The 235,547-nt window shown below is 37.2% G+C and overlaps 2 protein-coding genes, 2 non-coding genes and 1 pseudogene across 53 annotated transcripts; 2 read left to right on the top strand and 3 right to left on the bottom strand.

Annotated features, from left to right (window-relative positions):
* Positions 1–5,400: 5,400 nt before the first annotated feature.
* ABI2 (abl interactor 2) lies at positions 5,401–121,210 on the top strand. 43 transcript variants are annotated; one of them, XM_058708457.1, is made up of 13 exons: positions 5,401–5,670; positions 56,212–56,379; positions 68,147–68,323; positions 69,781–69,798; positions 76,500–76,597; positions 80,999–81,145; positions 81,910–82,031; positions 83,519–83,701; positions 89,726–89,884; positions 103,929–104,015; positions 108,077–108,250; positions 116,675–116,767; positions 116,988–121,210. In XM_058708457.1, exons 1-13 carry the CDS (start codon positions 5,554–5,556, stop codon positions 117,059–117,061), a joined length of 1,617 nt encoding a protein of 538 aa, XP_058564440.1. In that variant the 5' UTR covers positions 5,401–5,553; the 3' UTR covers positions 117,062–121,210. The 43 variants fall into 43 exon arrangements, with proteins under 43 accessions (XP_058564440.1, XP_058564153.1, XP_058564136.1 ...); XM_058708170.1 differs by having other exon boundaries at positions 81,907–82,031; positions 120,026–121,210; XM_058708153.1 differs by having other exon boundaries at positions 81,907–82,031; positions 117,164–121,210.
* Positions 11,612–12,239, bottom strand: LOC131493713 (large ribosomal subunit protein eL30-like; annotated as a pseudogene).
* Positions 54,167–54,273, top strand: LOC131505766 (U6 spliceosomal RNA). The gene has a single exon (XR_009258542.1). It is a non-coding gene; the product is annotated as a U6 spliceosomal RNA (small nuclear RNA).
* Positions 119,487–227,302, bottom strand: RAPH1 (Ras association (RalGDS/AF-6) and pleckstrin homology domains 1). 8 transcript variants are annotated; one of them, XM_058708103.1, is made up of 17 exons: positions 226,771–227,127; positions 189,488–189,607; positions 183,442–183,547; positions 182,127–182,632; positions 169,836–169,916; positions 163,408–163,482; positions 154,438–154,515; positions 153,876–154,035; positions 151,388–151,509; positions 150,139–150,204; positions 147,966–148,109; positions 146,989–147,099; positions 137,555–137,653; positions 136,411–136,531; positions 131,895–132,037; positions 130,470–130,545; positions 129,151–129,263 (listed from the first exon to the last, which is right to left on the bottom strand). In XM_058708103.1, exons 2-16 carry the CDS (start codon positions 189,605–189,607, stop codon positions 130,471–130,473), a joined length of 2,007 nt encoding a protein of 668 aa, XP_058564086.1. In that variant the 5' UTR covers positions 226,771–227,127; the 3' UTR covers positions 129,151–129,263; position 130,470. The 8 variants fall into 8 exon arrangements, with proteins under 8 accessions (XP_058564079.1, XP_058564042.1, XP_058564036.1 ...); XM_058708096.1 differs by lacking the exons at positions 129,151–129,263; positions 130,470–130,545 and adding an exon at positions 119,487–121,455 and having other exon boundaries at positions 226,771–227,129; XM_058708059.1 differs by lacking the exons at positions 130,470–130,545; positions 226,771–227,127 and adding an exon at positions 227,210–227,302 and having other exon boundaries at positions 122,936–129,263.
* LOC131505939 (U2 spliceosomal RNA) lies at positions 213,743–213,931 on the bottom strand. The gene has a single exon (XR_009258688.1). It is a non-coding gene; the product is annotated as a U2 spliceosomal RNA (small nuclear RNA).
* Positions 227,303–235,547: the final 8,245 nt, after the last annotated feature.

Raw genomic sequence — 235,547 nt, 5'->3', positions numbered from 1 at the left:
TTCTATTGTTACTTGTTATTAATCTCTTACTGTGACTAATTTATAAATTAAACTTTATCCTAGGTATGTCTGTATAGGAGAAAATAGTATATGTAGGGCTCAGTACTATTCAAGGTTTTAGGCATCCACCGGGGGTCTTGGAAAGAATTCCCTATGGTAACAGGGGACTACTGTATACTAACAGTAGTCTGAACAACTAAGTGAGGTTTATAAGGGTAAACCATCAGGCTCCTCTTTTTTGCCTTGATTTGTTCAACATGAGGCTATGATGAACCCGAAAGTCTTGCTTATCAGATCTGTAGATGATGTAAAACAAGATTATTTATTTCCAGAGACGGTAATGAGGATTAAAGTTTTGGCCAAAGCCAAGTTATAATTTATTGGTTACAGAGAACTGCAATTTGGGGCACCTGGGGGGCTCAATCTGTTAAGTGTCCAACTCTTATACCAGCTCTGGTCCTGATCTCAGAGTCCTGTGTTTAAGTCCTGTGTTGAGTTCCTGTGCTGGTGTGAAGCTTATGAAAGAGAGAGAGAGAGAGAGAGAGAGAGAGAGAGAGAGAGAGAGAGAAAGAAAGAAGAAAGAAAGAAGGAAGAAAGAAAGAAAGAAAGAAAGAAAAGAAGAAAGAAAGGGAAAGAGAGAGAAAGGAAGAAGGAAGGAAGGATTGCAATTCGATTTTTAAAAGAATCAACTGTACTTGGTATGAGTGGATTAATACGTAAAAAATCCAGGAATATTTAATGCTTACTTTGAATCAGTGGGGTGCCTGGATGGCTCAGTAGATTAAGCATCTGACTCCTGATTTCAGCTCAGGTCATGACTCAGGGTTCGTGAGTTTGAGCCCTGCATCAGGCTCTGTGCTGACAGTGCAGAGACTGCTTGAGATCCTTTCTCTCTGCCCCTTCCCTACACTCTCTCTCTCTCACTCCTAAAATAAATAAACATTTTTTAAAAAACGTTGGGGCACCTGGGTGTCTCAGTGAGTTCAGAGTCCGAGTTCGACTTGGGTCATGATCTTGTAGTTCATGAGTTCGAGCCCCACATTGGGCTAGCTGCTGTCAGCACAGAGCCTGCTTCAGATCCTCTGCCCCCCTCTCTCTCTGCCCCTCCCCTGCTTTCTCTCTCTCTCCTCTCTTAAAAATAATAAACGTTAAAAAAAATCTATACTGCTTACTTTTAATCAAGCTGATGATAAAATTGCTTTAAAAATGTTACCTTGGGGGGTGCCTAGGCAGCTCAGTCGATTAAACATCCAACTTCAGCTCAGGTCATGATCTCAGTTTGTGGGTTCAAGCCCCAAGTCAGGATCTATGCTGACAGCGTGGAGCCTGGAGCCTGCTTCAGATTCTGTGTCTCCCTCTCTCTCTGCCCCTCCCCTGCTCACTCTCTGTCACTCTCTCTCTCAAAAATAAAAAAATGGGGGTGCCTGGGTGGCTCAGTTGGTTAAGCATCTGACTTCGGCTCAGGTCACGATCTCACGGTTTGTGAGTTCGAGCCCCAAGTCGGGCTCTGTGCTGACAGTGCAGAGCCTGGAGCCTGCTTCTAGTCCTGTAATCTCCCTCTGCCCCTCCCCCACTCACATTCTATCTCTCTTTCAAAAATAAACATTAAAAAATAAGAATAAAATATAAAAATATTAAAAAAAAATTAAAAAAATTTAAAAATGTAAGCTTGGGCAGTATTAATAAAAATATTTGCTCTAATTTTGGGAGATAATAGTTTCACTGGACTCTTAGAAAAGTAATCCATGTTTATTTTAGGAAAAGGATGAACAAAATCAAAAATTCTTATAATCCCACCACTCAGATAATATATATACACACGATACATATATTTTTATAGAACTTCTAGTTGTCTTCCTTTTTGCTTAAATTATCATGGTGGCAGCTGATATCTATCTAAATACTTGGATCCTTAGATTCTGCTGAGTGGTTTTTAAGTTTTTATTTTAATCCCAGTTAGTTAACACAGTGTTATCTTAGTTTTAGGTGTATAATACAGTGATTCAACAGTTCCATATATCAACTGGTGCTTATCAGGACAAGTGCACTCCTTATTCCCCATCATCTATTTAATCTGTCCCCTCACCCACCACCCTTCTGGTAACGATGAGTTTGTTCCCTATAATTTGAAGACTCTGTTTCTTGGTTTGTATTTTTTTTTCCCTTGGCTTATTTATTTCTTAAATTCCACACATGAATAAAATCATGTAAAATCATGTGCTATTTGTCTTTCTCTTATTTCACTTAGCATTATACTCTCTAGGTCTATGTCATTGCAAATGGCAAGATTTCATTCTTTTTTTTTATGGTTTAATAATATCCCATTGCGTGTATGTTTGTATTACATCTTTATCCATTCATCAATTGATAGACACTGGGGTTGCTTCCCTATCTTGCCTATTGTAAATAATACTGCTATAAACATCAGGGTATACTATCCCTTTAAATTAGTGTTTTTGTACTTTTTGGGTACCAATAGTAAATTACTGGATCATAAGGTAGTTCTATTTTTAACTTTTTGAGGAAACTCCATACTGCTTTCCCCAGTGGCTGCACCATTTGGCATGCCTACCAACAGTACAAAAAGGTTCCTTTTTTCCCACATCTTTGCCAACACCTGTTGTTTCTTGTGTTGTTGATTTTAGCCATTCTGAAAAGTGTGAGGTGATTCCTAATTGTCTGCTCAGTGTTAAAAGCTCCTTGCTTCGTGGTGATTCCCAGCTGCCAGAAATTACAATCATACACCTTCAGAGCCAGAAGGGCCATTTCATCAGCATTACCTGGGCCAGAACTATAAACTGGGTCAGACCAACTGAATCAGAATCTCTGCGGGTGGGTGCTAGCAATCCTATTTTTAAAAAATTCTTTTCAATGTTTATTTATTTTTGATATAGAGAGAGAACACGCGAGTGAGCACAAGCACAGGGGAGGAGCGAAGAGAGAAGACAGAGGATCTCAAGTGGGCTATGTGCTTACAGCCCAAGGCAGGGCTTGAACTCACGAACCATGAGATCATGGCCTGAACCGAAGTTGGATGCTTAACTGAGCCACCCAGATGCCTCAACAATCCTGTATTTTTAAAAAAATTTTTTAATGTTTATTTATTTTTGAGACAGGGAGAGACAGCATGAACGGGGGAGGGTCAGAGAGAGAGGGAGACACAGAATCTGAAACAGGCTCCAGGCTCTGAGCTGTCGGCACAGAGCCTGACGTGGGGCTCGAACTCACAGACCGTGAGGTCATGACCTGAGCTGAAGTCGGGTGCCTAACCGACTGAGCCACCCAGGCGCCCTCAACAATCCTGTATTTTAACAAGCCCCCAAAGTGATTCCAATCCATGCTGAAGTCTGAGAACAACATACCTGAGTTAAAACCTTTGCTTTTTTTTCAGATAAAGAAGATCCAAAGAGGTTGTCACCAGTCAATTTAAGAAAGTACCAGTATTTTCAGGCAGTGATTCCTAGGATAACCATTATTCCTCAGGGAGATCTGTTTATTGGACTAATTGCTAAGCAGTATTTGAAAGAATGCTAGGTAGAAATAAGTATAATGGGGAAAGAGTCTGTTTACCACTTAACTCACCTGGTGGGCTTGTTACAGTTCAACACTTGCCTTTTGATTTACTCAGGTTTGAAACAAAAGTTTCATCCAATTTGTTTTATTCACTTGATTATTCATACTATTTTATTCCTTGAAGCAAGTTTATGTGTCATTTAAGTAACTATCCCATTCCATCACTACTGCTCTCTAATGAATCCCTAGAGTGTGACGCTACAGCTTTCATTTTTAACAAGCTCCTTATACTTAAGTTTGAGAACCACTAATGCAAAAGATGTTTGGGGCACCTGGGTGGCTCAGTCAGTTAAGCATCGGACTCCACTTCAGCTCAGGTCACGATCTCTCAGTTTGTGGGTTCCAGTCCCAAGTCTGGCTCTGTGCTGACAGTCTGGAGCCTGCTTGAGATTCTCTCTTTCTCTCCTCTCTTTCTCTACCCCTCCTGCTCATGCTTTGTCTCTCTCTCAAAGTAAATAAAAAAACATGAAAAAAAAATGTTTGAAGTGGTTATGTAAGAATAAAACTAGATAGACTGGACATTTTCAGTATTCTTTAATTTGGGTTCCACATTGAAAATTCAAAATAACTTGCTAATGTCTATATCATACACCCAATATAATAACACCAGAGATTGCTCCAAAAATTTGGAATGGCATAACATTCAAATGATTTTTCAAGGAAGTATAATATAGTTTGCCCCAGCATCTGGGAAAAAAAGGTGGCGGGGAATCACTGTAGAAGGACAAAGATATCACAAAAAGCAAGAACGAGACCTGAAATAATGGATCCTGTTCTAAACTGCAAATGTAGTCAACCTTGATTTACCACAGTATAAATTAAGGTCATGGGCAACTCAGCAGTTGTCTAATATTTTAGGTTTTTAAAATTTTAGGTTTTTTAAAAGATTACATTGTGTAGAGTAGTCAAGATTTAGGAAAACATACAGTATGTGGGGAACAAGAACAGAGTAACTCTGAAAATCAAAATGATCTACCTTGAATTTTTGTAGCATTTAACGTTTTTCAAAGTGCTTTCACATATACTATTATTTTATCCATGTAGCAGTCATGTGAGTAAGAAAATTATCAGCAAAACCATTTTCAGAACTTTAAATACTGGATCCACGAAGAAAAAAGGCGTGGAACTGAACCAGAGAAATGACAGAAAAGGATGTCAGTGAGGAAGAGAATCATGGAGAGGGCAAGCACAAAAAGCTGAGGTCCAGGCGACAGGGAATTGAGAGCCGAACGGAGACTAACCTGGCCGGGTGGGGGTGGGGGCGATAGCTTTAGTGGGCAAATAAGCGCAAAAAAGCCTGGGTGCAGGAAATACGGGATTATGAAACTGGAATTTACTTATCTGTACCAAAGAGGATGGATAAGGTCAAAGAAGAAGAGAAAAATGGAAAGCAAGGCGCATTTAAAGCTGCACGGAACTTTTGTGGGCTGCTATCCTTCAGTCCAATGACCACGGAGTTCGGCCTCAGGTTGAGAATAACGCGAAGGGGAGTCGAAGAGGGCGCGGGCGGGAAGACAGCAGAGCCGGGTAGCGCGTTCACTCGGACCAACAAAAGCCGCCGGAGACACTTAGCGAGCCACGCAACTTGCGGGGGCCGAAGGGTTAACCGCGCGCCCGACTCCCGCGCGCTTCCCGGCCCCCACTCCCGCGGTCGCTAGGAAACGCCGAAAGTGGGGGAGGGGCGGGCGGCGCGGCGGAGGGTGGGAATCTTTTTCGGGCGCCCGGGGGCGGAGGGAGGGGAGCGCGCGTGCGCGCGCCCGTCCGTCCGTCGCCGCGGTGACCGTCCTCGGAGTCCGTCGGCTCGCGCCCCGCCCCCGTTCTGTTGCCCCCTCCCCTGTCGCGCGCGGGGGGTGTTTCTCGCTCCTCGCGAGTTGCCGCCGCCGCGGTCGCCGCTGCTCCTCCTCTCCCAGTCTTGGGTTTCCCAGGCACTGCTGCCGCCGCTACCTCTGCGGTCTGTATGAGGAGGAGGAGGATGTGAAGATGGCGGAGCTGCAGATGCTGCTGGAGGAGGAAATCCCGGGGGGCCGCCGGGCCCTCTTCGACAGTTACACGAATCTGGAACGGGTGGCAGACTACTGCGAGAACAACTACATCCAGGTGTGAAGCATGTCCCGGCCTGGGCGCGTCGGGCCTCTGGTGGGCAGCGCGTGGGGGATCCCCGGGCCGGGGGCCGCGCTTGGGGGCGCAGGGCGCGCGGGGCTGGGGCCGCGGCGGGGACCCAGCCCAGCTAAGCCCTCGAGGGCGGAGGAGGGGGAGAATAGGGTGGGAGCTGGGTCTGGTGAATTGGTGAGAAACCTCCGGCTGGAGGAAATTGTAGCTTTAAAACATTTTAAAAAGCCATGAATCAGTCCTCGTTGCGGTGTATGTGTCGTGTCCCCGCCTCTTCGCTTCTTCTGCCCTCGGCCGCCCCCGCACTCGGTACCCGTCAGTGTTCGGGATGGCGGTGGAGGCGGAGAGTGTTTTTTTCTATTTGACAGAATCCTGCTCCCCCATATGGCAGGGGTGTGGGGGGGATTGATGGATCACCCCCTCCCCCAAGCTCTGGAGGATTTTTAAGGGGCTATGTTGTTGCAAAGTAAAGTGCCTCAGTTTTATATTCATGTAAATGCCTCAAGAGACTGGTATTTTTGTTTATTTTTTAGTTTCTAACCGGGGTTACTGTAGAAGAGCAGTTGTCTGTTGGAAGTTATTGCCATTTTCCTCCTTATGGAGAATGAGAAGCTGCATGATAATGAGCACCACCCCCCCTTCCCTCGACAATCCCGTTAGAATAGTTAATTTTCCTGTGGGAAAAAGAATTATAAGTATTTTTCAGCAAGGATTAGGAAATGATCCTCATGATTTAATTTTTCCCGAGATGGTTGGTTTGGTACAGAGACTCAGTGGTAACGCTGTGTGTATGTGTATGGAGGTGGGGTGTGTTGGGTGAGAGGAGATCCAGCTGCGCCTGGATACAGCAAAAGATTCTGTGGATTTAAAAAAAAAATCCTTCTTGAAAAATTATTTGAAAGGGTAGGTTAAAACAAACAGTTTGCAAATTAAGCGTCTTTTGTTTCTTTGTGGCTTATTCTGGAGTCACAGATTCTACCTCCATTTTTTCCCTTAACGTTTAAATTCTCTTGGGATAAAGGTGGAAATGGAAGAAGTGTGTTAAATTGTTCTTTCACTATGGTCTACTCCCCCCCACCCCCCGCCCCGCTCCCACCTCCATCTCTCCAGGCATCCTTCTTAATATCAGTTATATTGGGAAGCATTCTTTAGTCTTAGTGTAAACTAAAAAAGGTGTTGGAATTTATAGGTTTATAAATTTTGTAAGGATCACGTGGTTAATCAAGGATGTTATTGTGAGATTTTACTAAATTAGGTATATACTTAACTCTATTATCTTGTAGCAACGATTTGTATTGAAGAAGGAACCAGGCATAATCCAAGGCTTTTCCCTCCAAAGAGACTATTGAAACTAGTAGGAACAGAAGAAAATGTGTCTTGGGTCAGAGATTCATGCAAAAAAACACAGTGGTCCATATTTGGAGGGTGCTTCTTAAATACTGAGTGGGATAGAAAAGAGTCAAACATTAAGTTGTTCAGTGTTCAACTGCATGTATTCAAAAGTCTTGTATAGCCTGCCACTGTGTAAAGGGTTGATGAAACACACCTAGTGTCTACAGAATTTCATAGTGTAGTTAGTAGGAGAGGCTGATCTGTGAGCAAATGAATTATGTAGTGTGTCAGTTTATACTCTAAGGGACTGAAGGTGGGGAGAAGGCCAGGAGGAAGACATGCTATTCTTAAGGAATTCGCTGTCTCTAGGAGAGGCAAATCTAAAGGACTGAAGTGGTAATTCCATTGACTGCAGCATATTATGGGAGTTATAGGTCAGAAGAGAAACTGAGAATAGAAAAGTGATTGGGTAACGGTTATTACCAGTAATAAAAAAATAGACAGATTTGTCTCTCTTTGGAACATAATTTTTATTATAATTTGAAGGTATAGTTTTTCTTAGATTACAATTGATACATAAAGGTAAAGTACATGGATTAATAAACTGAGAGGTTAAAGGGATTAAGGGTTGTCATCTTTTTAAATATTTTATACTATTCTTTTAGTTGAGAGAAGAACATTACTGTCACCATTATCTGTTTTAGCGATAGGACTAATAATTTAGTGTGGTTTTTTTTAAATGCATAGTATAGCTATTGATTAATGGAATTAGATTTAAAAATATTTTTTCAGTTTAACATCTAAAATAGATTTTACATGTTAGATTAGATTTTACCTCTTAGGTTATCATCTCTTTTATGTGGGTATAATATTGGTGTTTTTCTCTTACGAGATGACAGCTCTTACATGATTTGTTTGTAGTAAAGTTGATAAATGGAACATGCTGATAGTGGATTTGTGCTGACCTAGCTGTACATTTGACCCAACTGGCTCTCCTTGTGACCAAAGAACTGACCAGCAGGGGTTTTGATGCTGCCTCTGACCCTGTAGAAAATGAAAATTAATTGGTTGTATATGATCACATAGTCAGTTTAGCCTTGTTTTAGCATCATATCCTAACTACTAGCTCAAGTTAACTAACCCAACACTTTATTTTGTGGAAATGTAATTTTTGCCAGTAAAGTAGAAAAAGATAAATCTATTGAATCATGTGTAACAAAGGGTAAGGGTCTTTGTTCAGTGTTCTTAAGTAGCTGGTTTTAAGCATAGGAATAGCCACATAACTAAGAGAAATAAGAATGCTCTAAATGTGGATTATATTTAGTGTGGAAACTGAACAAAGGAAGGAAAATGATTTTGCTATCCTTCTGGAAACAACTGTATCGTGTTTAAATTGTTCCTAATAAAAATATCTTTCAGATATATTATCAGCATTAGGAGTGACCAGATACTGCCTGTGTTAACACCCACAATCTATAGGTAGAACAGCATTGTAGACAGTGGTTTTCCAGGATACTAATGCAGTTAATGTTAGAAAGTTAAAAATCATCTTCAGTAAAAATTTAGATGGTTTTTGTTTTATTATTTCAACCTCTAGAGAAAAAGTGACAGTAAAAATATTTTTTCTAAAATGTGATGCTAAGAGGCACCTGGGTGGCTCAGTTGCCTAAGCGTCTCTTGATTTCTGCTCAGGTCATAATCTCAGTTTTGGGAGTTCAAGCCCTGTGTCGGGCTCTTTGCTGACAGTAAAGGAGCCTGATTGTGATTCTCTCTCTCTCTTTCTCTCTCTCTCTCTCTCTCTCCCCCCCCCCCCCCGTCTCTCTCTCAATCTCTCTCTCTCCCTCTCTCTCTACTCATCCCCCACTCATGCTCTCCCTGTCTCAAAATAAATAAACTTAAAATTTTTTAAAAATTTGATGAAAAAAATTACAACTAAAATTGCTGATATTTCCTGATTGATTTTAATTCTTGTCTGTGAAAAAGGACTTAGTAATTGTTAAGGACTTTTGTAAAGATACATGTAGGACCTGTGTTCTTTTTTTCATTTATTAATATAAACATTGATACCTAATCTAAAAAGTTTCCAGAAATTTTAAACAATGTTTTGATTGACTTGGAATCTACATTTTTACAAATAGAAGAATTTTATTTTATTACTATTTTTTATTTATTTTGGAAAGAGAGCGTGAGTGGGGGAGGGGCAGAGAGAGAGGGAGACAGAATTTGAAGCAGGCTCCAAGCTCTGAGCTGTCAGCAAAGACCTGACTTGGGGCTCGAACTCCTGAACCGTGAGATCACGACCTGAGCTGAAGTTGGACACTTAATTGACTGAGCCACCAGGTGCCCCAAAAGAGTTTTATAATAGTAGGAGTTGCTTTAATATTTGGTAGATGAAATAAATTTATAGTTGTTACTTTCCTAGAGTAACTCTGAAAAACCAACTTATTATTAACATTTTTCCTTTCGTTAGATAAAATAGTTAATTGGTTTTTTTGTTTTGTTTTGTTTTTTTTTTTAGTTTTTTTTGTTTGTTTGTTTGTTTTTTAGATACATAGTAAAATCCCGTTGTCCATTATTTGGAGTAAGAGCAAAATCATCCAGTAACATGGTTTTGCTCAGAAGAACAGAAATTAAAAATGTACCTAAAGGTACCTAAAGGTGCCTGGCTGGCTTAGTCCATAAAGCATGCAACTCTTGATCTCAGGGTCATGAGTTTAGGCCTCATGTTGGATGTAGAGCTTGCTTGAAAAGATAATAAAATAAAAAATACTTTATAAAAAATTTTTACAAAATGTGCCTTAAATTTTATGTGAAATATATATATTTTTTGTTTTTGAGTAATAGAGATGTCATTAATGACTTCTGTTTTTTGTCTTTTTTAAACATTTTTTTTTTAAAGTTTATTTATTTACCTTGCGAGAGTGAGAGAGTGTGTTCTGGGAGGAGTGGAGTGGAAAGGAGAGAGAGAATCTCAAGCATGCTCCATGCTGTCAGGGCAGAGCTCAACTCTGGGCTCCACCCCCCATGAACCATAAGATCATGACCTGAACTGAAATTGAGACTCTGATGCTTAACCGACTGAGCCACCCAGGTGCCCTCGTTTTTTGTCTTTATCAAAAAGGATACTCCCAGAATTCATTAAAAATTGCATGAAAAGTTTATAAGGAGTTACAGTTTATTTATAATGCTAAGACATTTGTTTAACTTGACACAATACCTTCTGAGTGTACAGTCTTCTAGTCCTATGGCATTGTTTTCAAGTTTTGAAGGAGATTTTGTTATAATACAAAAAAATCTGATACATATAGTTCTTAATTTCTAAATATTCAAACTATTGTATTTACATTAATTTTCTATTGCTGTTGTGACAAATTGCTACAAATTTAGCAGTTTAAAACAACACAAACTTACCATTTTATAATTCTGGAGATCGTAAGTCTATAGTAGGCCACAGAATTGGGTTCTTTCTGGAGGCTCTGGGGGAGAATCGGTTTCCTTGCCTTTTCCAGCTTTCAGGGACTACCTGCATTCCTTAGCTCATGACCTTCTTTAAAATTCCAAGCCAGCAGTGGCATCACTGCAACCTCAGCTGCTGTTTTCACATCTCTGTCTCTCTGCTTCCATCTTCACTTCCCCCTTCTCCCTCTGCTTCTGTTGTCACATTTTCTTTTCTGACTCTGACCATCTGCCTCTCTTTATAAAGACTCATGTGATTATATGTTGGGCCCATTCTGATAATCTTCCAATCTCAGGATCATTATCACACCTCCAGAATCCCTTTTTGCCGTGTAAGGTAACATATTCACAGGTTCCAGGGATTAGGATGTGGTCATCTTTGCCGGGGGGTGAAGGTTGTGGGGGGGTGGGTGGTGGGGGGAGGAGGGAGGCACTATTCAGTTATAATATTTGAACATAGCTTTTCCTTCCTATATCAGTAATTGGCTGTAACCCTTTTGGCACCTAAGCCCAAAACCTTGGTACTGTCCTTGACTCTTATCTTTTGCATTGGATAACAAATGGCTCTGTCTTCACGTGTCTGGATCTGACTACTACCACCTCTTCTGCTACCAACCTGGACCAAGATATGATTATCACTCAGTTAGATTATAGCAAAAGCCAGAGTGATCTTTTTTAAAAATCTAAATCAGATCATATTCTGTTCAAAATACTGAGATTTTCTGTCTCATTCAGTTTAAGAACTAGAAATTAACATTGCCTACAAGATACAAATGATCTAGCTTTCTAGTCTTGAATCCTCTCCTAATGTAATTCCTCTTCTCTTTTGCTAACTGTGTTTCAGCCACATTGGCCTCTTTTTCTTTTCTTTCTTTTTTAATGTTTTATTTATTTTTGAGAAAGAGAGCACAAGTGGAGGAGGGACAGAGAGAGGGGGGTGGGCAGAGGATCCGAAGTGGGTTCTGTGCCGACAGCAGCAAGCCCAGTGTGGCGCTCAAACTTGCCAACCATGAGGTTGAGCCACCCAGCTTCTCTGGCTCCTTTTCCTTGAACATAACAGGCATAGTTCTGCTTCCACATTTTTTTTTTTAAACAAGCTCTAGCTGTTTTTATTGAAAAATTTTGCATGATTTACTTTTCATTAGTCTGTGCTGTCCATGCTTCTAATGATATCAGAATCACCTGGATCACTGATAGCCAGTATGCATACTCTGTAGTATTTCCCACATACTGTGTCCAGTTCAATATTATTGCCACTGTAGTGGACACCAGTTTTGGCCACTATGATGTAGTGTCTGTTTCACATTTCCTCAGGGGTGGGCAGTTGTTGGCGAAGATGACCAATTTCACTTTGCCATGTCTGATCATTTTCAGAGTATGCTTCTATCCCAGCACATACTTTCCACTTTTCATTATGAGCTGGAGCCTAGAGTTCATCAACTCTAGCGACTTTTTCATCTTCTTTGTGGCCACCATCTTCCTGTCTTAGGTGCAGGATGGCCCCAACTAAGAGCAGACTCCAAGGTTGCTGGGTGCAAGAAAGGTACCTCAAGACTTTTTTTATTTTGCATTTACTGTGCCCTCTACCAGGAGTATTCATCCCCCAGATAGTTGTATCACTGGATCTTTTTACCTTTTTCATGCCTTTGATCAAATGTCAACTTTTAAATTTTTTTAACTTAAAAAATATTACAAAATTGTTTTTTAATTTCAGTGTAATTAACATAGTGTTATATTAGTTTTAGATGTACATTATAGTGATTCCACAATTCTATATATTACTCACTGTTTTCATGGTGAGTGTACTCTTAATCCCCTTCACCTATTTCACCTGAACATCCTCCTGGTAACCATCTGGTAACCATCAGTTCATCCTTTATATTTTAGAGTGGTTTTTTGTTTGCCTTTTTTCCTTTCTTTATTTGCTTTACTTCTTAAATTCACATTTAAGTTAGTGAATTTCACCTGTGAGTGAAATCATATCATATTTATCTTTCTTTGACTGACTTCACTTACCATTATACCATCTAGTGCCACCCATGTTGTTGCAAATAGCAAGAATTTCATTCTTTTTTGTGGCTGAGTAATATTTTATTGGACACAAATACCACATCGTCTCCTTTTTTTAAAACTTGTTCTAATGTTTTTATTTATTTTTGAGAGTCAGAGCACGAGTTGGGGAGGTGCAGAGAGAGAGGGAGACACAGAATGTGAAGCAGGCTCCAGGCTCTGAGCTGTCAGCCCAGAGCCTGATGTGGCGCTTGAACTCACGAATCATGAGATCATGACCTGAGCCACCCAGGTACCCCTTCTTTTTTTTTTCAGTTGAGCTCTATGCCCAGCGAGGGGCTCAAACTCAAAACCCCAACATCAAGGGTTGAATGCTTTAGTGACTGAGCTGGCAAGGTGCTCCATATCATGTTTTCTTTATCCATTCATCCATCAGTGGACACTTGGGTTGCTTTCATGATTTGGCTGTTGTAAGTAATTCTGCAATAAAGATACAGGTACATGTATTTTTTCAAATTAGTGTTTTGTATTCTTTGGGTAAATACCTAGTAGTGGGATTACTGGGTCATGTGGTAATTCTGTTTTTAATTTTTTGAAGAATTTCCATACTGTTTTCCACAGTGGCTGCACCAGTTTATGGTTCCACCAACAGTGCACAAGGGTTCCCTTTTCTCCACACATGTTGTTTCTTGTATTACTGATTGTTGTTATTCTGACAGGTATGAGGTGATTGTGGTTTTGATTTGCATTTCCCTGATGATTAGATCTGGAGCATCTCTTCATGTGTCTATTGGCCATCTGTATATGTCTTATTTGGCAAAATGTCTGTTCACATCAAATGCTTAGTTTTTAATTGGATTATTTTTTTTTTGGATGTTGATTTGTATAAGTTCTTTATATATTTTGGATATTAACCACTTACCAGATATATCAACAGAATACAACATCAGTATACAGAAATCTGTTGCATTTCAATATACCAGTAATGAAGAAGCAGAAAGAAAAATTAAGGAAACAATCCCATATACAATTACACCAAAAATAAAAAATATCTAAGAATAAACTTAACCAAGGAGGTGAAAGACCTGTACACCAAAAACTATAAAACACTGATGAAAGAAACTGAAGATAACACAAACAAATGGAAAGGTATTCCATACTCATGGATTGGAAGAACAAATATTGGTAAATGTCTATACTATTCAAAGCAATCTACAGATTTAATGCAATCCCTATCAAAATACCAACAGCATTTTTCACAGAAGTAGAGCAAACAATCCTAAAATTTATATGGAACCACAAAAGATCCTGAATAGCCAAAGCAATCTTGAAAAAGAAAAACAAAACGAGGTTATCACAATCTCAGATTTCAAGATATACTACAGAGCTGTAGTAACCGAAGTAGTATGGTACTGGCACAAAAATAGACACATAAGTCAATAGAAAACCCAGAAATCAACCCACAATTATATGGTCAATCTTTGACAAAGGAAGCAAAAATATGTAATGGGAAAAAGACAGTCTTGGGACACCTGGGTGGCTCAGTAGGTTAAGCATCTGACACTTGATTTTGGCTCAGGTCATGATCTCACAGTTCACGAGATTGAACCCTGCATCAGATACTGTGCTGACAGCGTGGAGCCTGCTTGGGATTCTCCCTCTCCCTCCCTCCCCCCCTCCACTTTCTCTTTCTCTTTATTTCTCTGCCCTGCCCCCACTCCACTCACACACACTCTCTCTCAAATTAAATAAATACACATCAAAAAAAAAAGGAAAAAGTCTTTTCAACAAATGGTATTGGGAAAACTGGATAGCCACATGCCAAAGAATGAAACTGGGCCATTTTATTTTTTTAATTATTATTTATTTTTGAGACAGAGACAGAGCATGAGCAGGGAAGGGGCAGAGAGAGAGGGAGACACAGAATGTAAAGCAGGCTCCAGGTTCTGAGCAGTCAGCACAGAGCCCAACACGGGGCTTGAACTCACGAACTGTGAGATCATGACCTGAGCCGAAGTCGGACGCTCAACTGATGGAGCCACCCAGGCGCCCCAGGACCATTTTCTTATACCATACACAAAAATAACTCAAAATGGATTAAAGACCTAAATGTGGGAGCTAAAACCATAAAAATCCTAGAAAAGAGCACAGACAGTAATTTTCTGACATTGGCCGCAGCAACATTTTTCTAGATATGTCTCCTAAGACAAGGGAAACAAAAGCAACAACAGCAAAAAGGAGAAAAAAAAAACACAAAAAACTATTGGGAATACATCAAAATAAACAGCTTTTGCACAGCAAAGGAAACAAAACTGAAAAACAGCTTAGTGGATGGGAGAAGATATTTGCAAATGATATATCCAGTAAGTGGTTAGTATCCAAAATATATAACTTATGCAAATCAACATCCAAAAAAGAAATAATCCAATTAAAAACTAAGCAGTTGATGTGAACAGACATTTCTCCAAATAAGACATATACAGATGGCCAGTAGATACATGAAGAGATGCTCCAGATCTAATCATCAGGGAAATGCAAATCAAAACCACAATCACCTCATACCTGTCAGAATAACTAAAATCAGTAACACAAGAATTCATTTATCAGTTCTAGTAGTTTTTGGTGGAGTCTGTAGGGTTTTCTATATATAGTATCCTGTCATCTGCAAATAGACTTTGACTTCTTCTTTACTAATTTGGATGCCTTTTATTTCTTTTTTTTTGCTGATTGCTGTGGCTAGGACTTCCCAGTACCATGTTGAATAAAAGTGGTGAGAGTGGATATCCTTGTCTTGTTACTGAATTTAGGGCAAAAACTCCCAGTTTTTCACAATTGATAATGATGTTAGCTGTGGGTTTTCACATAAGGACTTATTATTTTGAGGTATGTTCCCTTTCAACCTACTTTGTTGGGGGTTTTATGATGAATGGATGTTGCACTTTCCCAAATGCTTTTTCTGCATCTGTTGAAATAATCATAGGTTTTTATCCTTTCTTGTTCATAGGATGTATCTCGTTGATTGATTTGCAAATATTGGACCACCCTGCATCCCAGGAATTAATCTCACTTGATTGTGGTGAATGATTTTTTTAAATGTATTGTTGGATTTGCTTTGCTAATATTTTGTTGAAGATTTTTGCATTTGTGTTCATCAGAGATATTGGCCTGTAATTGTCTTTTGTGTGTGTGTGTCTTTATGTGGTTTTGGTAAATTTGGAAGCTATCATTGCTTTTCTAGCTTTTTTTTTTTTTTTTTGCATAGTTTGAGAAGAATAAGTCTTTCTTTTTTTCTTTCTTTCTTTCTTTCTTTCTTTCTTTCTTTCTTTCTTTCTTTCTTTCTTTCTTTCTTTCTTTCTTTCTTCATTTATATCCAAATTAGTTAACATGTAGTGCAACAGTGATTTCAGGAGTAGATTGCTTAATGCCTTTACCCATTTAGCCCATCCCCCCTCCCACAACTCCAGCAACCCTCTGTTCTCCACATTTAAGAGTCTCTTATGTTTTGTCCCCCTCCCTGTTTTTATATTATTTTTGCTTGTCTTCCCTTGTATTCATCTGTTTTGTCTCTTAAATTCTACATATGAGTGAAGTCATATGATATTTGTCTTTATCTGAGTGATTTTGCTTAGCATAATACCCTCCAGTTCCATCCACGTAGTTGCAAATGGCAAGATTTCATTATTTTTGATTGCTGGGTAATATTCCATTGCATATATAGACCACATCTTCTTAATCCATTCATCTGTCGAGGGACATTTGGGCTCTTTCCATACTTTGGCCATTGTTGATAGTGCTGCTATAAACATGGGGGTGCATGTGTCCCTTTGAAACAGCACACCTGTATCCCTTGGATAAATGCCTAGTAGTGCAATTGCTGGGTCCTAGGGGAGTTCTATTTTTCGTTTTTTGAGGAACCTCCATACTGTTTTCCAGAGTGGCTGCACCAGCTTGCACTGCCACCAACAGTGCAAAAGAGATCCTCTTTGTCCGCATCCTTGCCAACATCTGTTGTTGCCTGAGTTGTTAATGTTAGCCATTCTGACAGGTGTAAGGTGGTTCTCATTGTGGTTTTGATTTGTATTTCCCTGATGATGAGTGATGTTGAGCATTTTTTCATGTGTCGGTTGGCCATCTGGATGTCTTCTTTGGAGAAGTGTCTATTCAGGTCTTTTGCCCATTTCTTCACTGGATTATTTGTTTTTTGGGTGTTGAGTTTGATAAGTTCTTTGTAGATTTTGGATACTAACCCTTTATCTGATAGGTCATTTGCAAATATCTTCTCCCATTCTGTCAGTTGCCTTTGAGTTTTGCTGATTGTTTCCTTCGCTGTGCAGAAAGAAGCTTTTTATTTTGATGAGATGCCAGTAGTTCATTTTTGCTTTTGTTTCCCTTGCTTCCGGAGACGTGTTGAGTAAGAAGTTGCTGCGGGCAAGATCAAAGAGGTTTTTGCCTGCTTTCTCCTCGAGGATTTTGATGGCTTCCTGTCTTCCATTGAGGTCTTTCATCCATTTTGAGTTTATTTTTGTGTATGGTATAAGAAAGTGGTCCAGGTTTATTCTTCTGCATGTCGCTGTCCAGTTTTCCCAGCACCTCTTGCTGAAGAGGCTGTCTTTATTCCATTGGATATTCTTTCCTGCTTTGTCAAAGATTAGTTGGTCATACGTTTGTGGGTCCATTTCTGGATTCTCTATTCTGTTCCATTGATCTGAGTGTTCTTGTGCCAGTACCATACTGTCATGATGATTAGGCTTTGTAGTGTAGCTTGAAGTCTGGGATCGTGATGCCTCCTGCTTTGGTTTCCTTTTTCAAGATTGCTTTGGCTATTCGGGGTCTTTTCTGGTTCCATACAAATTATAGGATCATTTGTTCTAGCTCTGTGAAGAATGCTGGTGTTACTTTGATAGGGATTGCATTGAATATGTAGATTCCTTTGGGTAGTATCGACCGACATTTTAACAATATTTGTTCTTCCTATCCAGGAGCATGGAATCTTTTTCCATTTTTTTGTGTCTTCTTCAATTTCTTTCATAAGCTTTCTATAATTTTCAGTGTATAGATTTTTCACCTCTTTGGTTAGATTTATTCCTAGGTATTTTATTGTCTTTTGTGCCACTGTAAATGGGATAGATTCCTTGATTTCTCTTTCTGTCTCTTCATTGTTGGTACATAGGAATGCAACTGATTTTCTGTGCATTGATTTTATATCCTGCAACTTTGCTATATTCACGAAGCAGTTCTAGTAATTTTTGGTGATATCTTTTGGGTTTTCCATGTACAGTGTCATGTCATCTGCGAGGAGTGAAAGTTTGACCTCCTCCTGGCCAGTTTGGATGCCTTTTATTTCTTTGTGTTGACTGACTGCAGAGGCTAAGACTTCCAATAATATGTTGGATAACAGTGGTGAGAGTGGACATCCCTGTCTTGTTCCTGACCTTAGCGGGAAAGTTCTCCCTTTTTCCCCATTGAGGATGATATTAGCGTTTGGGTCTTCCATATATGGCTTTTATGATCTTGAGGTATGCCCCTTCTATCCCTACTTTCTTGAGGGTTTTTATCAAGAAAGGATGCTGTATTTTGTCAAATGCTTCCTTGCATCTATTGAGAGGATCATGTGGTTCTTGTCCTTTCTCTTATTGATGTGATGAATCATGTTAATTGTTTTGCGGATATTGAACCAGCCCTGCATCCCAGGTATAAATCCCACTTGGTCGTGGTGAATAATTTTTTTAATGTAGTGTTGGATCTGGTTGGCTAATACCTTGTTGAGGATTTCTGCATCCATGTTCATCAGGGAAATTGGTCTGTAGTTCTCCTTTTTAGTGGGGTCTCTGTCTGCTTTTGGAATCAAGGTAATGCTGGCTTCATAGAAAGAGCTTGGAAGTTTTCCTTCCATTTCTATTTTTTGGAACGCCTTCAAGAGAGTAGGTGTTAACTCTTCCTTAAATGTTTGGTAGAATTCCCCTGGAAAGCCATCTGGCCCTGGACTCTTGTTTTTTGGCAGATTTTTGATTACTGATTCGATTTCCTTACTGGTTATGGGTCTGTTCAAATTTGCGATTTCTTCCTGTTTCAGTTTTGGTAGTGTATATGTTTCTAGGAATTTATCCATTTCTTCCAGATTGCCCATTTTATTGGCATATAATTGCTCATAATATTCTCTTATTATGGTTTTTATTCTGGTTGTGTTGGTTGTAATCTCTCCTCTCTCATTCTTGATTTTATTTATTTGGGTCCTTTCCTTTTTCTTCTTGATTAAACTGCCTGGTGGTTTATCAATTTTGTTAATTCTTTCCAAGAACCAGCTTCTGGTTTCATTGATCTTTTCTACTGTTTTTTTTTTTTTTTTTTTTTTTTGGTTTCGATGACATTAACTTCTGCTCTAATGTTTATTATTTCCTGTCTTCTGCTGGTTTTGGGTTTTGTTTGCTGTTCTTTTTCCAGCTCCTTAAGGCTTAAGGTTAGGTTGTGTATCTGAGATCTTTCTTCCTTCTTTAGGAAGGCCTGGATTTCTATATACTTTCCTCTTATGGCCATCTTTGCTGCATCCCAGAGGTTTTGGGTTGTGGTGTTACAATTTTCATTGGCTTCCATGACCTTTTTAATTTCCTCTTTAACTTCTTGGTTGGCCCATTCATTCTTCAGTAGGATGTTCTTTAGTCTCCAAGTATTTTTTACCTTTCCAAATTTTTTCTTGTGGTTGATTTCGAATTCCATAGTGTTGTGGTCTGAAAATATGCATGGTATGATCTTGATCTTTTTGTACTTACTTAGGGCTTATTTGTGTTCCAGTATATGTTCTATTTTGGAGAACGTTTCCTGTGAACAGGAGAAGAATGTATATTCTGCTGCTTTAGGATGAAATGTTCTGAATATATCTGTTAAGTCCATCTGGTCCAGTGTGTCATTCAAAGCCATTGTTTCCTTGTTTTTGATTAGATGATCTGTCCATTGCTGTGAGTGGGGTGTTGAAGTCTCCTACTATTATGGTATTACTACTGATGAGTTTCTTTACGTTTGTGATTAACTGATTTATATATTTGGGTACTCCCACATTAGGCACATAAATGTTTACATTGTTAGGTCTTCTTGGTGGATAGACCCCTTGATTATGATATGATGCCCTTCTACATCTCTTGATACAGTCTTTATTTTAATATCTAGATTGTCTGATATAAGTATGGCTACTCCAGCTTTCTTTTGTTGACCACCACTTGTTTCTTTAAAAAATTTTTTTAATATTTGTTTATTTTTGAGAGAGAGAGACACACACACAGTGTGAGCAGGGGAGAGACAGAAAGAGGAAGGCACAGAATCCAAGACAGGCTTCAGGCTCTGAGTTGTCAGCACAGAGCCTGATGCAGGTCTTGAACTCACCAACCGCGAGATCATGACCTGAGCCAAAGGTGGACACTTAACCGACTGAACCACCTAGGCGCCGCAACACTTGTTGTTTTTTGAGTTTTTGATTTTAGCCATCCTGACAGGTGTGAGGTGATATCTCATTTTGGTTTTGATTTCCATTTCCCTGATATGAGTGATGTTGAGCATCTTCCTGTTTTTTTTTTTTAATATTTTATCTGTTTATTTATTTTTAAATTTATTTATTTATTTTGAGAGAGAGAGAGCACCTGTGTGCATATGTGCACATAAATGGGAGGAACAGAGAGAAAGAGGGTGAAAGAGAATCCATACAGGCTCCAACTGAGCATGGAGGGACTCGATCTCACGACTGTGATATTGTGACCTGAGCTGAAATCAAGAGTTTGATGCTCAACTGACTGAGCCACCCAGTCACCCCTATAATAACTATTTTAGTGACTTTGTTGCTAATTTTAGCATTTGTGCCAATTCTAGTTGGGTTTCAATTGATTTTTGTTCTTATTATCAATCATTTTCCTTTTTTTTTTGTCTGGTAACTTTTGATTGATTACCACTCATTGTGAGTGTTAATTTACGGGATGCTTGATTTTTTTTTTATTTTCCTATAAATGTTCTTGAGGTTTATTCTTTTTAAAAAAATTTTTTAATGTTTATTTTTGAGAGAGAGAGAGAGAGAGAGAGAGACAGAGCGTGAGTGGGAGAGGGGCAGAGAGAGAGAGAGAGAGAGGGAGACACAGAATTGAAACAGGCTCCGGGCTCTGAGCTGTCAGCAGAGTCTGACGCAGGGCTCAAACCCTGAACCAGGAGATCATGGCCCAAGCTAAAGTTGGACACTGAGCCACCCAGGCACCCCTTAAGGTTTATTTTTGAATGCAGTTAGCTTACTTGGAAACCATTTGATCCTTTTGTGTTTTTTATGAAGTTGAAACCATTATGAAAACGATTTCGTGCTTTGTGTGTCTTTTTTTGGTGTGAAGAGTTCTCACTATAGTAATTATTCTAGGGCTAATTATTCCCCACTACTCAGAAAGGAAGACCCTCTAGTGTAACCAGTTCCCCATGAATTGGGAAGCTTTCCATTTTGGCTGAAGGAGCATGCATTATTTCCTATCTTGTGTGAGGACCAGGCATTCTTCTTTATAATCCTCTTGGCTGATTCTCTCCCCACTGTTGGGTAGTTTTCTCCTATGCATGTACTGATCAGTATTTTGCTGAATACTAAAGGGAGACCCTCTGGAACATCTCTGGATTTCTCTGTGTAACACTCTGTTACTTTTAACTTATGAACTGTATTTACCTTGGTCTTCCCAGCTTCTTGCCTCTGTCTACTGAACTCCAACTTTTGCCAATAAATAAGTAAGTAAATAAGTAAGTTAATACCAATAATACCTATTTAAACAGAATTCTTTTCTCCTTCCAATCCAGGATCCAGTTTGGGATTTCTTATTGCAGTTATTTGTCGTGTCATTTTAATCTTTAATCTAGAACAATTCCTTAACTTTTCTATATTTTCATTACGTGGACATTTTTGAAAGGTATATGCCAGTGTTTTGTTGTGTTTTGTTTTGTTTTTGATTGTCCCTCAATTGGTATTTCTCTGAATGTTTCCTTGTGATAACAGTCAGTTTATGCGTTTTTGTATATTTGGCAGGAAATAGTGATAATAAGTTCTCAGCACAGAGCATTATAATTAGGAGAGTATCATTATTGGGGATGTTAAATAAATTTGACTACTTGTTTCAACTGGTGTTTGTCATATTTCTGTTATGTAAAGTTACTTTTTTCCTTTTTTTAATGAGTAATTTTCTCATGTTGATTTTCATATCCATTTATGATTTTTGCTTGAATCATTTATTGTTTTGGTAGTTGTAAAATAATGATTCTATAACTGTCATTCTTGATGTATTCATTTGATATTTGGATGTAGAAATGAATAGGGATTGCATTCCTGCTCTCACTGTGGTTTGTGCTAGCGAGAATAGTGTGGAAACATTAGTTTTTGTGGCAGTGTCGCATTGTCCAGTAACTGGATTCATGAGTATTGAGTGCTAAGATGTGGTACATTTATTTCTTGGATGATGCAATTTACTCGGCATTATGGATTCTAGGTACAGCAGTAATCATATGCCAATTTACTGATCATAGCATAATAAGGTGGTGTGTTTCTCAGATTGAGTTTCAGTGGTTACCTTCTGTTTATTCTCACATCTTTGTGTTAGTGATATATCTGTTCTGGGTGGGGCAATTCTGTAATTTTGTTATGGACATGGTATCTGGTGGTGCATACTAGAACTTATTCCTCTCGTGTTTCCTATTGTTTGGGAAACAATGCCTTGTAGAAATTTCTCAAAGTGAGTGTGGCACTGTTCTCCACTCCACTCCTATATATATTGAAATATAACTGACATGTAACATTGTGTAAGTTTAATGTATACACTTGAATATTTGGTGCATGTATATGTTGTGAAATGATTATCACAATAGGGTCACATCTCTATCATGTCACATACTTGTTTTTGGGGGGGAGCGGCAGTGAGAACATTTAAGATTTACTCTTTTTTAAAGTTATTATTTATTTATTTTGAGAGAGAGAGAGGAGAGAGGGAGGGGCAAAGAGAGAGAGGGGAGAGCGAGTCCCAAGCAGGCTTCACTCTATCAGCGCAGTGCCTGATGTGGGGCTTGATCTCACAAACTGTGAGATTGTGACCTGAGCTGAAATCAGGAGTCAGGTTTAACTGAGCTATCCAGATACCCCAAGATTTACTCTTCTAGCAACCTTCAAGTGTATGATATGGTATTTTAACTGTAGTCACCATGGTGTACATTAGATTGCCAGAACTTATTTCATTTTATAATTAGAAGTTTTTATCATTTGACCCAATATCTTACTATTTCCCCTACCCTGCAGCTTTTTGCAGCCACCATTCTATTCTGTATTTCTACAAGTGTGGCTATTTTAGATTTCACATTTAAGTGAGATCATATAGTATTTATCTTTCTCTAACTTACTTCACTTAGCATAATGCCCTCCAGGCCCACCCATGTTGTTGCAAATGGCAGGAATTCCTTGTTTCTCATGGCTAAATGGTATTCGTGTGTGTGTGTGTGTGTGTGTGTGTGTGTGACATTTTCTTTATCCATTCATCTGTAGATGAACACTTAGATTATTTCCTTATCTTGGCTATTGTGGATAATGCTGCAGTGAACACATGAATACAGATACCTCTTGGAGATAGTAATTTCATTTTCTTTGGGTATATAAAATCCCATTCCTGGGTCATTTGGTAGTTCTATTTTTAACTTTTGAGGAACCTCCATCCTATTTCCATAGTGGATGTACATTCCCATCAACACTTTCTCCACATCTTTTCCAACACTGTTATTTTTTTTCTTTTTGATGATAGCCATTGTAGTAGGTGTGAGGTGCTATGTCGTTGTTGTTTTGATTTGCATTTTCCTGATGATTATGATGTTGAGCATCTCATTGTGTACCTTTTGGCCATTTGTATGTTTTCTTCAGAAAAATGTATATTCAATTTCTCTGCTCATTTTTTTTGCCCAGTTGTTTATATTTTTTTTTAAAGATTCATAATTTATTTTTTTAACTTTTAAAAAAATATTTAATCTTAGAGCACGCGCGCAAGCAGGGGAGGGATAGAGAGAGGGAGACACAGAATCTGAAGCAGGCTCCAGGCTCTGAGCTGTCAGCACAGAGCCCCATGTGGGGCTTGAACTCAAAAACTGCGAGATCATGATCTGAGCTGAAGTTGGTCACTTAACCTACTGAGCCACCTAGGCACCACAATTGTTTGTATTTTTGCTCCTGATTTTTTGCTTTTGATTTGATTACTTACATATTTTGAGTATTAACTCCTTACTGGATATATGATTTACAGATATTTTCTTTAATTCTGTACATTGCCGTTTCATTTTGTTGATGGTTTCTTTTCCTGTGAAGCTTTTATGTTGATGTAGTCTCACTTCTTCATTTTTACTTTTGTTGCTTGTGGTTTTTAGTGTCATATCCAAAAAGATAGTTGTGAAGATCCATGTCAAGGAGCTTTTTCCTTGTGTTTTCTTCTAGGAGTTTTATAATTTCAAGTCTTATATTTAAGTCTTTAATCCATATTGAGTTAATTTTTGTGAGTGGTGTAAGATGGGATCCAATTTCGTTTTTCTATATGTGATTATCCAGTTCTCCCAGCACCATTTATTGAAGTGAGTGTCCTTTACACGTTGAGTATTCTTGGCTCATTTGTCAAATACTGGTTGACTGTAGATGTGAAAATTTATTTTTAGCTCTTGATTCTGTTCCGTTGGAGTGTCTATTTTTATGTCAGTGTCATAATGTTTTGATTATTACAGCTTTGTAATTTAAAGTCAAGAAGTGTGATGCTTTCAGCTTTGATTCTTTTTTCTTAGGTTTGCTTTGGTTCTTTGGGGTCTTATATGATTTTACATGAATTTTAGGATTGTTTTTTCTATTTCTGTGAAAAATATGGCACTATTTCTTATAACTGAATCCTAAGTCATACACCCTTGGTCCCTAAGAGGTTAATATTAAGACATTTGTCAATAGTCTCTGGGTGTGGAGAGAAACTGATGCATAGCAGGTTGTTCTGTGCTACTGTTTATTATTTTTATATTGAGGTATAATTGGCATATAATATTATGTTAGTTTTAGGTATACAACAAAATGCCTTGATATTTTTATATATTGGAAAATTGTTACCACAATAAATCTAGCTAATAACATCCATCACTGTACATAGTTATGGAATTTATTTTTTCTTGTGATAAGAACTTTTAAGATCTATCTAGGCAACTTTCAAGTATATCATACAGTATTATTAACTATGGTCACCATGCCGTACATTCCACTCTTGTAACGTATTTATGTGCTGTTTATTGACTCTAATATCTCTCTTGCCTTTGAATTAGAGTGTAGTAGCATCATTTTTTTTTTTTTTTTCTATATATAAGGCAGAGGTGGAGGAGCATGGTTGAAGGGCCTCTGATGATTTACCTGGCCTGTTGGGACTTCTATCTTGAATATTTATTTACATTTATGATCATGTATGCTTTAATATTTTTCCTTATTATGGACACCTTTTTTTGTAGGTAGAAAAGCATAAATATGAAAAGGGAAATCAGTCTGTAAATAATCGTTTCAGTATTTGTAATTATAAATTATTTCAGAATTGTAGAGAAAATACATAGGTTCTCAAAAGGACTTATTTTGTTAGATTTGAGTTTAATGTTTTCAGGTTTATGTTATCCAGGCATAAATAAGCCAATTAAGAATTTAGATGTATTTCAGGGGTGCCTGGGTGGCTCAGTCGGTTAATCCCCAGACTTCAGCTCAGGTCATGATCTCACAGTTTGTGGGTTTCAGCCCCATGTCAGGCTCTGTGCTGACAGCTCAGAGCCTGGAGCCTGCTTCGGATTCTGCGTCTCCTTCTTTCTCTCTGCCCCTTCTCGGCTCATATTCTCTCTCTCTCTCTCTCTCTCTCTCTCTCTCTCTCTCTCTCTCTCTCTCTCTCTGTCTCTCTCTCTCTCAAAAATAAATGAAAGTTAAAACATTAAAAAAAATTTAGATGTATTTATTTCTATCAAAAAGAATGAAATTTTGCCATTTGCAATGACGTGGATGGCACCATAGTATATTATACTAAGTGGAATAAGTCAGAGGAAGATAAATACCATATGATTTCACTCAGATGTGGAATTTAAGAAGCAAAACAGATGAACATAGGGGAACGGAAGGAAAAAGAAAACAGGTAAAAACAGAGGGGGAGACAAACCATAAGGGTCTCTTAACTGTAGAGATTAAACTGAGGATTGCTGGAGGGGAAATGGGTGGGTGGGATGGGCTAAATGGGTGATGGGCATTAAGGAGGGCACTTGCTGGGATGAGCACTGGGTGTTATATGTAAGTGATGAGTCACTAAATTCTACTCCTGAAACCAGTACTGTACTATATGTTAACTGACTTGAATCTAAACAAAATCTTGGAAGAAAAAAAATAATTTAGGTGTGTTTCTAATTTCCTGTGACTTGAAATGCCAAGTGTTACTGTTAATTTGTTATTTTCCAGATGTTCTTTACATTAATGATAAAGCTTTGTGTTTAATCTTTGTTTAGAAAGAATCTTACCTAGAAGTGTAAAGTTACCATCTCACAATTGCAAATAAAGACTGACATGAATATTATTGTTCATAGAAAGGGAAGTTAGTCTTTAATGATTGTTCAAAAAAATTACACAGGGCCAGCAATTGCTTTTAAACAGTAAAAATATGTTGTAATGAGAAACTAAAGAATCATATAATTTTTTGTAAATATTTTCTTTTTTTAAGCATTGTTTTATTCTTAAAAGTTTTGTTTTATTTTAGTTTTTTAAAAAATTTTTCTTTCAACATTTATTCATTTTTGAAAGACAGAGAGAGAGAGTGCAAATGGGGAAGGGGCAGAGAGAGAGGGAGACAAAGAATTTGAAGCAGACTCCAGGCTCTAAGCTGTCAGCACGGAGCCCGATGCAGGGCTCAAACTCACAGACCACAAGATCATGACCTGAGCTGAAGTCGGCCGCCCAACCGACTGAGCCACCCAGGTGCCCCCTGTTTTATTTTAGTTTTTAATTTCGTCACCCAACATAGGGTTCAACTCATGACCCTAAGATCAAGAATCACATGCTCTACCAACTGAGCCAGCCAGGTCCCCCTACATTTTCTTTTTTCAATAAGATTAGTTGTGATAAAAATTTGCTTCTATTGTAACCCTGTGTGGACTTTTCCAAACAAGATTTCAGAATATGTTCTTTCCCAACTACTTAAATATTTGAGAAATTTAGTGTTGCAGACATGCACAAACCAGAAAAGTCTGTAAAATGCTATTTTTGTGTTTGGCATCTTTTTCAAGTTTGTGCTAACAAAAAAGATACTGTATCTTTGTTGATTTTGTTGTGTCTTTGAAGGAGATAATTCTACTTGGGGACATAACGAACTACTAGTAAGCATGTTTGTATCACCATTGTGTGGGATATACCATGTTGTTGGCTGAATGAATACATCAACTGTAAGAAGGCAAATGAGGAGATGAGAAATACATCTGCTATATTTTGGGTTTATCCATTACTGGAGCTGTATAATCATAAATACAGCACATATCTTCTTTTTGTAATTCCTATGGTCTTTGTCTCCTTTTTATTGTCATTGGCTAAGCTATACACACACACACACACACACACACACACATATATAAAATTTTTTTTTTTTTTTACCTTCTAGATTAAGGGGATATAAACTTGTATTCTTTTTTCTTATCCTATCTTTTTGATTTAACATTTTGTTTTTGAGGGAAGTGACATTGACCTGTAAAGTAGGAAACAATGAGCTACCTTACTCTGGGGAGGGCAGGTTATAAATTAGTAAACTGCTGACAAGAAGGAAGACGTGTATCATGAAATGTCATTTTTTCCTGTTTCTATTTTCTAGTCTTACAGTATTAGCTTTTATTTATTTAAAAAAAAAATTTTTTTTAACGTTTATTCATTTTTGAGACAGAGAGAGACAGAGCATGAACGGGGGAGGGTCAGAGAGAGGGAGACACAGAATCTGAAACAGGCTCCAGGCTCTGAGCTGTCAGCACAGGGCCTGACGCGGGGCTTGAACTCACTGACCGCGAGACCATGACCTGAGCCGAAGTCGGCCGCCCAACCGACTGAGCCACCCAGGCGCCCCTATAAATTTTTTTTAACGTTTATTTATTTTTGAGACAGAGAGAGACAGAGCATGAACGGGGGAGGGTCAGAGAGAGAGGGAGACATAGAACCCGAAACAGGCTCCAGGCTCCAGGCTCCGAGCTGTCAGCACAGAGCCTGATGCAGGGCTCGAACTTAAGGACCATGAGATCATGACCTGAGCCAAAGTCGGACGCTTAACCAACTGAGCCACCCAGACACCCCAGTGTTAGCTTTTAAAATTGACCCCATAACCCCATACATGGAGCCCTTGGTTTTGCTACCTCACTTCATATGCTGTAGTGGATTTTTAAATTTATTCAGTGATTCATTATTTGCTAAACTTTAGTTCTAATTTTTTTTTTAATGTTTTTATTTATTTTTGAGAGAGCGAGCAAGAGCATGAGTGAGGGAGGGGCAGAGAGAGAGACAGAGAGAGACAGAATTCGAAGGAGACTCATGGCTCTGAGCTGTCAGCACAGGGCCTTGACACGGGGCTTGAACTCCAAGCTGTGAGATTATGACCTGATCCGAAGTCAGACGCCTAACCGACCAAGCCACCCAGGTGCCCCTGTTTTAATTTTGTTAAGCATTGCTTTACTTAGTAGTTGTTTTCCTCTTGAGTTTCAAATGGTCTTTTGGTCTTTAAATCATAATTAAGACATAGTGATTGCCCTGAGGTGTGCATTAGGTACTTTTATTGTTAGTTTGTTTAGAGCCATTGCATGTCCCTCAGAGAGTCATCATAAAAAGGTGAAAAAATGATGGGTTTGGTTTGTGGCTAAACCATGGAGGTGAGTTGAGTGGAAAGCTTTTTTTTAGTATGAATATAATGAGATCTAAGCTTCAGTTCTACAGTCCTACATCTAGTAATTCTTCTTTTTTTCTTTTTTCATCTGTAAATGGAAAGGATGATATCCTGACTCTTATTTTATTCAAGTTTTGTTCATAGATCAAAGGTTTTTAACTAATATTTATTGTTTTGTGTGAGATTCTGGTGGCATAGGGAATTAAAAAGAAACTAATAAACTCTGATTCTTGTTCTCATAATACATCTAGTCCTATAATCTCATAATGGAAATAGGATCCAATACACAACCATAGTATTCCTAAGTGGCATGATGAAATTACTTCCCAAGGAAAGATGCAGTGGGAAGTTGGAAAATAGTTGTATTGAGCAGACATTTATAGACCTTCACCATGTGCTAGCCTTTCTGGTCAGTGAGAGAACAGACATAAGTAAGATAGTGGTCCCCGTTGTTAGAGTTGGGAATAGAAGTTACATAAGGATTGGATTCTGCTTTTGAAATACTTTAGATTTATTCTGAACAAACTGTATTATATAATATCTGTTACCACTCTTTGGTTTCAAACTGCATATTGTAGTTGCTTTTTTAGTCATTGGATGTTGGTAATGAATTTTTGGTTTGGCAGTTTGTTTAAAGCCTGACAGTTATGAGAAGAACATTGACATATAGGAGTTATCATTTTGTAATATTTTCAGAATTCTGCAACTTGGATACTTTCTAGATACTTAGAATTTGGTATTAACCAGGTGATCATATATTAACATGAAAGGAAAATGATTTGAAAGAGAAGAAGCTTAGTAACTCCATCCTAAGTAAAAATAATGTCATTAAGGTTCAGTCTAGTACTTTTAAGTTTATTCATTCCTGGTGAGTAATAGTCTCCACATTAAGCATGAAAAGTTCTTTAAAACTCAGTCATTATTTTAATTGGTATGAAGCATGCAGGAGGTAATTAACTTAAGAAGTAGTGGTAAAAATACACATAATTTATATATATGCCTTTTATAGGATAAAGGGACTATGGAAGATTTTTTTTACATGCTTAATTATGAGTTATGTGTTGACAGGATAATTAAAAGTTGTATGTTAGTAGATTTATGAGACAGAATTTAATGATGGTGAAACTAAGTTACTGGAAACCTTTCCTCAATTTTTTTTTAACTCAACAATAATTTAATATTATTCCATCCAGGTGAAGTAAGGAATTTCTTACAGTGTTAATTAAAAAAGTTAAAGAACTTTTTGTTTTCTGAACCATTTGGAAATAAGTTGCTGACTTGATGTCCTATTATTGCTAAACACTTGAGTGTGTTTTTCCTACAAACAAGAACATTTTTCTATTTAATCACAAAATAATCATCAAAATCAGGAAATAATATTGATATATTTTCATTATCAAGTCCTCATATCCATTGACGTTTTGCTGACTGTGCTAATAATGTTCGTTATTAAAAAAGAATACAGTTTAGAAATATGTTGTATTTAGTTGTGAATTTTAGCCTCCTTCAGTCTGAAAGTTACTTGTTTCTTCATTTTTCTTTGCTTTTCATGGCCATAATACCTTTGAAAACTTTAGGCAGGGTTGTTTGTTTATTTGTTTGTTTAGTGTTCTTCAGCATTTAATGTTTCCTCATGATTAGATTCAAGTTAAGCATTTTTGGTAAGAATGTCACAGAGGGCACCTGGGCGGCTCAGTCAGTTAAGTGTCCGACTCTTGATTTTGGCTCAGGTCATGATCTCATGGCTTGTGAGTTCGAGACCTGTGTCAGCCTCTGTGCTGACAGCACAGAGCTTGCTTGGGATTCTCTCTCTCTCTCTCTCTCTCTCTCTCTCTCTCTCTCTCTCTCTCTCTCTCTCTTTTTCTCTCTCTCAAAATAAATAAATAGACATTTAGAAAAATGTCACAGAAATGATGCTGTTATTTCCTTGCTTCCTGTCAAGTTTGTCTTGATTGCAGTTTGTCCTATTACTGATGATTCACTTTGTCTTGTTATTGAAGATGTTTATTTGTTCACTTGACTGAACTTTGTTTCTGACAGGTTTCTCCACTGGTGAAGTTACTCTTGAAATGTTTCTCTGCAATTAAGAAGTACCTTGTGGGACGATGCTTTGATACAATGCATATGTCCCATTTTTCATTTAGCTTTTAGCCTGTTTTATTCATAGGGTTAAAATCCATTTTTATCACTACTTATTTTAATGATCAAATTGTCCTCCATGTAGCCTTTTATATTACTTTTTATTTGGGGTAAAAACATCTTTTTTTATACCATATCTCTTTTGTTCATAATGTTTCAAATAGAGACACAGAATCTTAAATTACTGCTTGTTTCAGAAATGTGTAAACCCTTAAACTGGTGTAGTGCCAACCAACAACATTACTGTAAAAGGTGTTTAGTTATAAAAATGATTTTCTGTAGTTACTGGAATTTTGTATTCTCTAAAAGTTCTTACAACTGAGAAGTGTCTCCACTCAAGCTATAGTAAGTTGGTGTGTCATGGGTCTGCATGACCATCCTCAGGTTTGACAGTTTGCTGGAAGGACTCACAGAACTCAGGAACATTGTTCACAGTTTTCGTTTATTATAGATTAAAATTAGCAAAGGAAAAAGGCATGTAACATGGAGTCCAGGAGGAAACAGATATGGACTTCCAATTTTCTTCTCCCAGTGGAGTTGTGACAGTGTATACTCTTCCAGCAATGACATGTGACAGCACATATGAAGTATTGCCACTAGAGAAGCTCACCCAAGTCCTGGTGTGTGCTGTTTTTATTGGAGCTTAGCCATATAGATATGGAGCTCCCTTGTGGCTGACTCTAACTCTGGCTCCCTGGCTCCCACCCTGAGAGAGCTGACTGGTACAGCATGACCTAGGGCCCCTGGTGAACAAAATGGATTTCACCATAAGTCACATTGTTAGCATAACTAACAATGGCCCTGGGCCCCAGGTATACAGAGATACTCTTATCAGGCAAGGTATTACAAGGACTTACACCTTTTCTCCCAGAATCTGACGAAGGGCCAGTCCTTTCTTTGGAATGTGCAGGATTTGAACATTCTATGCCTGCTGCACAGTTGATCACCTCCAATAAAAATGAAGTAAGTGTGTTTAAGGAAGGAAAAAAAATCTCTCTACTGAATTCTTTGTAGTGCTAATGTAATTTACAAAGAAGTGACTTATTTTAGGCACTTGTGAGATACCAAATGGACTATATTTTAGGGAAAACTTGCCCATCAGTGCAATAATAACTGTGTACACTGTATGTTAGCTAACTTGACAATAAATTATATTAAAAAAAAGAATCAGTGCAATAAAATAGAAAGGGTAGGCTTTAGGGAAGACACTATTCCAACCACTTTGATATCTGAGTGGAAGGGATCAGTAGTTGTTAACATCAGCGTCACAGAAGTTACGATGATATAATATTGGTACGTACTTAGGCTCTAGTTAACTGTATGTAGTTGTATTCCATAATGTGGATTACCGCATGATCTTTTTTGAATATTATAGTTGACACGATGGTTTATTTCTCTGTAACCTTAGGACTAAAATGTTAAGAACTTAGAGAAATAATATCACTCTTTATATAGAAGTAACTATTTTTTCTTACGAATTACTAATTTACCTTCATGAAAAATCAAATTAAATTAAAAAAATGAAGCCAAAAGTCTTTAAGAATCCTACAACTTTGAAGTTGACAGAATCATTGTAACCATGTAGTCCTGTATTTCCCAAACTAGCATTGCATAATGTGTACAAATACTTGTGTTGTAAAGTGGATACTGCAAAATGTGCCCCCTTTTAAACCTATAAGGCACAATATAATTTTAAATGTTCTGGGATGTCTTGCATTGAAGAAACCTTTTAACTTACCTAAATGTAGTGTTTCATGAAATATAATAGTCCTCAAAACTATTTTATGCATGCCCAACAGTGCTTAATAAATACTATAGCATAGTCTTAGAATTGCTGTTGTAGTTCATTTTTTTCTTTTTAGTATATGTGCTGCCGAAGTGAGCAAGCACCATTTTCTTCTTTTTATAAACCTAGAAGCTTATATCCATAGAATTTGAACATTCTTTTGAAGTTCTCTATCCCTGGACCATAGCTTTTAGACTTTCATCTGAATTTGTATTTAAATATTTTAAATGGTTGCAGTCCAAATGTTTTACACTTTTTTGGTACTCAGAAGTTTGTCTGCTTCCCCTCCCCTCCCAACCCATACTTCCCACATGGCTTAAAACAAAAGTCTGTTTCTTGCTCTTAGAAGATCTGCTCTGAATTTAAGCATCTTCTATGGCTCTCCTGTCCAATAATAGTAGTCACTGGTCATTTATGGCTATTTAACTTTTTAGAGTCATTATCTATTTTACATACCATAAAATGCATCCACTTTAAAGTGTACAGTTTCGTAGGTTTTGGTGTATTCATAAGATTGTGCAGCCATCACCACTATCTGATTCTGGAACATTTTCATCACTCCAAAAAGAAACCCCATACCCATTGTCAGGTACTTTCCCATCCCCCTCTCCCTCTGTCTTAGGGCAACCTTTGATCTTTCTCTCTATGGGTTTACCTGTTCTAGGCATTTCATATAAATGGAGTCCTACAATATATGATCTTCTGTGTCTAGCTTCTTCCACTTAATATGTTTTTTTTTTTTTATTTAAAAAAAATTTTTTTTTCAACGTTTTTTATTTATTTTTGGGACAGAGAGAGACAGAGCATGAACGGGGGAGGGGCAGAGAGAGAGGGAGACACAGAATCGGAAACAGGCTCCAGGCTCCGAGCCATCAGCCCAGAGCCTGACGCAGGGCTCGAACTCACGGACCGCGAGATCGTGACCTGGCTGAAGTCGGACGCTTAACCGACTGCGCCACCCAGGCACCCCCCACTTAATATGTTTTTAAGGTTCACCGTGTTGTATTATGTTAGTATATCATCCTTTTTTTTTTAAATAACAGCTTTATAGAGATATAATTCACATACCATGCAATTACTCATTTAGCATATAAAATTTAGGGGCTCTTAGCATCTTTACAGATTTCTGCAGCCATAACTAGTTAATTTTACAACATTTTCTTTACCTCAAAAGGCACCCTTTAGGTATCACCTTTTTCTTTAAGTTTATTTTTATTTATTCTGAGAGAGAGATAGAGAGCAAGAGGGGTAGGGGCAGAGAGAGAGGGAGACAGAATCCTAAGCAGGTTCTGTGTTGTCGGCACAGAGCCCAGTGTGGGGTTCGAACTCACAAACTGTGAGATCACAACCTGAGCCAAAGTCAAGAAGTCAGATGCTTAACTGACAGCCACCCAGGAGCCCATTTTTAATACAAAAATCTTAATGATATAATTGTGCTAATTTTGTTTAATCCTTTCTCTGTTGGATGTTTAGATGGTTTCCAACTGTTTGTGTAACAGGATATTAAATGAGACTTTTCCTGTTGTCTTAGAGTTATAGTTCAGGTTCCAGAGGTGAGGACAATATTCAACAGTTATCTCTATATTTTAATCAAGGGTGTTAGATTACTCATATAGGATTTGTTGAAAGATGAAACTGCTTTTTAACCCCCCCTTATTCTCTGTATATCCATGAATATACATATTTATGGATATATAGCCATTCTTTACACACATACATTACACACATATATGTAAATGAATGAAGATTTCTTTTAAGAGGGGCATAGAAATGCTGTGCTTCTCCTCATCTCCAAATAAGTCAAGAGAGTTTTATGAAAATCAGTCATGGCAGTTGGGGTTATCTGCTAAAATAACTGAGATTTCACCCCCAGCTTGAAGCTTACTAACTTGTAGAAATGCTTGAGCTGTGAAGTACAGGGAGAGAATTCTGGGTAGATCCTGACCCTAATTGAACTGAGCATGGCATGGGAGTGGGCATGAAATTATTGCCTGACTTTCCTGAGAAAAGTCTGAAGGTTAGATCCATCCTGGAGTAGAGCAAGAGAAGAGGTTGTAATGGGAGGACCTAGTACTTCTAGAGTTTTAGAGGGGCAAAAATGCTGATTTCTCTCCCCATGGACAAAATAAGTAGAGCAGAAGTTAGTTGGGATAGAGCTATCTTTTAAGGATCTTGCCCAAGAAAACTGCCTGCTGTGGGGAGTTACCCCTCTCAGAAAGAGGCTATGTGATTTGTGCCTTTAAAAAAATTATTATTATTATTATTAAGAGAGAGTGCATGTATGAGTCAGGAAGAGGCAGAGGGAGAGAGAAAGAGAACCTTAAGCAGGCTCCGCACTCAGCACAGAGCCCGACATGGGGCTTGAAACCAAGAGTCAGATGCTCAACCAACTGAGCCACACAGGTGCCCCCTGCCTTCTAAGCTAAGATCCAAGTATGGGAATTTGCCATAGAATGAATCACCTTCAGAGGATCTCTGAGGAACCCATAAAGTACTTCACACGAAAGAGGGTCAGAATTTGGTGTTACTCACGTAAGTCCTTGCACTTTTCCTTTCATTCCTCTTGTTTTCTTCTACCATGCTGCTTCTGATTCTGAAGAAATGAACTAGAAGTAGCATCATGAAGTGGGCAGGAAGAGTGGAAGAGCGAGGTAGAAAAATAATGAAAGAACATACATTGCTTTCTAATTCTGGTTTGTGCAATTTTCAGTTTAGGCTTGAGCTGAGGAATTAGAATGAAAATTGAATTTCTGACTTAGGTTGAAATGATCCTTTTGAAGTTTGATAATGAAACTATTTTAATACCTGAAAATTACTACAAAAGCTATGAAATCTGGTGACATAATTTAGGAGCAGGAAAAGGAGATCCAAACATAGCATGGTTTGGAGAAAAGATTTAGTTAATTGATTATTCTACCCTGGAGTTCATTTTATTAAACTTGCTATTATAAATAACTGCAGAGAACATCTGTGAACAGAGTTTTTGTCCATATTTCTCTTTAATTCTTTATTATAGTTTCCCAGAAGTGGGTCAAAGAGTATGAACATTTTAAAGACATTCAGTACAGTCTTGCCAAATTGCTTTCCAGAGAGATTGTACCTCAAATACATCGTTAGCTAGTTGTGGATGGTTATCTGTCTTAATTTACCTTCACCAGGATTGATTGTTGTTTTTGAAATTTTTTGCTAGGTTAAAGCTGTAAAAAAGATGTATCTTTTGATTTACTTTGCTTCAATTACTGCTATAGTTAATAGGGAACATTTTATCAAGTTTTTGGTGGCTACTAAGTATGTGTTTCATCTTAATTTTAATAGTCTTCTGAGATAAATGGTAATCTCTTCATTTTAGAAGTGAGAAAATTGAGACTTAGAGTAGACATCTCAAAGTTTACTGTGCATACGAATCGCCTAGGCATCTTGTTAAAACAGATTCTAAATCAGTAATTCTAGGATTTGGTCCAGGGTTCTGCATTTCAAACAAGTGGGTTCCATATGATGCTGTTGATCCTAGTCAGTACACTACGCTTGAGAGACAGATGCTTGGAAAAGTTTAAAACCTTGCTTATGGTGGCATAGCTAGTAAATGGTGGAGACAAAAATTTGTTGGATTACAGGCTTTAAGCATGAAACTGCTCTGCTAGTGAGGTTACACGTCTTTTTGTTTATTATGTTACTTTTTCTTTAATGAATTTCCTGTTCTATCCATTGCTCTACCTTTGTGTTGTTCTTAATGATTTTCTGTCGTAAGTCTATTGGTTGTAGGTTTTTAAAAAAGTAGACATTGTTTTTAGACTAGTTTTAGGTTTACTGCAAAATGAAAGTATAGGGAGTTCCCATATACCCCTAATCCTCCTCCTCCCCCCCCCCCCCCCGCCCTTTCCCTTATTATTGACGTCTTGTGTTAGTGTGGTAATTTCTTACAACTGATGAGCCAATGTCCATAATTATTATTCACTGAAGTTGACTAGGATTCATGCTTGGTATTATGTATTCTGTGGATTTTGACAAATTACAGTATCATAAAGAATAGTTTCACTGCCCTAAAATTCCCCTGTGCTCCCCCTATTCATCCCTCCTTACCTCCCCAAACTGCCAGCAGTCTTTTTACTGTGTCCATAGTTTTGCCTTTTTTGGAATGTCTTATAGCTAGAATCATACAATATGTAGCCTTTTCAGACTGATTACTTTTTTACTGAGCAATGTACATTTAAGGCTCCTCCAAGTCTTTTTATGGTTTAATAGCTCATTTCTTTTTATTGCTGAATAATATTCCATTGTATGATTTGTTTGTACAATTTGTTTATCCATTCACCTATTGAAGGACACTTTTGCTGCGTCCAAGTTTTGGTATTTATGAACACAGCTGCTATAAACATCCTTGTGTAGGTTTTTGTGTAAACCTAAGTTTTCACCTCATTTAGGTAAATACCAAGGAGCATGGTTATTGCATCACATAGTAAAAGTAGACTTAGTTTTGTAAGAAACTGCCATACTGTCTTCCATTCACCAGCAGTGAAAGAAAGTTCTTGTTCCACATTCTTTTCAGCATTTGGTATTGTTGGTGTTTGGTATTTTAGCCATTCTAATAGGTGTGTAGTGGTATGTTATTGTTTAATTTATAGTTCCTGGTGACATGTTGAATCTTTTCATATGCTTATTAGCCATCTGTATATCCTCATTGGTGAAGTATCTGTTCAGAGCTTTGCTTTTTAAAAAAAATTGATTGCTTACTATTCTTGAGTTTTGTTTTTGAGTAGGCTGTCTACCCAACTGGGGTTTGAACTCATGACCCTGAGATCCAGAGTCACATGCTCTACCAACTGAGCCAGCTAGGTGCCCCTACTTATTCTTGAGTTTTAAGAGTTCTTTGTATATTCTGGATGCCAGACTTTTATCAAATGTGTGTTTTGTAAATATTTTTTTCTCAATTTGTGGCTTATTTTTTTAACGTAACTGTCTTCTACAGAGTTGAAGTTTTAAATTTTCTGTCCCAAATTTGTCTTCAAATTTTTTTATTACTTTAATTTTTCTTTCTATACCATTGGGTATAGATTTTTGTTTATTTCCATTTTGAAACTTCATTTTATTTAAAACATTTTGTGGTATAACGCTTTTGAAGATCATGGTTGTCTTTTTGACCATTGCTTTATATTTAGCAAACTTTTTCCATCTAGAGATCAGATAACATAAAAGGGGCTGTCATTTTTTTGAGCTCTTTCATTGTGCCAAGTTCTGTGCTAAATTCTTGGCATGCATGATCTCATTTAATCATCCGTGTTTTTTACTGTCTAAAATAATTCTGTCATATCCTCATCTGTCTCTTCTTATATCCAGAATCTGTCTTTTTTATTCTTATATGATTAGCCTGCTTCGTACTTCAGAGATTAAAACCATTAGACTAAATCTCCTTCATCTTTCCGCCTTAAACAAACCTTATAGCTGCAGCAACTTTCTCCCTTTTCTCTTTTCCATTAATAGAACTGTTCTCCTTCTATCAAAGACCAGTTGCTCCAATTGAGCTCTTTCTCAAATATTTTGTTCCTTTGCTTACACTCTCTTGCCTCTTCAACTGTTCCTGTCCCTTTGGATCATTTACCTCAGCATGCAAACATGCTTTGTTATCTCCCATCTTAAACTTTTTTTTTAAACCCTATATTTTCTTCTAGCTGTGGTCCCTTTTCTATAATTCCCTGTATGAACAAATATTTTTCACAGACTTACCTACCTCTGCTTCCTTCACTTCTTAACATTCATTCTAATCTGGTTTCTACAGTACTGTTAAACAAAAATGACTTTTTTCAAACTCATCAAATGATTCCATATTGCCACAGCCATTCACTGGATATGACCTCATCTTTTCTGACTTCTCAGTAGCACTGACCATGTCTTCCTTCTTGAAACAGTCTCTTATCTTGGTTTCTGTGACATTGCAGTCTCAGGTGTTCTACCTCATTCGTCCTTTACAGATTGTTTACTTTCTCATTATCCTAGTCTCTGAAGGTTGGGTTCTGAAGCATAGTTCCTAGTCATCATTTCTTCTCTTTATACTCTACATCTCATTCATATTTTCATTTTAACTATTTTTTGGGCACTTACTTTGTATTGCCTGCTGTTTCTAAGCAATATTGGGGATTCAGGAGTGCTCTGCATTTCCATGCTTTTATTTTTTAAAAAAAAAAATTTTTTTTAACGTTTATTTATTTTTGAGACAGAGAGAGACAGAGCATGAATGGGGGAGGGTCAGAGAGAGGGAGACACAGAATCTGAAACAGGCTCCAGGCTCTGAGCTGTCAGCACGGAGCCCGACGCGGGGCTCGAACTCACGGACTGGACCGCGAGATCATGACCTGAGCCGAAGTCGGCCGCTTAACCGACTGAGCCACCCAGGTGCCCCGTGCTTTTAAATACAGTATACTTTCCATTGTCTTTTAAATTTCTTGACTTCTGTCCCAAATAGGTTCCCACTTCCATTTGACTTTCTTAGAGACAACTCAGATTCAGCATGACTCTAGTAATGCAGAAGTGGGAACAGACTTAAGGATTTAGTCTTATATCCTTATAAAAGAGACTAGTGATAAATAGTAATCATGGAGGTGAGATCTTACATGCAGTTATGAAATTCTTTTGATATTTGAATTTTGAAATTTTGAATTTGAAACTTTTGAGATAGCGAAGGCTTCTTTGTCAATTTTAATTTGAGTTCTGTCTTGTAAGTGACATGTGCTCATGTGTAGTAAACTATTTGTGTCTCCTTCAGTATTTTCTTGATATATTGTGGCTAAGTATGGTGTCAGCACTATAATGGTAAAGTTTCACTGGGAAGTAAAAGTAGTTTTTGTTGATTTTATAATCACAAATAGAAGAAATCAGTCACTGCTTGTTGATGTGGGAAGCATGTTCATGCTGGTGTTACTAAACACCCTTTCCCTGTAGCTAATGAAAGACCTTAGTAATGGCTAGATTTGGGGGATAGGAGTATATTTTAATTCTAACTGAAAAAAATTTGGAAGAAGTAATCTGTACTCATTAAACAGTAGTCCCTCATTCCCCTCTCAGCACTGGTATCTCTACTATAATTTATCTGTATGAATATACCTATTCTAGTTACTTTATTTTGTAAAACTTTATTTATTTTGAGAGAGAGAAAGAATGTGAGCAGAAGAGGGGCAGAGAGAGAGAATCCCAAGCAGGCTCTGTGCTGCCAGAGCAGAGCCTGATGTGGGGCTTCAACCCACAAACTGTGAGATCATGACCTGAATTGAAGTCAGGAGTTGGATGCTTAACCAACTGAGTCACCCAGGCACCCCCTAAGTACTTTATATAAGTAGAATCATAACATTGGTCTTTCATGTCTTGCTTATTTCACTTAATGTTATGTTTTCAAGGTTTATCTATGTTGTAGCATGTACCAGAATTTCACTTGTTTTTAAGGTTCTGTTATATCCCATTGTTTAGTTCCACCAGATTTTATTTATCATTCATTTGTGGAGAGGTATTTAGGTTGTTTCTACCTTTTCACTGTTGTGAGTAATGCTGCCATGGACTTTAGTGTATAAGTATCTTTTTCAGTATTTGCTTCAAATTTTTTGGGTGTATACCTAGAAGTGGGATTGCTGAATCATATTAGTAATTCTGTGTTTAACTCTTTGAGAAACTACCAGACTGTTTTCCATAGTCTCCATACCATTGTACATTCCTACCAACAATGCAAAGGGGTTCTAATTTCTTTGCTGCCAGCATTTGTTATTTTTTGTTATTTTTTTTTAAGTAATAGCCATTCTAATATATATGAAGTAGTACCATATGGTTTTCACTTGTGTTTTTCTAAAGATGTAATGTTGAACATGTTTTCATGTGTTTTTTGGCCATTTGTGTATCTTTGGAGAAATCTCTATCAGGTATTTTACTCATTTAAAAAAATTAAAAAAGATTTTTTTAAATGTTGTTTATTTTTGAGAGAAAGACAGAGCCAAAGTCGGGGAGGGGTAGAGGAAGAGGGAGACACAGAATCTGAAGCAGGCTCCAGGCTTCAAGCTGTCAGCACAGAGCCCGACGTGGGGCTCGAACCTATGAACTGTGAGATCATGACCCAAGCCAAAGTCAGACACTAAACTGACTGAGCAACCCAGGCGCCCCTAAAAAAAAAATTGTTTAATGTTTATTTATTTTTGAAGGAGAGAGAGACAGAGTGTAGTGGGGGAGGGGCAGAGAGGGAGAGAGAGACAGAGACACAGAATCTGACGCAGGCTCCAGGCTCTGAGCTGTTAGCACAGAACCTGACATGGGGGCTTGAACTCATAAGCCATGAAATCATGACCCTGAGCCAAAGTCGGGCGCTTAACCAACTGAGCCACCCAGGCACCCCAAAGTGTTTTACTTATTTTTTAATTGGGTTGCTTGTTTTTGTTGTTGTTCAGTTGTAGGAGTTCTTTATATATTCTGGCTATTGATCCCTTATCAAATATATGATTTACAAATATTTTCTCCTATTCTGTGGATTACCTTTTCACTGTCTTGATAGGGTCATTTGCACAGAAGTTTAAAACTTTGATGAAGTCCGTTTTATCTGCTTTTTCTTTTGTTGCCTGTGCTTTTAATTTCATCTGTCACCTTTTTTTTTTTTTTTTAAATTTTTTTTTTCAACGTTTTTAATTTATTTTTGGGACAGAGAGAGACAGAGCATGAACGGGGGAGGGGCAGAGAGAGAGGGAGACACAGAATCGGAAACAGGCTCCAGGCTCCGAGCCATCAGCCCAGAGCCTGACGCGGGGCTCGAACTCACGGACCGCGAGATCGTGACCTGGCTGAAGTCGGACGCTTAACCGACTGCGCCACCCAGGCGCCCCTCATCTGTCACCTTTTAAAGTTTATTTATTTTGAGAGAGTGTGCACCCATGCACACAAGCAAATGAGGGTGGGGCAGAGAGAGAGGGAAAGAGAGAGAATCTCAAGTAGGCTTAGAACTGTCATCATGGAACCTGACGGAGGGCTTGAACTCATAAGCCTTGAGATCATGACCTGAGCTGAAATCAGTAGTTGGTAGCTTAACTGACTGAGCCACCCAGGCACCCCTGTCCCTTTTTAAAATTTATGTTTGCTTAGTGTACATATGACATTATAACCACATTTAAAAATATTTCAAAAGGAAAAAGTTACCCTAATATTTTAAGTGATGTAAAAACTTCCCTTTTCCCCATTCTTGCTCTGTGAATGTTTTTACATAATTAAATGCATACTGTATATTTTCTTTGTACTCATTTACAGATTTTTTCCATGATTAATGAAAATATAATGTGTAACGAGATAGCAAATACAAATATTACATAATATAGCAAAATATTAACATTTTAAATGAGTGATAATAGGTTTGCTTAATTTATTTTTATTTTTATTTATTTATGTTTAAATATTTAGTTTTGGGAGAGTGCAAGCGGGGAGGCTCAGAGAGAGGGGGCACAGAGGATCTAAAGTGGGCTGTGCGCTGACAGGCTGACAGCAGTGAGCCTAGTGTGGTGCTCGAATTCATGAACTTTGAGATCATGACCTGAGCTAAAGTTGGACACTCAAATCGACTGAGCCACCCAGGTGCCCCAGGTTTGCTTAATATATTTTTGCACATTTAGTTCCCTTTTTTATTGTTGTTTCTAACTACGAGCTTATTTTTTAGTTAACCCTATTCCTAATATAGGAAAATATAACAGCCTTAGGGTCTAGCACAATTTTTTGGGCACCTGGGTGGCTCAGTCATTTGAGCATCCTATTTCAGCTCAGGTCATGATCTCATGGGTTCGTGAGTTTGAGCTGGTGCAGAGGCTGCTTCAGATTCTGTTTCCCTCTCTGTCTGTCCCTCCCCTGCTCAATCTCTCTCAAAAATAAAATAAACATTGAAAAAAAGAATCTAGCACTTTTTACCATAAGTTCATACCATAATACTTACAGGTTCAGTATTACTTTAGCTTTCTTAAGAATATTTGGCATCCCAAGGTGCCTGGGTGTCTCAGTTGGCTAAGCGTCCAACTCTTGATTTTGGCTTAGGTTATAATCTCACAGTTTGTGGGATCAGGCCCCGTGTCGGGCACTCTGCTGACAGCGTGGAGCCAGATTGGGATTCTCTCCCTCCTCTCTGCCCTTCCCCTCACTCATGCGCGCACGCTCTCTCTTAAAATAAACATTAAAAAAAAGCATTTGTCATCCTTGTCATGAGCTTCTCTTCATCTGCCAAAGGAAGATAATTACAAAGCAGATTTAAAACAGTGTGGGTATGTTTTTAAAAACTTTTTTCCCCTTGTTAATTACTTGGTAAAAATAGTGCTTTGTTTTGTCATCCTTCCTCCATCCCCATCATTTATATGGAATATTTTCCCGTGTTCATGTCTGTTTTGTGTTTTTTTTTTTTTTGTAAATTGTCCATGTTTATTGAATTATGTTGTGTCTCACTGTGTTATGTATGACTTATTCTAGTTTGAATGCCATACTGTCTTTTTTTTAGACTATATTCTCCATCCAAGAATCTGGAAGCAAAGCATGAATATATTCTTCCATAGGCATCATAGAAATTAATAGTTGAACAATTCTGAAGGCATAGTAGGTGTATATCTCCAATGTTTTGCACGTTCTTTTGGCAAAAACTTTCCAGTTGCTTGTAATGATTGTCATATATTTTAGAAGCTATTAATTGAATTTCAGTGGAATTTAGTGGTGGGTCTTGCTTTCAAATTTGGTTTAGTTATGAGATTTGTTGGAATGCAGAATTGGAAGCTCAGTAAATAGGTATTATAAGAATACTCCCGTCTGCCATGACCTAATTAGGTTAATTACACGTATGATATTTTACCTTCTTAACAGTTTGGTAAGAAGGAAAATGGCTGCTATACCAATCTTAAATTCCAGCACATCCCAGTCTTTTTTTTTTTTTTTTCAACGTTTATTTTATTTTTTGGGACAGAGAGAGACAGAGCATGAACGGGGGAGGGACAGAGAGAGAGGGAGACACAGAATCGGAAACAGGCTCCAGGCTCTGAGCCATCAGCCCAGAGCCTGACACGGGGCTCGAACTCACAGACCGTGAGATCGTGACCTGGCTGAAGTCGGACGCTTAACCGACTGCGCCACCCAGGCGCCCCCACATCCCAGTCTTAATGCAGGGGTGATAGTGAACTCATGATACGTTAATAATACCAAACTATATGTTTTCTGAACCAGGGACTCTTTTTCATGCCTCTTCGTCCTTGTTGAGGCTGTTTTCCCTAGTTGGAATAACTTCTCTCACCCTTGCTTGGTAGTAATAACTCCATTTTTGAGACTATTTGGATGGTCGTCTAGGATAGTGTTCCTACTTGGATATCATTTGTATCCTTGAAAATTTTGTGTTGATATTTTGTTTGTTTGCTTTTCTCTGTATTGGACTGAAACTTCTTGAGTGCAGAGAACATGTATTCATTTTGATGTCCTGCTGCATAGTACAGTATATGTCATGTAATATGTGTTCAGTGAATAAGAGTTTATTAAAACGGGCACCTGGGTGTCCCAGTTGGTTAAGCATCTGACTCTTGATTTTGGCTCAGGTCATGATCATCATGGTGGTGAGATTGAACCCCATGTTGGACTCTGCGCTGTGCATTGAGCCTGCCTAAGGTTTTCTCTCTCCCTCTCCCTCTGCTCCTCCCCTGCTTGAGCTCTCTCTCTCTCTCTCTCCAAAAAAACAAAAAACAAAAAAACAAAATTATTAAAATAAACTGATGGAATTAAATTATATCATGGAGGGTCTAGAAGGAATTGTTTAATACTTTAGATGGGCTAACACTGAATGAGAACTAAGTACCTATATTTTATCTAATCTGGTTGTAGTTTATACTCAGAGCAAAAATAATTGTATTATTTTTCAGGTAGTGTAATGTACTGGACTAGACTAGGCAAGAGATTTAATGCTTGGGAATAGAAAGAAACTGACAGATCTCCAGGGTGTTATCTGTAGAGGAAAACTGTCTCCTGCATTTTCCCACTCATGCTCCCTAAATATTGTCATTCTCTTCCTGCCCCCCTCCCCATTATCTATGCAATATCTGCCAAATCTGTGGTTCTATTTAGTAGAAGTAGAAAGGAAAAATAAATAATGGTAGGAATCTGGTGGTAGTGATATTATAGTTTTGAGGTGCTCTAGAGGGGGTAAAGTTCTTACTCTTTTTATTTCCCAGTACCAATCCCAGAACATCAAATTGAGAAGTAAGTGTAAATCTTCTTCTTAGGGGTACACAATAAGGCATGAATAGCTTGGATGGTGCCAAACCATCTGGAGATCCAGGAAATCTCCCTTATAGCACTTTTCCTCCTTCCCCACTCCCCACCCGCACTGGGTGATAGAGGTAACCGTGATTATCTGAAACCTTAAGGTAGATACAGCTCAACAAATAATATGTAACTTCCATGTGTAATGTGATATGAAGATATGTAAGGCATAGTACTTACTCTCAAAGGGCTTACCACTAGGGGGCGTGGGAGTTTGGGTCAATGAAACATGCGCATATTATAAAACATGTGCTCTAAGTCTGATGACCGAATGCTGTGTGGGAATGAGTTCTCAATAAGAAATGATGAGTATCACAATCAGGGATGGTTTCCTTGAAGAGGCAAGGGATGGGTTGTTGAAGTTGATGGGTTACAGGTAAAGTAAATAGGCTAAGGTAAGAAGCAATGATCTATGTTTTGAGAACCATAAATTTCATTAAGCTGTAATCTAAGGTCCAAGTAGGGTTGAATGGGAGATAAATTCTAGACAATATTAAGGGAGGCTGTAAATGATAAATAGGGGAGTTTACATAGAAGTAGGTATAAAGAAGCTATGGGGGTTTCAGAACTGATTTAGGAAGATGAATTTTTAGGACAGTCGTCAGATTGTAAGATACTACAGCTGACCTGGAAACCAGTATAAGTAGCACTAGAAAGGTAATGAGGACCTGAAGTAGATTGTAGGCAGTGGAATTGAAAGAAAGAATGTAAGACACAGATTGAATATAAGTATCTTGGCAACTAATTAGGTGTAGGATACAGAAAGTTGGAAAGTATGTTAGATCATGGAGTAATGGTGATAAGGAAGAGAATTAAGTCGTTTTGGGTAAGGTGATGAGTTACGGATATATTGAGCTGGCATAATATGCAAGATGAGATGCTATGTCAACTAAAATATGGATTTTGCAGAGATGTAAGGTAAGCTGTAAATAGATTTTAAAATTCTGTGCTTGAAATTGATAGCTGAGGAAGGAATAAAGTTTCTTTCTGGGGAGTGAAAGTACGACAAGAAGAGAAGTAGTTTGAAGACAGGTTTTGGGAAAATCTCCACGTATAAAGTAATTGGTATCATGAGGGAAACTAAAGACATATCAAAGTTGGGAGGATTAATCATTGCATAATATGGACCTGCTAGGGAGGTTACTTTATTCTGTTTAAGAATCTGTCTTTGTAGGATTATTATACAGAGCATACATTGTAATGTTTTTCTGTAAACCTATGATAATTTCCTCTTTTCTAAAAGTTTTTTTCTTTTTTCTTAATTTCATTTAAGTAGGAACATTAAATAGCTGGGTTGAAGTGTTATTTATGCCTTTAGTACGTAAATTATATAACCGTAATCTAGTCAGTACTTAAACATACTTATAGCAAAGGTCAGTCACAGGCATTTACTTATCAGACATTGCTGCTTAGGAACTGCAAAACAACCTCTGTTAAAGTACTATTCACTGTTTCTTTTATAGGGAATAAGATATTGTAGCTTCTTTGTAATTAATAGGTTTCTCTGTTAAAGGTAAAGTAGAAATTCTGATATCAATTTTTATTGAACATTTTATGGGGAAAAAATCTCAACTTTAGTAAATATGCTGGTGAAGTGATCACAAAAATCTCAAACTTAGAATATCAGTTCTTGTTATACTAGATTCTTATAAAACCTTAATGAAGTCATTGGGTTGACTTATTCATAGTAGATGTGCAGCAACCTCGACCCTTTACAACTTCATTTTGGATTTAGAAATAATAATAAAAAATCTTGGAGCCCCAAATAACTGTTTTAGTAAGCATGCAAATGTATAATACATTTCAGAAAGTTTAATTAAAAAAATTGTTTTGGAACGTTTATGCCTTACAAATATTCCTTAGGGTTGACTAGGGCGGAACACTTAAGTTTCTCTTCCTTTTTATTAATGCATGTGTTACAGTTAAAAAAAAAAAAGTAATACCTCTGAGGTGCATGGGTGGCTCAGTCAGTTAAGTGTCCAACTCTTGATTTCAGCTCAGGTCATGATCTCACAGTTCACGGGTTCGAGCCCCAAATCAGCATCCATGCTGACCACGTGGGGCCTGCTTGGGATTCTCTCTCTCCCTCTCCATCTGCCCTTCCCTTGCTTGTTCTCTCTCTTAGAATAAATAAATAAACTTTAAAAAGTAATAGCTTTATTTTTTTCTGACACATAAAATTAATACTTGCCTGAAGTAATCTTTATAAAAAGACCCAAATAAATTATATTCCCAACATTCAGAGAAAACTTATGTTGATATTTTGGGGCTTATTTTTTTCTGACTCTTTTCTTATGCTCATTTTTACATACAGGCACCTATAGAATCAGGATGATTGTGTTAAAATTGCTTCATAACTGGCTCTTTTGCACTTATTTTGTAGATATATTTCCGTCTCAGTAATACATAGCAATACTGTTCTCATTACTGTATGAATGTACTATATAATGTACTGTTTAATCAGTCTTATGTTTCTTTTCCTTCCCCACTGTGTCATCAGTGAACACCCTATCTGTGCCTTTTTCATAATTGATTATTTTTCTGAGATTGATTTAGAGCTATAAAGGTAGTGGAATTTATATAAGCTTAGATCAGAATAGTGAAACCCTTGGAATAGAGGTATGTTTTTAGGGTAAATTATGACCTGATAAGCCAGAGAATAGTGTTTTATAGTGTCAGACTCAGGTGTATCAGAATAGTGTTAGTTGATCATGCTAAAGTGTTTCCAGAATTGCTGTGTTGAAGGATTGGAGGGGTAGCTATATGTTTGAAAATGTGTGTTCTTTAACATTCAAATTGAGTGGTGGAGGATCTGATAGAGAAGATGATGAGGATGGCCTCTCTCCCAAATATGGGGAGAATTAGGTAATAGGTTGGGGATAGAATTAATGGCTAAGCCAAAATTAGAGGTGTCTGAATAAGTTCTGATTCCAGTATTATAATCCCATGATTTAGAGGCCAAGACAGAATAAGCTTTTTACAAATTAAGAATGAAAAATATATACAGTTATTTGTATAGGGAGTTGTTTATATATAGGGTGTTTATCCTATGAAAACATTACTCATGTCTTCATTGTTAACCTGTTTTGGTTATCAGTGCAAAGTAATAATGATGTAAAAGTTTCCTGATATTTTTATTTGAAGATTAATAAGGGAGTAGAGTTTTTTTTACACATTTACTTAAGACTTGTCATAAAATGGTTTACCTGATTAAAAAGATACGTATAATACAAGTAATCTGTGGGAATTACTCTTTTTTTCTGAATCAGCTGTGTATAGTATGTTAATTCATTATTTTCTTGGTTAAAAATTGACCTAGGTAGGGGCACCTGGGTGGCTCAGTCGGTTAAGCATCCGACTTCAGCTCAGGTCACGATCTCACGGTCCGTGAGTTCGAGCCCCGCATCGGGCTCTGGGCTGATGGCCCAGAGCCTGGAGCCTGCTTCCGATTCTGTGTCTCCCTCTCTCTCTGCTCCTCCCCCGTTCATGCTCTGTCTCTCTCTGTCTCAAAAATAAATAAACATTAAAAAAAAATTTTTTTTTTTTAAAAATCGACCTAGGTGTTTGACATAATTGATAATTGTTTTCAACATGCCTTTTCCTCATACTATCATATTATGTTTATTTCACTGTACTTCTTAGTTTTTATTAACCTTGTTTAATTCACATTAGTAATTTATTTATATGTCTTCTCCCATAATAGATCCCTCAGAGCAGATACAATGTTTTAAAATTCCTTAGCTCTGAGAGCAGTGTCTTATATATATGATAGTTATGTTACATTGAATGATAGGTCAACATTTTTTTTTTTTTTTGTAACAGTGGCCATACAGTTCTCCTTCATTGTAGTGTTCATTTTCAGCATTTACTTCTATGTGTCATTTTTTGTTATTTTTGTTTCATAGAGTTTATGTAAACCAGATTTTTGTCTCTTCTAATAAAAATAGTTACTAAGCTGTCTGTGAATTTTGTACAAGAATGAGTATTATAGGTTAATGAGTTATTTCTAGTTAATTGAATGCAATCTTATTCTGTGGGACCAAGATCAGAAAAAAGTATTTATCTCCCTAGTCTACATGTGTTCTGGGGCTGTTATTTTAATGCTTACAGGACTGTATTTGCATTCTTTTTTCATAATTACATATGAACTGACATAGTAATTCTTAGGCTTAAGTAAAGATCAAACCCTTTTAAATGGAAAGAAAGAAATCTGACTGCCTGTATTGACTTGATTTATTTTGAAAAATAAATGTAATTTTTATGCTAATGTTATTTAATGTTCAAACGTAAACTTAGATATAAGCCACTTAAAATTACAGCTGTCTTGGGGCGCCTGGGTGGCTCAGTCGGTTAAGCGGCCGACTTCGGCTCAAGTCACGATCTCACGGTCCTTGAGTTCAAGCCCCGCGTCGGGCTCTGTGCTGATGGCTCAGAGCCTGGAGCCTGTTTCAGATTCTGTGTCTCCCTCTGTCTCTGCCCCTCCCCTGTTCATGCTCTGTCTCTCTCTGTCTCAAAAATAAATAAACGTTAAAAAATTTTTTTAAATAAAATAAAAATTAAATAAAATTACAGCTGTCTTGTAACAAGACATATTTATTAGTAACATATTTATTACTATAAATATGTAATAAATTTATAAACAAAACAAAATACTAAATTCAGGAGCACTAATGGTCATGGGTAATATTTTGCCAAAACTTAGTAGTCCTTGAAATTTGAATATGTGGTGGGTTTATAGATTCTTTTTTCTAACTTTTTTTTTAACGTTTATTTATTTTGGGAGAGTGAGGGAGAGAAAGAATCCCAAGCAGGCTCTACACTGTCAGTGCAGAGCCCAATGGGGGCTCAATCCTATGAACCACAAAACTATGACGAGCCAAAATTAAGAGTCAGACCCTCAATAGACTGAGCCACCCAGGTGTCTCGGTTTACAGATTATTTTGAGCAGTATTACAGAGTGTACGATGGACTTCTTGGGGGTTCCTTGGAATGACTCAAGTCTCCTGGTTATTTAAGCCATTGCAAACCCTTTAAAAAACTTTAATTGCTTGTACAGCACAATGTAGTGTACACTTGGTCATCATTTGATGCGAATGCTGTATTTATATATTGTTTGCCTCTTTTATCTCATTAATTTGCTTTACAATTAAAGTAGCATGACTTTGGCCTGACACAGTTGAGCCCCAAAGCAGAGCTGAATTTGCTTTGCGTCTTAGTTTTTCAGTAATTCCAGAGGATTTATATTATGTAATGTTAATATGTGAATTTTAAAATTTTGTAAATACATTATTGTGGAAATTTAAGGTACAAAAAATTATTAAAGACATTTGCTGATTTCTGGGGAATATCTGTGAACTTTCATTTGGGATACCGTGATTTAGTCTCTCTCATAGTTATTCTTAAATAGATGCTACCTGATACCTTAAAAATCCTATAATCTGTGGCTCTTTATTGAATAATCTGCTTAGGTGTAGTATGAAAAATTTTGGCAAATGTCAGAATAGAAGAATTGGAATTTTGTTACCTTCAACTGTAGGGTATCTGTTAAATTTTTTAAAAATAAATTTAGTTTATGGTATAATTTATAAGCATAATTCTAATTTTATATAAGTTTGATGACAGTATAATTTTTGTATCTTTTAAAACTTTGTTGTTTTTAATTTTAATTTCAATATAGTTAACTAACATACAGTGTTAGTTTTAGGTGTATGGTACAGTGATTCAGCAATTCTATACATTGTCAGTGCTCATCATAAGAATACTCTTTAATCCCCATCACATATTTCACCCATCCCCCTACCCACCTCCCTTTGGCAACAGGAGAGTTCTCTATAGTTAAGAGTCTGTTTCAATTTTTACATCTTTTGTTGGCATTGACATTTGTGAAATTTGAAACAGATACGCCTGTGTTGAAAGTAGCTGACAACAGAGAATGATTTTGTGTTTGTTTTTAAGACTATTTTTTAGAGCAGTTTTAGGTCCACAGCAAAATTGAGAGGAAGGTATAGAGATTTCAACATCCCCCACGATATTGGTATATTTGTTACAATTGATGAACCTATCTTGACACATAATCACCCGAAGACCACAGTTTCACTTTAGAGTTCACTCTTGGTGTTTTGCATTCTGTGGGTTTTGACAAATGTGTAATGACATGTATCCCTTATGGTATCATACAGAGTATTTTCACTGCCCTAAAAATCCCCTGTGTTCCACCTATTCATCCCTTCTCTGACCAACCCTTGGCAAACCACTGTTGTTTTTACTGCCTTCATGGTCAGAGTCTTACCTTTTTCAGAATGTCTTATTGTTGGAATCATACAACATGTAGCCTTTTCAGATTCATCTTTTTTCATTTAGTAATAAGCATTTAAGGTTACTCCATGTCTTTTCAGTGCTTGCTAACTCATTTCTTTTTAGTGTGGTATGATGTACCACATCTTGATTGCTTCTAAGTTTGGCAATTATGAATAAAACTACTATAAACATTTCTGTATGCGTTTTTGTGTACACATAAGTTTCCATCTCCTTTGGGTAAATACCAAGAAGCTGGATTACTAGATCATCTGGTTAGAGTATGTTTAGTTTTGTAGGAAACCAACAACCTGTCTTCCAAAGTGGCTGTACCATTTTGCATTCCCACCAGCAGTGAATGAGAATTCCTGTTGTTCCACAGCCTCGTCAGTATTTGGTGTTATCAGTGTCCTGTACTTCAGACATTCTGATAAGGTGTAATGGTATCTTGTTGTTGTTTTAATTTACATTTCCCTGATGGCGTATGATGTGGAGCATCTTATCATGGGCTTATTGCCATCTGTGTGTCTTCTGTGATGAGGTGTGTGTGAAGGTCTTTGGTCCCTATTTTAATTGATTTTTTTTCCCTATTGTTGACTTTGAAGAGTTGTTTTTATTTTGAGTAACAGTCCTTTATCGGTTGTGTCTTCTGTAGATATTTTCTTCCAGTCTGCGGTTTGTCTTCTCATTTCTCTTGACATTGTCTTGTGTAGAGCAGAAGTTTTTAATTTCAATGAAATCTAATTTATCCGTTATTTATTTCATGGATCTTGCCTTTGATTTTGTATTTAAGAGTCATTGACATACCCAAGGTCACCCGGATTTTCTCCTGTGTTATCTTCCAGGAGTTGCATAGTTTTGCAGTTTACTTTTAGGTCTATCATCCATTTTGAGTTAATTTTTGTGAGGAGTGTAAGCTCTGTGTGTGTGTGTGTGTGTGTGTGTGTGTATTTTATTTAAATGTCCAGTTGTTTCAGACCATTTGTTGAAAAGACCGTCTTTCCTCCATTGTATTGCCTTTGTTCCTTTGTTAAAGATAGTTAACCGTTTTTATGTGGTTCTATTTCTAGGCTGTTTTGTTCCATGGAACTTTTTTGTCCATTTTTAACCAGTACCACACTTGATTAGTATATCTGTCTTGATTACTATAGCGGTAGAGTGAATCTTGAAGTTGAGTAGTGTTAGTCTTCCCACTTTGTTGTTCTCCTTCAATACTGTATTGGCTATTCTGTGTCTTTTGCCTTTACATTTTAGAATCAGTTTGTTGATGTACACAAAATAATATGCTGGTATTTTGGTTGGGGTTGCATTGACTCTATATTTCAGATTGGGGAGAATGGGCATCTTGACAGTATTGAGTCTTCCTATCCATTTATTCAGTTCTTTGATTTTGTTTGTTGGAATTTTGCCATGTTCCTTATATAGATCTCAGACATATTCTGTTAGATCTGTACTTAAGTATTTTATATTTTTGGTTATTAATGTAAGTGATATTGTTTTTAATATCAAATTCCACTTGTTCATTGCTACTGTATTCATTGCTGGAAAGCTGTTGACTTTTTTATGTTAACCTTGTATCCTGCAACCTTGATGTAATCTTTTTATTAAGTTCCAAGAATTTTTTTGGTCAATTCTTTGGGATTTCTATATAGGTGATCATGTCATCTATGCCCTTTCCTTCTAAAGGGTTTCAGGAATAACTTTTTTCTTTTAATACATTAGAAACCATTTAGTTTTATTAAATATATAAAGTTCATACTTGGTCTAAATAAAGCACTTAAATAAAGCACACCACTGTGTGCTCCTTGGTGAAAAAATAGATTACAAACAATCAAGAAACATTTTTGGGGATGCCTGGGTGGCCCAGTCAGTTAAGTGTCTGACTTCCGTGCAGGTCATGATCTCACAGTTAGTGGGTTTGAGCCCCACTTTGGGCTCTGACAGCTCAGAGCCTGGAGCCTGCTTCGGATTTTCTCTCTCTCTGTCTCTCTCTCCCCCTCTCCCCCCCTCCCCCTCCCCCACTCACACTCAGTCTCTCTCAAAAATAAATAAATGTTAAAAAAAATTAAAGCATTTTTGTTCTTCTGATACAATCATCTGAGAGTTGTGCGTTCTTTGGTTTTCAAGACTGAGGCCAATTATTTAGTAAACATGAATGTACAATAAATGTATGCCCTTGTAGAAAAGTAAGCTATACTTTTCTCTGATGTATGTGAATATTCTTTCATTTCAATCACATCAGCTGATATTCCTGACTTCTGTATATTCATGACTTCACTATTATGAGGATACATCAGGATTTTAAAGGACTCCCAACTTTTTTTCCTTAAAGAGCAATTGGTATAGCAATTTATTTATAAAATTCACAGTGTTCCTTTGCCTTACTTTAATGTAGAAGAATGATGCCCTAAATACATACTTCATGTTGGTTTACATCAATGTTATATCAGCCACAAAAAGCATCTCTCATATATTTTACATTACAAGGTCTTCGGTCTTCTGTGGAAAAGTAGATATACACAAAGCCTACCTAATATAAAAGGGTCTCATATCTTTGATGATCAATCAGCTACATGATTTCATATATTCACTAGGAACAAAGGCAGAGCATGAAATGATAATATTTGCTCTTCAAAAAATCTCAAATAGGGGCGCCTGGGTGGCTCGGTCGGTTAAGCGTCCGACTTCGGCTCAGGTCATGATCTCACGGTCTGTGAGTTCAAGCCCCGCGTCGGGCTCTGTGCTGACCGCTCAGAGCCTGGAGCCTGTTTCAGATTCTGTGTCTCCCTCTCTCTCTGCCCCTCCCCTGTTCATGCTCTGTCTCTCTCTGTCTCAAAAATAAATAAACGTTTAAAAAAAAAAATCTCAAATACTATCCAATATAAAAAAGGGTACATTGAAAATATTTGTTTGTCCAGATATCCATCCCCTTGATCCTTTGAGGCATACTATCAAATAAATTTTCTAAGTGTTTTAATTTTGAATTATTCTCTAGAGTTAATACTCTGATTTAGAGTAATTTCTGAAAAGTGTTAATGACTTGCTGCTTTTACTGTGAATTCAAGAAAAGTTGTTGATTGTTGTCATTGTGTTGAGCTTTTTATTTGTTAGGATGGAATAGTGTCTTTCAGGCTCCTTACATGTATAATCAGAATCTAGAAGTCTGTATGGTGGTTTTTTTTTTAAGTATTTATCTTCTACCAGATTTGGTTTCAACTCTGTTGTTAATTCAAGTATTGATAAGAGTGAGATTACTGTGCTGTCTTCAGCAGCACATATACTAAATTTGGAACGATACAGAGAAGATTAGCGTGGCTCCTGCGCAAGGATGACATGCAAATTCATGAAGCGTTCCATGTTTTTTTTCACTCATATGAGGACTTTAAGAGACAAAACAGATGAACATAAAGGAAGGGAAACAAAAATAATATAAAAACAGGGAGGGGGACAAAACAGAAGAGACTCATAAATATGGAGAACAAACTGAGGGTTGCTAGAGGGGTTGTGGGAGGGGGGGATGGGCTAAATGGGTAAGGGGCACTAAGGAATCTACTCCTGAAATCATTGTTGCACTATATCCTAACTAATTTGGATGTAAATTTTAAAAAATAAAATTAAAAAAAGATTACTAAGGATTAAGATAGAAAAGAGAAAAAAAAAGCTAATATAGTTATCTTTAACTCTTTGCAAGATAAACTGAGTATAATTTGATTATTTTGTTGACTGCTCCTTCTTCAAAAGAATTTTGCTCTCCCTGGAAAAACATATCTAGGGTTGTTAATTTTGACTCCTGTACTGTGTAGGAAAGAGGAGAGTGGAATGTAGTGAACTTTGAATAGCTAATGAACACTCAAAGAGATAATGACAGCATATCATGATTTGTAGTTTTAGAAAGTGGTTTTACATTCATTATCTTATTTGGTATTCACACTACTTAGAATGGTTGATATAGAGGTTTATCTCTTTTGCTTTCTAATTGAGGAAATTGAGAAACTGTTAATCTTGTCCAAGTTGATACCTTGTAAAGTAAATAGTAGAGATGACATGAAAATAAAAGGTTTCTTGTTCAGAGGCTCATGTACTTTCTACTGAACTACAGTCTCTTTTCTTTTTTTATGTTAAAATTTTTTTTAATGTTTATTTATTTTTTGAGAGATAGACAGAGAGAGAGAGAGAGAGAGAGAGAGACAGAGTGTGAGTGGGTGAGGGGCAGAGAGAGGGAGTCACAGATTCTGAAGCAGGCTCCATGCTCCAAGTTGTCAGCATAGAGCCTAGGGTGGCGCTGGAACTCATGAACCGTGAGATCTTGAGCTGAGCTGAAGTCGGACACTTTAACCAACTGAGCCACCCAGGCACCCTAAACCAAAGTTTTCTATAGAAGATGGTATCTAGCATTTAGCAACATAGCATATGTATCTTTACCATTGTTTTGCCTTGTGACCTTGGAAATAATGATTTAACCACTTTTTACTGTGTACTCTGTTCTTCAACCAGAGTTTGATACTTGGCAATTTATGTCCCATAGAGTTATAGCACTTAAAGTGATTGAGAAGAAAGATTTAATTAATTTTAATTTTTCATTATTTGCCGCAATTATTACCTATTTGTATTTACAGTGTCATTTTTACTTATCATTATAATTGTTTTATCATTATTATTACTTTAATGAGACATTACATTATACCCACATTTCACATTTAGAATGGAAGGAAAGAACAAATTCAGAAAACTAGAGAAATGGATGCTAGAATTTATACATTCACATTAGTGCTACTTTTCCAGACAGTGATCTTGAGAAGCTATGTACTTGATGCCATTGCTCAAAATATCCAGTGGATCGGGGGCGCCTGGGGGCTCAGTCAGTTGAGCATCTAACTTCGGCTCAGGTCATGATTTCATGGTTCATGAGTTCGAGTCCTGAGTCAGGCTCTGTGCTGACAGCTGGAAGCCTGGAGTCTGCTTCAGATTCTGTGTCTCCCTCTCTCTCTGCCCCTTCCTTGCTCATGCTCTGTCTCTCTCAAAAATAAATAAACATTAAAAAAATTTTTTTAAAAATCCAGTGGATCTCATTTTTAAAATAATGGCTATAGGATTTTATGCATCTATACAAAGATGTATCTATTCAACATGAAAATATTAACTTAGCCAACAGTTGTTGGGTTTACATGATACTGATAACGTTCAGAACATTTTTAACTAGTGTATGTAGATTCAGAAACAATGGATTTCATGAGCATTTTTGTAGAGTAGATTGATAGAATGAGTTATCTTTAAATTGATGATTGTTTTTTCCCCCTTTAGTCAGCAGATAAGCAGCGAGCTCTAGAAGAAACCAAAGCCTACACCACCCAGTCCTTAGCAAGTGTTGCGTATCTGATAAATACCTTGGCCAACAATGTCCTGCAGATGCTGGATATCCAAGCATCCCAGCTACGAAGGATGGAATCTTCAATCAATCATATTTCACAAGTGAGACCACACTGCTTTTCTATTTTGCCTATGAGGAACACTATAAACACAAGCAATCTGTATAATGCTGGCAGGCTTTATCATGTGAGTTAACTCACATGTATGATTTGCAAAATACAAATTCAGTATCAGGTTGTTTTTGATTCTTTTTGTGGAGCGATTCTCTATGAATTTGACAGGGAAGCAGATTTTAATACTTTTATGAAAATTCAGTAGTCATGTTAAAATAATCATCTTTGAGTGAAAATTTCTCTGGTTTCTTCCAACTTGTACTGAATTCCACATTTCTTTATCTTAAAAAAAAAATGTGATAGCCTAATCACTTCTTTACATTTTTTTTTCTGTTGGTAGGACTTTTGTTTAATCAGGATGGTACCATATCTCAATAAAGAAAATATTAATTTAAGTGAACTTATAAAATTATCTTTATATAAAACTTAAAAAAGTTTAATGTTATACTTTTTTCCATTGTAAAAGCCATTCTCTTAATATATAGAAAAATAAAAAAATGGAAAAACAAACCCTTTCACCACTGTTTAAACTTTTTACTTTTACTACTTTATTCCATTTTTCCTATAAATAGTTTTAAAAACGTAGCTGTGATTATATTATGTATAGAATTTTGGATTTTGTTCTTTTAACTTACTATGACAACAGATATCTTCCCATGATGTTACAAGTTCTTCATAAACATTTTCAATGGCTGTATAATATTGCATGTGTATGTCACAGCTTTCGTAACCATTTCTGTATTTGGGGCCATTTAAATAATACTGCAGTGAAAAGCCAATTTGTAATTGCAAAATGAATTTTAAAAAACATTAAAAAGATAAAGGTTTTGATCTGCCTGCTTCTCTTTGATGAGATCTTTGGAGCTTTTCTAGTTCAGCTGTCTTGTTACTGAGTAGCAGAGTTCAGGATGCTTCTGAAATTGACTAATCCAACAAATTTTCAAAGTCTGAAGCTTAATTTGTGTAATTAAATAAAATAGAGTCCAGATAATCAAACCAGATATGAGAAGACTCACTTATATTTGCTATTTGAAAGTTCACCAAACTGATTTAGAGGGACTTCTTGTTATTTAATACTATTTAATCTTAAAAATGTATTTGCCACTCTAAGGTTTTCTTTACATCCCATATGAAATTCTGTAGACATTGTATAATTTACTGCTTGCTATATTGCTGTATCTCTTAAAGTAAAAAACAAACCCTCCCCCAAACCCCCCAAGAATTGGTGAGTTTTAACGAGAAGTAAATTTTATTTGGAAGTGACCCCTTAGAAGAAATAATAATAATGAAATAGATGAACTTGGTTTTCTGTAAAAGGAGGGATATTGACAAATTACTAATCTGATAGAGAATTTTGGGGTTTACAATTAAGAGTTTTAGAATTTCTGCATATTTGAAGTCTTAGCAAAGGACCAAAAAAGACTATGAGAAGAAAAGTTCAAATGCAGAAGAGACATTAATAGAGTTTCTAAAAAGGATGAACAATTTGTTATTAGTTTGTGAAAGTAGAAGAGATTGTGAAGATAGATGATGACAATAAGCAAATAATAATGAAAGATAATCATCTGTTTTTTAAAAGTAATCTCTATACCCAACGTGGGGCTCAAACTTATGCCTCTGAGATCAAGAGTCAGATGCTTTACTGACTGAACCAACCAGGTGCCCTGATAATCATCTGTTTTTTGATTAGAATTCTGTACTACTTTGGTAGAGAAGGGTAGCAGTTTTTTTTTAATTTTAAAAAATTTTTTATTTTTAGAGAGAGAGAGAAAATGAGATGGAGAGGGGCTGAGCGAGAGGGAGACACAGAATCTGAAGCAGGCTCCAGGCTCTGAGCTGTCAGCACAGAGCCCAATGTGGGGCTCGAACCCATGAACGGTGAGATCATGACCTGAGCCGAAGTCAGCCACCCAACTGACTGAGCCACCCAGGCACCTGAGAAGGGTAGCAGTCTTAAGGAGGAAGGTGAATAAGTCTACTCTAAGTTGTAATTATATGTATGAATTCAGTTAATGAGAACATTTTATTTTTGAGTGTCACATAAATCTACATATAATTAATAGTTTAATTAGTGCTGTCTTTTAAAGCCATTTTAATGGAGTAAGTGAAAAATGGGAGAGATGAATGGATAGAGATTAGTAGGTCAGAAATAACAGGGGCCAGGGGCACCTTGGTGGCTCAGTCGGTTAAGCATCAGACTTCGGCTCAGGTCATGATCTCATGGTTCATGAGTTCGAGCCCCACATCGGGCTCTCTGGTATTAGCACAGAGCCTAGAGCCTGCTTTGGATCCTGTCTGCGCCCGCCTCCCCCACTGGTTCTGTCTGTCTGTCTGTCTCACTTTCTCTCAAATATATGTAAACTTAAAAAAAAAAAAAGGAAATAACAGGGGCCTGAGTCAGAGCTGTCAAGAATATGTTGACTCTTCTTCATTTGAAGTTGAACAATCCCTGGAAGGGTGAGGGATCTGCAGTTGTATAATACCTGTTAAGTCTATACAAAAGAGTATGCTGGGTGAGAGGTTGAATAGGAGAAATGGGCTGATGGAGGTTATAGCTAAGAAATAAGTAAATTTTAAAAATTATATATTTTTTAGTATTTGCCTTAAGGGTTGAAATAATTTTCAGTTATACTTAATGCACAGGTAGAGTCCTTTGTTTTAAAAGTCAATTGAGGGCACCTCTGTGGCTCGGTTAGTTGAGTGTCCAACTTTTGATTTCACCTCAGGTCATGATCTTGTAGTTTGTGAGTTTGAGCCCCGAAGCAGGCTCTGTACTGTCAGTGCAGAGCCTGCTTTGGATTCTCTGTCTCCTGGTTTCTCTTCCTCTCTCTCTCTCACCCTCTCTCTCTCAAAAATAAATTAAATAAATAAACATTAAAAAAGAAAAGTCAGTTGAACATCAGAGTTATTTGATACTCTTTAGACTGAAAGATTATAGTATGAGAAAACATTTTCTGTTTACAAAGCAAATACTTAGTAAATACTCTAAATACAAGGATTGGCAAACCTTTTCTGTAAAGGACCAGCTAGTCAATATTTTAGGCTTTGTGGGCCACATATGTAGTATCAGTTTCGTGTTATTCTCTGTGTGCGTGTGTATTTAAACAACTATTTAAAAATGTAAAAAGCTATTCTAACTTGTAGGTCATATAAAAGCAGTCTGCAGGCCAGATTTAGCATGTAGGCTGTAGTTTTTGCAACCCCTTGTTCTTAAATACTGTTATTTTCTAATGTTTGGTAATTATATTTATATTTATTATTATTATTATTATTATTATTATTATTATGCTTTATTAAGAATATTACTATGTTTTTAGAGGGAGCCAGAACGTTCTTATGATATCTTGAGATTAGATTTTCCTTTCCTTTCCTTTCCTTTCCTTTCCTTTCCTTTCCTTTCCTTTCCTTTCCTTTCCTTTCCTTTCTGTTTCTTTCCGTTTTTCTTTTCTTTTCTTTTCTTTTCTTTTCTTTTCTTTTCTTTTCTTTTCTTTTCTCTTTTCTTTTCTCTTTCTATCTTTCTTTCTTTCTTTCTTTTTTTTTTTTTTTTTGGCAATTTGAGCAAAAGTATTAGGTTTAGAGAATTTGGAGAGAAGATTGGATTGAAGAAGGAAAGAAATGGAGGTTCAGTCAGGTCAAAGACCAGATCACTTATTTATTGGAATGCTAGTAGGTATTAAGAGTTGTTTTGTAGGAGTTGTCTGGTAGAGTGGTTCAGGACTAGGAGATACTAGATCTCTGATGTATTTGATTTCTTTCCTCATCAGTATCTTTTTTCTGTGTCATGGGTAGGAACCTTATCACTTTTCAGCCGCCTAGTGCTCTACCTCTTTTCTCCATATGTTTGGGAGTGGGGAGGGTCAGGGATCTAAGTTTTACTTTGATTCTTCTGCTGACTTGTGTGACATTTGACTTGAACTTCAGTTTTCTCATCTGTAAAATGATAAGACTGATTAGATGATATCTCAGCTATTTTCCATTTGGAATTCTTTATTCTTTTGAGGTTCCTACAAATGAACTTGATTTATATTTGCTTTTTTTCTTTCTATTCTGCTGGCTCTGCTATTCACCTCAGTCTGTGCCCCGCTGCCTCAACCCTCCATCACTCTGATATAACTGAACTATTTCCTAAATTATTCTGAATTAGAATCTGAAGATGGGAATTCCATTGACTTAGCCAACTGAATGGCAGAGGTTTTAAAAAACAAAATAGAATTGATTACGAATATTTAGTATCAGACTTTTTTGTACTAAACATAGTATGAAGTAGTGCACTAATTTACACCACACTCACCATATCCATAAGAAGTATTAGGATAGCTTGATGTAGATTACCTTAGGTAGTTTAAGGGTGGCAATTTATTTTTTATTTTTTATTTATTTTTTAAAGATTTTATTTTTAGGGCATCTGGTTGGCTCAGTCAGTTGAGCGTCTGACTTCAGCTCAGGTCATTATCTCACATTTTATGAGTTTGAGCCCCACATTGGCTTGCTATCGTCAGCCTGTCAACACAGAGCCCACTTTAGATCCTCTGCCCCCTCTCTCTGCCCCTCCCCAACTTGTGCTCTCTCAGAAATAAATATTTTTAAAAAATTTATTTTTAAGTAATCTCTACACCCATTGTGGGGCTCAAACTCACAACCCTGAGGTCAAGAGTCACATGTTCCACTGACTCAGCCAGCCAGGTGCCCCAAGGATGGCAATTAAAAAAATTTTTTTTAAACATTTATTTTTGAGGGACAGATAGAGACAGAGTATGAGTGGGGGAGGAGCAGAGAGAGAGGGAGACACAGAATCTGAAGCAGACTCCAGGCTCTGAACTGTCAGCACAGAGCCCAATGTTGGGCTCGAACCCACAAACTATGAGATCATGATCTGAGCCGAAGTCGGATGCTTAGCCGACTAAGCCACTCAGGCGCCTCCCAAGGGTGGCAATTTTAAAGAAATCCTATCTCTAGCTTTGTTGCTGTTATCTTATTTCTTTGGAAGCATATTATTTAAAAAGCTAACAAATTTTTAATTTTAAAACTGAGAGTAGGAGTTAAATTAACATTAAATATTTTTCAAAAATATATAGTTATCAGAACAAACATTTAATTTTACTGAATTACTTGTATAAACATACATAGCTACTTTTAAGTCAGTATAGCATTATGTGTAAGGATGAATGCTATTTACTATGTCCTTGACTTTGTGTCCATTTCTGGTTAGTTAAAAAAAAAAGGTTTATGAGAACATTATTCAAACTAAAATTCTTTTTTTTTTAATATATTTTTTAAGTTTACTTATTTCTTTTTGAGAGAGACAGAGACAGTGTGAGCAGGGGAGGAGCAGAGAGAGAGGGGGAGAGAGAGAATCTCAAGCAGGCTTCTCACTGCCAGCACAGAGCCTGACATGGGGCCAAACTCACAAACCGTGAGATGACCTGAGTGGAAACCAAGAGTTGGATGCTTAATGGACTGAGCCACCCAGGTCCCCCAAACTAAAATTCTTATAAGCTTATAAACTAAAAATTTTCCAAGCCAGGACTGTTGCTTTTCTCAACTTAACCTAAAGAGTCAATACTGTCTACATTCAGTTCATCATGGCTTAAAGTGTATTTATTTTGAGACAGAGTGTGTGGTGTGAGTGTGAGGTGGGGGAGGGGCAGAGTGAGAGAGGCTACGAATCCCAAGCAGACCACACGCTGTCAATGCAGAGCCGGACTTGGAATTCTATCCCACGAACCATGAGGTCGTGACCTGAGCTGAAATCAAGAGGTGGACACTGAACTGACTCAGCCACCCAAGTGCCCCCTCATTATGGCTTAGAAGAAGATCAGGGGGTTCAAAGGCAACATAAAGAACTTAAAGAGGGGGCGCCTGGGTGGCTCAGTCAGTTGAGCGGCCGACTTCAGCTCAGGTCATGATCTCGCGGTCCGTGAGTTCGAGCCCCGCGTCGGGCTCTGTGCTGACGGCTCAGAGCCTGGAGCCTGTTTCAGATTCTGTGTCTCCCTCTCTCTCTGACCCTCCCCCATTCATGCTCTGTCTGTCTCTGTCTCAAAAATAAATAAACGTTAAAAAAAAAAAAATTAAAAAAAAAAAAAAAGAACTTTAAGAGTAGTGTTCTTCCCACTCTAAGAGCTGACTAGAATTTATTTGGCCAGGTGTTGAAGTAGTTAGCAGAGAGTAAAGGAAATAGGAAGGAATGATTATTAAATGCTATAAGAAGGGAAGTAATTCTTCTCAAGGGCTAGATACTAAAAGGCGGTGGAAGTTCTAACCCCTGAGGAACTTACCATGTAAGGTAATTTTTAAAAATTTATTTATTTATTTTGAGAGAAAGAGAGAGAGTGTGCATGTGTGAGCAGGGGAGGGGCAGAGAGAGAGAGGGAGAGAGAGAATCCCACGCAGGCTCTGTCCTGTCAGCACACAGCCCAACTGGGAGTTTGAACTCATGAACTGTGAGATCATGACCTGAGTTGAAATCAAGAGCTGGACATTTAACCAACTGAGCCACCCAGGAGTCCCAGGTAATTTTTTGTTTAAAAAACTTTGTAGCCTTGGGGTGTCTGTGTGCTCTTTCAGTTAAGCATCCGACTCGATCTCAGCTCAGGCCTTGATCTCAAGGTTGTGAGTTCAGGTCCCACACTGGGCTCCGTGCTGGGCATGAAGCCTACTTAAGAACAAACTTTATAGCCTTGTTTAAAAATTCAATTTTAAATTAAGGAGATCCTTTGAAAGGTTATCAATATGTAATTATTCATAGAAGATAGGGTTTATACAGTTTTTAAATTCTTACATATAGTTTATATCGTTTTATAAAAAATGAGTAAGTGAAAATTGCCATTTAGTAATAACTAATTTGTTTTATGAAAGATGAATAATTTAAAGCCTATTTGTCATTTAAATAATTAAATGCTTATTTGAAACATTAACTTATAATTAAAAAATTGAGACATACTTGAAAACACCCAACTTAGTTGAGTTATTCCACCATAGCTATTTGCAGATGTTTTCTCACGCTGATGATCAGCTGAAGTAGTACTGTCCAGTACAGTCACCTTTTGATTATCTGTGTTAATGGGCCACAACGATGCATGGGTAATCCTAAAACAAAGTACTTTATACAGTACCTGCCTGATATCTGTTGTGGCCTGAGCATGTGTTTGGATCCATGAAGGAGATGTAGGAGTGGGTCTCAGGCTTGCAAGGGAGTTGGGAGCCATTATGGTTACCTGAGGGTGATAAGAGGTATCCTAGAGAGCTTGGGTTTGGCACTACTTGGCTAAAGTGTCATGGGGGAAGCCCACAGCATGTGAGACCAGACTTGGCAATAGCCAAGAGGGAGAAACAAATAGAGAAACAATAGAGAAACAAATTAATAAAGATCTGTTAATAGGAATAGACCACACAGTTGCAGTGACATTATTTGGTGTATTTTTTGGTTAACAGGTAACAAACAATAGTAGTATTTATTAGAAGTTACTTGCATTAGTTTTGGTCATCTTTGCTAAACACATTTTTTACTTGCCACAGGTAAGTGCTATTATTGAGACCTCTACTAAATAAGACTAAATTTATTATCATGTAACCAACAACTCTAGAAGTGACAGGATAAATTTGAAATACTTTTTTTTCTATTAAAATTCTTCCTAAATATCAATATTGAACTTGTACTTCCAAAATTTAACTTTAACGCATTTTAGTTTTGTAATTTCAAAGAATATGAAAAGGCAAGGCAATGATGATTACTGAAGGCTATGAATTTGACTTAGGAAAAACAGAGTAGCCATATTTTTAATAAAAAAATATAAGAGCTTTAAAAAAATTATTTTAAAACTAATAATTGGCTGTGAGTTGATGAATGTTGAAGCTGGATTTTAGGTATATAGAGGAGTGTTCATTCTGTTACTCCATCTAATTTGAATGTGATTTTCCCCAAGAGAAACCTTTGAAAAATTTGAAGTAGGTGATTGCTGAAAATTTCAGAATGTTATAGACCAAACTTTCTTCTCCTTCCTTATGGAGTAGATTTATTGTTCTCTGTTATTATTCAGATTCCAAATAAAATCATAGCTATCTATTTTCTGAAGATATATTTGATTCACAAGAACTCCTACAGTTCAACCTAGTGTGGTAGTAGGATGGGAAGAATACAACTTATGCTCTTTGATTTTCTTAACCATATATTACTTTTATTACTGTATATGTTTTTAAAAAGTTAACGACACCAAATATCTATACTTATCCAGTCGCTAGAGACATTAATCTTAAGTCAACTCTTGTAACAAGTCTGGAAACAATTGATATTTGAGAGTGCATAATGTAAGGATAAGTGAATTAGTCTCTCCTCTAGATCATTGGTTCTCAATCCAGGTAGTTTTACCCCTGCAGAGACATTTGGCACTGCAGACATTTTTGGTTGTCACAACTTGGGGTGCTCTTGGTATCTTCTGGGATGCTTCTTCACATTGTACAATACTCAGGACAGCTTCCCACAACAAAGAATGATCTGGCCCCAAGTCTCAGTAGTGTCTCTGTTGAGAAGCCCTGCTCTAGTTTTTCCCAGATGTAGGTATTCTTTTAAAATAGACAACTAGAATATTATATAGTGAAACTAAATTCTTTTGATTTTCCATGTATATATCCTGTTAAGAATTATGTTTTAGAGAATGCATTCAGTTTTTACTGGTAATTAATACAAGAAGCAACATTTTTCTCTTCAGAATTCCTTCAACCAAATCCTTTTAGAGTTTAGTCCTGGGAAAATTGTCCCTTCCTCATGAAGGGATATATTTCCTTGTAATTCATTGTACTTTGCCTTCTCTGCTAGGAAGATGTAAGAGCCCAATTTTATGTCCTTTTATAGCAACTAGCCCTTATTTAGGCTCATAGGTCTGAGATCTTTTTCTTTGCTATACTGGTTTTTGTTTTATCCTTAGCATAAAGGTTTGTGGGTTTGGGCTGTGTGTTTGTGTGTATATAAAGAGAACATAGAAGTAATATGTAAATGCCCCAGTCACCAGGTATGATCAAATGTTTTGAGTGCTTTTTTTAAAAAAAAAGCCTCAATTTTTTCAAACAATTAAAAAAAGTGCTTACTATAAAATGTAACTATATATTAGTGCAGATATGGAAAGTTGCTTCCCCATTTTTATTTTGTAGAGATTTATTCATATTTCCAGCATGAAAATTTGAAATTGAAGTTTCAGTTTGCAGTAAGCTTAGAATTCTACTATGATTGCTTGGGTTTGCATTCTTATGGCTTCATTTTTGAATAGGATAATTATGTTTCTAAAAACTCCATGGAGGGGCTCAGTTGGTTAAGCATCTGACTCTTGATTTCGGCTCAGGTCATGATCTCACAGTTTGTGAGTTTCAGTCTGGCATTGGGCTCTGTGTTGGTGGCCCCCCCCCCCAAAACAAATAAACTTAAAAAAATAAAAAGTGGGGTGGAAACAATGTCTCAAGAAAATAACATTCTCTGATAAATTTTCCTTTATTGATGTGTTTCAGACCAGTTATATAAAAAATAGGTACAAAAATGTGCCTATTTTCTTTGGTTTTGTTTATTTTGAAGTGTACTTAATATATATGAAATCTTCTTAGCCCATATTTTTAATGATTTAGGATGTGACTCATTAAAAATTATTCAAAATGAGATTTTTATTTCTCTGAAGTTAAAAATAAGTAAATACCAACATTGTCACTAATACACAAATTTCTTTTTTTCTGTTACAACTCTACCAAGTAGTTGAAAAGGAAAGCAGATTTTGTCATTTTTACTTAACATGCTCAGAAAAAGCTCAGAGATTATTTTTGTTTTAAAAAGAAATACTTAAATGATAAAGTTACTACCTTGGCCAGTCTTTGATTTGATACTTTATTTAGATACTAGTTGTGAAGCTTACAGATCCTGTTGGCTTTTAGTCTTTTGGCTGAGGGGCACCTGGGTGGCTCGGTTGAGTGTCCAACTTCAGTTCAGGTTATGATTTCATAGTTTGTGCGTTTGAGCCCCACGTCAGGCTCTGTGCTGACAGCTCAGAGCCTGGAGCCTGCTTCAGATCTATGTCTTTCTTTCTGTCTGCCCTTCCCCTGCTTGCGCTCTGTCTCTCTGTCTCTCTCAAAAATAAACAAACATTTAAAAAAATTGTTTTTAAGTCTTTTCATTGAAATAAGAGGCTTTGAATTTGTTTCAAGTTTCCTTCATACCGTAGGTAGTTTAAGAGGATAGATAATCAGCTTTCATATTTCATAAAGTGATATTTAATACTGTCATATGGTTATCTTTTCTGTATTATTACAGATATTTTATTTTTTATTTTTGAAAAACGTTTTGAAAGTGTTTTTTATTTTTGAAGTTTGTGTATTTATTTTGAGAGAGACAGAGACAGTGGGAGTGAGTGAGGGGCAGAGAGAGAGGGAGAAAGAATCCCAAGCAGGCTCTGCACTGACAGCACAAACTCTTGATTTCCACTCAGGTCATGATCTTGTGGTTTGTGGGTTTGAGCCCTGCATCAGGCTCTGTGCTGGGAGTGTGGAGCCTGCTTGGGATTCTCTCTCTCTCCCTCCCTCTCTGCTCCTCCCCAGCTCTCTCTCTCTCTCTTTTAACATAAATAAAAACACTTTAAAAAATTAAAAAATATAAAATAATTGCTCTTCATATGCCACTAAATTACAGCCTGCTGTTTGAAAATGCTGTTAAATAGTATTAATTAAATTAATAGGAAACATAGTATTATCTGTGTACCGAAATTCACCCTCTATTAGCAAATGGAAAAGTAAAAAAACACATCCTATGTGAACATTTAATAAACCCAATAAATTAATGAAATATTTTATGAGTATTGTGTCATAAAAAACAAATTTTTTTGTAAAAAAATGTTAACATTGTATTTATATTTTAGGCCCCCCCCTTTTTTTTAAACGTTTATTTATTTATTGAAAGAAGACACAGCATGAGCAGGGGAGGGGTAGAGAGAGAGGGAGTCACAGATTCTGAAGCAGACTCCATGTTCTGAGCTGTCATCACAGAGCCTGATGTGGGGCTCGAACTCACGAACTGCAAGATCATGACCTGAGCCGAAGTTGGACGCTCAACCTACTGAGCCACCCAGGCTCCTTTTTTTTTTTTTTTTAATAGAAAAGGCATTTAAACACCAATGGAAATTACACTAATAGGTTATTTTAAAATGTAACCAACTTAACCACTGGGGCTTTCTTGATCATTGTATTAGTATAAATATAAATGGGGTTTGGGAAAAAATTAGCATGCTTTAACCTAAGGATTGGCAAACTTTTTCTGTAAAGGCCCAGCTAATAAATATTTTAGGCTTTGCAGGCCATACAGTCTTTGTTACAACATTCATCTCTGCCTTTGTAATATGAAAATATGTAAGTGAGTAGAATGGCAGTGGTCCAATAAAATTTTATGTATAGAAACTGAAATTTGAATTCTGTATAATTTTCACATGTCATGGCACTAATTTTCTTTAGACTTTTTAAAACCATCAAAACATGTAAATACCACTCCTGGGTTGTAAAAACAAAAAACTTCAGGTGGTAAAAAACTTAGTGGGCCAGATTTGGTCTGCCAGCCATGATTTGCCAGCCCTTGCTTTAGCCTAGAAATGGAGAAAGCCAGTAGGTCCAAAAAGGAGAAAATTTAGCAATTGGGGTTAAGAATATAAATAATGATGTTAAGTCACTGAGCACCTATATTTTGACTTTCCGGTTATTAGAACTATACATTCTCGTGTTGCACTTATATTTTTCAGACCGTTGATATTCATAAAGAGAAAGTTGCAAGAAGAGAGATTGGTATTTTGACTACCAATAAAAACACTTCAAGGACACATAAGATTATTGCTCCAGCCAATCTTGAACGACCAGTTCGTTATATTAGAAAACCTATTGACTATACAATTCTAGATGATATTGGACATGGAGTAAAGGTAAGTATAATTTTTGTCAGCCTTTTAAAAATAGCAGTCCATAATGAAACACTTTAGAAAATGAAGCTTTTATCTTTTCTGGAGGCCCAAGTTTTGGCCCAGTTGTGGTTCTGAAGATTCCTTACTACTATAACTATTTTATCCTTCTTGCTTCTTCTTAGTGCTATGTTGTCAAGTTTTAAGCAGTCATCTGTAAATGAAATGCATTTATTTAAACAGTTATGATAATACCTCATGTAGATTGGGCAAATAAGTGTGGTATAATTTCTGTAGTCTTTTAATGACTTAATATGACTGATTAAAAGATTACTTAGCATGTTATTAAAGTATTTACCTTACCTCAAGAATTTATCAGCAAGCTTCTGGCATTAGTTTTCAGAAAGAACATATGTAAACAAACATGTACTTTGAATTTTTCTAAAATAATTCTGTCTTAACATTTGGCTGAGAATAGTGTAGACAAAAGTAATATGTGAATTAATATTTCTACCCATTTTGAATATGTAGCCATTATGTGTTTGGGCTATCTTTTAAAATGTATTAGAGTGCCTGCTGTATATATAAAATACCGTGATCAAAACTGAAGTGCATATAAATTTCAATGAAATTGGTATTTATACTTAAACTATTTGGAGCATCAGCTAAGTATTAAGTAACTTAAAGTTTACATCTTAATCATTGATTTGAAAGGCAGTGACTTATTAAATGTGACTTTGGATAAATATATACAATATACTTATAAGTGAAACTGTATAGTTTATGCAGTTATGTCTTTATATATAAGCAAATGTAAATTAAAAAAATACACTATACTAGTATGGCTAGAAATCAGTTAAGTCTAAATTTAATGTATGTCTTGGTAAAAGAAAACATACAGTATAATTAAAAAAAGTATTTTTCTTAGAATTTTAATATAAGCATTATTATCTGGAATTTGATATTTAATTTTATAAAATACTTAAAATTTTATAATTTTGAGATTTTTTTTCAAGGCTAATAACTGCAAATAGAAAATTTTAGGATACTGCTGGAATCTACTTCCAAAAGGCACTTAGAATAAAGCATAATATTTGTGCTTGCCCATTTACATAATAAAAACATGATTTCCTTCCCACTCCAATTCTTACTTAATTCAAGTAAAATATTACTCTTTTGGGACTCTGTAGTCCTTCTTGTTTGGACTTTTAGTGTTTAGGCGACACTAATGTGAAGAAATCTTTAATAATGTTTTTTGAATAAAGCAATGTCATATAATTTCATCAAAAAACCTTCCTGTTCATGACACATTCTGCTTTGACCACTCTTTCTATGATCTACTGAAACATTATTTTTTAATGCTGAATGCTTAACTTGTTTTTTCTTTGTTTTTTTCCTTTCTCTTCACATCCTGAAGTTCCAACTAACCTTTCAATGCTTTTTTTCCTTACCTCTTTTATTTGCTCCATTTATGCATTAAGTGGTTGCTTAGATTTAAGGTAAGAGATTCCAGGGCTGGATTTCCATTCTTTGTTCTTATGTAGAATATTACATATGGGGAGTGAAGAGATACTCGGCACTTGGCCTTCTAAAATCAACAAATAATTCCTCTTTTTAATATTTAAAACTTCTTGTCATGCAACTTTGTGGTGTGTCTTCATGTTCTGTGAGGGCAGATTTTTTTGTGTTGTTCACCACCTTGTCCTGTGCTCCTAGAACAGTGCCTGACACACACACTAGTGGCTTAGTAAATATTTTTGAATAAATGCTTATTTTGCAATGTTAATATGTTTTGTGAAAATAAAATGTAAGTTACCGTATCATAAAATGTCATTATGGAGTAAAATTAGCTGGATTTTTGTAAATGTAGAATTTATGTTATGGATTGGAGGGCCAACTAATGTGCTTCATTTAACCCTCCCCCTGTGTAATAGCCTTTTTATTCTATAAATGGTGTGCTTTATTATACACTTGTGGCCAGTATGTCATTATCTCTTGACTCTTAGTGAATGTAAAGAAAGTGAGAAGTGGAAAATAATTCAGTGTTATGGGTTTTTTTTTAAGTTGCAGTATCATGTATTTTGCAAAAATCAAGATTAGTTTCTTTTTTTCCAATATTTCAATATAAACTCATTTTAAGAGTTTTTCTAGCTGAATATTAATTATATCAAAACATCAAAAGTTCATGATAATATTTAACAACAGGTTAAAAATTAGAGAAATATTTTGTTATGTGTTTCAGTAACAGTTTAGGTGTTTTTTTCTTTTCTTTTTTTTTTTTTACAGTTTTAGTATTTTGGAGAATTAATGGTAAAAGACATTCAAGTATATTCAAGAAGTCTCTTTTAAATACAGTTACTAAAATCATATTCACCAAACTAAGCATGCATTTCCTTTTTGTTCTTATTTTCTTAACTGACCCTGACCCTTGTAATTTATTTTCAACTACATTTTCTTTCTAAACCCTGTTATTTGCCATGTCTTCAGTATAGAAACTGATAACAGGAAAATAACTGAGATCTGAATCATTAACTATTAACCACGGCCACTGACATTTCAACAGATCTGATAGAGAGATGTGACTAGAGGAGTTGAGGCAAATGTACTTCTTGTGTTATTGAATAGATGATGTTGGCTCCAAGCCCTCAGTCTTGCTGAGTGAAGGCATGTGGAATTGTGAGGAGATTGCTTTTGCATAACACACAAAGAACTACACCCAAAGCAGTGTGTAGTTGCTTGGCTCTTTTCCTGTAAATACTATATGCAGATTTTGGCTGTTGATGTTTTAAAGTGATTGAAGAGAACAGAAAGATTACCTGAATGAAACACAGAAATGGACTAATTCTTTTCCTCTTAAGTTTAGACCAGCTTGCCTAAGCTGCTATCCCATGCTCATTTCCTCCAGATTCCTTCTTGACCTTCCTGGGTTCAGGATCTGTTCATGTGAGAGATAGACCAAAATGAGTGGGAAATGAGAGAAGCTCCTAGAAAGCAAGGAAATATCACACTTGGAGAAGATTCCTTAACATCTTTGCTCTTTGTACCAAAAACCTTCACTCTTTGGGTACTGTGGCTCTATATAGGTGTTGCTGTTATATCTGGGTGCAGTTTACTGAGCGAGAAGAGTACCCTGCATTCATCCTAGAAGCTACAATGCACCAACGTTCTGTCTTTTCTTCCTTCCTGTCCCCCTCCCCTCTTTTTTTAAAGCACATTGTTAATAATTTTTGGTGAACCAAAACAAAGTAGAGTGAAAAAAGTATTCAGCATATAACAAATTATTTCTCTTTTAGTGCCAGTATAAAAATGATTGGTTTTCAAAGGGTGATGAATGGAATAATATAATACATTAAGGTAGAAAATAGAATTTAAAAATGTTAAAGTTGGAAAGGACTGTGGATAATAAACCAGTTAAGTGGTTTTCCAGCTGAGCTTGGAGACCTGTGGGTTATATCAAGTGCCCTAGAAGTCTCCTGATGTTTGTTGGTAGGATTATCTGCTACTTTGATTTCCTCAGCTGTTCATGAGTTCTGTCTTTGCTCTTGTTGCTGTTAGACTTTTGATGCCTTTCAGACTCTAAACAAAGATAACACTTTGGGACCAAACACATGGGATTGGACTCAGAAGAATCCTCTGTACTAAAAGTTGAATTTTTAACATTTTGTACAGCGTGTTGTGATGGTGGTTAATTTAGGTTTTTTTCTTAAGTGGGGAGAACAAGTTGTAGAGTTTAATTCATAAGACCTTTGAAAACAATGTCGTGATATTTGTACAACAAAAGGCATAAAAAACTAAATGGTGGAATGCCATATTGGAAGTGTTTTAGTATGTACCTGAGGCCATATAAAAGTGTAATTTACCTGAACTATAATACTACTCCTCCTTGTATATTTAAATCCTGCTTTTTAAAAATGTTTATTAGGGGCGCCTGGGTGGCGCAGTCGGTTAAGCGTCCGACTTCAGCCAGGTCACGATCTCGCGGTCCGTGAGTTCGAGCCCTGCGTCGGGCTCTGGGCTGATGGCTCGGAGCCTGGAGCCTGTTTCCGATTCTGTGTCTCCCTCTCTCTGCCCCTCCCCCGTTCATGCTCTGTCTCTCTCTGTCCCAAAAATAAATAAAAAACGTTGAAAAAAAAAATTTTAAAAAAATGTTTATTAATACTGATATTTCTTTTTTGGAGATTTCTATATAATTTGTAGACATTCCTTTTTGTTTAAAACATAGTCTTATTCTAAAATATTCTAAGTTCTTTAAAAGCAGAGAAATCATTTTATAGGCCTTTGTGTCTCATTCTGACCCCCTGCCATGTCTCCCTTAATTTTCATATTCCTTGGCGTGCCTGGGTGGCTCAGTCAGTTAAGCATCCGACTTCGGCTCAGGCCATGATCTTGTGGTTTGTGGGTTCGAGCCCTGCGTTGGGCTCTGTGCTGACAGCTCGGAGCCTGGAGCCTGCTTCGGATTCTGTGTCTCCCCCTCTCTCTGCCCCTCCCATGCTCATGCTCTTTCTCTATCTCTTAATAACAAATAAATGTTAAAAATTAGAAAAAAAATTTTTCATATTCCTTTACCCTTGTGCCTACTAGTCTGGTAGATGAAAAGTGGTTGATAAATGAGGAATATACCACAGATACCATTTTAGAATGTGTCTGGCACTATTCTGTCACAGCAGGTCATCTGTCAGTGGGAGACTTCTTCATAGCAGAAGTGTCCTTTGTGAACTAGAGATATCTGGCCAGCCAGCTTTATAAAAAATACTGAAGTTCACAGGGTTCTGAAAAAGCACTGAGATTTGTAATAAACATTGTATTTTGATATATCAAGGTTCAAGGAGTTATTGAATGTACCAAAAAAGCATAGAGCAGGAGAGTAGGAGCACTGTAGAAGAAATATTAAGGCCATAAGAATGAGCTTGATGCTTGGTGCCAGTTGTAGAGATCTCCAAAGCCTGGGAGATAGGACCACTCTTTGAACATAAAAGAACTTTTCTACCTCCAGTATTACCTACATTCCTTAGTCACAGGCCAATGGCAAAGTATTTGAGCATTGTCACTTAAATGAAATAATTCTTCTGTTTTGAGGATTTCTTTTTGGTGGGGAAAAAAGGGGGGGAATGTTTCCTACTGTTTCCTCCTTATACCTAATACCTGCTTTACTTAGCTCTCAATGATGACTTTCCCCTTTATAGAATTAAAAAATGCCCACATAATTCGATGGTTAAAAGCTTCATTCTGATTTCCAAAAAAGACTTTGAAGTATAATGAGCACGCACACTCATGATTCAGGACCATTAACTGCATGTTTATGAACCAGATGATAGTTCTGCTTATGTTTATAGTTTGTTTTAAAGTTTCATGTGGAATTGCTGTAATGAAGTAAGTGTAGCTCTGCTTTTGTTTTCTTTGTCCTGAGTTTATGGTGCATTCTCGTTCTCCTGTCTTTCTCTCCCTCCCACCCCCCCGGCTGTCCACTTCTCCACACACAAACTTTAGTCCTGTGTTCTGCTGCTTGTGAGGAAGTGATGTCTCCTCCATAAACTTCCCTCAAAATAGTGTTTAGAACCATGATGGCTATCAAGTGAATTTTTTTAATCAAATTATTTTATATTTGAAATAAACTTTCTTTAATTATAATACAGATCCTGCCTGTGATAAACATGTTAAGTTTTTATTTGTTTTTTTTTTTTAACATTTCTTTATTATTGAGAGACAGAGCATGAGGATGGGAGGGGCAGAGAGAGGGAGACACAGAATCTGAAACAGGCTCCAGGCTCTGAGCTGTCAGCACAGAGCCCAACGCGGGGCTTGAACTCACAAACCGTGAGATCATGACCTGAGCCGAAGTCAGATGCTTAAGTGACTGAGCCACACAGGCGCCCCGACACATTAAGTTTTGTTTGGCAGTTATTCCTGTTCTTGCTCTTTTCCTCAAATTAGATGGCAGTATTTATACTCTGCATAGCATATTCGTTTTACTTAGCCTTTTTCACAAAGGAAAACCACCTTGAAGAAGTATTGAAAAACTCTTTTAGCTTCATATAAAGGTACAGTATCAATAAAGTATAAAATTACAGATTTTTTGGACATTCTACAGGGACTCTGGTTTCTTACATGATTTAAGTTACTTATCCAAACCCCATTAACCAAGCAGATACAATCATTTGATGATTCTACAGATCATAAAATGTATCAAGTTTTGTTTATGGAACTGTCCACTGGATTTTAATATATAGGTTGTTTATTTTATATATTTTTATAGATTAAAAGACTTCTAGAAGATACTGCAATTTAAATAAAAACACTTTACATGCCAAAACCTTGAATCAAAGTTGAAAAGCTGTTTTCAAGTATTTTAACTATTCCATATATAGAATAAAATTCTCTTTTACTTTTTCTACTGCTGCTCCTTTTCCTTCCTGTTTCTAGCAAATTGATGTAGTTTAGTGTTGGCTCACCTACTTCTCCCTCATCACTTAAAGTAACTTTGGGTTTTATGTTGTTTAAGGTTGAGCTTAAAGGACTTTGGTTATTACTATAAAAAATCTGATATCATAAATTAAGATTTACAGTTTGAAAAGCTACTGGTTATTTGTCCTATTACTCTTGAAATTTTACCTAAATGTGGATTGATGTTTTAAAAACTTCTGGCATTTTCATTTTAAGATATGATTAGTATACCCTCTGCTTATTAATGAGGGGGGAACAAGGATAAGTTAATCTGTCTTACTTGATAACTGGTTTGTTTTGTATTTATTAAAAGTAACACCAAAGGATTCCAGATAAACGTTTCACTTGAAAAAATATTGACATCTCAAAGGTATCATTTGTCATTAAAGATTGTTTTAACATCACACACAACTTGTTCACTGGGCTTATTCATTTGCAGAGTTTGTTTCATGATATATTATTTCTTGCCTATTCAGGTAACAAGTAGTATTTCAGAATTTTTAAAAATTTCATTTAAGCCAGAGTAATTTTGGCAGCCTCAATACTCTGTATTTGGTTATGATTTGTTTTCTTAAAATTTATATTTTGAAATTATAGTTATAAATACATTCTGATTTCAGTGGTGTAATGTCTTGCAGTTTCATTTTATAAATAAAATGGAATACTCCAGACATAATCTTATTAGAAAAGTTAATATCTTTTTTTGAAGTGTTTGGTAATCCACAATATTGGGGGCTTAAAATAGGGTCAGGTATGAACCTATATGTTGAACATATTTACTCTAACCCACTGGTAATCTCAGACAATTTGAGATTGCATTTGAACTATATTTGTGAATGACTTCTCTTACCTCTTTAAGATATCCAGATTTCTAGGGCTTTCTATATGAATGCTGATATACTTCTTTGGTGGCATCATTTGTTTCCAGATTATACTACTCTTCTTTCTCTCATATTTTCAATTAGGGAGAGATGGAATAGTGAGGAGTGATGGCCCAGCTCTGATTTAGGACGATGTTACATCTTTCCCATAATCTTTATTTTTGGCCTGAGTGGGTCTAATTCCCATTGGAACTAGTACATTGCCTTTGGCCTCTGTATTGCTCATAATTGAATGGGATATCTCAGCCCTAACTTTCTAGTTCAGATGTTTAGGAACATGACTTAACTTCTGGCAGCTTTCAGGTAGGTGATTCCTTCATAAAAGAACGTTAAAGAAATCTGAATTGTAAGGCTGATCCACTATTTTAAAAACTAAAAATTTTTTGGTATATCATACAATTTGACTTTGTATTCTCTAGTTACAATGGATCAAAACTATACTGCATATTTTATTGGGAAACATGTATTTTTTATGATATACTTGCTATCTAAAAAACAAGGAATTGTTTTAAAGGCATTATTGTTTTTGACCAAGTTTTTCTTTGTTAAAACTAAAGTTCTTATGGTTATCCTATTTAATTTCAATTAAATATAGTATCAAATAGTCTAACCAGTGATCTGTTGGTGTGATGGCCTAATGGCAAATACAGTCTTTGCATACAAGTTTACAATCATTTGAAAATCTCATGTTAGGAAGAGTCCTTTGAGTACAACTGTAGAATAAGTAGAGTAGAAATTGCATATGAAATGCATGGCCTCTAATTTTTTTTTTCCTATTTAAACCTTCCCCTCCTTTGTTAAATAGCATAACATTATTTCCCAAAAGTGACATTTTGTTTCACTGCATACGAGTTGATTTTTCCTCCAAATTTTTTTAGGTGAGTACCCAGAATATGAAGATGGGTGGGCTGCCGCGTACAACACCTCCAACTCAGAAACCCCCCAGTCCCCCTATGTCAGGGAAAGGGACACTTGGGTAAGTATGTAATAATTGAAAACCACTTCATGTAGTGTTGTTGAAAACTAAACACTACATGTGTTTAAACTATTTTTTAATATTTGAAACAAGAACATTTTCTTCCCAAGTTTATCCTTTTTTCTGGGAAACATCTTTATAATTTTAAAAAGATTTTGTCTGAAAGCTATTTTTCTGTTGAATTTTAAATTTGAGGTAAAATCCTAGCCCAAGTTCATGGTTTATTATAAATTGTACTCTAATTTCAGAAATCTTTTAGAGTATTCTGATTGTGCTTATTTTAGACTATTCTTCTGGAAACACTGTAAATTATAAAATTCTGTATGTCTTGTGTGGTTATGAGAATACTGAGCTTTAATTCTATCTCACAGAAGTGAGCTCTGGATTTGACTTTTGGCAGAAATGGCCATTTAATGTAAAAGCTTAACATTTTTCTTCTGTAGCATCATAATATAAACATTTGGTTTATCATGGAGATTTGTGATCAGGTGGACAAAATGTATCCCAAAAGCCAGATGACTAAAATGGTAGTCCAGCTGTGCTCCTGCTCTGTGGTTTTGCATAGTCAGTCTCTTAGCAATTCAGTTTTTTCATCTGTAAAAGGGGGTAATATTTGTTCTCTATCAACTTTTCAGAGTCATTGTACCACAAATTGGATTTTTCAAAAAATGTGTAAGACAAAGACAAAATGTTTTGATACCCATTGGCTTGATGATACATGCTTAAAATTTTTTAAATTGACAATCTTGTTTTTGGCCCCCTCACCAAAAAAAAAAAAACAAAAAAACCAACCAAACAAAAAAAACCATAACCAAAAAAACTGAAAAGAAAGAAAAGAAAAGGGAAAAAAGAAAATGACAAAAAAACTAATTAGGACAGGACAAGATGAATTAGAATATAAAAGAAGATAATGTTGGTAGAGGAATTATAGTTAGGACAATGGGAAATAAAAGGATAAAAATTAATTCCGGCCAGGAATAGGATGATTTTATTTGGGGTCAGCAAAACAAATTCTGCTTAGATTAGAGAGGAAAGCATCTAGTAGATCAAATAAGATTTAAACTTCAGTGTAGTATGTTTTTATTTATTTATTTATTTATCTATCTATTTATTTAATTTTTATATTTTTTAAAATTTACATCCAAATTAGTTAGCATATAGTGCAACAATGATTTCAGGAGTAGATTCCTTAGTGCCCTTACCCATTTAGCCCATCCTCCCTCCCAGAACCCTTCCAGTAACCCTCAGTTCTCATGTTTATGAGTCTCTTCTGTTTTGTTCCCCTCCCTGTTTTTATATTATTTTTGTTTCCCTTTCCTTATGTTCATCTGTTTTGTCTCTTAAAGTCCTCATATGAGTGAAGTCATATGATTTTTGTCTTTCTCTGACTAATTTCACTTAGCATAATACCTTCTAGTTCCATCCACATAGTTGCAAATGTCAAGATTTCATTCTTTTTGATAGCCGAGTCATACTCCATTATATATATATATACCACATCTTCTTTATCCATTCATCCCTTCTTTCCATACTTTGGCTATTGTTGATAGTGCTGCTATAAACATGAGGGGTGCATGTGTCCCTTCAAAACAGCACACCTGTATCCCTTGGATAAATGCCTAGTGGTGCAATTTCTGGGTCGTAGGGTAGTTCTGTTTTTAGTTTTTTGAGGAACCTCCATACTGTTTTCCAGAGTGGCTACACCAGCTTGCATTCCCATTCAGTGTAGTATGTTGATGACATGGTAGGCTGTAGTGGTGCAGATGTAAGAGTAGAGAGATCAAGAGGAAGTATTTGTTTTCCTGTGGAATGTCTATATTTCTATTATATGTAGTACCTAACAGATTTTGTTAGGTTTTAAGTCAAGATTGTTAGCAAGGTAACCCACTGTCCTCTTAGTAAAAGAAAACTTTCTGTTGCTCTCAAATTTTGAAGATGTATTCATATACCAGTATTTGTTTCCCTTGTGTATTAGCAAGGGCTCTGCAGGATCTTTGGAGACCAGAGTTGCTGAGCACCACAAACCAGTTGATGGTCACAGCGTAGCGTTTTTGCATAATCTTTGTCTAGCCATCATATTTTGTTCCTTTGGCCCTTATTTTTTACTTTGTATTTATCATTGCCTTCACTGTATTGTTCTCAGTCAGCAAGGGTTTTTGTCTGCATGAAACAGAACATTTTTATTGTCTGGAAATGAGATGTTTGGAAATGAATCCGTATCTTATTTTTTTTTTTTATATTTACATTATAATTTCAGAAATGCCTAATCTTTTTAGTATTTTTTTTTTTTTAATTTTAGAGAGAGCACGAATGGGGGAGAGAGGCAGGGGGAGAGAGGGATCCTCAGCAGGCTTCACCTCAGCACAGAGCCCGACCCAGGGCTCAATCCCACAATGCTGGGATCATGATCTGAACCAAAATCAAGAGTCTGATGCTCAATTGACTGAGCCACCCAGGCACCCCTAAACTCTTTCGCATTTTATTTATTTTTTTAAATGTTTATTTTTGAGAGAGAGAAAGAGTGGGGGCAGGACAGAAAGAGAGAGAGAGACAGACAGACAGACAGACAGACACCCAGAATCCAAAGCAGGCTCTGAGCTGTCAATGCAGAGCATGATGCGGGGCTTGAACTCATAAACCATGAGATGATGACCTAAGTAGAAGTCCGACGCTTAACCTACTGAGCCACATAGGCACCCCACTTTGTAGTATTTTAAATCCACATTCCTGATATTCCTTTTCCTTCCTTGGACGTACTATATCATCTAGTGCCCTTTACTTATTTTTACTTATTTTTTTATTTTTTAGAGAGAGAAGAGAGCAGGTGGGGGAGAGGGGCAGAAAGAGAGAGAGAGAGAGAGAGGGAGAGGAATCTCCAGCCTCCACACTCAGTGCAGAGCCTGATGTGGGGCTCCATCCTACCACCCTGGGATCATGACCTGAGCTGAAATCAAGAGTCAGATGCTGACCGACTGAGCCACCCAGGCACTACTGCTTATTTTTAATTATTAATGTACATATGTGTTTATGCAAGATTTTGAGGGTAGTAGAGTGGACAGGGTCACTACAAAGTGATCTCACTGAAAATCTATCTGGGCTATTGAGTAGCCCAGGAAAACTGTATTTAAAGGAACCTTGGGACCCTGGGAGGAGTGAATTATTGAGAAATTTGTAAGGGAGTTACATCATTTCAGGAAAAGATAGCTTTTTAATTTTCACATCTTGAGATCCCAATTTTTATTCTTTAGAAACCAGAATTGTATCTGCAGAATGTCACTTTCATGTCAGTTGAGTATTTATCATTGTCATAAAGAATTTAGAAACTTAGAGATGAGAACTAATTTAATAATCATTAATATGCCATTGTGCATCCTATTTCCTATCATATTTCCTCTTTTTTTGAATTTATTTTTGATGTTTTTATTTATTTTTGAGACAGAAAGCACGAGCTGGGGAGGGGCAGAGAGAGAGGGAGACAGGACCCAAACTGAAGCAGCCTCCGTGCTGACAGCAGAGAACCCAATGCGAGGCTCTAACTCATAAGCCGTGAGATCATGACCTGAGCTGAAGTCAGATGCTTAGCCAGTTGAGCCACCCAGGGGCTGCTCCTCTTTTCTCATTCTCTTCCTTTTAAAGGAGATTTTGAGAAGAAGGAAATATATTAATAAAATCCAGTCTGTTTTGTACTTTACAGTCCAAAGCAAAATAAGTAGAAAGACTTAGGTGGTCTTTTTTTTTTTTTCCTCTCCCTTTTAAATGTTGAACACTAAGGAAGGTAAGAGGTAAAAGAGATCAAGGTAAAAGTTGAGTGAGGTGAGAAAGGAAGTGAGGGGAGAATGCAAGGAGAGGAGATTAACTTGTGTATTTCTGTGTGTGGATGTGTAGTGCAAGTCTATGTATTTACTAAATAGAAAGGGAAATGACTTGTTAGAGTTGCTCTTGATGATCACTGTGGGGGGTTGTGGAGCCAAATTATAGATTTATTTACCCTATCTTTGAATATCTTTGGTTAGGGAGAGAGGGGTGAGGAAGATAATTAGTGCATTCATGCAGTACAGTTGGGAAACTTTGGCATGGTACTAAAATAATTCGAACTCATTAAAAAAAAAGTCTGGGAAACACTGGCTTACTTGGTGGGAGAATCTTTGTGCTCTCTGAGAATGAATGAACAAAATTGCATTAGTACAGGGAAATGAGGTTGGAGACTAAACGATAGCAATACTCATTGACACCCTAATGACAAAGAAGTGATACTTAAGGAAAGACTGAAATTGGTAGCTGGGTTATGTGAAAACATTTTCCTGTCTCTGAATACAAATTGTATTTCACTACTGGCAACTCTTTGAATTTATTGTGCCGAAACTTGCTAATCACACAATACATACGCTCTTCTTTTTGTAGGCGGCACTCCCCCTATCGCACACTGGAGCCAGTGCGTCCTCCAGTGGTACCAAATGATTACGTACCTAGCCCAACCCGTAATATGGCTCCCTCGCAGCAGAGCCCTGTGAGGACAGCTTCTGTGAATCAAAGAAATCGAACTTACAGGTATTTTCTCTACCTCAGTGCAAAATGTGATGGTCATAGTACCATAATTTGTTCAGATTACTTCAGTTAAATCTCTCTCATTTTCCAAGCACTAAGTTCTTTTCCTCACTCTACTCCCCCAAACCTCATCTGATTCCACCTCTCTCTTCTCATGTTCTAATGAAGCTTTGAGGTCAGGAAGTTGAAAAACAGAAAAAACAGACATCTTAAAATACAGACTTCTCTACAAAATTAATAGTTTAGTTGACCTGGAAAAAGTTGTGGACCAGATATGGGAAAAAAAGTTATGGATCAGATGTGGGAAATTGCAAGTTGTTTTTTGGTGGAACTTTACAGATGAAAAACTATATGCAATAAAACATTAATATGGAATGGTATATCAGGATATTATTACAAATAAAATTAGTTTTTAATTATTAATCAAATAACCTGTTTAGGGAAACTTTTTATTATAAAACAAGTTTCTTCAGACAATAAAGGAAAGTAATAGTATTTTTATATGTTGAACCCTATCACTTACCACTTATATATTTATATTTTTCCTTCTTTTTCAATTTCTTTAATAGATGCTTATTAAAAGATGGTCAAAGCAAGTTTCTTGAACTTAGTATTTTTCCTGTTTTAAGAAATTAATACTTGAAGTGGAAGATTTTTGAATGATCTTTATTTAGCTATATGTTCATTTCAGCAAATTTTGGGAAATGCTGGCAGTATCTTCCTATATATAAATACTCATGCTTTGGTGGCTCTTACTTCTTCAGCAGCAGCGGGAGTAGTGGAGGGAGCCACCCGAGTAGTCGGAGCAGCAGTCGGGAGAACAGTGGCAGTGGGAGCGTGGGGGTTCCTATTGCTGTCCCGACTCCCTCTCCTCCCAGTGTCTTTCCAGGTAAAACACAAATGGTACTTCATCTTTACTTGTCTTTTTTCAGTTTGAATTCAATGTATGATTTAACTATAGTGGGCTTTTTTCATAATCAGGATTTTGTTTTCTTTAGGACTCTAATAATGTTGGGAAATCTTTATGCATTTTTTATATGTTTATTTTGAGGGAGAGAGAGAAAGCATGTGTACATGTGCACAAGCGAGCAGGGGAGGGGCAAAGAGAGATAAGGAGAGAGAGAATCCCAAGCAGGCTCTGTGCTCAGTGCAGATCTCATGAATCGTGAGATCATGACCTAAGCTGAAATCAGGAGTTGGACACTTAACCGGCTGAGCCATCCACTTGTCCCTCTGCTCTTGTTATTTTTGACCAAGTGATTTCTGGGTTCATGTTCACATACTTCTCTGTCATTTAGCTTTATGCCTTTGGTGCTGTGGCTCAGTAGGTGCTTTGAGGTTTCACGTACCACCTGGGTATGAGTTATATTCCAGCCAGTGTTGTGACATTGCATGCCTTTGGACACAGTGGGTACTTAGTGTGAGAATCACATTCAGTGGCAGATTTTAAAGTAGTTTTGGCACTTAAATTTATTGGACTTATGGAATTTAATACTGTCTGAAATACTACCTTTTTTTTCTGAAACAGAAAAATATGCTTGTTTAATGTGAAGACACCAAAGTTAAACTTTATTTTAAAAGTATGACACAGAAGACATAAGGATAGAATATTTAAAAAAAAAAATTTTTTTTTAATGTTTGTTTATTTTTGAGACAGAGAGAGATAGAGCATGAACGGGGGAGGGCCAGAGAGAGAAGGAGACGCAGAATCTGAAGCAAGCTCCAGGCTCTGAGCTGTCAGCACAGAGCCCAATGCGGGGCTCGGACTCACGGACTGTGAGATCATGACCTGAGCCGAAGTCGGGCACTTTAACCGACTGAGCCACCCATGCGCCCCGAATATTTTGTATTTAATTTACTTACAATAGCAAATAGATAATACCTTTTTAAAAATCATAAAAAAAGATTTGTGTTTTCTAAATTCTTTTTTTTTTTTTTTTTTTTTTTTTTACCAAATAGGGTGTTTGTATCTGAAATATATGTTTATTTTCTGATTTGTGTAATTCAAAATGGAATATTATTTTTCTAGTGTATTCTGTTTAGATTTGTATGCTGTTTACAAAATATTATGCTAAAAATTACAATATAAAGGGAGCACTTTTCTTCCAGAGTAGTGGCTTTTAGGTAAAATGGAATGCTTGTTTCTAATGAATTAAAAAATCTGTACATTACCCTGAACATTTTGAATTATTTGCTAATAATCCTTTAGTATAAGCTTAATTTTTTTTCTTTTTTTTTTTTTTTTTTAACACTCTCTGTATTCTTTGGTTAGTGTTAAGCACTGGATATCTAACATTAGGTTCTCTAATGCCTTTTTTAATCCTGCCTAATGGGTCTGCCTCATTAATGCTGCCTCTTACTCCTCTTTCCCCTCAGCCCCTGCTGGCTCTGCTGGTACTCCTCCCCTTCCTGCTACTTCTGCATCTGCCCCTGCCCCTCTTGTTCCTGCTACTGTCCCTTCCTCCACTGCCCCAGACGCTGCTGCTGGGGGTGCCCAGACCCTTGCTGATGGCTTCACTTCTCCAACTCCCCCTGTTGTTTCTTCCACTCCCCCTACAGGTGAGTATGGCTTGTTCCTTGGAAGGGACATCCAGTCATCTGGCTCTTTTACATGGAACTCTGGCTTTATGACTTCTGTTTGTTTGTGCTCTATTTCTCTCTCTCTCTCTCTCTCTCTCTCTCTCTCTCTCTCTCTCTCTCTGTGTGTGTGTGTGTGTGTGTGTGTGTGTGTGTGTGTGTAAAATCTGAAGAGTAATGGACTAACTAGAAGATGGCATGTAACCACAAGAGTAAAATTTACTGAGGAAATCAGGGTAAAGTTGACATACATTTTTCCAGTAGAGTAACACAAATATACATTTTTTTATTGCTTGAATTTCACTTACTAGAGATTTGTGAATTTAGTATGGAGCCCTCTTCTGTACAGTTTCGAGAAGTTATCATTAGAATTATTGTTACAGATTACGTCTTTAACAAATAGAAAAGTCTATGAAAATAATTCTAAGGTATATTTTATAGGTAATATTTAACATATTGAATGTCTCTGTACGTCTTTTAAAGTAGCACTGGAAACACATAGTAGACAATGGACTTTTTAAGAAATTCAGGCTTACTTAAGTGTTACTTAAAGTTGGCTGGTGTTTTAGTGTTTTAAAACTACAACTTAAAATCTGTTTTGATGGGGAAGGGGAAAAGGTTCACTTTCTACAAAATATATTTGCAAAGTTAATAGTGATGCTGGTTAGTAAATAAATTCTTTATTATAAAAATGTATGTGTTTGGACATGTATCACCTTAGCTTGCTAAATACTTCATAGAATATATATATTTAGCTCTACTGCTATAACTAGATGCTTGTGTTAAAGGACACTTAGCTAAAAGGGATTTTGGATGGCGTTTTATGGGATAACTTCTATAATAGCACTTTGTAAGAAAAGCTTCCCATAGTGTACGAATGTAAACATGGACTATACTTTGATCTATACACACCTCTGTTAGGCAAGACTATCTAGTTAAATCTAGGAACCTTACTATACTCCAACATCAATGCAGTAAAAAATACATCTTGAAGTTGGTTGTAGGCCCAGAAAGAACAAATCGCTCCCACCCAAGAGCGAATATTTTAGTAATAAAATCATAATTTAATAGCAGGTACTGGTTCAGAGTTTACCCTGAATGAGCATTTGTTACATGACTGAATAATATAGTTTTTCTTAACAAAAATCAAGGTAAATGCCTTAATAACATATCAATATAATCTTTTTAATACAGTTTTTGAATCACCAAGTACTTTTTTCTTTTCTTCTTATTAAGGTATAATTTACATACCGTAAAATTAACCCTTTTTAGCATGTATTTCTGTGACAGATGTACACAGTAATGTCACCACAACTTCAGTGAAGATGTGGAATAATACTGTGATCCTCGAATTTCCTTCATGCTCCCTTTGTGATCAGTCCTTCCCTTTCACTCCTAGCCCCTGGTAACCCTTTGATCTGTGTTTTTTTCGTTTTTTTTTTCCCTCTAAAGTTTTGACTTTGTTAGCTTGTCATGTAAATGGGAATATATGGTATGTAGCCTTTTGGGTCCATTTTTTTGGCACCAGTGCATTTGAGATTTATCCATGTTGCTTCAAGTTTCATTATTTTATTACTGAGTAGCGTTGTATCCTTCGGAGGTACCATAGTTTGTTTATCCCTTGGATTATTTCCATTTTGGGGTTATTATGAATAAATTGCTGTAGGTACACACACACAGACTTGTGTGTGTGTCAGTTTTCAGTTCATTTGGGTAAACACCTAGGGATTAGGATTGTCGGGTTGTATAGTAAGTGAATGTTTAACTTTATAAGAAACTGTCAGATTGTTTTCCAAAGTGGCTAAATCATTTTATACCTCGACCAGCAGTGTGTTAGACTTCCAGTTGCTCTGCATACTTGTTAGCATTTGCTATTGTCAGTTTGTCTTTTAAAAAAATTTTTTTTTAATGTTTGTTTATTTTTGGGAGAGAGAGAGTGCAAGTGGGGAGCGGCAGAGAGAGAGGGAGACACAGAATCTGAAGCAGGTTCCAGGCTCTGCTGTTAGCACAGAGCTGGATGTGCGGCTCGAACCCACAAATCGTGAGACCATGACCTGAGCCGAAGTCAGATGCTGAACTGACTGAGCCACCCAGGCGCCACCCCCCACCCCCAAACTGTTTTTAAACTATAGCCATTGTAATAGGTGTACAATAGTTTCTTGTGTGGTTTTGGTTTGCATTTCCCTAATGTCTAATGATGTAGACTATCTTTTCATTTGCTTCTTTGCCATCTGTTTATCTTCTTTGATGAAATGTCTGTTCAAATGTTTTGCTCCCCTCACACACCTTTTGAATAGGGTTGTTTGTTTTCTTACTGAATTCTTTCATTTGTTTTGTTTTGTTTTGTTTTGAGAGAGAGTGAGTGTGTAGAAGTGGGAGAGGGGCAAAGGGAAAGAGAGAATCTTAAGCAGGCTCCACGCTCAGCACAGAGCCTAACACAGGGCTCAATCTCATGACCCTGGGTTCATGACTAGTGCCCAAAATCAAGAGTTGGATGCTCAACCAACTGAGCTACACAGGCACCCCTTGAATTCTTTTTTTTCTGAATAAAAGTCCTTTATCAATTTTATGATTTGGAAATACGTTCTTCCATTTATGACTAACTTTTCATTCTTTAATGGTATCTTTTAAATGGGGAGTTCTTCATTTTGATTGAGTCTAGTTCATTGATTTTTTTCTTCTATGAATTGTGCCATACTTTCAAACTTGTTAGCTTATGCAAGGTCATAAAGATTTTGTTCTGTTTTTCCTAAAAGTTTTTAGTTTTAGGTTTTATAGTTAGGTCTGTAAAATTAAACTGTAGCTTTGTTTGCTTTTTTAACCCAAGGCAAAATAAATGCTTTATTAATGGTATCAATAGATTGTCTTTTAGTAGTGTTTTTGAATTATCGATGACTTATGTGAGATTTTAGACTGGATGTAATCTATAAAATTCATAATGGTGTCAATTATCAGGATGTTTTTAACTTGAAGATCATAGGTCTGTATTAGTTTGTTACAGATTAATTACTAAAATGCCAATAATGTATTTGTATCTGATGATTCAAATGACAAAACATATCTTTGAAGTAATAATTTATTAGTATATATGTTTTTACATTTTTTATTGTGGTTATATAGACTTGACAGTAGATTATGTTTTAAAAAAATTTTTTTTTTTAATTTTTGAGAGAGAGGGACAGAGTGCAGATGGGGGGAGGGGCAGAGAGAGGGAGACCCAGAATGACAAGCAAGCTCCAGGCTCTGAGCTGTCAGCACAGAGCCTGATGCAGGGCTTGAACTCATGAACTGTGAGATCATGACCTGAGCTGAAGTCGGAGGCTTAACCAACTGAGCTACCCAGGTGCCCCCTGACAGTAGATTATGTTTAAGCTTGAATACTCCAGATTTTTATACAACAGAATTGATTTTTAGGTTTTGATGCTGTCGTATGTAAAATTAAATGATTTAGCAGATCTTGAGTACTTTTTTTTTTTTTTTTTTTTTTAATTTTTTTTTTTTTCAACGTTTTTTATTTATTTTTGGGACAGAGAGAGACAGAGCATGAACGGGGGAGGGACAGAGAGAGAGGGAGGCACAGAAGTGGAAACAGGCTCCAGGCTCCGAGCCATCAGCCCAGAGCCTGACGCGGGGCTCGAACTCACGGACCGCGAGATCGTGACCTGGCTGAAGTCGGACGCTTAACCGACTGCGCCACCCAGGCGCCCCTCTTGAGTACTTTTAAAATATTCTTTATATGAGTTCATATGAAACCAAGTTTGATAAATTTTTGGAGTTCCTGAAGACCAGTTTTAGTCACGTAAATCCTTTTTACAGTCATGGATAAGATGAAAAATTGCCAGAAGTGTTTTTCTTTCTTTTCTCCTCTCCCCTCTCTCTTCCTTCCTCCCTGCACTTTCTCCTCTTCTTCCCCTTTGTTTTTTATTTTTTAATGTTTGTTTATTATTTTTGAGAGAGAGGGTGAGCAAGGGAGGGGCAGAGAGAGACGGAGACACAGAATCTGAAGTAATCTCCAGGTTGCGAACTGACAGCACAGAGCCCAGTGCAGGGCTCAAACCCAGGAACCACGAGATCATGACCTGATCCAAAGACAGACGCTCAACTGACTGAGCCACACAAGTGCTCCTGTCTTCTTCCCTTTATCTCTCCTCTCCTTCCCCTTTCATCCCCTCTCACGTCTCCCTTCCCTTCTTCTCTCCTCCTGTTTCCTCCCCTCCTTTCTTGTCTACTGGAGTGGTCTCTCCAGGGTGTTCTAGTGCTTTGTTTGCTCTGTTATAGTAGGCCTTCAGCTGAATGATGTTAAGTGGAAGTGGAGTCAAGAGAAAATTTAGGAGCTGAATTGCATTAGGGACTTAGATAGATTACGAAAGAATGTCTTTAGTTAGCATTACCTGTTTAAGTATTCTCAGCACAGTTGAGTGAAATTGCTAATAAATGTGTATAGGTTCAGAGATTGTATTACAAATAAGATATATTTTACTTTTTTGTATCTTAGCTTTATTCATACTTGTAAATTGCTTAAGCTCTAATTATTTATTTATTTATTTATTTATTTATTTATTTATTTATTTAGAGGGAGGGGCAGAAAGAGTTGGGGAGAGAGGAATCCCATGCAGGCTTCTTGCTGTCAGCACAGAGCCCAATGTGATGCAGGGCTCCATCTCACAAACTTTGAGAACATGACCTGAGCTGAAATCAAGAGTCAGATGCTTAACCAGCTGAGCCACCCAGGCACCCCAACCTCTAATTTTAAGGCAAAATAATCTACCTTCGGAAATGGAGGGGTTTTTCTTATTAAAATTTTTTTTTCAATGTTTATTTATTTTTGAGACAGAGCATGAGCGGGGGAGGGGCAGAGAGAGAGGGAGACACAGAATCTAAAGCAGACTCTAGGCTCTGAGCTGTCAGCACAGAGCTGGACACAGGGCCCAGATGTGGGGCTTGAACTCAACTGCGAGATCATGACCTGAGCTAAAGTCAGATGCTCAACCGACTGAGCCACCCAAACACCCCTTTAATTTTTTTTTAATGTTTATTTATTTTTGAGAGAGAGAGAGAGAGAGAGACAGAGCACAAGTGGGGGAGGGGCAGAGACAGGGAGACACAGAATCTGAAACAGGCCCCAGGCTCTGTGCTGACAGCTCAGCACAGAGTTCGAACTCAGGAATGGTGAGATCATGACCTGAGCCGAAGTTGGATGCTTAAGCAACTGAGTCACCCAAGTGCCCCATGGAGGTTTTTGATTGAATAAAGACGTATTTGATTTGGAATTATGTCACTTTACCTTTTGTGAAATACTTTGTTTTCCTTTAAATGAATTGGCTTTGCGACTTTAAATTTATTGCTATTGTTATTATTACTATTATTGTTTTGGATAAGACTGTGTGTTAAACATTTTTTCTTTTTCTTTTCCAAATGTAATTTCTGTTTAGTTTTTAGTGGCCATTTTTGAGGGGTGGAGGAGGAAGTAAGCCACAGATTTTAATTGTGATGATTTTGAAACCCTGTCAAATTATTAGTTTAATACAATTATAGTATTAATTAGTAATCTGTTTAGACCATAGCTTTTCCAAACCTAGTTTTATTTACCGACTTTCTTGCTTTTGTACTTTCTTTTTTAAAGTTTATTTATTTATTTTGAGAGAGAGCACAAGCTGGGGAGGGTCAGAGAGAGAGAGGGAGACACAGAATCCAAAGCAGGCTCCAGGCTCTGAGCTGTCAGTGCAGAGCCCGATGTGGGGCTTGAACACACAAACCATAAGATCATGATGCAAGCCGAAGTTGGATGCTTAACCGACTGAGCCACCCAGGCGCCCCTCTTGCTTTTGCACTTTGATATGTTAGCTGAGCAATAGCTGTGGCCTTGTATGATGTTTGTCAGATAGCAATTAAGTTAGCTAAGCATTGTTATTTTTAATCATGTTATTAAGATTCAGACAATAAAGCATTTGGTTGTCTGAGATAATTTTCTTTTAATGGCAAATTTGTGCTCTGTCCCTTTTCCAGGTCATCCTGTTCAGTTCTACAGTATGAATAGACCTGCCTCTCGCCATACTCCCCCAACAATAGGGGGCTCGTTGCCCTATAGACGCCCTCCTTCCATAACTTCACAAACAAGCCTTCAGAATCAGATGAATGGAGGACCTTTTTATAGCCAGAATCCAGGTTAGATTTTCTTTTGCATTTTATAGAATATTTAAAATTTCAATTACAGAAGAAAAGACCTTTAATTACAAATGACTAGTGCATAATAGGTGTTTAGTACTATTTGTTCAATGAATGGAAGAATGACTACAAGGTTGCTAATACTATATCATCCATTTCTTTTTTTTTTTTTAATCAGTACACGATTTCCATATAAAGTAGAACTTAATTTTTCCAAACAATCTTTTTGATTGTGCTGGTGATTATTTGCTTTTAAAAATAATACTATGGTGAACAGTATTTCCTTCTTATTTTATCAGATATCCTTGCTCTACGAATACCAAATAATGAAAATTGACTGTATATGAACATAGTTTTATAAGTGGCATAGTAAAGGAGAGATGATATTTTTGAAGCTGTTTTGTGCTAGGCAGTTATACTGTCGTATTCACGTCTCATACCAAACCTATGATGGGAAAGCTGGGACTTGGACAGATTGATCCAGATACTACAGTCAGTCTTTCATCATGCATCATGCATACAGAAAAAAATTAATCTGGCACATATTTAAAGTCACATGCAAACATTATTTTTGCTTCTTCCCCAGAGAAGGTGAAAGCAAATACTAGACACTGTGACTATTGTGGACATGGTATATCAACTTACTGTGTTTTTCTGGATTTTTGCTAAGAGGCCAGTAAGTCTGTATATGATCACCTTTAATATTAAGGGACAACCCATTCCATTTTTGATAAGCCCTGAAACCAGTCAACCATGGCTACCTTTTGGTGAAACCTCCTTATTCCTTGGGAGTTATGCAGAAGAAATTTGATTCTCTTTCTAGATAAATGCAGTTTACTTATTTATTTTTAATGTTTATTTATTTTTGAGAGACAGAGGGAACACAAGCCAAGGAGGGGTAGAGAGAGAGGGAGACACAGAACGCGAAGCAGGCTCCAGGCTCTGAGCTGTCAGCACAGAACCCAGTGAGGGGCTTGAACTCGCGAACCGTGAGATCACGACCGGAGCTGAAGTCAGACGCTTAACCTAAGACTGAGCCACCTAGGTGCCCCTTGATAAATGCAGTTTAAAGAATGCCTTTATATATTATCTCATTTGATTCCTCTAATCATGTGTTCATTTTCATCTGTATTTTATAGGTGAAGAAACTGAGGCTGAGGTGATGTCAGGTTAGGATTTGAACTTAGATCGTCTGCCTCTGAGTTCCATGTTCTTTCATACTATCCTACCTAACTTCGGACTTTAAAAAATCTTCCTCTTACTCTCGTAGTCTCTTTTTGGGAGGTAGGGGGTTGGAGGTGAGGAGGATCCCACAATGTGATATAAAGTGCTTGAGAGCCTGAGACCTCGTCAGTCTTTTATACAGTTTTATCCTGGGAATAGTGCTCAGTAGCTGTTGGATGTAGAATGAACTCCTGTTCCTTTACTCAAATCCTTTGACTCTTTTGGGTCCCTCTTACAGATTAAATGCCATATTTACACTGTAGTGTGATGACCAACTGCCTGAGCTGAAATATACTCTTGCTGCTGTCCTTGATTACACTTAATGATTTTTTGCTGTGCCATTCTTTTAAACTCATTTTGAGCTTAATTTTGACAAATCTGCCTATCTTTTTCATACATTCTGATTTTAAATCATGTGTTCCAAACTCATTTTTATACCTAAATGCAGTTTTTATTTTTAAACTTTAGTTTGTTAGTAGATATGGCTTATTTCATAGTTGTGTTGAAGGTAAGGTCTCTCTCTGGCCCTCCTTGGAAGTCTAGACAAATACTGCTTATGGCCCATACACCCTTCCCTATGCTCAAGTAGAATTTTGAAAGAGTGGTGTCAGTCTAAAATGGCTGGTTCCCTAATGGAGCTGAGAGATAGATACTTCACTGTGACAGTTGATGACCCATGTGTATATGATATTCAGGAAATAGGTACAAGGATATTTACTTCTTTTTGTGTACATATACACGTATAAAATACTGGTCTTATGAGAACTGTTGGTGGAATTTATTTGAAGGCTATTTGAGCACATACTTAAATGTGTTTTATGTACATATTTCAGTACTTCTTTCTTTGTAAATCTGATTTTAACGAAAGTATGTGATTAAAGCAGAAAAATGCCCTACTCTCAGGAATAATTTTAATGAAAGTATTTTTCACACTCATGGATATAAAACGAATTGAGATTCTTGAGCCTTCAATATAATGTGTGAGACAATTCATTTATTTATTTTTTTTCTCCTGTATGCCTCTCTTTTAAGTTCTGCCTTTCATCTCTAGGGATTTGGTAACTGTTTAAAGAGGGTGACTGCAGCTTTGTTAGTTTATTAATCATGGTGCTTTTTTGAATTAAAATTTATTTTTACTAAATCATGTTCTTTGAAAAGCTTTTCTTTCTTTCTTTCTTTCTTTCTTTCTTTCTTTCTTTCTTTCTTTTCTTTCTTTCTTTCTTTCTTTCTTTCTTTCTTTCTTTCTTTCTTTCTTTCTTTCTTTCTTTCTTTCCTTCCTTCCTTCCTTCCTTCCTTCCTTCCTTCCTTTCTTTCTTTCTTTCTTTCTTTCTTTCTTTCTTTCTTTCTTTCTTTCTTTCTTTCTTTCGAATCAATACTTTGCAAACCAGTGTCCTAAGGCTACTCGGTGTTTCTTCTTTTTATTTGCTTTAGAAAATTATGTGTCTTGTATTATTCCCATGGGTCTTACCTTCATCCCTGTTTATTAATATTTAAAATGAAAAAACGTGTGTTGTGCTTTCTCAAGCAGCTAATTCTCTGATTTAACAAAAATGATCCCAGCTGTGTTTTTTATGAGCCTGTTTTTTTTACAATCAGAGGCTTAAAATGGATGTGGACTTCTGAAGGGGTGAGCTGACAGGCTGGGATTCATGTGTCTCTAAATTCAGTGTGATTTTCTGTGAGATGGAAATCTAGCAGCACTGTTACTGTAGTTGGTTTGAGTTGAAAAGGCAACCAAACATAGGAATTAAAATATGGAATTATGAGAACTGTTGGTGGAATTTATTTGAAGTGCCAAGTCCTAAGAGTACAATAATTGTTTTGTAATGATCCTAAGGGTACAGTAATTGTTTTCTAATAAGATTATTTCAGAAGCAATTTAATGAAAGGAACACTTTGATCGGGGCATAACTGAAATCCCTTTGGCTCTCATTGTTTCTTAAAAATGTAGTCACAGAAATAGGAATATCAATGTATCATTCATCTTGTCAGCTGCAAAGAGAGTCACTGAAACAAATAGAGCTAACAAGTTAACAGTTTTTATTTTAAATATCAATATGAAGCACTCTGGTGGTAAATAAGTATGTGTGTGTTTGTACATTTGTACATTTACATATATAAACCTCGTTTGGTAAGTGTCTTAGTTTAGGCTGCTATAACAGAGACTGGGTGGTTTATAAACAACAGAAATTTATTTCTCATAGTTTTGGAAGCTGGAAGTCAGAGATCAGGGTGCTAACATGGTCAATTTCTCGAGTTCTCTTCTGGGTTGCACACTGCTATCTTCTTGTATCCTCACATGGTGGAAAAGAGAGGGAGTTCTCTAGGTCTCCTTTGTAAGGACACTAATTCCATTCATGAGGGCTCCACTCTTATGACCTAACTGCCTCCCAAAGTCCCACCTCCTAATACCATCACATTAGGATTTCAACCTGTGAACTTAGGGGATATATAAATATTCAATCCATAACATTAAAGAATCAGTAATGTATTTAAGTACCAACACCTTTTTTAATAGATATCCTATAGTATACTGCTCATATTTTCTTATAGCAAAGGTTAAAAAAAATCTAATTCATAAAGTGGAATGTTGGTTGCAAGAAATGTGACTGTATATAGTTTGTATGAGGAATTTGTAAATGAGTATTGTGTTTTACACAGGGAAAATGCCAGGTTTTAACCACTGAATGTTATTAAAAACAACTAAAAAGAAACAATGAAAAAATTATATTGGGTTGGTGATATTGCAGAAGAGAAATCAATAACATATATTCACTAAATGATGCTTACCATAAATTTCCAGAAAAATGCAGATGTGGTAGAGCTTTAGCAAAGTATGAATAAAAGAGCAGTAGCAAGAAGCTATTTTCAAATCCTTATTTTAGGCAGTCTTTAGTGTTTGTTAGAGAATGCTTACTCTAAGAACGAAAAAGCAAGGGAACAACTGAACAGTGGTACGTATATTCTCAGATGACCAAGTAAGCCAGATAGGCCCTTTACACTGATTATTAATACAAGTTATGTTTTTAAACTGTTAATTTGCTACTTTCACTTGGCATAACCTCTTGTGACTCTTTTGGTTCAAAAGGAATAACAACAATGATCCAGTTCTTTTAACCCTTCTGAGACTACAGAATTGATAATTATTTGGTAACCATATACTCTTCCATCAAAAAAGCCTCCTTACTGAGTATCATTAAGTTCACTTTTAAATACTCCTTGCTATTCATGTTTAGAAAATATTTCACTTTTTAAAATGTTTACTTTTGAGAGAGAGAGAGAGAGCCAGAGAACGAGTGGGGGAGGGGCAGAGAGAGGGAGACACAGAATCTGAAGCAGGCTCCAGGTTCTGAGCTGTCAGTACAGAGCCCAATACAGGGCTCAAATCCACAAACTGCAAGACCATGACCTGAGCTAAAATTGGATGCTTAACTGAGTGAGCCACCCAGGTGCTCAGAAAATATTTCACTCTTAAAATGAATTGTTTAAATCATTTCCCTCACTGCAATGTAAAATATAAGCAGCTAAACCTGAATGGGCTGTCAGATAAATATAACTTCTAAAGGTGGTATTCTTTAATGGTTTTAGTAGTAGTATTGAGGATGTTTGTTTTGTCTGCTTTTCTCAGAGTATTTATAAACCTGTAGAAATAAGATGTAAAATCCTAAGTGATTTTTCAAAACTTTTTTTTTATTTTTTAAAGTCCATTTATTTATTTTGAGAGAGAGAGAGAGAGAGAGAGAGCAGGGGAGGGGTAGAGAGAGTGGGAGAGAGAGAATCCCAAGCAGGCTCCACACTGTCAGTGCAGAGCCCGACGTGGGGCTGGAACTCAGGAACCATGAGATCATGACCTGAGCAGAAACCAACAGTTGGATGCTTAACTGACTGAGCCACCCAGGTGCCCCTCAGAACTCTTTGAACTGGATGTTTTAAAACAATAAGCCTCAAAGATTGTGCTACAAAGGATTTTATAAATAACCAGGAAGGTCATGCTTGGAAAGGCTATATATTTCATCAGCACAGACTCATAATGTAAATTTGGTTTGCTTGCAGAGCCTTTTAGTGTGTGTGTGTGTGTGTGTGTGTGTGTGAGTGTTTGTGTGTGTATTTGGTCCAGTCACTTGGTGAGGACATCTCCTCACATTAACATCATTAGTGTATATTGTGAACATAAAATTACTAAGTTTAGAGACCTTTTGGTGGTTATAGGGAAAGGGTGTTGTCATATGAGGAATCATCTTAGCTAAGTGTAGTGAAAACAAATGTCTAGTTACTCGCTGCCCTTCCCTGTTCACAAGATGCCTAGGACTAGACTGAATATTGCAAATAATTCTTCTCATCAGATTCCTGCTTAAATCTCCTAGAATGGTTGATTTTCTATTCAGCTCTAAGAAAGATAAATCTAGTTTAAAGTAGGATTTTCTGGTTCACAGAGTTCTGGTCAGATAGTAGGGAGGAGGAAGATGGCGGCGTAGGAGGACACTGGGCTCACCACGTCCTGCTGATCACTTAGATTCTACCCACACCTGCCTAAATAACCCAGAAAACCGCCAGAAGACTAACAGAACGGACTCTCCAGAGCCAAGCATAGACGAGAGGCCCACGGAACAGGGTAGGAAGGGTGGAGAGGCGATGCATGCTACATGGACTGGCAAGAGGGAGCTGGGGCGGTGGAGGGGCAGCCCACCAGGCAAGGCAGAGCCCTCGAGTCTGGCTTGCAAAAGCAGAGGGGCCAGACTGCGTGAGTTCTGACAGCCAGCGGGACTTAACATCTGGAATGTTATAAGTCAATAGCTCTGCTCTGAGAGTGGGAGGGCGAGAGGACACTGCAAAGGAGAGGTGTTGAGCCCCGGAAGACAGAGCTCAGCTTGGCGGGGAACAAAGACGCTGGCCAGCGCCATCTCCCTCTCCCATCCCCCTGCTGAAATCCCAAAGGGAACCAGTTCCTGGCACTGAACTTGCTTGCACCGCACAAACACCCAACGCTGTGCTTCTGTGGATCCATCCCTCCAATGGGTCTGCCTCCCTCCTGGTGCTGCAGGGCCCCTCCTGCAGGGGACCACCGAGGGCAAAGTGAGCTGAGCCTGCCCCTCCTGCCCCTGTGCACCTTGCGGATCCACCCCAGCTAATATGCCAGATCCCATCAAAGAAGTACCACAACCCTAGCAGTGTGCAAGTAGCCCAGACAGGGGCCACACCACTCCACAGTGAGTCCTGCCCCTGGGAGAGGGGAAGAAAAGGTACACACCAGTCTGACTGTGGCCAAAGCGGTGGGCTAGGGACAGACATGGGGTCTGACTGCGGCCCTGCCTGCTAATACAAGTTACTCCAGACAGCACAGGGGAAGTGCCCTGCAGTTCCACGCCACCCCAGGAACCATCCAAAATGATGAAACGGAAGAATTCTCCTCAAAAGAAACTCCAGGAAGTAGCGGCAGCTAACGAATTGAACAAAAACGATTTAAGCAATATAGCGGACCATGAATTTAGAATAATAGTCATAAAATTAATCGCTGGGCTTGAGAAAAGTAGAGAGGACAGCAGAGAATCTATTGCTATGGAGATCAAGGGACTAAGAAATAGTCATGAGGAGCTAAAAAATGCTATAAATGAGGTGCAAAATGGAGGCAACTACAGCTTGGATTGAAGAGGCAGAGGAGAGAATAGGTGAATTAGAAGATATTATTATGGAAAAAGAGGAAGCTGAGAAAAAGCTAAAAAAATCCAGGAGTATGAGGGGAGAATTAGAAAACTAAGTGATGCAATCAAATGAAACAATATCCGTATAATAGGAATTCCAGAAGATGAAGAGAGAGAGAAAGGGGCTGAAGGTGTACTTGAACAAATCATAGCTGAGAACTTCCCTGATCTGGGGAAGGAAAAAGGTATTGAAATCCAAGAGGCACAGGGAGCTCCCTTCAGACGTAACTTGAATTGATCTTCTACACGACATATCATAGTGAAACTGGCAAATACAAGGATAAAGAGAAAATTCTGAAAGCAGCTAGGGATAAACACGCTCTAACATATAAAGGGAGACTGGTAAGACTAGTGACAGACCTATCTACTGAAACTTGGCAGGCCAGAAAGGAATGGCAGGAAATCTTCAATGTGACGAACAGAAAAAAATATGCAGCCAATAATCCTTTATCCAGCAAGTCTGTCATTCAGAATAGGAGGAGAGATAAAGGTCTTCCCAAACAAAAACTGAAGGAATTCATCACCACTAAACCAGACCTACAAGAGATCCTATGGGGGATTCTGTGAGTGAAATGTTGCAAGGACCACAAAGTACTAGAGACATCACTACAAGCATGAAACCTACAGACATCACAATGACTCTAAACCCGTATCTTTAAATAATAACACTGAATATAAATGGACCAAATGCTCTAACCAAAAGACATAGGGTATCAGAATGGATAAAAAAAAAAAAACAAAAAAAAACAAGACCCATCTATTTGCTGTCTACAAGAGACTCATTTTAGACCTGAGGACACCTTCAGATTGAAAGTGAGGGGATGGAGAACTATCTATCATGCTACTAGAAGTCAAAAGAAAGCTGGAGTAGCCATACTTATATCAGGCAAAGTAGACTTTAAAGGTTGTAACAAGAGATGAAGAAGGGCATTATTTAATAATTACAGGGTCTATCTATCAGGAAGAGCTAACAATTATAAATGTCTATGTGCCGATTACGGGAGCCCCCAAATATATAAAACAATTAATCACAAACATAAGCAACCTTATTGATAAGAATGTGGTAATTGCAGGGGACTCTAAATACTCCACTTACAGTAATGGATAGATCATTTAGACACAGGATCAATAAAGAAACAAGGGCCCTGAATGATACATTGGACCAGATGGACTTGACAGATACATTTATAACTCTGCATCCCAAAGCAACAGAATATACTTTCTTCTCGAGGGCACATGGAACATTCTCCAAGATCGATCACATACTGGGTCACAAAACAGCCCTTCATAAGTGTAAAAGAATTGAGATCATACCATGCAGACTTTCAGACCACAATACTGTGAAACTTGAAATCAACCACAGGAAAAAGTCTGGAAAACCTCCAAAAGCATGGAGGTTAAAGAACACCCTACTAAAGAATGAATGGGTCAACCAGGCAATTAGAGAAGAAATTAAAAAATACACGGAAATAAATGAAAATGAAAATACAACAATCCAAACGCTTTGGGATGCAGCAAAGGCAGTCCTGAGAGGAAAATACATTGCAATCCAGGCCTATCTCAAGAAACAAGCAAAATCCCAAATATAAAATCTAAGAGCACACCTAAAGGAAAGAGAAGCAGAACACCAAAGACACCCCAAACCCAGCAGAAGAAGAGAAATAATAAAGATCAGAGCAGAAATAAACAATATAGAATCTAAAAAAAACTGTAGAGCAGATCAATGAAACCAAGAGTTGGTTTTTGGAAAAATAAACAAAATTGATAAACCTCTAGCCAGGCTTCTCAAAAAGAAAAGGGAGAGGACCCAAATAGATAAAATCATGAATGAAAATGGAATTAGTACAACCAATCCCTCAGAAATACAAGCAATTACCAGGAAATACTATGAAAAATTATATGCCAACAAACTGGACAACCTGGAGGAAATGGACAAATTCCTAAGCGCCCACACACTTCCAAAACTCAAACAGGAAGAAATAGAAAACTTGAACAGACCCATAACCGGCGAAGAAATTGAATCGGTTATCAAAAATCTCCCAACAAATAGAGTCCAGGACCAGATGGCTTCTACCAGACATTTAAAGCAGAGATAATACCTATCCTTCTCAAGCTGTTCCAAAAAATAGAAAGGGAAGGAAAACTTCCAGACTCATTCTATGAAGCTAGTATTACTTTGATTCCTAAACCAGACAGAGACCCAGCAGAAAAGAGAACTACAGTCCAATATCCCTGATGAATATGGATGCAAAAATTCTCAATAAGATACTAGCAAATTGAATTCAACAGCATATAAAAAGAATTATTCACCATGATCAAGTGGGATTCATTCTTGGGCTGCAGGGCTGGTTCAGCATTCGCAAATCAGTCAATGTGATACATCACGTTAATAAAAGAAAAGATAAGAACCATATGATCCTGTCAGTCGATGCAGAAAAAGCATTTGACAAAATTCAGCATCCTTTCTTAATAAAAACCCTCGAGAAAGTCGGGATAGAAGGAACATACTTAAACATCATAAAAGCCATTTATAAAAAGCCCACAGCTAATATCATCCTCAATGGGGAAAAACTGAGAGCTTTCCCCCTGAGGTCAGGAACACTACAGGGATGTCCACTCTCACCACTAATGTTTAACATAGTGTTGGGAGTGCTAGCATCAGCAATCAGACAACAAAAGGAAATCAAAGGCATCAAAATTGGCAAAGATCAAGTCAAGCTTTCACTTTTTGCAGATGACATGATATTATACATGGAAAACCCAATAGACTCCACCAAAAGTCTGCTAGAACTGATACATGAATTCAGCAAAGTCGCAGGATACAAAATCAATGTACGTACAGAAATCACTTGCATTCTTACATACTAATAATGAAGCAACAGAAAGACAAATATAGAAACTGATCCCATTCACAGTTGCACCCAGAAGCATAAAATACCTAGGAATAAGCCTAACCAAAGATGTAAAAGATCTGTATGCTGAAAACTATAGAAAGCTTATGAAGGAAATTGAAGAAGATATAAAGAAATGGAAAAACATTCCGTGCTCATGGGTTGGAAGAATAAATATTGTTAAAATGTCAATACTACCCAAAGCTATCTACACATTCAGTGCAATCCCAAACAAAATTGCACCAACATTCGTCCAAAGCTAGAACAAGCAATCCTAAAATTTGTATGGAACCACAAAAGACCCCGAATAGCCAAAGTAATTTTGAAGAAGAAGACCAAAGCAGGAGGCATCACAATCCCAGACTTTAGCCTCTAGTACAAAGCTGTAATCATCAAGACAGCATGGTATTGGCACAAAAACAGACACATAGACCAATGGAATAGAATAGAAACCCCAGAACTAGACCCACAAAAGTATGGCCAACTCATCTTTGACAAAGCAGGAAAGAACATCCAATGGAAAAAAGACAGTCTCTTTAACAAATGGTGCTGGGAGAACTGGACAGCAACATGCAGAGGAATTGAAACTAGACCACTTTCTCGCACCATTCACAAAAATAAACTCAAAATGGATAAAGGACCTGAATGTGAGACAGGAAACCATCAAAACCTTAGAGGAGAAAGCAGGAAAAGACCTCTCTGACCTCAGCCGTAGCAATCTCTTACTCGGCACATCCCCAAAGGCAAGGGAATTAAAAGCAAAAATGAACTACTGGGACCTTATGAAGATAAAAAGCTTCTGCACAGCAAAGGAAACAACCAACAAAACGAAAAGGCAACCAACGGAATGGGAAAAGATATTTGCAAATGACATATCGGACAAAGGGCTAGTATCCAAAATCTATAAAGAGCTCATCAAACTCCACACCCGAAAAATAATCCAGTGAAGAAATGGGCAGAAAACATGAATAGACACTTCTCTAAAGAAGACATCCAGATGGCCAACAGGCACATGAGAAGATGCTCAACGTCGCTCCTCATCAGGGAAATACAATTCAAAACCACACTCAGATACCACCTAACTCCAGTTAGAAGGGCTAAAATGAACAAATCAGGAGACTAGAGATGCTGGCGAGGATGTGGAGAAACGGGAACCCTCTTGCACTGTTGGTGGGAATGCAAACTGGTGCAGCTGCTCCAGAAAACTGTGGAGGTTCCTCAAAAAGTTAAAAATAGATCTACCCTATGACGCAGCAGTAGCACTGCTAGGAATTTACCTAAGGGATACAGGAGTGCTGATGCATAGGGGCACTTGTACCCCAATGTTTATAGCAGCACTCTCAACAATAGCCAAATGATGGAAAGAGCCTAAATGTCCACCAACTGATGAATGGACAAAGAAATTGTGGTTTGTATGTATAATGGAATGCTACTTGGCAATGAGAAAGGGTGAAATATGGCCTTTTGTAGCAATGTGGATGGAACTGGAGAGTGTTATGCTAAGTGAAATAAGTCATACAGAGAAAGACAGATACCATATGGTTTCACTCTTATGTGGATCCTGAGAAACTTAACAGAAGACCATGGGGGAGGGGAGGGAAAAAAAAAAGGTTAGAGAATGAGGGAGCCAAAACATAAGAGACTCTTAAAAACTAAGAACAAATTGAGGGTTGATGGGGCGGTGGGAGGGTGATGGGTATTGAGTAGGGCACCTGTTGGGATGAGGACTGGGTGTTGTATGGAAACCAATTTGACAATAAATTTCATATTAAAAAAAAAGAGTTCTGGTCAGATGAATTCTTAATTTGGTCCAGAAAGAAAATGCTGTGGTATCTGAATTAATTTAGACCATCACCTAAAAAGTTTTCCCTGGGCGGGGGGTAGCATTTGGGGTGGCCTTTGTAAACTCCATTTGGAACTGAATTTTTTTTTTTAACATGGATGGGCTTTGAAAAAAATCTAACTTGTTTTGCTGTAAAGTAATTCTGTTTTAGAAAGATTTGGGATTGGTTTTTACCTGAGGTGCTGTCAGTGGACTTCTTAAAACCAATATGGTTTCAGATTTTCACTTTCAGAACTAGCAAAAAAATTAAAAAATACTCATCTTAAAAAATAATAAACTCTACTTACAAAAGCAGTGTTCTGAGTTAAACACCTAATCATTCTTGTTTAGTACCAGAAGTTCATTTTTTTTTTTTTTCAATTTGGATGAGAAACAATATCTGAAGTGGGAAATTTCCTGCTTTTCCGTTCTAGGAGAGGTTGGGACTGGTGCTAACAGAAGAGGAACATTTCATCTTATTTGATATGAACATATACCTGATTTCTATTTTTCTAGAAGTGCCAGTTGCTGCCTGCTGTTCTTTCTCTTTTATCAGCTTTGTCTCTGCTATTTCTGTGTTCATTATGTCATCTTCTCCTAAGTTTGGAAACATAGGGTATTGTGACCATATCAGATTGTTCCAAGTCTTTGCAAGTGGGAGACATACAACTTAAGGGTTTACTATCAAGAAGTATGACTTCAGGGAAAAACCTAATCAACAGGTGTCTTTTATAAAAAGAAAAGGTACCCATTTCTAGGGTTATTCTGCTCTGTCCCTTATATCTAGATATTCTTCAGGATTAATAACTTAGGTCTTGTCTGCATTATATATGTTCCTTAGTTACCCAGAAGTACCAAGTGGCACTTTTTTCACTAAGTTCTCTCCTTTTCTTTTGTTTATGCAGCCTTGATTTTTTTTTTTTTTTTTTTTTTGTGCCAGGTCCTGCATTAGGTTCTCTACGTGCATTAGTTTTTTGATTTTTTTAATCTTTGCAGTCATTCTGTAAAGTAAACCACTCTTTTTCATTACATTTATGGATTAGGCTCAGAGAAGTTTTTACTTGGTGTTCCAACAACAAGGAAATGGTAAATCAGATATTTGACGTTGAATGACTTTAAAGTCCAGTCTCTTTCCACTAAGCAATCTTTCACCTAAGGTACTTTCCTATTTCATATCCAAACACTTTACTTTTCCAGGTTTGTATGTTCTCCCTGGGCCATTTTATGCTAGTCATATAGAAACATGTCCAGTCCTGTGAACTGGTCATGCTGTTTTATACCTCTAAGCCTTTGCCCGTCACTTGGTTTTCAGCTTCTTTTGATTCTCATTCTTGTCTGTGTATTGAACTCCTTTTTCTTCTAGTGCCTGTTCAGAGGTAATTTCTATGTGGCCTTCCTTACCACTACCCCACCCTGTACCCCCACCACCATCACACTGCACCATCACTACTGCTGCCTCTTGCATAAACATTGTTGGGTTAAGGTTATTATTTTGTTTTATATTCCCACGTACAATGTGATCTCTTTGAGGGTAGTGACTCTTATTCATCTTCTTAGTTGTATTGGTCTTAACTGTAATTTGGAGTTAATAAAGGTGTTGTCTTTTTATAAAAAGATGTATACCATACTTAATACCCCTTCTGAAGGAAACTATAACTGTAGAATTAATCTTGGGCAATTGTTGGGCATGTATCTGGTTTATTTATATACGTTAAATGTTTGTTGAATGCTGACTAGTGCTAGGCGCTGTACCAGTGTTTGAGATAGAAGGAAAGACACCTTGGGTGGAGAGAATGATTTGAATGAGGCCAGTGTTTTTTTTTTTTTTGTATGAGTTGGGATTATGAAAAATTATAATGACTCAGACCTGTTAGAATGGTTTTGATACTCGTCTCCTAGCAAAGTGCTTACTGCTTAATAGAAAGTCAGTACATACTTGTTTAGTTAATGAATGAAGAACTACTTACTTTGTCTGTTAATGAAGCAATGAAAAGTATAAATTTAGGATGTTGGGATGTGATGTTTTTTTTTCTTGTATTGATGAACATTAAACTTGTAACCTTTAAAATCCTGAAAACCAAATTATTCATGATAATCTGAAGATATTCTTTCTTTGAGAAGACATGTTAGCGATATGACCAGATCAGTTTGCCATTACATGTTAGAGTAGATCTGTATATAATAAATGCTTCCTGTTGCAAGTTTTGAAACATTCTTAAAACTCCCCCTAATACTTTGTATTTTTTGTGTTAATGTATTATCCCTTAAACGAGGATCTTTAAGATAGCTTATAAAATATTTGTACGTAGTGGTTTCCCTCCTTATATGTTTGTTTTATTGTATTATCCTTTCCTTTTAATGTAACTTGCCCTTACCCCTTATCCTCCACACCTTTTTTGTTTTTGCAGTATCTCTTGCTCCTCCTCCTCCCTCCATCCTACAGGTAACTCCTCAGTTACCTTTAATGGGATTTGTGGCCCGAGTCCAAGAAAATAGTAAGTTTATGTCTTCTTTATGCTGTAGATCAGATTATAGGCATAAAATGTCATTTATATATGATTGGCTGAATAGTCATTCATATCGCTAATACTTCAAATATTTGAATATTATGAACAAGTCACTGTGTGAGCAGCTAGTGTGAATGATAAAATAAGATGAAGTTCTCTACTTTCAGGTAACTTAAATCTGGTAGTGAAGATAATACAAAAGTAAAGTAAAGCACATATAAGAACAAAAACCATTTCTAACCAAGGAGATGCTCTTTAGTCATCAGATATCCCATCTTTTTCTCTGAGTTGCTCAAGCAAGTAGTAGCCTAGTTTTCTGTCACTGGAGTTGTAGGGTGTTATGGCCAGCTTGAGAATCTTCCCCAGTCTTGGGATTCTAGGTGTAAAAATGGCCATGCCATGGTAGGTCTCAGGGAAGCAAAATTATCAGTCTGTCTCCCAGGAGACCTCATAGATTGGCAGTGAATTTATACTGGCCTATGGTCTCGTGTTGAGCAATGCAGGATCAAATAATTTTATTGACACATTCAGTCTTCTCCTAGGGAAGCATTAAGGAAGCTCAGGAGACTGATGTCTACAAAGCAGGAGGCCTAGATCAATATTCAGTGAGGAATTGCTGGTAAAGAGACGAATGAACATAGTCTGTATGATAGGTGAATTCTCTTTTTGTCAGCAGTCTACACAAGGAGCCCACATCACAATTGTAAGGTTGCATGATGGGCATGGAATCTGAATGAGAGGCATTACATTAATGAAAGTTTTAATGCCATCAGTATGAAGGAGCCCAGTGTATGCATCTCATAACAGGGATGGTCTCACCAGTGGGATAGAAATACTGGCACTCTGTTGCTTAGGACTCCTACTTCTTTGGAAATGTGCATTGCCAATACTAGAATGTAAGCTCTTACGAGAGCAGGAATTTTTGGTTGTTCTGTTGGCTGGCTGTTTCCCCAGCACTTAGAGAAGCATCTGACACAGTCCTGGTATTTTTTGTTTTTGTTTTTGTTTTTTTGTGCTTCTATAGCTAACTAAATGCCCCCTTTTTATGAACACATTTCTTTGTTGTATTTTAACTGGCTATAATCCAGTCTTACTTGCCTGAGGGCTCAGTATCTCTTTCAGGTGCCTTTGCACCTCTGTTTGCTAGCTTCTGAAAATAGTCTGTTTAACTTCTGTTTATTGGAAGGTAAACCATGAGCAGCTCCAGTGTTTATCATAGTGTGATTGCTTTTTGGAATAGTCTTTTCTTCTTTCAATAGTAATATACATTTCTCACCTAAAAATGTATAAAAATAAGAAAACTTTGTATATGAGGTGAGCTGTGGCTGATTTTACAGACATAGCAGGACTTCTACATTCAAATGAATGTTGTTTTTTTCAAAACATTCACCTTGGAAAGATACATACCTGTCTTTGGAATTATCTTCATAGTTTTCAGGTATATTAGTTTGAAAATATTCTGTGGTTAGCAGATACTTACTTAGTCTGTAATAAGATTGATGTTTGGAAACAGTCTGGAATTATTTGGAACCAGGTATCCTGGGCTAATTAGTGCAGCTATGATTCTATTATTCTTCTTAAAATCCTTCTATGGCACCCCATTACTCTTTGGATAGAATTCAAACTGTTGAAGGCCCTTCCTGCTTAATCCTCTTCAGCTTCCTCATGCCTCTTCCTGCTGAACTTTGGCTAGTTCTTTGAAGAGTTCCTACTTTATCTTTTTTTTTTTTCTCCCCTTTACATCCAACATGAAATATCCACCCTCACTCCATCCTACCCTCTGGCCATTAACTCTTACTTATCCTTCAGATTCAGGAAGCCTTTCCTGACCCACGTAAGAGTTTTGGTTTATTCCTCTGTTCTCCATAATGACTTAAAGCACTTACCACACTTGATTATATAAGTGATAATTTGGTTGCCTGTGTCTCTATGACTTAAGCCTACTGCTCTATCCTAGTGCTGAGCATAGTAACTAGCCATAGTAAGCTTTCAGTTGATCTTTGTTGAATGAGTAATAATGAACCATGACTTCAAAGTTATCAAATTGATCTCTTCCCATAGTGTTTCTTTTAAGATCATAGGCATTGAAGTTCAAATTCTTGCTTTCCACTTATTTAGTATAGTAGTACTTAATCTTGGAAAGCCAGTTTCCACATCCATAAAATGAGGCTTAAAAACACCACCTCCCAAGGTAAAGATTAAATGAAATAAAGTGCTAGCTGAGTAATTAGAACATTTTAAGTAAAAAATGGTAGCTTATGTTACTCTCATTAGCTCTGAGGCATTATAAGAAAAGGTAAAAAATGAGCAATGGCAGAATCTTTGAGTAATTTTGTAGTGTAATTTCTCAAGGTGATTGTTTTGAAAGACAGTATTCCTTTGGATCTTTGTTTTGTGTAATTGTTTAAAGTCAGTTTCTTTACCTTGTAAATGCAAATAGGTTATGTTGTTTATATTGTTGATTCTTACCCCAACCATATGCAATTTCTCATAAAATATATGCTAAATCACATTTCTATATTTTTTGTTTATTTAAAAAACCCATTAGTACTAAAAGAATTTTTTTTTTGTTTGTTTCTAGAGAGAGAGAGAGAGTGAGGGAGAGGGTCAGAGGGACACACAGAGAGAATCTTAAGCATGTTCCATGCTCAGCTTGGAGCTTGATGCAGGGCTCGATCTCACAACCCTGGGATCATGACCTGAGCTGAAATCAAGAGTTGGACGTTCAACCAACTGAGCCACCCTGGCGCCCCCCCTAAAGAATTACTTTTTTCTTTTTTTTAAACTCTAAGGATTTTTAAAGTTTATTCCTGAGAGAGAGTGTGCAAGTGCAGGAGGGGCAGAGAGAAAGGAGAGAGAATCCCAAGCAGGCTCTGCACCATCAGTGTGGAGCCCAGCATGGGGCTTAAATTCATGAACTGTGAGATGACTTGAGTCATAATCAAGAGTAGAACCCTTAACTGACTGAGCTGCTCAGGCACCCCCAAGAATTACTTTTAATGAGGAAAGTTTTGAAGTGCATAAAGCAGATAGGTTGGGAGGTAGAGTGGCAGCAGGTGGAAGAATATTGGAATAGGACAGAATATGATAATGATATTATCATTATCCTGTGGCTAATGATGTGGCTTATCCTCACCAGACATCAGCAGTCTTCTCAAATCCATTTGATTGAATCAGTAGGCTTATATGAAAGATAGAAAATAAACAAGATTGCTTAGAGGATTTCACAGAAACAGTACTAATACCTCATAATAAAAATTAATACATAAAATTGCATAGCTGATAAATGCAGCTTTACTCAGTTTTTGCTGAGCTGTGCTTATTTATGTACCAAGTATTTTGAAAGCTTTGAGTTCCCAGAGTTTGGAGATAATCTTTTAGATGTTATTATATGCCGATACCTGAGCAGTGGAAGCAGATCTCTACAAGGAGAGATTTTTAAATCACTCTTGGGTATTTAGCTTAAAGAAATTCTGGATCCTATATTAGTCTGAATTGTTAAAATTCTTTCTATATATAAAAAATAGCAAACACAAGCATCTTCATGGATGAAGTTATCCAGTCTTGTGATTTCCATCCCATTAAATTTGGTAAAATGCTATTAAAAAATTGAGAGAAATGTAGATTACAATATTTGATTATTCACTGGTGCATTATAATTTATTATAAATTAAATATGGTTATAAATGTCCAAATTAGTAATATTTCTGATAACCACCACTCATTGGATATAATGTAAAGCCAAACTATATTGTATTTCTTTCTTTCTTTGAAAAAGAGGTTGATGTATTAGTATAAATAGGTTCCAGGAGGCTCTAATAATAATTGTTTTAGCTAAACTTTAACACCCATCAGCCCTGACCCAAAGAGAGGAGAAAGTCGTGCTTGGAGATTTGAAACATTATAGTTGGAGAGCCTTCCCTTACTCATTTTTTGAAAGAGCATTATTTTCAAGTCTAGATTTATATACCATGTACGTAGAAGCTTGGATAGGAAATATTGAACTTCACATAACATGTAGTTTTGTTATCAGCCTGATACATTCTTAGTTTCAGATACACCACCTCCACCACCACCTGTGGAAGAACCAGTCTTTGATGAATCCCCCCCTCCACCTCCTCCTCCAGAAGATTATGAAGAGGAAGAAGCAGCTGTGGTCGAGTATAGTGATCCTTATGCTGAAGAAGACCCACCGTGGGCTCCAAGGTCTTACTTGGAAAAGGGTAAGTTTCAGAGGGATATCTAGAGGGATGGGAAGAAACCTCTACATAGAAATGGAATTTACTGGTACTGAAGAGAGTCTTACTTTCTACTGATAGGTAAAGTTTTGCTTGTAATAATCTGTGCAACGTTCTTCTTAATTTAGTTTACAAGGCTCATGATTTTTGAAAGTCACACTAGTAAAATTCTGTGACTATTTGATTTTATATTGTTTATTTATTGTTCTTACTGAACATGCTTTTTTATGAGTGGTTTCTTCAGTAAGACAAAAATTTAAAAAATAGGGCTTTAGTGGAATGCCTCAGGAAGAGGATAGTTTTTCTAAATTATTCGTTATTCCTACTCCCATGCTTTGAAGCACTCTTTTGTGGTATCTTCTATCAGATATTTTAGTTTAAGCATCTCCATATGAAACTTTTTTCCAAACAATAATGATTTCTTAGTTTCTTTGCAAAGTAGTATTTGGCATTTCTTTTACTAAAAAGTTCCTCTAAACATATTAGGTAATAGTGACATGACACTTCTGGGACACAGACTTCCAAATCTCACCAAGACTTATTAGCTCAGAAAAAATGTGTGCTATCTTGAAATTTTCTGTTAAGGAAATCAAAGCTACTGACTCACTGGTTTTAAAAACTGACCACATTAGAATCACCTGGGGAGCTGACATTAACAAATAATGGACTTCCAATTTGGCCAAGATAAAGCAACAGTAATCAGATTTACCTACCCTCCTAAAACAAGAATGAATCCAGAAAAAAAAAAGATAAAAAATAATGATTTTCAGACATTGGATAATAGGCATTGGTAGACTATGAGAAGGAACTCAAACAAGGCAAACCTTTGATTGTCCTAGCTTGCTTTACTTGGGGAAGTTTCTGGGTCATAGTGCAAGGAGGTGGAACCCATACAGAACCTGGAGATCTCACTGCATAGACAAGATAGAGATCAGAGTCTTAGGAGGCCACAGAGAAAAAGTAGTTACACAAAGCAGAGGACAGAGCCCCGGAGATCTGCAGAAGGGTCCCCTTAAGATTTTGGGATTGAATATTGGTCTGTGCATGTGTGTGAAGAAACTACCCGAGATTGGAGAAAGAACAACCAAAAAGAAGTATGCAAAAAAATCATTCAAAATAACAAGCTTGGGAACAGTTCATGCTCCTGAACTAGCCAGAATAGACCATGTAATACACAAGGCATAGAGAAGAGGCCTCAAAACTCTGTCCTCTTGGTGATGGGTCCAAATTAGCCCTAGACTAAAGGTTGCTGTGGATTGCCCCAATAAATGCTTGAATGCAGACCTTGAAAGCAATCCAACTGACTTCAGGTAACTTAATTGATCTACAGAACAAAATCCAACATTGTTCAAAAAAGCAAAAAAATCCAGTGCACCAAAAAGTAAGATTCACAGTGTCAGCATCCAATCAAAAATTACAAAATATGTTAAAAAAAAAAAAGGGGGGGGGGCGGGAAAATGTAAGTCGTAACTAAAAAGTCAGTCAGTAGAAACAAACCTAAAATGACTGAGCTGGAGGAATTAACAAAGGATGTTATATAGCTATTACAAAAAATATTACAAACGCCACATATGTCCAGGAAAGTAAAAGAAAACAAAAACATGAGATAGAAGTAGAATATCTTTACAAAAAGAGAGAAACCCATATAGAATTTCTTAGAGATGAAAAATCACAGTATCTGAGGTACTTCAGAAGAAAAAATCAGCAACTTTGATGATATGACAATAGAAACTATCCAAAATGAGACATGGAGAAAAACCAAAAACAGAGCAACAGATATGTGGGACAGTATGAAATAATCTTCATTTGCAGATATGATCTTATGTGTAGAAAATCCCCAAGGCAATCTACAAAAAAAGCTGGTATAACTAAAAGGCAAGCTTATTATTAGCAAGATTATAGGCTACAAAGTCAATGTGAAAAATTAATTGGATTTTTATATACTAGCAACACATACTTGGAGATTGAGATTTACAAAACTGTACCTTTTGTAGTAACATCAAAAATATGAAATACTTAAGGATAACTTTAATAAAATATATGTAAGACCTATATAATGAAAACTATAAAACATGAAAAGAAATTAATAAGGGCCTTAAATAAATTGAGAGATACATTATGTTCTTTGATCATTGTTGTTTAAAGACTGGCTTTCCCCAAATTGAGCTGGAAATTTAATGCAATTCCAATAAAAATTCCACCAGCCATTCTTAGGGAAATTGACAAGGGGATTCTGATAGTTACATAGAAATGCAAGAGATCTAGTAGAATCAAAACTGTTGTTTTTTTTTTTAAGACTAATGTTGGAAGATTTAAACTAAGGCTATAGTATTCAGGACAGTGTGGTGCTGATGTTAAGTATACAAATATAAATCAATAGAATATAGATCCACATATATTGTTTGACAAAGGTGCCAAGGTAATTCGGTGGAAAAGGATAGTGTTTTCAACAAATATGCTCTAACAGTTGAATATCCATCACCTGTGGAGCTTACAATAACAAATAGCAGACTTCCACTGCTGGCCAAGGTAGAGCAACAGTAATCAGATTTGCCCTACCTAAAAGTTAGGAATAAATCCAGGAAAAATTTTATGTATGGTAAAGTAAAGGTACAAAGCTAATGTTCATGTACTTTCTACCCTTACTTTACACAAAAATTCACTTGAAATGTATTATAGACCTAATGTAAAACCTAAACTATACAACTTCTGGAGAAAAATACAGGAGAAAATCTTTGTGTCCTGGGATTAGGAAAAAAAAATATATAGAGTGTATAAAAACATGAAGCTTAAAAGAAAAAATTGACAGACTGAATTTCATTAAACTTTTCTTCTTCAAAGACACTGTAAAGAAAATGACAAGGCAAGCGTAGATTAGGAAGAATTTTCGCTAAATTACTCAGTAAGGAGGCAGACAACTTGAGAAAAAAAAATTTGAACACACTTCACCAGTTAGGTCCATGAATTGCAAATAAGCACATGAGAAGATGCTTAACATTATTAGTCACTAGGGAAATGCAAATTAAAGCTACAGTGAACCAAACTAAATACCACTACACACCCTCTACAATGGCTGCAGTTAGAAACACTGGCAATACCAAGTGTTGGAGAAAGTGTGGTGAAACTGTAGCTCTTAAGCACTGCTAGTAAGAGTGCAGCATGTTTCAGCTACTTTGAGAAACAGTTGGCGGTTTATGAAGTTAGACATACACCTGCAAGCTGGTCTGTCAGTTCCTTCCTAGTTACTTAAGAGTGAAGATCTGTGTTCACACACAGACTTGAACTCAGATGTTCATAACTGCTTTATTCATAATAGCTAAAACCTAGAAACAACCCATATATCTTTCAACTAGTGAATGGATAAACTACTTGTGAGATATCCATCCATTCAGTGGAATACTGTTCAGCAATGAAAAGAAACAGACTTACTGATACAAGCAACAATATGGATGGATTTCACACAATTATACTAATGAGAGAATTTAGACACTAAAGACTCATACTTCATGATTCCATTTAAATGAAATCTGGATCAGTAGTTTCCATGGTGAGGAAAATTACATAGGAGCAAAAGGAAACCTTGGGGTGATGGGCATGTTCTATATGATTGTGGTGGTGGTTATATATTTGTCATATATACAAGTGCATATATTTGGCAAAACTTATTTGTTGTATTTTGTGTCTGAATTAAACCTTAATAAAGCTGTTTTTAAGAAAAACAAATGAGCCCAAGGCACTACACTAGGGTGTGGCTTTGGGCATTGACATTTTACAAACTCCCTACCTAATTTTAACACTGTCCTAGTGAAGGGATGACAGTTTTCAGCTCTGAAAAACCAGCTCAGTTATTCCTTGAGAACGGCCAATGAAAGATTTTGCTTTCTAAAAATGTACTCCTCGGTGAACGTGTAAAACTCTGGAGAAATTTTAAGAGAGGAAAATTAGTTGTTTTCAGTCCAGGTAACCCTTTAAAGTTTAAAAGAATATGCCTGAATTGTTCCCAAAGATATTTTTCAAAGTTTGATTTAGCTGATAATTTCAGATCTTTTAAAACATGAAAATCAGTTAAGCTCTTTCTTACTCTTTCTAAAGAGCTTAGCTTGTGGTTGCTTTTTTTTGTTTGAGTGTGCATCAATGTTAAGGCTACTGTCTAATGACTCATTTTGTTGTCTTAGACCTTAGGGCCTGGTTCTCAACCCTGCCAGCATTTTAGAGTCATCTAGGCAGCATTTAATATGTCTGCACCTCCAGACCTATGAAATCAGAATCCATGGGCACAGAACCCAGGCATCAGAATTTTTTAGAGTTCTTCCAGGGTCGAGAACCACTGTCATAGGAGGTGGTTTATCTTAACCCTTGATTACTGCCCTTACCTGCCAAATGGAGATAATGTGTATATGTAAGTATCTTGATTTAACTTGGGTAAAGAACAGATGTTTTCTTTATTTTTTTTAAGGTTTATTTATTTTTAGAGAGAGAGCATGTGCATGTGTGCAAGCAGGGAATGGGCAGAGAGAGGGAGACAGAATCCCAGGCAGGCTCCCCCTCTCTCAGCACAGAGCTCAAAACGGGGCTCAATCCCACGACCCTCAGGAAATCATGACCTGAGCTGAAATCAAGAGTCAAACTTTGACTGAGACACCCAGATGCCCTAAGAACAGATATTTTCATGTATTTATTATGTGCCTGACATAATGCAAGACTTATTACATTAGTAAGGCAGTTAATCTCCCCATTTTGCAAACTAGGAAATTGAGGTTCAAAAATTATTTATATAACAGAAAATGTTAGTGTTTCAGAAAAGACAGTATATCATAATAGCTATAAATGATAATAAAAGAAGCTAACATTTATATAGATAATGGTTACTTATAAACAAGGTCCTAGGCTACATATTGTATGTGCATTGTTTCATTTAATATGACACTATTACGTTGTTTTGAGGTGTTAGCACTATTGTAATTCCCATTATACATTTGAGTAAAAAGAACCTTAGGAAAGTTAAGTATGTTCTGTAAATTTGTAAGTGCTAGAGCTGGGATTTGAACTAGGTGGTATAAACCTAGAGCCCTCATTCATTCATTCATTCATTCATTGATTTTAGAGAGAGCGGGGGAGAAGGGCAGAAGGAAAATCTTAAGCAGGCTCCATGCTGAGCATGACCTCAGCCAAAATCAAAGAGTCAGAAATCAGGAGTGCCTAGGTAGCTTAGTTGGTTGAGCATCTGGCTCTTGATTTTGGCGTAGGTCATGATCTCACAGTTTTGTGAGTTCAAGCCCCACATCGGGGCTCTGCACTGACAGTGTGGAACCTGCTTTGGATTCTCCCTCTCTCTCTGCCCCTCCCCTGCTCACACTTTCTAAATAAATGAACTTAAAAAAAAAATAAAAGAGTTTGACACCCAACCGACTGAGCCACCAGGTGCTCCGAGAGCCTACATTCTTAACCACTGTCCTTAGCTTGATCTCAAACCTGGGATTGAGTCTTAGCTATACTATTTAATAGTGTTAAATTCTTCCTGGCAAACTTCAACCTGTTTGTCAGTGTCCTATTTTCTATTCCTTCCTTCTAACAAGCCATCTGTTCTTGTGTTCTTGTAACTTCTTGTTAGAAGTATAAACAGTGTATGGTAATTTATCAGATAATATTTCTGTCCTCACAAGACTATGACAGTCCCTTGTCTTGTTCATCTTTGTATCTCTAGAAATTAGCACGGATGCTCCATTAACAATTGTCAAAAAGTGAATAGTGCCATTAATTCTATCTGGGGATTCCAGAAGGCTGCTCAGAGAACATGGCTTTGTGGTGTGTCTCAGGCAAAGAAGAAAGATAGAAAGGGCCATCCAGGCAGAGGGAATCCTCTTGAGTGAAAGGGCAAGGTGGTTTGGGATATGGTGAGTAGTGTCACATGCAACATGGGTGGGTGGCACGGAGAGGGTGGGGTAGGAGTGTAGAAAGAGAAGTATGTTGTAATTAGCGGTGGGAAGCCTTGAAATACCACCAGCCTGAGGTGTTTGCATTTTTTTTTCTTTTAAAACAATGTAACGGTGGAGGGAAATTGTGTAAGATTTTTAAGCAGATTAATAACTTCCCATGAAAGTTATATTTTAACTTTTTTGAAAAAAAGATAATTTGAGATAAGAAAACCAGGAATTTATACCTCCCTAAGCAACAGATTAGGGCGAGGCAGTGGTGCTGAAAATCTTGTTTACATAAATAAGTAGATGCAAATGGAAGTATTTTTATGTGGCACTGTCACTCATTTTTTAAACTCTTTCAGAGTTTATGTACCAAAAATCAAATAATGTTCTGTCTTTAGAAATTATGTTTGTGATCATGTGTCAGCTGATAACTCCAGTACAGTATTTTTTAAATTTTGTTAAAAGCAAAGGAAGGGGAACAACTTGCAAGCAGGTTGGGTTAATCAGTGGAGTAATTCCTTTTTAATACCACACCAGATTCTTGAATTGTCCTTTTGGTACCCAGAGCTGTTTTGTACTTTAAGGTGGTCCACAACTGTACTTCTGTGAAGTAGGAGAAAGATAAATAGGAAATGAGAATTTTTATGACTGATGTCTGGTTGAAGGTATCATTTCTAGCAGATCAGTTTTAGGAAGCAGTTTTTTTTTAATTCTAGTATAGTTGACATACAGTATTATATTAGCTTCAGGTGTAAGGAAGCAGTATGTTTTGAGAATCTAGAAAGTGTCTCTATAAAATTATTTGTCACTCATACTGTTTATAAAATCTTCAGGTACAGCCAGTGATATGTGTGTTTGTGTGTGTGTGTGTGTGTGTGTGTTTAATGTTTATTTTTGAAGGAAAGAGGGACAGAGCACGAGCAAGGGAGGGGCAGAGAGAGAGGGGAAGACACAGAATCCAAAATGGGCTCCAGGCTCTGAACTGTCAGCGCAGAGCCTGACACGGGGCTCAAACTCACAAACCACGAGATCATGACCTGAGCTGAAGTTGGTTGCTTAACTGACTGAGCCACCCAGGCACCCCAATGATATGTGTATTTTTAAAGACTGCTGCCCTAAGTAGGGCAGTGACTGTCATGATGGAGAGAAGTATTTGGATTTGAGAGACATAGGAGGTAGAATTAACAGGACTTGGGGGATATTCTCCTGCTAGTTACTTGCAGTGGGTTTGCACTTCCAGAAGCATCAAGAATGTTATCAACTCAAAAAAACCACAAAAAACAAAAACAAAAAACTAACAAAACCTAGGTTGATGAAGTACTAAGTATTCTACATATCTTACATTCAGTTAAACTTCTGTTGCATTTGTGTTTAGGTGTTTGGTTATATTTTGAGAAATCCACACTATAAACTCTTCCTAGACTGGGGCGCCTGGGTGACTCAGGCATGAGTCCGAGCAGTCCCTCTCTTTCTGCCCCTCCCTCTCTTTCTGCCACTCCCCGCTCGCCATTCTCTCTCTCTCTCAAAAAAATAAACTTTAAAAAAAAAATTAGGTTCCTCTTAGAGTCCTCCAAAGTATTTTCTGGCATCTGTAATAGATTACTATAATGGCAAATATTCAGAGATTAAGAAAGCCATTTAAATTTTACTAAAGCAGCCCAGAAACAAAAATTAACTAGGGTAAGTTGCATTACATCCTAAGTCCCTGTTGTAGTTTTGTTTTTGTATGTGAAGATTAAGGTTGTATGAAAAACTAATAGTCAGTATATACTTATCAGAATGATGGCCAGATGGAGACTGGAGTTCTGAGTGGTATAATGAAGATGCAGAGGATCTTTTTATAAAAAAGATAAATTTTTACATGGAGTTGAGCAAGTTACAGGGTATCCCAATTTAACTCTAACTTACTGAATTTCCTACAAATTATATGTGTGAACAATGGGAATCTACTATATATATTCTTTCAAAACACATGCTGCCTTATGCCAATATAAGTTCTAGGGAGTTTGAGAAAGGAGAAGTAAATCTGCTATTCCCTTATTCTCTCTCAATTTCTCACTTGGCTTTTATGGTGCATCTCACTGCACTAGTATAATTCTCATGTTTAAAGATTTACACAATATGGTGCTTCAATACAAGCTCAACTGAAGTAGCAGCCATCTTTCCCGATTCTGGGATTGTGCATCTTTCTTCAATGAGGTATTTGTCCATAGGCTCTTGAAGGTAAGTTTGACTAAATGTGATTTTTTTTTCTTTTCTTTTCTTTTTTTTTTTTTTTTTTTTGCCATTTATACTGTTTTGAACCTAACCTCTCCAAGATGGGATTCCACTGTATATAAACTGGGTATTAGGAAACAAATTTTTAGTCTGTGTTTAGAAAGTTACTATTTGAAGTGCTGCAGAAGTTGGGAAAGGATGGATATTATTCATTTATTTGTCTTTCTAGGAATATTATTCTTTTCACATCCTATTTTTTTTTTCCCTCTAGTTGTGGCAATTTATGATTATACAAAAGACAAGGAAGATGAGCTGTCCTTTCAGGAAGGAGCCATTATTTATGTCATCAAGAAGAATGATGATGGTTGGTATGAGGGAGTTATGAATGGAGTGACTGGGCTCTTTCCCGGGAATTATGTTGAGTCTATCATGCATTATTCTGAGTAAAGCTCAGCAGGGCTATGCTTCCCTGAATAGTCAGGTCTTCCCAGATTATCAAAAGGCCCTGGGGCTTCCCCTCCAGTGAAATGAAGGAAAGATACAAATGACACAAACTACTTATGTTTTTTTGGTTTATTCCCCAGTATTAAAAAAGCAAGCTGAATCTGAACAAATGGGTCTTTCTGCCATTATTACTATGCTGACCTGTTTGGATTAAAATAAAGTGACCATTTCTAAATATATCAGAGGTATAATAGCATAACTCTGTAAAACAAATCAGGTTAAGACTGATTCAGAAAAAATCTGGGATTTTTCTCAGGAATACTGTACACCCTTGGGATTTCTCCTCCTGCAGAATCTGTGGCATTGGATGCTCTTCAGTGCCTGTGCTAAAGGGTCAGCCTTGTGGTCTCGCGCCGTACCCGCACCCCACACTTTCTTCCACTTGTATGAGGAGAAGTGAACTAGTATTTAAATACCATACTTAACCATTTTTATAATTGTTTCGATGGCTTATTTCCTCTTAACACTGTAAATTCTGCATTCTCTCAGCACTTTGAGTGCACCAGATGAGTTAATGCTGCTGACTTGCATCCCTTCATGTTTTTCAGTTTGTAGATTGAGGATGATGAAATGAGTCCCCAAACATTCTGAGGGTGGTTAACAATCGCTGGCTTGATTTTAATGTGCTGCTGCTGCATGAGACTGCATTGCCACTAAGGGCTTGTGTACCCAGATGTGTGAAGTGTGGTAGCCTGGATCGTATACTGAAGTAGGCTCGTGAAGCTAGATGTGAGGTCCTGAGGTTCTGAAGAGATTGAACTGTAGAAACGTTCTGCTCAATAGGCATTCTAAACCCTTGCCTTAGGCATTCTTTCCAGGAGTAGAATCTTGGAGGTCAGACCAGTTATTTCTTTACTTCTTTCACTATTTAGAAAAAATTCTTTTTTGGAAAATAGCAGCTACTTTCAAGTCTCTTAACAGTCACTGGGAACAAAAGTCTTGCTACCGTCCTCTCTGTTGTTAATGGCCAGTGTTAGCTGCTGCTGAGTAGTTTACTCAATTCTAGGAAAGGGAAATACTCTCCCAGTTTTGTGTGACTGGCTTTAGTAGCTTCTGTTGGTGAGAATTTGAACCTTGTACCTCAGACTAAGAATCGTGGGATAAGAGGTGTAAGGCCAAATACTTACCTAATTACATTGCTAAAAATTAATGTAATGTTGAGAGAAACAATAACAAGTATTTCTTTCTGTCTGTACAAATTATAGCTTCAAATGCAGTGGAGTTTGTAAGGCAGGTGGATTTACTCATCTTCTTTAATCAGTATAAAAAATAGTGGAAACGTCCAGGAGGGCTTGCTGCTCAGCAGGTGGAAGCTGTGGCGATGACCCAGCTCACAGACCTAACAGTGCTGTGGGTTTGTCCCAGTCCCAGGGACTTGGCCAGAAGAGCCTTTTGCCAGGTCATTTTCCGGTGCTGGGTGAGAGGGGAGAGGCAATAGCTGCATTTACTTCAAGTGAAGGCCTTTAACAGGATAGTAGAGGTCAATAAATTTGAAAAATGAACAAGTGCGCGCTAGTGTGTGAGGGAATTCGGTGTAAGCAAAAGTTAATATTCTTACAAATCTGAGCACAGAACTTCATCCCCATTTAACTGAGACCCAGATATAGAGTTCCCTTATCAAGACTTTTCGTTTTAAAGTTGTAGGGGTTTTCCTCCCACACACTGCAGGTTAGCTGTTTGCTTTTAGATTTCTTCAACACTTTGAATTTAGTGTTCATTAACTTGCCTTTGCTCCATGCTTTTGTTAGGTCATCTTGACATTCTTTACTCCCTGTTTTCCTTCAAAGTAATGGCCCTGAAGTGTCGTCTGAGCCTTCGGGTTCATTATGGACCTGGATAGATTAAACTTTTCTTAGTGTTGGTGTATAACTAGGAAACCTGTTTTGAAATTAGATGTTCCAGTTTTTACTTAAATAGCTTTGTGCTGAGAAAGCTTAGTGGATTTTTAAGGCAAGGAGGTATTTTGAGATCCAGTATAGTTCTCACAGCTCACACCTACAGAAGCAGAGAAGATAATTGTGCAAAACAGTTGGTGGTAGTCCGCTTGCCTGTTGGACCCCTTCTGGATTGTGGGGTGCAGAAGACACTGATGAAGTCCTTCATACTGAAGACCTGCAGCAGAGGGGGATCCATGGGTCAGCTTTTTCTTTATTATTTAGTACTAATCTGTGTGATTGTTTTAAAAAAAACCTGTTGGATTTTTGGCATATTTTAAATTTTTGTACAGTTTTGAATTCTCTATATTGTCTTGGAAGGATGCTATGTAATGATGATAGGCCAGGCCTACACTAATTGGAGACTTTTAATGTATGTAATATTTCATAGATTGCATGCTATTAATAGTCTGTGAAGGTAGTATTTCTTGATTTATCGTAAGTTTCCCCCATTTATCTTTTTATAAACTACAAGATGGTAGTAGGAATTCCAAATGAATACAGAAATCTTACAGGATACATAATATTGTGGCAAAGATGATCCAAGTCTAAAATCTGACTAGTAAGCAACCATTCTAACAGGATAGAGGGAATCTAATGGGAGAGGGGAATTTTTTCCTCCTCAAGTGCTTTTTTTTTCCGTTTAAAAAAAAAAAAGTGACTTAAGCACCTCACCCCCCGCCCGTTGCTTTTGGTACTACTATTTAAAAGGCCATGGGGAAATTAATGAAAATACACTTTCTTGTTGACCTTATGACCAGGGCAATAAATTTAAAAACCAAAATCTAGCCCCGAGAGATTCAGCCTGTATTGGGAGTAAATAGGAGTCTTTTGAAATGTCTTGATCAGTATTTTCAATTCTTTTGGCTAGTTGCCTTCTATCTCCCTCAGGGGCACCTGCTGTTCCCATCTTAGGGTTGGCAAGGGCCTGCTACTTTTGCTGTATTCCTAAAAGTCACTAGGTGGGACATTCTTATCCCTCCCTTTCTTTCCCCCTCCTGCTGCTGTTTATTACCCAGCTAGAGAGAAGGTTTTGTGCATCTTTACAGTGATGTCTGCGATGCAGGTGTGCTCCTTAGCTGTCTTATGTTGATTACTGATGATTACTTAAAAGATTTTTCTGCTGGAGAGGCATCAAAATGATGGTAGTTTGCTTTTATCCTTTTGTGTTCATTTTCTTTTAGCAGGTACCTTTCTACATTAAGAACTGTTCCTTTATTTTTATTACCTTTTCTCCTTGGTGGAGAGAGCATGACATGTTCTGAAGGCCACCTTACCCTCTGAAAAGGGTTTGATGGAGGAATTGGCAGGTGACTGCCAAGTCTTCAAAAAGAAGGGATCTGAATCACTTCCCATCTGTTCACTTCTGAACGTCTTTGGCCAGGAACTCCTGACTGGTGTGAAGGTGATGATTTCCCTCACATGATTTACTTAGGATCATAGAATTTTAGAGCTAGAGGATAAAAAATTTTAGTTCATTTTCCATTTTAACTGAGGAGGTTAGACGTTTCGTTTCAGATAACAGCTAGTTAACAGTGGTAGAGTTCCTGACTCAACGCCTGGTACTCTTTCTACAACTGTCTTAATTGAATGTGCTATGTTTCTTTAAAAACTGAGTTCTACTTGATGTCTTCAGGAAGATACTTGAAAAGATATGCTGTTTCGATAAATACCATCAGTATTCAAATTGTTTAAAGGAGTGTACTAAGTGCAACCTTAATTAGTGAAAATAATCATTTTAACCCTCTACTACACTCAGTACTATGTAGCAAAAATAGGTTCTATTATTTCAACACTGGCAGGAGCACAGCAAAAAGCCTTATTGAGAGAGCCTTATAAGACAGTTCTTAAATGGAGGCATTGTGCTCATAATCTGAAGTTTACTTTATGCTGATCTTTGTTCCTATTTCTTAAGAATTTCATAATTCTTAAAATTGACAATAGGGCCTAGCTATGTATAAATGATCCTTGCTAAATATCTTGAGGTTTTTTGTAAAAAACAAAAAGCTTATTTTCACATTAAAATGGTAATGTCTTTTGCAACTTCAGAATTCTATGGAAAAGCAGTTTTTCATACTTTGTGTCCATGCATCTTTCTTCTTAAAATGGTTTACAAAAAAGAATGTAAACACTTGTGATCTGGCCAGTTGTATTTTTAAGCTCCTGCAGAGAGGGTTGGTGTTCTGAGTTGAGTAGAAATCATGCAGGAAAACTTGAGGGAGCAGTCTGTTGCCAGTAATGTTTTTTGTGTGTGCCATTAAGCCACCTCCAGATGAGTGGGGGAACATTGACTTCTTAATTTCAAAAATTGTATTTGAAATTGTTGCTGTGTACTAAGAACTTGACCTAAATAAAATTCTACAAAGTAAGTCCAAATGTCTTGTGAATGTATTTATGCAAGTAACCAAAGAGGTTAAGTACTAAGGTGAGTAAGCTGAAGTGTATCCTTCTGTGTTGCTCTAAATTGTTTTCTGATCACTTGCCCCCAAATACAATTCTCTTAATATAAAAAGAGGAGCTTTTTTTTTTTTTTTTGCCTTGGTTTGGCAAACTCACGGTGTACATGCCTTGACATGGCGACATGGCAGGCCAACACATAATGGTGATAGCAAAGCTTTAAAATAAAAAAGGTTGTACTTTGTTTAAGAAGAAAAATCTTAAAATTTATTATCACTACTTAATTGCTAATGTATTCAGTAGCCAAAGCTTTCTCATCTGTCAGTAAAAACTAAAGGTTAATGAGTTGAATGTATTTAATTTGTTCTTACCGCACAGCTTATTTATGGGTACCACCAACATGAACAGCGAAACCAAGTTCTTAATGATGTCAATCCACAAACAGTCAAGTCCCCATGTTTAAATGAAATCTATGTATTCTTTTTATTAAGAATTGGGTAAGCTGACATAATGAAAACACATAACTGAAAACAAATTTACACTGACTGTATGACTACTGTCCTAAGCCATTACAATATTTCACCGACAGTAACTGGTAGGAGTAATTTGGAAAATAACTTAATCCAGCAGAACAAAAAAACATCGTCAGTAGTACTGAATATATCTCTCTCATATATATATATATATATATATATCTCTATATATATCTATATATAGGTTTGCACAATCAGGGAGCAAGGCACATAATGAAATGAGAGCGTACATTTAAGAAGAAAATAGCAACAAAGCTGAAAGAAAAATTGTAACTTCACCTTTACCGAGCTGTGCATAATCATAATGGTTTGAATAATGTCCTCTTATCAGGTACTTTATAATGCAGTTATTTTTGCCGCCTTTTTCATGCTTTAAAAAACTATATTCCTACACTGTATCTATTTATTTATAACAAAGCTCCCACAGCCTGGATGTCAGTGTAAGCCTTGACTCCATTTTTTAAAGAAATGGGAAAACGAGCAATCCCAGTTAAATATAATGTGCAATTTTCCTTTGAAACAGTAAACAATGATTTTTACAATATTTAGCACAAGCTAATGATACCGTAATTGTACATTTCTATAAAAGGAGTTCACTAGTGGCTAATGATAAAATTAAGCAAAATCATTTGAAACATTCCAGTTAATGCTTATTTTCGAGGAGGGATTATTTACAAGTAGAGAAAAAATATATAGGAAGTAGGAATCATGAAAAGTGGCAGTTTTTGGTATTAGGTTACAATAAATCAAACAATGGACAGTTCCCAAAATGCAAAGACTTTAAGTGCTGCAAGCATGTTCTGCCTAAGAAGAGGTTGAGGCTTCAACAATGATGAGCTTGGTATTAATAGCCATCCGTGATCAATGTGGTCACTTCTGAAAGTACTTGCCATCACCCTGACTTGACTTCTCTAAATGTCTTTGGTAGAAAGTGGCCACTCTTCAGCTAGATGAAGCCATCTCTTGTGAGACAGACATTTTTTTCTATTTCTGCACAAACTACAAATACTCATCTTCCTTCTCTTTCATTAGCACCTCAAAGTTTGCTTGTTGGATTTTTTTTTAAATGCTATTCCTCCAAGAGAGTTCAAGGCACTGGGGATTATAGCAGATAGTGTCTTCTCTTCAACAAAGAGCAAATGAATTGGAGATGTTTTCCCTTACGTGTTTCTCAAGTATATTCTTTTTATTTAGCAAATTTACTCTACAGCTATATTTCAGGTTTCTTTTACATACAGACCTTCTGAGGGCACAATAAGAACAGAGCACTTGTTTAGTTGGAGAGACAGCCTGGTAAAGGTATAGAGATGTTCTTCTACTGAATGTTTAAAGGAAAATAAATCTTAAAAAATTGTGGGATATTGTATTGCATTTCTCTGTACATCAAATCTCAACTTGTGAGTGATCACATATTCCTACAGGGTTCGGGATAACCCACTTTATATAAATAAGTGATGTCAATAAAACAAGACTCGAAGTGCCAAAAGATACTTGCAACCTGAAAGGGAGTTTTAGGACTAGACATCCTCTCATCAAGTGTGTAAGTCCAAATTATTATACCTACTTTACTTAAAGCAAGTAATTACCCCTGTAATCATACAGGGCCATAGAGGTTTAATTGGTCTAAACTTGAATAAAATGTGAGACATTCTATCAGTTATAATTTATTAGCTCTGAAGGTATATGAAAAAGCTTGTTAACATAAAACTAGGGAAAAAAGGTGACAAAGGGTTCTGTTGGTGGCTTGATAGTCAAATAAAACCAACCCATACCATTACCTGACACTTTTTTTCCAGGCTATTTTATAACCTTACATCCCTGACACAAGGTGATAAGCAGCTCTATTCCCCCAGAACAGCAGCTTCTCAAACTCTAACTGGATGCACAGCTCCTATTAACTCTTGATCTCAGAGTCGTCACTCCACTGGAATTACTTATTCATGACCTCCCAATTTTGTTTAAACTTTGTTGATAAACTCGGCATTGTTTTTAGTGGCAAGTAAACTTACACAGAGGGAGGACTTCCAGGAAAGTTCACAGCCCTTAGCAGAGTATGCCATTGGTGGGCGGGAGCACCTTGATTTTAGAGGACTGTAAAACACCATCACATCTACATTACTTTGAAATTTTCTCATGAAAATCATTTTCCTGTAATTTTGAAACGTCATCTTTCTCATCTTAAAAAGTCCCCAAAATTAAAAACAAATTTACAGTTAAATGAGTACCTATGAAAACCTTAAGAATACTTAAGAAAAAATTACAGCAGCTAAAGAAATAATGTATTTGAGTAGTAAAAGCCCAGCTGAATAAAACTGCAATACAGAATAGTCTAGCATTTGTATTATTACCTAGAACCTAGTGTAAGTTGTTTTATCAACAGAATAGGCTCTGCTGCCTTTCCAAGTTGGTGCCAAAACTTTAAGCCCAGGGTGGTCTAATTCTGAAATTATCTGTGGTAGAAGTTAAGGGGGTCACTAATTAACTGAGTCACTGGCTGAAACAGGCACCTGTTTGCACTGCCCTCAGCAGCACGATGAGCTCATCCATGCTGTTCATTTTTCAGCACAGCCAAGTCTCAGCTGTCCAGATTTTCTTCTCTGACCAGATGCGGCTATGTGGGGTTGGAAGAGCTGCTGAGCAGAATTCTGGCAGTGGAAGAAGGCACAGTATTAGTGTCCTTTGGCAGCAGGTGTTCTCCATGAACACACCAGAGAAAAGTTACAAGAACAGAGTAGTGTCAAAAAACCAAACCAAAACAAAAAAGCCCACAGAACTACATCCCAACAAAAATCCAAATTTAAAAACACTCCACTAGGGAGTAAAACACTAGAAGTATAATCTAACTTTTTTTTTTTTTTTTAAATTCAGCGTTTCACAAAAAACAAATGGGAAAGTTGATTAATAGCCTTCTCTGTCTTTGGAGATAGGTAAAAGAAAACAGCCTATTGTAGACTAGCCATTGGATTGGGGTAAGAATGACAGAGTTCTTCCTCTGGCCCTGCTCTCTTCTCCTTGCCATGAGCATTCTAAAGGATGGCTGCTCTTTCAGGAAAGTGATATGCTGGAAGCTTCAGTTCAAGATGACTATCAGGCAAGAAGGCCTAAGGAGTCCTACAATGACTAAACAGAGGCTGTACCTTAGGGCTCAAATCATGGGTGAAGGAAGACTGAGGGCACATTATTGTCCCCCTCCCCCCCAAGCAAAGCTGAAGTCCACCTATATACACATATACGTATACGTATACATATATATAAAGGCCACCATCACAACAAAAACCCTAGTGATGAATATGCCACTGTATTAGTAACTTTACCCCACAAATAAGGGTGATCCTTAAAATACAAAGCTGCAGGCAGAACACAATGGGAAATTCCTTCTCTCGTGAGTTACAGTGGAGCGTGGCAATCTGTATTCAACCATTACCCAAACTGCTGTGCATGTTAATTAACAACGCAGATGTGTTAAAGGTCGCTTTAAAAGCCTAAGGATATCAAGCACACAGAACTTTGAGAACAAATGAAAAAGTCCCAAGTACCTTTTAAAGAAGCAGGGCTTTAAAAAATGCACAAAGGTACACATTGCTCTGTAAGCACATGAATCTGCAGACCAATACCCTGGGGCCGTGGCAATGGTGAGGTGCCACTTCACATCCTCTCTGGTGCCATACTTTTCTGGAGGTGGCTTTATAGGAATATCTTGTGTATACAGTACAACTTTTGCTTATTTTTGAATTATTTACTATCTCTGCCCCACTGCTATGGCATCACTTTTTCCTTATGGGACAATCCTTATTTTGCACTGGTAATCCGTATTCACAACAGGTAGAGACGTTCATTTACAAGATGTGCTCATTTATCACTGCTGGGATGGCTAGTTTTTATTGTGTAAGAGCAGCTCTGAGGTTGCATTTTATTTGTAATGGTCACTTTATCATCATAAACTGATGAGACAGTACATAGTTCACATACCAAGGAAAATTCACAGGACAAAAAAAAAAAAAAAAGCCTAAGTATAATGTGAAGCATACAGGATTGTAGGGTGTGATGAGAGTGATAATTCTGTGTTATACCAAATTGCACATGCATATCATGTATTGTCACTTTGGACTACACTACTCCATCAGAACACCTGGTTAACCTGGACAAATCTCCACAACCAAGCTATGGCAAGCAAGAATCCTAGTGCACTCCAGTAGCTGAGGATGAAATTGTCAAAAAGCTCATTTATATTTTTCCCTCCCTGTAGGACAGTCCCATGCTTAAACGAAGTACAACCTGATTAATGATACCTGCACAGGGGCCAGTTTTGTTCTTTCCTAATCACCCATCCTAGAGCAACACACAAAAAATACGCATTTCAGAAGGTAACTTTGTTTTTTGTAATGATGCACTATTTCGGACATGGGATGTGTATACTTGATACAGCAATTGTCTACAGATATCTACTATCAACGTCTACCTAAAGCACACACTACAACTGGTGGGACGGAGCATTCCAGGGGTACCGTGTCAGACATTCTCTCACAACAAATCAAAGCAAGGATCATGAAGCCAAGCTTGATGAGGCTTCGCAAAGCTTATGAAAAAGATTCCAACGGTACAAAAAGAACTACCCGGGATTATAGTACTAAATTATCCATGTATTGTAGGTGAAGAGCTTACCTGTGACAGAACACATCCTAGATACGGGTGGGATCATGGCAGCGATACTGCAACTAGAATGGTTTGGTTACATCATATATTTACTGCCTATGCACAAGCACGAACAGATACGGTGTCTGTGAAAACTTCCCCATACTGCACTATTTCTCCATCCGTGATGCTGACAGAGTTTCCTGATTTAAAGTGCCCCTTCATGTACAGTCATGAAGTGTTAGTCAAGCAGTTCGAACTTCAGCCAAATGGGGAAAAAACAAACACAAAAGCCCCATTGGTACACCAAACATTCTGTTGTCTTCTCAAATTGAGACACCAGCACATAATCCATCTATTCCTTAAGATAGAATACACAACGTGCACAGACAGGCTGTGCATGGACACTTATAAAATGCCTTCTAAATAAGTCATTATAAGTTTTTGGTCCAATCCACATGATAGATAATAGAAATCATAAGGGACAGGACACAATCCCCTTCCAGGCCTCTTCCACCCAAGATACACAAACCCATTTTCAGATTAGGAGAGAAAAGGAATAAATAGATTCACTCTCAGCTATATATATATACATATACACATACATATATGTATACATATATATACATATACATACACACACTATATGTGTATAGCTATGTGTGTCCACGCAAATGTACACACACATAGAGCTGGATACTACCTGAATAACAACATCATACTAGGAGGCTCTGAACACCAGAATTCATAGGTGATCAGGTGAGCTGATTGTAGAACTGATTACAGACACCATGAAAATAAAGTCCTATGGTAGCTACTACCAGTCTCTTGAGAGCTTGGTATTCTGGTCTCTCTTGGGGGGAGCGGGAGGGGGTCCTCTCCGCAACGTTGCATAGCCCGATATATGACTCCCTCCGTAGCCAGCTTTCTGTTGATCAGAAAGCAGTTCAGGGGGGGGCGGGGGCAATGCCATATCATCCATGGTGGCTGTGGGTTCTGCTCTGGACATGCGGGAGGAGGAGAGTGAGCCATGCCGGGTGATGGACTTCCGTTGCAGTGTCCTGTTGAGGTCAGCTAGGAATCCAGGCTGGACACTAAGGCTGGATTTGGGAGAGGTGGGCACTTGTGGCACAACTGTGGCCATTGTTGGCTGCTCAGAGATCTCTGCTTGAGTGAGGCGGGTGCTGTCATTCCGTTTGGGTCGTGTGGGGGGAGGGGCCTTCTTCACGGATGTTTTGGACCATGGCTGGGGTTGAGGATTGACAACTGCCACTTTTGGAGAGGTGTTTCCCGAGAATACTGCCGGAATCTCTATGGGGGGCAGAGGAAGCTCTATTTCAGGTGGAGGAGGTGGAAAGTCAGAATCAGATGGAGGAGAAGGAAATTCTACCACGGAGTCTTTTCCACGTCCACTCAGAACGGATGCTTTTGCTGATACACATCCTTGTTGGAGAACTCCGGGAAGGTTAACTCCAGAAAGATTCAGTTTTCCAGGTTTGGGGGGTGCTGCCGGAGGGGGGCTCTCTTTGCTGGGAGACCCTGACGGTTCTGCTGGCGATGCGAACTTGCTCACTAGACTGTCTACCGAGGGTCTTTTGGGCTCAGGGTGCTCTGCGCAACCGCTGGACTTAATGCTGGAGTTTCGCTGTGGGGTTGGGGGAGGTTTCTTTGCCCCGGGGCTGGACGTCTTACTGGTCTTTTTGCCAGGAGATCCACTTTTGTCGGAGGCGGAGGCTGGAGAAGCTGTGGGTGTGGCTGGCAGTGGTGGCGGGGCTGAGGCCAGCGGTGGTGGTGGTGGTGGTGGTGGTGGTGGTGGTGGTGGAGGAAACACCAGGCTGCTCTCAGGTGGAGGAGGAGGGAAATCCGGAGAAGGGACAGGGATGGAGCTGGGCTGCCACTTAGGTTTTGCTTTTACAGCAGGAGGGGACTGAGGGGCCACATTTGCTGTGGGGGGCTTTAAGGGCTGTGACTCCACGTGAGGAGGGGTTGGGGGGGGCGGAAACTGGCTGGCTATCTGCTTCACTACCGAGGGCACCGAGGGCACTGGAGATAGTGGGGAGGGAGGCGGTTTTACACAGAAGCTCTGCTGCTTGGGTAACGTGGGTGGCGGAATAGGGCCAGGAGGAGCAGGGGGAGAGGGTGGAATGTGGGAAACAGGAAAAGCTGGCTGCTTTTTTGCGGGGGGAGCCGGAGGAGCAGGTGTAGGTGGCACAGCTTGTGTCATGACAGGTGGCACGGTCTTGGTGCCGGTCGGTGGGGGCACAGTCACAAGGGGTTTGGGGGGTGCCTGGGGAGGGAGGGGTGCAGGGGCAGGAGGGGCAGGTGGTGGTGTGGGAGGAGCCACTTGAGTGGCATGCTGAACGTGATGAATCTTCAGCGGGGGAGGGGGAGGGGGAGGGCTGAACTGTGGGAGGCATGGGGTACAGGGCACCGGTTTTAGCTGGGCCATAGCTGAGCCCGGGGTGGGGGGTGGGGGTGGAGGAGGGGGTGGGGGAACCACTCCATTGGGGGGCACCAGGATCTGAGGTTTTCCTGACTGTGGGGTGGAAGCCAGAGACTGTATCACTGAGGGTGGTGGAGGCTTGAATAGGGCTCCCGAGTGCTGAGAAGCATTCTGCAGCCTGGTTATTGTGCTGTACTTGACAAACATCGTGGCTGCTGAGCCTGCAGAAGGTGCAGACTGGCTGGGCAGGGGAGGGGGAGGTGGGGGGGGAGGGGGCGGGGGTGGGGGTGGGGGTGGGGGCGGGGGCGGCAGAGGTGGGGAAGGCTGTGAGGCGGTGTAGGGGGTGACCAGCTTGGGCTGTGGGGATAAAGGGGGCATAAGTGAAGTGTAGGGTCGATTCAGAGACTCCATTCTGGCCTAAAAGGAGTATAAAAGGGGTAGTGGGATGGGAGAGAGAAAACACAACAAACACAACAGTTACAGAGGTAAGCTTTGCGTAAAACTAAACAGCAAGGAATCTGGGACATGCAAGAAAGGACTCAGCAGTGGGACATCACAAAGGCGAAAATCGGACTCCCTGGGCAGCAAGGCACAGCATTTGATCACCCAGCACTACTCTCAAACGGCAAGACTGCCTAACAATCTAGGAAAAAGGTCCTGCTGCAAAAGCTGTTGACGGGTGACGGGCGGCCTGATTTCTGAGCCCTGACTTTCTCACACCTGCCCTGAATGGGCACCCCCGTGGGTGGACCTCCGAGCACAGACCCCACCCGGACTGTGGCAAGTGGAGACGTGATGGGTCGAGTTCACCTTTCAGTCTGTGGCTGCATCCACATCAAGCAGATGCCATAACTGGGTTTAGGAGTGCTGGTGGAGGGCCTCCTGAGGAATGAGGATGGCTTTTTGATGCTAGCAAGCGGACACGTGAGAATATGAGAATGTTCAGCAGGCGTGCACAGTCACACAGGAATGAATGCGCTTGACACACACACTCGTGTTCGTGTGAGACATTTGCATCCAACATGCACAGAAGTCCAGCAATGCAGGTAAAGGGGGGGGCATTCTTTACATTTGTGTTACTGGAAAATACATAAAGAAATGCTTCATAAACATTACAGCAAAAGATCATTAAAATACCATCACAGAAAAAGCCAGGAGAAAATGAGAGGAAACCTTCGAAAACTAGAGTAAAGAAGATATATCAAGAAATGGGAATGAGAGTTTGCCAACAACCTGCTGACCAGCCCATCTGGGCATCTCTGGCATTGCCTGAATTACCACATTTGGTCATCCATTTCACGGAGCCAACTCACACAAGAATGTGGTTCAAGTACTTTTGAAAAGAGCAAAAGAAGGACCCTTGGTTTATTAAGTTTGGGTACATCTTTTAGGTTCTTTGAACAAACTGTGAATATCCAATATAAATCATTTGTTTCCAAATTATGAATGACATCTAATTAGCGTCAAAAATGCTTAGGTTAGTAAACTAGAAGGCTGAATTCTAATGCCCATTAGGACACTCACATGTTTCTTTAAAAACTGCACAAAATAAAAGCATTAGTTTGGGAGATTTGGTTACAGGAGTCACCCAGGTTAATGTGTTTCCAAGGAACAGTCCCTGACCTTAACTTGACCCTGTCTTGGCTGCTGCAGGGGTGCAGACCTTAGCTGTGCTGGCCTTCTCATTTGGCACCTGAGGCTGAGGTAACAGAAGAAACACAGGGGTGGGGGGTCAAGACAAACAGGTTAGAACCCCTACACAGCAGGGTGCACGCTCCTGAAACTACTAAGGCGAACTATGCTGCTTCATCACACAGCATTTGGACCTTTGTTTTCCTTGGCCTTTCATTTCAAATGCACATGGAGAACACCATTAAAAATTTAGTAAGGGAGAAGACTTTTCTTTAGATACCTGAATTGTATAAATCTGCTTTTCTACATATATAAAATTATTAGTACCAGATAGGGCTGTTCCACCCAAATTGATTAAGTGGGGAAAGGCAGACCATAATTTCTTAAAAGTATGAACCCCTGACATGGGAGTTAAACAAACTGGCAGTGTTTTGAGAATTTAGGTCATTAGAACCAATTCTCAAATATTTATTTCTAAGACAAAGTGTTCCATCCCCACACTACCACTAATGCCTCTAAGAGCCTACTACTAACAGCCTACTAATGCCTCTTCCTGAGGGCCAGTTTATCAACCACATAAATAAATAACTGGATAAATTAAGGGAAAATATCTGTTTAATTCACATTGGTGAACACACTTGTGTAAAGTGATTCAGACCAAAACAACAACAACAACAACAACAACAACAAGAAAAACCACAATGATTATTGGGTAAAAACACAACAGTCAGGCCAGGTGTGCCACTGGTCCTTCGGTGATGGTGTGGACTCCTGCCTGCTCAGAGGGCAAGGACAGCTGGGACACAACACTGCCCACAGAACTTCACAGGTAGTGTGATATGATGTCTTCTACTTGGGCTAAAGAACCTCTGTATTTCTGAATAGTCTTGCAATAATCATACTCGTCCTTCAGTGTCATTGAAAAAACTACCATACAAAGCTCAGGGATCCAAAATTTTAAGGGGATTCATCTGAATTTAGTCTTCCACATATACTAAAATTTGAGAGAATTCATCAATGTGCAGAGAAATGCCAAAAAAGCATAAAGGAAAAGACGACAAAGGAGTGAGTCTAAATTAAATTAATAACAAATAATGCACCATAAGCAGCTTCTCTGGAACAAAATTAGGGCACTGGCACTAAATGGCGTTACTCCATCCAAACTGATTAAGGGTGAAAAAGAAGAAATTGTTATTTCTTAAAAATGTGAGCCACTGATAAAGTCGTTAAACTGCTAGTTTGAGATCTTAGGGCATTAGAGTCAAGTGACAGATACTCATTTTTGAGGAGAAGTCAAAGTAAGAATACTGAAATAGGGCCCAGAGAGTCCTAACCAAGGAATAAAAGAGCAACAAACAAACCCATGAAACGTCAAACAGATTTCTTCCTATCAATGAACACAAGTGTGTTACCTACCTTGCTGGACTCTTCTAACTGAGTGCCCCGTTTCCAGGCTTCAGAGAAGATGGAGCTCACAATGCTCTGGGAGCGGACATGTCCTGCTGGCTGAGTGTCAGACACTCCACTGTCAGACTGGTTCGAATGGTTTGACTGAGACTCTTTAAAATAGATTTTCAAAAATAGGATTAAATAAGTCATTGTTGTGACAATGTGAATGTGCACACTTAGAGAGCTCTTTTACACAAGACAAGATGCTACGCCACAGTGCAACAAGTTACTTTTACTCAAACTCATTTCATATAAACACTGTCTGGACCTTCCACTAGAAAATTTTTATCTTAGGGCTAATAGGAAATCTTGATTCTTTTTAAATAGTTCACCATGACAGGCTGACCGTTACAATGAAAGGTTCGTGTAACATTACTGGTATCCTGAAAACTTCTTGTAAGAACTCCTAGCAATTAAGAGAATCAGTAAACTACCAATAGAGGAGTTGAATTTTTTTTTCCAATCACATCTTCATTACACCAAGACTCAATCTTTGTATACACCCCTGCTTCAGACCATCCTAGAGAGTTCTCACTCACAACTTCAGATCATACATGAAGACTACTTCCTTTTTTGCCTGCAGTGACTAGTACTTAGAACTACACCTGTGTGAGAAGTGTTTTCTAGGGATTCAGGTATTGGCACCACAAGGCAGCTAGCCACACTGCAGCCTGGCCTCCTGGTAAGGCAAGAACACCTCTTCGAGGGAGCTGGGTATGGTGAAGGGTACACTGCAATCTGACATCCAGGGAACTGGGGAGATTAAGTCACTGGACCCCAAGTCAGGCAAGATAACCATGCAGAAGGAAGCACCTAGCTCAATGATGGAGATTCAGGTGTTAAAGTAGTCCCATCCAATACTTGGTGAAGGGGGGGTTATTATCAGATTGCTTTATTAATCAAGTCCAGCCAAGGTAGCCAAAGAAGTACACAGATGACAGCCACAAACTCCTATGGATAAAGTCAGGACATATCCTCAAGGCAAAAATATAAGCTATGAGATAAAACCTACTCTGTTTTCTTCTTTCTCCACCATCTAATTGCTGAGTGTTTTTTAAGCTTTTAATTTTAATTCCAGTATATTAACATACAGTGTTATATTAGTTTTAGGTGTCCAGTATAGTGATTCAACAATTCTACCCATTACTGAGTGCTCATCATGGTAAGTGTACTCTCTAATCCCCATCACCTATTTCACCCATCCCCCGCTCCCCCACCCCTCCTCTCTGGTAACCAGCAGGTTTGTTCTCTATAGTTAAGAGTCTGTTTCTTAGTTTGAGTCTCTTTTTTCCTGTTCGTTTGTTTTGTCTCTTAAATTCCACATGAGTGAAATCATATGGTATTTGTCTTTCTCTGGCTTATTTCGCTTAGCCTAATGTTCTCATGCTGCATCCTTGTTCTTCCAAATGGCAAGATTTCATTTTTTATGACCAAATAATATTCCATTATGTGTGCGTGTGTGTGCGTGTGTATACCACATCTTCTTTATCCATTCATCTACCAATGGACTTTTGGGCTGCTTCCACCGTTTGGTTATTGTAAATAATGCTGCCATAAATATAGGGGTGCATATATCCTTTTGAACTAGTGTTTTTGCATTCTTTGGGTAAATATCCAGTAGTGTGATTCCTGGTTCTATTTTTAATTTTTTGAGGAACTTCCATACTATTTTCCACAGTGGATGCACCGATTTGCATTCCCACCAACAATGCACAAGTGTTCCTTTTTCTCCATAACTTCAACAACACTTGTTTCTTGTGTAATTGCTGAATATTTTTTAAAAAGTTGCAACTTCACTAGTGTATGTCCCTATTTAACTGCTATTCAGGACAACAGCCTGTAAGATAAGAGGCTGGAATATGTGAATCCTTGAGCTCTCTTCAGCATGAATGCACATGATTTTGCAATTTATATTTACAAGGCTGCATAATACTTAACACACTGTATAAGAAGGGATGATGCTGGACTAGGAAAAGGCACCACACCATGTCATAAAATGTGTGGAAGAACCCGCATTAATGCTATATAAATTTAAAAAAATACATTATGGCGTCTGTTTTCTCAATCTTTCCCTGAATTTCTTTTTCTAAAATCTTACTTGTGACATATTCTTACCTTGTCTTTCTCAATCCATTGTCTCAAAAGTGTCTTCCCTTTTTAATAAACATTTTTACAAGAGTTTTAGATTTATAGAAGAGTTGCAAAGCTAGCAGAGTTCCTGCACACCTAGCACCCAATTTACCTCATTATTAAGTTGCTACATTACCCTGGTACATTTGCCACAATAAAGGAACCAACACGGATACATCACTGTTAACTCCACAAGCTTTTTTTGGACTTCACTTCTAGTTAGTTGTCATGTCTCCTATGACAGTTTCTCAGACTTCCTTCGTTTTTGATGACTTTGACAGTTTTGAGGAGTAACAGGTCACGTATTTTAGAGAATGTCTCTCAATTATTATTTTGTCTGATGTTTTTCTCTTGATTAGATTGAGTTATGAAATTTGGGGAAGAAGACCAAGAGAGGCAAAGTGCCAATTTCATCACATTATGTAAAGGGTACATGCTATCAACAGGACATATTACTGAAGACACTGACGTTGACAACTTGGCTGAGCTAATTTTTGTCAGGTTGCTGCACTGTACAGTTACTCCCCTTCCCCCACACCTAACCATCCTCTTGGCAAGCAAGTCACTCTGCCAACCCACACTTAAGGGGGGAATTAAGCTCCATCTCCTTGAGGGAAGAGTGTCTGCACAAACCACTTAGAACTCTTCCATCCAGAAGATCTGTCTCTTCCCCATTTATTTATTCAAGAATTTATATCCATGTGGACTGATGGCTGTTTATTTTATAATTTGGGTTATGATCTTATGTTATTTTGTTGTTCCAACTGTTACAGCTTTGGTCCCTGGACACTCTCTCAGGTGGCTCCTGTGTCCCTTCGCACAGACTAATCACTGTGTTTTTTGAGCACTTCCTTCATTACAAGCTGCTCCAGGCTCCTCTTATTCTCTGCCACAGCCCTAGAATCAGCCATCTGCCAAAGAGCCCTAGTTCTTTTGTTCTGGAAAATGGAATTAGAAAACCAAGATCTAGGCTCTCTGTATTTTCACTGCCACTGGGGTGTCACCACTCCTAGCCCTCTCTGTGGACAGTACTAGGAAATATATGTATGTATACACATTCTCATTTTGTTTCTTAGAGATGAAATAAAGTCATACAACTTTTTAGTCAAATACTTCTTTTTTAAAAAGCCTGTATTTTGGGGCAAGTAGGTGGGTTAAGCGTCTGACACTAGGTTTTGGCTCAGGTCACTATCTCCCAGTTTCGTGAGTTTACTCCCACAAAAGGCTCTGCACTTGGCAGCATGGAGCCTGCTTGGGATTCTTTGTCTCCCTCTCCCTCCCTCCTACTTGCACTGTGTCTGTTTCTCTCAAAATAAATAAATAAACTTAAAATTTTATTTTAAGTACATAAAATAAAAGTCCATGTTTTTATTTTATCCTAAAGTAAAACAGATTCTGAAAAGTAGAATTTTCTTAAAGCATATACACATAGCCTGGTAAAAACACAGTAAAAGATTAATTCATATGTTGTACTAATAAATAATGAGAGGTTTTTTTTTTTCAAATACCTCTTAAAGTCATTATTTCTTTCATAATATGTAAGTACAAACAAAAACATTCTGCTTTTAGAGGACATAGTTACTCATATTCATGAAATATTTTGAAGGGAAAGAAGCATTTTTAGGTGTGATCACTGCATACTTTAAGGATGTGGGAATCTGAAAATAAGTACCTTTTGAGTATCACTGATTTTCTGTGAAAACTTTAGTTAAGTTTGATGACTTAAACAGCCTCCTTAACTGTGATATTGAACTAATTCTAGTTATTTCCACTCTGTTGAAATGTCAGGAATCCTCTGGGGAAGGAGGGCAATTTCATCATGGATTCTCAGTATGGAGACTTTCTCCAAGGAACTTTTCTACCCCTGAGTATGAATCAACAGTTGTTTTTTGGCAGTATGATTTTTTTTTCTCCCATTTATTTACTTGAGCATAGGGGGTGGGGCAGAAAGAGGAAGAGAGAGAATCCCAAACAGGCTCCACACTGTCAGCATGGAGCCCGATGTGGGGCTTTAACTACGAAACCATGAAGTCATGGCTTGAGCTGAGATCTAAGAGTCACTTAACTGATGGAGCCACCCAGGTGCCCTACTATGACTGAGTTTTAAATAAACTTTACAAATATATAACAACACTCCTGAATTTACAACTCTATACTGCTGTTCCATTTCAAATACATTTGTGATCTAGCCCATGATATTGTCCCCTCTAATCACCAAAAAATTTATTTTATAATTTAGACATTAGATATAGCTCTGCTTTTAACAACCATGCTGAAATAACCAGGTCTGCCATCAGTTCATGCAGATATCTTCATATTGGCAGTAAATAGTGCTTTCAGTGTTTCAAACTACCTGGGATGCTCGAAGAACTGGATCCTGATTTAATGCTGGAGCTGGATAAGGAAGTCCAATCATAAGCCGACTCTGTCCTCTTCAAGGCTTCTTGATAGTTCATGTAGAGCTGTTTCCCATACTAAACAGAAGGCAGTAAATGGTGACGTGAACTTTACTGGGTATGATACAGATGGGTGAGGTAAGACGGGATGCATTTCTGTTTACTGATTCATAGTTTGCATTAAAATTAATAGCTATAAATACTTCAAAAGTTATTTTATTACCAGTAAATTATAATCTACTCTTATTTTTCATTTTAATAAAGATATCAATAAATTAACACTTCATTCATATTCCTTATCAAATAAAGATTTTTTTTGTTATTCCTAAGGCAACTCTGATTTTATAGCTATAATAAATTTTATTTTACTTAATGGGCAAAATTATTCCTTCATGTATTATGTATAATCTTCTTCAAGATGTCCTTAAAATTTTTTTCAAGAACTTCCTTTTTTTAAAGAGTTTTAGATTCACAACAAAATTGAGAGGAAGGTACAGAAATTTCACATATGTCCCTGCTACTACCCATGCACAATCTCTCTTTTATCAACATTCTCCACCAGAGGGTGCATTTGTTTCCATCAATGAATCTATATTAATACCTTATAACCAAAGTCCATAGTTTACCTTAGGTTCACTCTTGGTGTTGTACATGCTATGGGGTTTGAAGAAATGTATAAAGACATGTATTCACCATTACAGTATTACACAGAGTATGAGTATTTTCACTGACCTAAAAATCTGGTGTCCTGCTTATTCATCCCCCTACTACCACCTTGAAGCAATTTAATTCTCAAAAACTTTCTTTGACTTAGGCTAAACTCTGCTACAGGACAATCATGTAATGTGTTCTCCAGAGCCAAAATAAATCACTCTGATGCTACACTTTTACCAGCAGTATGATTTCATGGATACCAACTGTTAAATGTCTATCTCCTCACCAAGGAAAGAAGACATTTCAAACATAAAACTCAGAAAACACTGACAAAATCATAAACATGAAACGATTAGAATTGTCATGACAATCAAAACCACATGAAACATCTCATCATATTCTATCATCAAAACAAAAACAAAACAAAACAAAAACAAAACACCCTACCTTTGCAATGCGAATACCATTAACCCACTGATGCAGGGTCCTCACATCATCACAACAAAGGTACTTGATATACTGAGATTTCTTCTGGATCTGTGGGTGCTGCAATATTAAAGGCAAAGTCTAATTCAGTCCCCTGGAGAACTAAAGAAAAACTCTATCAAAGCTGAAACATACCCTGACAAGTTATAGGCCATTAGAGTAATGGCCAAAAATAATTTAAACCTCTTATGTGGGCATAAGGCCAAATAAAATGGCCCATAAGAATTTTTACAAAATAAACTACAAAGAAACTTATGTTAAATTTTAGGTCAAGATATATGCAAGGTAAAAAATACCTTCATGTCATGGCTAATTCCCAAATACCTTCTGTATTTCAGAGAAACAGAGGCCATCAAGGTTAACAAATCAATATAACTCTTCATCTGTAAGACTATGAAAGGGAAAATTCTGATTTCACTTTGAACCCATTGGAATCATGAGTTCAGAAGACTCCAAATGAGAGCATCTTTGGTAAAGCTTCTAGAGCTTCTGTGGAGGTGAACCAATGGGTGGAGTGGGTGAAGTGCAGGACACAGCACCTAAGACAGAAGTGGGTGCTGACACCTGGTGCAGTGGTGCCCCCTTTGTGGACTGAGCACTGCTCTGCACCCCTTCTACCCACAGCACGTACCCTCCAAGGAATGAGCAGCCTTTCAACTGCATCATCAGAATGAGTTTTCACAATCCAATGTACTTTTCAGCGGCAGCTAGGATGGGAGATGACTGACCAGACCAACTACACAATGCAAGTGCTAGAATGGGCTGAAGGTATTTTAACTCTACTGGGCCACAACCTGGAAAGAAAAGCCCCAAATCACACTTGGTTCTGGATGTAATGGTTGTTAATTTATTACTTCTTTTTTCAGTTATTCTGAAAAAAACTTTGAAATGGCTATATTTTACCTGGGGAAATATTTACGATTATGTTCAATTATGAGAGGCTTTAAAGATTCTCTAACCACATTTGTTGTGGGAATCCATGAGATCAATAAAATAAGTTGGTTGAGCATCTGACTGTAAATTTTGGCTCAGGTCATGATTTCACGGTTGTGGGATCAAGCCCCCACAAAGGACTCTCCGCTAGGGATTCTCTTTCTCCCTTTGCCCGTCCCCCCATGCACATCAGTCTCTCTCTTCCTCTCTCTCTCTCAAAAGAAAAAAAAGATCCATCTCTCTGGTCTACAGTGTAAGAAATTTAAATCCATTTATTTTATTCTATGCATTGCTTTAGAAAGCTCAGCTCCTATAATAAAACATTTAATACCAAAACCAATTTAGTTACTAAAGGCTATAGTCAAAGTTTTAAACAATAAGTCCTCAGCAAAAAGAGGTTAGCAAAACAATACTTAACAGTTTTCTCTCCTAATTCTATAGGTTCCACGGCCTTCTCTTGGCATATATTTCCTCATCCTTATTAAATTACATTATAATAAACCACCATAGCAATCTTGAAAAAGTAAAGGAGGACAGGTAGAGGAGATGTATTTTCCATATAAGAAAGAAGAATTCTATGTCATTCATTCATGTAACAGAAATATTAAGAACTGTTAGCCAAATCTTTAAGTAGGTGTTGGGATATACTGTGAGCAAAACAGAAGAAGTCACAGTTCATGCAGAAGATAAAATGGGATGGGGCGCTTAGGTGGCTCAGTCGGTTAGACGTCCAACTTCAGCTCAGGTCATGATCTCACAGTTCATGAATTTGAGCCCCACATGGGGCTCGGTGCTTACAGCTCAAGAGCCTGGAACCTGCTTTGGATTCTGTGTCTCCCTCTCTCTCTGCCCTTCCTCCCTCACTCTGTCTCTGTTTCTCAAAAATGAACATTAACAAAAAAAAAAAAGATAAAATGGGATGACTGAAAAAGAGCTTTTTTCAGTATTGCCAGCTAGCTCTTGAAGAGTAGCTGTTCTCCATCTCCTGCTTCACTCAGGCACTGCCTACAGGACACAGTGTGGACATCTGAACAAAGGTCTACAAGGTGGCACTCAGCTTTTGCCACCACCCCCTCTATGGTGATTCACAAACCATTCTTGACTGATTCCTTCCATTTCCCGAGAGCAGGGCTACCTACCACGCATGGGCATTCAACTGCAGCAGTGGCCCTGCCTGAGCGTTTGTGTTCTACTCATTCTCTACATTAAGGGAGTATTTTTATCAATAAAATATCAGAGAAAATCAAAGAGAAACAATCCTCCATCCTCTCATTTCTCTAACCTGGGAATCCATATAACACCCTGAAGAATACTATGGATATGATTATTTGAGTATCTGCAGATTACCTGCTAGTTTAAAGTTCATTTTTGGACCTCATAACTTCTCTTTTTTACCTTCCACGTAATAGAGACAATCCTTCTATAGCCTTCATTACGGTCACCCAGGCTCCGCAATAATACCTCAGGCAGTTGCCTGTTCCACCAAAATATTATTTTCTTAAAACTGGCATTTATTGGGGTGCCCGGGTGGGTCAGCTGATAGAGCATGGGACTCTTGATCAGGAGTCATGGGGCTCTTGAGCCCTATGTTGGGTGTAGAGATATAAAGTGGCATTTATTGAGCACTTAGTACATACTGGGCAATATGCTAAATATGTCACATATATTAATTAGTGCATTCCCTCCTCAGGAAAACCTGATGAGTTACATATTACTATCTTCACCAAATGAAGAGAAACTGAGGCTCAGTATTCCAAATTGCTCACATATTCATGCTTATTAGTGAAAGAACTAGGATTTGAAACCATGCCATCCATTCCAGGGCCTGTACCTTTAATTATAATGTCATACTTCTGTCTTATTTGTGGTGATATCTTCTTCCAAAAAATGATGCCTCTCTCCTCTTTTTCCCCCATTATCATTCCACCACTGTAAACATCACACAAGAGCTAGGAGCAAGTGTGGAGGAAACATTCTTTGTCAAAAACCAAAAGCTTATTAACATTTAGATTCTTAAAGATTGCAAAGAAAAAAAAAATATATATATAATCAAATTGTTCCCCTAAACAAATTAACAGCTATTTTATAATTTCATCTTTAAAACGATGTGGATTTGGAAAGTTTGCATTCTCTCATAAAGGAAAAAAATCTGAGGGGTGCCTGGGTGGCTCAGTCCATTAAGCTTCCAGCTTTTGATTTCAGCTCACGTCATGATCTCACAGTTCGTGGGTTTGAGACCTGCACTGAGCTCTGTGCTAAGAGCATGGAATTTGCTTGGGATTCTCTCTCTCCCTCTCGCTCTGCCCCTCCCCTGCTGTCTCTCTCTCTCAAAATAAAAATGAATACACTTAAAAAAACAAAGGAAAAATGTGAGAATTAAATAAAAATATTTAAGAATACAGTAGGAAATTCCGGATTACTATTGTACTATCAGATTAATTTTCTCTGTTTATGCCAAAAATTCGATTGAGATAGGTAATTCTTTTTTTTTTTTTTTTTATGATTATTTATTTTTAAGAGAGACAGAAATGAATGGGGGAGGGTCAGAGAGAGGGAGACACAGAATCTGAAGCAGGCTCCAAGCTGTCAGCAGAGCCCGACACAAGGCTGGAACTCACAAACTGCGAGATCATGACCTGAGCCAGTTGGATGCTTAACCGACTGAGCCACCCAGGTGCCCCGAGACAGGTAATTCTTAAAACTAAGTAAAAGTAATGCTCTAAAATCACAGTCCAAGTGCCAAAGGAAAACCACTGAATATATACTACCCATTTATTACTTTGGAAACACAAATAGGCTTGAAAATTCTCTCACTAACATGTAAGAAGTTAAAAAACAAAATACATAACACTCAATCCTACTACTTCCACCATTATCATATAACATCTTTCTTTTAATAATGGTGTTTGAAGTTCATTTTCATATTCCACCTCTAAATATTAACCATTTTTTCCTTCTTACCTAACATACTAAAATAAATTACTTTGCCTCATTTCTTTAGGAATAAACATTTAGACCTGGGTAAGATGAGCTATATTCCAACAATTACCATGGTATATGTATTTTAGAAATGTAAGTTTCCTTTAACGTATATACACGCATACACATGTATCCAACATGTACGGAGCTCTTTCAGATAATAGATAACGTATGTCCTATTTATTCCCTCATTGTCATATTTCATGAGTAAACTCTTCCCATAATTTTTATTAATACCTTTAAAAAAACTAATTGCTGGGGCGCCTGGGTAGCTCAGTTGGTTGAGCGTCCGACTTCAGCTCACGTCATGATCTCACAGCTTGTGAGTTCGAGCCCCGCATCAGGCTCTGTGCTGACAGCTCGGAGCCTGGAGCCTCCTTCAGATTCTGTGCCTCCCCATCTCTCTGCCCCAACCCACTTGCATTCTGTCTCTGTCTCTCTCAAAAATAAATAAACATTAAAAGAAAAAAATTAAAAAAAAAAACAAAACCTAATTACTAAGGGGCGCCTGGGTGGCTCATTCAGTTAAGTGTTGGACTTCTGCTCAGGTCATAATCTCATGTTTCGTGGGTTTGAGCCCCATATCTGGCTCTGTGCTGACAGCTTGGAGGCTGGAGCCTGCCTTGGATTCTGTGTCTCCCTCTCTGCCCCTCCCTGCTCATACTCTGTGTCTTTCTCTCTTAAAAATAAATGAACATTAAAAAAATAAAAAAATAAACTAGTTACTAAACAATGTGCTTTATTACTTTCTACAAGTGTGTATTATATTTCCTGTATCCTGCATTTTACTGGAAGAACTGACTCAGTCATTATAGCCCAAAGGTGATAAGTAGAATCAGACCCTATAAATATTTACATTTGTGTAGATCCTGTGTGGCAGCATTTTTGGGTTTGTTAGAACTCATATGCCCAAGAATAAAAATACTTACATAGGCAAAATCTAGTACAGACTTTGCAGGAAAAAAAGGCAGGTCTTAAATACTAACAGTTGTGTCGTCTCAAGAACATTGATCCCTCTAAACCTCAGTTTCCATATCTGAAAAATGGGGACTCTAGAACAGATCTGTGTGACACTGTCATGCAGTGCTTCTAGCGCAGTGTCTGCTACCCTAGAGTTCTTCGATAAATGACAGCCATTATTTTTACTACTATTTGTGCCTAGTGGTATGGTTTCAGTACACTGAACATTTTTAGATATAAATAGGTAGGCAATATAAATATATGAATTCAGCTTAACCTACTTCACTAAAAGCAAATATGAAGTACATAAATTACTATATAAGCTAACGAACAACTCCTCTGAGCAAAAATATTCCTGACCTAAGAATTCTGTGAGCTGCAAAAGGGATTAAAATAATAGTGGTCATAATTAATTTTGGCTGTAAGAGACACTGTTTGTTGCCTTCCTCACAGCTATCTCTTCTCCCCTACTTCTTTTCTGAAAGAGCCTCAATTTTGTTTGGAAGTGTGTCAATCCCTCATCTTAGGGTGTGCATTCTGATTAGGCTAAGCCAAAAAATAATGGAATTAACATAACCAAGGAAAGACCTGTACTACGAGAACTATAAAACACTGATAAAGAAATGGAAGATGACACAAAGAAATGGGAAGACAGTCCAATCTCATGGATTGGGAGAACAAATCTTACAACGCCCGTATTACCCAAAGCAACCTATAGCTTTAATGCAATTGCTATCAAAATACTAACAGCATTTTTCATGTAACTAGAACAAATAATACTAAAATTTGTATGAAACCACAGAAGACCAAAAATAGCCAAAGCAATCTTGAAAAAGAACAATGAAGCTGGAAGTATCATAATCTCAGATTTGAAGATATACTACAAACCTGTAGTAATGTATTACTGGCACAAATAAAGGACACATAGATCAATGGAACAGAATATAAAATTCAGAAAGAAACCCATGCTTATATGGTTAATTAATCTATGCCAAAAGAGGCAAGAATATACAATGGGGAAAAGACAGTCTTTTCAACAAATGGTGATGGGAAAACTGAACAGCTACATGTAAAAGAATGAAACTGGGCCACTTTCTTACACCATACACAATAATAAACTCAAAATGGATTAAAGACCTAAATGTGAGACCTGAAAACCATAAAACTCCTAAAAGAAAACACAGGCAGTAATCTCTTGGACATCAGCTCTAGCAACATATTTATGAGTATGTCTCTTCAGGCAAGGAAAATAAAAGAAAAAAAATAAACCCTTGTGGCTAGTCGGTTAAGCATCCATCTTCAGCTCAGGTCATGATCTCACAGCTTGTGAGCTCGAGCCCCATGTCAGGCTCTGTGCTGACAGCTCAGAGCCTGGAGCCTGCTTCTAATTCTGTCTCCCTCTCTCTCTGCCCCTACCCCACAAAATGAATAAATGTTAAAAAAAATTATAAAAAAACACAAACTATTGGGACCACACCAATATAAAAAGCTTCTGCACAGCAAAGGAAATCATCAACAAAAGGACAACCTACAAAGGGGAGACGATATTTGCCAATGATGTGTCAAATAAGGGGTTAATATCCAAAGTATATAAAGAATTTACACAACTCAATACCCAAAAAGACAAATAATCTGATCAAAAAATGAGCAGAGGATCTGAACAGAATTTTCCCAAATAAGACATACATATGGCCAACAGACACAGAAGATGCTCAACATCACTCATCATCAGGGAAACGCAAATCAAAACCATAATGAGATATCACTTTACAACTGTGAGAATGGCTAAAATCGAAAACATATGATATAGCCAGTGTTAGGATACAGAGAAAAAGGAACGTTTGTGCACTGTTGGTGGGAATGCAAACTGGTGCAGCCACTATGGAAAACAGTATGGAATTTCCCCTCAAAATTAAAAATAGAATTACCATATGATATAGTAATTTTGCTACTGGGTATTTACCCAAAGAAAACAAAAACACTAATTCAAAAAAATACATGCACCCTTATGTTTACTGTAACAATATATACAATAGCCAAATTATGGAAGCAACCCAAATGTCCACTGATAGATGAATGGATAAATAAGACATGGTGTGTGTACACACACACACACACACACACACACACACACAGAGGAGTATTCCTCAGCCATAAAATAATGAGATCTTGCCATTTGCAACATGGATGAACATAGAGAGTATAGTGCTAAGTGAAATAAGTCAGAGAAAGACAAACAGCACAGGATTTCACTCATATGTGAAATTTAAGAAACAAATGAACAAAGAAAAAAAGACAAAAACAGACTCTTAAATACACAGAACTGGTGGTTAAGGGGGCATGGGTGGGGGGACAGGAGAAATAAAGGGGATTAAGAGTACATTCTTCTTAATGAGCAAGAAGAAATGTATAAATTATTGAATTATATTGTACACCTGAAAGTATTAAAACACCATCTGATAATTGTGCTTCAATTTAAAAAATAATTTTAAAAAAAAGGTACGCATGTCCTCAGGCCAATGATTCTCAAGAGAAGGACTGTTGGTAGCTCCTGGGAAATATTTCCTCACTCTTAGACAAATACAGGGAGTAATAGTCCCTCTTCTGCTGCTGGATTTTTCTAGATCCACTGCATCATGGATCCATCATCCAGGTGATGCCTAGAACTACAGTGGTCATCTGTACCTGTGAAGTAAGCCAGCCTGAGGATAAGCTGATAAGGCAGAAGATGGAATAGGGAAAGAAGGAAGAAATTTCGGTTCTTAAAACCCTGACTCCTTGAAATATTTCAAGGAGTAAGGCAACTCTTACTATCTTCATGTTATGAGACCCCTAAATAACTTTCACTTATATGGGTTATGTCTATTGATACTTACCTTATAAGAAATTAAAACTGAGAAAAATTAAAATACAAAAGTATACAAATATATGTTCCATTACCTAAGACAGCAAAATTATCATCACATGTCATGTAATCTCTTAGAAAACTCCACAATACATTTGTGAGAGAATGAGAGTGTAAAAGACAAATAACATCTCAGCATTACCGGAATAGTAATTTTGACACCACAGGCCCCTTGACAGAGTTTCAGGGACTCCCAGGGAACTTGGACTTTATTTTGAAAACTACTGGATTGAGCTACTTTGTAATGACTTTTAAAAAATTCTTTGTTGCTATAACCTAAATGATACAGTGGTATTCTCCAGGAAAGGATTATTTAATAAAGGGGTACCATTACAATACAGTTAATTTTACCAAAGCCATGAAAACTCTACCCCCAAACTCAACTGACAATTCTCAGAGAAAAGAAAAATCAATGATATAAACATGTAGACATAAGTAGTTACCCAAGAGGTAACTAAGATGGAACCAATGAGGAAAACTTAAGTCCTCTCCATAATTATCTTGAACTTTTATTTTTACTTTTTTAAATGTTTATTTATATTTGAGAGAGAGACACACACACACAGAGTGCGAGCAGGGGAGGGGCAGAGAGAGAGGGAGACACAAAATCTGAAGTAGGCTCCAGGCTCTGAGCTGTCAGCACAGAGCCCGACCTGGGGCTTGAACCCACGAGCTATGAGATCATGACCTGAGCTGAAGTTGGATGTTTAACCAACTGAGCTACCCAGGTGCCCCTATCTTGAATTTTTAAATGTTTTCTTTATCAGTGTTCCAAAGGTTACTAAAAATGCACTAAAAATATCAGTTCTCAAAAGCACAGTTATGGTCAGTGTGAGAAGCTCAAAAGTTTGGATAAAAGAGGGAAGAAACTCACTAAAAACAGCTCAGATGGGTCATAATATATGCATTGGCTAGCAGGGTTATGGTTTGCTGGAAAAAGTGACAAAAATCATTTCTGGACCAGATATGAGCCAGTCCACTTTGAAATTGGGCACACTGCCCCCTGATGGTTCTGCTGGGTAAATACAGGAAAAGAACTAAAACACAAAATACCTATTTCCCACTTTTGGCTTTGATCTAAGTTTCCTAAAATTAGCCTGCTTTTAGATAAAAATCTCAAATTTAAAAGTTAAATATTTTGTATATTCTGACCCAAAGCTTATACAGTATCCATTTCTTAGCAACATCAATCTAATTAGGGCTATTGAGTTAGTAGTCAGCTGTGGTTTAAGCATATACTTCTTTTCCTTACCATCCTTCACTATTCTCTTCAAAACTTCAAGAGAAGGCAAAAATAGTATACTTAATAGAGATATAAACTATTCTAAAATGTCCAATAACTAGTTCTATGTCTAACATCAATTAAAATTCCTAAAAAGAGGGGTGCCTGGGTGCATCAGTTGGTTAAACATTCAACCTCAGCTCAGGTCATGATCTCGCGGTTCATGAATTTGAGCCCTATGTCGGGCTCTGTGCTGACAGCTCAGAGTCTGGAGCCTGCTTCGGATCCTGTGTCCTCCTCTTTCTCTGCCCCTCCCCCCGCTCACTTGCTCTCTCTCTCTCTCAAGAATAAACATTACATTTTTTTTTTAATTCCTAAAAAGAGAAACATGCTTACCTTTAGCACCAGACAATAATCTGTGGGTGCTTTGTATTTGTTCCGATAGTCCTGTCCATAATAAACATTGACATGATCCAGTTGGAGAAAGCACACCAGTTCTCGAGAGACCTAAGATAAAAACACCCAAAAGACTGAATGAACAATAATATATAAAGAAGCAAATATCATACTTGGTTAACAGTTTCTAGTGGAGAATAAAAACTTTGCTTCGTGGAAATAGTGATATTTTGTAGATAACAAGACAGTGAGATTCTCTCTATAAATGTTCCTTCTTTTATCCATAATGCAACAAAAAGGCAGTCCATTTCACTTACTGCCTGCCATTCACAATGAACACACTTACTTGGAAAGGGTGGCATTTTAAAGAGACTTTAAATATAATATAGTATATTAAATACAACATAGTATAACAGAGCTCTGGAAAAAAAGAATCGTGTAGTTCAGTGCTTGTAATGCATATCTCAAGTACAATGATTCTTAAGTCAGCGTTTCCTCACCTTAAATAGAGGCAACAAAATATACCTCTTAGGATGGTGGTTAAGACTGGATAAGATGATGCTGTGAAGAGTTTAAAACAGTGCTGGTCCCTAGTAAGCAGAGAAGTGACAGCTACCAAACGGGCCCTCAGCAGGAGCATATTATCCCAGTGAGGCTGAAATGCCTATAATCCCAAAATTCTATTCTCCCCAAACAGTAACAAGCAAAACCTACTCTGACAGAAGTTCCAAAAATACTAAATAACAGTATGATTTCAAATGTGACAAGATGATTGAGATGGTCCCAATGAATGACCAAAGTGTGACCACTTTCAGGGGTCTTTTTGTTTATAACAGATCAATAAACAAAGCAGTATCCTGTGTGTCCTACAAGAGTTGAAACCATCAGAGCCTGGATTCACCCTGTCAGCATACTCACTGCAGGTTAAAATCAATTGCCATAATGAGGAAGCTCAAAAGCCAACAGAAGGGACACACCTTTGCTTTTCCTTTAGGGACATAGTAGATACCAGATGCTCGCAAGAGAAAATAACGCTTTTTCCAGGACTTTTTACCATCATCTTTCAGCCACAGGACTCCTTCAATTTCTGGTACAGTTACAGAACTTCCACAAAAACATTCCTGAAATAAGAAGATGATTTGGAAAGACATGTGATCTTTTGATTCTCAAAACAAAACTGTGTTTAGCCTGTAAAATCCATGATACTATAAACCAAAATGGCTTTGTAGTAAAACCACATTGCTAATTTTACCTCAGTTAGAACATCCTATTCTAAACATCATGTAGATTTATTGTGAAACAACTATGGCTATCCCTATGAACTTCCACCTGACACTTAAAAAAAAAATTTTTTTAAATGTTTATTTTTGAGATAAAGACAGAGTGGGAGTGGGGGAGGGGCAGAGAGAGAGGGAAACACAGGATCTGAAGCAGGCTCCAGGCTTTAAGCTGTCAGCACAGAGCCTGACATGGGGCTTAAACTCACGGTCCATGAGATCATGACCTGAGCCAAAGTTGAATGCTTAATTAACCAAGTGAGCCACCCAGGCACCCCCCCCCCCTTTTTTTTTTAACTTAGAGAGAGAGAGCGCGCACACGAGCGAGCATGGGTATGCAGGTGCAGGTGAGAGGGGCAGAGGGAGAGAAAGAATCTTAAGCAGGATCCATGCTCAGGGTGGAGCCTGACTCAGGGCTCCATCCTATGACTCTGAGATCATGACCTGAGTCAAAAATCAAGAGTCAGATGCTCAACCAACTGAGCCACCCAGGTGTCCCTACCTAACACTGTTTTGAAGAAAGTAAGCTGAACTGTCAACTGAGTTGCATGTAACAGGATTTAAATGCATCGGTAAACAGCATTTTACACTGTAACACTAAATTTAATAAGTCTCAGAGCTAACATAAGCATTAGATTTTTTCTCAAAATTAACAACACATTTTGATTAGCTGTCAAACTAAATTTTAAAAGAAAGCAACATGCTAAGTGATAAATTAAAATTCACAATTTAAAAATTATCAATTTATATGATTCTAAAACAAAGAGGTCATTTATTTTCTAAAGATTTAAAACTAGGTTGAAAGCAATTTAAACTCAAAATTATGAATTCTAATGTCTATATTAGATAAAAATGTAATTAAAAAATCAGTTATGTATTTGGTAAGAGAAAAATAGAAATCCTCACTAAATATTAACATAGAATATTTTGAACCTAAATTAATTGCTCTATTCTCCAAGTACAGAGAAATCAGGAATTATAAAGAGGATTTTTTTTTTAACGTTTATTTATTTTTGAGACAGAGAGAGACAGAGCATGAACGGGGGAGGGGCAGAGAGAGAGGGAGACACAGAATCGGAAGCAGGCTCCAGGCTCTGAGCCATCAGCCCAGAGCCCGACGCAGGGCTCGAACTCACGGACCGCGAGATTGTGACCTGAGCTGAAGTCGGACGCTTAACCGACTGAGCCACCCAGGTGCCCTAAAGAGGATTTCTAATTGTAACTAGTATTACTATGAAAAGGTAAGTGTTGATCTTCATTTTCCTAATTGCCTTTTTGCTAACTAAGTTTATTCTGGTTTTTAAATATACTAACTTCTTTGATTTTAGTTCTCTAAAATCAGCAAAGGCCAAAAAACAAAAAACTGAATTATGTTTGAATTTATTTTATTAACATTGGGGCGTATGTATGTGTGTGTGTGTGCGTGTGTGTGTATGTATGTACATATGTGTACATCTTAAAAGATCATGGTTTATAAAATTATTTGAATTATATAAAGGTAAGGCTTGAAGTATTCTGTAAATAACTAAGTATATTCAAATTTCTCTTTGGGTAAATAGATAAAACACCACAGTCATGTCCTTCATTGACTAGCCTTTTTTCCCCACCTGTCTGCTTCTAACAGCTCATGACTCCTTTTTAGTCCACTGATATATTACTTGGCAAAATAACAGATTTTAAAAGGTTCTTCAGTGGCCTAACAGTCACATAGTTGAATTCTCCCCCTCAGGATATGGAGGAATATAGGCTTCTCTAGTTGCAAGTGCAATTATGAATATATAGCATTGATATACTCAACTTCAAAAAAGGTACTTAGCATTTTAATATTTTAATGTGCAGGAAAAAAGAGGGTGAGGGGAGTGAAGAGTCATACCTCCAACAGCACTTCTTTATTTCTATCTGCCATCTCAGCGGTTTCCTTTTTCCCCAGAAGATAATTCTGGAAAAATAAATAAATGAAAGTTAAGGAATAAACCCACCCTATTATTCCCTTGGAACAGGTGCATATATGATTTCTTCTAGAGATTTCGCAATTGTGTCTTCTTGTATAGAATGAGAGGAATACTGCTCTGAAAAGTAACTGGTGCATGAGCATCAGGGCTAAAATGCTTCCTCCTCCTCATTTTACCCAATATCTTGAACTATTCCATAAACAGCCCTGCCCCAAATCCGGAGGTGGTATCACAGGTAACAGATGGCAAATGTTTTCAACAACTGATGAAAGGACCTTAAAGGTTTACAAATTTAGTAGAGTAAGGCAAATTTCCTTAAAATATGCTAAGCTTAAGTGATCCAGATACAAAAATTTTAATTTGTGTTCTGGCTTTAAGAGAAGAAATTCTCAATTCTCTCAGACTATCATTATATCATTTGCTTGACTCAACTAAAATCTGAATTCTAATTCTAAACTTTTTCATAATCACGTATAAAAAGATCTATTAATATTCACAAATGTGTACTGTTCACCAAAATATCTGGTAAAAATGTATCATGATTAAGCTGTCTGAAGGATAATTATTTAATACTTTTAACACTGCAACCATTTTTCATTACTTCCTTTTATAGTGGAGTTGTTTTCTCTTACCTACTGATTTTTATAAAATATTTGTGTTAGGAAGTATTAAACATTCTGAAATAAGCAAAGATGCCAAATAAATCAAGGTAACTTAAACTAGAAGGTAGAATCATTTATAATCAAGGTTACTGAGATTTTTTAAAAAAATCAAAATAAAGTGTCAACTGGATAAATGGAGGAAGTAGAGAACTTAAATATGAAAGTACTTTTCTTTGATAGATGAGAAGCTCACCAAATAAATAGCTGAGTTCAACAGCTCTGGATTACAAAGAGGAGAAACCTGGTATCTCCCTGGAGTTCCTTCTGATGCCCCAAAGGCTCACCCCATCTGGCTCTGTGAGACTGGTAACCTCTTTGAGGCCTGACACCAGGGCCCCAGCAGACCTTCCACTTCAGCAGTAGTGAATGCTCCCATGAGGTTTTGCAACCACAATGCTCCAACCAGGTGGTTGTCAGTTTTTTGTTTTAAACTCTATTAACTTAAAAGTAATAGAATAATAAGGTGAACATTTAGAAATCATGGCTTCTGTAAGTTATTCAGTCTCACCTGTGGGTTTTTGAAAAGTGCATATTTTTCTATACGTTCCATAAATATAAGCTTGTTTTGGCTATCTCTTGTCCAATTAAGAAGATTTTCAACCAAGTTTTCATGGTCTTCAAAGATTCTCTCTGTCCCAAGATAAAATATCAATATTTTGTTAGTATTCATCAGACCTGCATCAAAGGTATGCAACCTTGTGAAGTAATTCAGAGCAGAACCACACAATTTTAACTGACATTATAGTCCCTGGCCCTTAGGGATTATCTGGTCTTCCCTCTATTTTCATATAAGGAAATGTGCCCAGTGGTGTTAACTGATTTCAGCAAAGTCACACAGATGCTACATGGAAGAATTAGGACTAAAATCTAGGTCTTCTGACTTCTGTGTCTTCCTCAGCCTTTGCCATCCCACCCTTGAAAAAACAAACACCAAAATCCCCCAGCATGTTAGTTGCATTTCATAAATTCTTATATTAAGTATTCCCAATAGTATTTAGTTCTTATCATTTAAAAAATTTCCAAGATGTTTTCTTCTTTGGTCTATTGGTTTTAATTTTAAACAGATGTATTTTCTAATCTCCAAATTAATTAGGAATCAAAGAACATGTCTTATATATTAACCCATGTTCAAGGAACACATCCTAGATATGGATTTTTTGAAATTTCCTTTCAGGTGCTTATGGACTGACATTTGAATCAGTTTTTGAAAATATTCCATCTCTGCTTGAAAAGAATGCACACTGTCCTGTTATTAGTGTTCTTAATATGTCTATTAGATCAAACTTATTTTTCAAATCTCCTATATCCTTTTTTGTCTGCTTGATTATACTGATCACTGAAGAGATTCTTAGGTGAAAAAGTTCTACTACAAAGGCTGACTTGTGAATTTCTCCTGGTAGTTCTGTCAACTTTTGCTTTATACATTGTAATGCCATTATTAGATAACATTTAGAATGATTACATCTTCCTGGTGAAGATGTGTGGTTTCCTTTCCTAGTGATGCATTTTGCTTAGTCTATTTTGTCTGATCTTAACATAATTATCTTTTTTTTAGTGAGTATCTTTCACACTCCTTTTACTTTCAATCTTTCTGTGTCTGTAGGTAATAGGTCTTTGGGAAACAGCTGCATTTTACATTTTGTTTATTCATCCTTAATAATCTTTACTGTTTAACTGAATAATTGACACTTCTTATAACTTGTTTTCACCATCTTATTTTGGGTACTTAGTAGTCCCTCGTTTTATTCATTCAACAAATACTGAGTGATCACATACTGTCTGAAGTATGTATGTTTGAAGCACTGTGCCATATATGATTAAATTAACAGTTTGTTAAGATACTGTAGCTAATTGTAATAGAGAAATATTACATATATGGGTCTTTAACCTATAGCTCTGGACATATTCCAAAAACTAGCATCCAAACATTTTCTGTGTACCATGATGCCATACTCATAAACTCAAACCTTTCTAATTCTCTCAGAATAGTTATCAGCATTATTAGAATACATTTTATACATGTTAATAAACTAATAACTTATGGCTTAGTTTTGGGGGTGATGTATGTGTGTTCTGTGACCAAAGAATAATTAAACTTTTATTTCGCTGGAAACTGCTGTGAAATATTTAAAGATACAAGAGGTAGGAAGAGCAATGCAAATACTTTTTAAAATAAAATATAAAGTTGAAATTGATTACTGATTCAATAATACCTAATAAAATAATAATTGCCAGGTTGCTATAATCACACAACTAATAATATAAAAAGAAAACTTCTTAAAGAGTCCATGATGGCATTAAAAATGAGGAATTTTTAAAATTAGAAAATACCACACTACATTACAAATCATAGAAAACTAAGATTTAGTACATCTAGCTAAAAATAAAAAAGATGTTTTATGTTTTCCCTTTTAAAAGTCAAATGCTGGTCTAAGGAATTCAAAACAGGGATGCCTCAGTGGCTTAGTCAGTTAAGCATAGGACTTTGGCTCAGGTCGTGATCTCATGGTTTGTGGGTTCGAGCCCCGCGTCAGGCTGTGCTGACAGCTCAGAGCCTGGAGCCTGCTTCAGATTCTGTGTCTCCCTCCCTCTCTTGCTCTCTGCCCCTCCCCCACTTGCACTCTGTCTCTCTCTCAAATATAAACATTAAAAAAAAAAAGGTAAGACTTGTTTTTAAAAAAATAAGGAACTCAGAACAAATGTGAATAGATATAATGATTTTTAGCAAGTGTGTCTATTTATGCAGTTACTTAAGGGAAAAAGTATTTTCTTACTTAAAAAAAAAAAGTTTTAGCCGTAAGATCTGAAGTGAACTGGGAATGATCTTGCATTCAAAGAAATCTCAAAATACTTGATGAAAAAAAAGATAGTGTATGAAATCCAAAGTTATATATAGAAAAAAATATATATAGATGTCTCAAAGTGTTTTTGTTAACACGCAAGCTGTTAGAATTACACAGAAACGAAAAAGCAAGTAAAGCAATTATACTACTAACCCATTTGTAATTCAGAGATGGTTTCTACGAGTGACCAGTCTAAACTATAACTGCAGTGGGATTTGTCCATTAGGTTGTCCAGCACTTGTCTCACCGTCTGCCTCTCATCCACCATCATTGTTTTAGAACTATCGTCAGACATGTGAACTCTGATCACCAACTATAACAGGTAAAAGGAAATTAAAAACAAACCGAAAAATAGGCATTCTAGAAATTTCTTCCAATATCAAGCAATGTTCTGAGTAATGTTCTTAGTTATATATAAATTAAAACACAAATAATGACTTTATTATGCAAGAAACTCTAAAATCAGGTATCAAATAACCTACCTAAACAAATTTAAAGCATTTTTAAGGTTATCACAAGACAACTGTGTTTTAGAATTTAAAACAAAGTTATTTCTTTATAATACATTTTATCTCCAAAAATACATGCGGAAAATGTTATTAGGAAGAAATACCCCTCTATCTCTCTGTACCTTAGAAGTATGGTATATAAGCAAGGCAATTTTTTATAAATCTGATTTTAAAAATCCCAAACCAGGAAAACACCCAAATATCACCTTTTTCACTTGAGCCTCTTTAATTTTCTCCAGGGCAACTCTGATCTTCTCAGCTTTCAATTTTGCTGCCTGTTCTTCCTGTGAACACAAAGCACTTCAGGTAAACTGATGCTAAAATAATGAGAATTTTTGAAAAGTCTTTTTATCTTAAGGATGTTTGCCAGCATTGAATTTTAGTAAGAATATAACTTCAGCCACTTACATAGAGCACATTTAAAAAAGAACCCTACTCACTAAGTAAGATAGACATACAAAGAACATTTTTAAGATGAAGACTTGAAGATCTCTTATAAGACCAGATTGCACCTTCTAAAGGAAAAGCAATCTGTAATGTAGTAAATCTATCAATCTGAAGCAGATAAATTTCAGGTTCTAAAGGAAAAGCAATCTGTAATGTAGTAAATCTATCAATCTGAAGCAGATAAATTTCAGGTTCTGAGGTAGGAGAAACAGGAATGCATAATGTGCTGTGTATGGTCCTGCCAGTTTGTCACACCTGCACAATCCCTCAACTCTGAATTTACACTCGCCTCTGAAGTCTGGGCAATCTTCTGCATACTAATGTTTTGTTCTATTATACTAAAAATGTATCTTCATCATAAACAGCAAAAAAAAAAAAAAAAAAAAAAAGTATCAGTTTATTTCTTTGCACTGACATAAAAGTCCCTAATAAAAAATACAGGTATGTTCTCATTAATATACCAATTCAGATAGAGAAGAATGCATTATACACTAGGTTTCATTCTACCTTAAAAAATATACAATATAACCAATGTCTTATGTCAGTTAAACTCATTGTTTCTACTAACTCACTGATGAAATTTTTAAAATTCCAAATATAATTTCAAATATACTTTTCCAAATATCTAATTTCTAGTAACTTCTTTATAAAATTTAGATAAGTAGTAATAAAATTATCAACAACTACAACTACAGTTACACAGTTTAGTTTTTCCTAAAATAACATATAGTACTGTAATACTGGTACTTACCTGTACTTTCCAGCAATAGGCCATTGTATACTGTAGCCTTAATCTCCAGTTGAGAAAAACTCATATAAGTAAATCTTCACTTATGAAGGATTACTTTCTATTTCTAAGCTTTTGATTACTCTGGAAAATATCTAAGAAAAACATATACTACCATCTTATACATTCCTATATTTAATATAAGACTTAAAACAAAAGAAAACCCTGGTTATATCAGCCAACTTTACCTGCTCTGAATTATGATTAAAAAATACAATCCATGTGTTACTCTTCACGAAAAAGCTAAAGCTTCCATAGTCAAAAACAAAAACGAACTTCATTTATAAGATTTACTCCCTGTTCTCCTAAATTGTTGTCTTTCTTGTTTCTGAACTGTTCTCTTTCCATTTCATAATCTAGGCTATCTTCCCTCATTTCAAGCTTAATAGTTACTACTCTGTAGAACAGAGAAGAAAATAGTGGTTAGAGAAGATACTGGGCTCCTTTGCCAGAAATCAGATCTTTTTCAATGAAAGGAGCCAGTTAATTAACATAATAACCGAGGCGTGGAAATACTATCTGTAAACCCAATTATGGAACAAAGAACTTTATTTTAACAATGGAGGGGGTAAGATAAGACTTGATTCTTAGACTATTCTAGGTATATTCATTTGATTAAAGGATTAAATCCTGTATCCCCCCCCCTTTATGCAAATAAACAACATAAAATATGTTGCCTGTGTATTTCACAGTAAGTTTCTTTTTTCTTTTTAATGCAGGCTATACAGTGAGAAAACTATGCTACTGTCATTAAAACTTAAGTTTCTAGAATTCTGTGTCTTAGAGAAACAAACCATTATTAAATTACCAAACCCTGGGTTTCTAAGTACAGCACTACTCTAGAAAGGAATTTTGAATACTAGCATTTCCAGTGGTTTTTATGAAATCAGTTGACAGGTTTTTTTTGGTTTGTTTTTGGGTTGGGGGAGAGGAAAGAAGGAAGTCTTACAAATGTTTTCTCAATGGGATAATGATCTTATGTTCCTCATGGCTCATTTCCCACATCTTTGTATTAGTATGAATGGCTGTTACAGAGAAGAAAAATTTATCAAGGCATATTTTCAAGTTTTACTTCATGTCTCTGAAAAGCAAATTTAAATCTCAAAGTCTGGTGAGGAAAGACTGATATGCAAAATCAATGCTTTGTGTATTTGGAATATAAACATGAACTTCAAAAGGCCAAATACTTTTATAACATTATAATTATTCTGCAGAAGTTAAAAAAATTGTCTCCAAAGCCAAAAAACATTTTTAAAAGAAAAAGAATATTCAGGAGGATAAGACAAGCTACAGACTAGGAAAAAATATTTGCAAAATATTTATCAGACTTATCCGATAAAGGACTATTTATCTAAAATATACTAAGAACTCTTAAACTCAAGAAAATGAACCCGATAAATGGGTAAAAGACACAAATGAACAACTCACCAAAGAAGATACACACGTGGCTAATAGCCTATGGCTAATAAGCTCAATATCATATGTCTTTAGGGAACTGCAAATTAAGACGGGATACCACTACACAACCTATTAAAATGGCCCAAATCTAAAACACTGAAAACATCAAATGTTGGTAAAGTTGTGGATCAAAAGGAACTCACATACATTGCTGGTGGGAATGCAAAATGGCACAGCCACTTTGGAAGATAGTTTGGTTGTTTCTTATAAAACTAAACATGCTCTCACAATATGATCTAGTAATCATGCTCCTTAGTATCTACCCAAATAAGGTGAAATTTACCTCCACCCAAAAATCTGCACACAGATGTTTATAGCAGCATTATTTATAACTTTGCTAAAACTTGGAAGCAACCCAGATATCCTTCAGTAGGTAAATGGATAAACTGTGCTACATCCAGACAATGGAATATTAGTCAGTGCTAAAAACAAATGATCAAGCCATGAAAAGACATCAGGGAAACTTGAAAGCATATTACTAAGCAAAAGAAGCCAATCTGAAAAGGCTGCACACTATATGATTCCACTTTCTTTTTTAAAATTTATTTATCTGAGAAAGAGAAAGAGAGTGGGCACGCGTGGGTCCAAGTTGGGGAGGGACAGAGAGAGAGTCCCAAGCACACTCCGCACAGGCAGTGCAGAGCCTGATACAGGGCTCAAACTCACAAACCGTGAGATCATGACCTGAGCCGAAGTCAGATGCTTAACCAACTGAGCCACCCAGGCACCCTGCACACTATGATTCCAACAACAGGACATTCTAAAAAAAGGCAAAACTATGGAGACAGTAAAAAGACGAGTGGTTGCCCAGGGTTGGGGAAGAGGGAGGGATTAAGTGGAGTGAAGCTATTCTTCATGATACAATGTTAGATACATGTCACTATACATTTGTTCAAATCCAAGACTGTCCTTGTTAATAAACTGGAGGGTTCCCAAGAGGGAACCCTACTGTAAACTATGGATTCTGGGTGATAATGATATGCCAACAAAGGTTCATCAGTTGTATCAAATGTACCATTCTGGTGGGGGATGTTGATCACTCTGTACCTTCCCCTCAATTTTACTGTGAATCTAAAAGTTCTCTACAAACATAAAGTTTATTTTAAAAAGGAATATACAAATTTAAATACTGCATTCTGATACTGGTTATAAATATAAAAATAATATTTTCATATTCCCCTTTTAGTATAATATTATTTGCCAAATACAAAAGAACACAACCAGTGCTACCTTTTGAAGCACTGATTTAAAAAAAGTCATTCAAATGTAAGATTAGTTTCAATGAAGTTTTTGTTCCACAGGCTAACGGGAAAAATGCTGACACACCAGAAGAATTAATGAAACAAGAGATACAGTGCAACCATTTGACATATATTAAACCAATTAGATTTCCTAGTCATCAGTAAGAAACCATTTTTATGTAAAGCACCCCAGGTGGGACTATGTAGAAATTTTTGTTGTTTCTTTATTTTTGAGAGAGAGAGAGAGAGAGAGAGAGAGAGAGAGAGAGACAGACAGACAGACAGACAGAGACAGAGAGTGAGTGGAGGAAAGGCCAGAGAGAGAAGAAGACGCAGAATGCGAAGCAGGCTCCAGGCTCTGAACTGTCAGCACAGAGCCCAATGCGGGGCTCCAACTCGTGGGGTCTTGAACTCATGAACCATGAGATCATCCAAGTCGGATGCTTAACCGACTGAGCCACCCGGTGCCCCTAGGTGGGGCTATTTTAACATCCAAATTCAGCCCTTCCATGTACTTAAAATAGTACTCTTGATCTGTTTTAAAACTATATCAAGTTCAAATTTAAGAACTATGTGCTTAATGTCAACCTAGGCAAATTTTAGTTTATTCTTCTCCAGTTTATTAACAAGGATGATCCTTGCTAGAAGCTTTTTGAAGAAACAAGTGATCAAGATACCTCTTACTTTTAGATTTTAGAGTCTGAATATCATCACTGGAGCAAAATTGAAAATAAAAATATTTATATCAAATTGCAGGATCATAGGATTTTATGCTTCTTATGGATAACCTCTTCCTCGGAAAGGTTGATTTCACCTACATTATCATGTTGACCCTAACAACCTAGAAGAGGAAGAAATTGTTTTAAGTTCATAAAGTAGACAATAAAGATCACTCTTTGTTGATATGTTTAGATTATATAGTAAGAAGACATATGGCAGTTTATTTATAAACTGACTTCAATACAAAGAACAAAGCTTTATTCATCTCATGTTCTCTTCTTTTTGTTAATGCAGAAACCCTCAGGTCTTAAGCCTTCTCTGCCCCTTATCTTTTGACTATCCCTTTCTCCACATTGTTTGTCCCACAGCATAAGTAAAAGGTATCTCACACATATAACAACTTTCTCTCCTACCCTGTCTCTTAAAAGAGCAAAAGACAACCCATTTTCAACCTGAAAAACTCCTGTGGGGCTATCAATAACCATCAAATGCCAAGCCTCTTCAAATTTACATAAAGAACAAAACTCAGTGAAGATCTTCTGATTAAATGAAAGCCAATGCTGTGGTTACACAGTGTTGAAGCATTCTCTTTAGTGTAAAAATTAAAATCTCACAGAAAGAGTGACAGTTGCTAAGAGATGGCCAATGAATTCCTTCAACTAAGAAATTATTAAGGCTTTGATGGTTCAGAACAAATCCAACTGAAATTAAGGGATTAAAAAGTGGTTAGCAGTTTCTTTGGGATCTAGTTTCACATTTTACAAAAAGTTATGTAAATTTAAAAAGATTCCAAGGAAACTTTGAGTGGTAAATAGCTCACTGCCTATGAAATGTTCTACTCTTTAATACTTAGAGCCCAAATAATAATAGTAACAACTAGTTTATTTCCTTGGAGAAATCAGGACATTTAACATTAACTGAACACCTAAAACTTGCCACACACTACGAGGCATTCTTGCACATAGTATCTCACTTAATTCTGAATTATACAAGGCCAATATCATTATTATATCCATTATACTGATTAACCAAGGCCCAGAAAGACTAATCTTTCTAAGATCATACCGGCAGTTACCAAATGACTACTTGCTCTCTCCACTATAATGTTGTCACAGTTCCTTTTGTTCTTAAACATTATAGCACAAACTTATGGGAAAGCAGTAAATAAAAACTGCTTGTGAAAAATGAGAAGACTTACAGTAATATAATAGCACTTTTGTAACTTCCCTGAAGCAAAGAAAATGGTGGTTAACATTATTAACAGTCCTTAGAAGTCACTAAAGGACCACTGTGTTATGTGACAGATGTTTGTTGAGACTATGCAGGCTTGGATCTGAGTGCAGGGGAGAGAGTTCCTGCTCTCAAGGAGCTTACATTTAAGGAGATAAAACAATAAAGAAATAGATGTATGATAAGTCAGTCAGGGATAAGTCCTAAGGAAAAAAATAAAGCAGGGTAAGGGAGTAAAGAGTGACAAAAACACATTGTTAGATGAGGAGGTCAAGGAAGGCATTTAGAATGGTACCCAGAGTTTTAAGGGCATCAGATCAACAATGTGTCCTTTGTCCACTGCTCCATTTATGGCAAAATAGTTCTGTGCTGGCACTAATGCCATTCTTAGAAGAAACTGGTTGGTATGGTTTTTGCAGAGGTTCCCGGCTCAGAACTGTATGTAGGATAGTTCGGTAATAGAGGTATAGGGACAACTGGATTTATGACGGAAAAACAAAACAAAACAAAACAAAACATTCCCTTTGCTGCCTTGGCTTAAGCACAGTGCCACTATGTTCATTCTACTGTTCATTCTACTGGGTGTCACAATGTCTTAGTTTGGAAAAGTGCATATGAGAGGTGGGTCGTAACCGGGGTATGATGCTTTTTGGGTAAAGGGAACCAGACTGCCACAAAGGTGGCATGCAAGAGGTATAAATTCATTTTAGCTTCACAACAGCCAAATTCTGTGGTATTGAGGACACTGACATTGAGAAGCTCCTGCAGCATGGGTTATCTGGGGATTTCTACCACCTCCTTGACTCCATGCCCCATCCCAGCCTATGTGTTTAGGTTCTATGCTAATAAATCACATTCTTGCTCAAATTTCTTGTTGTATGTAAGCAGGGACATAGCTGGAGCCAGGTGTTGGCTATATAGACCAGCAGTTCCAACACCTAGGTAATGGGAGAAGGAGATAATCCGAGCAGAGATGGCTCTGATGCTGCAGTTGGGATCACTGTCTCTTGGGCAGAGGGAAATGAGAGTTACTGACTGGATAACTCTCCCCGAGATAGGAATTTTGTACTGTTCACTGCCAAAGCCCCAGGGTTGTGAACATAGCATGTATCTGTTGAATGAAGTTATTCTCTTCAACAGTTTGCCACTACATTTGGAAAAAAAATACAAACTCTTTAAGCATGCTGTGAACAATCTGGTTCCTGCCTACTTCTCCAAACCCAAATCAAGACCACTCCTATCTACATTCAACTTCTGTGGCTCCAGCAACATAACCTTTTTTTCAACTTCTCAAACCTACCTAAGTCTTCTCCCTGAGCCTATCTATATGTAACACTAACCTTCACCCTCAAGCTGGCTTCTTTTCTTCCTTCAATGTTTAGGTTAAATACTGCCCATTTAGAAGGGTCTTTTCTGATTTTACCATCTAAAGAAAATGTATCCCTAATATTCTCCCCAGTACTCTCTATTGTTTTACCTTGCTTCCTCCATAGTATTTAACATAATTTAGAATTTGCTTATATTTGCTTGTTAATATTTTTTTTATCTGTCTTCCTAAGTAGACTGTGAGCTCCTGAGGGTAGAGGGATATGTCCATTTTATACAAAGCTGTATCTCAGTCCCTAGCATAATACCTGACTCAACAAATATTTGTTCAATAAATAAACAACAGAAATGGTATAATGTTACATCTGAGTGCAGTATACAAAATGGACTGGAGGAAAGAGAGGCAAGAATGAAGAGGCCAGTGCGGTAGCCTGATAAGAGGTAAGCGCCTATTTTAGGGTGGTAGCAATGGTAATAAAATGGATGGGTGAGCCTAATCCTGCAATTTCTTCATTGTAGCTTTAAGATAGTAACTGAGAAGAAAGACACTATCGATGGTAACGAGGGCTCACACCTGGGTAACCAGGACAGTGGCAGCATTCTGAACAGAAACAGAAATGTCACAAGAAGAAGGACATAAACTGTGAGGCCCCAGGGTAAGTGTGAGTAACAAAGCTAGAGATCTGTAGGAGTGGAGATGCTGGGAAAATGCTGGTAATCTTTAAGAAATGCCTGATAGCGATCTGGAAATATGTTGCTCTCAGGTAAAGAGATCTCATCTAGAACAGAGATCCTAGTTGAAGCTATGAGTGTGGATTCTGGGGAGACAGAGAGTAAACAGAGTAGGAGCTGAGGAAAGGAAAAAACTTTGCTATGGTTATAAAGTATAACGTGGCTATTATCTGCTTAGAATTCTACATTTCCCTACCATAAGCTGCTTCTACCCCATTCCTAGATCACTTTAAAGAGAAATTCAAGTGAGAGAAAGGATTTCACTGCGGACTCATGGGTCTTTGAGCTGCCCCTCTCAGAGAGATTTTAATTTTAGCCTTATTACCCTCTTTCACAAGTTTATAAGGTTAAGTAATACATTTTTTTAAAAAACCCTCAGACATAATAACTTAAGACACATTACCCATAATCACCACACATATTCCAAAGAAACTATAACCAAGTCTGAATTCTTGAATTCATTCTTGAACCATTCTTGAATTTAACAGTACTTAAATTAAGATAATGAAATAAAAACATGACTTGAAAAGAGGTAAAAATCTATTCAGCTTCCCTATTCTGTTATTCCTTAGTTAATAAAGACAGTGGCTAAAGGATTTTTTTTAAACCCCCCACCGCCTTGCCTCTCCCCACCCTTTTTTTTTAAGGATTTTAAATTGATGTAAAATATCAGCCCAGTGAAAATCCAGTTGGACCAATTCAAACCATTCTGAAGGCAGAGAACTGAGAAATTAAAATTACAGCTTTCTCTTCCAATTTGATTAAACTAATGTAAATTAAAGATTCTGTTTATATAAATAAATGTTTTAATTAAACAAAGTGTTTATAATGCAAACAAGAATTAGAAAACAAAATTTGCTAAAGAAACTCAGAGCATGGATAACCACTAGTAATGAAAGTTAAAATTAAAGCAATGTTTTTTGGCTTTAAAATGAAATAAAATGTTAAACTAGATTGGTCAGGTCATTTACAAAAGTTAAAAGCTAGTGAAAAATTATGGAAAATATTTTCCACTCTCAATATTTTCTGATATTGAGAGCAGAATATTAAGTCATTATATCTTAAGTCATTAAGATCAATAAACAATTACCTTCAGTAAGAGAAAAAATAACTCTACTAACAACAAAAGTGCTTAAATAAGAAAGTACAATCTGAGAGCACAATCAAAACTGGAAATTATATTCTACCTAAAAGGCAACAAATATTTACATGCAGGTGGAAAGAAGAAGTATCACCTTGGTCAGCAAATGAGAAGGTTTTCCTGCAATGTTTCTCAGAAGAAGGGAGGTTTCCCTGTCCAGATAGGAGTGCTTGTGCAGAAAAAGAGAGAAAAACAAAAAAGGCAATAGAAGTCAGCAGAGATTTTATGTGTTTAAAATATAAAGTAGACAAAGAATGATTCTCTATCATTAATCTCACGTCTCTTTCCTACAGTGAAATGTGTTCATAAGAAAACTTAAAAAAAAAAAAAAAAGAAGAAGAAGAAAAGGATGGAGAGGCAGACACTATCTATGCCAGCAGGCATGCCCTACCTGACTCCTGGTGGTCCCTCACTCTGAGAAAATGGACCATGCACTGCACAGATCACAGAGCCAGTTGGTCTTCTTGGGCAATGTTTGTGAGTGCTGTGCACACGGCACAGATAAATAGGTGTTGAAGACCAATGACTAAATGTATTCCTTCCTCTTATTAAAGCTTATCTCTATAAGCTATATAGCCTATATAGCTTTAGGTAGTATATTCTTATGAAAATAGAACAAGTCTGTATCATTTCAAAAACTCTGCAAGTATTTCTGATCAATTCAATGATAGCTACACCAAGAGAAAAAAATGTCCATAAATATTTTGCCTAGTGGATATCACCTGTTTTCAATAAAATCTTATCAATTCACTCATTATATCAACACTAATAGGACTATATTGCACAATAAAGGACTTACATAGCAAACAAATGACATAAACAAAATATTAACAGTATAGTTTCTTTACACTGATTAAATCAAGCATTTAATATATTTTCATAAGAATGGTTTGTGAATAATGAAGTCCCTAACTATCCTTTTCTCCCTTAATAACTTTTTAGTAACATATTCAATGTAAGTTCATGCAACTGTATTTGAACTCACAGAGTATAAATTATAGTTGCTTCCACATATATGTAATTCAAACTTGCCTGTCCCTAAATAATTCTGAATTAGAATTTATTTTTTAAAGCTATAGTTACTAACCACCATTTAAAACAATACATTGACACTGCTGAGTGGAATTACAGAAAATACTCTATGATATTACATTTTATAAATATAACTGTATATAAAGTTATATTTTGTAATATATAAATATATATTTTATAAATATAACTGTATATCAAGTTATTCTTGAGAAAAAATTCTTTGGAAAGAAATTTAAGTGAACTAGAGTAGCACCCACTCTCAGAAAATTGTCAGAGATAATAAAACACACTACTTCTAAGATTAATATTCTATTAAGATTAATCTTATATTAATTCTAATCTTAATTCTATTCTAAGATTAGAAACACTGTTACAGAAAAGAGTATTAACTTAATCTTTGCTCATATCTACACTACACTGAGTTGAGTTTGCTACTTAATATTTGATTGTCTATATAATTTATGTTTTACTACAAGATGAACCTTATAAGCATACCTGCCCCTTTCACCCATTCCTGCAAAAACAAAAACAAACAAACAAAAAAAAAAAAACAAAGGAAAAAAAACTAAGGTTAAAAAAAATTGGGCATATTCATTAAGATTAGCACTAACAGGATCAAACAATAACAAGAACAGAGACAATTATCTCTAGGTCCTCATTTACCTAAATAGTATAATCCTCCTGAAGGAAAAGATTAGTTGCCTTATCCATAAAGATGCAGGGCAAGAGAAATTTCTAAAATTGCAATTTAATTATTTAATTGTTGAGGTTAACAATCCACTAAGACCAAGGAGAAAACTGGGAAGGACAATTAAAAAGAGCAACTATAACTTCCACTGCTCTTCCATTCACTCATTTTTTGCTCACATGCAATGGCAACAAATGTATTTTATTTAATTTTTTTTTTTAAGATTTTATTTATTTATTTTTTAATTTTTTAACGTTCATTCATTTTTGAGAGACGGAGCATTAGTGGGGAAGGGGCAGAGAGAGAGGGAAACACAGAATCTGAAGCAGGCTCTAGGCTCTGAGCCGTCGGCACAGAGTCCGATGTGGGGCTCGAACTCACGTACTGCGAGATCATGACCTGAGCCGAAGTCGGACGCTCAGCCGACTGAGCCACCCAGGTGCCCCTAATTTTTAAAAATTTATTTATTTACTTCTTATTCATTCATTCATTTGAGAGAGAGAGAGAGAGAGAGAGAGAGAGAGAGAGAGACCGACCACACATGCAAGGGAGGGAGAAGGGCAGAGGGAGAGAGAAAGAATCCCAAGCAGGCTCCAGGTTCAGCATGGAGCCCGGTGCAGGGCTCAGCCCCACAACCCTGGGATCATGACCTGAGATGAAATCAAAAGTCAGACACGCAACCAGCTAAGCCACCCCAGGTGTCCCTGGAAACAAATGTATTCTTACACAATTATACAGAATAATACAGAAAACTATTTCTTAAAAACCTACTCTTATTTCCTTTATCTTATTCAAAGATTACTTTTTCAGAAAAAGATCCCTCAAATAAGTAGAATATCTATATTCAGAAAATTATATTTCAAATTAAATTTAAAAAATCTGCTTCATGCCATCAAAATGAACTATTATTTGGTGAATATAATTCCAGACATTAAATTTGAGTTTAAACTTAAAAATCATACAGGATTTACTCAATTAGTCCTCAAACTCAAATCACCTCAAGACTTCAAATCACTAAAAAAGAAGCCTGTAATCTAATCAGTGAGAAATGATGATACCTAACTGTATTTGTTTAAAGACTCATAAATAGAAGTTATACATTTAAAAATATTAAAAGGTTTGGGGCACCTGGGTGGCACAGTGGGTTAAGTTCCTGACTCTTGATTTCCACTCAGGTCATGATCTCACAGTTCATGAGATCCAGCCCCATGTCAGGCTCTACACGGTCAGCCTGGGATTCTCATTCATTCTCTCTCTCTCTCTCTCTCTCTCTCTCTCTCTCTCTCTCTCTCTCCCCCTCTCCCCCTCTCCCCCTCTCTGTCCCTATCCCACTTGCATGCATGTTCTCTCTCTCAAAGTAAATAAACATTAAAAAAAAGAAGAAAGTATTAAAAGGTTTAAACAGCCTAAAATGAAAGGGAGATAATCATTATATTATCATAGCTGGTGTACCAAAAATAATCCACATCCAAAAAATTAGACCACAAACAATATCTGAACATGATCATAAATTATTCTGTGCTTGGGACAGTCACATAGGTATTCACTGCTTACTCACTAGCTGGGAGGGAAGCCAGGCCGGCATGTTTCCTCTAAGTTTTAAGTATTTGTAGCACAAAAATGAAAACCTAGAAACCACAAGCAGCCAACTCCTTCCTTCAACAAATGCCTTACTTTATCTTCCCCTAATGGTGCCAGTCATGTGTTGCTCTACAATTCCTCAGAAAGTGGGCTAGGATGTCAGGAGAACTGGTTACTGGAGAAAAATGCAAGAGGGATGAGAAAAGTGGTATGCAGTTGGAGGACTGAGAAAAGCAAAGGCCACAGTGGTTTGTGCATGTCCTTAAATTAGTCTTCTGTCATGGCACACAGTGCTGGTAACAAAAATGCACATCACTTCATTTAAATAGGGCCTTCTTAGATTTTCTTTCATTCACCACTAACAATACAAAGTCAGTGGCTTATTTTCAATCCATTTCACTGGTTTATTAGCTTATTTTCTCTTTTCCATTTTCCCCTTTATTTTTTCAATTATTTATTAGATTTCAACTTTGAGCCTGGAGCCATGTAAGGCACTGGAAATGCAAAGGTGATCAGGATAGGCATTCTGTTGCTCTCACAAAGCTCAGAGTCTAACAGGGAGATAAACTGGCAACCATAATACAATGTGTTAAGTGGTATGGAAGCAGGTAGGAGGTGGAGTATCTAATACAAAATTAGGGGCTCAGAAAGTATTTCTCAAAATGCTTAGAGTCCTGGAAGATGAGTAACCAGCAGCTAGGGGTATTGTGGGAGGTAGAAACAGAACAAATAGAGATATCAGAGGCTCTAGAAGGGGGCAGTACTACCTTCAAGGAGACATTTCAGAAAATGGGGATATTTTGGACTGTCACAATGAAGAGGAGGAGGGTGTTATTGGTATTTATTCTGACGGAAACAGAAATGCTGGATGCCCTGAAGCATGGAACAATGTCACATAATAACGGTAAAAGTCCCACATCATACATGAACTTTTACTGTCTTTATATAGAAAATCATATAGATGGGAAATACTGTTCCTAATATTCTGAGCTTAGACCCCAACTCCGTTTTACATATAAATACAATATATTTCTGTGTAATTTTAATATTCAGTGACTCTTCCAAGAATACTATTTACCTTGTGAAATAAATTGGGGGAAGCCTGCACTTTCTTTTGTCCAAAGTTTGCCAAGAGTTATTCATCACGTTGGAAAATCATTTCACCAATGGAAACCTAGCTTAAAGAGTTGCCAAACCAGAAAGGACAGTATCATTGTGCACTCTGTCACATGCAAGTAAATGACAGGAGAGATTTGAAGTTCCTTTTAACAGAATTAAGAACTAAATACTGTTAATGAAAAGACATGAAATGCAAGGACTTCTCTGAGCTTCAGTAATAAAGACTTTTAAAATATTCCATATTACTATCTTATTTAAAATAGTTATAGCATAATGAGAAATCTATGCTGTAAAAATATCAAATATCAAAATTTTATTATTGCCTCATCCAATTTGTAAGATAGTGAATGGTTTTATCACAATTAGAAGTAAGACTCATTTGTAAAAATTTTATACTTCCCCATTTTCTTTTCTTTGAGCCTATAAGTAGCCTCAGCACATTATCCCTACTTCAGTTAAGGTTATTTTCCTTTTTCTATTACCAAATATAGGTATGTTTTGTCTGCAATTATTTGTCATAAAATGTTTTAGTTCTAGGCCCACCCATATTTCTCCTTTCTTTTTTCCTGTAAAAAATGACTTCTGCTCACCTTTCTTAAATCCAAATTATAAGTGGATTTTTATTGATTTATATGATTGATTTATATGATTATGTTATTATGCCTTTTACTACAGTGGTGGTCAAACATTTAAAAACTGAAATAGATACATTATTATATTATAAGTTACTTTTTGGTTATTCTCCACCATGGGTATTAATTAGGGCATTAAATTTATTTTAAAAAGTAGGTATGTAGGTAGGGTATACTATCTATGAATTTCACTTGGGATAAACATAGTGATCTATATTATTTGTTATAAAATGGGGGTACCGGGACTGGAAGGATTAAGAACTGAAACAAGTAGATGGCAATGCAAATATTACAGCAAGTGCCGATGATGCTTAAGAGTATAAGGGAGGGGCTGAAGGTGAGGTAAGAAAAGTGTTTTTCACTATGCAGGATATAACCCACTAGTGAATTATGAAATCAATTCACTGGGTTACTAGGTTATTACCAGGGAAGGGAAGGGTTATGGAAAGAAATGGAAGGAGGGTCAGAGGGAATCTGATTCGGTTGGACAGGGGTCAGGAACTTGGCATTTTCTTGTTATTCATAGATGATTCTGAAGCAGCAGTGTCCAACTGAATATAATACAAGCCACAAATAAAATTTAAAATTTTCTAGGGGTGCCTGGGTGGCTCAGTCGGTTGAGCGTCCGGCTCAGGTCATGATCTCACGGTCCGTGAGTTCGAGCCCCATGTCGGGCTCTGTGCTGACAGCCTGGAGCCTGCTTCCGATTCTGTGTCTCCCTCTCTTTCTGACCCTCCCCCGTTCATGCTCTGTCTCTCTCTGTCTCAAAAATAAATAAACATTAAAAAAAAAATTTTTTTTAATTTTCTAGTAACCACATTAAAAAAAAAGGAATGGTAAAATGAACATTAGTATCTTTTAACTGAAAATATCCAAAATAATATAATTTCAAGAATCAATAAAAATATTAACATTTATATTTTTAATATTAAGTCTTTGAAATCCATGGTGTAATTTATTTTTATAGCACATCTCAATTTGGATTAACCACATTTCAAGTGCTTAATGGCTACCATAAGTAACAGCACAGCTCTTAAGCATCCAGCTTTGTCAACCACTGATCAGAGGGTACATTTTTGAAGAAAGAAATTGGGTTTTCAGTGAAGCATCAGTGTGGAAGAGTCACTCTACTTGACAACCCCATTCGGAAGAACAGCTAAATTTGTCCATACCTTAAGAAATATACAAAAGCCCTTAGTTTCAGAGTAAGAAAGAAAGTATGTAGCTTTAGGTTCTGATACAAAATTTCTTTATATCAGATATCCTACCACCTATATAATCTTACCGTATTAACATTCAGTTGTACTGTTTCATGCAGTTGCTCATTTGTTTTCTGCTAGTTTAAGACTGGTTTAATTTTAATTCAAAAAATTTAGGTATATGACCAGTTTTCATCATCAGGAGTTCTAAAGAATGCATTCCTCTTCATTGCTATTTTAGCAGTCCCACGGACAGGTTTACAGAACTTACAGGTGTCAGCTCAGCCTGTTCTTCTGTGAAGTCAGTATGATGCTTGGCCTGCTTGCTGGGGCATCTCAGAGAAATAGCATGCTGTGAAAATGCAGGAAGGAAGAAAATGATAGGTAAAGGAGGTGGAAAAGGGCCAGTCTCATTATCATGCAGGAAGAGAAAAAGATCACTGAAATGAATCGTTGAAACAAAATAGTAATGAAAAGTTGCATGCATCTTTAATTATATTATGCAAAAATAAAAAAGAACCAGATGATCTAACCCTTGATAACTTAAGGATAACTTAAGGATAACCTCACTACTTTTGAGACAGCAGAGCTCTATGGGAAGCTATGCACAAACACCAAGTCTAATACCAATTCCTGCTTCAACTGGGCCCTGACTGCTGTTTGGCAGTACTCTTATTAGTCTTTTCCCCCCACTTCCTAAGTCATTCCCTCTAAAGCTCGTTCTAAGCAGTTTCCAAGTTGGTCAAGCTTCTAGTTTCACCCTTCCACCTCTTCGTATGACTTCATTTCACCCCATTACTAAGAACATCACATCCCTCAGCGAGGATTTTCATCACTAAAATGTATCCTTGAACCTCACCTCTTTCTCATCTTTTTCTCCATTTCTGTATGAATAAATATATATTAAGTATGTCCTAGATCCCATTCATTTCCCCTCATTCCCAGTCTCTATATTCAACTAGTCCAGCTTATAGGGAGTGGGAAAGACAGAAAAATATTAAATACTTCTAGGTACCCACCTCTTGTTAAACTAGTGTTTTCTCCTTTTCACTGCTAAATTTCCTGAATTCAGCTATAGTATACTACCCTTCACTTATCTCTCAATTTCCTGCAATCTAGCATCTATCTTTCTTCTCCAAAGTCTGCATCCTTTGAGTTGTAATGCATTCTACAATTCATTCTCAAAGTCATCAATGATCTTTTAACCAAGGATTTCTATCTTTCCTATCATAGCACTCACTACACTGTACTGAAACTGAAATTGTTTGGTTGTCTGTACTCGCACTTTCTCCTCACACTATAAATTATAACCTCCTAAGGACACTGTGTATTATGTTCACGGTTTTACCCCTTACAGCCTAGTGCAATGCCTAGGCACTCAAATATTTATGGCATGAATAAATGACCACTGCTTCTTGGATTTCCCACCACAAGCTTGTTCAGATCAAGACTGTTTCTGCAACAGATGTTGGCAAGGATGTGGAGAAACAGGAACCCTCTTGCACCACTGGCAGGAATGCAAACTGGTGCAGCCACTCTAGGAAACAGTGTGGAGATTCCTCAAAAAATTAAAATAGAATTGCCCTACAACCAGCAATAGCACTACGAGGAATTTCTCCAAAGGACACAGGAGTGCTGATGCACAGGGACACATGTACCCCAATGTTTATAGCAACACTATCAACAATAGCCAAAGTATATACGGAAAGAGCCCAAATGTCCATCAACTGATGGATGGATAAAGAAGATGTGGTATGTATATACAATGGAATACTACTTGGCAATGAGAAAGAATGAAATCTTGCCATTTGCAACAACGTGGATAGAACTAGAGGATATTATGCTAAGTGAAATAAGTCATTCAGAGAAAGACAGGTATCATATGTTTTCATTCATATGTGGAATTTGAGAAACTTAACAGAAGACCATGGGGGAAGGAAAGGGAGAAAGATAGTTTCAAACAGAAAGGAAAGCAAAACATAAGAGACTCTTAAATACAGAGAACAAACTAAGGGTTGATTGGGGGTGCGGGGAGGAGGGAAAAATGGGTGATGGGCTTTGAGGAGAGCACTTGTTGGGAGGAGCAGTGGGTGTTGTATGTAAGTGATGAATTATGGGAATCTACTCTTGAAGCCAAGACTACACTGTATATACACTGTATGTTAGCCAACTTGACAATAAATTATATTAAAAAAAAAACCAGCCAACATGCATTTATTGAGGGGCATCTATAACTGTGCCCAGTACTGGTAAATATTCAGAAGTAAAATAAATGACTTTATTAAAAAAAACTGTTTTTTCTTTATTGAGGTATAATTGACAAATAAATGACTCTTAAGAAAAAAAAAAAGACTTTTTTCTTTGCCCTCTCTACACTGTCTCATTAAACATATTCTCTAACGTGCCAATCACTCTATCATGGGAGGCCTATCAAATGTATATTGCCAATATCCTCATTCTTAGGAAATAAATAAAGACTGCAGTATTAAAGACTAAAGGGGCATGATAAATGCAATCGACTGCCAAATGGTATGGGGAAGCAACTGTATATATAAAAAAACAATAAAGCAAATGTTGCAAAATACCAAAAATTAGTGAATCTGAGTAATGAGTTTCATGAGTTCTTTGTAGTATTCTTTCAAGTTTTCGAAAGTTTCCTATTATTTCAAAATGAAAAGTTTCTTCATTTGTTTATTTATTTTAATTTGCATCCAAGTTGGTTAGCATACAGTGCAATAATGATTTCAGGAGTAGAATCCAGTGATTCATCCCCTACATGTAACAAACACCCAGTACTCATCCTAACAAGTATCCTCCTTAATGTTCCTTGCCCATTTAGTGCATTCCCCCTACCAAAAACCCCTCCAGCAACCCTCAGTTTGTTCTCTGCCAAAATAAAAAGTTAAGAATCTATTCTCTGTAGACTCCATCTCACACAAACTCCCATCTGAAGTGTTCAACAAAAAGAGATGACTGACTATATACCATGCTAGTCTGACGGAACATTAGTTATTAAAATTCAACACACTGAGGGGTGCCTTGGTGGCTCAGTCAGTTGGGTGTCTGACTTTGACTCAGGTCATGATCTCACGGTTTGTGGGTTCAAGCCCCACGTCAGACTTTGCACTGACAGCATGGAGCCTGCTTCAGATTCTCTGTCTCCCTTTGTCTCTGCCCCTCTCCTGCTCTTGTTCTTTCTCTCTCTCTCAAAATTAAACATTAAAAATTTTTTTTAATTCAACACATCCTCACCAAAAATGAATATATGTATGCAAAGTGACAACAGAAGTAGAAATAGTACATGTGCAAAGATTAAATGTCATTACATTAATACAGATGAAAGGGACCATGGAATGATATAGTTTATTTAATATTAGGTTCCACTTCCACAAAATATTCAAATACTTTACTACAAAAAATTATCTCCCCCAGATCTAATTTTTACCTCAAAAACGAATCTGGGGGTCAATCAATTCAACACATCAATTTTGCTATAAACATGTTCAATTCCAAAAACTTTTCTTAGCAAGCTATCAAATTTTCCATCAACCAATCAAAAACTCCAAAAATCTCTGCAAAGTTAGTAAAGTTAGTTATGGATCACCACTTTTTTGAACTGAATCTATAACATATTAAAATGAAGTGTCATTTACAAGCCAGAATCTTGTGCTGGTGTTGGAGTGGGGGTGGGGGGAGATGGCAGGTGCACAGAAAAGCATTGATCTCATACAGGAGCCAAACCATAATCAAGAAATGGCCTCGCACCAAAGAACAAAACACTTCCTTTTGATAGCTAACACCTTAGATTACAACTGGAAAAAAGAAGTAGAAGTCGGTGGACACACATTAGGTTTCAATAAAACATTTACATTCATCCTTTACTGACATGTGTGCATCTTTCACAAATATTAAAAATGAGCACAGCATTGGCAGTAAATAATGCAGACCCTAGGGCTGGAATAGTCATTCCAGTCTGAGCCTCTCAGCTTAGCCATTTACTGGCATTGTGACTCTAGGCTTACTATTTAACCTGTTTCCTCATGTGTTAAATAGAGTGATAATAGCATTTCCTCCAAAGGCTGTTGTAAGAAGTGAATACCATTACTATTTATTACAAATGTGGGAAACCATCAACCTTCATCTGAATTTCATTTATGCCTCAATTCATTTAAATTAGAGCTAGTTTAGAGTTGTTAAATTTTAACAATACATTCAGGAATATACTAAAACACCACAAGATGGGGATATTACTGCGTGAATCTCTTCACCCTTTTTCTTCGTCCACCCTTGTATTTCTGTCTCTTGGTCTGGGTCTAAGAGCACTGGTCATTTTGAGTTTATTTTTGTGAATGGTGTAAGAAAGTGGTCTAGTTTCATTCTTCTGTATGTTGCTGTCCAGTTCTCCCAGCACCATTTGTTAAAGAGACTGTCTTTTTTCCATTGGATATTCTTTCCTGCTTTGTCAAAGATCAGTTGGCCATACTTTTGTGAAATAAGTCATACAGAGAAAGACAGATACCATATTTTCACTCTTATGTGGATCCTGAGAAACTTAACAGAAGACCATGGGGGAGGGGGAAAAAAGTTAGAGAGGGAGGGAGGCAAACCATAAGAGACTCTTAAAAAACTGAGAATAAACTGAGGGTTGATGGGGGGGTGGGAGGGAAGGGAAAGTGGGTGATGGGCACTGAGGAGAGCACCTGTTGGGATGAGCACTGGGTGTTGTATGGAAACCAATTTGACAATAAATTTCATATTAAAAAAAAAAAAACAGAGCACAGGCCAGTCTAGCCTTGTCTTGATTCTCCTTCAATTCTGTGATGAATTAGCAAGGTATTGCAGTATGAGCTCTACAACCAGACTGTCTGGGTTCAAACCCTGGGGTAACTTATTTGGTCATTCTCTGCTTCAGTTCCTTCAGTTGTAAAAATGGAGGTAATGCTATCTATTCCATAAGACATTGTGCAGATTCAGTGTGTTAAGACATGGTAGGCACAATGCCCAATACAGAATAAACACCCAATATAGTAAAGGGGCTATTATTTCCCTGTTTTTCACCCCTCTTCTCTCTATTCCTCTTTCACTAGCCATTATGTAACCAGTAAATGTCTGAATGCTTTAAAATTATTTCTTTTATATTTTATAGTCCTTATTCATTGTAAAAACAGATGAATCTATTTCTATTCTTGTTCAAAAAAAAGGCCCTTTACCAGCCCTCATAACACAAAACTAAAAAGAAAAACAAAACAGACCTAAAATCAAATAGAGATGAAAAATCGCACAGATTACTAAGAAATACACAAAACAAGAATGAGGGTATATATGTAAATGTTGATTGGGGTGGTGTGTTTGAAAAGTGTGAGAACTAGACTTTCATCCTGGTTTTCAACAAATCTTCAGTTCTTTCATCTGGTACCTATTCTTTCTACTATTTATTAACCTCAGTAAGCCAGTGAAATTGGAATTAAACCCAAGTTGGTACATGCGAATAAATTTCAGTCAAATGCAGTAACATAGCCATCAGAATTTTAAGAGAAAAATAGCTGCAATAATTGAGAAATCAATTAATAATCCCTATCTTTTAGATATGCAGTCCTCTTAAAGTTTGAGAAAGCCTTGTGCTCTCAAGTTAATACCTCAGACCAAAAGGTTGTTTGCTAAGAGTAACTCAGGACTTAAATTCCAGTGTGGTTCCCCACCTCCTTGTGCTACAATAAACACAATTGCTATTTTCTTTCCACTACCTCAAAATTTCTAATTAATTCTTTAAATAGTTCTAAAAAGTGAAGGAACTGGAAGAATTTATTGCACTGAACCTATGATATGCTATTGGCATATCAAGTTATAATGGTATATCAATGAAAGATTTCATCTAGGAAAGATTTCATTTACTAGATCAGATACTAAGAAATTTTTTCCTATCATAATATTTATAGTACAATCATCAAGTATTAGTAGGATTCAATAAAACCTTTTGAATCTGCCATAAACTACAACAATAATAGCTCTTAAAAGCATTTTCATTTTAAAAGTACAACTTCATGTATAAAGTTCCAAATTCAGAGGAATCATTAAGGTTTCAATCTCACCAAAAAATAAATATAAAGGAATGTTTTAGCATTAACCTTTTATCAGTGAACCCTATTCTATATAAAATTTATAACATGAAATTACCATTTAAATTTGCCAACTGCTATCTAATTTAAAACTATTGTCTTATCAGTTAACATGAATAAAAGTGCCATAACAATGCCAGGAAATCAGCTGCAACATTTATTTCACATGGGTTAAGATACAAAGAGGCTACATTTGAATTTATTTCAACCACAATGAATTCCAGTTTAAAAATTTACTAGATGAATACTACTGGTAGACTTCATAAGAATACTGACTGAAATTATTCTATGATCCATTTTTATGTTTATCCATGGAAAATATTTTATTTTAAAGCATTCTTTAACATTCAGGAAGTAATCATTTTTTAACAATCAGCTTCAGTTTATTTTTAAGATACTGATAAAAACTGGGTGGCAAATGTTATAGTTTCGTAATTCAAATATAGACTCCCCAGTTACTTGAACTACTTACTGTCTTCTTTGGAATAAATAAATAAATAAATAAATAATAAGAAGGCTTAAATGAAATAAATAAAGCACACTATTTCAACAAAAGTTAGGAAAGAGAAAGGCAGGGAAAAAAAGACTTACTCTTCCAGATGTGAAAAGGTACTGTGCCTATCCTGGTTTCAGAGAGCAAGAGGGCAAAAAGATAAGCCATGGTATTGTTTCATTTTTAGATGGGCACTTTGACTACCCATGCCCCCAAGATAGAACAATACCAACCTCAGATTGATTCTTCTAACCTGGCTCAGATGTCTGGCAAAAAAGTAGGAGGCAGCATGACTGGCAAAGCGAGAGAAGGAGGGAGAGGTAATGGGAAAGCAAATCCTGCAGGCCATTGCATGGAGCTGGGGTTTAGAGTAAGATACAAAGTCTTTGGGTTTGAAAAGAGGGGTAAAACCTAACCTACCTTTTAAGAGGATCACTCTGGCTTCTGTATGGATGGTATAACGTTAAGGGGAAGGTGAATATAGGAAGACTAGCTGGGAGGCTATTGCAAAAATCTACATCAAAATGATGTTGGCTTGGTGGCAGTGAGGGTCATGAGAAGTGATCAAATTCTGGATATATTCTGAAGGTAAAGGAAACAGAATTTGCTACGACTGGAATGGCGGGGTGGAAAGAAAAGTAGACTAAGACTCCAAGGATTTTGTTTGATGCACTAGAAGGACAGCGGAGCCACTGACTATGATGGAGAAGACTTTTCTCCCAGACTTTTAGTTTGGGAGAAAAGATCAGGATTTCAGTTTTAGATGAGTTAAATTTGAGCTACCAATTAGACGTCCAAATAGAGATACTGATTAGAGAAAGGATGTATGAGCCTGGAGGTCAGGGTGGAGGTGCTGGCAAAAGACACTTGTATTTCTTTGAGTCTAAGATGACTTAATGCTGGTACTTTCTTGATCTTCATCAGGAACTGTCAAAAGAAAACTTCACACAGAATATATTTGGCACCTCACTGACAGTGAGTGACAAATGCCACCTGTTTCTAAAACATGGTCTCTCAACCTCGGTACAATTTGGGGTTAGATAATTCTTTGCTGTGGTGGCTGTCCTGTGTGTTGTAGGATTTTAGCAATACCCTTGGCTTCTACCCACTACGTACTAGTAACACTCTTTTATCGGCGACCAAAAATGTCTCCACACACTGCTGAATGTCCCCTGGGGGGGGGGGGTGCAAAATAGCTCCCAGTTACCACTGTTTTAGAGGGATTAAAAGGTGGGGAACAGGTGCGTCTTAGATAAATGAAATAGGGTACTAAAATGTGGAAGTTGTCAGTGCTTAAGCTCACAAGACCAGATTTGGATAGAAAAGTAGTCTGAGGACTGCACCCTGGGGTACTCCAATGTCAAGAGACCATAGACATGAGAAAGAGATTGTGAAGGAATGGTCAATGAGATGCATCCACTCCTTCCCCAAATCAAACTAAAACAAAGATAAATTTTTTTCTGTTGCCTTTTAAAAAAATATTTATTTTGAGAGAGAGAAAGAGAGCAACTGAGCCCATGCGTGTGTGCACAGAGTATGAGCGGAACAGGGGCAGAGAGAGAGGGGGAGAGAGAATCCCAAGCAACTCCACGGTCAGCACAGAGCTGGACATGGGGGCTCAAGCTCATGAACTGTGAGATCATGACCTGAGCCAAAATCAAGAGCTGGATGCTTAACTGACTGAGCCACCCAGGTACCCCTTGTGTAGCTTTCTAAAAAAAAATTAATAACAAACTCACAAGACATGACAAAATTTTGGAAGCTAGAAAGCATTTGGCTGAGTGGTAATCAACTCATAGACCCAAGGAAAGCTGAATGTTGAGCCAACACTGGAGAAAAGCACAGGAACAACCCAATGTACATCATGTAACCTCAAAAGTCTCCAGAAGCAACAGAAATGATCGTGAGAAGAAAAGCAGGAGGATTACTTGAAAGCATACTTAAGAAAGCAGTTAATTCCCAGATTCCTTCCTTTACTCGCCCAACAGCAGTGGTCTCAAGTTCAGACTGACAGTCACTTATAGGACCCAACAGACCATAGCTTGGCACCACGTTTACTTAGCTCTGCAGAAAGACAGAGCATGCTAGCATGAGACATGCTATCTTTAGAAGGGATTATACAGTCCCCCAGAAGCCTTTTGTGGACACACCATTGTAAAGGACAGAGATCATGTAGGTAAGTACAGAAATCACTCTGGCTTAGGGAAACTTCATACTCCACATGAATCAGCAGTACATTTTAACAGCCAATGAGTATAGGTTCTAGGATCCCTCAAGGGATGTATTTATGTTCACTTACAAAACTGACACACTGCACACTGGGAAACAAAGGACTGTGTCTTTTCATAGGCTTCTATAGTTTACTCAGTCTTCCCAGTCCATATGCACTCACTAATCAGGAGTCAGTTTGCAATAAACAATATTACCTGGAAACATTCTATATTTATTAGTCAAGTTTCTAGTTAAAAAAAAAAAGCCAGGAGAAGGGAAACACCCAAGATTGTTTCCCATGAAAATAAGGGCTCAGACTTGCTATTAACCCTTTTCTACTTAAAGTAATTCTCGGGGCACCTGTGTGGCTCAGTCGGTTAAGCACCTAACTCTTGATTTTGGCTCCAGTCATGATCTCATGGTTCATGGGATCAAGCCCCATGTCAGGCTCCGTGCTGACAGTGTGGAGCCTGCTTGGCATCCTCTCTCCCTGTCTCTCTCTCTCTCTCTGCCCTGCCCCTGATCATGTGTGCGTGAGCTCTCTCTCTCTCAAAATAAATAAACTTAAAAAAAAAAAAGTGATTCTTGAAGGGGAACTTTTGCCTTACAGGGAACATATAGCAACGTCCAGAGACGTTTCTAGTTGTCACAAGTGTCACAACTGAACTAGGCGTATGTACTCCTGGCACCTAGTGGATAGATGTCAGTGACGCTGCTGAATGTCCTACAATGCACAAGATAGCTCCCACAACAAAGAATTATCTAGCCCAAAATGTTAGTAGTGAACGTTGAGAAATCCTGACCTAAAGGGATCAGACAGAAGTTCACATGCTGAACACTGAGGACCACCTCACATTGCAAGCCTTCTCAAATGGGCTGTTAATGCACTGGCAGCCAAGCATATGCCCTCCATGCAGAATGGAAGAATCTTCTCTGGAGAAGCTCACCCACCTGAGAGAAAAGACCTAAGAATGATCCTACAGCAAAGACTGCAAAAGACAACAAAGAATTTTAAGATGATAGTAACAGAACATTAATTTTGTTTGAACCAAGAGACTTAATTAACTGGGGGAAAGTTTGGAGTTGAAATAGTGATAAACATACAAAAAAACTGTATGTTTTTAAACTTAAAGACAAGTTTTAATTCCAGGTAAGCAAAATGTAATGTCCCAGAAAGGAAATGTAATAAAAGCACATAGAGCCTGGGGCGCCTGGGTGGCTCAGTGGGTTAAGCGTCCGTCTCTTGATTTTGGCTCAGGTCATGATCTCATAGTTCCTGAGTTTGAGTCCCGCAATGGGCGGTGCGCTGACACTGCAGAGCCTGCTTGGGATTCTCTGTCTCCCCCTCTCTCTCTACCCCTTTCTCACTTGCTCCCTATCTCTCCCAAAAATTTTAGAACGAGAGAGAGAGAGAGAGAGAGAGAGAGAGAGAGAGAGAGAGAGAAAAGAAAAGAAAAGAAAAGAAAAGAAAAGAAAGAAAGAAAGAAAAGACAAGCATATAGAATTTAGCACCAAACTGCATGTATACAGTCATGATAATACAAACACTGAATAGTATCCCAACCAAAATACACTGGGAGGATAGGAAGGGAGAAGGGAGAGGAGCTGTCTAAAAAGGAACTGTCTAAATCCTAATCTTCCAGAGCAAGAAGTCAGAAGATAGCACATATAACTATAATAAATCAAGAAATAGTAATAGAAGTATAGATTTAATGATATAGATGTAAATACCCTGAGAATCAGCTAAAAGAGCAGACAGTTCTAACCTCTGAGAGAATATAGCATGTTTGTACACATGTGTAGCAGTGTTTTCTGTAACAACCCTCACAGAACTATTGGCCTCTTTAAACTCCATGCAGGCAAATGTAATTAAAATATGCTTTAAAAATTGTATTTGAGTGTAGGGACAATTTGATACATGGGTTTGGGATTTAGTAAGCCTCAACTGGTTTTCTTAATTTGAAGAACAGACTAGATCCATAAAAAAGTGCACTAAAATAAGTTCCAGATTTGTTAAACCACTTTTCTACTCATCCAGGCAAGGCAAAAGAACAGGCTGGATAGAGAAGGCTTCAACTCTTTCCCTGCTTTACTCCTGGTTTACTCACCAAACTTTATACTGAAGTCTTACATTAAACATGATACTACTGAACACAGGTATCCTTGCCTATGAATGCCACAAGGTCGCATTTGAAGAGTTTGCTGGGAGAGGATTTTTCATTTTTCATTTTATTGTATGAATTTATATAATGAGTATATTTTTACAGATGAAACACAAAGATACTTAATGATTAGTTCATAACCTGACCACATACATCTTGACCCAACTCAAAGTAACCTGATTAGAAGGAAGGAATATCAATATATAAAACACAGAATAACCAAGAAAGCATAGCCCTAATAAAATATTGCTCATATTCCAAAGGGTAAATCTAAAAGACATAAATGATACATACTGTGGAGCTGGTGCTAAATATAATCCCCAAACACTGTAAGACAGAAATCAATTTTTAAGTTCTCTATATAATATACATACCACTTAAATGAGCTTCATTTTAAATAAGTCAAAGTTTATTTTTTAGATTGATATAACGTACGTATTCTTTACAAGCAACAAAACTCGAGTTTATCTCCAAACCACCATGATCCATGCTTCTTTTATACCGCACTGTGCCCAGAACAAGCTAGGTACATTAATGGGTACAAGGAGCTACTGACAGAAATTAATCTAATGAATTAAATCAATGGGGAGAAAATCAATAATGTTGAGTAATAGGTGTAAATTTTAAATTTCTCTGTGATTCTTTAAATCACGTTTGCCAAGATTTTAACTTAGTATTGACTATTCACAAATAGATTATTTTACTCTGTGGTAGAGAGCATTGTAAACAAAAACCAAATGGAAGGCTGGCTTTATTTTGCCCACACTGATTTTCTTCTTTCTTGCTGTTTACCCTGTAATAATATTGCCTTCTTCTTGACAAAAATATTCAATAAAGAATTTACCTACACTAAACTCAGCTCTTGCTAAACTCATTTTAACATATATCCATTTCTTACTCTTGCCCCAACACATCCAAAAAACTTTGCCTTTTAAAAATCCATTCACATATATTATCCCTTTTGATTTTCTGAACCACCAGATGAGGAGTACACCCTGTGCTATTAGCTCCATTTTACTTATGAGAAATTGATGTCCACAGAGGTTGAGTAACTCATTTAAGGTCCTAATGGTAGTGAGTGGCAAAGATAACACTTGGAACCAAGTTTTCTGATTCCAAGTCCAGTGGCTTTTTTCACTACAGTACACTTACTCTTTGATAACAAAATAGAATATTGGAGGACTACAGTGGTGATAGGTATCTTTTTCATAAGTTGTTTTATAATAAACATACATTAAAAGCAACTATTATCAGCTTAACAACTATAACAGCTTTGCAAAATGTCATCAAATATAAATCACATTTCAAGTTTTTAAATCATGTGAAACAAATGATATTAATTCAAGGGCTTCAAACAGCCTAAGAATAAAATGAAGAAACTCTCTTAATTACTGTGACACTGCTGTATCTGGTAATATATTCCTTCTGTAGTCTGATTTGAAAACTTAGCTTAGAGGGATCCTTGACAAATTTTAAATGTAGAAAAAAAAAGATAGTTAATTAAAACTACATTTAAAAAAATGTAATTTCCTCCCTTTTTTAGTACTAAAATACCAGGAAAAAAAGTTCCATCTACTTACCTCAGTAATTGGCTGCCCCTGATGTGTCAAATCCAGTTCTTGAGGGCGTGTTACTTTATCAATATCCAATGAGTCCATGCTGGACGTTGCAGAGGTGATGCTAGAACGAGAGGAGTTACTAATAGAGCGCACTTCAGCATCGCTCACTGTGCCGGCTGATGCTGTTCTTCTGTGCTGATTAGTTACTGAGGGCTTAGTGTCTTCTAGTACAGATTGCTGAGCAGCCTCATCCATGCTCAAGGAAGCCTGCTCTAATTGTGCAGTGATGTCATCCAGGGAGTAGTTGGCATGTGACACTTTAGTTACTCTGTTAGACGAGGACGACAATCCTTTCAAAGTGCCATGTTTTGATGCATGTCGGCTAGCAGGTAATTTCTGAGTAGCTTTTGTTTCTGTGATTTGACGCTTACTATTTCCTGCACCAATACTGCTTAGCTCCTGCTCTATTGAGCAAAGATCAGCCATCAGGGCATCCAGATCCACAGTTTCTCCCTGATTCAGAGCTTCTGCAATAAACAATATACATGATGTGTCCAGATCACGCTGAATGAGAATTTATACATTCTATTATAAATCTGCTAATGAATGCAGGGGAAGAAGCAAAGAAATGTATCCTATTGGGCCTAAAGCCTACCAAATATATATTTCTAAGAGTTTTTTGTTTTAAATTCACAGAGAAATTTTTAGAAGCAAATAGTCCATCTTTTAAGATTTATAGTAATCAGCAGAGAATAAAATTATGAGTTGAAAGATAAAAATAATGCAAAAATCATATAGTGTCCTATGGTTTTAACCACATCCCCCATCCAACTTTTTACCGTAGGCTATATGCTGTTAATATGATCAGTGCCTTGGTAGAGCTGTTAATACCTGAAGAGTTGAGAGCATAGAAGGAAAAATACAAGGCCTAAAAAAATTGCAGATTACGATGTCAATTCCAAATATTATAAAGTTGATTAGGCAAGATACATTAAATAAAGGCCAGAGGAGCTGATTTAAAAATTAACAGGTAATTTCACTGGACTTCATTTCAATGAAAATACAACAATGCAATTAAGTTTGTCATAGGGTTCCAACTTGAGTATGTACCTGGTCAAATTATTAATCACTAGAAAACTATTTTAGTTATGTTCCAGTTCAGTTTGTTCTGTGATCATTTCAATTAGTAATAAAATGCATAAACCAAGAAATATACGAACTTACTGAAGTTATGCATGTAGTTTTTACATTGAGCTATTCAGAACTGTAACTGCATTGCTTCCACATTATATAATTTAGTATGCTATTTTACATTTTATTTCCAATTACATCTTACCATTCAAGTTGTATATGGAGAAGCGATAAGAAAAATTGGCCATATTTGTTTCCTGACGAAGAGGAGATCTTTTTACTGGTTCCATGGGCTTGTCAGAATCTAAGCTCTTTAAAAAAGAAAGTTTAATAAGTTGTATTATTTTCAGGCTTCAATTATAAAAAAGATAAATAAAGTTTGATTAGGTGAACTTTCATAGAATAGTTAATAAAACCAAAATCCTTCTAGTCCTAAGGAAAAGTATAATTGTTTTTCATATTATTTTGGCTATAATTTTTTTTCCAATTGTTAGATACATGCTTACTTTAAGGCATTTAAGACCATCCTAGTTCAGAGTGAGTATCATTCCGAATACCTCAAGTGATGAACTCATTGTATATAAATTCATTATAATCTGAGTGTATGAATATGGACATGGAAAGATAAGAAATAGAAAGGAACAATGCAGGGAATTCTGTTATCTCTTTCCTCAAAGGGATTTGTTTTTGGTCCAGCATAGTCTCATTCTTGGCATGAAGTACCCTGAAGATAAGGCAAAATTCTGGACTCAAAATAAGCGAAATCCAAGATCATTTTTTTTTCTTTGTATTTATTTTTATTAAAAACTTGTTTTTTTTAGTTTTAATTCTAGTTAATATACACTGTTATATTAGTTTCAGGTGTACAATATAGTGATTCCACAATTCTTACATTACTCAGTGCTCATTATACCAATCCCCTCCCCTTTGGTAACCATCAATTTGTTCTCTATAGTTTAGAATCTATACTTTGGTTTGTCTCTTTTTTTCTTTGGCCTTCTTTAGTGATATACTTGGATTCCTTTTTCTTTATTGTTTGCATATGTATTACTGGTTTTTTATTTATGGTTACCATTAGGTTTGTATATAACATTTTCTGTATATAGCAGTCTACATGAAGTTGATGGTCACCTAAGTTTGAACCCATTCTTTTTTTTTTTTAATTTTTTAATTTTTTTTAAAGTTTATTTATTTTTGACAGAGAGAGCGAGCATGAGGGGGGAGGGGCAGAGAGAGAGGGAGACACAAAATCTGAAGCAAGCTCCAGGCTCTGAGCTGTCAGCACAGAGCCCGATGCGGGGCTCGAACTCACAGACTGCAAGATCATGACCTGAGCCGAAGTCGGACGCTCAACTGACTGAGCCACCCAGGCACCCCTGAACCCATTCTTTTACTCCTCTCCCCCTCATGTTTTAGGTATATGGTGTCATACTTTACATCCTTTTATTTTGTGAATCTCTTGACTTATTTTTATAAAAATACTTATTTTACTGCTTTTGTGCTTCCTACTTTTCTCACTTCTAACTTTTGGTCTTTCCACTCAGAGTCCCCTTTAACATTTCTTGTAGAGCTGGATTAATGGTCATGAATTCCTTTAATTTTTGCTTGTCTGGGGAACTCTATATCTCTCTAATCTGGATGATAGCCTTGCTGGATAGAGTATTCTTGGTTGCAGGTCTTTTCCTTTCAGAACTTTGAATATATCATTCCATTCCCTTCTCGCCTGCAAAGTTTCTGCTAAAAAGTCAGCTGATAGCTTTATGGGATTTCCCTCATACATAACTGTTTTTTCTTGCTGCTTTTAAAATTCTCTTTATCACTACTTTTTGCTGTTTTAATTACTATGTGTCTTGGTGTGGACCTCCTTGGGTTGGTTTTGTTGGGGGTCCTCTGTGCCTCCTAGATTTGGATTTGTTTCCTACCCTAGATCTGGGAAGTTTTCAGCTATTATTTCTCCAAATAAGTTTTCTGCCCCCTATTCTCTCTCTTTTTCTGGGATCCCTATAATGCAAATGTTGTTATGACTTGTTAGTGTCACTGAGTTCCCTAAGTCTATTTTCAATCTGTATTATTATTTTTTTCTCTCCTGTTCTGCGTGACTGCTTTCCATTATCTTGTCCTCCAGACTGCTAATCTGTTCTGCTTCTAGTCTATTATTTATTCCATCTAGTGTATTTTTTTTTTAATTTGAGAGTGTGTGTGTGCGCGCGTGCATATGAGTGGGGGAGGGACAGAGGGAGAAAGAATCTTAAGCAGGTTCCACACTCAGCCTGACGTGGGGCTTGATCTCATGACCATGAGATCGAGCTGAATTGAAATTAAGAGTAGGACACTTAACTGACTGAGCCACTCAGGTGCACCATCTACTGTATTTTTAATTTTTCTATCTTGCTGAAGATCTCATTGAGGTCCTCCATTGTTTTCTCAAGTCTAGTGAGCTGTCTCTATAACCATTACTTTAAATTCTCTATCAGACATATTATTTATCTCCATTTTGTTTAGCTCTCTGGCTGTGATTCTGTCCTGTTCTTTCATTTGAGACATATTCTTGTTTCCTCATTTTGTCTAACTCTCTGTGTCTGTTTCTACGTGTTAGGAAATTCAGCTATGTCTCCTGCTCTTTAAAGTATTGGTCTTACAGAGAAGAGGTTTTGTAGTGCTATCGTGGCTCACCTGCTTTTGCCTTCAGCCTAGTCATCTGCAATGGTCCTCTTTGCCTATTGTGGGTAGGGTTTGGCCCCTGGGTCATTAGTGGGCCATTATGGGGTCACCTTGGGCTTGACTTGAGTGAGACCAGGTGTTTGCTAGAGCTGTAATCACACCAAACTGCAGGGCTCTCTCCCTGTTATCCCCTGAAAATTTTTCACTGCTGGGCGGGACCTACAGTCAGACTAGGCATCTGCCCCCAGTCCACTGCTGGGCCACTGCTGGGCCAAGTCCCAGGGCAGGAGTCACTTTGGAGTGGCACCAATCCCTGTTGGAGTTGCTTTCACCCTGCTACTGCTAGGCTTGTGGTACCACTTTGGATGGGCTCTGGCCAAAAGCATTATTAGAGAGGGCAGGACCACAGGAGAACACAGGGCAGGGTGGTCAGTATTAGCAAGATTTGGGCTTGTCTGCTCTGGCAGGGGACCTAACGCCACTGGAACAGGCAGACCAGGTTGGAGGAAGCAGGTCCACAGAAGTGTGGGGTGGAATGTGTGGTGTTAACAAGGTTTGCATAGGTCTGCTATGGGAAGAGACCCGGAGCTGAGGCATGGATAGAGGGCGCATGTCTGCAGAATGCTGGAGCAGGGCACACTGTTAGCAAGTTAGGTAATGAGGGTTGGCTCTGATCTGGTTCCTACAGGTGTCTGTGGGCTTATGCTAGGAGGGTGGTTTGGGAAATGGTGCCAGCTGGCTCCTTTGCTCCTGGAGAAGTCCCCAATGATCCTTGCCCCTCCAGCACACACTCTGAGATTAATAAACAAATCCTCCTCTCCTTTACCCCAGTGTTTTTCAAACTGTTGCTTCTATGCTCTATCTCAGTGGGGCTGTTTGTTGTGCTGCCTCTTCATGGGCAGTTTCCTCTAGCCCTTCTGGGTCTCCCAGAGCCAAGCCCCCTGATTTTAAAGTTCTAAGTGTTAAGCTCCACTGATTATAAGAAGGGACATTCAGCCCCTCTGGTTTTCAAAGCCAAATGTATGGGGATATGTCTTCCTCATGCAGGGTCCCTCATGTGAGCATCTGCTTCTCTCCCCTCTCCACACCCAGGATGCCCCTCCCTCATGTCTCTGCCCTTCCTTCTCTCTTGGATGTGGCTTCTTCACTACATTTAGCTACGGAGAGTTTGTTCTGCCAGTCTTTAGGTCATTTTCTGGGTCATTTACACTGATGTGGGTGTCACCTAGTTGTATCTATCAGACCAAGTGAGCTTAGGATCTTCCTACTCCACCATCTTCCCCAGAAGTTCTAAGACCTAAGATCTCAACAGAGAGTGGCTACAACTTCAAACAACGACGGAATATCCTTTTTCTTCTCAAACTCTATTAAGAGGGGGACAAAATGTAATCCAGCTGTGATACTGCCTATAAGTCTAGAAATACACTGTACTTAAGGACAGTGTCTTGTAAGTTATCTTGGTAACTCTTTAAATGACACTTTTCCTCTCTAACCTTTCTACAATAAAGAATATAAGATGCTTACAACAGAGAAATTCAGGGGAAAGGTCAGTAGTTGGTGTCTATTTAAATAAATTTGCAAATATTAGGAATAGTCTTTTAAAACTTTAATTTCTATTTAAAATCAAATAGATTTCAAATACAAAAAGAATGCTGGATAGTCTTTTTGTAGAATCATGGAATTAGATTAGAATGGCGCCTTCTTTATTCACTTGTCTCAAGATAAAAGGAATCCATTCAGATAGTGTCCAACCAGTTTTTAAAGCTATCATATGAAGGATTTCTATAACCATTCACTGCCTTATTTCAAAGTTTCACAAAACTGTCAGGAAATTCTTTCAACCTCAAACCCAGCTCTTCTGCAATTTAAGTCCTAATGCTTCTCTCAGTGGAAATGAAAAGTAACAGGTAGATAATATTTTTTGTAAAAGAATTTGAATATAATTGAGGACATATTAAGAGTCCATCTATTTACCAGTTCAAATAAACAGATACTTGTTATAATTATCTGCTGTGCCCACAGTGCTGGGGGAACAAGGGAAATACTAAGAAATACTCCTTGACACCAAGAAATTGGTAACCAAGTAGTATGGTTTTTAACTCTTTTGGGGTGTTTGGGCAGGGTGGGGGGAAGTATCATGAGAATTTTGTAAAAGCTATGTATGACCCTTCTTCCAAGAAAAGGCAAATACACAAAAATTTTTACAAATGAGTTTAGAGGATTCACCAACCACTTAGAAGTTAAACTCAATTTAATATAAAGTTGAAAATCCCATTAACATAGTATGTATGATACAGGTGCACAGATGACACTTTGTAGTAAATTAAAATAATGAAACAAAAACTTGAGGTTTAAGCAGCTAATAAAGTACATAAACCATTTTTTGAAAATTTCTAAAGTGTTGAAAAGCAACTTGTTAGCAGTAAGCCACAGCATGCAATGGTTTTAATTTTGTCTCTAAAGACACATTTATACAATAAAAAACCAAAAACAACAAGAACAACAACAACAAAAAAAACGGGGTGCCCAGTAGCTCAGTCAGTTAAGCATTTGACTTCCACTCAGGTCATGATCTCATGAGTTCACGCCCTGCGTCAGGCTCTGTACTGACAACTCAGAGCCTGGAGCCTGCTTCGAATTCTGTGTCCCTCTCTCGCTGCCCCTCCCTCGTTCACACTCTGTCTCTCTCAAAAATAAATAAACATTAAAAAAAAATTTATAAAACAAAACAGTCACAGCATTGGGTTAGGAGCCAACTTTTTTGGTGAGTGGCTCTTTACATTATATGGCAAGAAATTTAAAACACTGGGAAGAATACAAGTACCAAACCAGTAGAAATGCCATTTGCATTGAAATAGCATGGAGTTACTATTCCACCTTTAAAAAAAAATGTTTTATTACCTGTTTTTGAGAGAGAACGGGGTGAGGGGCAGAGAGAGAGGAGGAAAGGATCCCAAGCAGGCTTCGTGCTGTCAGCACAGAGCCCAATGTGGGTCTTAAACTTACCAACTGTGAGATCATGACCTGAGCTGAAATCAAGAGTTGGATGCTTAACCAAATGAGCTACCCAGGCACCCCACTATTCCACCTTTTTTAAACCCAAGATCCAATAAAACAAGATGAAAAAGCTTTGCCACTATTTTAAAATGCAGCCAGGAATGAAGTTTTGTCAGTATTCTAGAATTATGTAATAGAAAATACTTGCATATGAAGACATTACTTATGTTGTAAAATATATTCATATTTACTAAGTTATGTAATAAGATTTGCTAAAATTTAGACTTTTAGATTTTAAAACTTTTTTAGCTAGCAATCTCAATTTACAAAAGAGATTTTAAGTAATCCCTCTAGATGAACAGAACTTCTGCAACAAGTATTTTTTTGTTTTTAGACTTCTTAAAATAACCACAGAAGATAACACTGTGTTCTAGAGTTACCATTCATTGACTTTTGAATGTTTTGTACATTTTCCCTTTGTACCAGTATTTAAAAATGAAACCTATATCCATATCCTTATGTCCACACAGTAAACTTTTAGCACACAGTGATGACTAAAATCATCGAATAATTTTTCAAGTACTATTTCTAACCTGAGTGAGTTTGTCTAGCTCCCCTAGCCAGGCTCCAAACATTTTGTCCAGGTCCTGATCTTCCTTATCACTGTCTTCTTCAGCACCATGGTCAATTTCTTCATCTGATAGCTGCTCCATCTGAAATACAGATATTTGGGTAGAATGAAGAGTAACAGGCTGAACTTGAAAAATTATGCAGTATCTCTTGTGATATATGTCGCAACTTTCTGGAGTTAAATCTTCAAAACTAGAGATCACATCACACAAAGGAACTAGAAATCATTAATGGAGACAGGACTGACAAGTGAATAGGAATGAGCACTTAAGTCTCAAATTTTTAGGAAATTGTGAAAAAGCAAAATGTATCAGATTATGACCAGAATCACAAATTAACAGTAATTCTAAAATTGCAGAGCCCTCCCATTAATCAGAGGATTTTATGGTAGTACAGTTTTCTCCACTAACTGATCCTATAACACTCCAAACACCACAGAGAAACAATTTCAGAAGACTTCAATCCAGCAAGTTATTATCTCACTTATTCTGTAAAAATCTGTTTAGATGCAAATAAGTATGTATCCTGCAAAACTTTAGTCCAAAAATCACTTCAGAGAAAAGACAAAACAAAATATTTTATCTAGGTTAGTTTGTTGAATTAGTTCCTCCTCCTATATTCTTTCTATCTTATTTTCTCATTAGTTACTACAAGATTGAAGGAACCAGATTGAAATTTAAAAAACTTTAGAAAACTGGAATTGAAAACTTTAAATTCCTATACAAAGTTTCCTATATGTATGACTTTTCAAGTGTACTTTCATGAAAGAGATATTTTCCTTCTCATTAATCATAGGATATCTGACATGGAACCTACACATTGTTTTGAGGAGGCAAAAAAGATTACACAAAACAAAGATCAATTACTGACCAGATACTTAAAGTTCTTAAAGTAATATTAATCTGATTATTATATTTCAATATAAAGGCTCTGAAAAATTTTTTAAACTTTCAGTACAGTTAACATACAGTGTTATATTTGTTTCAGGTGTACAACAGAGTGATTCAACAATTCCATATATTACCCAGTGCTCATCACAAGTACACTCCTTAATCCCCATTACCCATTTCACCCATCTCCCCACCTACCTCCCCATTCTGGTAACTATCATTTTGTTCTCTACAGTTAAGAGTCTGTTTCTTGGCTTGGCTCTCTCTCAGACATCTTTAGTAAAGATTACCTTTGCTTAAACCAACATATTCCAAATTAATTTGACCCCAAGTCCTTCACCTTCAACTTGGAGTAATACCTACTAACTTTCCCAGGGACACAATGAATATCATCATTTTATATTCCATACTCTTGACTCACATTTCTGAAACACTAATTTTGTTCCACTAATTATTAATTATTAATTAATAATTATTAATTATATATTATATTAATATATTGTATTAATCATATATTATATATTATGTATTAATAATATATATTAATATCATTATTAATATTAATTAAATTAATTTATATTAATTAATATTAATTTATATTAATTAATTAAAGTTAATATTAATATTAACTTGTGATATATAATATATATTAATATTATATATAATATATTAATAATTATTAATAATTATTGTTCCACTAATAATTGCCAGTGGATCTAGGCAATATTTGGAATACTGCCTGTCAGTTGGTTTAAACAATTCCTCAGAGATTAAAGATATCCTAATCTCAAATAAGAATTTGTACACATATTATACTTCCAAAGCAACAATCAACAAAATTGTGATCCTTAAAATGTGGTTGTATGCTATGTGAGGAATTTCATTGTCTAATGAAGTATCATGAAACTAAATTTTAAACCTTATTTTACTAGATAAAATTTTGCAGAGTCAAATAATGCTGCAAAATCAAATTGAACTTAGTTCTAAGGATGTGGAAAATCAGATCATATCCCATTTAATCACTTAAGGAAAATAATTTTCTTAAGCTTAATACTACAAAGGATCATAGCTTAGCAATATCTCTAATGTAAACTGATTAACTCTCATTTCTTAATTTCACTACCTTAAACATGTATAAATCAGGACATTCTTTTTTTCTTAAGTTTATTTATTTTGAAAGAGAGAGAGAGAGAGAGCAAGAGCGAGAGAGAATTCCAAGTAGGCTCTGCGTTGTCAGCACAGAGACCGAGGTGGGGCTTGAACTCATGATCCATGAGATCAAGACCTGAGCAGAGATCAAGAGTCAGATGCTTAAAGGACTGAGCCACCCTGGCGCCCTGCACCGCCCCCCGCCCCCCCCCCCCCACCAGGGCTTTCTGTCTTGACAAATGGAAAATACATCCACTAATTCCCCAATTCATACATTTGAGTCTTAAAGAAATTTGGTTTTTATAATTCACTTGTGTTAATAGTTCAAGGATTTTTATTCATTAATGAATTACAGATCTATCTCAACAGAAACCTGATATCATACTTAATCACTAAATATACCCAGAAAGACATAAAATGTTTGTACAAAGAAAAACCTGACGAGGTAATTAATTACTCAAATAACAGTTGCTAGCTTGAGAACATCTAGGGGTAGTAATATCCAGTCTTCATAATGAAGATCAAAAAGCAACAAAACTGCAATTTAAAAGTCAACTTCCTCTTCCTTCCTAATCTTAAAATTAAATACACTGGAATAACCCAGAAGCTAAAATATTCTAGCAGGAATTCTGCTTTGAGATAATGATTATGCCTGCACTTCCCTTCTGAGCACACACTGTAATTGCCCATAAGGAAAATGCTATACTGGAAAAAAATAGGAATATAATTTTGCATATAATTTTGTAGAGCATATGTGAAATAGTTCAAAATGAATATAAGTATTTTAAATTATCACAGAACTAAACAGAACTATAGCCTCCACATCAAAGACTAGTGTGTTAATTTTGAGTTTTTTCCTATTAGTCAAACTCAATAATTATTCAGATTTATTAAATCTCTTTAAATATTTTCATTAATAGTTTTATCTGGATTACTACAGATTAAAGTAGAGGAAAATACGGCTAGGGAGCAATATGGAAATTATGAAGCAACTATTTGACTTTTACTATTTATGTAACTTTTGCCAATTTTTTCCATTCTTGAATTTCTGTCACTACATGGGTTATTCTATAAAAATTAACTTAAGACACTTATCCAGAGACTTTTCCAAAAAAAATTTAGGTCCTAAAATATTTCTTAACATATCTACACCCTAAAATACCATTCTCCATTCTCTAGAAGCTGAAGTTGATCTTTATTCTCCTACACCCAGAAATGGCATCATTTCTAATTATTACACACACCAAATAGCACACCCCCCCCCACAAAGTTCTCTTGGCTGTACTGTTAAAGTCAGCAAATCTGGTACAGAAATTCATTCCTTATTACATATTGATACCTGTCTCCAATTAGATCACAACTCTAAATCTGAATTTTCCCAACATAATGCCCCTACTGGAAATAACATCAGAAAATGCAAATAAAATAATACAACAGTCAACTGTCCCTCCAAAGACGAAAAAATTAAGGAAAAGAAAATAGAACTTATGACTCTTGTTTTTAAATTATAATGCATACTAGAACAAATACTATTAAATTATCTTATGACTATTAGATTAGGTACTTTGGGGGTGAGGGGAATATTCACTTTAATTCCCTGCTCCATTACATCTGAGGGAAATTATGTTCTGAAAAAATAAATGTACCCTAACACAAACGAAAAGGTTTATTCCCCAAAGGGCAGACTTGCTGAATATAAAATAAAATCCATAGTCACTGGCAGATCAAGAAAACCCTGAGTAATCCTGGACTTCAGGGACCTCTGTGACCTCTCTTCCCACTCTACCCTCCAACCACACAGTCCTGCCTGCTATTCCTTGGAGCAGGAAGTGGGGGGAGGGTGTAGATTCTGTTTTGAAGATAGATTGAGAGATGTCTAGTAAATACCGAACTGGAAAAAGTGAGGAAGGGTTAGGAGTCAGGTAATGAGAAGGTTTAGTTGCCTGATTATTTCAAGATCATACGTTTATTAGAGAATAATCACAGATTGCAGGTAATAATGATTGAACTAATATTTTAAGCTAACTTACATTTATTTTTTTCATGTAGTAAAAACAAAAATAATGGGGGAATGATCCACTGTTGCTTATATGCAGGTTGGGTTTCATTTTACAGATAACAGTCAATAACTGTGCTTCAATTATTACAGGTTAAAACTTACATATAGCAAGCTATACTACACACAACAAAACAATTCATTTAGTATTCCTTAGTAAGAAACAATATTATTTCCACTAAATTTTCTATGAAGTTAATTATTTAAACATATTTTCCCTGTTAGATTTCCTCTTGGGAGATATTTTGGTTTACTATTCAATTTTCTCACTGTGAGATAGAATGGTGATCTTTATCAAGAAGGCTGGGCTTAGAGTAGGATTTAAGAATTTGAATAAATATATTCCAGGTAGGACAAATTATAAAGAGCAAAGGAGAAAGCCTGTGTTTATAAAACTGTCATGACAATGACTCAAATAAAACAAGAGTTTGAAAAAGTGAGTTTTAAGAGGACTAAGGTCATATATATGACTTTGAAAGCCAAGTCTATTTTTCCCCCAGAAGGCAACTGTGTTTTCAAACACAGAAGCAAAGGGGTAGGGGGAGAAATGGTATTTTACTCAGAAATGGTATTTTAACTGTGTAAAAGTTATTAGGAAGGGGCTAATATTTAGAGGACTACTGTGAATATTATGTAGAGATAATTACACAAATGGAAATTGAAGTCCAAGTCATATGTTTAGAGAGTGGCAAGAAAAATACATGGTATTAAACAAAGGTGCCTTATTTATTACTGAAACTTTTGTCCCTTTAACAATTCAAAAATAATTGTTTTTTTGTTAAAAAAAATATATACATATGTATGTATGTATGTATATATATATACATACGTATGTATGTATATATGTACTTAAAACCACATGAAAACTCCCAGAATGCAGCAGTACAAAGCTGCCACTACAGCATTTCTCCAGGTCTAACATGCTCAATGTTCCAAAGAGGCAAGAGAAGCTTTGATTTAATTTAATATTTGCTGTACACCTGCTGTGTGCTAGACACTGGGGGAAGAGAGATGGACATGATAGCCTCTGTCTTTAAGGAATGTATAATCTAGTAGGGGGCAGACAAGGAAACCAACAATGATAAAACACTGTGTTAAGTACTACAACAGGGGTATGTTATGTGACTATAGTTTAATTTAGTTTGAGGAGACTGGAAAGGGATGACGCTTCAGTCCAGACCTGAAGAATGAATGTGCAAGGCAGAGAAGGGGAAGAGTGTTTTAGACAGAGGGACCACGATGTGCAAGGGCATAAAGCTGTGACAAAGTAAGACATGTTGAGAATTCTAAGTGACTTAACATTTTTGGAGCATAAGATATGTGGTGTAGACCCATGGAAAATGGGGCTGGAAAGGAATTATCGGCAAAATTATAAGCCATACCAGAGTTTGGACTTGATGCTGATTGGCAATCTATTTCCAGTTGTGGTCTCCTGATGACCTACATTAAAATTATCTGGGGTGCTTCTTGTAAAGTCCGTTTTAAGATGGTCTGTCTAATGTCTACTGAATACTAATTTCCAGGGTCCTAAGACATTTTGAACAAGTCATCCCACATATTCTTTATGCCTACTAAAGTCTGACAACTGCACAGTGTGTTGTGTTATAATTATAACTGGGTGGATTTGCAAGACAAAAGTGATGCAGTTTCACACAATCACAATTTGGTTATAGGCAGAGCAACCTGGAATGAGTATTCTCAAAGCCCATAAATAATTTAGGCAATGAGAAGATCCCTTAATTAACATATCTCAATTACTCCTCCATTATACCACAGTTCCAAGCTTCTTCTGAGTTATTCATTGAGATAAAATTTTCATTTTTTATGACCAGTTATATTTCAGTAGCTCTATCACAAAAACAGTTTTTGAAAAACCTCCTATGCTGCTCTAATCTGATAAATAATTCCAAAGAAAAACAGGCACTAGATAAGCGAGGCTGTAAAAACTTCCAGGTTCAAGGAGTGCCCCCAACTGTGCAAGATACAACTCCTGCAAAATAAAAGCAGGAGGAAGGAAACGTAAATCAGACAAAAGAAACAATAAGAAAAAAACTCTGTTAAAATTAGCAAGGCACAAAAAGAGGAAGAGGACTCATCAAAAGCAGGAGAGAGGAAGCCACAGCAGAGAAGGAAGAGGAGAGAAACAGGACACAACATAATGTACATCAAGTGAGAACTGTGGAGAATGGAGGGCCATTAACTCCTCATGTGACTAGGGCATCCAGAGGTGTGCTTGATTCACTGCTTTCTTGATCTACAACTCCTCAACATAGAACCTTTAGTTCTGCTGTGAACTAAATGGTACCATTTGTAAACTGCCCAAATGGAAATTGGGAATTTAACAAACTAACTGAATTTATACAAGCTCTTCACAGAATCAAGACATTAAATACCGTGTTGTATGTACAGCAACTTTTCCCTCTGGTTTTATCTTTTAATTTTGTACGGTCTTTTTTCCTTTTTTTAAGATACTGCTAAAAATTTTTATTTTTTTTAATGTTTATTTATTTTTGAGAGAGAGACAGAGAGAGAGAGAGAGAGAGACAGAGTGCGCGTGGGGAAGGGGCAGACAGAGAGGGAGACACAATCTGAAGCAGGCTACAGGCTCTGAGCTGTCAGCACAGAGCCTGACATGAGACTCAAACTCATGGACCGCAAGATCATGACCTGAGCCAAAGTCGGACACTTAACCTACTAAGCCACCCAGGCACCCCAAAAGTTTTATTTTTTAAGTTATCAAGTGTGTAAATTTTTTTTTTTAAGTTTATTTATTTGAGAGTAGGGGAGGGGCAGAGAGTAAGAATCCCAAACAGTCTCCGGACCGTCAGCACAGAGCCTGATGCAGGGCTGGAACCTGCAAACCATGAGATCATGACCTGAGCTGAAGTTGGACATTTAACTGACTGAGCCACCCAGGTGCCCCTCTTGGTGAATTCTTGCACTGTTCTGGTCAGTAAATTATTCACAACCCAAAAATCTCATAAATGTTTATGTACATTTTTAGTTTTTTATCATTCATTCTTTTCTGTAGTTATCACATTTAACATAGGTAGCTTAGTTTGGCATGAGAATAAGACCCCTAATTGATTACTCCCAAAATTTCATTTTTCTTTTATTTATATATTTATGTTCCATATACATACTATGTTTTTTCCTGAGGATTCTTTTCCATTATGAGCCTATTCTTATATAAACATCACTTTATACTTTATTAATTTGTAAAGCAGATGAGTTTTTTCAAAAACTCAAAAGTTGCTTTTTATAAATCAATCACTGAAGTTTTCTCTGTTAGGGTTAGTGGCCTTCAACAGAAATGGCCCAAATTTTACCTAAGGTCCAATACTTCAAATACTTTGCCTACAAACAGCATTATGCCAAGTACTATGCAAGATACAAAGAAAGCAAAAAATACATTCCACTATTTCAAAGAACATTAATCCTAACCATGGGAGAGATGGTAAATACTGAAGTATCTTGATTAAAAAATTCTCTAAAAACGAAGTTCCTATTGTAGGCCTGTGCATGAATCAAATCTAAAGGAAGTTATGGTCTCCTAAGTGTTGAAAGGGATCAAGAAAGAAGCAAGGTACTTGTTATTCGAAGGCTTCATGGGAGCAACCTGAGAAAATTGGCCACCAGGAAACTTGCATGACACTTTGTCCTATGAGAGTAAGCTGACATCTGGATCTAAGTTTTGTAGTTTCCACATGGAACTAAACCTCCCAAATCAATAAGAGAGGTGTATTACTCTTGGTTGGCCAAGATGAATCCTTCCTTACCCAGAAGAGAGAACCACTAAGGGAGATGATTCACCCCTTATGCCTTCTCCTTTATTTATGTCTCAGTTTTTGACAACCCAAGATGTAACTAACACATCCTCTTCATTATCATGTACACTAACTCTAAGGTAACTAAAGATAATAAAAAGAAAAAAAAAAACAGCATAAAACAAGAAATTTTTTTAATAGTTGATAGTGATTATAATGTCTAAGAAAACTATAAATTAAATCAAAGGCAATATGCTAATTTAATGTTTTATTTATAAAGCACTTAAATGTACCCCTGGTAAAGGAATTCCTTTCACAAGATAATGAACCATATTCATTTCTTTATTTACATTGTATTTGTCATAATATTGGATACTGTTAATATACTAAACTCTAAACAGGAATACCTTATCTGAAGCGAAAAAAAAAAATCTTAGCTCAATGGTCTCAAAGAAACCCCTAACATTCCTAATAAATAAGAAGTTCTAATGATCAATCTTATAATTACTAATTATATAGTACACCATAAACCATAATCTGAAATAACAGAATAAAAGCCCAATAAAACCAAAAAACAAGAACAAATAATAGTAATATTCTTTTGTTTATATTCCAGTTTTTGAAGTTCAAGAATTGTGAGAGAATAAATGTCTGTTGTTTTGAGGCACCCAGTGTGTGATGAGTTGTTACAGCAGCCTTAGGAGACACATACAGTCACTATACATATCAGTAGAAATGGGGCTTACATGACTGCTGACAGAGATGTTCATGTTGCTTATTCTGCTCCATACCTGGGACCATCCCTGCTACATACCAGTTATTTCTGGATACAGCTGATATTGTGCATACACTCTCCGACTTCAACGAGAGGGAGAGTGCTAGACAGTTTAGAAGCCATTTGGACAGGATGAATCATCACTATGTTTGAACTCAAGGTTTCAAACAGACAGGTAAATACGGAATAGACAGAAATAAAGATAGACATATGTTTATGTGTGTTTGTAGGTATGTCCACACAAAGGGCCTAATAGCAATAACATCCCAGTAGCAATTAGAATACTTAGCATCCAGTTTTTGGTTTCTAAATACACACTCTACCCAAAAAGTAACCAGGGGCCCTTGGATTAATGAGTCAAGAGTTGGGGCTGGAGGAAAAAACAAACAAACAAGATGAGAACCTAGAATATCTTCTGTGCCAGAAAGTGCTCAATAAAGATAGGGACATGTCTGTCATAAGGGCATAGAGGCCAGCCGGAAGGAGGTCCCTGGAGCAATATGGGACAATTTAAGCATTAAAATCAATTATGACAGGAAGAAGCTACATAGCCCATTAAATAAGAATCCATGAATCCATTCTGATATAAACAAACATATGGGAAAGAAAGCTCTTCTTCATAGAATGCCAATGAGTTAATGTAGATGAAATGACAGATCACCATTTGTAACCATTGTAGTAACAACTGATTCAGGTAAGAATGATCAATAGATACAAAAACTTATGGGTGAAGATTTGAGAAGACTATTTACATATTGTCAAAACTATCTCCCCACAAATTGCCTTAACCAAGTGATAAAAGTTAGCATCACTAATATTGAGGCAAATTAATATCATATACTTTCTCAGAAATAACACACTGAGAAGATATATTACCATTTTGTGGTGTTCCTGACAAAATGCATTACCCGAATCAAATTGTAAGACATTTTACAAAATAACTGACCTAAAGTTGAAAAAATGTGAAGGTCAAGAACACAAAGAAAGCCTGAGGACATGTTCCAGATTAAAGGAAACCTAAAAAGACATGACAACTAAATGCAATGCTCAATCCTGGACGGGATCCCAGACCCTGAGAAAATACATAAATATAGGTATAAAGAACATTATTGGGACAATTGCTAAAATTTGACTACGGGCTGTGGATTAGATCACAGTACTGTATCAATGTTACATTTCCTGATTTTGATAACACTACTGCAGCTATGTAAGAATATCTTTGCCCTTAGGAAACACACTAAAGAATTTAGTCATAAATGTCTGCAACTTATTCTCAAATGGCTCAGAAAAAAAATGTATGTGTGTATGTATGTGTGTAAATATGTATAAAGGGAGAGAGAAATAATAATTAGGCAAAAAGTAAACTACAGGTGAATCTAGGTAAAGGGAATGTAGGAGTTGTTTGTATAAGTCGTCTTATAATAACTTTCCTGTAAGTTTCAAATTATATCAAAATAAATTTAGAAAGAGAGAGAAGAGGGGTGCCTGGGTGGCTCAGTCAGTTAAGTGTCTGACTTTGGCTCAGGTCATGATCTCATGGTTTGTGAGTTTGAGCCCCGCATCAGGCTCTGTGCTGACAGCTCAGAGCCTGGAGTCTGCTTAGGACTCTGTGTCTCCCTCTCTCTCTCTCTCTCTCTCTCTCTCTGCCCTTCCCCCACTCATTCTCTCTCTCCCTCTCTCTCTCTCTGAAAAATAAACACTAAAAAAAATTATAAAAAAAAAAAAAGAAAAGAAAGAGAGAGGAAGGGAGGGAGGGAGGGGAGATAAAGAAAAGTCTGCCCTCAGGAAATTGTAGTTCAGTTAGGAAAACACAGGATGTCAACTAATACATCATGTAAAATTCAGAAATAAACTTAAAGGACAAAACCATATAAGCTGAAAAACATTTTTACTAAATAAAATAATGCAGTTTAAGGTCCCTGAAAAATAACTGCAAATTTCTCCAACACATGATTTTTATTACTGTATGCATGTGTTACCATTCCTAAACTGCATTTGCCTGGTTTACTCAGTTAACTTTTTTAGCTTATTTTGGTCATTATAAAATTAGTTTTACTTAATGCAAATAAAAGCTTACCACTTTAGAAAAATAATGCAAATAAAAGCTTACCACTTTAGAAAAATGCAAATAAAAGCTTACCACTTTAGAAAAATTTCTAAATAGAAAAATATCTATTTAGAAAAAATAGACAATTCTTTCACAGAAGCAAAGACAATCATTTCTAACCTTCGGATGAAAAATGAAGTAACTAGGGGTGCCTGGGTGGCTCAGTCGATTAAGCATCTAACTCTTGATTTTGGCCCAGGTCATGATCTCACAGTTGTGAAATCAAACCCTGCATTGGGCTCTGCACTGACAGCACAGAACCTGCTTGGATTCTCTCTCTCCCTCTCTCTCCCTCTGCCCCTTCTCTGCCCATGCATGTGCTCTCACTCAAAATGAATAAACTTTAGAAAAATTGGTTGGGGTGCCTGGGTGGCTCAGTCTGTTGGGCATCTGACTTTGGCTCGGGTCATGATCTCACAACTTGTGAGTTCGAGCCCCATGTAGGGCTCTGTGCTGATAGCTCGGAGCCTGGAGCCTGCTTCGGATTCTGTGTTTCCCTCTCTCTGTCTGCCCCTCCTCCACTCATGCTCTGTCTCTCTCTGTCTCAAAAATAAATAAACATTAAAAAATTAAAAAAAAAAATTGGTTAATGTCATAGTATGTCAGGAATAAGTCAGAATTTGTTCTAAATCGAAGACTAATACACTTGACCCTTGAACACAGGTTGAACTGACCCCAGTTTTATGCAGATATTTAAGATAAATATGGTACAGTACTATAAATATATTTTTCTTCCTTGTGATTTTAATAACATTTTATTTTCTCTAGCTTACTTTATGGTAAGGATACAGTAAATAATACATATACAAAATATGTGTTAATAAAGTGTTTATATTGGTAATAAGGTTTCTAGTCAACAGTAGGCTATTAGTTTCAGGGGAGTCAAAAACTATACTTGGATTTTTGACTGCATGGGGTCAGCACCCCTAGTCCCCACACTATTCAAGGGTCAACTGTATTTAATCAAACAATAAGGCTTAAGCTAAATACAGACTTCAAGATGGTTTTTTAAGTTGCTTTGATATTAAAAATGTTGTTACTAAATGTGAGAACAAAGGGAGTGAAACACTTGTATCCTGCATTATTCATCAATATATTCCGTGACCTCCTGCCTGACATCTAGAATAGTAAGTGCCAGAATTGACCAAATATCCCCTCTTCAACAAAGCTGTCTGCTTCATTTCATCTCCCTCATAAATGTAAAAATCCTAGGAAAGACATTTACAACACATTGCTGATAGTACATTCAATACAGTCCCCCATACAATCAGCCAATCCATCTAAATAAAAGTCACATCACTAAACTATAATTATCACAGAGCAATTCATCAGTGTCAGCACCAGGAGGCTCAACTATTTTTCTCAGCCTTTGCCCTCTTTCTTATTTTGATGACTACTATCTTGGTTCAGATCCATACTATACTGTCCTCACATTATTCTACCAACTTCCTAACTGACCTCTCTTTTTTAATCCATCACTGTCAGACTAATCTTCCTTAAAAACTTTTTTCATGCCATGATTCTGATCAAACACCCACAAGGGTTTCCCATGACATTCTGAATTAAGTAAAACTTTTCATCAAATGATTTCACACCCTCTCTGACATGGCCTCAACCGAAATTTTCAACCTTATTTTCTACCTTTCATACTCAGTATTCTCAAAAAACAAGCATGCTTTCTTAACATAGCCTGTGTTCATGTTTTCAACCTGACTGCAACCTCTCAATCTGTCAAAAAAAAAAGGGGAAAATACATTTCTTTCTCTCCCTAAAATCCCACTGAAGTGACAGTAAACAATTGCAAAAGGGAATAAACTCAAAGGTAATGAAGGCTAGAGATGGCAAAGGCATCCAAAGATCAGAGATTCTGGCAAATTTTTGGAAGACAAAAACAGGAAGATACAGAAAGATGAACCAGAGCAGGAGCCCTCAAAGCAGGCATTTTTCACTCAACATTTATTCAACAAATATATATGAGCACACAGTGTGTGCCAAACACTGTTCTAGAAGCTCAGGTTATAGTTATAAATGTGACAAACAAGGGATCTGTTAACAATGAACTTGGATTCTAGTTAAGGTAGAGAAATATTAAACAACAAAAACAAAAAAATAAGAGCCATGACAAGTATGGTGATAATTAGGTTACAATTATAGGGAAAGTGATGGGAGTAGCTTCTCTAGATTGGATACACAGAAAAGGCCTAATTAGTGATATTTAAACTAAGATATGAATGACAAAAAGATGTCAGACATGCACAAATCAGAGAGAAGAACATTCCAGGTACAGCATACAAATTTGGTGCGTCAGGAAACAGAAAGAAAGAATAGTCTGATAGGAAGAGAGAGCCAGATCATTCAAGGATTTGTAAACCAAGAAACAGAAGTTTGGATTTTATTCTAAGAAAGCCCTCTCGAGGTCAATGACAAGTCATTCCTCACAAAAAGCTGCAGCAGAGGTGGGGACCATTTTTGGAGGTAGACAATAAAATGCGCAAAGGGATAGAGGTGGGAAAAAGGATGCTCAGCAGGACAAGAACCAGTATTCCCCACACTGGCAAACCTAGGGAAATTCTGGCACTTGCTTCTGGGTTAATGAAGCTAGAAAAAACAGCTCTCTCAAGCCTAGTAGCAAGCCTAGGTAACCAATATAAATGCCAGAAGCAACCAGATGTAAAACAATAGGGAGTGGGTGGTCCTAAGAACCAGAAGGCACAACCTCAGCTAAAAACATTCAAAGTTTTAAAAAGTTTATTCTAAGGGCACCTGAGTGGTTCAGTCATTAAGCGGCTGGCTCTTGATTCTGGCTCAGGTCATGACTTCATGGTTTGTGAAATCGAGACCTGCATCAGGCTCTGTGCGCTGACAATGTGGAGCCTGCTTGGGATTCTCTCTCTCCCTCTCCCTGCTCCTCCCCTGCTTGCTCTCTCTCAAAATGAAAATAAACTTTAAAAAAAATAAAAAGTTTATTCTAGAATTTGATGAAGTTGTTTAACCTTGTAAAAACATTAAAACTCAATGAATTTTATACTTTAAAAAAGTTAGTTATATATGTGTATTATATCTCAATTTTTAAAACAAAAACTAAAAAAAATTTTAAGCACTGTGCTAAACAAAAAAGAGTTGGATGCTACTTTCTCTAAGATGCCCATAAACTTTGTACCTCTCTATGGCATTTACAGCAAATCAGCTTTATATTACGTGTACTTTGCCTTATCACCTTCCACACCCAACTAGGTTGCAGACTTCCGGAGAGAGATCATATGGTTCTCATTTGTCACCCCAGAGCCACTATCAAAGAAATATATTTTTTCTTCATCTGAATTTCAACTGTTAAATATTTCTAATTTGATGGACTCCAAATAGAAGATGACATCTAATTTCAGAGGACTCAAAACTAAAGGTGTGCTTCTTTAAAAAAGAAAAAAAAAGTGGCTGATTTATCCAATTTTCTTTTTTTAAAAATTTTTTTAAAATGTTTATTTATTTTTGAGACAGAGAGAGATAGAGCATGAACGGGGGAGGGTCAGAAAGAGGGAGACACAGAATCTGAAACAGGCTCCAGGCTCTGAGCTGTCAGCACAGAGCCCGACGCGGGGCTCGAACTCACGGACCGTGAGATCATGACCTGAGCCAAAGTTGGCCACTTAACCGACTGAGCCACCCAGTCGCCCCTATCCAATTTTCAATAAATACTAATTTTAAGGAACCAACACATTTATTTTTTATGTTTATTTATCTATTTTGAGAGAGACAGTGCATCCAAGCGAGAGCAGGGGAGGGACAGAGAGAAAGGAGAGAGAGAATCCCAAGCAGATTCTGCACTATCAGCACAGAGCCTAAAACAGGGCTTGATCTCACAAATCATGAGGTCATGACCTCAGTGGAAATCAAGAGGAAGACACTTAACCAACTGAGTCACCCAGGTGCCCCGGAACCAACACTTAATTTAAAATTAATATCGCTATCAACAGAAGAATGGTTTAAAAAAAAAAAAAACTGAAGAAAATTCTACAATGCACTTTAGTTTTCACAAAATATTTTTATAATATTTCTATAAGGCTGTTTCTAGGGATATGATTTGATTCAATAGCTATATTAATATTATGACTCTCCTGGGGCACCTGGGTGGCTCAGTAGGTTAAGTGTCCGACTCTTGATTTTGGCTCAGGCCATGATCCCATGGGTTCGTGAGATCGAGCCCTGTGTCTGGTTCTGCACTGACGGTGCAGAGCCTGCTTAAGATTCTCTCTTTCTCTCAAAATACATAAATAAAAATTTTTTTAAAAAATGACCCTCTTAACAAGTAACAAACGATAATAGTAAGGGTTCCTGCACATGACAGAAACCTAATTGAAATTAATTTTATAAACAAAGAATATAATCAAATTCAAAGTTTAAAGAAATTCGTCAGTACATTTATCACACTGTATCTCTTCTCTCAACTTCATCTCTATTTCTCTCCTTTCCAAGGTTTCATTCCAAAATTCTGTACTCCTATTCTGCAACCTGCTTTATATCTCCATTTCTTTCTTTTTTTTTTTCTTCCTCTTTATAAAGAGTGCACGCACACACACAAGTGGGAGAGAGGGGCAGAGGGAGAATCCTAAGCAGGTTCCATGCTCAGCATGGAGCCTGATGTGGGATTCGATCCCACAAACCTGGGATCATGACCTGAGCTAAAATTAAAGTTGGACAATCAGCCAACTGAGACACCCAGGCACCCCTGTATCTCCATTTCTTTAGATTCTCTCTTCTCATTCTGTCCCATCAATATTTTTCTCTCCATATCCCTGAAAGAAGCTACTCCCAATTCCTAAATTTCACAAATCACTAAAATAGATTTTTAGAATTAGCCAGAACACTGAATTCATACAACTGCCAAAATAGATTTTTAGAATTAGCCAGAACTCTAAATAAAAACTCAAGATTGGGCAGAAATCACTTTACTAGTAAATCCCACATATAGTAGTAGTTCTTCTTCCATCTTTGCATATCAGTATTTTATTCTGGCGGGAGTCACAAATCCAACCAGAGATGGCTCATTATTCCTGACATTAACCAGCCACAAATGGAAATGGGTAATATTTAATGGCCAAGAATTGCTTTGGGTGAAAAGATAGGGCAAATAGTTACTGAAATTTTCATTAAGAATTTGCAAAGGTGTCAAACAGCAAATGCTAAAACATCCTTTAAAATTTTTAACACAAATTCTGGTTAACAAGAAAACTCAAGTAGGTAAATATTTCATTTTTATGACCTAAGTCTGAATTAGTAAGGAGAGAACCTTCATTATCTTATACTAGTGAAAGGGTCTATTTAAAGACAGTCTGCAAGATATTCCTAGCCTAAGTCATCTAAGACTAAATAAGGACTCAGGAGAGACTGGAAATTCTTATTCTGCCACTTAACTAACTACAACTTCAGGCTAAATCATTTAAATCCTTAGGTCTTATTTTCTCAATATGCAAAAGAAAAGATGGACTAGCAAATCCAAAAGTCTCACTCAATACCTCCCAACCAATTTTGGTTCTAATTTTTTAAATGTATTTACTTATTTTGAGAGAGAGACAGAGCCTGCATGAGTGGAGGAAGGGCAGAGAGAGGATAGAGAAAATCCCAAGCAGGCTCCATGCCCAGCGCAGAACCCAATGCTGGGCTCAATCCCATGACCACAAGATCATGACCTGAGCCAAAATCAAGAGTCCAATGCTTAACTGACTAAGCTACTCTGGCACCCCTGAAGTTTTATTTTTTAATTACTGACTTTATACTTTAAATAGCCTTAGGAAACTCAGTGACTCCATCAAGTGTAATAACATTCTTATTATAGCGATCTTACAAGAAGAAGAGAGAAAAGAGGGTAGAAAACTTATCAAAAAAGTAATGGCTGAAAACTTCCCTAACCCGGGGAAGGAAACAGATATTCAGATCCAGGAGGCCCAAGACCCCCCCACAAATTCAACCCAAGGAGATTCACACCAAAACACACAGTAATTAAAATGGCAAAAAGTAGTGACAAAAAAACTTTAAAAGCAGCAAGAGAGGGGTGCCTGGCTGGCTCAGTCAGAAGAGCATGTGACTCTTGATCTCGGGGGTCATGAGCTTGAGCCCCACACTGACAGTAGAGACTAAATAAATAAATCAGTAAGTAAATAAATAAATAAGAAAAAAAAAACTTTAAAAAAAGCAGCAAGAGAAAAGCAGACAATTACATAAAAGGGGAATCCCATAAGGCTATAAGCAGATTTTTCAGCAGAAACTTTGCAAGTCAGAAGGAAGTAGCATGATATATTCAAAGTGTTGAAAGGGAAAAAAGCTGCAGCCAAGAATACTGTATCCAGCAAGGCTACCATTCAGAATGGGAGAGATAAAGAGTTTTCCACACAAACAAAAACTAAAGGAGTTCACGACCACTAAACCACCCTACAAGAAATATTAAAAGGGATTCTTTGAGTATAAAGGAAAGACCATAAGTGAAAGTATGAAAACAAAACAAAACAAAAAAAAAACACAAAAGCAGTAAAAATAAGTATTTCTGTAAAAATCAGTCAAGGGATTCACAAAATAAAAGGATGTAAAGTATAACACCATATACCTAAAACATGAGGGGGAGAGGACTAAAGAATGGGTTCAAACTCAAGTGACCATCAACTTTATATGGACTACTATATCCATAAGATGTTATATATAAACCTAATGGTAACCACAAATTAAAAATCAGTGACAGATATGCAAAGAATAAAGAGAAGAGGATCAAAATATATCACTAAAGAAAGCCAACATACCATGAAACAGAGCAAGAGAAGGATCAGAGAAACTCTATAGAAACAACCACAAAACAAGTAGCAAATGGCAATAAAAATATATCTATAAGTAACTATCTTGAATGTAACTGGACTGAATGCTTCAATCAAAAGACATAGGGTGATAGAGTAGATAAAAAACAAGACCCAATTATATGCTGCCTATAAGAGACTCATTTTATTTTTTTTTTTAATTTTTTTTTTTTCAACATTTTTTATTTATTTTTGGGACAGAGAGAGACAGAGCATGAACGGGGGAGGGGCAGAGAGAGAGGGAGACACAGAATCGGAAACAGGCTCCAGGCTCCGAGCCATCAGCCCAGAGCCTGACGCGGGGCTCGAACTCACGGAGCGCGAGATCGTGACCTGGCTGAAGTCGGACGCTTAACCGACTGCGCCACCCAGGCGCCCCAAGAGACTCATTTTAGACCGAAAGACACATGCATTTTGAAAGTGAGAGGATGGGGAAACATTTATCAGGTAAATGGATGTCAAAAGAAAGCCAGAGTAGCAATACTTATATCAAACAAAACAGGATTTAAAACAAAGACCGTAACAAGAGTCAAAAAAAGGACACTACATAAAATTAGAGACAATCCATCAACAGCATATAACAACTGTAAATATGCACCCAACATAGAAGCACACAAATACATAAAACAGTAAGTAATAATTAACTCTAATAAAATAATAGTAGGGGACTTTAAAACCCCACTTACATTAATGGATAGATCATCCAAATAGAAAATCAACAAGGAAACAGTGGACTAGATAGACTTAATAGACATATTCAGAACATCCCATCCTAAAACAGTAGAATACACATTTGTTTCAAGTGCACATAGAACATTCTCCAGAAGAGATAACATACTAGGCCACAAAACAAGTCACAACAAATTTTTAAAAGTTGCAGTCATACCATGCATCTTTTCTGAGCACACACTATGAAACCAGAAATCAACTACAAGAAAAATCTGGAAAGAGCACAAATACATGGGGATTAAATAACATGCTACTAAGCAATGAATGGGTCAACCCAGAAATCAAATAAGAAATACAAATTACATGGAAACAAGTGAAAATGAAAACACAATGGTCCAAACTCTTTGGGATGCAGCAAAGTGGTTCTATGGGGGAAGTTATAGCAATACAGGCCTATCTCAAGAAGTAAGAAAAATCTCAAATAAACAACCCTACACCTAAAGGAGCTAGAAAAAGAACAATAAAACCCAAAACCAGCAAAAGAAAGGAAATAATAAAGATTAGAGCAGAAATAAATGATATAGAAACTGAAGAACTAGAACAGATCAATGAAACCAGAAGCTGGTTCTTTGAAAAGATCAACAAAATTGATAAACCTCTAGCTAGACTCATAAAAAAAAAAAATAAAGAAAGAAAGAAAAAAAAAAAAGAGTTAATGAGAGGACCCAAATAAACAAAATCACTAAGAGAAGAAATAACACCACAGAAATGCAAACAATTGTAAGAGAATATTATGAAAATCTGTATGTCAATAAATTGGACAACTTAGAATAAATGGATAAATTCCTAGAAATATACAACCTACCAAAATGAAAGCAGGAAGAAATAGAAAATTTTAACAGACCAATTCCAGCAATGAAATTCATCCAGTAATCCAAGAACTCCCAACAATATAAGCACCTTCACAGGCAAATTCTAACAAACATTTAAAGAAGAATTAATACCAATTCTATTCAAACTATTTAAAAAAAACAGAAGAGGAAGGAAAGCTTCAAAATTCATTCTATGAAGGCAGTATCACCCTGATACCAAAGCAGATAAAGATATCACAAAAAAAGAGAACTATGAGCCAATAACTCTCATGAATAAAGATGCAAAAATCCTCAACAATTAGCAAACCAAATCCAACAATATGTTAAAAAAACTATTTTCCACAATCAAGTAGGACTTATTCCCAGGATGCAAGGGTGGTTCAATATTAGCAAAACAATCATTGTGATACATCACATCAACAAAAGAAAGGTAAAAACCATATGATCATTTCAACAGATGCAGAAAAAGCATTTGACAAAGTACAACATCCATTCATGATTACAAAAAAAAAAAAAAAAAAAAAAAAAAACCTGCAAAGTAGGTCTAGAAGGAACATACCTAAACATAATAAAGGCCTTAATTGAAAAACCCATAGCCAACATCATACTCAACGGTGAAAAACTGAGAGCTCTTCCCCTTAAGTCAGAAACAAGAAGGGGTGCCTGGGTGGCTCAGTTGGCTAAGTGTCCGACCTCGGCTCAGGTCATGATCTCATGGTTCGTGAGTTCGAGCCCCGCATCGGGCTCTGTGCTGACAGCTCAGAGCCTGGATCCTGCTTCGGATTCTGTGTCTCCTTCTCTCTCTGACCTTCCCCTACTCATACCGTCTCTGTCTCTCAAAAATAAACATTGGAAAACAACAACAACAAGGATGTATAATCTCACCACTTTTATTCAACATAGAACTGGAAGCTCTAGCTGTAGCAATTAGACAACATAAAAGTAAAACCCACAATAAAGAAATCAAAGGCAGGGGCGCCTGGGTGGCTCAGTCGGTTAAGCGGCTGACTTTGGCTCAGATCATGATCTCGCGGTCCGTGAGTTCGAGCCCCGCGTCGGGCTCTGTGCTGACCGCTCAGAGCCTGGAGCCTGTTTCAGATTCTGTGTCTCCCTCTCTCTGACCCTCCCCTGTTCATGCTCTGTCTCTCCCTGTCTCAAAAATAAATAAAACGTTAAAAAAAAAAAAAAAGAAAGAAAGAAATCAAAGGCATCCAAACTGGTAAGGAAGAAGTAAAACTTCTCTTACTATTTACAGATGATATGATTTTATATATATAAATATATAAAACTCTGATGGGGCGTCTGGGTGGCTCAGTTGGTTGGGTGTCCGACTTCGGCTCAGGTCTCACAGCTTGTGAGTTGGAGCCCCACGTCGGGCTCTGTGCCGACGGTTCAGAGCCTGGAACCTACTTCGGATTCTGTGTCTCCCTCTCTCTCTCTACCTCTCCCCCACTCATGTTCTGTCTCTCTCTGTCTCAAAAATAAATAAACATTAAAAAAAAATAAAAAAAAAAGAAAACTCTGATGACTCCACCCAAAAACTATTTACAACTGATAAATGAATTCAGTCAGTTGCAGGATATAAAATCAATATACAGAAATCTGTGGCATTCCTATACACTAATAATGAGGCAGCAAAAAGTAAAATTAAGAAAATAATCCCATTCACAATTGCACCAAAAATGATAAAATATCTACAAATAAACGTAACCAAAGAAGTAAAAGACCTGAAATCTGAAAATTATAAAACACATGACAGAAATGAAGACAACACTAAGAAATGGAAAGACATTTCATGCTCATAGGTTAGGAGAACAAATGTTGTTAAAATGTCTATACTACCCAAAGCAATCTACAGATATAATTCAATCTCTATCAAAATACCAACAGCATTTTTCACAAAACTAGAACAATTTTTGTATGGAATCACAAAAGACCCCAAACAGCCAAAGCAATCTTGAAAAAGAAAAACAAAAACAGAGGTATCACAATTCCAGACTTCAAGTTATATTACAAAGCAGTAGTAATTAAAACAGTACTGGCATAAAAATAGACATACAGGTCAATGGAATAGAACAGAAAACTCAGAAATAAACCCACAACTATATGGTCAATTAATCTTTGACAAAACAGGAAGAATATCCATTGGGAAAAAGAACATCTCTTCAACAAATGGTGTTGGGAAAACTGGACAGCTACATGCAAAAGAATGAAACTGGACCACTTTCTTACACCATACACAAAAATAAACTCAAAATGGATTAAAGACCTAAACAGGAGACCTGAAACCTGAAAACAGAGCACAGGCAGGAATTTTTCTGATGTCAGTCATAGCAACATCTTTCTAGATATGTCTCCTGAGGCAAGGGAAATAAAGGCAAAAATAAACTATTGGGACTATCTCAAAATGTGAAGTTTCTGCACCGTGACAGAAACAATCAACCAAACTAAATGGCAACCTACGAATGGGAGAAGGTATCTACAAATGACACATCTGATAAAGGGTTACTATCCAAAATGTATAAGGAACTGATACAACACACAAACACACACACACACACACACAATAATCCAATTAAAAAATGGGCAGAAGACATGAACAGACATTTCTCCAGATGACATCCAGATGGCCAATGGACACATGAAAGGATGCTCAACATCACTCATCATCAGGGAAATGCAGAAGAAAACTACAATGAGGTATCACCTCACACCTGTCTGAATGGCTAAATTCAAAAACATAAGAAACAAGTGTTTGGCAAGGACATGGAGAAAAAGGAACCCTCTTGCACTGTTGGTGGGAATGTAAATCCAGTAATTACACAATTGGGTATTTATCCCCCAAATACAAAAACATTGGATACATGCACGCCTATATTTATTATAGTGTCGTTTACAATAGCCAAACTATGGAAGCAACCCAAATGACTACTGACTGTTGAATGGATAAGGAAGATATAGTATAAACATACAATGGAATATTATTCAGCCATAAAAAAGAACAAAATATTGCCATTTGGATAAATGGCAACATGGACAGAGCTAGAGAGTATAATGCTATGTGAAATAAGTCAGTCAGAGAAAGTCAAATACCGTAAGATCTCACTAGTATGTGGAATTTAGGAAACAAAACAAATGAGGCATTCCAAGTGAATTCATAGGTTAGCTTTCCTTTTCGGTTAAAAATACAACCAGAGTTGGGTTCCTCTATAATAAAACATACCAATTTAGGACAACTGTTACCTGCATGCTTCTCTCTCAGAAGACAAGAAAGAACAAAGTTTAAATTACTATTTGAGAATATTGACAATTCTAGGTTCAAATAGAATTAACTCTGCTTATTTGTACAATAAAATAGTAATGTTTCACTTCTGATTAGTACTCTTTGACAAGAAATAATACTGTTCATTCAATAAATGTGCAATGAAATACTACTATGAAGTTGGGCACTGTACTGGTAAGTTATAGGGAATACAGCTATATAAAGAGTAAAATAGGGTCCCTCCCCTCAGGCAATTTTATTAAAATCTCCAACAACAAAACAGAACTTGTATACTGTTTATACTTTTTACTTTTAAAATGAATGCACCTACTACATGCTACAATATTTTAAATTTGAAATGTTTTTATATTACACACACACACACACAAGCACGTGGTGGGGGAGTTTAAAGACAAATTTTGTAAGGATACATTCAGCATTTTCAGAATAAATAATCTCTACTCTTTTGTTATAACCATTCACCAACTAGCTGATAACTGCATTTTTACTCTACTATACATGATTACAAAAAATTAAATATGTTTCCCCAAAAAACATACTGGAAGTAAAATCAGTCAGGGGTTGTTAGCCAAATCATCATCTAAATTATCTATACAGATGTCATAACATAGGAGTTAGTGTATTTTAGTCAATTCTCCAGGATGAAACAGGTTTATAGCTAGGACAGCTAATGTATCTTTAGAGAAAACACTTTTATACCACTGTAAATAAACATAAGCAACAATGCCGTTACTCAAAACTCTTTAAAAGCTTTGGTCAGTGATCAGAAAAAATTTCTTTAACAGACCTTTGAAAGAACACAACTTCCACGGATGAAAAATTTCATTGAATATACTGCAGAACCTCATACTCCTTATCCTAATAACTATATTTCCAGAAACACACTAAAAAAAAAAAAAAACCCAGACCAGAAGTTGGGGAGGATGTGGAACAAGAGGAACATTTTTGGTACGTACATACATTCCTCATCACTTCAGAGAGCCATTTGGAGATTACATATCTAAAGATCCTGCAATAAGACCTCTAAGTGTCCAAGTACTTAAGAGACAAATGTCAGGAAAAAATGTACAAAAAAATTCACCACAGCATTCAAAAGGTGAATGGAAAAACTGGCTCATTCTGATAAAAATATGAACCAGATCTAGAAGAATCAGCCTGAATATTGTAAAACCATCTAGTTGAATAAAAAAATGAAAATTTTAGGAGGCAAATATAGTTTATGACTTGTATGTAATTCAAAAGCACAGAACAGCAATAAACAAAATTTTATGGATACATGTGTATTAAATGCACGAAAACACGAAGCAGAACAACACAAATTGTTATCTAGGAGAAGATTTCTGCTGTACCCATTGTATCTCTTCAAATAAGTTATTTGAAGAAAATAAAAACTGATTACTACAGTTGATGAGTATATGCAGATGTCTATCATGTTTTACACTTTTATTTAAAATGTTTTAGGGGCACGTGGCTGGCTCAGTTGGAAGAGCATGTGGCTCTTGATCTCAGGGTGGTGCGTTCGAGCTCCACTCTGTAGATTACTTGAAGTTAAAAAATAAAATTCTTCAAAATTAAAAACTAATTAATTTATTTATTTCCACTTCCACCACAGGTATAATCATACTTCTACTCATGCTGCTCCTAGGGTGGAAGATGACCATCGTGCATATATATATACACCTTCCCCTCCAGGAACCCAGGCACAAGCCACCCACCTCAACACTCACAGACAGAAGCATTCCAGTGCACACAATCCCAGATGATACATTTCCCCACAGTTTAAGTTGACTTTAGACACCTAAGTATTTCCCCTGAGGAAGTGCATCATTCCTGGGGTACTGCAATACCAGGTCAATGTGTGGAGTAGATGGAGCAAGCTCCTATTCCATCTCCCTGCTCCAAAAATCTACTTACTATATTATCCCGGGACAAAGGATGCATTGGATATTAAACAGATAAGAACAGACACCACACTTGATCTTAACCAAAGTCCTAGAAGTGATAAAAAAACAAATTTATTTTAAAATGAAATTCAAAGATGGATAAAAAAAAGTTGTGAACAAATATGCTCAAAGACAAATATTAAGGAAAAAAAACCAGGGAAAAAATGGGGGGGCAACTAAATATCCTACAAGAAAAAAAAAAACCAAATCTGAGTAAACTGGCGTATGTTTTATGTCCATTCTGGATTATAATGCAGGTGCTGTAAATTATTCCTAAAGCATTTAATGTATGGGAAAATGCCAGTGATAAAACTTTAAATGAAAGAAGCAAAACTAAATTGTGCATACTTAATGGCTATATAAACATACATACACAAAGGTGAGAAAATGTATCAAAAATTTAAACTGTAGTCATTTCTGCCTGGTAGGACAGAGTTTTATTTTCTTCTTTATACATCTCTAAATGTCACATATTTCCATTAATGAAAGGGGGAAAAAAGGAGAAGGCAAACTACAAACTCAAAATCCTCTTGTAAAAACTTACTTCCTAATTAACCTGATAAGATTCTGTTTTACTTTTGATTCTAAAATTATTGGACTATGTTAACAAAGATAAACCTCTTTAAATATTAATATTCACAACTATACAAGCCAAAATAATTACGCCAATAACTATACAGCTGTAAAATTATACTTTAAAGTTTCTAAAGATACCTGTTTAATCTCTGCTGTTTCTAGCACTGTCACATCAAAATATATGGTCCCTTCATCTATGCATTAGACAAGGTTTTCACATGGAAAATCTCATACCAAATCTTAATTTATATTATAAAAATAAGCATGTGTAAATAACAATTTGGCTGTAAGAAATGACACAAATAGGACAGCATGCAGTGTTCACATAACATACTCCATGGCAACTGAAAAATAAAAAATACTGTTTAGAGAAATTAAAGACCTAAATAAATGGGCAGATATACCATTATTAATGGACTGAAAGATGGAACGTCATTACATGTCAATTGTCCCCATATTGAACTAAGTATTCACTATGTAATTATAGCCAATATCCCAATGTCTGATTCTAAAATTTACATGGAAAAGCAAATGACCCAGAACAGCCAAAAGAATCTGGAAAAAGAACCTGGGGTAAACTACCTGCCTTCAAGATTTACTCTAAGGCTAAGTAATCAAGACAATGTAGTAATGGCAAAAGAATTGAGAATTCCATCATTGTAACAGAATACAGTCCAGAAATAGGCTCATTTTACAATGTCAAATGATTTTCAACAAGGATGTCAAAGTCGGTAAGTTGAAAAGGAAAGGTTTTGTTTTTCTACCATTCCTGAGATATAGTTGACAAACTGAAGTACAAAGCTTTTTTTAACAGATGCTGGAGCAAACATATAAATATTGAGGGTGGGGAAGCCTCCACTTCTTTATCAAACCATTAACAAAAATCAATTCAAAATGGATCACAGACTGAAATGTAAAGGCTAAAATTATAAAGCCCTTAGGAGAAAACATAAGATACCTTTGCAACTTTGGTGTAAGTCAAGATGTATAAGGATAGAAAACACTAAACCATGAAAGTAAAAATATTTTGATAAAGTCCAATATAAAAACTTCTTCTCTTTGAAAGATACCACTAAAAATATAAACAGGCAAGTCACAGACTAAGAGAAAATATTCACAAATATATCTGATAAGGGACTTGTTGTGAAAAAATATAAAGACTTGCTACAACTAAACAAAAAAAAAGATAACCCAATTTTTTAAATGGGCAAGACTTGCAGTCATTTCCCAAATGGCTAATATGAACCTGAAAAGTTGCTCAACATTACAGGGGATCAAGGAAACACAAATTAAAACTACAATGAGATACCACTACATATGCATTACAGTGGCTAGAAGGCAAAAGACTGACAATTCCAAGTGCTGTTGAATATATAAAATGATGTGTACAACTTTGGCTAAGTTTGTCAGTTTCTTGAAGGATTAAAATTACACCTAGCCTATATAACCCAGCCATGTTCTCATAGGTATTTATCCAAGAGAAATAAAAGAGACTTGTATACAAATAAAAGAGACTTGTACACAAATGTTATAGCAGCTTTATTAGTAAAAGCCAGAAATGGAAGCAGCCAAAATATCTATCAACAGGTGAATGGATAAATCAGCAACAATATGGAACAATCTAAAAATCATTATTCTACCTGAAAATAAGCCAGATTACACACACACACACACACACACACACACACACACACACACACACACACAGAAAGAGAGAAAGAGAGAGAGAGAGCGAGAGCCCACGCGCTACAGCGTGGGCAAGCGCTAGAGCTCAGGGAGAGGGAGGGAGAAAGAGAGAAGGGGGAGGTGAGGGGGAGAGAGAGAGAGAAAAACACTGAGTGATTCTACACATAAGATTCTAAGAATGCAAACTAATCTATAGTGACAGGTTGCCTGGAGACAGAGGGGAAGGGAGATACGACTTGCAAAGAGTTATGAGGAAACTTTGGGGGACGATGGAAATGTTTACTATCTTGATTGCAGTGATGGTTTCATGTGTGTATGAAAACACATCAAATTGTATACCTTAGTGTGTAGTTTATTATATGGAAATTATATCTCAATAAAGTAGAAGAAAAATTTTTCAAGAAACAAGCAAACCAAAAAACTTTAGAGCAGAATTAGAGTCAAGGTAGTGGCTAGCCATGAGGGGCAGGGGTATAGAGAAGCAGATGTGGGGCAGGGGGCTTCTGGCACACCTGTGTTTTTCTTTTTTTCATCTCTGTACTGGTTACAGAAGAGCAGTCAAGTTGTAAAAGTGTACACTTATGATACGTGTACTTTTCTGTATATTTTTCTTCAATGCTGTTTTTACTTCTATTTAAGTGTTTATTTATTTTTGAGAGAGAGAAAGTGAGGCAGAAGATAGAGGGAGACAGAGAATCCCAAGCAGGCTCCCCACTGCCACTCAGAGCCTGACGCGGGACTCAAACTCACGAACTGTGAGATCATGAACTGAGCCAAAACCAAAATTTGGAGGTTTAACCGACTGAGCCACCCAGGCGTCCCTCAATACAAAGTTTTTAAAAGAAGATATAACATCTACCTATGACCTAGCAATCTGACTCCTTTATCCAAGAGAAATGAAATATCTGTCCACAAAAAGACCTGTACAAACATATTCATAGCAGTTTTCTTCACAATGGTCCCAAACTGGAAATAGCCCAGGTGTCCATTAATAGGAAACTAGATAAACAATCTATGGTACACACTGCTTGTAAAATTGAATATTACTCCACAATAAAAAGAAACAAACTACTAACACAAGCAATAACATGCATGTGTCTAAAAACATCATGCTGGGTGCAAGAAGTCAGGGATAAAAGAGTACATATGCACAATCAACTAATAGAAAGTTATAGAAAAGGCAAAATTTACCTATGGTTGTAGTTGCTTCTAGGAGAAGTAACTATCTAGGATAGGGAGAAGTAGAGAGAGAGTGGGGGAAGGTAAAGGGTAGTCATAGAAATGTTTTAGATCTCACTAGAAATGTCAGGAAAAAAATGCTCACTACGAACATGGAAAAATTATGTCTATCAAAACTAGTGAATAACTAAATTAAATGTTTAACTGGTACCTTTAATTCACCTTCAATAATCCTCAAAAGCATAATGCAAAATCCAAATTTACGTTTCTGAAAAAAGTCTATAATTTCAATTGCGGTGAAGAATGAATTTTATTTAGGTCTCACTTTGCTGTGAAGTCTCACTTTACATATTTTTCTTCTATAAACATCATTTCCCAATCATTAAGAAACTGAGAATGTCTTGTCCCAAGTACTTTTGTTTGTTTTTTGCTTTGAAAGAGAGAGAGAGTGAGTGAACGGGGGCAGGACAGGGGCAAAGAGAGAAGGAGAGAGAGAATCCTCCTGCACTGACTGTGCAGAGCCCAACGTGGGGATCCATCTCAGGAATCGGGAGATCGTGACTTAAGCTGAAATCAAGAGTTGGATGCTTAACCAACTGAGCCACCCAGGTGTCCCCTACGTGCTTTATTTTTAAGATGGATTCATATAATAATATTATACACTACGAAATGGAACTCTTCTGAAAGGTCCATTAACAATAATAATTCAGTAAGACTGTATAGTGGTTTCTAAAATGGAGGTGACTCTACCCCAGGAGGTAGGAGTGATGATCTAAGAAGAACATATTAGGAGCTCTTTTTGTATTTAATCTGTATCATACATATGTATTTTAAGTATAATATAAGGTAATAGAATATATAGATTTCCTTAACACACAAAATGACACTGGCATCTTCATTATGGCCACCAATCGGTCACACCTGATATAAAGTAATCCAAGTATTCTGGTACTAAGTGATTCTAAGTATTCTGAGACAGTGATAGTATTTGCTAGATTCTTTTTCAATAATGAAATAAAGAACACGACTTTTTGGAATGTGCTACAAGAAATGGGTTCAGAGAAGATACAGTTTCAACAGTAAACGATTTCCTTAATAGAAACAGTATTTTATGGAAAAACTATATTATATAATCCTTCATGAAGAAACTGTTTTGATTTCAACAAAAGAAAGTTGGGGGCAGGAAGTAAGATTTAATTTCAAAAGCAACTACTGCCAGCAAAAGACAAGCTGAAGCAAGAAGATTGTCAAGTGTTATAATATTTTACTGATGTAGTTGAGGAGTGACCATCGTATTTTATATCAAACAGGTTTATTAGTTGTTTCATGGCAAAGTATTTAAAAGAGGTGTCAAAAAGTTAAGCATTTATTTTTTTACAAAGAGTCTAAATTTGCGGACTTTCTGTGGTGACTGTAGTAGCATACCACCTAGCCACTGTTTTCAACAGCAAAAACAAAAAATTGGTTAATCTGTACCTTAAAAATCAATGAGACATTTTAAAACTCAGTAAGAAAATATCTGTTTTCCAAAAGAAAACAAGGTGTGTCATCTTGAATCACTCACATATCCTAAAAACAGAGAAACCATTTTCTAAGTCTTTCAAAGCTTTCCAGGGTTTTCTATGGATTTTGAACACATTTATTAAAAATATATCAGTGCAAATCCTCACACTGGAAAAGCAAACTTTACTAGCTAAATCTGCAAAAGTGATGGATGGAAATTAAACAATGGGTATCTCCAGGAAGAAAGCACAGCCAAATATATACTTATTCTTTTTGGGTATATGTCCCTATATAAGCTGCCTTCTAGTTAAGACAAGCATTAAAACCAAGTACCAAATTAAACAGATTTAAGATGCAGACTTTGGAATTTCTGTATTACCAAGTAGTAAACCCAAGATTTTTTCAAACATAATGCAGCATAGTCATTGCTCCTGCTTTAAAAAAATATGTATTTATTTTAAAATTGTAAACAAAAAGGTTTTGTAGCCATTACTAACATTTATAAAGTACTCCACTCATAGATAGATAAGGGGATCATGATTCCCTTCACTAGTCTCTAAAACCATTTGTTACAATATAAAATAAACTAATCAATAAAGAATTATTCTTTATAAATAAAGTAAACACTATTAAACATTATTAGATTTTAGTGAATCCTTTCAGGAGATGCAACCAACTGTAAATAATTCTTCAAATAATAGTTTTCATTAAAAACTTTACTCAATTTCTATTCTGCTTAAGGGACTGAGGTATTTCAGATGAGTAAAAGCAGGGCCAATGATCCAAAATTCAGGGGAATTTAAGACAGTACAATCATCTACAACACAAAGCAAATCAAGTAAGGTCTAGAGAAATGAAGAAGAAAGCAATTCTGCTTGGTGTCTAACAGCTTCACAAAGAAGGTGTATGAAGCTGGGTCGCAAAGTGAGATTTTGACTGGAAAAAATAGAACAAAGCATGTCTGAGAACCATGGATAGAGGCATGAACAACCTGGGGTATGAAAAGAATATACTGTATATAGTTGTTTTGCTGTACTCACTTAGCTAACACTTTTCTTCACATATCAAATTTAGCAAGATTCTTTTAAAGGTATTTTCCAAAAAAGCATCTACCTCTTAAGAACCGTTACAAAATTGGTTTACTGCAATTCTACAATATTTGGGCCTATTTAAAATGTTTACAGTTCCAATTATCTCCAGATTCACCATTCTTCACCAGGGGGCTTAAATTTTAAGTGTCACATAATGACAAGACATCATTATGGACCTCCCAACCTTTTCTTCTCATGTAAAGGGATGACTTACTTGTCCTTTCTTTTCTAAATCTAATCCCTCCCCTTTTTCAAATCCCAGTACCATGTGCTTTCTTCTTGGACTCTGCTCCCTTGATTACATCCTCTACTGATTCCTTGTATCCTGCACTTAAACCGGAATCCTGTTTTAGGGGGGTGAATACCTAGCTCTTCTGACTTCTCCATTACATCTAGCTCTGCCCAATGAAGAAAAACAATATGTATTTTATTAGCAGCAAAATATATACTGTTTTAAAAAGCCAATCTGTAAATCAAGAGTGATGTATTTTAAGACATCTGCCCCAACATGTGGTAAATTACATCTTAAAGTAACAGCAGTAAGAGCATGGGATGAAGCTTTAGAGAACATGTAATTTGGGGTTTTTCTAATACTTCCCAATAAAACTTTCCCGGATGAAATTTTTTAATTTAAATCCAAGTTAGTTAACATAGTGTAATAATGATTTCCGGAATAGAATTCAGTGATTCATCACTTACAAAAAACAGCCAGGGCCCATCCTAACAAGTGTCCTCCTTAACGTCCCTTGCCCATTTAGCCCATCCCCCCCCCCACCCAAAACCCCTCCAGCAACCCTTAGTTTATTACCCATATTTAAGAGTCTCTTATGGTTTGTCTCCCTCCATTTTTAGATTACTTTGCTTCCCTTCCTCTATGTTCAACTGTTTTGTTTCTTAAATTCCACATATGAGTGAAATCATGTATTTGTCTTTCTCTTACTGACTTATTTCACTTAGCAAAATACACTAGTTCTATCCATGTTGTTGCAAATGGCAAGATTTCATTCTTTTCAATTGCTGAGTAATATTCCATTATATATATACCACGTCTTCTTTATCCATTCATCAGTCGATGGACCATTTGGGCTTTTTTCTTACTTTGACTATTGTTGATACTGCTGCTATAAACACTGGGGTGCATGTCTAGATGAAATCCTTTTTATTTTTTTCTTAAATGTTTATTTATATTTGAGAGAGAGACAGAGACTGTGTATGAGTGGAGAGGGGCAGAGAGAGTCAGAGACAGAATCAGAAGCAAGCTCCAGGCTCACAGCTGTCAGCGCACAGCCTGACACAGAGGGGCAACTCATGAGCAGTGAGATCATGACCTGAGCCAGAGTCAGACCCTTAACCAACTGAGCCACCCAGGCACCCCTGAAATCATTTTCTTTTTTTAAATGTTTGTTTATTTTTGAGAGAGAGAGAAAAATAGAGTGTGAGTAGGGGAGGGGCAGAGAGAGGGAGACACAGAATGCAAAACAGGCTCCAGGCTCTGAGCTGTTAGCACAGAGACTGATGCGGGGCTTGAACTCACAAACTGTGAGATCATGACCTGAGCAGAAGTTGGACACTTAACCGACTGAGCCACCCAGGTGCCCCTCCAGATGAAATCTTTATACAGCATCTCAGATACGTAAAACTGACACAAGTGCTGCTAATACTATTCTATGTTCAAATATATTAATTTATTACCAACTCAAAGAGACAAGTTAAGGATTAAGTATGTTAGTTATAGTCTTATAACAATCTAAGCAAACCATTTATTACTGTAAAGTTTTGTTTTGATTTCACCCAGATAAGTAATTCCAAGTAGGTAGCAGCTTTTGTAGTCTCAGGATATGCTTCAGTTAAATTGGAAAAAAAAATTTTTGTAAGTTTTTTTTTTCAAAATTGGTTTTGAATATGTTGTTACAGTTTTCAATTTGTTAAAAAAAAATTTTTTTTACCATGCAACAAAACCTTTATTAACATTTTGAATAGCTATCTAAAAAAACATCAATTCAGCTTTAATGAAACTGGTAATATCTAAACCTAGAGTGGGGCAGATGGCTAGAACGCAGAGTAATGCCATCATTGGGTATATAAATTCAAGACTGAAGAATTAACAGCCACCCCTCAGATGGAGAACCAGGTGCAGGGTTGATCCTTTCTGGGTGCTGTAATCAGAAAGAGTGCAGCTATCTTCCAGCAGCTTTGCCTGCAAAAAGGTGAGCCTCTGCTGGTCAGGGCAGATCCCTTCTTTATCTTGGATCTTAGCTTTCACATTCTCAATGGTGTCACTGGGCTCCACCTCCAGAGTGATGGTCTTGCCAGTCAGGGTCTTCGCAAACATCTGCATACCACGCCTCAGATGCAGGGCAGGGTACAGGGTCGACCCTTTCAGGATATTGTAATCAAAAAGAGCTTGGCCATCTTCCAGATGCTTGCCTGCAATAATGAGCCTCTTTATCCTGGATCTTTTTCTATGGTGTCACTGGATTCCACTTCCAAGGCAATAGTCTTGCCGGTCAAAGTCTTAGTGAAGATTTGCATGTTGACCTGCTAGCGAATGCAAAGACACTAAATCCAATCACAGTGAGTCACCTCCACACCAACACACAAACACCCGACAATGCCAGCCACTTGTGAACTAACATTTTTTGTGTATGTATGTGAGGGTTGCTGAGGTCTTTCAATGGAGAAAAAACAGTCCTTTCACCAAACGGTGCTGTAAACTGGATATACACATGTGAAAGGATGTGGTTGGACCCGTATCTAACACCACACATAAATATTAACTAAGCATAAAAGCTTAAACTATAAAACTGTTAGAAAAAAACATATGGGAAAACCTTCATGGCATTGGATCTGGCAATGATTTCTTGGACATGACACCAAAAGCATCAGCACCAAAAGAAAAAAAAAGATAAAGTGGACTTCATTAAAATGAAAAACTTGTGTACATTAAAGGATACCATCAACAGAGTGAAAAGACAACCCATGGCAATGGGTTGTAAGTCATTGTAAATCATGGATCTGATGTGAAATTAATACCCAGAATATATAAGGAATTCCTAGAACTCAACAACAATAAAAACCCAATTTTTAAAAATGGGCAAAGGACTTGGATAGACATTTCTACAAAGATACACAAATGGTCAATAAGGACTTGAAAATATGCTCAATATCACTAATCATTAGAAAAATGTAAATCAAAACCACAATAAGATGCCACTTCACACTCATTAGGATGGCTATGATAAAACAAAACAAAACCCTGAAAACAGCAAGTGTTGCTGAAGATGTGGAGAAGCCAGAACCATTGTACGCTGCTAGTAGGAGTATAAAATGCTACAGCCACTGTGGAAAACAGCATGGAGGTTCCTCAAGAATCAAACATACAATTACCATAAGATCCTGCAATTCTACTTCAGGGTATATACCCAAGAGAACTGTGGTGTGTGTGTGTGTGTGTCTGTGTGCGTGTGTGCATACACACACTTAAAAAAAGAACGAAATTCCGATTCATGGTATACAATGAACTTTGAAGACATTATGTTAAGTGAAATAAGCCAAATACAAAAGAACAAATATTGTAGGATTCCATTTATATAAAGTACCTAGAGAAGTCAAATTCATAAAAACAGTAAGTAGAAAAGTAACTACCAGGGACTAGGGAGGTGGGGGGGGGGGGGGGTACAGAGTTATTATTTAATGAGTAATTTCAGTTTGGAATGATGAAAAAGTTCTGAAGATAGTGATAATGGTTGTACAAATTTGTGAATGTACTTAATACCACTGAAATGTACAATTAAAAATAGTTAAAATGGTAATTTTATGTTGTATATTTTACAATAAAAAATTTGTGTGTGTTATATATTTTATTATGGTGGCAGTATAAAAATGTAGTTAAGAAAACAAGCTTAAGAATTATGTTGAATGGTTTCACACCCAGCTCTGTCATTTTATACTTCTGTAGTCTAAGCCTGTTTGCTCAGACTGTAACAGAACCTACTTCATAGAATTATGGCAAGAATTAAATAAATTTTATATGTAAAGCATTAAAAACAAGCATGTCATTTAGTAGTCACTTTTTATCATTGTAGGTTTTAAATACATTTTTTTTTTTTTAATTTTTTTTTTTTTTCAACATTTTTTATTTATTTTTGGGACAGAGAGAGACAGAGCATGAACAGGGGAGGGGCAGAGAGAGAGGGAGACACAGAATCGGAAACAGGCTCCAGGCTCCGAGCCATCGGCCCAGAGCCTGACGCGGGGCTCGAACTCACGGACCGCGAGATCGTGACCTGGCTGAAGTCGGACGCTTAACCGACTGCGCCACCCAGGCGCCCCTTAAATACATTTTTAATGAGATTTAAGTGAAACATCCGCAGAGCCCTTGAAGGTCCTCCTCAAAATTCCAGAGTTCAGTAAAACACACACTGAAAACCAGTGATCTAATCCAAATTTCTCATTTTACAGGTAAAGGAATTAAAATCCAAGATAAGAGGTTAGCCTAGGTCACATATCTTGTTTTGCTAATATTAATTATTCTAAAATAAGAGTTTGAGATTAACAATAATGTTGACATTCAAATACTTCAGAACCAAAGCAAAGCCATGAGATTCTATAGACTCTATGAATAGTGTGATACCATCCACCATGCTAATCTAAAAAATACAGTAATTATGTATGGGGTGAAAACCAAAAGGTAGCAAAACCAAAAGGAAAGTCATCTCAATTATTCTCAAAGACATGCTTAAAAACACTTCTTCAGAAAATAAAGTGTTAAAACATTAGTGAAAACCAAATTATATTGACCAAGAGTATGAGGCACACCCAATATGTGCACACTACTCCACTCCTGTTAGCCACTTACTATATAATCTTAGTGAGACCTCTCAATCTGAAAAATCAGCTGCTTTTTCTACCAAATGGAGCTAATATGCACCACGAGGAAACATCTACAAATAATTCTTTATTAAATTCAAACAGAAGAGAGCAGCAGTCCAAATTACACAAAATGTCTAATCCAAAAACTCATGTATTAAAGCTTTGTTGACATTTTTGTACTTCTTTGGATAGGGCTAGATCTGGTTTCTGGGAAATTCGCAACACAAAAAGCAAGATAACAGAGACAATCTTTGAAGGTCAGACTCAACAAGAGCGGAAAAGGCTTTTGAGCGTCCCTATTTTGCCCTTCCCCCATTGGTCTTACTCAATTGGGCTCTCAAAGGATAGTGCCACCTCTGCTTGGAATGTCCTCCCCATCTACATCAGCTGAAATTCTACCCATTCTTAAAGGTTCCACTTAAATGCCACAGCTTCCATGAATTTTCCCCCAGTGCTCCCAATCTAGAATTAATCTCTCTCTCCTCTTTGCTCCCATATTTTGCAGCTCTACTTCAACATTTTATTATATAATGCATTGCATTACAATTATCTACCTTAACTTCTTCCCCCACCTTACCCTCAGGTAAATCTCAAGAGCAGTAGGCTAAGGAAGAAAGGAATCAACATTTGCTAACACGTCAGAGCCTTGCAAGGTGCTAGGCATTTGGCATACATTATCTCATTCAATCTCTTTGGCAACCACCTGGGGAGATAAACTGGTGATGTTATTCCCATTTTACTGATAGAAAAGTACTGAGAGTTAACAGCTTTACCGTCACACTACTAGACAATTCCAGGTTTATGGAGCCTCTGGTTTCCCTGGCTTCAAAAAGCTCTTTCCATCAAGCTGTGCTGAAGGTCTTGTCCACTTTGTGTGTCTCTCACTCTAACAGACAAGAAGGTATTCCACAAAGATTCGCTGAATTTAATATTCCTCTGAACTCACTACCACCCTTTTAACAATCCGTTCACGCTCTATCCCTAGCCCATTACCTTTACGGTTCCTATACAGATTTTACATACACACAGGCAGCTCTCCAGATCTTCAAAAGAAATGCTGCAGACATATCAACCCTTATGGGGAGGTTAAGTGAAGAACCTTTCAGTTCTCCCAGATTTCCCCAACTGCTCTTCCCACAAAATAGAAGAAAGCTCCCCCACACGAGACACATTTGATGCGATGCTTATACCCTTCCAAAAAGCTCTTATTTCATACTCAGCAACGTCTTCGTGCTTACAAGCAGTAAAGGCTTATGCGGTTCCCAGTTCACACTGTGGGGACACCCTAAGACACTGTCTGAATAAGAAAACCGCATCTTACAGACTCTTGAAATGAAGGCATCCTAATAGTATTACTCTGCCTCCCTCTCCTCCTTACCGTCCCCCGCCCCCCCCCCACCCCCAACGAACTGCAGTTTGGATTTCCGGCGGGAATGCACACGGACACAGCAACATGAGAGGGGCTCAAAAGCAAGAGCGCAATTACTTAGCCTGCTTAATTAGAAACAAGACGCAGAAGGCGCCCCGCATTTCTGTATCTCTGCAATGAATTCATGTATGGAAGGTGGGGGCCACCGAAGCCCGAGGAATCCCAGACATGGAATCACTGGATTCTGCGGCGAGTCGGGGAAGAGTCCTTTCCTCCTCGCGGTCCCGGGCCACCAGCCCCCCGTACTGGGTCCAACCCCAACCGCACCCTCCAGGCGGTCCTGTATCTCATTGTCTCCCTCCGTCGCTGCCCCCAGGGGCGCAGGGGGCAGCCCAGGCCCCAACGACCCCCACCCACCCGCCGCCGCCGCCGCCTAGCCGGGCGTGGTCCCACGAGCCCAGCCCGGCAGCGACCCCGCCCCAGGCTCGGCTGCCCGCACCGCGCCCGGACGGCTGGGCCGCGCCAGGCGCCGGGAAAATGGAGGCGGGAGCAGAGGCAGCGCCTCACAGCCCGCGCCCGGCCGGCTCCCTCCGCCCGCCCCGAGGGTGAGGCTAAACACTCACCGCGGCAGCTGCTCGATCCTCCAGCGGCCCTGGGCTGGCCAGCCGCCGCTCGCGCTGCTCCCGCCGCCACCCCGCCGCCTCCTAAGGCGCGGCGCTCCTTCCCCGGAGACGCCGTGAGCGCCCGCAGCTCTCGCGCCGCGCGCACCGTGACTGACTGACTGACCGACCGGGCGGGCGGGAGCGCGCAGCAGGCGGGGCGGCCGCAGCGGCCAGCGGTGGCCGATCCCAGTGGGGCCGCGTCCGGCCGAGGCGCAGAAGGCGGAGCTGAGGGCCGGGCAGCGGACAGGCGGACCGACTCACGCCCAGCCGCTAGCTGCCCCCGCCCGCCGCCAACCACTCACTTCCGGCGCAGGCGGCCGCGCCCGCCCCTCCCGGGCGTCCGCCCGCCGCCCGCGCCCTCCGCGCCCCCCGCCCGCGCCCCCTCGCCGGCCCTGCTCACCCTCCCTGCAGGCGCCGGACCGCACCCAGCCGGGGCTGTGCTCCGTGCTCCGCCTTTCCTCCGCGCGCGCCTGTGAACCGCCTCCAGGAACCAGTGAATCACAGAATGAATGAGCGAGGAAGGAAAATCCCGGTGCTGTCCCACCCCCTGCTCGCCTTTCGTTGGACGAAGGCCCAGTGGCCTAGGTCCCAGGGCCGTGAGACACACGGAAGCTTCGAGCAGATCTGTCAAAGGACCTGTATGCATGCACCTTTATGTCATCCACGTATCCAAACACCCCAGCAACGCATCAGATGTCTTAGGTGCTTAAAGGACCATGGTCGTAACAGTCTGTGAGGCATTTTTTAGGAAAACCCATTTTGCCCGACAACTCTCTGTATTTTCATGCACTGTATGGAGAAGCTTTTAGAAATTGGACATTTCAATGATTTTTAGTTACTTTTTACCTTTGAAATGTGCTTATCTTGCGTTCTGAAGTTTTGTCACCATCCCCCCCCCCTTACTGAAATTGTTTAGGAATAAGGTGTTGGCATTTTTCTGGATTACCAAGCTCTAAATTCCTCAGATACTGCTCATTTTGATACAGGCTTGACTTACTCAGACTCAGGTTTAATCTTAAGTTTTTATATCTTTATTTTGACCTCCTAAAGTTCATCAAAGAGAGAAAAAAATAGAATTAAATTATTTTTGCCTGGCTACATGCAAAGTAAGTTTGTTGACAGCGTTAAAACAATTGACCAATTGGAAGGTGACCTGGAAATAGTTGTAGTGAACATTCCTTTTTCATGCCTTCCCATCTGCTTGCTAAGTATGAGTATCTGCATCTTGAATTTTCACAGATGAAGGATTGACTATGCCATTTCTGACACCTGGGCTCCCTTTCTAAGAATCAGAGTGTTCATTTCTCTGTCTTGGGGCCATATCCTGGTTTGGTTAATTACATTCCATTTTTTTTTTTCATATATCCTTGAGAACTTTCACGCGGTTTCAGGCTTTTTGCACAATCTGTGCCAAACTGGTGCACAATCCGTTCAAACTGGTATTTAGAACCATACAATACAGTTACTAGTTGCATTTCACGCTTGAGATATTTGTACTTTAGAAACATAACTGCACTTTTGCATTTTGAGTTTGTAGGTGCTTTCATATTCTTCTGTAGAATAACGTAATCTTATAAATGAAGATGGTGCTGCTGACCAATTCCTTGCCTTCTGTTCCTTTCTGTGGAATTCATCATTTATTACCCCTAATTATAATTATTTTAGTAAGTTATGATCTTGCCTAATGAATGTAATACAACAGTTTATTTTTATATCTTCCATAATACTAGCATAGTACCTTGTACAATAAATATTTTTAAATTAACAAGTGTAAACCTTTTGATAAGTGATAACTCCTATGTATCTGTCTAGAGTCATTCATCCCATTTCCCTTGTGGCCAGGTTTGTCGAGATTATGCACACCTGAGTGCCAGACCTAATAAATTTCTTTTGTCATCAAACGCTATTACCAGGCTGAAAGATACTATACAAGGAAGATATTCACTTCACTGAACTTCCTTTAAAAAATAGACCATTGAGTGCTTTTTAGATAGCTTTTTCCTCCCAGTGCTTAGGTTGGTCAAGGTTAAGAAAGAAAGATAGAAAGACAGAAAGAAAGAAAGAAAGAAAGAAAAAGAAAAAGAAAGAAACACACTTTCAGCCATTGAGAAAAGTAAGCAAGTTCTTAACATTTAAACCATAAAACCATTCATTTATTAAACAAGGGTTTATTGAGCTCTAACAAATTCAAGAAAGTCATGGCAGGGTGGTTCTTGCCCTCAAAAAGCACACAGTCTTGGGGCGCCTGGGTGGCGCAGTCGGTTAAGCGTCCGACTTCAGCCAGGTCACGATCTCGCGGTCCGTGAGTTCGAGCCCCGCGTCGGGCTCTGGGCTGATGGCTCAGAGCCTGGAGCCTGTTTCTGATTCTGTGTCTCCCTCTCTCTCTGCCCTCCCCCGTTCATGCTCTGTCTCTCTCTGTCCCAAAAATAAATAAAAAATGTTGAAAAAAAAATTAAAAAAAAAAAAAAAAAAGCACACAGTCTAATGGGTAAAGGATGCAAGGAAGTCACTATCATAGAGTCCATTCCCAGCTCAGGAAAGCCTTCCAGTGGAGGGGATTCTTGAACCGAATGTTCAGTGACAGGGAGGAGCTAACCTGTTAACGAAGAAACGAGCTGGCATTCCAGACAAAGGCAACAATGCCTGTGCAGGAATGGAGGCACCAAACAGCACAATGCTTTAGAGGCTCTGCAAGCAGTTCCATTTTGTCCAGACAAGCAGAGAGAAGGGTCAAAGAGGAGGAAGGAAAAGGTAGAAGGGCTTCTTTAAAACAGGGGAGGGGGAGGGGGCTCATGTGTTGAACCCAGGAGTTTGAACTTGATACTCCAGGAAATATAATAAATAAAATCTTTGGAGATTTTAAACCCCAGAACACCTGAGTTTGTGTTTTGGCGACCAGGGAGACCAGACTGGGGCAAGAGTAAATTAGAAGGTGATGGCAACAACCGGGACAAGATATGCTGCAGGTGAAGTGGGCAGGATGGACTAGATGGGAGAAATACTAAGGAGAGAGACTCCATAGGATTTGATGTGTAATTGGATATGAGGGAGTGAAAGAGAAGGAGAGAGCTAGGATGATCCTCAGGGTTTTGGTTTGGAAGTCAGACTGGAATGTAGTAGCCATCTCTGTGAAGTAGAGACCCCAGAAGGAAGAGCAGGTTTCAGGGGACAGGCTGAATACCTATAGGAGAAAGACACCAGGTATATGGTACATCAAAGGATCTTAGTCTGTCATTTCTGAAAGCGTGTTGTTTGGAACTCGAGTTCCACACGATTTTAGGAGGTAGGATTCTAAAAACATAAAATTGTCCTTTAATTGAATAAGTGAAAAAATGTTAGGTTAAAATTTCGTGGGTTTTTAAACTAGAGTGGTTTTCAGGAGTTTTAATATGTTAATGTTCACTGTGAAGTTTTCAAGAGATACATGTTACATGCAGCATTTCCCGAATGTATTCAACCTTGAACTGCTTTTTTCAGTGGAACATCTCAGAAAACACGTGTTTCACACAACACACTTGGGGAAATGCTGACCTAAGCCAGATTTTTGGCTTAGAGTAGAGAAAACTGTAGCCCCAAGAGAAGTGACTTGCCTAAAGTTAAATAGCTATTATTAGAAGACATTGGACTAGAATCCACATCTTCTGACCCCACTCACATGCTCTTTCTGCTATAATTTCTAAAGCTATGATAATTTTTAATAATTACCACCTTATATAAGGTAAAAATGTTTGTACATTGGAAAAGTGGGACCAATTACTACCTTACTATGATCTTTCTGATAATTTAGCAGGAGCCTCGTAAAATTAAATCACCTAACTAAATAGGACATCCATCTAGTTGCCCTAGCCCTGAGGTATCTTTAAATAAAGAAACTTTCAGGAATGAATGGAAACATTAAAACTCTCCCCAGAAATTTTAGTGTTGATTTTTCCCCCTTCATCTTGAAGAAAGGACAGGTTCCAAAATGTGCTGAGACTATGAAAATCCACACCAGGTTTTGACTTCCTCTCTGGCACAATTCCCCTGCTTCTGAAGACGCTAATAGCTAATGGATGGGAAGATTTTCATATCCTAAATTCATAGTCCTTTTCCCCAGAGGAGAAGTTTTAGTACTTCCTATTCTTAGAGAAAGGAGACAAATTATTTGTTCCCAAGAGACTTCTTGGGACAATAGGACTCGTTCTTTTTAAGAGTAGCTTTTATACACGTTACCTTTAAAATTAGTCACCACAGTCTTATGTTTTAGTAATTTAAACAAACTATTTCATTTCTAGATGCTATCTTCATTTTTAGTAGGCACACCAAGGACCATCCCATGTAGTGTAAATATGTTGAGTGAATGACTAATTATTTACTTAAAGAAATCTGTAGTCATAAGTGAAAAGAACACTACTTACTTATCAATTTATCAAAACTATTTCTTTAGTGTCTACCGTGTCTCCAGCTCTGTTGAATCACTTTAAGCAGTACTAGAGAAATACAAGAAGTAGTCTCTGATTTAAAAAAGTGATCTCACCCATTGTTGGAAAGGCCAGGGAAAAAAACACACAACTCATTCTCATATCCTGTATGTGGGAATGTAAACTGTTACAAACTTATTCTGGAGGGCAATTTAGCAATAGACATTAAAATACCTTAAACTGTTTATCTCTTTGACCAAGCAATTTCTCTTCTATGAATTTATTCCAAGGAGTAAGACCAAAACATTAGGTAGGATATTGTGACATGATGGTAATCATCATAAATTCCCTAAATGTCTAGCAATGAGGTTAAGAAAATGATGATTTTTAGAAGAATAGTTTTTGATATGAAGAGATATGCACAATATGTTGATTAATAAAAAATTACAAACATGGGTAATATGAATTCATGAAAAAAACATATTACATAGGAGAAATGTAGAAAATACCATAAGAAGACAAAAATGTTTATTGCTGAGTGGTATAAGATTATGGTACTTTATTTCTTTATCTTTTAATGAATTTGTATTCTTTAATTAGAAATTAAAATGAATGAACTAAGTTAATATTTATGAAGGTAAATAAATCTCTGAAACAAAATGTTGAGGAAAATAACACACAGAGCATAAAATATTTAACAGAAAATAAAGTTAATTTTAATATAAAAAGGCATCTCTGCATTCAAGAAACTGTTGGTGAGGCAAGAACCAATGAACTAACCTGAGAACAACTAAAAACTCAGCTCTGATACAGATTGTGAATACAATAGGAGTTAAGAGAAGAGAGAAATTGGGGCACCTAGGGAGTTCAGTCAGTTAAGCTTCCGACTCTTGATGGGCTCAGGTCATGATCTCGCCTTTTGTGCGTCTGAGCACAGAGCCTGCTTGGGATTCTCTGTCTACTTCTTTCTCTGCCCTTGCCCTGCTCATTCTTTATCTCTCCAAAAAAATTAAGAGAAAAGAAAAGAAAAGAAAGAAAAGAAGAGAAAAGAAAAGAAAAAAAAAGAAAAAGAGAAGAGAAATTGAATGGGACTGGAGCAGGTTAAGATGACTTCGTGAAAGAAGTGAGATGTAGCTGGCACTAGGAATCTGAATGCCAAGGGGAGAAACACTGTCAGGGGTAGTAAAATAAGGTGAGGCAAGAGCCTTGCACAGCCCATGTTAATGTTACCCCTCCCAGTTGAACATTAACAACTGTGGAACACTTGATCTTCGCCTATAACAGTATGTTTGTTTCTTTCTCACAAGTGGGATTTACATGTAATATGAATATGTAATAAGTAGAGTATTACATATTCTTTGTAATTTTTTAAAACGTTATATTAGATTTTTTTTACACGTAGCCCTTCTACAGGAGGGGACATGTTATCTGCAAAATCTGTAGAACTGGACATTTCCAGATATTTATTTAGAACAAACAACAGCTATTATGCAAGAGTAGTTACCACAACGTGCACTCTTACGAGTGTTCTGTCATCCACAGTCAGACCACGTGGAAATTCAACCAATCAGAACGCAGCAATTCTCTGATTATGCACGTGTTACAGACTGCTACTTTTGAGCCAGCTTTCTAGTTCAATAACTAAATTAATAGCAGTAGTATTAGCTACACACACTAACTGAAAGAGTGAGTGACTAGTGTTTAGTGCTTAATAATAAACTATAAAGGCTATGCCCATCTCAAAAATGTCTGCAACGGGAAAGAACAGGGCATAACGTGACTTTCCATCAAGTATCCCTTTAGTGTGGGTTATTGCCAGGTCTACAGTTGCCACTGTAAACGGGGAAAACATTCTAGAAGCAGGGAGGGGTGGTTAGGGCAGAAGAAGGATGCAGTTCAGTCCATGACAGCTGCCCAGTAAATATGTATTGAATTGAAGGGACTTATCTAAGGTGAGAAATCAAGGCTGAAGAAATAAATACACACATACCTTGTAGCCACAGAGACTGGCAACATAGTAATTGAAGACTGGGGTGGAGGTGGGGGCGAAGGACAAGAAACACACATGCACATATACATATACGTATATATTATATATAATACATGGTTTATTGATATGATCACACATGATATATTCAATTATAGTGCAAGATAGGTTTACTATGTTGTTCCTCATAAGCAAAGAATTCACTGTGCAAAATAGCAATGGACATAGTACATTAATGCAGTCTTTCCATTGACCCCTGCACATTCATTTATGATTCTTTGCTTCAGATGATTTGTGTCTCAGATTGCCTTTGAATAAATGTATATTTTGGGGCACCTGGGTGGCTCAGTCGATTAAGCCTCTGATTTTGGCTCAGGTCATGACCTCACGGCTTATGAGTTTGAGCCCTGTGTCAGGCTCTGTGCTGACAGCTCAGAGCCTGGAGCCTGCTTTGGATTCTGTGTCTCCCTCTCTCTCTGCTCTCTCTCTCTCTCTCTCTCTCTCTCAAAAATAAGCATTAAAACAAAATTTTTAAATAGAAAAATGTATATCTTTAGCTTATCCTAGAAGTAATCAAGAGTGTTCAATATGTAAAAAAAAATAAAATGTTATGTAGGTTTCCAGACTTAATGGTCAAAATGCATATATGCAGTATATAGACAAAATATGCATTTTGGAACAATTAGAAGTGTTATTTTACCGAAAACATTTTTAGATTCTTCTATTATATATTTATCACTTACCACTTTATTCCTTTGTAATTCCTCTAGGGGATTGATGATTGAGTTAAGAAAAGGCTTTCTCCCTTTGTTGCCTCATGGTCATATCTGCATGATTCTTTGAACTGCTTAGGGAAAAATCATTTGAAAAATATGTCATGGAAAAACAAGGTAAACAGATGACTGGCTGATCACTGATCACTAGAACTTTTGTTCAGTTATGTGCTTTGAAGCAAGGCTATGCCAAATAACATGACATCACCTAAGGTGCTATCACTGAGTCCCATCAGTCATGCTCTTCAAATGTCCCTAATTTTCCCTTCTTCATGGTCCATGCCACTGCTATACCTCTCAAGATCTTCAGTATCTCTAACTAGAGTTTTGCAAAAGTCTGCGGGCTTATCTCCCACTAGCCTCTCCCTTCTCCTGTTGATAATGCCCTGCAGTAATATTCCTAACCAATCTCTGGTTCTACCAGGACCACTTTCACTGTGTCGTTTTTTCTGTTAAAAACAAGCCAAAAATACAGTCTTTTTATTTTGGAGAACTATACATCACAAAACATCAAGTAAAGTACAGGATGATCCTGATTTTGTTGGAAGCAAAAACTCCAAACCCACATATATATGCATACATACATATATACATACATAAATGACATGAGTTACAGTTATTATCTTACAGTGCTGGAGATCAGAAGTCCAAAATCAGTCTCAGCTGGCTAAAATTGAGGTGTTGACAGAGTTGCATTTCTTCTGGAAGCTCTGGGAAGAATCTGTTTCTTAGCTTCTAGAGGCTGCCTGTATTCCTTGGCTCATGGCCGCATTCTGCATTTACAAAGCCAGGAGCATAACATCTTCTAATCTCTCTTAGTGTCTGACTCTGTCCCTCCTGCCTCCCTCTTTTAAGCACCATTGTGATTAATTTGGTACCATCCAGATTATTCATAATAATCTTTCCATCTCAAAATCCTTAACTTTATTTATTTGTGCCATCTCTCTTTTTTTCCTGATGAGTCAGGCTAAAGGTTTATCAATTTTGTTTATCTTTTCAAAGAACCAGGTCCTGGTTTCCCTGGAATTTTCTATTTCATTTATTTCTCTATTTCATTTGTATCTACTCTAATATTAATTTTTTCCTTCTTTCTACTAGCTTTGGGCTTTGTATATTCTTCTTTTTCTAGCTCTTTTAGGTATAAGGTTAGATTGTTTGTTTCAAGACCTCTCATTACATCTGAAAAAATCTCTTTTGCTATGTAAAGTAACATACCCATAGGTTACAGGAATTAGAACATAGATATCTTTTGAGGGGAGGAACATTATTCTGTCTACCACACCCAAACATTAGATACATAAAAATTTGCATGAAAAATTAAGAAGTTTGCTATCTCTAGATTAAGAACTTCAGGTGATTTTAATTTTTACTCCTTTGTGTTTGATCAATATTCCTACTTTTCAAAATGCTCTTGCATTACTTGTTTATTCATATAATGACAACAATGAAAAAAGTAAATGTCATTATAGAGGACATCTGCTATTTTCTCTGCCCTGTCCTCTTCTCTTTTTCTGGAGACAGTATTTTTCTTTTGGATCTACTCCTAATCCAGCCTCCAACCTCAGCTGTGTGGTTCTA

Source organism: Neofelis nebulosa, chromosome 2 (assembly GCF_028018385.1).
Source record: "Neofelis nebulosa isolate mNeoNeb1 chromosome 2, mNeoNeb1.pri, whole genome shotgun sequence".
NCBI classification, from domain to species: Eukaryota; Metazoa; Chordata; class Mammalia; order Carnivora; family Felidae; genus Neofelis; species Neofelis nebulosa.
This window is presented reverse-complemented; position numbering and strand designations above follow the sequence as displayed.

Excerpts from the sequence above, each read along its gene's own strand:
- ABI2 (XM_058708128.1), top strand. The coding sequence starts at position 5,554 with ATGGCGGAGCTGCAGATGCTGCTGGAGGAGGAAATCCCGGGGGGCCGC. Across the intron at positions 83,702-89,725 it reads TTCTTCCACTCCCCCTACAG|GTCATCCTGTTCAGTTCTAC; the intron begins GTGAGTATGGCT and ends TCCCTTTTCCAG. Across the intron at positions 104,016-108,076 it reads GGCCCGAGTCCAAGAAAATA|TTTCAGATACACCACCTCCA; the intron begins GTAAGTTTATGT and ends ATACATTCTTAG.
- RAPH1 (XM_058708059.1), bottom strand. The coding sequence starts at position 189,607 with ATGGAGCAGCTATCAGATGAAGAAATTGACCATGGTGCTGAAGAAGAC. Across the intron at positions 154,036-154,437 it reads AAGAGGCTCAAGTGAAAAAG|TTGGTGATCAGAGTTCACAT; the intron begins GTGATATTTGGG and ends TACCTGTTATAG. Across the intron at positions 129,264-131,894 it reads AGTTAGAAGAGTCCAGCAAG|GCCAGAATGGAGTCTCTGAA; the intron begins GTAGGTAACACA and ends TACTCCTTTTAG.